Here is a 257,857-nt window from a genome sequence, read left to right on the forward strand (position 1 = left end):
GAAAGATGGCGAGGTAGAGTCCGAGATAAATGCTGGGAAGGACGTGTTTACTTTCGAGCAAAATCCAACTGAGAGAAATATTTTTGCTACAGGAGGGAAAGAAAATGAGCTCAAAATATGGGACATAGAATTAACGGAAAATCCAAAATTTACCGCTAAAAATGTGAGAAATGACTGGCTTAATTTACGGGTACCTGTTTGGGTCACCTGTGCAAGGTTTCTACCAAAGTCTGAGAAAATTTTCACTGCAACAGGTCACCATCAAGTGAGAATGTATGACTTGAAAGCACAGAGAAGGCCGGTTCTAGATATGTCATTTGACGAATATCCCATCACAGCTCTATCTCTCTGCCCTAAGAATGAAAACGAAGTCGTGGTTGGGAATACGGTTGGAAAATTAGCAGTTTTGGACATAAGAAAAGGGCGACCAGTTCAAGTGTTTAGGGGTCTCGCAGGTGCCATCCGGGCAGTCGAACATCACCCTACATTGCCGGTTATAGTGTCCTGTGGGTTGGATCGATATCTGCACATTCACTCGACGGATGACAAATCTCAACAGAAAATCTACTTGAAATCTCGACTCTCCGCTCTCCTTCTAAAATCTAGCTGGGATGGGAATGATGTGGACAATGAAGAGGAAGTGGTCGTCAAAACGGAGGTCGTCTCAGACGAAGATGGAAATGACGACGAAATCTGGGGGAATATGGAGGTCGTCCAGACGAAAACCAAAAGAGAGGATGTGAAGAATTCTAACAATAAGAAAAAAATCAAAAGAAAGCAAACTGGAGAAGAATCAGGGGAATTTGATAAACAGTCAAAGTCGAAAAATGTTAAAAATAAGAAAAGGAAAACTGGAATAAAAGCTTGATTGTATATTGATTTTGAGTTTTTATGTACTGTGTTTTACAGTTGTTAAAGAGGCATGGTCACAATTTTGATGATTTATTCTTCAATTTTCATAAACATGTCAATGGATACAAATCATCAATCTATTTATTTTGTTCTGTATAAGATAAAGTGCATTATTGATAGGAATAATTTTAAACTATCAGAGTATTTCTTTCAAGGTTAAACTTGTATAATGTTGTACTAGTCAAAATACTTTGACAAATGGGAAACTATTAGGAAATTACAAAGTATCCAATGATCAATCAGAATGGAGCTAAAATACAAAAAAAAAAATTAGAGATATCAATAGGTACAATACCGACCAGACCCAACATAACATAAAGCAGACTCCAACGACTCCGTTCAGGGTCTGCTACAAGTCTCCTATGGCAGACCTAGACTGACCCCAGGCTGATCCAGAGTGGACATAGAAAGCAGACTCCAATTTCAGAAGCAGACCCTTAATAAAATTGTGTTGTCACCGAAAAACTGACCAAATGTCTGTATTTGTGTATTGGGAATATACCAGGGACAGACTTACAGGCGTTAAGAAAAAAAGAGGGGTCTGCTTCGATGCTTAAAGTGGACTCAAAAATAGATCCCAAGTGGACCCTGAGAAGACGCAAACTTTTAAAAAGCAAAACTGGGGTCAGCTTGCAGCATCTGATTAGATTTTATCTGGACGGTACTGTAACTTGGCCAACTTTTATAACTTCATTGAAAATAAGGAGAGTCACCAAAACTGAGGAAGTGACAGATTAAGACAATATTTGCTATCATATTCATTTGCAAGTCAGGGTTGGGGTCAATTACTTTGAAAAGTAAATTAAATACTTTGAAATACATTGAGAATTTTATCAATTACTTGCAATTACAATTACATTGATTTTTTAAAATGTAATTAATTACTCACATTTACTTTGATAAATGTATATTAATTCCATTTCTATTACTCTTGTTTTATTTTTTTAAATCTTGAGAACATGTGCATATACATATATAAACAACATTAAGATATACAAGGCTTTATGTACGGTAATGTTTTTAAAGGTTGAAGTTCAGTTAAATGATTATTTATAGATTTCTTGAAAATTTCTAGAAAATTTTTCTTTAAAATTAAATTCACCAAGTACCATAAAAATGATTGACTTCATGTTTGGTTCTGAACAATATTTTCTCTATAGTGAATTAATTTTTTATTCACATAACTATGTTTATTCAGAAAGTACAACTTTTGGCTGTACAACATATTAGTATATAAATACACATGTAATTATGGCTATAATTCACAAGAATGTGATGGTGTTTTAGGTACCTGTGTTCCCGTTTTGCACACATTTGATAACTGGGTGTGATTTGTGTTGTGATAGCAATTAGATCTATAGTCTGCTTTCAGTCAAAGATTTTACCTGGGTGTTTTATCATTCATTCATCAGCGCCGTGAAACAAGAAGAATATAGGTATTTTGTTGTGTTTTAGTATAGTATTAAACTAATAACTATCACCATTTTTTTATATTAATATTTTTAGTCTTAAATTTCCGCTCACTGATAAGAAAATAAGGATTAGATGATTTGACTTTTACATTTTTGCCAATTTACTTTAAACATAAAAACTCGGTGAATTAAGGGAAAATTGCATGTCCCAAGCCAAATGGAAGCTGATTCAGTGGATAATTATATGATAAAGGGGAAAACTACACGGACAATCATATGGGGTACTCCGTGTCTCTTTTTCACAACTTACATTGTACATGTAGCTGCAAAATATGTAAAACGCATGTTTACAATTGGTTGTTTGGTATCAACAGAAAGATTATTATGAAGAGAAACTGGACTGCATTTTACAAAAGAACTTAAGACAAAGTCGTAATTCTTTTCAATCTCATGGAACGGTCTTTAATGAACAAAATTTATATCAAACCATTTATTTACAACTATTGTGATTTTCATAATTAAATTTACATATATTACAATAATATATTGATTAGTTTGTGATTCATTAATTTGGTCGTAAGTCGTAAGTCGTTAGTCGTAAGTCGTAAGTTCTTTTGTAAAACGTAACCCAGACCTTTATCTCAAAATATTTCAATCTTTGAAGTAGCAGCCTTGACCGTAGATCTTATGATCGACATTACCGATTTAATATATTGCGGGTCACTGTTCTGGTTTTTCAAATTAGTAGCCCAATAAATTCCGACAAAAATAATAATTTAAATATTGATTTCATACACCTCAAACTGAAGAAGGTTGAAGATGTATGAATTAGATCTACATTTGATATGTTTTGTGAAAAAAGATTTTCATTTTTTGAAGCCAATAAAATTGGCTATTAATCATCATATCACCATAAGTTTGTCTATTTTCTTCGATTATTCAAGCCAAAGCATAAATGAAAAATATTTAGCAGCGTTTTCACTAGACACATTTCCTCCATTTATGTAAGCAAAGGCAATAAATAAACATTAATTTATGATATTTTCTTTTCAAACTTGTAGCATGTACATGTACATATACATATACTTTCTAAAGGTAAAATGTTAAACATAAGCACTACATACACAACAATTTTGCAATAATCTGTTTTGTTAAAAAAAAAGAAATTAATGTCCAAATAGATGTTTAAAGTTAAATTCAAGAACATTGATCGATATCAATTATTATGTTAATGTGCTTTTATGCAAGTCATATTGTAACATTGTTTGGCACACATTTTTTCGATACCTAATTTTCAAATGTGTGCAAAACGGGAACTCTCTCTCTCTCTCTCTCTCTCTCTCTCTCTCTCTCTCTCTCTCTCTCTCTCTCTAGAAAAAAAGAGAAAAAAATTAAGTGATAGCTCATAAATGATTTTAATTAGGCCTATAAAGCATCGTTCAATGAAAAGGACATTTGATAAAAAGTAATAAAGGAAGATACGTAAATTATAAATCTTATTATCCATTACTGTCGTTATTTAAAATCTATAAATCAATTTAATATTTGATAAATATTATGTTGATAACTTAATTCAATATTAATTTCAACAATAAATTTTTAAAACTTTTTCAGCCAGGCTTTATTTCCATTTCTGAAAAATTAAAACCTTTTATTTTAATAATTTCCTTGTTTATTGTCTTTCTGGACAATAAAACAGTAGAAGGCTTGTCTGAAAACGTCATGCAACGCCCACGCAACCATGTGCATCATCGACCACGAGTTGTCTTTCTTTAAAAAAAGCATGTTGGGATATCCATTTGTTTTCGTCGCCATTTTGGATGTTGATTCTGGGTAGCTTCATCTGTCAGAAGAGCGAGAAGAAGTTGACGTATCTGGCCAGTTAATCGACACGTGCCTGCCGATAAATGACATCAACACAATGAACTCTTGACAGTAACGTTAGTGAGCAGACACCAGGGAGTATAAAAACAGAAATGGCGACGACGAAAGATTCAAAACAACAAAAACGGAAGCAACTTAAATTGAAGGCGGTGCCCCAGAAGACGAAATTGTTTCGAGCAAGTGAACCCCTTATGAGTGTGTTTATGTGGGGTATTAACCACACGGTAAGTGATTTTTTAATTTCAGATTTTTCACGAGTACATTTTATTTGTTTGAATTCTCATGAGCTTTAAAGCTGATGTTTGCAACATAACAAGATGTAATTTGGGATTGTCTGTCGAGTGCAAGAATGAAGTATAGAATTAAAAAAAAAATGTGTATACCAATTTATGTTTGTTTGATATAGTAGGGCTAAAACTTGTTGTAAATTTACAACAATAATAGGGGATCAGCAAAAGGATGCCTGTATGATGTGCAAGTAAAACGGGGGTGGGTGATTGGCATTTAGCAACCACTATCACTTTTCTTGAACAAGTGCCTAATGACACGCTGCTGCTAAACAAGGCTCCAGGACCTAATTTTTACTCTCGTCATACCATATGTCATATAACTTAGAGCATAGTGGCACTCAGATGCTCAAGTTCTGTGAAATCCAGAGATATATACCCAGGATGTCAGCACGAGTCAGCACAATAATGTTTTGAAGTTTGAAGTTACCATGTTAAAGTCAATCAAATTCAGTTTTTGACAGCTGAACATGTATATATTTTCCTTAATTAAAATTGCACAGCATGGATCAGAAGTGTGACTGACACGTTTAAATTATGAAGCCAGAAGGTGATGATAAAAAGATTAAAAAATAAATATTTATGTGATCATAGTTCACTAACTAAGCTGGTATATTGTTCCTCATATTCCACAATTGATCGACGGCTACATGTACATGTTCCAGTTATAGACTGAATGCAGGGAACCCAAATAATTTGAGTTTCAATTTTGAGTGAGAAGTTAAAAAATACATGTAGTTGGGGTGTTTTTTTTAATGTGTACCATCTTTATACAATAAAAACATCATATCTTTCTGACAAAAGCAACCTAAATAACTGAGTCTTATATTAAAATATGAAAAGTAAAATCTTATACCAAATTTGAAATTAAAGTCAGAAACATGTGGAAAAGAAAAAAAATCATACCAGTCAGGAAAAGTGCTAACATAGTTTTTAGAAATGTAGCAAGGTAGTGTGAATTTTAAACGACAAGAATGAAGAAAAACCTTGGGTTGCAAGAAACAGAGATGTCGTTGTATTGTGTGTGTGGGTGGGTTTTTTTTTGTTTTATTTTTTTTTTTGGGGGGGGGGGGGGGGGCTTTAAAAGGGGGGGGGGGGGGGGACTGAATTTATAATGGCATATGTACCTGCTCAAAAAGAGACCTGCAATCTATATGGTGAATATATGTGTATAGATTTGATCAGTTTCATTAAATGTAGGTGATATATACATAGAGTTATGTATAACAGTATATATTGATATATATAAGTACAAAATGCAGTATTTAAGTGACGATTTACCAGTAAGATAAGATTTCGAACAAGAAATTGTGTTTATGATAACTGTATATTTCTCTGGGAACTCGATACACGGGGAAACATTTCACCCACTTTATCATTTTTATTGCAGATTTTAGTGTTATCAAGACGATTGATTTGCACAGTTCATAGCATTATAACCAAGATTTATAATGCCGGTAATGTACAATGGTAATTTGATTATTTCTCCGTGTATATGCCATAGGGGCCGAAAGTGAATTTGATGAATTGAATAACACTGCATTACGGAAATAAATCTTAATTAGAAAGTTATATTTTTTAAGGGGGGAGGGTTATTTTCTAAAAATATCACTTAATTATGCTTTGTCTCTGATATGTGCAGGAGGCATAACTACTACTTAATTATTGATGAATTAATGTCTATGGCAACAATAATGCTCTTTGTGTAATTAGTGTAAATATTTCATCACAGAAAGAAGTTATTTACCCCAAAATAAAGTGCTGTAAAACACAGGAAAAATGTTCACCCCCTAGCAAACACAGAGAGTGAAATTTGAATGGGGTTAATTTAAAACATTAAGTAAGTTTTTAATGTGCATAATTATGTTTTGATAATAAAGTATTAAGAAGAAGACAGAATTTTCTGTAGTATATAATTAAAATTGAGTGAATTAAAAACAGGAGGCTAAAATAAACCTGTATATTTAATGTTAGTATGGCCGGTACTTATATCACCTAGTACTGGTGAATAAGTCTACTTTAATTTTGAATCAATCCTCGTGTACCTTTCTGTACATCCACTTAGGTCATATTTTTAATGTAAAAAATTTAAATTTGGTTTGAGATTACATTGTAGATTCACTACCAAAACAATCTAATACTGTTTATAATTGCAAAGGGAGAAAAAAAACGACACCAGATATTAACTTCTACAATTGTATGTGGCATAATGTTAATTAGAGTATTAATGGCAAAATACTACTCCATTTAACCTTTTCTAAGGTAATTTAATTTAATTTTAATTTAACCACACATCCCGGTGATTAATGACCACTTTATACATAGCTTTTAGATTTTATTCAAAAGTACCGCTACCTACTTTACGAAGAAAAATACACGTACCAAATAAAATGTCTCTTTGAATAAGGGATCTAAATTTTTTAGGACGATAACATTTAATACAATAAATACATTTTGGTTTTATAAAGAATCAGACTATAATTAAGAGTGAATTAACAATAAATTGATCAAGCTGACATTCTTCTCAGACTGCCTGAAAAACATCATTTGACAGATAGGTTGTAGGTTTGATGTGGCGGCCAATGATGAACTTAATTTCGAACATCCTCCCCCCCCCCCCCCCCCCCCCCCCCCCACACACACACACACACCATCGTTTATCCTTTTTCCAGTATCGACTGGCTTAGATCAAATAGATTTTGACCCCTCTCCCCCCCCCCCCCCCCCCTTCCCCATCATAAGGTGTACCACTTTTCCGGTATCTATGAATCTGTGACTGGCATACATCAAACAACGAGTCGTTGAAGTACTCTTTGCTCTCCTAAAGTAAACTGTGCAGATAGAAATCAGTGTTTGTATAATGATGTAATCATATCCTGTTTGGGAATATGTTGAATCACCGTCACTCCGAGATAATGCAGGTGTGATATGACTCTCTAGTCTACACCTGTTCTATAGGTGTAATTAAATCAAACATCGTTAGGAGGAAAATGGTGTCAATTATTGATTTTCAGGGTGTGAATTTTGTTAATGTATACATTCACCATTGATCTGTAATGAATATTTCCTCCCATTAAGAAGCTATATAAAGAACATAATTTTATGTATTTATATGTAATACGTGATGTTACAGGTAGATTAGAAGTTGTGAAGTTGTCGTGCATGTACCGTATTTCTAAACATTTACTGAGGGAAATAAAGATAAGGTATTGGAAGTCATTGTACTTTATGGTTTTGTACTTTGCTACACAATCTATCTGTTCCTGAAAAACCAAACAAATGCATTAGATATATATGTACCTGGAATATTTTTGAGTCCATGATAATGATAACTTAAAAAATGTAATTGCTAACCCACTTCGTTTTTGGGAAGAGGAAAAAAATAACTGGTGAAATAAAAACAATTGAAACAATAAGCCAGTGGAGATGGTACATTTGTGTATTAATTTTGCACTCATTTTGATTCTGAGCCATAATCGTTAATCCTATATATACATCTGATATTCTCATGAAGAACTTGTCTCGAGTTCTCTGCTGTTAATGGAGTGTAATGGTTGGATGCGACATTTCCCTACAAGCTGGTTATAGATTGTTCTCCTGTCGTGATTGAGACATATTTTCTCCATTTAGCGGTGCCAAGAGCCGATCTTCCATTACAAATTTATGCTACTGATCTACATGCAAAAGTTTGTGCCACGTACAAAACACAAAAGTTTTTTATCATTTTAAAGATACACTGTATTTTTTATTCAATTCGTTGAATGATACATGAATACATTATTCATGTAATCTTTCTATTAGCCGACGAGAGCAGAGCTTCATCTTGCTATCAATATTTACAAAATTTAAAATACGGTATTTCTTTTCTTCTGTAAATTAAAAGCCCTCAATTTTTGTCTTATAATTAATAGAACGCTTAACTTAATACATTATCTTTTTGTAACAAGATTTTTTTTAGAGGGACCGGGATAATGTTTTTTCCTGAAGCTTTAGAGACTTCAGTAAATTGATAAAGAGAAAAACGTATCTTGGAAGTTCACACTGCTTTGCTGGCAAGTTCATAAAGTTAATGTTACATAATTGCTAATGTATTATGGTTACTATGCCAGTAATATAGGACATTTTGCAGAATTGGCCTGGTTGATTAAAAAATAAAAGTTGTTAACCACTCAAACGCTTGTGTTTAAAACTTTTTCACGAGCTTTTAAATTTTCTTCAAGGAGCAATAATTGCTTGCTTTGCCTTTGGTGAAATTTCAAAAATGCTCAACAAGTTGTTATGTAATGTTTTGGTGCATTATCGGATAGCACCTAGGTGCGCTGTATATGTAGTTATGCAAACATTGAGGTAAAAAATAGGTAGAGAGAGAGATGGGAAGTCTGTTTTCCTTGGTTCACATTACAGAGGTGGTGTCTGCCGCCATTCAGCCAATATAATGTTATAGGATATAAAGTTCGGCTGATCCGACTGATTAGCTACTAGACCATTATATTATTATTGGGTGTTTTTACAGGTACACAATGCAGGTATACACAGGTTGTATATATATAAGGGTTGAACACCTCATGCTTGATGATCATGCTCAATACACCAGGGCAGCTAGTTTATGCATTTTAAAAAAAAAAAAAGATTTGAAGTCTCAATCTGGCTGAAACAGGAATATGTGCATACAGCCAAAAGACATGAAACATAAAATCAGTTTCTTAAATGAAACTTACAAGTTGTTTTTTTTATTTTCCCTTTTTTAATCGGGTTACAGAGGAATTTGAATTTTTCTTGATCAGAGAGGTGAAAGCTTACTAAGGCTTATATACTAAGAGATTTCCTTTAGAAAAAGGACGTTGAAAAAGTCAATAGAATAATTTAAAGATATTTATGATAATGTTGTCATATCAACAATATCATTTTCATTGTTAAAAAATCAAATCAAAATAAAAAAAGCAAAACAACCAAAAAAACCAGATCCGTTGGCTGCTAACATTAATATTGAAATTATAGCAGCTTTGGATTGCAATAACTGTATAAATAGTATTAAATTATCCTTAGCAGTAATATTAGTGACTATATATATACATGTTAAAGGGTATAGAGATTGACAATGGTTCAATAACTGGAACTGTTAGGCTATTGCACTCAACACACCAGAGGCGAGTTCAACAGAGCAAGCGCTCGCGAGCGCTCGCCAAAATTCCCTATACCCGCAACACAAATTTTGGCGAGCGATCGCGAGCGCTCGCTTTGTTGAACACGCCTCTGGTCAGCTTCTATAGCTATGACATCAGCAAGGATTTTGTAACTCCTCAGCCTTTTATGGGTGAAGGGAGATTTCTTGTCTTTATACTGTCAGATAGATTTCGTTTAACAGATTTTTGGTGGGGGGTGGGGGTGGGGGTGGTGTTGCATCATTAGAACTTTGGTAGGGTGGGCAGATTAATTTAAAAAAAAAAAGGAACATGGAATCATTCTTTATGATGTATTGGACTACATGTTACAAAATTGATTCGTTGTGTTTTATCACAGACAAAGAAACTGAAAAATGTAAATGTTTTCTGATAACTTTTTGGGATTGAAGAATTGATCATTCCAGATTGTTTGTTAGGTGGGGGTGGGGGTTGGGGGGTGGGGGGAGTGGTCAGTAGGAGCGCACCTTTGTAATCTTTAATGGGGTATGTTGGATCAAAGGGAGGAATACTTCAGTACCTTATAGTCTATGGTGAGGATGAGTTGGTCAGTGTATCTGTTATTGTATTCCCTTGACGAACATCAATGCATTAGTGATGAGGTTAGCAATTAGGGGACAGTAATTATTGATAGAGGTTAATTTCCACTTGCATACCATGTCAGCTATATCCATTACAAACTACTGAACCTCCTGTTTTACATGGTTGTATTAAATAAGTGGCAATATCAAATGACTTTTCAATTCTTCTTCAATAATTCATCCATATACATGTATAGCTTTAATGGTTTAATTTAGTATTTTTTGGCAGAAATGTTGAGAGGTGTATAAGGTGGTGAATATGGTTAGAAAATGTTTTCGTCTGTCAACGTTTTAAGTATACATACTTAATACTGTGACAGGATTATTTACGCCCGATGTTACTTTTGCCCGTCTTCCCTTGTAAACGGTTTCACCCTGTTTTGAATTCCCCCAGACAAAGGTTTGTTTAAAGAGAGGTCATTTTGAGACATAATTGAGTTCGCACAGTCTTTAAAATTCGCTCGTTGACAACGAGGGGGAAAAGGGCAAAAATAAAATGGGGGCGAATATTTCCCTGTATACTGTATACAGTATTTTACCTGGCTATAAAATTACATGTACACATAGGTATCACATGTAATGACTTTCAACTTTTCTTGTTTTGACAGATTAATACCTTGAACCATGTTAGCATCCCCGTTATGCTCATGCCTGATGATTTCAAAGCCTTCAGTAAAGTTCACGTCGACTACCACAAATTCCACAAGTAAGTTAAAAAAATTACGTTTACCATCCCTACGACTAGAATTATTTTGAGGAATTATTGATTTTGATCACTACCTGCGTGACTTTGTTCATATGATATGAAAACCTCGTATATCGTATATCTTAGCTGTCAGTGTCAAACTATACCCAGATTCAACGACCAATAAAAAAAAAAATGTCTGCGGTTTCATAAATATTTTTTGAATACCAATTTTTGTTGATTTTTGTTGTTGAATTGATCCATGATATTAAATGTCTTTGAAGAACATTTTCAAATAGAATGTTGTATTGATTTAGAATCATTAGGCTAGCCATGAATTGATGTAACATTTAGGCGAACATTTTTTTTTTAATTGGATTACGGATTTTTTATTTTAAAAATTGGGTCGGTAGGTCGAAAAAAAAAAGAAAAAAAAACCTGGCAAACTTCAAAGAAACAAAATAAGTCTTATGTTTTGTTTGATTTTTTATTTACTATTCCATGTACACATGCTTAAGTGTGTCTTTGGGCCACTTTTAGGGCATTCCGAACCGCAGGTCTCACACCTCTACTGACACATGATTTACAAATTCAGGCCTCTCACACCTATTTTTGGTACTGGGGCCGGGGCCAATGGATTGGGAAAAATGCAACGTTTTGATAGAAATTGGGAATTTTTTTCCTTGCTTAATGTACAGTCCTCTGAACAAAAACCAGGGTATATTGATAGGATTTTTTAAAAGTTATTTTTTTTTTTAAATTATTTTTAAAACTGGGAACATGTGTGTATAATAAGGAGAAGGAAAAAAGTGTATTTACAGTGTGTGATACAAGTTTGTTACTGACTGAAGATGTAAAATTTCCCAAAAGGTTTTTTGTGTTTAGTAGCCTGCTATATGTCAAATGGCATAGAAAATAATAAAAGTTTTTTTTTTAGAATTTAAAAAAAAGGTTATCTTATTTTTATTAATGTAAAATTTAATCTATATTTGTATTTATACCTTTTACAGATAAATGTTTCCAGATTGTGTTAGCCTATTGATAATATTTATTAAATCAGTCTCTGTACTTCTGTGTATTTGGGGTATTAGTCCAACCCATTGACCCACTTACTACCGTTTTGTAGAGGATCTAGATCTGTTTAGACCAAAAATTTTATAATTATTTTAACATTTACTGCAGAATTATAAACTACTAACAGCTTATCAACTAACCGTAATATCAGAAATAAAAGTTAATTAATAAACATCGTTTTTAAAATTACACCATCTCTGTCTGAGGAAATTCTGGCTAAGTTACCGATCACGAGAAACAGTTTACAACGCGGTAGTGTTGCACATATTCACAGTGCCTTTATGACTGCTGAATATACAATATATATTTAGAATAAGTGTAGTTTTCTTTTAAGTTACTTTATTAATTTTAGGCGATCTCAAATTGGGGAAAACACTCAATTTTGGGGAAAAATATGCCTTTTCACGTTGGGAATAGGGCCGAATATCGCCCCCAATTAAAGAGAATCGAGAGGCCTGAAATTGGTCTTACAATGAAATATTGTTGCTTTAACTGATGCAAAATGTCTCCATCATATATCGTACTTCTGTCTGACGACTTTATTTCCAAAACTTTGAAACATAATATGTACGTGGGTTCTTACACTTTCAAGAACTTCTGACACCGCTTGCCCCCAGTATGTGACAACACTGTTTCAAGGTCTTAAACGACAGTTTAGTGTCATTTTTGCAAATGACAGATATGTGAAAGTATGCCATTTAAATGATAAAACACAAACCACCGTTAGACAACATGGCACATGTGTGATAGAGAAGTCCGTATTCCAAACTCGATCAATTTTAAAACTGAAAGTGTAAAAGTTAAGGTAATTTTTTCGTGAATGAAACCAATTTATGTGGTTTTTATTGATATTTTTCACCAGCCATTTTATTTTATTTTTTGTATTTCTTTAAATTTATGTCGGTCAGTAAAAAAAAATTTAGAAAAGTGCATTTTATTTTTTTTCTAAAAGTCAAAAAAATTCGGTCGGCGGATCCGTAATCCAACTAATAAAAAAACGTTCGCCTTAAACTGTGATTTTGACTCAATCCATGAAAATTTTTGCCCAAAATATTAATGAATTTAGCTTCAGGTCTGTAGCTCCCGGTCTGAAAAAATTCAGATGGACAACCTTGGTCATCCATCCAAATATATTTAGTTTTGTAAATAATCTGCATTTAGGATCATGACATATAGTCATTGGTCTCAATTGGTAAATTTCTTACATAGTCATAAAATAAATTACCTTTAGTACATATTACATACAGTTTAATATTATCTATCAGTGTTTCATTAATTTGTATGTATTTAATGTTAGTTTATTTTAATATAATCTTATTAATTTAGACTCACGAGGTTTATTCAGTCAAAATCAAAGTACTGAGACATCTGATGGGAGATTTTTTTTTTAAGATTAAGAATTCGAGTTGCCTAATTGTACGGGTAAATATTGAACCAAATATTGCAAAGATTCCAAAGGTTGTTATAATTAAAACTAGATATCCATGATATCAGAGGAAAAAAATATTCATGGAATTTTTTTTCCAGATTTGACTGAACAAACAAGTATTTACTTGCTTCTCCATAGGGATCTAAGTTTCGAATGCAATCAGTATTTCCTTATGATAGAATTTTCTTTATTTGGTGTATTTGATGGATTATTTTGTAGAGAAGCAATGCCAAGTCACTTCAAGTTCAAAGAATACTGCCCGATTGTGTTCAGAAATCTGCGGGAACGCTTCGGAATTGATGACCACGACTACATGGTAAATATTATTACAGATATTGATGCAATAACATATAGATAGGGGGGTACACGAACAGGAAAATCCCATCACGTAATGATGGCAGTATTAATAGAAGATAAGCTAGTCTAATGGGTCCTGCTTCTGGTCTGTTCTCTGCCTCGTTCTTATGTTGGAAATAGAGGAGAAGCCATCGTCTTGCCGAAGAAAAATCAATGCTTTATTAACTAGTGATGAAACGATTAATCATTTTTATAATCAATTCTCTTATTGAATAGGTCCCTGATTATATAGATATAGGATAATATTTTGTAAGTTCTGTATCTCAATTAAAGCTGGACAACTGATGTTCAACTTTTGGATGTCACATGAAGTGCCTTATTTTAACAACTTGAGCTAAAGGTTTTCAATTTTTCTTTTTTTTAAATTTGTAATGTCGGCATACTTTTAGCTGAAGTTGTGATCGTGCCTCTTAAGGAGGTTGAGTGGTCAACAGATTACCCATCAGATAAACCTGGAAATTTTGGAGAGAAGTTCTTTATCTACAAACAATCATTTAGTAAAGAAAAAAAAATCCGAGAATTTATAAGGATTTCAAATTTGAATATTTTACTGTATCTTGATTCAGAGCTCTTCTTTTAAAGAAGATTTATAAAGTCTAAAAATGGCAATGACCATCCAGCCCTCTTAAGCAGGGGGAACTTTATAGGAACCCTCCCTCCCCCTTCCAATTTATTAGGACTTGTGTGATTAAGAATGAGTATTTGGATTGTACAAAACCCGAGTCCAGTCATTTATACCCTGCCACTAAGCATGACTTACGTAACTCCCCACTTGATGAATGAATTTATAAATTTGACATTTACATGCGCGCGGGAATCGCTGTGTCAAATTAAATCTCCATAGATTAATGGTGTCTGCAGTCCAGAGAGAGACTTTCAGGGTAAATGGAGGAAAATTGAGTTGACAGAGGTCAAAAGTAGCAGGAAGGCAAATGTTCAAGTCTTGATAAATGCATGCAGGATCTTAATTTCTCTGTGCTCATGCAGAGCATCACAAAAATGTTAAAGTGCTCATAACAACAATTGCATATTGTAAAGGCTGTATAAAATTCCCCTGTAGGCTCTATGTATTCACTTTTGATCTTGTGGAGTCTAACTTAAAACTATAAAAGGAAAATATATATATTAGGGGGGGAAATGATATCGAGATCAAATACAAGCTTCTATGAGTTTACAATGGCCACAGATCAGGCGAGGTCTTTAGTATATTTAATGCTTTCTATGATCATTCCTAAATTGACATGACAGAGCTTAATATGTTTCAGTTATGCTTATAAAAGATGAAAGATTCTTAATAGCCATTGCATTCATGTGTTGCTAGGTAACCATGGAAAATCAGTCATAGGATGAAATAAAAAGTCAAAGCAAATACATCGTGGACATTAATTAATTTGTCATTCTTCTAGGTATAACAACAACCTATTATTTTCCAAAACCATGATGTGCGTGTATTATTTATCGGGTATTATGTGCAACAAAAGACTTCTGTCAACAAGAAACTCCAAAGTCTCTTAACTTAAATGCAGGCACCAGCTAGGGTCTACGTTTTGTATATCAGTTGGTGTTGGAAGTCTACAAGAAATTTATTTTTCAGTAGAATTTTACTGAAAAGGGGATATGAAATGTATGATGCATTTAAAAAAAACCCAAGGAAGAACTCATTTGAGTCTCTTTAAATTCAAGTTGTTATAAGCTGTTTCCTTCCTGTTTCATGAAGTTGTTGAATAATTCTGTTAAGAGTTCTGGTTGAGAGAGAGAGAGAGAGAGAGAGAGAGAGAGAGAGAGAGAGAGAGAGAGAGAGAGAGAGAGAGAGATTTATTTTAGTCTTTCATGCGGTACTGCATGCATGGACCCGGTAATTTCTGTTTTATACGCCTTCTTTCCTGTTCCCTGTGTATGTTACATAATTCTCACGAGAGAATTGTTATATTAAGGAAATAACTGTAGGGTATTTATAGGTAATGCATTAATGTGTTCAAATTCAACAACAAGGAAAGCCATTGTCATGTAAATTAGCATGAAATACCGCTTGGATGCTTACATGAACATGTAACTGCACATGTTCATGCCATATTGCATGTACATCTTATTGCAAGTCCCCCATCAATGGACACAAAGAGTTATTTTGTACATTTAGAGTGATCTGCCCTTTGACTTAGAATAGAGGTTAACTGTTACCAGCATATACTACATGTATTGTGTATTGTGTATACAGTACTGTAATTTGTCTATAAATAAAGAATTCAAAATATTTTACTAGATCTAGATTAAGAAGTTAAAATGAACGTTATTTCCCCATTTGATTGATCAAAATAGAGTTTTGTTCATGAGGATATCTTTGTCTTAAATTGTAATAAATTTCCTGAGGGAAATTGGAATGTTTACCATGTTAACCATGTGTTGTACGTGCAGTTTCATGCAGTATCATTTTATCAAATTCCAAAATGTGATTTTCATTAGTCGGTTACCAATATACATGTATATATTCATTGAGCTGATTTTTCTAATCAATGTAATTGTTTGATTAAAATTCATTCACCTCCCCAGAATTTTATTTTTTCAAAATTTTGAAAGCTTTAGTCAGTTGGTCTTACTCAGACTGTCCCAGCCAGCTTATTGAACTTTTCTCATTTTGATGAATAATTCATGCTCTAATCCTATTGGCTTCTTCACACTTTCATTAAGGAAATTACACTAACCCTGTTAATGCCTTGACATTCCTCTATTAAGACAAGTTCTGAAAAAAGTAATTGATCGCCATTTATTGACCTCCAAGAACTAAAGAGTTCTGCTCACTCAATGTGATGTGTCGATCTGTTTATAGAAAGATGCATGTAATAAATGGATCACACATGCATAAGTGGATTTTTTTTTTTTGGCAATTTGAGCTCAGATGCTAGTCTAGACTAGCAACCAACCTCTAGTTGAAGAGGGGGGGGGGGTGCTGAGAAGAGATATTGCCCTTTAAGAAACTTAGGCTGGAAATGCATTCGATTCAAAGTACTGTTCATAATATATAGCTTTGCACTTATTAGAAGGTGATACAACATATAACATGGTTTGACAGTAATATTTTCTCTGATGTGTCACTGATGACCTTTTTGATGCAAATTTTGATGTTGATTTTGTACTCCCAGAATTCCTTGACCAAGCCTCCGGAGGACATTGATTCTCCTGGCAGAAGCGGGGCCAGAATGATGATGTCAATGGACAAGAAATACTTCATTAAAACACTAGTCAGTGAAGAAGTGGAGCAACTTCACCTCATCCTTAAACAGTATCACCAGGTATGTACTGGGGCGGACTGATAGACAGACAGATAGATGGACAGACACACTGGGGCGGACTGATAGACAGATGGACAGACACACTGGGGCGGACTGATAGACAGACAGATAGACAGATGGACAGACACACTGGGGCGGACTGATGGACAGACAGATAGACAGATGGACAGACACACTGGGGCGGACTGATGGACAGACAGACGGACAGATGGACAGACACACTGGGGCGGACTGATAGACAGACAAATAGACAGATAGACACACTGGGGCAGACTGATAGACAGATGGACAGACACACTGGGGCAGACTGATAGACAGACAGATAGACAGATGGACAGACACACTGGGGCAGACTGATAGACAGACAGATAGACAGATGGACAGACACACTGGGGCAGACTGATAGACAGATGGACAGACACACTGGGGTGGACTGATGGACAGACAGATAGACAGATGGACAGACACACTGGGGCAGACTGATAGACAGATGGACAGACACACTGGGGCGGACTGATAGACAGACAGATAGACAGATGGACAGACACACTGGGGCAGACTGATAGACAGATGGACAGACACACTGGGGCGGACTGATAGACAGACAGATAGACAGATGGACAGACACACTGGGGCAGACTGATAGACAGATGGACAGACACACTGGGGCGGACTGATAGACAGACTGATAGACAGATGGACAGACACACTGGGGCAGACTGATAGACAGATGGACAGACACACTGGGGCGGACTGATGGACAGACAGATAGACAGATGGACAGACACACTGGGGCGGACTGATAGACAGACAAATAGACAGATAGACACACTGGGGCAGACTGATAGACAGATGGACAGACACACTGGGGCAGACTGATAGACAGACAGATAGACAGATGGACAGACACACTGGGGCAGACTGATAGACAGATGGACAGACACACTGGGGCGGACTGATAGACAGACAGATAGACAGATGGACAGACACACTGGGGCAGACTGATAGACAGATGGACAGACACACTGGGGCGGACTGATAGACAGACAGATAGACAGATGGACAGACACACTGGGGCAGACTGATAGACAGACACACTGATAAACTGACAAGACAAATACAGACTGATAGACAGAGAGATAGACTAAGATATAGATAAGACAAATGCCAACTGATAGATAGACAGACAGGTAGACAAGACAGACTAATAAAAAGACAGAATACAGACTGACAGACAGACAGTCTGATAGACAGACACTTAAAGACACTGAAAAACAGAATGAGAGACTGAAGAACTCTTTCATCATATACGTAACATCCTAGTTTATTTGGCTATATTGAAAAAAAAAACCAGTTGATAAAGCATGCATAGCACAATTTTCCCTTTGTGAGTGTTATTTGGTGCCAAATTGATAGTCCTACATTATGGACTTTTATTTTGCAGTTCATAGTGGAAAACCATGCAAAGACTCTACTGCCTCAGTACCTAGGAATGTACCGCATCACCGTGAACGACACCGAGACGTATCTAGTGGTCATGAGATGTGTGTTCAGTCCCCGTCTCACCATACACAAAAAATATGATCTCAAGGTATGGTATAATGAAAAGCTTCAGTGAGATATACAAACTCAAGGTTAGAATGTCAAGGGCTTCAGCGAGATATACAATCTCAAGGTAAGATTGTAAAAGGCTTCAGCAAGATTATGATCTCAAGGTTAGATTGTCAAAGGTATCAGTGAGATATACAATCTTAAGATTAGATTGTTAATAGGCTTCAGCGAGATATACAATCTCAAGGTAAGGTATTATTAAAGGCTTCAGCGAGATATACAAACTCACCATACAAAAAAAATATGATCTCAAGGTAAGGTATTATTGAAGGTTTTATTGAGATATACAAACTCAAGGTTAGAGATTGTCATTGGCAATTTAGCTTCAGCAAGATGTACAATCTCAAGGTAAGGTATAACAGTATTAAAGGCTTTAGCAGGATATACAAACTCAAGGTTAGAATTCATAGGTTTCAGCAAGATGAATGATCTCAAGGTTAGAATTTCAATGGCTTCAGTGAGATATATGATCTCAAGGTTAGATTGTGAAGGGCTTCAGTAAGATATACAAACTCAAGATTATAGATTGTCATTGGTAAAGCTTCAGTGAGATATACAATCTCAAGGTAAGAAATAATTGAGATATACAATTTCAAGGTAAGATTGTAAAAGGCTTCAGCGAGATTAACGATCTTAAGGTAAGATTGTTGATTTCTTCAGAAAGATATACAATCTTACAGGGGCATGGTCAAGAATTTTGTCAAAAATTATTTTTTCGATTTTAATGTTTACAATGCTTCAGTAAGGCATTTTAAAATAGGCAACCGACATTTGAGTGCCATTTGTTGAGTTACAAGCGAGTTACAGAGCTTACAGTTCTTTGCTATGTAAACAAAGCTTTTGTTTACGTTTTGAATGAAGTGAAAATTCCAGTTTTAGACCTCAAATGAATTTGTTAATCATTAGAAACTGTTTATTTATGCTTAAAATTAATAAGAAGATAGACAAATCAGCTTGAAAAAGATTTTTTACGGGTATATTGAACCTATGTAAACAAAAACAGGGCACGGGCCTTGTTTACATGACAAAGAATCGTGAGCCCTGTATCTTGCTTAAAACTCATCGGCGGGCACCCAAATTTCATTTGATCTTAAGAAATGCATTCCTAAAGCACTGAAAATAATAAAAACAGAAAAATAAATTTGACCAAAATCGTGACCATGCCCCTTTAAGATAAGATTGTTAGGGTCTTTAGTGAGATATTCTACCTCAAGGTGAGATTGTAAAAGTCTTTTGGGAGATATACAAACTTAAGGTTAGAGAGTAAAAGGCTTAGAAATACAAGATATACTATCTCAAGGTAAGAGTGTTAAAGGCTTCAATGAGATAGATAATCTTTAGGTACTGTAAAATTTTTATAATGCTTCAGTGAGATATATTATCTCAAGGTGAGATTGTGAAGAGCTTCAAGGAAGTATACAATCCCAAAAAAGGATTGTAAAATACTTCAATGAAAATTACAATCTCAAAGTAAGGATTGTCAAAAGATTCAACAAATAATGCAATCTCAAAGGAATGATTGTAAAAGACTTCAACAAAATATACAATTTTAAAGTACAACTGTCAAAGACTTGAACAAAAAAAACATAGACATCAACAATATATATGATCTGTGAGGGTAACTTTCATGAACCGTAAAAAAGAAATCCACAAACTTCTAGATATATGACTGCTACGAGCTTGAAGCAAAATTGCAGTCTTAAGCAAGGAATGTCAAAAGCATTATAAATCTTATTTTAAGAAATAAGATCTAAGAGGAACTCAGCTAGCTTTGAAAACTTTTTGTCGCTAAATATTCCCACAGAATGTTTTAAGAAATAAATTGATAAATCCCACACTAGGGCATGTTTTGAGTGCCAAAAATTGCAATTTTTTTGGCATGTTTGGAGCTGTAGCTCTAGAAGCTTTTTCCATTTATAAAGCTATTATAGACCTGAAGCTACATGACATTTAGCTTTGTGTGATTTAATAATCAGTCAAATAATCCTTTCTTTGCTTTCAGGGATCAACAGTTGACAGATCAGCCAGTGATAAAGAGAAAGTAAGTTCACAGAACCGTTTTAACAGGATCTTAGATTTTGGGTAATAGTGTCAAACAGCAATGTGATGTAGGCCTGTCTATTTCATTTCTGGCCACTCAGCCATGGCTCTTTGAAATCAACAAGATATGTCCGGCTTTTGAGCTAGGACTATGCAATCTATGCATTTTTCACTGGAAACAAGCTTCATTTTTTAATTACCTTGTTTTGATGCAGAATGTATATAGATACAAAAGTCCAAGGCAGGGGCATAGCTAAGGTTTGTTTATTGCAGAAGCAAATTAAGGCAGGGTGTTTGGGGGGCACCTTGTGGGGGAAGTTGGCAAGTTTTCAGTATTTCAAACACTTAATTTTGAGTATCCAGAAAAAGGAGTTTCATCAAAATAACCCCAGTTTTTAATGTGTAAACTGCTAACTACGTCATCATCATCACAAAAATAAAGATAAAGAAGAAAAAGTAGTGCCAGATTTATGATGAGATTAATTTAAATTTTATGTACTAAGTCTTGTGCTTCCAAGTGGTGATCTTTTTAGCCATAAACTATTATTAAGTAAAGAAAAAATCCAGATATTTCAGATTAAAAATTTTAATATATTATTTTGATAATTTTTTACAGACCTCTTCTTCTTTTGAATAAGATTTATACATAAAAAATGGGCACTTAGTTAAGTACTTGCGTAATATAAGGAAGCTACATGAGTATTGTGTGACTCATGACCAAGAAATACCAGACTGATATTATATTTCTAGATATTTATAATTTTAGTACAAAACATGCATGCACTCTGATTAGTCCCATATTTGTCTACATATATCTAAATGTATCAATTTTTATTTAAAAATATAAAAAAAATCATGCAATTACAGGGAAGAAGAAAAAGGAAGTGCTAAGAATAATTTAAATTAGGCGGAAGAAATTTTTTTAAAATATTAGGAAGAAAATAATGAAAATACTTAATTTGAGACAGACTATATAATTTTAAAGGCTTCCTTCCTTGAAAAGTGAAAAAGGAAAACTTAAGATCATTGTCTTTTGAAAAATATGTACATAGGCCTACAGGGGATGTTTAAACTAAAACTGAACAAGTAATACTATGTCCGTCAATAAAAAAAAGATACAAAACTAACTTGTTTAAAAGCTTTTTGAAGTTAGATTTAGCATACAACCATAGTCTTATAAGCCTGCTCAATTTCTACAAATGTTTTGTTTAACAGTTCATGTTATTTCTTTAAGAACAACATGTTTCAAACTAAAGTTTTTAATCTCCCATCCATGCTTTGTTTACAGTAGACCCAACTTAATTATACCCCTGCTGGGGGGTATGCTGTTTTTACCCTTGTGTGTGTTTGTTTGTAACAAATTTTTGTTGCATTTTTCCCAGCAACTACCGTATTAATCAGAGATGCTTGAAAATTTAACACACTCTTTGTTTATAGGTATGCTAATTTGTAGGATAATCATTTAGTTTTGTACCAATCAGATTTCAATTTCCTGTTTAATGACGACTGTTTATTTTTAGTCTAAATTTTTTTTATAAAGTACGGGATATATTATTTGAAAAAACTATATGATTTCAGACTGATATGTAAAATAAAACGTTTTAATGGGGCCTTTGTTTATGAATCATGTTAAACTGTAGATTCCTTATTTTACCTTTGAATACTTAATTCCATGTTTAAGCCATTTTGTATGAAAATTGGCAAGAAACTAAAATTGCAAGAGCTTAAATTTAAACAGTTTTTAAAAATAAACAACTGTCAGAAAAATAGAAGTGAGTTTTTAAAATTCTATGAATAAATAATAATAAATTCTTGAGTTGATTAAGAATCAACTGTATACTGACAATACCATTTTCCTCTTCACAGACTAAAGAGCTGCCTACTTTCAAAGACAATGATTTCCTGAAGGATGGCGCCTCAATTCACATAGGAGCAGACAGCAAGGAGAAGTTGATGTCCATGCTCAAATCTGATGTGGAGGTAACACTGAAAACAGAGAGCCTCAGTTTCATTTCATGAAAACAAAAAGCCTCACTTTCAATTCCTGAAAGCAAAAAACCTCACTTTCATTTTATAATAGATAAAATTTTCAGTTATTTTGTTGGTATTGTACATGTATGACTGTAGTCTCTTTCATTTGAATTAAATTAAGCCAAACGTTCATTGAATGAAGTCAGATGAAAAAGAACCCCATCATTTCATTTGTGACAGTCACAGAATTGTTCTTTCAAGTTTAATAATAATAATTAAAATTGAATTAAAAAAAAAAAATTGTAAGATTTTTGCAAATCAAATAAGTGCCATTTAAAATCAGTGCTCATTCCCCTTCTTTTCTCTCTCAGTTTCTATCTAGTTTACACCTAATGGACTACAGCCTTATCGTTGGAATACACGACTGCGAGCGGGCGGAGCAAGAAACGTTGGAGAACTCCAATCCGGACCTGAGTGCAATGGAGGAGAATGACTCAGAGAATGGCCTGGACGATGACGAGTACTACGGTCCAGGGGGCGTCCCCACCCCCCCAGACAGCCCACAACCCGCTGTCTACCTGCCTTACACCGGGGAGCTGGACAGCGAGATGGAGAGATATGGGATCAAATCTAGTCCAGGTGAGATACGGGATCAAATTTATTCCAGGTGAGATACGGGATCAAATCCAGTCCCAAATCTAGTCCAGGTGATATACAGGATAAGATGTAGTGCAGGTGAGCTATGGAATCGAATTTTGTCCCAAATGTAGTGCAGGTGAGATATATAGGATCAAATCTAGTCCAGGTGAGATATGGGATCAAACTGGTCCCAAATCTAGTGCAGGTGAGATACGGGATCAAATCTAATGCAGGTGAGAGTTAGAATTAAATCTAGTGTAGGGGAGATACGGGATAAGATGTAGTGCAGGGGAGTTACTGGATCAAATTTTGTCTCAAATGTAGTGCAGGTGAGAGAAAGGATAAGATCTAGATGAGATATGGGGGCTAATCTAGTCCCAAATCTTGTCCAGGTAAAATATGAGATCTTATCAGGTCTTAGTGACATAAAGGACCAAATTAAGTCCAAATGAGATCAGGATAAAATTTAGATCAAATAAGATATGGAATCAAATCTAGTTTAGGTGAGATAATGAATCTGTTAAATTTTCTGTTACATGTAAATCAAATGGAAAGTTTCTTTAATTAAACAAACAGTAATACTTTAAGAACAAATAAAATGTATGATTTGAATGAAATAATTTCTTTATACTTCTTTGCTAAATTCTAGTAATATGTTACTGTAAAGTCTACGCTAAGTGTAGCATTTTCTAGTATCATACATGTAGGTGCATAGTGTATTTAGGATTGCCGGCTTTTTTCTTTCGTTGCATTTGTTCATAAAATTATTTGGTTTTTTTTTAAATTTCCAACAGAGAGTCCAAGACGAGAAATTTACTTTTTGGCAATGATAGACATTCTGACAAAATACGGAGTGAAAAAACGGACTGCGACAGCGGCAAAGACAGTGAAACACGGCGCAGGAGCGGAATTCTCCACAGTCCGCTACGATCAATACGCAAAGAGATTCCTGGAGTTCATCAACAAGTGCATAGAATGATGACCATGAAGTTTGTGTTCTCATTTTCACAGTGTATACAAATTAAGGAGATGACGATACTTTGTCCCCCAGATACTGTGTTACAAGTGACGGTCAGCAAAAGTCACCATTAAAAAGCATCACTTCCTGTTTGGGAGTTTGAATGACACGTCACATGGCACTGTTTTATGTCAAAGGTCTCATTGTTAATTTCATTTTCTGTACAACTTGCACTTGTGTGTTTTTTTTTTTTTTGATTGCACACAGCAAGATAATTTTTTTTCCCAGTTAACAATTGTAGAAAAAGTTGCAACTTACAAAAAAAATTAGATGTTATCTATATTCTGTTTTGCCTAACACAACAGTAATTCCTCTGAAAAAAAAACCCCAAAAACTCTGCAGAATGTTTACTATACAGGTGAAGATAATCATACATTTTTTGTACAAGGTTTATTTTTTGTCTGGTGGTCTATAAAAGTACTTATGATATTTCCTATGAGTTTAAACTTTAATAAAATTTAAATCAGTTTTTGAATTGATTCATGGAAAAAAAAATTAAGGTAATTGAAATTTAAAAAGAAATAAAAATTAAAATGTGTCATAAATTTTTAAGGGATAGACAGTGCACATGTTGGGTAAAACAATCTGATATATAACAGTATACATAATGTTGTATTGTATGGGGTTTTAAATGTCCAAAATGTGATGTAATATATTGATGTCAGTTTGTTGTTGTATTACTGTTATCAACCATGACACACAGCAATCGATGCAAGAGTTATCTTCCTTAACACGACAAAATAATTAATAATTCTTACCTGTCAAAAAAGATAAAACAAAACTACTACATATAACTGATTAGTAAACCAAGGTTATAAATATTCATGTAGTGGACATGTATATTAATGAAGGTCATGATGCATGAAATTATTGTATTATCTATACATTCAGCATTAAGATATTATCATACCCGGTTTAGATATGCATATGCATTGAACTCAAATGATAGTATTACAGATGTATACAATTTATGATTTAGTTTCAGAAATATTTCAGGGTGTCATAATGTTATTTGTCTCATATACTAACCAATATATTGACATATTTTATTTATGAATAGATTTTAAATGGACAGTATATCTTATTCAAAGCTAAATACAATGTACTATTAAATTTAAAAAAGCTGTGGGGTCATGACTATTTTCAAGATTCTAAAAACTTTCCAGAAATAAGCGCTCTCTATAGAAATGTAAGGAAATATTCAAATGGAAATCCTTTATAGTTAAAACATTTTGTTTTCTTCTCTTTATGAAATTAATATACTGTTAAAGAAGACATATTGATTATTTAAGTGGATCTTATTAGTCCTCTGATTTTTGGCAACCCAACCTCCTTAAAAGCAGTTGTTTGTTTTAAAAACTAACGCCACAAGTTTTACTTAAGAAAGCTGGATGGTCAAGGCAATTTTTAAGGCTGTATTTACCTCCTTTAGACGAAGAGCCCTGTATGAAGATACAGGAAATTGATCAAATTTTTATGCAAAAATGTTTGGATATTTTTCTTTTTACAAAATAATAGTTTATGGCAAGTAATATTATATTCAAAAGTGTACGGCAGATCTGATGGGTTAAAACCACCCAGCCTCTTTAATTTAACAACACATGGGTTTGGATTTTAGTGTAGAGAAAATTCAGATTTTCACTTTTGTCTCAAATTAAGTGCATTTTTTACACCCTCCCTTTCGAAAACAAAATTTCCGTAGTAAGATTTGATAATAAGAGCGAGTGGGAATGAATCCTTGTTAACTGATGCACAAGTTACACGGAGGACCAACTCATAGGCATAACTCATTTTTTTGGGGTGAATTCAAACTCTTTTGATTTGTGCACTGTATTTATCACTCTTAAAAGGAAGCTATGTACATGGATATACCTAATAACAAGGAGGAATAGGAAAAAGAAGAAAAATGGGTTTTGTAATTCAGTTATTATTTAAATCTGTAGCAAGAAGTTTTCGGTACTGTGTAGCATACATTGTTTATCATAGTTGGTCTCACCTGTATGTAACTTTTCATCTAGGAAGTTTGACTGGTCCTCGCCTACCCCCTTCTGAATTCAACTCCCTATCCTCAACTACATACACCATACACAAAGAAAATACATATACACAAAGAGTTATAACTTCAAAGTTTGTCAACAGAGTTAAAAATGCATTTAAAGATGGCTGGGTGGTCAACAAATTTACCGTCAGAGCCACCTTAAAATGTTAAACATGATTTTTAGATTTTACAGAGCTCTCCTTTCAAAGGAGATCAATATAGTCTTAAAAAATGGCCAAGATCATCCAGCCCTCTTAATATATTCAGACACAATTTGATTGGTCATTTAAACAATTGGACAGTGGTTTAAGGAGAGGGTAGCAGGGTGGTGAGGTCAGGTGAGGTGAAGAAGAGGTCCTACTTGTACTACTTTTGATTTATCATAAATGTTTGTATTATATATGTGTAATGTGCAATGCCGTAAAATTCACCATATTGTTAGTCCCATCATGAATTAATAACAAAATCGCTTACATGCATACTGTAAACCCCATTTTTTCTGCATTATTCGCCATCATTATATATATTAGAACATGTATACATGCAGGTGTACATGTGACAACGCAACCTGGTTTTTGTGAGAGTACATGTGAGGATTAAGAAATTTTTTCCAGGGGATGTTGGGGGATATTTGAGTTTTCCAGGGGGGGGGGGGGGGGGGTGAGAAATGTTTTTGGCAATTTAATTACAAGTACGTAAATTTAATAAATTTAAGAAATTTGAATTTTCCAAGAGGGGCTCTGCCCACCCCTCCCTTCCCCCATCCACCCTCTTCTAGATCCGCGCAAGGGGTACACTAGAAGGGGAGATGTCTTGCTGTTTTTAGATTATTAAAAATTTTGAACATCTTTTGTTAAGAAACTGTGATAAGTGAAAGGGGAATAGATAACCCATATTCTGTAGATCTGTTTTTTTTTAAAAATACATTTTTTTTTTTTTAAATCCTGAACAAATAAGAACAATTTAAGAAAATATTTTGCTCCATTGTTTCATAGGGGTTTCTTCGTTTTGTTTAATATATTATTTTGTTTTCTGTTGTTATGAAATGTATAATTATTTACAACAAGTTACAGGATAGATATATATATATAATTTTTGCATGCAATAGAAAATAAGAACATGTACACAGCCAGTATATACATTAAGTGCTAACTTAACTGGATATTGAAGTGCCATCCAGTTTTTCATCTTTTGAATCCTGTCTCTTTTATCATCTGTGCTAGCAAGATTATCATGCATATAATTGCAAGGGGTAAACCCATTTCTTGTGGTATTTGACCAAATTATTGAGATATAGTATCGGTTTTTTAGGGGGATAAATGGGGTTGGCTTTGTAAAGTTTGTAAAAGCCTAACAAAAATCATACCATCTGCCTAGAATTATTAGAGTTGATCTGAGTGAATTTAGTTTAAGTTAGATTGTAGGAGAATTGTTTGATTACGCATTCACTGAAGTTTTCATGGATAGTTTTGAATTCCAATCTGTTTTGTATTTCGATCCAAAAATTCAGAAATTGTGCACTTTTTTCATTTTTTTTTGTGTTGATGTTTAAATGGAATATTCACTTTTGAGATTTTTTTTATTGTTTATATATGAATCAATAAAATCAATAGAAGAACTAACCTAAATCAATTTAAAATTTAATAAAAATAAACTCGGAAATGGTTGCTGAGCATATATTATCTGAAGAAACTTAGATGAGAAATGATTTTTAGCAAGGGTAACTACTAATGAATTGTTTACTGTCATATTTCTTTTCAAATATTGTATTTTACTTAAAAAGTATTCACATTTTTTATCACAATGTAATTCCATGCAATTTCACCTAGTTATGTAATTTTTCGACAAACATAATATAAACTTGTGGAGCAAACATCTTTTACAAGAAATGAAAGTTGCAGTAGAAGTTCTCAAGCATTCCCTGTCGAACGCCACTATACCGAGTCAAATGACGTCACACAAGTTAGTGTTCATTATGCTGGAGTTTGACGATATCGAATATTCAGCACTGTCCGATCTAGATTTATATGTTGTTGTATGGCTCAACCTATTGCTTCATATGTATAATATATATGTAGGTAATAAAGATATAACAACACTATACCTGAATGCCTTTTTTATTCTCCCAATTTACTTATATTTTTTCCTGAAAGGGGTGAGTGGTGGTTTAGGAATTTTGCTCTTTTGTAGCTTACCTGAACCGAAGGTTCAAGTGAGCATTTCGGATCACCTCTTGTTCGTAGTCCGTCCGTCTGTCTGTAAACTTTTCATATTTTTACTTCTTTTCTAGAACCTTTGGGCTAAATTTAACTAAACTCGGTACAAAGCATCCTTATGGGAAGGGTATTCTGAATTCTTAGAATAAATGGCAGATCTCTTTTTCAAAGGGAGATAAACAGGTCTAGGCAACCTCCGTTTTTGGAGGATAGATTTTATCCTCCAATTGGAGAATAAATGCTTGCGCCCCCTGGTGGATCTTTTCAGACGAAGGGCAATTAACTGTTTTTTCAAAGGGAGTTATTTATGAATAAAATATAATTATTAGACAAAATATCACATTATTTAGCTATCAATAATTATATTTATGAATTATATTTAATAAATATTTAAGTTTAAAAAATTGCAGGGCTGATTTTAAAGAAAAATATTTTATGTGAATACTCACATTTTTTCAAAATTCAGTATAATTGATATCTTTAAATGGTATTAATTTGATTAATAAAATTTAACAATGTCTTTTTGTGTGAAGGGATTAAGTTTAAATGATACCAAAGAACCTGTGAATTAATTAGAATAAGAGCTACAAAGTTCCTAAGGTATATGCAAACATTTAAATTGTACATATACAATATATCAAATCAAGATATCCATTATTTGTCTCTAAACTCATAAATGCATGTTTGAATGAGGAATAAACATCACTATTTTGTGATTTTTATTAAATGAAACAGATGTGAATAGCTTTTCATTTGTATAACTGAACACAGGGAGTACACACTTTTAAAGCATATTGTGAAAATACTATACATAGAATTTCAAATCGCCGCATACAATCATTAGTTTATTTTCTTAACATTAATTCCCACATGGTCTGGTGCTTGCATTTTTTCATTAAAGATATACACGAAGCCTTTGAAATATACCCATGCTATCCTCCAAAAATGGAAGATAATTTCACCCACTATGCAAAGTGACTTTCCACATATGGTAAAAATTGGCAGCCATCTTGAAATTGAGCTATCCTCCATAAACGGAGATTGCCTAGACCTGATAAATGCGAAACAGTAAAAATATGGTGCATGTCTTAAAAAATCACTGAACCAGAAATGCCAATATTTACACAAAAGCTTGTATTTAAAGTGAAGAATCAGAATTTTCTTGAAAACTACAATGTTCCAATTTGCGAGATTGCTATGCAAGAATCCTCAAAAAGTGTAGATTTGATATTGTAAAAATCGCGACCTCATGGGCCCAAAAAGGGATTCAAAATTTAACATAAAAATGTATAGGGAAAGTATTCTCAAGTAATGTAGATAATAAATTGTTAAAATTGTGACCCACGGACAAATACTGAGGCCCCAAAAGGGGTTTAAAGTTAACATAGAGATATACTGGGAAAATGTTTAAAACAAATCTTTTTTTCAAGAACTGCAATGCTCTATTTTGTGATATTACTACACAGGCTTCCTCAAATTATGTAGATTCTAAATTGTTAAAATCGTGACCGCCGGACCAATACTGAGACCCCAAGAGGGATTCAAAGTTAAACATAGAAATATGTATATAGGGAAACTATTTAAAAATCTTTTTTTCAATACATGTAAGTACATTGTACAATGCTACAATTTATGAGATTACTATGCAAGTAAAGTCAAATAATGTAGATAGATTCTTAATTGTTAAATTCGTGACCCCCGGACCAATACCAAGGCCCCTAAATAAGAGGGGTTCAAGTTTTACATAAAAATTTATAAGGAAAATATTTAAAAATCTTCATCTTAAGAACTACAATGATGCATGTAAAATTTGTGAGCATTCTAAGATAATGTAGATTCTAAATTGTTAAAATTGTGACCCCCGGAGGAATACTGGGGCCCCAATAGGTATTTAAAGTTTAACATAGAAATATTTTTATTTGGTAAAATGTTTAAAAAAAAACGATATAAAATTATACAAGGAACTGTTTTCAGTTGAGCGATGTGGCCCATGGGCCTCTTGTTAGGCTAAAGCAGTTTTCGCAAATTTTGATTTTTTTTTTTAATTTATGAAATACACAAATATTATGCTAATTATTTTTTGTAAATTTTATTTTCAAAACAAATTTTGATTGGTTTCATGATCTATTGATGGAATCGATTAGATGAAAGCAGACGAAAGTTTTTTGATTACGACTTATGTCAAGGCATTAGTTTGATAAAGGAAACAATTAATCTTGGTAAGTTTTCTTTTAAAAAAAAAGTAAACCAACAAAAACAAAAACAAAAACAAAAAAAACCTTGAAAAATCGGAAAAAAGTATTCACGATATTAATGAAAAATTGATTTATTGTTGAGACAAATCATGGCTACATGCAAGAAAAGTATGTTGACATGCTTTAAGGAAACAATTATATTTAAAATATCCGCTTTTAAAGCTGCTTGGTCCGATTTTTTTGTTATAACAGTATCAATTTTTTTTTTAACAAACCATTTATCCTAGAAAGTTATGATCTTTCTCCTATTTACACCAGCATAATCAGCCCCTTTCAAAGTAAGAAATATTCAAAGTAAATAAAATAATTTCTTTTTGGGCAAACGAAAAAACAAACCAAAATGCATCAAGGGAATGTTAAGAAAATGAGACCGTTTGGTTTTGTCCCCCGAACAAATGGGGTTATCCAACCCGCATGCTATGCATCGATTGTAAAGAAAGCAAACTTCAGAAATATTAGCGAACAAAATGTACACGTTTATTTGTAATTTGTCTGATCATTTCGACCTTTATTTAAAGCGATGTCAAAATCGTAATACACATACCCGTCGCGTCGTCAGGGGTAAACTTTAACATGAGGCGAAATAACGCAGTACCCTTTTATGTCGTTTATTTTTTATTTATTTTTTTTGGGGGGAGGGCAAATTTTGTACGTATTTTTCTTTATTGAAATTTGGCTCAATTGACTGGGAAAACTACTGCAATGTCTATTATTATACATATACTTAGCATATCCATCGTTTAAAAGCGTGCATAAAATTTGATATAAAATTGGACCAAGCAGCTTTAACATTCATTTTTTCATGTCCCCCTGTTTAAGGTAGGTCCTTACAGATTTACAGAGGCATGGTCACGATTTTAATCAAACCTTATTGAACCGATTTTAATGTTTTCAATGCTGTAGTCAGGCATTTTTACAGTGTAATAGGCAACCACACTTTGAGTGTCATTCGTTGAGTTATAAGCGAGTGACAGAGCTTACAATTCTTTGCTAAGTAAACAAAGCGTTTGTTTACATTTTGAATGTTGAAGTGAAAACTCCAGTTATACCTAAAATGAATGTGTTAAACGTAAGGAACTGTTTCTTTCTTCTTAAAATGTATCAACAGATAGACAATTCAGATTGAAAAAGATTTTTTTACTGGTACATGTATATAGAATCTATGTAAACAAAAACAGAGCACGAGCCTTATTTACATTACAAAGAATTGTAAAGTAAAGCCCTGTATCTTGCTTATATCTCTACAAATAGCTCTCTTTCATTTGATCATGAGAAATGCATTACTAAAGCATTGTAAAAAATATTAACAGGAAAATAGAATTTGACCAAAATCGTGACCATGCCCCCTTAAATGGGATAACAGAATATTTCCTAGTAGACATGTATTTTATACAGTTAGAAAATAATTACTGATGACATTTTACATATTTTAACTAGACTTACAGAAACATTCATCATTAACAAAATAGAAAGTTAACTAAATAAGACAAAATAAGAAAAAATGTTGAACATAAAAAGTCACAAGTGAATAAAAAAAAGGAAGATGCATTTTTACCCAATAATTGATATTAATAAGCTTTAAATCTAAAAAATTACCCTGATTACGATTATCGTAACTATTTGTTCCTGATTTATCAACATTGATACATGAGACATATATCAAACACAAATTAATCGGTTGCCTAAAAGAAATATAAGACAGGCTACCGGGACTCTAAAAAGAAAAAAAGTACATTGTTGACCAATGATGATATATATTTTCATAATCATATTTATGAATTAGACTAATTGGATGGACTTGCCTAATAGATGGACTTCAGCCATTAACGGAACAATAGCATTGGTTTTTTTTTAAACACACATTTTTGTTTGCTTAAATGATAATGATAATGACAATATCTTAATTCTCTTAACTACATAAATTATAGTGTTGATAAGAATCCAATGAAGAATAAAAAATATATTACATTGCATATATTGTAGAGTGACAATGCAAAAATGAAAAAAAGGGAACAAGTAAAAAAAAAGTATGATTGGCAGTCAGCCTAGAGAGCTAACTATCTCAAAATGAACATTGACTTTAGGCCTGCTCATGTCTTGAGTAATTAGGACACCTTCTATATTATATCGAGTTTATTTCTAATGTCAAGTGAAACAAGAGGCCCATGGGCGTTCAAAAGATATTGTGCCATATGGTCCCTCGGTAGAATAACAAAAAATAAATAATGTAAAGTATTCGAATTTTACACTTATTTTTGCATACACGTAATCTTTGACATTGTACCTTCATGGAATACTATTTTTTACCCGAATAAGAAAATCCTACGCAAGATATAAAACTAAACATTTGGTAGGGGTACACTGTTAAGTTGTTAACTTCCAATTCCCTATATTTTCGTTTTGCCCCCCCCCCCACACTTTGTAAAGCGATCAAAATATATGAGAGCATATAGGTACATTTTTTTCATCAACTACTTACTAGTTATTATATTTAAAAATATATATATAATAGTTATTGTTTTTTATTTTAAAAAATCATACATGTATAGATGTGAAAAAGAAAATTGTACCTCAATGTGCTCAATTCCTCAAATTAAAAACATTCAAAAATTTAATTTGTCTTCTCCATTATAATCAAATGACTGTTATTTACCTCGCGTACAAACCACGATAATTTTCCGCGGTGATAGTTTCTTAGGAATAGCAATAATTACTTTATCCCCGCAACAGAAATGTATCAGAACTATGGAAACTGTTTTAAAGATGTCGTTTTTATTTATTCGTGTCTGAAAAACTATCAAAATTGATGTAGATTTCACATTATTTATTGTATAAAGAGGGGTCCCAGAGAGTAGGTATATACAGAATATCATTCTTTTATTTTGTTTGTACAAGTATTTAACATACTCTAATTCATATAGAATTTCTAATGTTCAACCAAAATTTCAGCGTCAATCGTAGAATTATAAGCAAGATACAGAGCTCTCAGTTCGCCTAGGTTTGAGTCATATTTTGTTCGCATGAGTTTATTACATTCAGCTTAAGATTTTTAACTTGGCCGGTATTTCCTATTCAGCATTTAAAATGGAAAAAAAGAATGGCCTAAGATTTTCAATTCATCATTCACTCAAGACCAGTTCACTGGTATTTGAGATTCAAAATCAGTTTATACAAATTTACACAAACACAGTCAAGGATCACATGTACAGTAGGAGTGATAATGACGAAAAAAGGTTAAGTTTACAATACAATAAGTTGTTAAAGTTGGTTTTTAGAAGAACATACTTTTTTTTTTTTACTTTTTTAATCTTTAGTTTTTAAGATCTTTGTACAAACATAGAATTGTGAGCAAATCTCTGTATCTTGCTTATACAAGTAATTCGAAGCTTAACACTCAAATATGGTTAATATATAGAAATTGTAAACAATTAAACACAAGAAACATGCACTATAACAAATAAAGAACACAATTTATTTTTTCGAAATGAATCATATATATACATGTATATATACCTACATATTTCCGTCAGCGGTATCAAACTCTATAATTTAAACTGAATAAACTCGAGGAAATGCCGAGCATCTTAACAAAACCTATTGCATTAATCTACCATTACGCAAAATATAATGCCGAATTACCGATAGAATGAATTGTATTTCAGTACTTTTTTGATACATCAGATTTTGCTTAATTTGCGCAGGTAAACAGTTAAATGTTATATTTACCGAAGCCTCTGTTTGATTTGATACGTAAAATCACGAAATACAGACGATAGTTCCCAGGTTACAAAGCATAAATAATGAAAACGAAACGAAAATCAGAACAAGCAAACACCAACGTCATGTGTAAAAACTGTCAACGCATTGAAATATTTAGCCTCAATTTACTTCACAAAATCGGCACCAATATATTTTTCATGTTTCAAAAATTTCCCTTCATACGCGAACTGTTGCACAACAAGCAAATTCATCATAGTCAGATCGACCCTTTTTCGTATAATGTCATGGCTGCTTTAAACAAAGAACCTCGTTTTAGAAGTATGGAATACGAGTCTTGGTAAAATGGGTATGCAAACCCGGGCCGTGGCAAAATAAAAGCCGGGGCATATCGGCAATCGTCAATTCCAAATACGCATTATTTTGCAGCAATATTTACAGCGAATACAAATATACTGGTCCATCAAATATCCTGAAATTTTAATAAGATTGGCAGATTAATAACTGCCAATCTTTTGTTTACCCAGGCCAAGTCTTGCCTACCCATTTTACCGGATGCCGAACCCGAAGCTATTAAACTGATTTAACACGCCTTTCCTTTATTATTATTTTCGTAATAACTCAGATTTGAAACAGAATTATCCCTTAATTTTTGCAATTTATATTTTCCTTCCCATAAGGATAATTTATGCTAAACTACGTTGAATTTGCCTCGGTAGTTCTTGAGAAGATTTTTAAAAATACACACCCCCCTTTTTCTACAGTTTCAAGGTCTTCTCCGCTTTGAATACAGATCGGACTTTTATTTCTGCAATTTATATTCGCCCTCCCAAAAGGATGCTTTGTGCCATTTGGTTGAAATTGGATAAGCGGTTTTAGAGAAGAAGTTCAAAATGTAAAAAGTTTACAGACGGACAGGCAGACGGACAGACGTACGACGGACAAAATGTGATCAGAATAGCTCACTTGAGCTTTCAGCTCAGGTGAGCTTAAAAGTGAGTAAGATGTAAATTTTAGATTGGTCCATATGCAATGGCGTATATAGGGATATACCACATCATTTTACAATGGAAAATCCACCTAGCTATGGTACAAATAGACTTGTTTCAATTTTATCTATATATGAATATACTTATTTCTGGAAATTGTATGGTTATTTTTTAAGTACAATATATAACATTCTTTAAAATGTTTCCATATTTTATTTAACCTACCTCGTTAAGTCTTAGATCTAGAGCCAATAATTTTTAGGGCTTTATACAATATCTGTCAACACTCCTCCATGTACTTTCATCATAACTGTTCAGTAAGGAAAGGGGGTGCAGAATTATGATACACGGGGAATAACTCTAATTGTTTTTAATTCTTGATGTCAGGTGACCACATTCTATACAAGCAAGCTCAGCCATGTTTAAGTTACGTGTACACGTCTGCATGTTTGATGTCCAATTCGACGAATATGTAAATTGATTGACTATAAACAAGGTTTGTGTCGCTAATAATTGACTGTTTATTAGACAAAAATTGAGAGACCTACATGTAATGTTAGTTGTTTTAAATTAATATCTTTAAGATAAGTACTTTCGTTTTAATTTTCTGCATGAGTTGACCTTCAACAAATATATTTTATGCCTAAATAGTTATCAATTAATGCAAGTTTTATAATTATTCTATTTGGTTATTGTAAACCCTTGATTACAGCAGGGCTGCAACATACGGTTTTCACGTTGGCTCTTAATATATTAACAATTATAATACCAGAGAAATAAATAATGTTATTTATGTCTCTGTTAATACTACATTTTCTTCTGGATGGAAAACAAACAGTATATTTAATTTTTCATTAAATTTGTTCATTAAATTTTTAGAAAAGCGATGGATCCTCATTCTAGTGCCCAGGACGTGCACCGATGTGACCTTTGTGAGACCACCATAGTACACAGTTACTGTGACTTTTGTCATGTCAACCTCTGCAAGCTCTGTATAGGAGAACACATCTCAGATGGATATGACAAACATAAAATAGTCCCTTTTGGGGAGCGAAGATCAACTCTGATTTATCCAAAATGTGCGACACATTCACCCAAAAACTGTGACTTGCAGTGCAAGAATTGCAATGACGTATTTGTTTGTTCTTCTTGTACTGCATCAGAAACACATAAAGGACATATTTTTGTAGAAGTTTCCGAAGTTTACACGACAAAGAAAAATGCTATTGCGGACGAGGCAAATAAGTTAGAAAACCTTATTTCTCCTACATATGAAGAAATTGCAATAGACTTTGAAAATCAGCTTGCCAACCTGGATGGAGAATATGAGAAACTGACGACAGCAATGTCCAAACAAGGAGAGCAATGGCACAAAGAAATTGACATCGTCATCAATGAAATGAAAGCTGAAATCAGTGAGATCAAAGTAAAACACAGAGACATATTACAGAAACGCTTGGATGAAATTAAACAGATACAGGCTCTCATTAAACAAACATTACTAGCCATAGAAGAAATCAAAAAATCCACTGAAGTATCTCCTACCATTGAATACAGCTCAAAGATTGTAGAGTTCAGCAAGCTTCCTCCTAAAGTGAAGGTTACACTGCCAACATTCATTCCCAAACCATTATACCATGAAAATTTGTATAGTCTGTTTGGGCAGATCACTCCTTTGTCTACTGCTACTGAAGAGAGTGTCTTGTCACTAAACGAACCCAACACTTCATTGAGTAGAATACTGGATGAACCGGAGCTTATTGCAACAATACATACAGGATATGAACAACTTTTCGATATTACCTATCTAAATGAAGATTGTGTTTGGACATTTGGATCGTCAAAGGATATCAAATGCTTTAACATAAAAGGTGAATTACTTCATACAGTTAGCAACCGATCAGAACAACGACCCAATGATATAGCTTTAGACAGTGATGGGAATTTACTTTTCAGTGACTGGATATCAAGAACAGTGAATAAAGTAAATAATGGACAGATAGAAGAGTTGATCAGACTACAGGGATGGAGGCCTAGTAAACTGTGTGTCACCTCTAATGGTGATCTCCTGGTTACCATGTTCAGTGATGATTTCACTCAATGCAAAGTTATCCGTTTCTCGGGATCTACAGAGAAACAAACAATTCAGTTTGATGATGAAGGTAAACCTTTGTACTCAGGGAATATAAATGTTAAATACATCACTGAGAACAGAAACCATGACATCTGTGTAGCTGACTCTAAGGCTGGTGCAGTTGTGGTGGTTAATCAGGACGGGAAACTCAGATGGAGATACATCGGTCATCCCTCAGTTACCAAAAAGAAACTATTTAAACCAGTTGGTATCACAACAGACAGTCAGAGTCGTATCCTGACAGCAGATCGTAACAACCATTGTATTCACATTCTGGATCAGAATGGACAGTTTCTCCGTTACATTGATAACTGTGATCTGGAGTATCCATTTGGTTTATGTGTGGACAATAATGACAATCTGTTTGTATCAGAACATTTTAAAGGCAATGTAAAGAAAATAAAATTTTTCAGATAGACACCAAACTGGGAGATAGAGATTAAGCAAGACTATTTCCATGAATTGGATGATTTGTTGTAAGTAAAGAAAACTTTGTTCATATCAGGGGTGCAGAACACGTGTATTTCATAATACATGTATGTATTAATAAAAATTTACATTCAGTGTAATTTATTATGATTGCATTCATGCATTCAAAATCTGCGATGCTTAATTTCACGTGAATACACTTATATTAGCCTATTCATGCGTCAGGGCACAAATAAAAACGTCATCACGCATTTTGAGTTATTGTACGACTAAAGGAAATGTTCACACTTACATAACCAATTTGATATTTACCTATGCTATATGATATACTATTGTAATAGTATAAAGCACACAGTACAATACATGTAAACTTAAGAAATCGTATATAGCAACCAGATTAATTAATTGTCTTTGTACTAAACATGGTGGCGGCAAATTATTCATCAAAATTAGGCATTTTATCCATAGGGGCCAAGCCCGTTTTAACATTGATTTCAATGCAACCATAAATTTTCTTCATTTATCATATGGTTACAATTTGTTAAAATGAATGTTAAAACAAGCTCGGTCCCTGTGATTTCGTCCGCATGGAGGGAAAGTGTCGAAGGGGGGGGGGGGGGGGGCTACACGGAGGTGATTGTCTTATAGACAACATGACGAATTATGTCTAACTTATATTTGATCTATTAGGATCCAATAATTGTTTACATTGATATTGGATCTGTTAGGATCTAATAATTGTTTACAGTGATATTGGATCTGTATTAGGATCAAATAATTGTTTACAGTGATATTTATCTGTGTTAGGATCCAATAATTTTTTACAGTGATATTGGATCTGTTAGGATCCAATAATTGTTTACAGTGATATTGGATCTGTGTTAGGATCCAAAAAGTGTTTATTGAATCTGTGTTAGGATCCAATAATTTTTTACAGTGATATTGGATCTGTGTTAGGATCCAATAATTGTTTTACAGTGATATTGGATCTGTGTTAGGATCCAGTAATTGTTTACAGTGATACTGAATCTGTGTTAGTATCCAATAATTGTTTACAGTGATATTGGATCTGTGTTAGGATCCAATAATTGTTTACAGTGATATTGGATCTGTGTTAGGATCCAATAATTGTTTACAACACCTCGCACATAGATCGGTATTCTACAAATTTCACTGCAAGAGAAAGTGATATAATATAGAGTATATTGTATTTTCATTGGGAGTTGAAAGGGGGAGGGATATTGGGTGACGAGGCCTACATGTATGTCTTTTTTTTAATACCATGTTTGATTTCTCCAGGGAGGTTTGGACCCCATGCACTCCTCATTCTAGATCAATGCACTTTTTATTTTATGTCAGTTGATTTTCATCCTCGGCAATTTTAAAGAAACGTTCAGTTTTGTAGCGTTAGATGTCACGAGACTCTGAAAATCATAAAATTATAAAATAGCACTTTTTTTATTAGCAGTTGTTTTATTTATTAACTAACGATAAAACTATAACAATTACAGCAATATTATAGCTTTTTGGCAATCAAAAAGAAATTCTGTCATTGAAATATAACGAGCTAAATCAATAACACTCTTTCACCTTATTATTATTATAACAGTTTAATTAAGGTGCAAAACTTGTTTGTGTGTTTGGTCAAAACTCTCTCTCTCTCTCTCTCTCTCTCTCTCTCTCTCTCTCTCTCTCTCTCTCTCTCTGTGTGAATGTTTGTTTTCTGTTTAAAAAAAAAATAAAGAGAGGCATACAAAAACTATTCAGTTATATCTGGAATCTTCTATGTCACTAAGATTTTACTTCTCCAATCCGGAACTATACCGTATCGCTTAAGGTTTAAATTTTATGAATGATGTACTAAAATTACCTTCCTTTAAAAAGAGTAAATTTGTTTGCCCGCCCAAGGCCGGTTAGCCGTTACGACTTACAGTCGTTTAGGTACAACAAAGTTAATAGATGTATTTAATCTGAAATATTTATACAGAAAATATGATCCAGAATAAAAGCATAAGTACACATTGGAAAATATCCAAATAAAAAAGCAAATGGTAAATTATTTTCTTTTATAAAAAAATAAATAAATAATAAACTGAGTAGTAAAAAATGATAAAAGTTACTGCGCTGACCACCTCCTCCTCCTCCTCCAATGTTAACACTCAAATTTTATTTTAACAATTTTAAACATTAAAAAGATTATACTAATTAAATTTCACTGTGTTGTATTATAATGACCGGGTAACCATAAAGAGGATGTTGAGCTTTGTAATAAATCAATGCTCTTGACTTCTATATCATAATAAATTAGGCATTAGAAAAAAACAACTTTGTATTTACTTTTCATGTTCAACTCTTTCTGGATACCCGATTCATGGAAATGATCGAAGATTTAATGATATCACGTGTTTCTTTACAAAGAAATGTTACATGACGATAGATAATTCTTCAGAACTTGAACAAATTTCTCAAATAGTATGGAAACAGGTTCGTTTCTCTTCTTTTCAAGAGTCATTTTTCTTCACCATTAGTAAAAAAAAAAATTCTGCACCATATATAAAATTTCATCGTATACATTAATTTTATAATTTACTATATTGATATTCTACGATGCCAAATAAACCATCTTCAATTAAAGCTATAGTGGGGTAAATAACATTGGTTATATTAAATATATAAGGAGTTTAGCAAGTATCTTTATTTTGTGGCAGGCAGTTTTTAAGAAAAAAAAAACATTTTTTTTAATTTCAGCTTATCTTATTTATTAAGTACTGTAAGTTTGGCTTCCAAACTCAAACATAGGAGCTGCATAGGAAGGCAGTAACTGATGAACCATACATGTATTTATAAGCACGTGCCTTAAACATTATAGAATTAAAAGAATTTAAAAAAGCAAACTATAAATCAATTTAATCAACTATCTGGTACTCTTTTTAGCCAACAGAGAAATAGACAGATGGGCATACAAAAATGCATGTGTTCAAATCCGTGCTATGTCATGCATAATTGTTCTATGGATATGGTAAAAGTCCATCCACTTATGCTATAAAAGAATGTCATTACAATGGTCAACGGTGCACTTATTAATTATAATAATGCGATAATTCTGATATCGTTCGTGGATGTGCATTTTGACCATTGATCATGTAATTTTGAAATTTCATCATTATTGGACGGCCGTTCATGATAAAATTATTTCATGCATGGTCAGGATTTTGACCACTAAAGAAAGTTCATATCATAAGTATATATTTACCTTGATTTTATATTGTTGGACTCTGTTTCCCAAAAGATACAACGTAACACGTGCTTCCTGCGTTACCTTACAAATGTTGATATACAAATCACGAATGATGCAAGAAAAAATGTCAAACTTGTATTGAACAGATAATAAATGAACAATTTACCAAACTCGATAGATCTAAAAAAAAAAATGGCGATCTACAAATTGTTACATAACTTTTTTAAGACCTACCTAACATGTGAACAATTTTAAGATATTCATCTATTTCAATTAAACGAAAAACGCAATTAGGGAACACAAATACATAGAATTACATAGATAGAATATTGTAGCCTCTAGCTTTCTATAAATTTGGTCGCAATTAATTTAATCGCTCTTTGTTGTTTTTGTCCAAAGTGTGTTGCTGCAGTCATTGTATGTGTTAAAAATTGAACGTTTGTTACCAACAAGGAACAGAAATTGAGACAAAGTGTTTATCACTTCGATTTGTCATATCAAGTTACCAGAAACGGTCCCTGGGTCCTTAAAATAAAATAAGATACTTCACTTTTTAAAAAGTTGTTTTTCTTGAAACTGAGCCACTCACTCAACAAGTAGGTGACAATGAAGTGTACATTACCATGTGTTTCCTTCCATATTAAGAGAGTTATGTAATGCTACTTATAATGTACAAGTTGGTTAAGGTTTTGTCATTACTGGTATACTACTATCAACAAACCTGGATGTATGATGCATCTTGTAGCTTATCTACTTAAGGTGGAATAACACATCATCACAAAATGGCTGACCTCCGATCGGAACGACTTTTCGTTTTATTGACGAATATACGTAGCTCACTCCATAGCTGAGTGGCTAACGTGCCGGGCTTGTGATCCATACCTCTGAGCTCGAATCCCGCAGGGGATTTTTATTTTACTTACCGAACTGAATTTTTTATATATTCATTTTCTATCCCCAAACTGCAAATTGTTCGATTATTTGACATATTTACAAATTATTTATCATGATAATTATCTTTTATAATCAAATAATTTTCTGTTAATTTGAGTGACTTTTTCCAGGTGTGTTATTCCACCTTAACAGGCTTACTTAGATGCTAAATCTCAGTCAAATGTTTCGGATGCTAAATGAGGTTAAAGATTTCGGAGAAGGTTAAACTTTTTTGATTTAGGTCACATATTTATGTAAATACTGGTCCTAACTTATTCAAATTTGCATGGTTAATTTAACAGTGTAAAAAAAACCCACAGAGCTCTCTTCGTATACATGTACACTCAGGGTTAAAACGAATCGAACACAAATACTACCAGGGGAAGAAAATTCGCTTAGAATCGCGAAGCACATGTTATTATGACCAATTTTGCTATTCATACTGTAGGAAATGATTAAACGAAGTGAATTTGACCATTATATCAGAGATAATGTAACATTTATTTTTAGGTAAGAGCATACACAATTGATCTTTAGTTAGAACAGTTTGTTGTCGCAAGGATACAGATGTCAATCTAGATGTTGAATTTCAAATCTTCGAATTTGAGCGTTCCTTCTGGGCTTTTGTAACCCTTAGATACGGAGTATGATCTCGATATTTTGGATCCTAGTACAGGTTTAATTTTTTTTTTCTCTTAGCTTCTCAAAGAGGGTTAGGGTATTGGAACTGGTTACATTTTGACGTAAATACTGGTCATATCCCATTAGGATGTGCATATATTAAGTAAATACTGCTGGGTAATAAACGGTAGTTATAGGTTAACATCAGAGCTTGATCTTGAATATTCAGATGCTAGGGTAGGTTAAAGTTTTTTGAGTAGTTCAAAGCAGTTTTGAAAGAAAAACCTTGTACTAACAAATAATGACTGTCATGGTTCATAAAATTATAGATATATTACATTAGGCCAGCTAAAGAGTTTTATCTCGATTTTCAAGGATGTATCATAACGACTCCAGTACTATTTTATAAAAATCCACAAGGGGGTTATATGGGGTGTTATGATATTTAATTTATTTTGATTCTCGAGATCTTAGTTCCATTATGCCCACACCTGGCGGGTGCCCTAGCCAAAGTGTTTCCGGAATGCCGGTGTAACGAAGAATATTGACCCGGGTTGAAAATTGACCCGGGGGTCATTTTTCAACGTTGAATATTGACCCGGGGGGTCATTTTTCAACGTTGAAAATTGAGACCAAAATCGTTAAATTTATACCCGGGGTCATTTTTCAACGGTATGAGAAAGATTTTTCTTAACTCTGAAGACATCGACACGTTGAAAATTGATCCTGTTGAGAATTGACCCCAACCTCAGAGGTTTGTTCTGAACTGGGACTTAATCTACACAGTTTAAATGTACAATCATGCACATATTTGAAAGTTTAAGTTTTAAAATGTTCATACTGTCCGATACATATGCGGACGGGCTAATTTCTTTTAGGTTGATAGGTCCAATTAATCATTTAATTTTGAGACTGAAAATATGATAGCCATTTATCATTACTATACTATGTAAATAAAGCTAAGAAAATAACCGTTTGCTTCGGAATGGAACAGCCGAGTAGGGCTAGAATACTTTATGACATAGATGACATGGTTTTCATTCCCTCATGTGACAGAATTTTAAGTTTCAACTTGTCATAATATCTGATAAATATATCTAACAAATGTATTGCCCGTTCTTGTCACTTTTAAGGCAATTCAACAGAGCTCTATGCGACAAGCACCTGGCGTTGTATTTTCTAATAATTGAAAATATAACCTCTATACTGTTTTATTGGATAAAGGGTATATATATTTATATCAAGACAAAAGGATATAATGACAGATACCTATGCTTAATTTGAAGAAGTCAGCATCCCTGACAAAAAAATAAATGAATGGTTGTCATTTTTTTTTTTTATCTTTTTTTATGTATACTGTATTATACATATATACTTAACAATAATTTTTCATAAACTTGTCGGATTAACTTTATTGAAGCACCATCCAATTTTCTGCATATGCAGAGTCATAGTTCTTTTTAAAAAATGCAATTTATTTAGAACTATCAGTGAGTTTTCAATTCCATTGATTACCAGTAAATTAGAAACACAGGCAACTGACGTAATATAATTCCTCAAAATTAAAAACATATAGCATACAGCAAAAATGTTATCAACTTTTTGAAAAAGTAGGTTTGCATCTAAATATACAGTCGGAGGATGGTTGATCTAATCATATTAATGGTATACATGAAAAGGCATGCAAAAATTTGAATATATTAAGATTACTCAAGCATACAATTGATAGATAAACACTTGTTAAAATTCGGCTTTTATCAGACCTAGACTGGAATATGGTGATGTTGTTTGGAGCAGCTGTATCAAGGAAAATCCGATTTGCTTAAACATGTACAAAATGAGGCAACCAGGACAGTGAAAGGGATCAGAGTTAATTCTTCTAAAATCATTTTATATTGTGAGCTTAATTTGGAAACCTTACAACCTCGAAGGGATAAACATAAACTAATTATATTCTCCAAGATTAAAATTGTTTAGCACTACAAGATATGTTAGATTGAATTCAATCATATTTTCTAATTGAACATACATATAATCTAAGGTCGAATGAGCTGTTTTACTATCTACCACTATGTACATATTACAATAGCTTTGCTCCGTCTACATGTAAATTATGGAATAATCTTCATGCAGGAAAGAAATTTCATCAACTTTATCTTTCTTTAAGTCAAAACTTAAAAAGCAAAATCTACCTAAAGCTTACAAAAATTTCAGTTAAGGCAATAGGAAATATTATTTTACGTCAATTACGGAATAAAGCTAGTAAAGCTTACTTTAAGGATGTTTTAAACTGATGGGAGTCGATGTTTATAGTGTAGGTCTGCATCTGAAGGAAATGTGATTTTCCCCCTTGGATATCCAAGATATACTCAACAAAGAGACGAACTTTTTAAACAACTTAATGACATTAGTTTACCTTTTTATATGAACTATATACTTTATGGTAGTTCTGATTTTTCATATAGATAAAATTGTAAAATTGTTTCCCATGTTTATATTTATATTAGAGCTCCAAAGCGTTTTTGATTCTCTTAGGTAACACGGTTTAAACCTATTTAAGTATTATACATGTATATCTACTTAATATATTCTCCCCTTTTATTTACTGTTCTTTTCAAATGGGCTGGATCATGAAAATGTCATTCTTATGTTTGTATCCCTGCAGGTATAAATGATAATCACAGTTTTAACAAACTGAGTGGTTGCGAGCACAAAAATCTCAATATGACATATTCTAAATTTTGTATTTGCACACACCCAGAAAATATACAATGAACAATATCAAAGTTACAATTTACTGGGTGAACGTAAAACCAAAATTAAACAATATGATGTATTGTAATCTTTAAAATATTTACATTTGTACACTTCTCCAGCGAATTTAAAAAATGAGTTTAACTGCATTGAATATTTTCACGTGTAATTATGTATATGTCAAGGGGTAGCTGATATATAATATTCTGGGCTACATTTGGGAACAATTAAGAACTCCAAGGCGTTTTGTGGAAATGACGCTGAATATTTATTGTTGTATTTGTATATCGAATAAATGGTTTCCTCAAGTACAGCTAGGTGATCTATAATCATATACAATAAAATATTACTAAAACACTCTCATTCTCTACATTCACTCATTAAATTTATCTTTAGTTAAATGATATTTAAATTACACATATTTGATTAAAATAACTCACCAAGTATAACAGCAATATGAACTAAGATAATAGTCGGGTTGACAAGCTATGAAGCTTAATAATTCAACCGTCTGTCTTGGGTGGCGTCGTGATATTAAATCAAAGTTCGTGCTAAAAATTCGATAATGCAAACGGACATGCGCACTCACTCACTTAAACCAACCCGAAAAACCAGTCTAACACACCCATTCATTCACTGATCCACCCGCCAAACGTAACCACATGACCTCTCGTACTACTATCATACTATGAATGATTGTATGAATGAATGAAGTGGTGTGAATGTAAACAAATGAACAATGGGAAATGAAAACATGAAATGTTGAAAGACGTGAACACAAATATGAATACTAATTAACTAAAATAATTAATCCTGTGATATATACATGTACAAATATTCTCAAAAAGCATATATTTTTTTAAGGAAATATATAGATATCACTCAAAACAGCAATTATACGCGAAAAGTTTATTATTAATAAATAGTTATTACATATTTAAAGGGATAATATGTAAATTAAAAACTATTTATTTATAAAGTTTCATTTTTAACCCCCACCCCCTTGAAACATATAAATATAAAGAATAAATATGTATAAACTGATAATTTTTAATTAGAAAAACTCAAGTTATAATATTGATTCCTTATTTTGTGCTTCTTTGCTGTTGAATTTTGAACCGGTTTCATGATCAAAATTCCACGATGCGGGTCAATTTTCAACGGATTAGGGTCTTTATTCAACACCTTTCGTCTCATTATTCAACGTGGAAAAATGACCCCCGGGTCAATTTTCAACCCGGGTCAAAATTCTTCGTTACACCTCCTCTTCTACATGGGGGGTAGCCCGTGTCCCAGTCTGTATAAAAAGAGGAGGTGGAAAGACAAGTTCCAGATGACTACTCTTTTACTAGTATTTAGATATAACAAATTAACATGACATTTTAACAATAAAGATCAATATTCATTCCAATGAAATTTATCAACATTATCAAAAATCCCTAAAAATAAAATATTATTTGAACCCTCTGAATCTATTAACTTTACTTTTGTGAATACGTTATAATTTATCTTACTTGTATAAAAAGAGGAGGCAGAAAGACAGCTTCCAGATGACTTCTGGAGAGCTGTGTTTCCCACACCCCCATTTTATACGCACGGACACTCTGCTACGACATTCTCCTCCTCATAAGTAAATGCAATCAAGTGTATACTAATGATCCGACGCACCGTGGTCAGTAGTAGCATTTTATTTACACCCGGCGTTGACAGGCTCATCACTGGACTTATCAACACACATTTCTCTATGAACATAAATAAACATCCGCTATTTATATTATGCATGCACTTTAAAGAATCTTCATTATGATAGATGCTATATAAAGAAGAAAGAAAGAACTCGTGTATGGGCGAGGGAAAGGGTTAAAAAAGGACGTTAATGCAAAACAAACAACTCTTCTTTTTTTTTAAATTCTGAAATACAAAGACTCGTTTGCAAAATGAACAGACACCAATGCAAACAAGTACCGACCGATGCAAAACCTACAGTCTTTCACTGAATCGACGCCAGATGACGTGCAAAGAGGTATCAGGAGAAATCGTACATCGAAAACGTTATAACCTGAAAAAAAAAACCGTAACCTTAACTTAGGTTGCGTTTTCTCTAGGAAAAATCGTACTTTAGTACGTCTTTTTTAAGATAAAACGTACTCTGGGGAAATTATAACCAGAATTTAAAATTGTTATAAAAACTATTTTAATGCACAAGAATACATGATTATATAAAGTTTAGCAGTATTAATGTCTTGTACAGTTCATGTAAGGTAATTCCTATCTATGTATTGGTTGAATATTTAAAGGGACTTGGACACTCGTGCGCTCAAACATTTTAAAATGTATGTTTTTATATCTAGAATAAGATACAAGCAAGACACAACAATTAGAATTCTTTGTTTTGTAAGCAAAGCTTTAGTCTTGTATTTGCTTATGTAGTTGTTAAGTTGGTAAACAAATCATTTAAATCTTAAAAATTCTTTTTATTTCGTGAATAATGATTATCATGAACAAAATGAATAAATTTACCATGTTTGTTACAAGTAGTTTTCTTTAAGACGTAGTAATTTCATTACAGTATTTGTAAACAAAATTATGCCTTGAGCTTACTTACATAACAATACTTTAAAGCTCTGTTGTTCTTTTGTAACGCTTGTTCGTGTGTAAACACAATTATTGTCTAATTAATTAATGTACGTGATTTTGTAAACAATACAATAGCAAAAATGATACAAATGTTTATTGAATAATATTAATTTATGATATTATACAATTAGCGAATAAATGTATCACATGAGAAGTTTGTTTATGTTCTTGACTGAATATTAAGTGCTTAGTTCAAATTCCAACTTATCATATCTGAGAAATATCACGTTTCCATTCTTCACGTACTTGTGCCTACAAGTAGTAGTTTCCTCTCTGCATGCAAAACAAATAATTATATCTATGAAGGGAACATATCATATTACATAACAAATTTGTAAAGTGAGTTATTTTTATTAATTTTTTATCCTTGCTTGCTTCGAAGAAAAACAGAAAAAATAAAATATCTACAAATTGCATGGTTTGACGCGGGTTACTGGTAAACCAATTATTGTTATTTTCATTTGAGCATTTTTTGAAATAATAAAGCCGTTTATGTAGAGAATCCCTCAGAAGACAGACGGAGGAATACTAATAAACGGCTAAGGAAGAGGATGGAGAAGAATTCACAGCACAAGCACACAATCCTTAATCAATCATTAGTATCTGTTTATAACGCGTTATGTCCTCGGTTTGATCAAAAAGTTTTCACTTGTATAAACGTTTTGATGACGTATCAATCGGCATGACGTTCCGTCAATGTTCTGTACAAACTATTTGGGACATACATGTATATGCTAGTATTAAGATATTTCTTAATTAAGTTATATTCATGAAGTCTTAATTTCTGTTCTTGATGGCAGAAAATTGAATGATGGAATTAATTCAATAGCTAAAGAATTCATACTCAAATAAACTGGGTTGGAATAGATTACGCTATTTTATAAACCGCTTCGCAGTTAATAAAGCGTACTCTGTCCAACCAAATTTATAATCGTAAAAATTCTGAAGCTATTGAATATATTTTCTATGATACAAAGACGTCTTGTTTAATAAGAGATAAGAGATATGGATTAAAAGTGAAAATTACTGTTAACTATAGGGATTGTTTAGTATGCTAGGGGATCCTGACCATTTAATACTATTTACCCTTTGCAAAATGCATTTTCCCATATAAAGACAGATTTAATTTTAAAATAAACAGAATCACACAACACTTGAAATTACGAGAGTGTATCATATAATTTACAAGTACCGTCCGGAAAATCTCATTTTAATGCTACAATTGTTGTTGTTTATAGTCTATCCTTTATATCCTGTGACCATTTTAAGGCGGATACAATTATATATATATATATATATATATATATATATATATATATATATATATATATATATATATATATATATATATATATATATATATTGCATCAGGTCGCTGGTCTCCCAAACGTTGCCAGACCAGGAGAAAATTATAGCGATTTCTGGACTCACCGTTTTTATAAAGGTTTGTAGTTTCTCATTTTGACAGCTAACTTAACATTAAATTATAATTTACAAATTTTAACTGATTCGACCAAAATTAACTATAATTTTTTTTTAAAAAAAAGGAAATTTATATATTATAAAAATGGCTCTTAAATTCATATTTTGAACAATACCTTTTTGTGATAAGCAATAAAACTTATTTAGGGCTCTATGTGGGTCAGTATTAGGAATGTATGTACATTAGTCAGAGAACCTCTCGTGTTTTGTGATGATACACATTTCTTCCTTTTTTTTAATTCAACACTGGTTATATTAAACTTTTCTCGACGAATACTAACTTCTACAAAATTATTTTATGTTTCGAAAATATACGGGAGCCATTTCAATTTGTGATAGAAATATTAACAGAAGATTCACCTGATAAAATAAAAAAAAACCTTGAAAAACTCCAAGAAATTGAATGATCATACGAATGATCTGAAAGACAGTTGCTTGCTTTGTTTTTAAATTTAATGTTAGTTTTTATATGCAAGTAAGATTTTTATCATCTATACAGTCAATTTTTTCTTTAAACACTGCTGCAAGTAGGCCTTATACCTTAAATTGCTTGCTGTACATGATGAACTGTTTACATGTACTATATCGACGATTCCTTTTATCCGATTTCAGATCATTCGTATGTTCAGCTCTTTTTGGTGACAACATACACATTTCATTATTAATGCTGTGGTGAATCCTGGTTTTCCGACCACCACCCAACCCCACTGGTCAACATTGAGATCGAGGCATTTCCACTAGTATTTTATTACTTACATACTAAATTCTCTTCATGCATTTTTGCACACAAGGCGACAACTATGTCCTTCCGTCTGCTTCTATCATTTGCAGTTCTGTTGATGCTATTCAAGTCATATCCTCCTCTCTACATCTCTGTTTCAGTGGTCCTCCTCCGTGTGTTCTTTGGTTTTTCAGGTGATGTCCAGTTCATAGCTCTTCTTGCAATGTTACATTAATATAATAACTTGATTATCACATTGTTTCTTTTTTTATGGAATACTAGTATAATTGATTTACATGTATTGAGTGAAAGTATTCATATATTGTATGCATCTAATTCCTACTTTACTATACTTTAGTTTAAAGTGTTTTTCAGAATAAAAAGGTTTACCTACAAGTTTTATTGCCTTGTTAATAAGGAACATTTATATATACTGAATGTATTTTCTATTTTACTATTTTTTTTATTTTAAGGAAAGTAAGGTTAAGCTACAAGTCAAATTTCTCATGTGTAATGGGAAATATTTATACTTTGTATTTATATAAACCATGTAAATATTTATTTTTTTAGTTTTCTTTTTTAACATTTTCCAAAGTAAAGTAGCTTTTTTTGCAAGATAGAAAGTTTGACCTACATGCTAATTTACATTTATAAAAAAAATATAAAAAATACAAAATATTCATTTCTTGGTTTTCTTTTTTAAATATTTCCATTGTAAAGTAACTTTTTTGCAAGTTTGACCTACATGTTCATGCTAATTTTCCTCTGTTTGAAATGGAATCGTTATTTTCTATGTATTTATACATGTATTATATATACTGTAGCAAAAATATTCGTTGAGGATTTACAGAGTTGATACGTGATACATTTCTGAAATTACAATATGAAGAAATTAAAAGCCAACGAAGTTTAATTTGGTTTAAAAACAACAAACTTTTAAAACAACGAAAGTATGTACTTCTACAGTATTTATTTCGAATTTCATATATTATATTTTGAATGAGAAGGTGCCTTTAAAGTACATACTTTCTTGTGTATTTTAAAGTTTGTGTATTCAGATTGCATAAGCTTTAAAATACACAAACTTTGCCTTGAATGAAAATTCTTTTCATTCAAGGCAAAGTTTGTGTATTTTAAAGCTTATGCAATCTGAATGCCTCGATCGGAAAGCAGCCGGTCGTAACTTTTTATTCATGTGCGAACGATGGACCTTCTTCCTTCTTCGCTTTATTTCAGTGAGACCTGTATTGTTTTGAAACCTTTTTGTTCTCGTGCCTTTAAATGGACAACATTATTGCAGGAAAGTAATATTTGGGCATGGCCATACGTCAGAGATAGAAATAATATTGAAAACATGGCAACAATAACGTCTGTTTTAAACGCAACATAATCGGTTACTAGTATTTGATTTGTCAGAAATATCGATGATTGAATATAATCGCGTTGATTTCGAATCAACTGTACGTTTAGTTCCAGTCTGACTAAAGACAGCCTCTACTATACAACATATATATATATATATATATATATATATATATATATATATATATATATATATATATATATATATATATATATATATATGTCATATTGTTAATGTTGTACTAACACCCACAAGGAAATTTACACCATTTATTTTTTGCTATTAAACAATTAAATGCTGAATGTTTTGCTTATTTTCTACACAACAATTCTAATACAAATGCTTTGCAGCATAAAAAAATTTCACCTAAAAGTTTATATTCCTTATGTTCAAAGAAATGGAAAAAGAAAGAGAAAAGAAATCAGAAAAAGAAGACAGTTATTTTGATCCAGATGGAACATGGAAGGGGCTGGCCGTAGTGATTACGAACTTTTTAAGTGGGCCACACATTAGAAAAGGAGCTGAAAAAGACCCTGAGAGCATGAAAAAATCATTTGAACAACTTGGGTTTAAAGTGATTTGCCATGAGGATGTCACAAAACCAAAGCTTCTAACAGATCTACTGGATGAATGTAAGCATTCTATTACGAGAGTATATTTAATAGTTTTAAAATCAGACACCAAAAAATCAATATTTTCTTCAAATTTATTTTAGACTCCAAAAAGACAGATTTGGACTGTTTTGCGTTGGCTATTAGTTCCCATGGATGTGAAATGGAGAAAAAAGAAGATAAGAAATCAAAAAAATAGAAGGGCGAAAAAGAGAAAAACGAGAAAAAAATTAAACAACATGCAATAAAAATGTTTGATGGGGAGTTTGTTTTTACCCACGAAATTTTGGACCATTTCAGTGATGAAAACTGTCCTGGTCTAAGAAATAAACCCAAGATATTTTTAATTCAGGTATGATTAACACACACACACACACACACACACACACACACACACACACACACACAATATATATACATTTGTACATAACTGCCTGAAGAGCCAGGAATGGCGAAAACGTTTGCGGTTAATAGGATCAATTTGTGATTTTATTCTGGATATTTATCATTTTTAAATTATATATATATATATATATATATATATATATATATATATATATATATATATATATATATATAAAATGTATCACCTCATTATCCTCTTTCATAACATACTTTCTCGACCTGGGAAGTTATCATACAAAATTCACGAAATTGTGCTTCATTTCTTAATTATTGATTGCAATTTTTCTGGAAATAGTTTGACAGGATTTTTTGTTTATATCTTAAATAACCTATTGAAAAAAGACTCGTCAACCAGAAATAGGGAGGAACAAATATAGAACAATGCCTCCCCATTTAGACTGCAGATGATTTTTGAGTACCTTTTGATAGTTGTATTGAAAATCAACATTATATGCGATGGCTTATAAACATCGTCTATTTATCGACCCGGATGTAATAATTTATTTTTGTAAGATGTTTTAAGTACAAAATATTTTTAGAAAGCCGTTAAGTCAGGGCCCATCCCTGGTTACTGTGTTATTTTATTCTCTCTTTATTTTCGTCAAAAAATGATTAGAATGTATGACCATGGTGAGTTATAGATTAAAAATCTGGATATAAACGGGAAAAATATCAAAAAAGGGATAGTAATTTCCAATTGTCTTTTGTTAATATATCGAAACGATTGGTGTCGGTTGCAAAATCAGTAATTTGTAAATTTAAATTTTTTTATATTTAAGCGCTTTTCTCCCTACAAATTTAAGTTAAATATGAGATCCATTGAGACCAAAAGGTTGCGATTGTGGATACAAATTAATCAGTGTGAAAGTTTAAATTATAAATAATTGTTAAACCAAAATGCAAAGGTTATGTATAGAAATTATAAATAATTGTAAAACCAAAATGCAAAGGTTTTATATAGAATTTTTTGTATTATTTTCACATTCAAGGTTCAAAGTGCTTCCCCCGCAAACTCTACAATTTCAATTACAAAAGAGGTACCTCTACATGTATCGTGCTTTGTATACTAGTTGTCTAAAGCATAGGAACAACTAAAGCATAGGAGTAAAAAATAACAATACAATCATTACCTCATAATGATTTTTTATCGGCGATATAGGTCACGAATGCTTACAACAAGGGAACCAGGCAACAATCATCTAGTCCTTTATAATTGTATATATTTGTTTGTGTATGCTTTGTAGAATTTTTTAAACAATATTTTAGGCCTGTAGAATTCCTGATAGCCAGAGCACAGATGCTCATAAGAACGTTGGGATTGGTTATGACGAGGGCTGTTCTCTACCCAAGGATACAAAATCTAATCCTGCAGAACCTAATCCTGTAAAACCAGATCCACAGACTTCTATCGATTATTACCCACCAGATGCAACAAATAAAAAGGTATACTGGTATGAATGTTTGAATTATCCTAGGGTTTGTCTTAACTTCCCGCAGTATTAGGGTAAAAAATAAATTTACATATTTTATGATCAAAACGACAAAAGGTAATAAAAGTGTTCCTTGTTGTATGCTTTATTGGTACATCTATATATTCCTAAAATGAGTAACATAATATAAATCTTTTAAATATCGAAACTTTTTTTTGTAAAAAGGCAAATATTAAATCATTTTTAAAAATTTGTGCTTTTAAATGACGAAAGGGAACTTTTACATCAACATGAATGTTTAGACGAAATTAACTCGGATATATTAGTAAGAGATACTGAGGATGAATGCGACATTTGGTCATTTTTCATTCACATTGATGTTTGTTGAAATAATAATCAAACTCTAGGCTTCTTCGGTTGAGGACCAAGATGAAATTGACTCTCCTAAACCTCAAATACTCTCCCCCCGGATCTCGTTGAGATAACATTCGTTCCCTGTTACAACGATATGCTCATCATGTTTGCCTGTCCTGAAGGTCAGTTTTCGCATAATTTTTATGGTAATTGTACTGCATGTATCAATGTCACTTTCGAGAAAAAAGATTCTTAAATCAGCATAAGAATTTTTTTTTAAAAAATAATTTATATATGACATTGACAATTTGTTAGTGTCGATTTCGAATTAGGGATGATGCGAATTAAAAAAGCTGTGCATTCATAGACCCCTTCACGGTAACTGCAGTACTGCTCCCTTAAAAAGCAAATTCAAAAATGGTTTAGTCGTGTTTAAACAGACGCTTAGCTATCTCCATAAATCTCCGTAAATTTGTTTGCCCTAGACTTACGGAGATAGCTGAGCGTCTGCTTTAACGATACTATAACTTTTGCAAAGTTGACGTACATAGACAGATACATGGTGTACATTAAACAATTTTAAACAATTGAAAGCTTCATAATTCAATAAACTACAAACAACAAACAAACTCGATTTTCCCTTCAATAAATTGGTATCGCAGTTATCGAGAAGAATTTCTCAAGTAGGCGAGGGCAGACAATTTTTCTTTCATTTTACAAATTTAACAAACCTTTAATAAATCTAATTTGTGTTGTTTTTGTAGATCATTATGCAATTAGAAACGTAATATGTGGAAGTTACGTGTTTACGCTGTTTTCCAAGTCTGTGGATAAATGGTATACGATATCTAAACCGGCTAATCTCATGGACATGTTAAGATATGTAACATACAAGATGTCTAGAAAGACTTTTCATGGTTCCAAAGAATACAAATGTCTGCCATGTATTGTCCATAAACTGAAAAAAGGCATCATCTTTAATAGAAGAAATACCTGAAAACCTGAACGTTACTGTTAGATACCTGAATAAGCCTCCCATATTATTCTACTGCTTAATGTTCCTATACTAGTTTGCTAAATCCTCTATGATGGTGCCCTTATCTGAACCTAAGCGAGTATGGAATGACTAAATTTTAAACATCATCTAAACATAATCTAAAACTTCAGTTTTATTTTTTTTTTACTTGTATTTCCATTGAAAGAATTATATTTAACATTAAAAGATCACATTGGACTCCACAAACACTTGATTGCATACATAAGTACTTTTATTCAAAACTTAAATTTGATACATAATATAAAAAATCAAAAGAAATCTTGGAAACCAATATATTAGCAGCTTAAAATTTACATCTATGGCACCGATGAAAAGACTGTAACTTACTAACCAAATATGTTTAAAAAAGAAAGCTGTTATTTTTATTTGTAGCCAAAAACAATCTGCTGCGTTAAGAAAAACAATAAGTGTTTTGAATTGTACTCACTTTATAACGAGTAAATACTTGACTAAAAACATTAAGTCGATGATCGTTGTGACCGAGCAGCGTAGTGGAGTGCTCGAATAATCGTTGTGTGGTGAATCAGAAACTTATGCATACGGATTGATTTGGGTTTTTTTATTAGTGTTTATGTGCTCGAGGCTTTTGCCCTACTCATTTTTGATGTACATTTACGCAGTATGGAGTTAGTATATTGTTTAGCATTGCACATTGCATAATACATCTAACTATTCCCAGGTTGCCAATTTGCATTTATGTAATTTTATAGTCACACCTTTAGATGTCAGTTCATCTCCACTAGTTTTGTCAAAACGTGCAGATAACATTATGTAAAACATTGAAATTTAGAAACGTTGTTATTTAGTCATATTAGCAGAATGTTACTCTTATTATCTTTGTATTCTGACAAGTTTAAACTGTTATTATCAATCTGAGTTATGTACAAGCTTAAAATCGTGATAATTTTGTTTGGCATAATATGAAAAATGGATTGGACTTGTATTTGTACTTTTACAGCTTTCACCCTCACTAGAGGAGCAATAAACGCTATTCTCAAGAAAAAGACTTACTTGTTTATCGGCATACGTTGACATCCTTAGTTTTTACTCTACTATTAAAATTTTACCTTCAAAAATTTCTGGAGGAAATGTGCTTAAGATTGCCCCACTCTTAATATATCCACAGTCTTACAAAAGATATAAATAAATCTTTAAAACTCGCACCTTTATTCTAGGTCATATCATAATAATTCCATTAAATGTTGACCCGAAACCTATGGCCTCTCACTTTTTCAAGAAGTTCTCTTTATTTATTTTTTTATTAATCTTTGAACCCGTAGGTTCTATTTTTTCAATCGGGGTAATGATTTAAAAAAAAAAACCATTTAAACTGAAATATATCAAATATATTGAAGAAGGAACCAAATCAAATTATTCACCATTTGATGGAGATGGTCGGATTATATAAATCAAATATCCCGCAAAAACTAGTATATTGTTTAAAATTTTGCTCAGTTGGATGTGTACGAAAACAAAACAGGACAACTCATTTGACATAGTTATAAATGATGAAGTAGCATTTGAGAATAAAAAACATATTTTTTAATTTGCTGACCTTAATTTGCTAACAATTAAAATAATAACCCCATGATGTTTTTTTCTCATGCATTACTTCATGTTAATATTGAATATGCCATATTCTGTTTAGATAACTATCTATCAATGAGTGAGTGGGAACGCAGTGCATTATACTGGTACAAAATTGTAAGAAAATGAAAGTTTCAGAAAATATTCTCGTTAATATTTAAATACCTCAAAATTAAGAACCAATTAAATACCGTAGATAAAACAGGAACTTTAGTTATACTAAGAATTTATGTGTTAACGCTTAAGGCTGTTCATGAAGACTAGTTTATTACTTATATATTAGTTCTTTAAAATAGAAACGCAGCAAACTTGACCATAGGCATTAAAACTGGGGGGGGGGGGGGGAGAACAAATGGGGTGTTGTCCTTACTGAACGTAAAAATTGTGGGAAGCTGGAAGAAACTGAGGTAAGGAAGAGAAACATCGAAATACTAAAGGTGGCAGATCTTTTTTTATGTGAAAAACTTGGAGAGGCGTCACAATGCTTTTGGGGAAGGTGGGTGGGGTTGGTGTATATCAACTTTCTGTTGGTATGGTTTTTACAATAGCATCTCGCTCTATTCTGACACCTGTGTCAATTATAAACAATACACGCTTCCGGTGTAAAAACTGTATGATTAGTTGATTTGTTTTCTTAGGTGGTGTCATCTATGCACGTTTAGGTAATGCCAGAGCTTGGGATTTCTTAGAAGAGGGTGTTTTTCCCAAAATTCCCCACCCCTTGTGTAGTAATTTTTATGCAAGTTCATCTCTCTCTCTCTCTCTCTCTCTCTCTCTCTCTCTCTCTCGTTTCAAATTGTATGAATTACGAATATATTATAAATTGCATTTCATGTATATGATGTATAACCTGCAGTTATTATTTGAGATAATAAAATAAAGTTATCGATTTCTACACCTATCAATCGCTTATCGAACAGCCTATAAACGAATTGAAATAACTTGAGACAGAAGTGGAAAGTGGAAGGGAGTATGTACTGAACCATATTAGCAAGCAAGGATCCGATTCTTTTAACATTGTTAACAAAATATCCATACCAAAAATATTCATATACATTTCACTACCGATGTTGTTACTTTACTTGCCTCTGAAATTCTTTCAACACCAACATCAGCCCAGTAAAATGAAGAAGTGTGATTTGTTTACATATACATGTATATAAATTTCCGAGGTTGGTGAGAGTATTAGAGAGTAAGTCTGAAGCAAATAAAGCCAATCTTATTAAAATGAGATCTGCAGCTGTAGGTATATGTAGGTATGTTTTGTCACATATGTTTTTTATACAATTTTGGTCAAATCTTATTTTTCTGCTTTTATTATTTACAGTGCGTTGTGAATGCAATTGTAATGATCAAATAAATTTTTGGTGCCAGTTGTTGAGTTTTAGGCAAGATACAGGGCTCGCAATTCTTCGCCATGTAAACAGGGCTCGTGCCCTGTTTTTGTTTACATAGGTTCAATATACCAGTAAAAATCTTTTTTAAACTGATTTGTCTATCCTCTTTTCATTTTAATCATGAATTAACAGTTCCTAACGATTAACACATTCATTTTGTGTTTAAAACTAGAATTTTCACTTCAACATTCAAATTGTAAACAAAAGGTTTGTTTGCATAGCGTAGAATTTCAAGCTCTGTAACTCGCTTATAACTCAACAAATGACACTTAATTTTAGTTGCCTTTTTAAAATTCTTTACTGAAGCATTGTAAACACTTAAATCGAAAAAATAATTTTTGACCAAAATCGTGACCATGCCCCTTTAAACATTTCTCTATATATTTCTGTTTTGAAATCTGAACCCTTTTGAAGGGTTATTGGTCTGAGGGTCACCGTTTAAAAAATATACAATATACACTGTTTGAGGATGTTTGCGTAGTAACATCACAAATCGTAGTAATATAGTCCCTAAGAAGAAAATTTTAAAAATGTTTTTCTTACATATTTCTATGATGAATTTTGAACCCATCTTTGGCCCCAGTATTGGTTTGGGGGGGGGGGGGGTCACAGTTTAGAATCTTCACAAAATGTCCATACTTGTGTGAAATATAGGCATCTTTGGTGGAGTAGTTCTTAAAAAGATTTTAAGACACACATCCTATCTTCCCTGCTTCGTAATTATCTCCAGTGGTCTTAGAGAGAAGTCAAATATATGAAAGTATACAAACAGACGGACGGACAAAGGACAGCAGGGGCCCGTTTCTCAAAAAGGCGTAAATTTGGGCCTAAGTTAGTCCGACTAACAAAGTTACGCCAATATTTAGTCGGGTCTAAGTTGCGTTTCTGAAAAATGCGTAAGTTAGGGTTTAAATGTTTAAGAACTTAGACATCTCCGCTGAGTAGTAAGCATGCGCATATCGTATTTTGTTTTGCTTTGAGGCTATGATTATATGTGGTGGATCAATTTTCCAATTCATAGTACATGTAGTACCCGAAAGTACGCATGTTATACCACTGAATGTGCATAGTTCAAGCTGTTCATGACATTTTATATTAGTAAAAGTAGAACAAATGCCTATACACTTCTTAACATAATGAAATGTTAGAGAAAAACAGTTGATATGAAAGCGTCATATATAAGAGGTTTCAGAAACCAAATATGTGACAATTAAATGCATTGTAGATGATATTGAGGCACAATCTTACATATTAATTGAACGAAACAATACATAGAAATTAACTTCAATGTTAGTGTAAACTTCAAATATTTATAGAATACAGGGACAAGGTACAGTGGATATGCCCCAATACGTCTGCAGAATAAGAAGTATGCTTCATAGACACTGTAGATCTTTAGACATTTTCAGATGCTGGGATAAGGCTTGATTCTTTTTTATCAATTCACTATATTATTTATAGAAAATAATATGACAATGAGTAACCAACAGCAACCAACTGAAATCGAAAATATCTTTTGTATAAATAATATTACATGAACCTTGTCCATCCTCTGTTCCAATATTGAAAGAATGTAGTCAATGACATGGAAACGATTCTTGATTTTCTGCGATTCAAATGATAATAGTTTCGAAAGATATTAATAGTCAACAATTAACAAGACAGGAATTATCAACATTTGAGGCCGAGGTCTCCCCATCTCCCTTTCCTGTATTTTGGTTTAATCGATCGATTGTTTTGTTTTGGTTTTTTTCGGGGGGGGGGGGGGGGAGATTGAAAGTAATATACACCATACATAAACAGGGAATAATTCGCCCTGTTTAATTTACAGTCATTACACCCTCGTTGTCAGCGGGCGAATTTATGTTGATTTTCAATATCTAATATTAAGTAACTTAAGTAACAGCTGTGACTGGGCGAAGTCACGACAGAGTGAAACTGTTTGCAAGTGTAGAAGGACGGATATTACACGGGACCAAAATAACCCTGTATACAGTATCTTGATTAAAATAAAGATATAAAAGCAGTTATCTAAGAACACCCTTCCTATTTAAGGAAAGTTTTATAAATAAAAGGTTTTTACAAGTTTAATGGAAAAGGCATCGAAAAATCTCCTACCCCCTTCCGGATAAGACATTTTGCATCTTTGCGGTTTTAACAAGTGCATGTGAGTTTTACTTTTTTCCCTATTTGCTTTGGGTTATTGGGGTGGGGGTGTATACAATTGGTTATATAATAAGTATGACAAATGCAAGCTAGTTAAATTTGTAAATAATGCACACTGTTGTAAAACTGCTATAACAACGCTTTTGTATTGCAAGTCGACAACTTCGAAATTAAAAAAAAATCCCTTGATATACGTACATTTTAAATATGATGAAACAAAACTATCATGAATTCATGTAATTAAAGATCCATTCAATTATATGAGTACAAATAAACAATGCATATGAATATGCACGAAGATCATTGATAGTACATGTGCCCCATACCTATTTTAATAGAATTACGATCGATGTTAAATATGAACGCAATTGATCATTTCATCCTAGAATTAATAAGATAAATGAATTTGATATCCAAAAATTCAAGGTGTGCATGTAAAATTTTATAATATTCGATAACCTTGACAAACGCTTGTCAACAGATCTAAAATTGATGCACACTCTGCACGCTTCTAAAACATATTTATAAGTAATATTTTAACAAACAAAAATTGATTGTATCTAAATGTATGCGAGTTCATAAACATTCCAAAATACATGTAGCTTTCATACGGTTTTGTAAAGATACTAGGAGTAAAAAAATGAAAATGAGAATGCATACGTGTTGTAAAGTTTTCAGTAATACATGTATAGGTAAAGAACAAACAACCACACACAAGGACAAATTACAAATGTAAACGTTTTGAGTTGCTCCTATTCATAATTTTGAAATCAGTTTCGTTTCACTGGTTCAAATTTGATTAGAAACATTAAATTCTAGTACATGCTTACTGAGTATTGATTAAAAACATCAATAATATATTCGTACTTATATACATCTATCTTGTTGGGGAATACATGTTTAATTTAGAAATAAAGCATCTTTTTAATGATTGTGTTTATATCATTTATCGGGGCATACCCATTCTTCACACTTTAGGTAAATTTCATTACGAGTAGTAATGTATATTACATACGTTTAATGAGGTGAGCCCATTATTTATCAAATTGATTTAATCTTAATTTATTTAGAAATAGAAACAAAAGGTATTTTCTAAAGTTATATGTACATGTACAAATATTTAAATAAATGTGAATGTTTTCTTTAATAACACATAAAACAAACCAAAAAATAAAATTCTCCGTACATTTTGCCTTAGAAACAAAACACTCGCCATTTTTGTGCACAGACTAAGGACTTACGCCTACCCATTAGAAGGCGTAGATTTAAACCCGAATTTAGTCCCGACTAAGTTTCCGCCTTTTTGTGAAACGCAACTTAGTCTGGTTTTGAGGTTTAGCCCTTGATTTAGTCCGGACTAAGCTTACGCCTGGACATAGGCCTTTTTGAGAAACGGGCCCCTGGTGATCAGAAAGGCTCACTTAAACATTCGGTTCAGATGAGCTAAAAACTGTAATTTAAAGAGTTAACTGTCAAATAAACCTCATCCCATATCAACACATCTCTTACTGATCACCAGAAAATGTTGTCCATTGAAAACGTAGTCAAGGTATTTAAAAAAAATTATCATACTCATCGACCGAAATAGATCAACGTTGTATCACGTGACCATTTTAGGGGAAAATATATGTTTTGAATATAGCAGTTGTATCTTATCAGGTTGCTGATTTCACAGACATAACTAGACCAGGAAAAGATACTGATTTGTGGACTGAACATTTAGGTCTGTAGTCACACACTTGTTTCTTTACAATCCATTTATATTTATTTATAATTTTTGCAATAGCCAAGCATTGCTTTTCAGAATATCATTTAGGTCACTCTTAGAAGTATATTTATTTCGATTAGTGACAGCACACAAATTACTTGACAAGGTTCCGATGTTCTATAATGTTAAGCAAAAAATAAAAGTTGGCTACATGCATTATTCCTCGCTATGACCCCCTTATGATTTTTGTTTTACTTTCGATTTCAATTGTGCTTGTGACAACATGACCGCTTAAATAGTTTTAATAGTTATAATGGGTATTCATGCTACATCGAACTCGAATAATACAGGAATTTAAACACGTCACATGAATGCAAAGCTTAAAAACACATTATAGCATGCACGAAGCATCATTTTTGAAAGGGGGGAGGGGGGGGGGGGACAGGCTCATCGAAAAAGGGGAATTCCAAAAATCATGAAAATCCTAATGTGTGTGTGTGTGTGTGTTTGGGGGTGGGGGGGGGGGGGGGTGGGGGTAGCGTAGTCTACCTTTAACTTCATTTTCTGTCTTAATTTCCTTATTTCATTTCAATGTTTACATACTCTCTTAAAAAAGGAAAGCAATTCCATGATAATTCAATTTATTAGTTATATGTAAATTTACATTCAAAAATTTCTTGCTACGCCCCTGTATAGTCAGTGTATTGAAAGGAAATATTCAAAATTCAAATGAGACATTTAGCATGGCAGAATGAAATTCATAGATATCGGCATTACAGAATGTTGCGTTATTTTCTTATGTTACGAAATCGCACATGCGCAAAATATAGAATTGTTAGGACAAACCGTAATTGATCACAAGATGTCACTCCTTGGATTCATTATCATTTATACCTGCTGTATTGCCCGACTAAAAATAAACATTGAGAACTCAGTGGAAACTGCACACGTGTTCCATGCACGCAAGGGGACCTAGACACAATTTAAGCACAAAATTTTCCAATTTTATTTTTCCATCTTAAACATCTATAATGGTTGATATAGGTATTTGTAATGATCTATCAAAAGAATTGGAAGTCAAATATTAAGTTACAAACATACATAGTTTGAAATTCTCTTGTGTAAATAAAGCTCGGATCTTGTTTTTGTTCAAGTAGGTGTTGTAGGTGTTGTTTTGGCATATGTTTCAATCAAAAGTTGCTTTTTGTGTTGAAAATATCATTTTTAAACTCGTTGAATTGTTTGTCTTGTTTTCTACTAGTCAAGTTTTGAACGAAATTGCAATCTGTCTATTTCACAATATTTGAGAAAAAAATAAGACTTTTGCTTTGCTTACATAACTATGATTTCTTGACTCCGTATCTCGCTTATATCTTGACTTATAACGTTCTTATTTTGGTCAATCATTCTAATTACACTAGTTAACAATTTTATACTTTAAAAATTGATCTCAAATCATGTCTAGGATCCTGTTAAACTACAGACTCTTTTCTGTGCAAGATAATTATGATATTGTGGTCATTCTTGAAACCAAAAATATTTTTTTAGAGAGATTTGTTCATTTCTTTTTTTATATTTTTTATATTAAACAAAGTTTCTTTTCTTTAAAGTTAAAGTAATCCAAAAACAGTCGGTCGTTTATACATGTGCAAACAATCAATGAATATATGGTGACCTAATCATGTGCAAACAATCAATGAATATATGGTGACCTAATACTTTAATGACTTTATATCAGTTCAATGATCTCGATGGATGTGTGTCAAAATATGTCGTCGCGAACCAGTTTATCGGCAGTTAAAGTCGCCGCGAATAAAGATTGGTTTATATATATATATATATATATATATATATATGGTGGGTGTTAGTACAACATTTACAATATATATATATATATATATATATATATATATATATATATATATATATATATATATATATATATATATATATATATATATTATATATATATATATATATATATTGTAAATGTTGTACTAACACCCACCAAGAAATTTTACACAATTTATTATTTGCTATTTAACAATTAAATACCGACTGTTTAGCATATTTCCTACTCAACAATTCGAATACAAAGAGCTTTTCAGGATAAAAAAAAAATTACCTTAAAGTTTATATTCCGCTCTGTTCAAGGAAATGGATTTGGAAAAAGAAGACAGGTATTTTGATCCAGATAGAACATGGAAAGGACTGGCGTTGGTGATTACCAACTTTCTTAAGGGGCCACACATTCGAGGTGGCGCTGATAATGACCGGAAGTACATGAAAGAATCATTTGAACGACTGGGGTTTGGTGTGATTTGCCATGAGGATGTGACAAAACCACAGCTAACAAAGCTACTGGACGAATGTAAGTTTATTATTAATAACTAAAGTATATTTATATAAGTTTTAAAAACAGGCACAAAAATGCCAACATTTTCTTTTATTTTAGACTCAAAGAAGACAGATTTGAGCTGTTTTGCGTTTGCTATTAGTTCCCATGGGTTCGAAATGGAGAAAAAAGAAGATGAGAATGCAAAACAAGAGAAGAAAGAAAAAAAGAAACAAAAGACAAAAACTAAACATCACGCAATACAAATGTTTGATGGAAATTTTGTTTTTACACACAATATTTTGGACTGTTTCAGTGATAGAAAATGTCCTGGTCTAAGAAATAAACCCAAGATATTTTTGATTCAGGTATGATTAACACCTGCCCACTAACATATTTTTTTTTTTGGAAAAATTTTCAAAATTGGTGTGAGATGATTTGTTATTCAAATGTGAAATAAACTATAGCTATTAAGAAGACCCTCTAGTAATATGGAGGAACAAATACCGCGTTTTGCCTCCCTATTTAGGCGGTAAATAACTTTTGAATACATTTTTATACTAAGTCTAGTATTTAAAATCAATATTTTATGCGATGGTTTATGAGCATCTTCAATTTATCGATCTGGATGAAATAATATAATTATGTAAGGTTTATTAAGGACAATATTTTCCAAAAAGGCGTTTAGTGAGGACTTGTCACTGCGGTTTTTTTAAATTATTTTTTTGTCAATAAATATACTGTATTGTAATGATGGATTTAGGTTGCAAAATGAGTTATTTGTAAATTTGAAATAATTTATATTTTGGCGCATTTTTCACCACAAATTTAACTTAAATTTGAGTTCAGTTGAAACATAAAGGTTGAGATTGTGAATAACAATTGATCAGTATAGGTGTGAATTATAAGGTATTATCAAGTCAAAATGCAAAGGTTTCTCCATCGCACCTTGTGTAAAGCCCATTTATGTTTGTGAATATTAGTTTGTATGCGTGCTATGTAGAATTTTTATGATAATATTTTAGGCCTGTAGAATTCCTGTTAGCAAGGCCACAGTTGATCAAAGGATAGCTGGGATTGGTTTTGACAACGGCTGTTCTGTACCTAAGATTGCAAAATTGAATCCTGCAGAACCTAATCCTGTAAAACCAGATCCACAGACTGCTATCGAAATGGAAGTTGATTCTTATCTACCTGATGCAACAAAGACAGAGGTATTTTAGTTTGAATTTTTGAATAAGCCTAGAATTTGCCTCATCTTTCCGCATAATTACAAAAAAAACCCAGATATATGGTTGTTTTTTTTAACAAATAATTTGCAGTTTACCTTGTAAGTGTATTTATACATTCATAATATTAATAATATAATATTAATCTTTTAAATATCTAAACTATGCATATTTAAAAAAAATGAAGATTGAATGAGTTTGAAATAGAGTGTGCTTTTAAATGTTGTGAGCGAGCTAGTTTACCAACATGAATGTCGAAACTATCTCGAATATATTGGTAGGAAATGCTATGAATGAATAGTAAGCTTTTTTTCATTCACGTCGATGTCTGTTGAATAGAAAAATCATTCTTTAGAATCCTTCGGTTGAGGACAAAGATAAAATCGACGCTCCTAAAGCTCAAATTATCTACCCTCCGGCACCTTTTGAGATAACAGTGGTACCCTGTTACAACGATATGCTCATCATGTTTGCCTGTCCAGAAGGTCAGTTCTTGCCTAGTTTAAATGATAATTGGACTGGCAATGTCACCGTAACAAAAAAGGTTCTCAAATCAGCTTCACAATTTTTTTTTTATTTTTATCAATTTCATAACTATCAAAGACAATGTGTTTTTGAACTAGGGGTTTTATTGGGCTACATTTAAGAGAAACATTTATTGATGCATTAAAATGTCCATGTTGCGAATGAAAAAAGTATGCATTTATAGACCTCTTCACGGTAACTGCAGTACTGCTCCCTTGCGTTGTAAATTGATAAAACGGTGTCTAGTCGTGTTCAAAAAGACGCTTAGCTATATCCGTAAATATCCGTAAATTTGCTTGTCGGAGACTTACGAGGATAGCTGGCCGAGCGTTTGGTTGAACGGTACTAAAACTGTTGGCTAAGTTGAAGTACATAGACAAATACATGGCGTACAATAAACAATATTAAACAATTGACAACTTCATATTTCAACAAACAATTTCAATTCGCTATTTTAAATTTTTCCTAACAAACCATTAAAATATCCACGCGCAATCTGTATTGTTTTTTTTTTGTAGGTTATTATGCATTTAGAAACCAGCGGGATGGTAGTTACATGTTGAAGCTGTTTTCCGAGTCTGTTGTTGCATGGCGTACACAATACAGATCAGCTAATCTCATGGACATGTTAAAAGATGTTACGTACAAGATGTCTGAAAATAGCTTTTTTGGTCCTAAAGAATACAAAATCGTGCCATCCATTGTCCATAAACTGAGAAAAGACGTCATCTTTACTCCAGGTAGAAAATGATTGGATGTTTTGCGAGTGTAATACTGTGACGTCACAAAAGCAACATTCATAGCCTCATGCATATTTCTACATTGTTATCGATTGTTTGATGTAAAGGGTTTGCTTAGGTGACCTTATGATGACATCACGAATCTCAAATATTTGTCATGACTATACAGCGGTATGTAATAACCACTGCATGCTATTGGCGGAACGTGTTATAATTATAAAGTGCTTGGTTAATCATTATTAAGAAAGAAATGTTATGTTTTCATGTTAATCGTTGTAAAACAGACTTTCATACATATCAGTCAATATATGTTTTGATCAAGCCAACGAGATAACATCAGCCTCGGGTTTCGTCCTCGGTGTATTCCGAAATTTCGTTCTTACCTTTATCATACAGAGGTACACACGTGTTGCCTAGATCATTAAACCGCTCCAATATCATAAACAATTTTAAAATGTTAATGATTTAATTTGATTTCATTTTGAAAAGGGTTTATTTTGTGTTGGACAAATGGACAGAACAGTGTTACATATTTGCGTCATTCAAAGGACAAGCTCTGTAGATTCATATTAAAACCCACGTTTTGTGCGAGGCAACCACCACGGTTTTTTAAGACTACCTATTATTTCATTTAATATTAATTTTGATTAAATGACATTATAATAAACGTTTAGCGTTTCAAACTTTATATTCTCACGATTTTATACAAAAAATTTACTTCTTGTTTAGCATTATAAGATTGTACAGTAACTGTGACGAAGAACCGACGATTCGTAATTTGTTGTCATAAGAACGTAGATTTGGTCATTAAAAATGAAAACTGTGAGTGATTAGTTTAAATGCTTTCAAATAACTTGCTTAAAGTAATAAACTGTATTCAATATCTTTTTATGATTCAATTCTAGTTGTAACGCCTCGTATGATTGGCCAATATATAAAGCCTAAACTGTCCCAAGTTATGTTATATCGTATAACGTAAGTAGAAATTAAATTTATACCTTATATAAATTGGAAATTTATAAAATAGATGGATTATCAAGTTTGAATTAAATGCAGCAGAAGATCAAAAAAGAAAATACTATAAGAGTTATTACTAAGTGCTTTTGATGTATTTTACTTATGAAATAAGTATAAATACATTTAATATAGGCCCATAGGCCACATAGTTGATTTAAGCTGACTGATCCAATGAAATGTTTCAAAAATACACTTAAGATGCAATCTAACTCTATTTTGTCCTGATGTATTTTTCTAATTTTCTTAGTAGACTAGTCCAACTATTAACGCTGTATTCATTGCCTTCTTTGTTACTAACAAAATATGTTCAATCAAAATTCTAACAAAAGACGAAAACATTATTTTGGGATTTATATATGTTTTATATAGATTTATATAGTTGTAACTCTTGTCAGTAATGGCATTTTTAGTTGAAATTTTGCATATTTTTGAACGAAATAAATGATACTTAAATCAATGTTACAGAATGGTAATTATAAAATGAAATACAAGAATATTATTTACGAAAGACTCTAGGTATATTTCCAGAGTTGTATCCATTCTCTAGAAGTTTTAATTTTTTTTTTACTTTATCAAGGACATTAGCTGACGCCAAACTTGGGCTTTAAATTTGTCAACCTTTAGCAGAATATTTATTTTTCTTTTAGATGTATTTTGTGCGTGGTTGATTTTATTACATGTACCACCAAAGTTCTATTTTTTATTCATTAATTTTGACTTGATTTTAAATAACAGCCCTACTTAGCTAAAATATTCAACTTATTATAAAATGATGTACTTTAAAGTATCTTATATAAATGATTTATCTTAAGGTATCTTTCATGTGCAAACCAACTCACCAAATAGCATGCATTCTTCATGATATTATTACCTTTAAAATTCGCCAGATCTGGAAAAATGACCCACCTGAATTGAAATGATTCTAAAGAAAAAAGCTGATGAATATTATTATTCTACCTTGTGCTTTTAAATTGTTTGGATCTAATGGTAAAATCATGTGTATCTGTTATCAGATGAAAAAAAATTGAACTTTATGCTCCTAAGAGAAGACATGAATAAGGAAACTAAATTAATTAAAACTGGAATTGGATATATTCTTACAAACAAAATGAAAACTGATGTCGTGGACAAGTTTTGAATTTGATATACCACAAAAACATGGAAATTGAAGATATGAAGACAAAAAAGCGGTTTTTTTTTTATATATGAACATTAATCTAATTTATGGGCCATATGGTAAGGAATAAAAAATAAAAAAAAATTATGGGACAGCATGACGGAACTATAAACTTGAATTAAAAAGAACGCATTGCAGAGCCAAATGATATCAACGGGCTTATACTAGAAATATCCTTCTTCACAAAAATGGACATGAAGACTACTGGAAAAAATTATTTTTTTTCTTTTTTCATAAAGTATATAGGGAATTTTTGCAAGTTATCAAGACCGCCAATATTGTTGAACTTGCTTGAGGTGTTACCAAAAGTCATTTTATTTGTTCAAGGTTAACAAAACACAATTTATAAGTTTAATTTATGAATATTTTTTTTTTATCTAAAAATCTTGTTGATTAACTTTGACATGATATGATATCTTCACTTGCCATTCATTGTTTAGCAGCAAATGTGGATCTTGTTTGCAACTTTCATCAATACACATTTTCGTGTTTTTGTTTTCAGTAAAAAAAAATACTAATTAAAAGAATATGATTTGTTAAGAAATAAAATCATTTACGGAAAGTCTTAAGGACGTACAAAAGAATATCTGAGTTTTCCATCTTTAAGGAAAATAAAAAAAAAGGGATCCGAAATGCACTAAATACAAAGGTGAAAGAATTGGAATAAAGAACTTATAAAACCTCAAAATCAATGTAAAAATAAAAATTCAAAGAAAAAATGAAGTTTAAAATCCTGTGATACCATAAAAAATCTAGATGTTGAAAACTGAAAGATTTTTTTAAAGAATGGAAATAATTTAAAACTTTGATCAAACGTTGAAAAAGCAGGATAAGGTGAACAAAAGTAGGGCAACCTTTGGATTATAAAGCAAAAGAGAAAGTTATGAAGCAGAGAGGGGAGTCAGACACAACTGTATGCTAAATAAGTATGATGAGTTGGCAGTCTAATAAGGATATCAACATGCAAAAACGCATTAAGGTGAGATGGGACATCTACAAGTTGTCAGGTGCATCCTATCGAAATAAGAAAAAATAATCGAGTATAATTTTATCAATGTTTTCTTGCCCACAATAAATAACAGTGTAGCGCAATTGGTTTGGGCGTTAGCTATGAATCTGTAATTAAGTCATGAGTCATGAGTTATGAATCCTGCCTGGGCTTTCATTACTTTTACCTTTCCAACAAATTTTAAAACGTATTTTTTGCTCAAATGTTGTATAAAAATTTTTTTTAATTCGGAATCGGTAAAAGTATTTTGATTCCTCTTATATAATGTACTTACTTTTATCCACATTAATATCGATAAGTGTCCCCTCAATTTCATTGGAATAATATTAAAGGTATAATTGAATTAAAATTATAAACAAACGGGAAACAAGGAGATTCGTAAAACAATGAAAGGAGGTTCTGATTGTGAAATAAATCTACTAGCATTATTGAGTAAGTAGACTAAGTCTTTAGTCTCTAGTCTTAGTACAGTAACCTCGTATATCCGAAATTTTGAGAGAAATCACATTGCCATTTGTAGCAAGTAGTAAATAGAAAACGAATGTAGCTTGTAAATAGCTACGATATGAGGCGTCCATTCAAAGAAAAAGCTCTTAAATTTAGACCAATTTTATTTATCTTTTTAAAAAAATGCAATGCACCCTCAATAGAGAAGATTCCTGGCAACATTAATGTGTAACCCAAGATTAAGACTGCTACAATAGTAAATATACACTGTTTGAAGATTTCGAACTAGGCCGCTATGAAACTGCATTGTTTAGCATTTGGGATTCTAGCTTTGAGCAAGGAGGCCTAATCTTTTAAAAAAGGATTGGACTGGTTTAAAATCTACTGATAACAAGTCCAAAGAAATTCATTGGTCTTAAAGAAAATTGGGATTATAAGATCCAGATTTTGAGGTACTGTGTATTTGTGCTGAAACCTCAACGCAAGAAAAGATAACTTTAAGATTTGGATGGATTCGACTTTCAATTCGATTCAATAATATAACAAAATAGATCAGAACCTATTTACTTTAATTTGACGAATTAGATTCCGCCAAAAATTAAATCAACAAAATCAATCTCTCCCCATTATTTCATATCAAATTCGTTAAAAATTTCCGATGTCCAATTAAGCCCAATTTATAAGTTCTTTTAATACAAAAAATTGACATAAAAGTCATTTCAAGTGTCTCTGGTGTGAATAACATTTCACACTCAGCTCAGGGTGATTTACACGTCCTTTCTCCGTAAAAATTATATAATTGAAATCATGACTATTTCGGATTCTAATTGAGAATCAAAAGAAGCAGCATCTGCGCAGGCTGTATTAATTTGTTTAACTTCATTACTGTTCGTGTCTGAACTATTTTTTAATTTTCAAGATTTAAAATAAAATGTATGATAGAAGCACCTCATCTGTATTTAGCATCTGCTGGCTCTTGATTTTAATTAAATTTATTCCGTGTCTACTTGGTTTCTTTTTCTACAAAAATAAGTGCATTGCGTAATAAAATTTATTATGTAAGAACCAAATCACACTTTTTTGAGAGCCTTGACAACATTTTTAGATTCATTTTTCAAGAATAAAAAAAAATCATACTGTCAATTTTTAAAAAAAAAATTGTACATGTATCTCTTGACTTTATTTACACTGCCATCGATTACAAGTACATGTAACTATATATAGTAAGTATACAAAAATAAAAAAAATTGTAAATACAGTAAACAGTACTTTATCTGTCCTGATATCAATAAAAATTTAAAGCTCTAGACGTTTTTATTTTTATATCAAATGTTCATTTTGTTTAAAATAAAAGACATTTTTTTAAATCTCAAAATTGAATAATAAGAGTTATCTTTCTTGTTTTATGCATTTAAATCGGTTTGGTCAAAAATATAAATTGTGTACGTGAATTTTATTAATAATTATAAAATCTGTATAATGTACAACGACTCAAATACTAGACAATAACTAGTAATAATTAAAATCAAAACCTATTTACTTTTATTTGACGAATAAGATTCCGCCAAAAATTAAAACAACAAAATCAATCTCTCCCCATTATTTCATATCAAATTCGTTAAAAATTTCCGACGTCCCATTAAGCCCAATTTATAAATTCTTTTATTATAAAAAAAATTAACATAAAAGACACTACAAGTGTCTCTAGAGTGAATAACATTTCACACTCACCTTATGGTGATTTACAAGTCCTTTCTCTGTAAAAATTATATAATTTTGAAATTTACAATCATTTATACATGTTTTTTTTTGCTTTTACATACCGCCAAAGATTTATGAGTTTTGTTTTCTTATTGGTGACCTGAGAATGATACATACGAGGGTCAATCAAAAAATACGAAGACTTTTGTCATAGCTATGTTACTTAACGTCATATCATTACTAAATTTGGTAGACATAATTTAGCAACAGTTTCAAAAAATTTCCAAGGAAAAAAGTTAATAGATTCCTTTATTTCTAAGAATTATTCAGAATCTAATCCTGCAAAAATAATGTCACGGCGCACGGTCAAAATTTGTGTAATGTCAACAATAATCCATATAATGTTGAAAGTAATATCTCTATAAATTGGGCTTAAAAACAAATGATATTGAAACCTCAAATTAAGTTTTGTCTTGGTATTCTAAGTTCCAAACAATGACAGGATAGATTGTTTTGTCGAACAGATACTATTAACTAAAGACAGATAGTCCTCTTTAAAATTGACTAAAAACATCGACGTCGGTGGACGTCACGGCGCAACGAGAGGTACAAACAAAATGGATTTAACCCAGGAAAAAGCCGACACAAGCTGTGAAAATGCTCAATGGTGCAAAAAATAAGTCAACAATTATTTGCAAGTTTGTGTTTAACAGTAATAAATTTTGTTGGGGTGGTGATAATTGTATTTTGAATATAAAACAGTCCGAAAGAAAGTAGAATATCTATAAATATTTGGTCAAAAAAAATAAGTAACGTCAACCGACTTATAGGGTTATCCTTGCTGTAAACTAAGAGATACACGGTTAGAAAATGAAAACTTTGAAGAACTAACTTATGATTCTTGAATAGATGTGTGCAAGTAAGATGTTAAGTAGTTCAGTGCCATTTTAAATTGTTAGGAGAAAGGCACAAGAGACTAAGCGTGATAAAAAGATGGGGTATATCTATAAACTGTGCGTGTTTAATCTTGACGTCGTGTTTTGAACGGTACCGTGCGCCGTGGTGACAAAACATGTTGTTTTTAAAAAGGGGTAACAAAAATACCGTTTCATCAAATGGACTAAAACTTCGCATACCAATAACATAAGTGTTGGTGCACAGATTAATCTGTTCTGTATGACTCTCATTAAAAATATATGATAGACAGCCACATTGTCTTCGTATTTTTTGATTGACCCTCGTATTCATGAGAACCAGAAAAGGTCGATGAGTTGGCCCACGTTCTATAAGGGTATATGAAATTGACATTGCCTATGCAATAATTGGCATACATTAAATGCTAAAACTCATACACTTAATTTATTTCTTAATAACTTTATTTGATCAATAACAAAAAACAATCAATCGCAAATAAGAAAAGATAAACACAGAGCTTTTTGTTCATGTTTGAAACTTAATACTAATTTGAAATGCAATATTCAAGTCCAAATAAATCGATGCTGGCCTAAACTAACGGTTCCAATTCATAAAACGGCTTTGATGTTCGCTCTTGCATTTCCTTGTATCTGTTATCAAATCCTCGAAATTACAACACAGATACAAAGCCTACGCACTTAACGTTGATGCATCAAAGTATTTTCAATTACGTAGTTTATATAAATTCGCAACCACTATCTTATAAGATGCGTCTAGCAATTAATCAGTATTCCTGTTAGATAAGTACTTACGGTCCTGTCTCTAGCTAAAGCAGTAGAGGGGAAAAATTGAATCAATGTTTCTGAAAAAAAAATGTTCAGAATGAAGCAATCAATGTCATTTTGTGCGTCTGGAATTATCTTTCTACAAAACCAAAATCAATACACAACTTCTTGCAAAATTGCAGACGATGAGAAATTATGGCCGTCGAAGTCATTCCCGCGATTATAGCTCGCCGTTAATCTCTTAGCTGCACGCGGTGTTTAATAATCCCTGAAAACTGGCACGTTTTTTTTTTCATCATGATGGACGCACCTTTTTTTCTCTCAGTTTACATTAAAACTTAACAAACCATTGATTACTGTTTTGAATAATTAGTACCGCCGATGATAATGGTTTTTTCTCCTTTATTCCATGCCAAGCCTTCGCGTGTAATAATTTAAGCTGTGCAAATTTCAGTCATGCGTTTTTTAGGGTGAAAAAAAATACTCAACAAGTTTTTTTAATGACATTTTCGTTTAATCAAACTTCAGAAAATTAAGCATGTATTTTGATTTAAGTGAATCATTAAGCAAGACTCTAAAAAGGTTATCAATCATCCCCCCCCAAAAAAAAAAAAAAAAACCCATAGAAAACCAAGAATACATGATGTACAAGTATATAAAAAAAACAACTAAATGCAAAAATCATTTAAATCTAATTCTTTAATTTTTATTATTCATAATATTTTTTTTAGTTTTCTCAGGACAATTATGAAAGTCTTTTTTAACACTCAAATTATGAACTAAACAAAAGAAATTGCTTTTAATTAACTCTCCACTATAAAATGTACGTCTAGTATTCAAAAGATTGACTGCTTCCATTTTCAAATTTGATTATAAAAATGATGAATCTTAGTTTTAAACATTTTCTTAAGACTTGAACTGAAGTTATTTCATTTTTTTAAGCTATAACATCAATTTATGACTTAAAAAATGAAATAACTTTATCTACTAACTTTTTGAAAAAGCCAACTTCGATATCCACATTAAGGAGTTATACACTAATATTTACATTTTCCAGTGTCTTTGCCTGTGATAACTCTACGTATCGATTTTGTACCCGTAATACAAAATTGACGCCAAATTGAGGCGCCAGCGGGGTTTGCTTATTTATATTTAAATATTTAATTGTACGATGGCTTAAAATTATATAAATATAAGTAATAAGGAATCATTCTTTGAATATTATGAGGTGATAATTTCGGTCGGGGCGTGATCAAATCTATCATAAAGCCCTTCGGGCTTTATTGGATTTGATCACGCCCCGACCAAAATTATCACCTCATAATACTCAAAGAATGATTCCTTATTCGAATATAAAGATTGTTTTTCACTTTATAATTGTTTATTATAATACCTAAACGTCTCATATTGAAAAGTTTAACGCAGATCTGAAGGGTAAGTTAACTGTTGTCCACCCTGCATACTTAAGAGGGCTCAATGGTCGTTGCCATTTTGAGATTGTTTTAAACTCCTTTGGATGAAGAGCTCTATATCAAAATATAGCAAACTATCTAAGTTTAAAATTTTTTAATTTAATACGGATTTTTTCTTTGGTCAATAATAGTTTATACGTATATAAACACATCATATCTTAAAAGTTTAAGGTAGACCGAACGGTTGATTTATTGACCTTTTTGCCTCTTTAATTCCTCCATCACTATGTTCCCTCCATTCTAATACAACGCTATTTAAAATTGTCTGAGGACTGATTTCATCATCGGTTTTTTTTTTAGATTCTATGATTTTTTTTTTTACTTAATTGTATAAGACGACAATTACATTATTTCTTCATAGATCCATAACCTTCGCTTTCATGGTGATTTTTCTGACTTTAAACATAACTTTCAGAAAGTAACCCAAGCAACGATGCAAAAAGCTTACCCTACTTTGACCAGTAAAGCGCTTATATATAAATAGCAAATGTTTTTCATAGCTGACCCCCCCCCCCCCCCCCCCAGAATTTCTGTATTGATCGAAAATGCTATTCACAACGGTTTTGGTCAAAATATTTAAAAATTGATTAGGCTCGTTCCTGGGAGAATTTCATTGATTGAGGAGACTGGATGGTCAACAAGGAAATATCCGTAAATTTTTACCTTTTTAAAATTTGGCTATCTTCCTATAGTTTGTTATATAGAGCTCTCCTTCTAAGGGATATTAGAACCATTTTAACAAGACCCCGGACTTTCAGTAGGATGTAACGATCTATTTCTTGCGTCAAATCAAGTTAAAATGACGCTGGTTTCAAGCGAAATATATACACCGATTGCGTAGTCGTCGCTCGAAAGCCAGACAAATCCTGTTGATTTCAAAGAGCCATTGCTGAGTGGCCTACAATGAAATAGACAGGCCTACGTCACATTACTGTTTGACTTAACTACACAAAGTCCAAGCTCTTGTTAAAATGGTTCTATTACAGTCTGAAAACGGCCACAACCATTGATCGCGAGCCCTCTTAAATTCCAAGAAATCCATCAAAACAATTTACGATGTCTATTCGGGTTACTCTTGTGTATATATCGTTTTTTTGTTCGTCATCGCCTCTGTGTCAATTTGTTTTTATTGAATCATCAGTGAAATCATTAAAATTCATAGGAGGACTCAAATTAAATTGATGGTTTTTTGTGCACGTAACTCTCACCATCAAATGGATATTCCCAACGAACTACAGAAACACATTTTTTATTCATTGCATATACAGTGAATAAAGCACAATGCAATATATATACGAATATTGATTTAAAAAATCGATATATTTCTTTGATAATGTTTCGCTGAAAGATGGGGCACCCGAAAATCTGAGTCGGCCGGACCATTAACTTCCGGGTTTCGGAACCGTCATGTATATCCGTAATATATATATACGATCGTTTTTCCTTGAGGAACTTACGGTTCTCAGTTTGTGGCCCTTAATACCGTTGTCACTGTTATTTATTTTATTGATATAAGAATTGCAGAAAGGGCACTTCAAATGCATTCAGTATAATATATAATCCGATTTATGTTATTTAATAATAAGAGGAAGACAGAAATGAAATTCGTGAAAATATAGTTACTTAAGTCTGTATTTGATTAATTAAATCCCCGAGTTATCAGTTCCAAAAATCTGCGGCTATTTTCTGTAAGATTGAAAGTATTCTAGAGAGCAGAATTGGAAAATATCATAACGCGATGCGGAAATTATGAATATTGATGTAAGGATTTTACAAAATATTTTTCTAGATTATTATCAACTTAATGTACATATTTACTACATATACTACTTTAACTCATTTGGGAGAACCTTTTATCACGAGATAATAGTCCACTTTATATTTGAATATAGTCTTTCACAGCATTGACTATAGACGTTGAATTCCAAATTGCCCTTAGCAATGGTGTAGAAAGAGGGGTGGGTGATTCTTGATCGCATACACTCCACCTTTATACTTGGCCCCGTATCCCATTCACCAGTTAATTTGCCAACGTTATGAAATTGTGCTCTCTCTCTCTCTCTCTCTCTCTCTCTCTCTCTCACATATTAATTCAATACATTTATTTCCAACTCTTTCAAATCTTGAATAAATGAAGAAGTTCAATAGATATCTGAATTATATATATTATATCTTTGTTTTGCACAGAGATACCAACTATACACCATAATAAAGTGTATATCCCTTTGTGAATTCCATCACACATATCCAAAGATAGATGTACATGAAGCTTAAGGTGACTGTGTCTTAGTTTGTCGTAGTTTTCAGACATCTCTTCTCATTAAGAACATTTGTGTGCAACATACGTTGATCGAACAGCTGGCAAAAGAAAATCTTTATTAGTTTTCTACTCGTGAATATCATGCATGCATGTTATTTTAAGATATTGATGAAATTTGTTAAAATTCACGTAAATTTACGACAATTTCGAACGATTATTTTTTCATATATATATTTAAACATTGTGCCAGTCAATTACGCCAGTGCCAAGGTGGCATTTTTTCACCCATCTAAGCTGCATGTATCGAAAAATTCAAATATGTCTAGGATAGAACATCGCTTAAAGAGTTTATAACTACTTTTGTTATTGATGTATCTCACCTGTCAGGTGATATATTTACCTTTAAAAATAAGTAAATTTCTACAGGAAAATAATTTTTCCCATCGGAAAAACAAGTTTTCTGTAGGATCTTTAGAAGTTCCTACCGGAATCATAGAACTTCTTCTAGGAATTTAAAATTCCAAAAGGATTTAAACAAAACTTCCCAAGGATTTTAAATTATGATAGGAAATCTCCTATAAGAAAACTAACTGTTTTCTCCTATAGGAAATATAATTCCTGTAGGATTTTTAACATTTCTTGTAGGAAAATTATTTCTCTTCTGGGTATTTATTATTTTCCTATGGTAAATTAATTTTCAAAGGTAAATATCTCACTTGTCATGTGATATACACTAAATCCAAAAGTGATTTTAGACCCTCTATGCAGTCGTCTATCATTTGATTAATATGAAATTTTAAGAAACTGCATATTAAGCGGATGCAAAAATTTCACCTTGACCCTGGCACCATTATCAGGCACAGCGTTATTATCTTTATTAACACAGCATTTCAAAACCTATAAGATATAAATTGTGACTACATTAGACACAATTTATACTTCAAAATTTTTGAAATGCTGTGTTAATAAATATAAGGCGTTCAAAATTATTAGGACAAAATGATACTGCAAATTAACGTACGTACATGTATATACTTGTACATATATGGGTTTTTTTCCTAAATGATATATATATTTATAAACAGTAGAGAAATTCAGTATATTAATCTGTAAGGAAATTTATGTGTATTTGTTTTAAAAGAGTGATGCGATTATTCTTTAACAATTTTATTCACGACATGAAAGAAGTTGAATAAAGCTTTGAATAAATTAAAATGGAAAATTATGCCATAAACTTCATTTTACTAATTTTTTTCGCAGGTTTAAGGGCGCTCGATGGTCAACTAATTAACCATCAGTTACCTACCTTGAAATTTAGGATATGATATTTTAAGCCGTTTTAAACCAAATATTCGTTCATCACGTGCAGAAGAACGAGTCCAAATAATCTAGATTTAATTTAGGGCAGACAAGACGTTTATCACGTGACTTTCATTGATCACATGACAGTTTTTAAATATATATATATATAGATATAGGTAATAAACATTAATGAGGTCAATCGTTTGACGTTCATATAATCTAAAGTTATGTGAAGAAGACATTTGTGCCCCCCCCCCAAAAAAAAAAATAAAAATAAAAAAAATTCAGTCCAGTTATTTATATATATATAGGCTAAGTTAACATATTCTGATCAGTTGTATTACATGTTTGTAAAATATCCTAATGAAAAGGACAAATGTGGGCGGAAATGTAACAAATAATTTTACACTGCGACGTCGATCCTGTTCACTTTTAAGGTCGTATGGGACACCTGTCGATATGAATGTACGTGTAGATAAAAGTACATTATAAACAAAATACTCTCATCGGATCAGAATTTTCAAATTTTACAATATTTGACCCCAAAAAATGTTTTAAAATTGTTTGGAAAGCAAAAAATTATCAAAGTCACAGGAGGAATCCAAACTCTTGACTCACAGAATCGCAGTTAAGTTAACGCTCTATCCCACTGCGAGGAAGGCTGTTATGTATTTATTGTTTATATCAATCGGAAGAACGTCACAATATGGATGTTTCCCATGCCACCTTAGAATTTGAATCTAAAAATCGCTCTTTATAACATTGTAATTAGCTACTGTGTTTCTTGCATTTGTTTGTAATCAAGACCCCCCCCCCCCCCCCCCGAAAAAAATAAAGAATTACAAATGAATATTCATAAACAGTCATAGATTCCTAAAACATCATAATTATTAAAAGACTCGTGAAAAATAACATGATTCTAGAATTTAATTTCGACGCCCACGTGAACATCGATTCATGGCATATATGATCAGCTATACAAAAAATATATCTATGTACATGTATGTCTGCAAATAAATTTTTCTGCGTATCTTCTCGGTATCATATGTAAAACTGCTGTCGTTAGCAGTGTAATCAATTACAAAAATATAACGACGCAGTAACCATGTCATCGTGACGCGCATATCCAAGTGTATCCCTGAATATGAATCTATATTGTAATAAATCCGGAAGTAATATGATCTATAGATTTCTGCGCACTTTTACATGTTCAGGTGTGTGAATTTTATCTGATTCTATGCAAGAAAAAAAATGGATTAAAATTCAAGGAAACAGAACGACATATATGAATGTACAGGAAATATAACGCGAGCCGAAAATAACCGCGGGTTCGTAAAATTGCATTGAATTGAACTTAGTACTTTTTCCCCCTAACAAAAGCTTTTTACACAGTTTTAAACCTGTTTTCTATTTGCCATGTTCATTTCACAGCATTTCAATGCAATTTAAAAAAAAATGAATTAAAATGCTGTTATCTGCAGATTTTCTTCAGGCAAACTATTGCAGTCAGTATACTGACGTGCTATATAAAATCAACATGTATATATACGCAGATACGTAGACAATATAAATTATCTTTAAGACGAAAGATATTAAAATTCTTCTATCATTGATTAAATGATTCTATTGTATCATAATTAAAATATAAATAATGTGCGCTCTGGTATCAAAAGAAATGTTCCTATTGTATTAAAACATTTACAAAGTTTGCGTTTTGCATAATTTATAGATAAGAAAATTTGGAGATTTTTGGTGAAAAGTTTCAACATCATATAGGAAGGTCGAATCCATACATTTCTTATAAGTAAGTAAGTAAGTAAGTAATTTATTTATTTGTAGTGACATTTGTATACATTTTCAAGTATAATATCAACAGAAATAAGCATAGAATTAACACCCGGACCGTCGGGCCTATGTGCCACTTTAAACACATTATAATCTAAATGAAAAAAAAAGGAAAATACACAGAGGTGGAAAAATTTCCGTACCATTAATGAGTTACAATGACTATATATTGTGTCAATTTAATGCATAATGAACATAGTTAGAAAACGATATGTGTTTTCCAATATGAAAACCGAAACTATATTTGATGGCTGAAGTTATACCGGAACACACATTTTGATTAACTTTTTTTTTAAAAATTAGTTTTCAATTTTTAGTTTCTTAGCAAAGATAAAAAAAAACTTGAAACATTTCAGATCTCCATCTTGTATATACCTTTTTTAGCTGACGGGATAGAATTTAAATATTTATTGGTCTATTAATTTTGAAAACTCTATTTTATAACATTGGTTTCAGAAAGCCGTTCCCGAAAATCCAATAAAAGTCGAAGCTTCATGAATTTTTCATCGCATTGAGTCAATTGAAAATATTATCTTTAATGGATCGAGTATATCAATGTGAAACCAATATATCATGGTTTTGGTCTGTGCTTTTTATTACATTATCCATCATGTTCGTGATCATATTTCTATAATTTATATTTTAATTTGTTGTTCGTGTGTTGTCAATTTTTATTTTATTGGTAGAAAAAAATTGAACTCACTCTTTTCCGGATTTTTCTGGATTCTTGTGAGTGTTTGCTTCCGATGCCGAATTAATAAAATTATACATAATCACATTTCTCATAGTCACATTTCAAACATGCATTAATTAGTTAATTTGAATATTAATTATAATTTGATTAATAAATTTTATGAATCAAAAATTTAATTTCGAAATAAAGTGTTTTCATGTTTTTAGTGGGTGATTCATTTACAGAGCGTAAATTCGTGCCACATAAAAAAAAGAAAGAAATAATTGTTAATTTTCAAAGATTTCACCGGCAATATTTTAAGACACCTCAAGTATCAAAAAGTCTATTGAGTTTTCTTCAGGAAAGAGTGGAGCTAATAATTATTTTTTTTTGGATATGAAATTTATTCAGTAATCTTTAAATTATCATAATATATACATAAAGGAACGCGATTCTTATTTATAAAAAAAATAAATAAAACTTCCATTTCATTCAAAAAGTATACGTGTTAAATAAAACTGGGTTAGTTAAAAGCAAGATTGTCAAGTATGGTAATGTGAGTCATACATGTATACATTTTACACTTTACACAAATGTGAAACATTAAACAATTAATCGTATCTTATCTTAATCAATTTTTCAAAAATTCGGTTTTTTAAAATTATAATATCTTGATTTCATGAATTTTTTTTTTCTTTAAAAAAAAAATAAAATCCGTCGTTTGTAATGTTTTAAAGCTGTTCATGTAAATAAAGCAAAATAATGATATAAAAAAAAACTTGATGCGGTTGACGAAGTCGAACGTAATTGGCGATCCATGAGCTGATCATGTGACTCGCGCTGAAATGAACATGTACACAATATATCGACCCGGCGAAACAGCCGTCTGCTAAAATCCTGCTGAATACGCCACGAGAGTTTTACCGCATTTATGCACATCCTTCCACGGGGGTAAACTTTTATTTTTGGGGGTAAGTACAGCACAATTTCAGTGATTTATTTTATGTATTGTCTGCTTTATTCCCGCAAACTGTTCTATTTGATCGGCTTTGCGGTTGAGCGCTCGGCGATCTAACATTATGTTGTGGTTTTTGAGTCAACAAACATGGCGGCTAGATTTACTACGTGTGTATGTGTGTGTAGTCTGCTAGCGATGTGTAAATCTTTTACTATTTAACGACCTGCACTTTACACTTTCTGTTTGCGGGGCTGTTAATTGTTTTTGGTTGTACAAAAAATCGAAGATTTCTAAGGTCCTTTCGAGTTTGCATATTTTCAAGCCAGTTTCGGGGCCCATTTGCATATATTCAATATTTATGTGTCGTCTTGCGTGTGGTTGCATGACCGAAGGTTTAAACACACTACCCCCATATCTTTACCTAACCCTCTGCAGAAAAATAAACAATGCATGATAAAATGTACATTTTATGAAGTTCAGATACCACGATCAATAGCTTGTATTCATGCGGGAAATAAAATTGTGAAAAACTATTTCATAATTTTGACAAACCAATTTTGAGGGTTTTTTTAATATATTACATAACGAATATTTTTTCCTTGTTTTAATTGATTTTTGAAAATATAAATCTGGTGCTAACTATGATTAGTTTCAATTGCTAAATGCAAGCTTATATGCAGATAATTAACGCTCTATATATCAATTTATATTTTTTTTTTAAGTTTAAGTATCACATCATTATCGTGATTGCAATTTTGAATTTATTCTCTCTTGCTATCTTTTCCAAGTTCATGTTAAAAGAGCATTTACCAGAAAAGGGCGAAAAGTGAACGAAAATCCGATGTAAGAAGATCGTCATAAAAATTGTAAATTGATTACCTTTTAAGTGTCATCCAGTACCATCATCGATTCACGGTCCGCGGAGGTGCACGTGTGTGCACGTGCTGGTCACGTTGGATTTGCTGTATCTTTCAACACATTTCTCGCTCTCTCATATTTATCTTGGCAAAAAATCTTATAACGAAAGGTTTCTGCAAAGTTAAGTTCATGCCTTCCAAAAAGTTTAAACCTTTCATTCTTTTCTAATAAAGTTTATTTGTAGTATAATTTTTGAATTTTGCATGTACATATGAACAACTTGCATAGAATTATATAACAAATGCAGTCCCGTGTAACCATGAACAAAGTTGACGATTTGAAATCAGATATTTATGGCCCATAACATTTCTTTACCATTATCAGTGTGGATAAATTTTCATATACGGTACCTATCTTCAACCTAAACGGTCCTGAATTTTGCATATAAACTGTTTGATCGCTAGGGGGGGAAAACATATCATTATGCATTTTATATTATATCATAGATTAACCTAACAGATACGATGTATAATTTCGAGAGAAAATGTAAATGTGAAGAAGAGAAAAAAAAAATCAATCGTGATGTATTGCAACTAAAGAGCAAAGTAGTAGGGATTTGTCATGTTTAAAGAGGATATCAAATGTAATGTTTTCATTTTCCAGTGTATTTCATCCGTTGTCTTATTGCTTTATATGCAAATTGGTGTGCTACCAATTTGTATTTATTTATTAGATTTGTATTGACGGGGGAGTGAAAAGTCGACCGTATTCAATAGACTATCGAGCCACGGTTTCCCAATTCATTGGGTATTCATTCTTGATGGTGGGCAATTAGTTCCGTGCTACTGATGAAAAATCGGTTCGATAGAATTAAAATGGATTATATCAGAGAGAGAGAGAGAGAGAGAGAGAGAGAGAGAGAGAGAGAGAGAGAGAGAGAGAGAGAGAGAGATTGGACTGAAGGCAGAAAATGTGGGCAAGTCAAGCGTTATGTGATTGTATTTGTAGCTTGTAATCAGTTTATGATATTTTATTTGCAGTGATTTTTTGCTTAAGGCAAAGCTGTCGTGAAGTAGAATTTCAGATTAGATTGAAAAATAAAATGAGAGGAAAAGAGATTTGAATAGCGATATGTATTTTTGTATGTTAGTGATTATTTCGACCCGGATGAATATTGACATGAGCGCTCTGAATTTTGAGAGAAAAAAGAAAGAAACTGCAAACGGGCCATCAATGTGTAATTTGCAGAAATTCTTCCAAATTTACCCCCCGTAATGACCTACACTGATGCAGAGTTGATAGTAGGATGGGGAGCAATTAGAGAACGGAGCAGTGGTAGTTTTCGCATTAAAACCGTATTATGTCTTCCTACGAGTTTGACCCCTTTTCTGTAATTAACCATCGAGGGCGGGAAATTTCGTGTCCGTCACACATAGTTATGTATGAGTTCTCTGAGCAATTCGGACGTGATAACGGGAATTTCGATTTAATATGGGGACGATGCGAGTTCCAGAAGAGAGAGAGAGAGAGAGAGAGAGAGAGAGAGAGAGAGAGAGAGAGAGAGAGAGAGAGAGAGAGAGAGAGACACGGCGGTAGTTCATTATCTTCGTAAATGGATGATGAATCGAGGGTTGGTGAAAATTGATGACAAGGTTTTATCGGGGCTGCAGCTTTAATCCCATCTTATCTACTTGCAGCTCTAGAGTCTCGACAAATTGTTTCCCGCCTTTTTTCCCCCTGAAAGAAAAAAGAGGTTTTTAGTCTAAGAAATATCGATCGTGCATCTCTACGTATACTAGCCGATGCATTGTGGATGTTTTTTTTTTCTTCGGACATTTTCCCCGTAAATTGGGTTTTATCATCCTTTATAGGCAGAATCACTTTCATCCATTATCATAAGGCCGATTAGCTTTGTTTGAATTGCCAGGGTAATTGGGGGGATATTCGGTTTCATTGCCATTTTTGGGATTTGTGTCTTCTTCTTTTTTCAGTCGACGCCATGATGAAAAATGCCCGGATGCCGGTTCAGGAGCTGAATCCGTATCTGACATGCGTGCTGTGTGGCGGGTATTTGATTGACGCAACCACCATAATAGAATGCCTTCATTCGTGTGAGTTCATTTAAATAATTAATTACTTTTTTTCTCTGAAGTTTAAGATAAATAATTTTAAATAATCATTTGGTCATTATTCCTTTTAAAATGTCACGTAATACGATTGGTAATCGATTAAAAAATACTTTAATTCATAAGCGTTGCCGTTTTGGGGATTCATACTGTATAAAGGTTTTTTTTTTGGCTTCATTGCAAGTCAAGGATTTGTATCCATTTTCTTACGGAAGTAATATATTTGGACCTTAATTTAACAAACCAATTTATTGATCTTGAATTTGGTTCTTGCAGAGATACTGAGTTTTTCCCTAAAACATTTGTGTTACGTTTCAGTTTGTCGGACGTGCATCGTGCATTATCTTCATACCAGTAACTACTGCCCTGTGTGTGAATGTCTCGTCCACAAGAAACACCCTCATCAAAACCTCAGGTATGAACAGTTCTAAAAAAAAAATCATAAAAACCTTACATATGTACATTTCTAACTAACCACATCAAAATCTTAGGTATGTAAAGTTCAAACAAACCTCATCAAAACCTCAGGTATGTACTGTTCTAACAAACCTCATCAAAATCTCAGGTATATAAAGTTTTAACAAACCTCATCAAAACCCCAGGTGTGTGAAGGTTCAACAAACCCCTATCAAACCCTCAGGTATGTAAAGGTTCTAACATACCTCATCAAAACCTCAGGTATGTAAAGTTCTAACGCATGTCTTCAGAACCTAGGCATGTACAGTTCTAACAAACCTCATCTAAACCTCAAATGTGTACAATCTCAGTTACGGACAGTTTTAACACCCTCATCAGTACACAAGCATGTGAAATTCTTACAACGTCATCAAAACCAAAGGTATGTGCAGCTCTTAAAACGGCGTAAAAACCTCAGGTATGTGCAGTTTCTAAAACCTCATCAATACCTCAGATTGATATGTGCAGTTCAAAAATCGTCAACAAAACCTCAGGTATAAGAGCAGTTTAAAAAGCGGTATCAAAATCTGAGGTATGAACAGTTCCAAAAACCTCTTTAAAACCTCAGGTATATTAAAATGTCATCAAAATCTTAGATATGTTAAGTTCCGAAAACGTCATCAAAATCTCAACTATGTACAGTTCTAAAAATACTCTGTAAAACCTCAATGCATGTTCATGTTACGTAAGTAGTCTAAAGGGAACTTAGGAATATTTGTTTTAAAAAAGATATTGAATAAGTTGGTTTAGTTAACAGAAAATTAGAAGAAAAATAATTTTCCAAAGGAAAGAAAACTCATTCACTTCAACAATAAAAAAATGTCCTTTTCAAACATACCGTATTACCGTATCACTTAAAGAAAAAAGAAAATCGTTGACTTAGGAGAAACAAAATATCAATGCGCCGCAGATAGCGATCACAAACAATCAACAAAAATTAAGAAATAAAAGAAGACATTGGGTGTCAAATGATTTTCAAAAAAAGTACAAACGGTCAACATACAACGTAAATTGGAAAAAGAAAGAAGGCGTTGTGTGTGTGAAACGCGTTAAAAACAAATTTGATCTGGCGGTAAGGAATTGTATGAAGGGTATAACATGACGTGTGTAATTGGTTCGAGCGATGCTTTTGTCTGGACTTAGCTAGCTTTCCCAAATTATCAATAAAATCCTCCTAATCACCCCCGTGCTCTTGTTTACCAGGGTTAAATGGCCGGGGAGAGAGGGGTATAGTCGTGTAAATTGCGTTAGTCACGTGTACTTGTATAGTTGACGTACGTGCGAAGTTATTTTTTTTTAATCAAGTTGAGGAATTTTAAGGCTGACCCTAATTCTGTTGTTTAGAAACGTATAGATTTTTGTTGTATGACTTAGATGACTTGGAGATTTGAGATTTTGTGGACGAAAATAATACTTTCAGATTACAGATAGTTTCAGATATTCCTGCATGCACTAGTAATATTCTGATTGAATTATCAACATAATACAATTTTGGTTACTTTTATTCATTTCGAATTTTCTCCAAATTCAAGTCTACATTTAAGTCGTATGTATTATTGTTAAGATTTTTGTTTTAAAAAAAAATAAGAAAATTACAATCACACTAAATTTTGTCTAAACGAAGTCGTTCTAAAAACGAATGATATTTTCTGACATCAATGTAACTTCATTATCCACATCTTTTTTTTGTCCATAACGTCGATCAAAAAAATAAAAAGATCGAAACCAATCAACGCTAAATTCTGTGAAAGAATCCAGCTGAATAATAAATCGAGGATTAATTGGGAGTTTTTATCGGAGCGAATGGTGTCTGGTTCAAATCTTTATCAGTGATCTGTCATCGGAGACGTACGTGCCCGCCTGTGAGCTGGTCATTAAAGCGGCCAGTGACCCCCTTACGAAGTCGGGCATAGGGATAGATATATAATTTATATACAGTATATTCTCAGATCGTTTTTCGTCAAGAAACGGAATAATATTATATATATATATATATATATATATATATATATATATATATATATATATATATATATATATATATATATATATATATATATATATATATATATATCAGATCGTATTGAGAAAAATCATTTCCACTTTTTTCCCCTTAACAATGAAATTTATATTTATATACCCTATTAATTGGAAATGTAAAAAAGATAATAAATTCGTTGTTCTAATGTACAAACACCAATTTTAATTTTTTTCTCCATTTCAGTTTCTATTGCGCAGTTCGACGAATTTTTGTTGACTTAATTTTCTTAATATAATCGAATTTCATATTATTAAAAAAATATTTCCTTTACAATGTATCTCTTTCATATTTCACCTATTTCCTCTTTTTATCTGCGTTTTTCTCTCTCTCTCTGTAAATTAGGCTTGGAGTTAGACACATATGTTAACTATATAAATGATAATTGTGCATGTACGCTATATTTAGTTGTACATTAATTATATCATGGTAAACCTTGTTTCTTTTTTTTCCCTTTTTAGATCAGACAAGACGTTACAGGATGTTGTGTACAAATTAGTTCCAGGACTCTTTATGGGTAAATAGCCATGTTTTATTTTATATATAAAACACTTACATCACATCTTACACAAGTAGTTTATAAATGTGGCGTTTTCCGTGCGCCTTGAGAAGAAAATCGTGTACACATACACATAAAGAGTGTTTCAAGTGTAAACTAAAAATGTACTAGTATATTTATAAGTTTATGCAAGCAATGCCTTTTTTAAAATTTCTCTTCCTGGTTAATCTCTTAAAAACATTTTGAAGCTAGGCCTTGTTTTCAATTTTTTTAATTTTTGGCAAAACCACATTTGATATACATAAGTGAATTTCAATACAATTTAAATTTGCATAGTTACAAATAAGTTAGACTAGGAATAAATATACGTAAATAATCAGTTTTTTAATTTCGATTTGAAAAAATAAATAATTGGGCAGGTAACACAGTTTTCACCGAACAAATTCGTACATTACATTTCATGTCTCATATATAATAAATGCCAAAAATCAATGAACTGACGAAGAATCTTTCATAAAACTTGACTTTGGGTGATTTTGCTGGGGTTCAATAACTGTTCAAGAGACCGCAGCTCGTCTCAACCGCTGACGGGCCGTGCTCTGAAAGTGTGAAAGATATTTACGACGTATTGTATTTTTATTTTTTTAACGTTTTCAGCATTTTTCAGTGATATATACTGTCACACTTTGTTAATCAGTCAACGTCCGCCCTTCATTTGTTTGCACTTGTTTTTGTTATGAACGTGTTTCACTCACTTTGAAATTCATACAAACATCTTTACTTGAATTAGATAAAGTAAACATTTTTATCAAGGGGTTGACTTACAGTGTTTAATACAACGTTCATGTATATATATGTTGTATCGAGGAATACTGTAATCTCAACCCAATTTAGATATAAACAATTGACTACAAAGATAGGGTATTGTGGATTTCTTTTTTTCGCGAGTTCTCAATTTCGCTAATCCACCGTTTTGTATCGAATCGCGAGAATATAATTATATATAAAATCACAAGAACCAAACTTTTGTTACATTTTCATGCAGTTCAAAACTGTCGAATGAAATAAAAGCGGTATCTAAAATTCTCGAAGGTTGCTCCTCGCGATTTCGCGCAGATATCAATTCCAGCGTTTAATTGGGAATCAACAGTACTTCTGTATTGTCCTATTGTAAATTTTGCATTTACTGGGTGGACGAAAATACAAAATTTTATATACGTCATTTACAAATTAATGGTTGTAACAGTATACAAACACACGCGGGATTTTTAGCAAAGGACAAAACTTTGACGTTCAGTCGACTAATATTGTTAACTGAAAGGTCCGGACATGTGACTGAAAGACACAGCTTTTCCATTATGTCACCATTTTGTAAACTTCAGTCAAATTCCCAATGACTGAAAATTAGAGTTTTATCCAGCGGAGATCGATTGCAAGGCATCATATACACATATATACTGCTACTCAAGTATTATAGTCTTATGAAACTTTATTCGCCCTGGATCGCGTGGGATTACACTAGAAATTAAAATTAATCCAGTTTACATTGAATGTTTTAATTGTCGTATAAGCTTCATCAATACATGTAAGAGAACATACTTCTTATAAAGCTAGGTTTTACGGTGAATTTCATATATTCGTTATCTGTGATCATAATTATAAAGTTTTTTGTGCTCGAGCCCTTTATATAGTATAATGTAATTTTCGATCGACGGTCACTAATGTCAATTCAGGATCCAAGAGGAATAGGGTTCGGGGTGTGTAGGTTAGGTGGGGGTTCGAATTTCCCCTCGGGAAAATTCAAACTTCTTGAATTCGCGGTAAAGTTTGCAAAAATAGGCCTCGGTCCCCCTGTCAAACAAAATTATCCCTCGGACCCCTCCCACCTTCCAAATTTTTTTTTTTTTGTATCCGCACTATAGAGACTCGTGACATTGAAGGAGCAGGCGAAACAGCCGTTTTATGCGCCTGCGTTTATTGTTATATATAAATATGTTATTATTTTCCTCGCTCACGGTACACTGTATAGCTAAAGTTACCACGCAGTACTCAAATTAGATTTGTGTCTGATAAACACGAAAATGATCTTTTTTTTTCTTCTTGTGGAAACAGATGTTTTTTTCCGCCTTTTGAACGTGGTTTAATTTGGAACAATTACGTAAGACTTTCTCTCTTTCTTTTATGAACAGAGGAAATGAGGAGACGAAGGCAGTATTACAATGTACAGACAGATGGTACGTATCAAAACGAGGCCAACTAGGTCACGGGGTCATGACCCCTGTATATATAAACCGAAAGATCAGAGACGATCTGTAAAAGCTTTTATAGGCGTTGGTGAAAATTGCCTTATTGTATCTTCGCATCGTAATATTCATAATAAATCTGTATTTGATAAAACGTACACAATGATATAGGATCTTTCTTATCCGTGCCAAAAAAAAATAAGTATTAAGATTATTTCTCATTCATACACAAGCCAAAAGGGCGTTATTGTGTTTTGACAAGACTTAAACATACAAGTGTGTAAATTTTCTCTGTTTCATTATGTCGTAACATAAATAGAAAAGTTGACATTAATGAATTTGGCAACGGTTACGGCACATTCCACTCGCCCAGGAATATTGCCTCTTGATCTATCGAGCCATCTTTTCTGGAAAGCTTATCAAATTGGCACTCTCAGTCTCATTTTCAAAAGTTAACAATTGTTTTTAAAAAATTAACTGTTAAGAAAGGGTAAATTCACGTGTTTTTTTCCCTTTTGTTTGTGTAATTCAATTTATTTGTTAGTTTGGTTTTTTTTCTGAAAAAAAAAATCACATGAACCTAGCTAAGATGCATATTTCACATGTTTAAAATATAATATGAATTTTTTTATGATTATACCCCCGCAAACGAAGTTTAGGGGGGTATATTGGTTTCACCCTGTCCGTCTGTCCGTCTGTCCGTCCGTCTGTCTGTCCGTCTGTCCGTCTGTCTGTAGACGCAACTTTGTCCCCCCTATAGAATTTTTTATTACTGCATGGAACAGTTTGAAAATTTTTACATATGTTGAACACCATCTGAAGATGTGCACCTGCAATTTTTTTTAAGATCAGACAAGATTTAATGATTTCATGACAGTTTTCATTTTCCTTATTCTATATATTGTACACTAATGTTGAAAAGTAAGGGAGGTAATCCTTACAGATTTTATTAATTAATTAATAGAAAACACTCTAAAATATATTTATATAAATACATCCAGATGGAGTTTTTTGTCTTTATGTCTTAATTAATAAAAAAAAAATATTTTTTTAAGTATTCTATCAACTGACAATGCAAAGTTTTTGTTTGTCAATGATAAATTCTTAGGAGCTAATGAGAACATCAAAGACAAGTGTGGCTGAATTCATTTGTCCCAAGGGAGCCATTATCTGAGCCATGGTTCAGATGGAGCATGTGTTTAGGGGAAATTGATAATCTGTAAAATGGATGATGGTTTTGGGGCTATTTTAAAACTGTTTCATGTAAACCAAAAGGTCTATCATTATAAGGAAATAAATAATATAATTATTAATAAAAAAGTTAAACTATTTTTAGAGGTTGCTTAAATTTATTTGTCAAGTAATTTGATGAAGTGACCCTATTGGGCATTAATTTAAATGAAATTCAAAATTACTGATATGATTGTAGTGTTTTGGCAATTTAAAATTGTTTGTAATATTAAATTTTCTTTTTTACATATTTTTACATAGTATGGTAATTATGGTAATGTTTTGGGAGTTTATTAAATTTAACAAGCTCATCAAAGAAAATCATAGTCCTATGGGATCAATTTTCTGATATGGAGTTCAATTGTGCCATAGGAGAAAGTGAGGAAAATTTGAAACAACTAATTGCATCTGTCAAGACTCTTATTAGAAAGATATTGAAAGTTTTATCAACAGAAGAGCATTGCTTGGCTACCGGTATTTCTATTCACTGCAAAGGGAGGGGTTTTTGTCATTTTGTTGGTTTTTCTTTAAATCAATTAAATTAAAAAAATATATATCATCAAATACATACATTTGTAAATGTATTACTATTATAGATATGTATTTACAGTGAAATTCTGACAATTTTGATTTTTCTTTGTTAACTATTTTTTTTTTTTTTTTTACAATTCTAGAATTTTTTTTTTATGTGTTCCAAACCTTAATTATTATTCAATTCAATTATTTGTCCCATTTGAAATTAGCCTAGCGGGGGTATTAGTCCCATTAGGACAGTTCTAGTTGGATCAGGTTTGTATTTCACATATTGAAATGATAAATGTTTACATGAGCCTTTGGATTGTCTAGGCGTCCAAGTTCTTTGTAAGGCTTCTATTATCTAATTCCGTCCTCTTATAAATGTACAAACTAACTTCACGTGAATTTTTCTAATGCGCCTTCCGATCAGTGAAATTGAGAACCAAAACATGCAGAATGTTACTGAACAGATGATCGAGACAGCTGGTTTTATGGTTTGCGTATCCATAAAAATGACTTCAATTTAAAATTTGAAATATTTTTCGATATTTTATTTTGAACGTTGCTTCAAATTGGTAATGAATGAAAACTAATTGCGTTGTTGTAAAAAAAAAGAAAAGTGGGAACCTTTTTTACTTTAACAAAACCTTAAAAAATAAAAAAAAAATATGAAGGAGTTATATAAAGTTACATCATATACATTTAAGTAGTACTAAAGTCACCCATCAGATCAAAAAAAAATCCCAAATGGATCATTTTCGCAGTAAGATAAAAATAAAATATAGATGAGTGATCAAAATGTTTGATGCTAACTTCCCTTGCGGCTGTTCGTAGAATTAAATATTATTGCTCCGCTGGGATTTTTTTTACAACAACGCAATTAGTTTTACGTATTAAAATCTAATGATTTTGAAGTTGTTGTTTGGTTTTGGGGGGAGTTTTTCTCACGTGGAAATCTAAAATACCTGTGTATATTGTAGGGGGAATAAATGACGTCAGCAGGTTATTGTCGTGTCTGAAATGATTTTTAGTAATAGTAATCACGTGCGTTTAAAATGATGAAGATGAGTAATATATCGTCATTTACAACTTCATTCTCTGGGGTACATGTGTAATCTGTTGTCTTGTTTTAAGAGAGAGAGAGAGAAAGAGAGAGAGAGATGGTATTTGAAATTAAAAAACAAAGATAATGCGAACACAAAAAACTTAATTTTGGAGAAAGAATTGAAGTATTGGAAAAAAAATTTAAAATGTGGTGAAGACGGGTAGTAACATTTGAATGATAAGTAAATTATTTTTGTTGCTTTTGATTTTGTAATTTTTTTCTTGATACATCTACAATATTCGAAATATTTAATGTATTGGATTAGAATCATTTCCAAGGCACACGTGTGTAAAATGGTCTTTTTAGTTATGTTTTAAAAAAAGATTTTGATCACGAACACTACTAACGTCAATGAAAATCTTTCTAAATTTGTGAATTCTATATACAGAGGGATACGCATTTTAGTTTGATATTTTTCAGACTCGCAGAGTAAATCCGGGCGGATCATTTTTTCACCTGACGAAAAGATCAGTCTGTGTGTCAGACTATGCACCAGGTGTGTACGAAAATCAATGTATAATATTTCATCACTTTACATTATTCTGATAAACTAGTACAGATAATTACACCAGGAGTAAAAATCTTTCCTTTGAAAAATTCATGACTTTTTTTGCCGTTCGCCACAGGAATTAGCCCCCAAAAACTGCATAATATGCATGCATATATATACCCACATTGAATTAATTTTTTTTTACATATATATGCAGAGTTATTTGTGGTAAAACCAACCACGCAATGTACTTGATGACTTCATTTAATTGAAAAGATTTTTCCCGTACTTTCATTATATCGATTTTTATGCAGGATGATGTTTGACGGTTTTTTTTTTGTCATTTTCATGTCGAAGAATTTTCTTAATTATAATCAAATTTCCTCGTATTTTTTATTAGAATAAAAATCCAAACCCTTATTAGTTTTCTTATTTTACAGGAAAATATGTTCGAGTAAAAAAGAAGACAGTGAGGTAAAAAAGAAATCTTTTTAAAGATGGCTGCATGGTCATGGCCATTTTTAGATTATATCAACCTTCTTGAGAAAAAGAGCTCTATATATCGATATTGGAAAATATTTTAATTTTTTAATCAAAATTATTCGGATATTTTAAGTTTATAGTTTAAAAAATCATATCCAGAGGTCTGAGGGTTAATTTGTTGACAATCCAATATCTCTAAGTTAGTCTGAGAGATCTTGAAGATAATTTTATGTATAATCACCGTTTTATGATTTTATGGTTTTCAAATTATACAATATTTAACCATTTATTTCATTGAAAAAAAAAATCTCAAAAGGTTTAAAAAAAACTGTAAACTTTTTATGCTCGAGCGGGTTTCGAACTCATGACTTCCAGATGTTAGTCACTCAGATCACGAAAGATACACAGTGTATTGCGTTATTATAGTTATTTTTATTGCCGATTTCGAAGAAAAGTACATTTCAATATGGAGTTGTCCCCTACATCCTCATGCATGCCTGCATATAGGCCTAGATAATATTTAAAGAAAATCTGTACAATTTATTTCAAATTTTTATTGAGCTTTTCCTCATGTTGTATTTGATTAATTCCATATTTCCCAAGGAAATTCAAACAAACAAGGAAAAAAGGCTGTAAGCCGACTTTCTGTGAAATATAAAGTCTATCTCTAGAGGAAGTGATTAAGAGAGAAACTGAGCTTTAGGTGACGCGCCGGAAGGTTTAGATTTGACCTGTCAATTAAAAGCCCTAATTTGATTAATCTAGAATCGAATCTTAACGGCGAATTACCGGCGTAGGGCAGAACTTCGTCGAGATCAAAGTACTTTGTAAGAGCCTAGTAGAAGAGCTCGGTGATGCATGCCTATTATATATAGCTGCATATTTAATTTTATCAAATTTTTGCGCGAGGAATCATACTGCCTCCCGCTCTCTTCCAGAATTAATTACGATTTATAGAATCAGGAAATGGCATCATTGTTCTTATTTTAACCTATTAATTACATTGTATACCTTTTTTTTTAAACTCATTTTTTTTAAATTAAAAAATTCTGGAGTGTAGTAAACCGGAAATGTTTGCCCTTAACAAAAATATTCTTGTTAAAAGGCTGGGTAATTAACGAATTAACCACCAGATCTACTTAAATTTGTAAGATATGATTAATTAAGCTATAATCTATTATTAAGTAAAGTAAAATTCCATAAACTTTGGCTATTTTCCCCACAATTTTATATAGAGCTCTTCTTTAAAATGAGATCAATACAGTCTAAAAACGACGACGACCATCGAGCCTTCTTAAACAAATAGCCACATGACAATTACATGTGTATATATAATGTATGTGTCGAAATTCTGATAAACACTTTCAAGTACCAAAATTACTGTATTTGATAAAGTCATATTTTTAAGACTTTTTTTTTAATGTCCTTGACATTAATCATTGTCTCATGACCTTTTGACCTCCAGGTCCAGGATAAGCGATACCTCCTGTGTCCCGCCCAGATGAGCGTCTCGCACCTGAAGAAATTTTTGCGGCTCAAGTACTCCTTGTCCGACAGATTAGAGGTGAAAATCTCTCTCTCTCTCTCTCTCTCTCTCTCTCTCTCTCTCTCTCTCTCTCTCTCTCTCTCTCTCTCTCTCTCTCTCTCTCGTACATTCGCGTCATATTTTAGTAAACTGCGCATTGAATCCCGCATTTTTCGCATGATTGATTGTGCATGTGCAAATGAGACGAATGAAAATAAAGCTGATACTTTGTCATAATATCCCCTCCCTTACCTTGTATTGAAACGGTATACAACAGAAAAAGCTCTAGAATTTTTACTAAAGGTGAAAATATGCTATCAAGAATGCTGGATTTTTTTATATCTAAAAATATTATTCTCCTGTTGAGCTATAAACTCTGTAAATACAAACGAAAAATATTTTTACTTTAATCCATGTTTCGGGGAGAGAAAACACTGCATATTTCCCTAATAAATATAAATATCAGACTTACTCTATACAGATCAATAATTAAGACCTTGCATCGATCACCTATAGTTTACACGTCTGACTGATATTGCCAAACATGAAATTTGACAGGTCTTTATTTGTGGTAATATTGAATATTTACAAATAGAAGGCAGAAACGCATACACACAAAAAAAAATGTTAAAACAAACAACAGAGAATGTATGTACTCGAGATAGCATACAGTCGATCCTCCTAATAAACCTTTAAAAAGAAGTGCATCGAAAAGTTCGGTGTACATTTTTATCTTTTTACTGAATCAAATGCGAATACGATACCAACTATAATTGCTTCCTGTGATAAAACAGCAATACATTAGGGGGGCGAACCTTACACCCCTACCCCCGTCATTCACTTAACTTCACTTCCTAAGGTCGTCTCTCAATCGATCGCCTTAAATGTAAAATTTAAAAAGTTTGCTCTTTTCATGTTCAAAAGCCTTTTTTAAAGTTCAAACCTGGGTGATCCCGTTTCCGGTTTGAAATGAATCAATTTCGACCTTTTTATTTTCATACATGTTATGTAATATAAATCGATTTTAAGTGCAGAGGAAACTGTTTATTTTAGCAGTAATCTTTTTTTTTTTCGCATACGCCTTTGAAATTGATATTTTTGAATACTGGGGATGTGGGCAAAGTCCACGTTATAAACCAGGGATTGTAGACTACTATTCTGTAGGTGGGATTAAAATTGCAAGTTTTCATCGCATCACCTCAGTAATAATTTTCCTATTTTGGTATTCAATTGAACAATTTATGAAACACCCTTAAAGTGACGTGATACATTTTTAAAAGCAATATTACAGAGTCATAAAATGTTATGAAGTTTTTAAATTTGATCTGTACTGAAAGGATGAATAAATTTAAAACTTGTAATGCTGTCTAAAGTTTATATACCGTTACCCACGCGTGTAGTTTCAGGAGAAATTGTCGTTTTGAAAAACAAAATATTATGCTTTCCAGTTTGATTTTACTTTTGCAATCTGTCGAAGGAAAAAAACTTTTAGGGCACAGACAGTAATAAATCAAAACCAAGAGCCAGAAAAATAACTGTATTTTAATATTTTTTTTTTATCTGAACTTGTCAGTTATTGTGCTTTGGTTAACAATTGTAGGTGTAGGTGTTAATGCAAATGTTGAACCAAGAACTTCAACACAATTTATTGATGGAAAAAGCTGAGATATTAACTTACGTGTGTTATTCGATTATCCCCTAAATACGCAAACCAATAGTACTATATCCTCTCTCTCTCTCTCTCTCTCTCTCTCTCTCTCTCTCTCTCTCTCTCTCTCGTTAATAACTCCACTACTCAACTTTGTATTTGAGAGAAAGTTGATAATAGCCAACGCCTGTTTTCCCCAATTCAATATCAATAAAATCCTTGGGGAAAGGACCTTACATATGGACACTGCCTGATGTCCATTCTTTTTATTATTTAATAATAAGATATTGGTTAATTGAATTTATATATCAATTTTAAAATTAAGTTTAAATTAACTATAATATTGTATTGTTGATTGGTCAACAGCTGTACAGCTCATAGACATAAACAAGTAATATACACGTTACAATACATATACTGGTCACTTGAAAAAAGGCAAGTTTATACATGAAATGATGTTAATAACTACACCTGACGTTACTGTGTTAATTACACCTGTTATTTTGACTCACCTGTAGGTTGTGATGTTCCACCTGGATGAGGTACTGAAGGACGAGTACAGTCTGATGGACGTCAGCTACATCACGGGCTGGAAGAGGGTACGTAATACTATAATAGTACACACTAGTTCCTATAATAAGTACTAATTAACATTTCATATTCAGGTCATATAACTATTTTCAGAGAGAGAGAGAAAAAAAGATTGTTTGTAAGAATAACTATATGCCTGAATTAATGAAACCTAAATACACAAACATTATGTGTGAATATGTTCGTAAGGTACAAAGATTCTGAGAGCTCCAAGTCATCACTGAAACGGGGGCGGATTCAAGTAATTTTTTTTCCATGTGGGGGATTCAACTTCATTCTCCTCTATCATGTTGCTCCAACTTAAATCAGTTAAAAAATTGTTCATGGTGTAAATATAAAATTAACAGCAAATCGATAGATTCACTACAGAAATGAATTCAACGGAATACTTCGGAAAAAGGGTCCGACTCCAAAACAAAATTATCCCCCGAAGACCCCCCCCCCCCCGGAAAACTATCTGCTTGTATTTGACGTTTGTTTTGTTTTAGCTGTAACTAAATTTCCGGTGTCCTTCGTTCACAGCTCTAAGCTTATAAAATATTATTTTTATATTTATGCTAAGAAGAGTTTAAGTCAATCAACACCAAAGTGGGGTGCAAATGTAATACTATAGTATTCATTTTTTTCATATTTTAGGAAAAGGCTATGGTGCTAAATTATGCATTCTACGAAAATCCAAATAAGAAATTCAAGAGGAACACATTCAGTGGTGCAGTGTCGCCTAGCAACGATGACTCGGGAATCGAGGACGAGAATTCAAATCAAGATGGCGGCAATAACCCGGATCAAAACCACGTGACGTCACAAAGTTCACCGGCCGCATCGAAAGAAACCGACAATCAACAAAAGCAAACAGATGGCGCGAATAAGCCGTCGGATCCTAACCCCGAGGAAATCTCCGAACAGGTGCTCGAAACAGCTGCTGCTGCTGATATTGTTGATGATGATGCAAATACCGATGCAGTAAACAATGCAAGCAGGTCGGATGCAAATCAAGATGTAGGCGAAGGGGAAGAAATGGCTTATGATGAATGTGATAATGATGATGGTGGAATTCAAGATGGGGATGATAGGGCAATAAACAATGAAGATGGGGATGATAGGGCAATAAACAATGAAGATGGGGATGATAGGGCAATAAACAATGACGATGATAAAATCAGTGAGAAAGGAGGTAGTGGGGAAAGTGAGGAAATGAAAGACTCGCGTAGACCAGGTGATGAAGACCAATGCAAAGAGGGGGATGGGACTGGGGAGGCATCGGAAGCGATGGAGACGGATACGTCATTGCAGGAGACCCCGAATGTTCATGTTCATGAAAATGACAATCAAAATCTTGACGGCAAGGAGGATCCAAATGATCACGTGGCTTGTAATGGTGAGAGAAATAATGAAACCGCTGATGAGAGGAAAAGTGAGAGTCCCGAAAACAGTAAGGCTGCTGAGAGTTGTAGCAATAATATAAATGAAGGCAGTGTGCAAAGTCCAAACAACAATGGTGCAATTACTTTCGAGGATGAGGAAGGCGCGCTACAAATTGTTATTGATGATTCCAAATCGGAGAAAAGCTCGGACGATTCTGGTGTCCAATTGTCCGAGAATAGTAGCTCGAAAGAAAGCGACAGTCTGTGTTCTACCGAAACTAGGTCCCCGTCAGTTACAATCAAAATCCCCAATCCGGAAATCTTCAGTCGGAAGTCGCCGATTCCGTTCAAGACTGGTGTCAGAAACCATCATTCAAAGTCCCCCAAAACGTCCACACCTCTCCACTCCCTTCATAGTCCCAGCAGAAAGTATCCAAGATTTTCCGAGTCCCTGAGTTTTAATGATTCCGGATACTCACCTTACAGGTCCTTTACCGATCCGATTCCGCGTTCAACTTCCTGTCCGCAGACGGATTTCGACGCGGACGAAATTTGGACGGACGGAGTAATGGACTTGTCCAAACCAAAAGCTAAACATGTAGAATCGAGTCAATTCCAGGAAGCGAAGACCTCTTCGGAGACGGAGGCAGACGACGGCGAAGAGGTGGAGAAGTATACCTACGTTGCAGACGACTTGGAGGAAGGCGATGGTAACATGGCGGTAGATTCTGACTATGCAAACGAGAACAAAACTCCGGAGAGGTATTCTTTGATATCCCCTGACCAGAATGAAGTTACGTCAACTCGAGGAGATCACGTGCCGTATCACGCTCCAATGGTGATCGACAGAACCCCGCAAATTTACGCGCCAAAATTCACGGCGGAATCCAATCTCGTTTGGAAAATCGACAAGTCGTCTGCCGATCTATCGAAGAAATCATCCAGCGGAAAACATCATAAAAGGCGGAGGTCTTCCGAGGGTTCCAAACATAAAGTGGCTCTATCCAAAGCGCATTCGAAGTGTACCGATGTTTGTAATGGACATTCGGTGGTAAATCATTCGCATATCTCGACGACTAAAAATAAACATTGCGAAAAGTTGATTCTAAATCAGCCTCGTTGTGAAAAACTTATCATCAGTCAGTCTCGTTGTGAGAAGGCGCCAAATAGTAAGCCTCGTTGTGAAAAATTGGTTGTCAAGCTCAGCAAGGAAAGAAACTCTGAACATTACACTGCGACCATGTCGTAACAGACTCGTACTGCGCATGCGGGGTACTCATTATTTGTTTCATGTACCTGTACGGTATTTTACCTTCACATATTCCACTGCCATAAAGTGCGTCATGCACACGCATACTTTGTGTTGTTAATCCATTTGAAAAATCCAATATATACTCAGCAAACACATTTTACACAAATCCAACAAAGCTATGATATGGATGTTATACAGTGTGAAAGGAGCTTTTTTATGTGTTGTTGTTTTTTAATTTGTAAAAATTATTCCACAATGTCGTTTGTATGTATACATGGTGTAGTTAGGTAGATTCCTAGATACAGAATTTTATATTTGTTTGTTTTTTTTTTTTATTTATGCTTTGTCATTACTGATGAATGATTTGTAACAATGGTGATGGCAAAGATTTGAAGACAGACTGGAAAAACCATTTGTAAACACAACTGACAATAATGATGAATGTTGTTTTTTTAACATTTATGATATCATTTGTTACGGTGCTGTACAAAGTTTAACCATTTATTATACATAAAAACCCCTCGACATTGTACTGACTTGTTATATAGAGTTGCATCCATTTGTCTACTTTGGTGGAACAGTCATGCTTTATTAACTGTATTTGTATGTCAGAAAAGAACCATATACGAATTATTTGTACCTGTGAGTCACGCTGACTTTTATATTTGTGGAGAATTCTATTATACGCATTCGGTTATTATTTTATTTCGAAAAAAAAATTGTGAAAATTTATCAGTTGTAACCCCAAATGGCCCAAAACAAAAATTATAAACCATGAAAAAAATTGTACAAAGTGTAGAGATATTATCATAAGGTTTATATTAATTTTCAATTTCTTTTTTCCTTTAGCCCACCTCTCTCTTTCTCTCTCTCTCTGTGATGTTAAGGACTCAAATTATTAAATTACATGCAATAAATTATGCATAAATATATTATGCATAACCTAAATTACATGAAATTCATTATCTCTCTCTCTCCTCTCTCTTTCTCTGATGTTAAGGATTAAATTATTAAGTATGCAACTCTCTCTCTCTGAGTGACATAATTTATGACTGTTCCGTATATAGACATGTATTCTAAGTTCGTTGTTTGTTGTGCACTTGTTACATTGCTTGTATCAGACTGTCATAAAAGGATATGACAATTGAGTTCCAATTCTATTAGAGTTTCCTTTTTTCCAATTTTCCGTTATTTAGTGTACAAAATAAAAGAATATATATATTATTAATTTTTTTCCCCCAAAATAGATTACTTTGTTATTATAACTACAGTTTTCTTTTCAAATAAAACCAATAATTTGTTAATTCGTGTTTGTCTTGTTAATTGGGTTGGTATATATGGTACTTATATATATAAGGTGGAGGGATGGTCAACAATTTACCCATCCAATATATGCCTTATAATTTTAAATGTGATAATTCTGGCCATAAGCCACATCTTCCTGAGGGGGAAATTGAAATATTTTAGATTTCAAATTGGATTATTTTTCCTTTTTTCCTTGTATGCAGAGTTCTTCAGCCAAAGGAGACCAATACAGACTGAAAAATGGCCACGACCACCCAGCCTTCTTAAAGGAAGAAATATTTTAGAAGTTAAAAATTTTATTACAGTTGTAATTGTCGGTCGGTAAACCATTTGTTTAGATAGCTATTTCTGCAGTACATGTATTATTGTTGGCTCAGAGATGACTTTCAGTACAGACTTTTAGACCCAATGAGGTTGTACATCATACTTGGTACATACAAACGTTTCCTTTGGTTGGTAAGAGCAAAGAATTTCGTTATTTCGAATATGAAAGGCAGAGGTGCTCTAGATTTAATAGAACATTCCTGTTTTTAAAGACTTGTAGGCAAAACAAAGATTATACCGGCATCTGCACAATTATCTCACAAAGTGTATAGGCTGATTTTAGCTAAAAAGGTCCTTATCTGTCAATAAAAATAAGATCACGATTTAATTAGTCGGTAATTCCTTCTACATCATGTACACACTATTCCTTTCTGTGCCACGTTTGAAGATTATCTATAAGAGAATATCATGCGAAGAGATTGTAAGTCAAGTTCATAACTATTACAGATGTGAAATATAACATTACAGTCGTTGATGAAGGTGTAAGTTTCATTTAAATGTTTTGCCTGAAATTCATGCTAGGCTTAAATGGTTTTGATTACGGGCGAACACCTCATCCACCCTATCTTGTAGTCAGATAGAGCCGTATGCGACAGATAGTGCAATTGGTTTGAAAGATTAACCAGAAAAAGATTGAATTAGTTCCCTTTAAACACTTTCTTTAATAAGTGAATAGAAAGTCCATAACAAAAAAGCTGTTTGACATGTACATGTAACAATGACAAAAAAAAAATCGCTGTCGTGGATTCGTAAGTTATTGGTGCCTGTCCACAGGATACCAACTCTTGTCTTCAGTCGTCAGTCGGTGAACTCGTATCCGGGAAAATGGGTTCCGTTCACGACAGTTTGTTCTTTCCCAATCTTCTTCGCGCTCAAGTCCTTGTGTTTTTTCATCGCTTTCTTCGTCATGTCAATAGGACAGTCACCTCCGATGTCAGCTTGGAATGCCGCCTTCCTTTTGTAGAAATTGGACGAGAAGAACTTGCCTCCGTCTTCGTGGAGGGATTTGGGCGTCACACCTTTTTTGCCTGTCATGATATTTTTCACACTTTCTTTTTCAGTCAGTTTTGGCTTGTTCGTGGCAGACGTTTTTGTGTTTTTTGTGTGACTTGACGGAAACTTTTCGCTATCGTCTGAAATACTTTCCTCACTCGACTCTTTTACTAATTTCTCACCCACACTTTCATCACATTCCTTTTTGGGTTCTCGTGCACTCTGTTCGTTTTCATCCGGAGACGAGTTTTCGTCACCTTGATCTCCTTCCGGCGACGTGCAGCAACCTCTGTTGTTGTCTGTGGAAGTCTGTTCCTTCGGACTCTCTCGGTCATTGACCCCTAAACGAGGGTGTTTCTGTGTCTGGATCGTGTCTTCTTCAGTGGAATTTTTCCGTTTTTTCGTGACTTGCTCGTAAACAGTATACAAAAGTCTCAACGGTGCCGTCTGGAAAAATAATTAACATTTGTCTCAAGTTTCATACACAACAAATCACGATTCATAAACACCTCTATACATGTTTTGGATTTTTGGATTTTAAACCTCAAAGAATACATCTATCTACAGAAGACATCTTTAGCATGGATAACGCTAACTTAGAATACATTTTAAAGTATGATATGAAATATAAAACTGCCCAAAATATAACACCTCTATACATTCCATGCGCGGAACTAGAAAAAAGGGGTGGGGGAGTTCTGGACACTTCCACTCCTTTTAAAAAATATAAAACTTAATTATTAACTTCACAAAGTTAAATTCATGACAATAGACTTCGCCCCCCCTCCCCCCCCCCCCTTGGCAAACAAATATATCCCTTTGCTAATATGGGGAAAAAATATTCTGGATCCGCGCAAGATGCATTCTACAGAAATGCTCTTTCATACCCTTCTCCACGTGTAAATGTAGGCAATGTCCATTAACGTGAAGAAATCCTTCAGGGGCTCGTCTGAGTGATAAATATCGATCTGTAAAAGGAGAAACCACAGGAAAATAATGTCATTTACGTATAACACTGTTAATGTCATCATGGAAATAGCAATGCAAGCAACGAAGGTCAATTGAAAAATTAATTTCCTTTGCCACGAACCGTGTATTTTGGCGGCAAGTCGAATTTAAGGCGGATGAATTTCTTTAGATGTGCCACGGATACTGCGGCCGGGCATTGTAGATAGCGAATGTCCCTTTGCTATTGTAAAAAAAAGAAGACAATTTCAATGATCAATCTAATTCTTGTCGTATTCTGAGTATCATAGAAAAAAAAGTCATGACATGCGATCGTAAAACTACAGAACAGCAAATTACAGTACACCCAAAGTGAGCTCTAACATTAAGCAAGTGAAAAATTTCTGTTTGCTTTAACTTGTCTAAAAGGTTTAGGGGAATAAACAGGGTACGGTAGGGCTTTTTATCTTTTTGTTAACGTTGATATGAATCAGTAGACGAATTGGACAGGCTACAGGTAAACTGTCACTAGAATTCTCCGCTCATAGTCGAAGAGAACTACAGGAGGAAGTTAGCAATTCCTTAATTCTTTCTTTGTTACCTGCAATTTGTCAGGATGATTAGGGTCTGTTGTTGTGGATTCTGGCACACTGTCAAATAAAAACATAACAATTCAGTTCGTGTGACATCAAAATATATAGAATATACATACGTACACAAATATGTCACTATACATGTAATTCTTATACAATTAAGTTGCATGAAACTAGAGGATAAATCGAAATCATGCATATTTTTAAAAACTCTCTTGCAAGCCCATTCTCTCTCTCTCTCTCTCTCTCTCTCTCTCTCTCTCTCTCTCTCTCTCTCTCTCTCTCTCTCTCTCTCTCTCTCTCTCTCTCTCTTACTCGGAGAAGAGTTCCAGAGCGAGGCTAATCTTCTCGTCCTCTGTATAGATCAGTCTGTCTTTGTCCTCGTACCCCCTCGCCTCACTGGGCCGCGGGGGGTCCACGCTTCCTGCTAAACGAAAAAATTCTATTTTGAAAAGTCCCCTCTACCACTTCATCACTTGAATTTACTGGGTCGGTGTAAATAAAAATTATTACAAACTTTTTTATTCACACTCGCCCAGTAAATTCAAAATTCCCAATTTGACACTACCAATGTTTTAATACACATGCAGTCAAATATAAAATAGTCTGCAAGGTTGTTTTTTTTTTAATTGCAGACATGAAAATACCCGTATGTTTAACGTTAAAAAATTGTGCGAGGTGTCCCGAGTACTTCCGAATGGAGTAAAAAAAAAGTGTCAAAAAATCACATTACATTGTAAAAATCTCTGTAAGATATCTGTTTGGCGATTTCTCATTGATTGGAGGATTAAGGGATGAAGAGAGGAAATATACTAATATGGGGAAATAAATAAACTAAAGTGTGCAAGACAGTGCAAGAACATTGTAATTAGGAAAGACATAAAAGCAATGAAGATCCCCAACGGAAATGCATGCATGGTGTTTAGCCTAAAGTTTATTTCATATTGACTATACATGTATTATTAGTTTGTAAAATACTGTAAGAACCCAACAATTCTACGCGTTATGATCCCGAACTCGAAAATCTAACATCAAAAATGCCTAAATTAGCAGATATCAATTTGCTGCCCGTTTCAAAGCGTATATATATGAAAAAATTCTGCACTATATAAATAGTGCCTGTTTGGGAGGGTAAGAGTTGAAATTGACACCCCGAGAAAACCATTGTCAACCGACGCGAAGCGGAGGTTGACAATGGTTTTCGAGGGGTGTCAATTTCAACAGTTACCCTCCCAAATAGGCACTATTTATTTTATTATACTGAATGTCTTATTTTTAAAGAAAATTTTACTGCTTTTATATAGAAATGAAGTGAATTCTAAGGCGAACCGTACGTGCATAATTTATGTGCATGTAACAATTCGTTGTGTTACCCGTTGCCAAGTGTGTTGCTAACGCTGAGGGTAATAGAACGGATTACCAACTGCGTCTAAACCAATCAGATTTCAGTATTTAACATGAAAGTATAATAAAACAAATTATTACATTTTGTCCAGTTGACTATGTTTCAGAATTTACGTGCGTTTTAGAATTTACGTATGTATCAGAATTTACGTATGTATGTTTCAGAATTTACGTATGTTTCAAAGTCATTTTACTTACCGTCAGGATGGCTCCCATAGAAATCCCTCCGCCTCTTCATTTCATCTATAAAAAAAATTAAAATGTCAGAAAAAGCGAAAAACGTCAACTGCAAGAAGGGTCATATATGTACATTGTACTTTATCAGTACAGTTAATGGTGTATGAACGTAACAAATGTACATTGCACTTTTCAGCCAGTATATTAGTGTACATACTAGTAATATATATATATATATATATATAAACCTGGCAATTTTAACGCACTTTTAAAAGTTTCGTGTTACTGATGGGTGAGGGCAAAATCCTTTTACTGTTAAAATAAAGTATTTATAGACCTTTCATTTTTTTTATCTACAGGGTTTCTGTTACATTAAAGTTTTAAAATGCAGAGAATTTAAAACTAACTATAACAGTGTTGCCAAACATCTTCGACGTCTTTAGTAGACAGATAAAAACTTCAATAGTGTTCAAGTCATATATATAACATATTCATACTGTTTATCCATGCAATATCTATGAAAACCCAAATGTTTTAAAATTTAACGAGCTAATGAATACTTATAATGTAGAAAACATTTTTAAAAACTTTTCAAGATTTATTAAGATAATTCTAAAAAGTCTGCTATTCCAAAAACAAACTTACACAACCTACTGTATTGTAAACTGAACTTTTTTTATCTTTATTACTCCTACTGCACATGTGATCCTTGACTGTTTTTGTGTACATTTGTATATACTGATTTTGCTGATATTGAACCTCATTCAAATACAAGTGAATAGTCTAGGGTGAATAAAGAATTAAATTGAATTGAATTACAAGGATTGTCACTTGCATATTGTTACTACATGTAATTGTTCATAACCAGTACTGTGCTTATACGTCTAGGGCACAAATACCAGGTCATTAATGTACAAACAGGGCAATTTTAACTTTAAAAAGTTTTAGTTTATTGGCAGATGAGTGGAAAACCCTTATAGGAACACCTTTTAAATATAGTATAGAATTCAAAAATTTACTGAATTTTTCAAATTTTTTCGACGCCATTAGTAAAAACTGATAAATATACAAACGCCATTAATTCAACAGTGTAACAATGATAGAATAAGGGTTTTTATTTTTTTTTTTTTACTTTAATATTATTATTAGATATAAGAAAGTATTGTATGGTAAAAATAAATACAGGTATTATAATATATCAATTAACAAGCACTGTGTCTGATTAACATATTCATACAATATTCATGATATTGTTAAACCTACGTACCTTTGTAGAGACCTGGTACAAGCTTATAAACCAAATCTTGGAGATTCTTGTCTGATCTGTTACATGGAAAAAAAGAAAGCAAAAATAGATATTGATTAATTATTATTAATTAATTATATTTCTGAAGAACACAAAGTACATATAACCGCAGTGATTAAAATGATGCTGGCTGCACCTGCGATATTGTTACGACATCGTAACAGAAGATGTAAAAATACCCATTTCCATTGTTCATTTTTAGACTTATGTCATAAACAAAATACTATTTTTTCATAAAGAAAAATGTAATAATATCCATTTCCATTGTTCATTAATAGACTTATGTTTCATAGACAAAATGCTACATTTTTTTTATTATGAAACCAATTGCCATGTTGTAAAATCGGGTAATTGTTCATCCGTAGACTTATGTGTCATTTAAAATCATAAACAATGTGTGATATAAACTTATAAACAAAATACTATTTTTTTACACTGAAACCAACTACCGTATTGTAAAATTTTGAATTTTCTGGTGGGCGCATGTAAATACAAAATTTGCAAGTTGTAGTATGAAAATTTTACACCCATCGAGAAAATTAAAAATTTCCATTATGACAAAATTAAGAATTTTTCAAGTAAAAAAACCGTAAAATTCATGGAAATTTGACAGTCCATCTCAAAACACATTTACTATCCATTCTCAATTTCGAAAAAAAAAATGATCCAATAAATATTTTGCACATATTGTGATATTTGTTGTTGAAAATTAAAAAGTAAAATTTTTACAGAAAACTTTAAAAGAAAATAACACTCATATATTTGCATTGAATTTTTTCTAGATTTTTTTGGAAGAGCAGGTACTTGCATGACGGTTTACTAAAGTTTTACCTGTACTGTGTAAACTATAAATTTACAAAAAAAAAGATTCCACATTTTTATAAAGATTCAGAGATTTGGATTTTTTATCAGTAAATATTGACATTTTCTTAATTACAATTTTTTTTTTTGATGCAAGATAATTCAATATTCGTATTTATTTACTGTGAGAAAAAAAATCTTCGATAGTCAAGTCCAAATTTGACTTTTTAAAAAACAATCTACATTGTATGAGATGATATGCATTGAAATTCACCACCACAATACAAAATCGTACGAAAATGAATTAACCCCCTAATCAACAGCTTTGATTAATTAACAAAGAAATGATGGTACTTGCTTGACAAACTGGAGAGGCTTGGTTTTATGGACCATGACGTCACAGATTGGACAATATTTGGTGGTCTCCAGGTATTTTATGATACATGTTCTGCAGACTGAAATAAAAAGAACGAGAAAACCGTCATATTTATAGCATTGACACAAAACACCAAACTCGGGAAATACATATATAAAGCTGCAAACACAGGAAGTGCATAGCTGCAGATCTACACATGTTGCTCTACTTGGGTTGACATACCCTAAACAAAATTTCCTGTACAGCTACATATATATGCAGCTACGGAAATACAATACACTCTTTCGTGGCCGTTTTGGATTAAAATTCTTGCTACAGGTTAAAGTCAAAAAAGATAATCATGATCTCTCAATTTTTTCGCTTGACAAGATCATCCACCATTCTCTCTCTCTCTCTCTCTCTCTCTCTCTCTCTCTCTCTCTCTCTCTCTCTCTCTCTCTCTCTCTGGGATGTGAAGAACATGTAGATAATGAAATGTCAAAAACATAAAATGAATCACTCGTATGGTGACGCACGACAGACATGTAGCCTCAATTTCTAATAGAAACGACTTGTGTATTCGTAAATAAGTATATTATATACATGTAAATTCAGTGGCGTCGGAAGGAAATTGAAAATGCGGGGGCTAGACTTATCAGAAATTCTTGACAAGCAAATATTGTTATGGTTATGTAAAACTTTGCAAAAGAAAAAGGGGGGGGGGGGGGCTAAGCCCCTCTCTAGTCCCCCCCCCCCGTTCCGACGCCTATGAAATGAAATGTACTCACACGAGTGGAGGCACTCCCTGATGGTGGAGGCATCGATGTAGTAACCCCCGCAGAGGACACAGATCAGGTGGGGGTTCAACTCCGTGATCTTGATGCGGACGGTGCCGGGCATCTGCACGTGTAAAATAGACAGGGTGTGTCAAATCAAAAACAAATCAGAGAGAGAGAGAGAGAGAGAGAGAGAGAGAGAGAGAGAGAGAGAGAGAGAGAGAGAGAATAGATGAGAGAGAAAAAAATAGGTGAGACATTTTTTAAAGTAGAATACACTTTCATTCAAATGTATCAATTTAAATAAATGTAATTAAGACGTTTTTAATGCAATTTTTGCATCATATTAATTTTTTCAAAAAATATAACAATTGCAAATCTCTCTCTCTCTCTCTCTCTCTCTCTCTCTCTCTCTCTCTCTCTCTCTCCAAACAAACTTTATCCTAATTTCTTCTGTAAAAAAGCAAAATTTAAACTAGCACTTTGGCTGTGTTTTACGGCCATATTCATATAAATGTCTTTAAGGTACAATTCATTTTGGTAAAAGTTAAGATATAGTTAATATTAGATTACCCCTTGTCTTTTATACACAAAATATCAATAATATATCACTCTGTAAACTGGTAATACTATATTCCATAGATTATTTTATAACATCACTATTTGACTTTGAATTTTAGAGAGGGTTTACATATCCTTTGCCTGTTACCCAATCCAGTTGAATTTTCAAAAAAATATGTTTAAATTAAATATAAATATCTACAGCTTTTAACAAATACATGTAGTTTTAAAAAAAATACAATTCATATAAATGATAAAATTAAAATAACAATTAACATAATCGAATTTCTATTTCTTTCTTGTAAATCCCCCCCCCCTCCTCACACACACACACACACACACACACACCCAGACACACATGCATAAAATTCCTCCTCTGAACACAAATAATTATACTGACTATTCTATGGTAACAAGTTGAACCAGATTTACACGACTAGACTTAGAATTTAGGCGAGCGTTTATATAAACTAAATTCTGTCTGTTCTCCGATTCCCATTGAGGTCTGACACCAATGAAATATTACGAACTTTACAGCTGACATTATTGTTATAAATTCATTAAAAAAAGGCTTGGTACTTTTCAGGTTAATAAAAGACTTTATAAGAGGTATATAAAGGCATTTTAAAACAATCAGAAATAATTACAATAGCAACACAAGCTCTGACAACAAGACTGCCATATTAAAATTTTTGATCTCCCTATTTTGATTTTTTAAAATATTTCATTATTCTAAATTTTTTGTTTTCGTAAAATACAGATCAAACTAATAAGGCTTTATTCGTAAAGAAATTATTGGAAAAGAGGGGCGAGATACAATTCAAATTGCTCCATTTCCCTAAACGTGCCTAAAAAAAATATCCCCAAAAGAAAGATCGAGGTATATGACCTTGCGCGATTGGCTACAAAGTTTTACAAGTTTTTAATTCGTTTACAAGCCAGTTGTTGACAGCGTTTCAGAAGGAAAGAGTATAAACAAGATTTACGATTTAAGACACAAAGTTGGAAGAATACTGGCCGCGAAATTTGCGATCGTGGTTCAAATATCCTGCCCCCTTTTTCCCCTTCATGACAAAACATCCGATGACCTAATTGAAATAACTCTATCTGGGTCGCGACACGGCGATAGACAGTGTCTGAAGAATGTAAAAATTATGCAGGCGAAGCATCAATACACCACACACACAGTCAAATGTTGTAATATATATACCCTGTGTTGTTTTCGACGATTTCTGTTGTTTCCTCGTCTTGCTATTGAATTTATGCGCAGTCGCGGAAGAATTTAACGTGACGCGGTTTGAACAGGACCCCGAAACTTCAATGTTTTTCACGTCTTGTAAAGTAGTCCAATACACATCTTGTTTTTTTTTTAACATCATTATTTCTGACACTGCAGTAACATATATGCATATGTCATATCTAGCAAAGAAAGGGAAAAATTAAACTCTTCTTTTTACTTGGGAAGCATTATGAAAAATTCATACTTAATGCTCTTTCATCAAAAAATATGCAGAGTACACGATACCATAATAAATTCATTTAATTGTTGATATTACCCAAGAAAACCACAATTCTTTGCCGTCAAAATCCGTGAATTTAAATATTATTATATTGCCTTCTTGTAAATAACGCTATTCCAAATTTGATATTTTCTATATAATAAATAATTAAATTATAAAATAAATTACTCAAACAAAAATCGATAATTATATATACACAGATATATAATTCTTATAACGGTACATGTATATCTGCCATTATATTTTGTCTGCTGTGCTTCTTTTTATTCATCATAATCAAAAGAAATTATCACCTTTTTAAGTGTTTAAAGGGTTTTTAAACGTCAACCTTCTGTAAATCTTAGTGCTATAAAATAAAAAGCAAAATCATCAAAAATTCATATATTTTCTCATTCTTAAAGCCATTACTCATTTTCGCCGATTATTAATCATCACACCTTTTTTCTGTAATAAATGTATGATAAGTAATATGGGCCTCTCTTTTTTTGACAGGAATTAATTAAGGGTTTCTTTTCATTTCGCTCCAGATTACTTTGACACGTGATCGATGGCCCTGCGGCGATCCCCCCCATTGTAAAGGGGGTGAAAGGCTGCTCTCTCCCGCGCGGGAGGTCATCCCCTTATCGCCATAACACCTGCTCCCTATGACCTTTAACCTCCGAAGTCTGCATCATCACAATGAAGATGTGTATGCATTCAGGATGTGACCAATTTTTATTTAGTTTTTAAAAAAAATACACAAAGTAATGAGTGACAAAAGACTGTAAATAAATTTAACAAAGTCTTTGCATTTACTTATTTGAAAGATTAGAAATAATTTAAACAGATAGAGAGGGAGACCAAAATTTTGTACATTGTTCTGTTCGCTGTGTATGAACTGCGATGGAATAAAAATATGGTTCGTCGTTTCAACTTTGCCTGTTTGGGGAGAGATCCCGTGAGAGCAAAATGTTGATCATCCTTGGTGTCAACTCGACTCAGAACGAAATATTCTTGCCAGAACTCACCCAGACTGATACTTATCGCAACAAACATGACAAAGGAAACAAGGATAAAAATCGCGTATTGACCGCCGCCATTTTGTTTTTGATATTTTTAGATCGTGCGTGGGGTCACTGTTATTTGTTGTCGTTGCATATCTCGGGATTTCCTCGATGTCTATCTCTCTGCTTACGAACTTAAGATCTCCTTTCAGTTAAGATTGAAACAGACATACCTTTTGAGCCCAAATCTGATGAGAACTTTCTATATTTCTTGTTGAAATTCCTAAGCGAATTTTTACATAATTTTTCGTGGCGTTCCAAGCCGAGATCACGTGACCTGTCAATCGGATATGAGAGCTCTTTGTATTGTCGGTTAAAAATAGAGCATTTTCCTTTCAGCCAATCAGAAAATAGTACCTTTCTTAACCCATCTGCCATATGCCGATTTTTGTTTCTTTACAGATGTTTCATAAAATTCTTTAAAGGATGAAATCGGAGAAGGTTTATTTCTTCATAATTAGATACTTAAAAATTGTGAAAATGTGACATGAAAGAACTTTCAGGTAATGGAAAAAAAATGAGAGAAAAAAGATAGAAAAGATATAAAAAAAATTCAATGAATGAATTTATTTATTATGATGGTTGAGGAACAAAATATGAGTAAAGAAATATATAAATAGTTTCAAGAGAATTGCTGTGCGTTGTAGTTTTTGTTTTATCTATCCAAACTTTCCATCGAACATATGGGAATTTAAATCTAATTTTTTTCCAATAAAACATGATAATTTTTTAAAAGAAACTGCCAACTTCAATTTGTCGAAAATTATGAATATTTTCATAGTTTTCAGTTGTCATAGAAATTTCATATTTGATGTCTAAGACGACCTAAACATTTATAAATATTTTAATAAAACCACTTCAATTTTTCATAAACGTGCTTACAAAGACATTCCAACCTGGATACTTCAATGATTTAAAATTTGTAAATTATATCTAAGGAAACCGATTAATATAAGTGTTTACTTGTTTCCGAATATTTACTTTATTATGTATCATTGTATATTTATGTTGTATGTTGTATTCATAATAAACTATTATTTAAAATAAAACCATTTATAAAACTAATTCTTTTTAAGTTGTTTTAAACTTCAAACAATGCTTGTATTCAGGATTCAAAATTTATATTTACACTGTATATGTTAAATTAAATAATATAAAATTTATTGTATTGTTAGATGTTACTATATTCTATATGTACATGTATTTTGTGTTTTTCACCGTACGGATTAGATTGCGTTAAACATGTACATATCCACTTATATAAGAAGAAAACATTATCTATTAACTTGAAAGTTGCCTGTATATATAGATATTATGAAAGATTTTTTTATCTAAGTATTTTTTTTTTAAATGTATGTCATGTTTTCATAAAATTTACATTTTACTAAATTCTTAGGCCACATGCATAGCTATCTGTGTGATTTTTTTTTTCAAAAATAATAATTGCCGAAGTCTTTTCATTGTAATATTTCTGTTGAAATTATCAATTATCGTTAAGTACGTAAATTATTTTTTTTTCAATTTAGTGGGTATGATTGTCACTAATATTTCCAACAATTAAAAAAAAATGCATTTATAGTCATCCAAGTAATGAAAAACATATTTTTAAATAAATACATAAAAGTGCGTTGCAATTTTGATTAAAAATGTTGAAAAGCTGCATAAATGCAGACAATTTTTATCAAAATATGGGCTATGGTATTATACTAAAATCACAATTATACATACTATCAAAATAAAATAACAAAAATACACTAAAGGAAAAATCAAAACAAAGCAAGGGACATTGTGAAATGATCGAATTTTCTCAATAATGAAATTCAAGAATATCAGTAGAATACACATTGATTTGGCAATTTGCTCTTCTCGCATATCAGGTGAAATAATAAAATTTTCTTTTTTCCCCCTACATTTTATCTTCCATTGCCATTCCTGAACGGCCATTTGAAAGTTATCAAAAATGCATGCAAATATATGGATTTTTAAATGTGCAAATTTGATTTTTTTTCCTGTATAATTATTGCTTTTATTTATTATGAATTGGGAAAAAAAATCCCTGAAAAAAATATTTATTTTTCTTTTCAAATGAACATCATAAAAATAAATTGCTTTTTGAACATATTTTATTGTTTGCTGGTGTAAAAAGGATTAGGCACACGTGCACGTTCTGAAAACGCCCTCTCTTACATAACTAGTGATTACAACACAAAGTGATGTTCAATATTAAACACAAAAGTATCAAAGGTAAATAAATACATAAATACTCTGTAGTGGTTGAAATTATGACAGTAGGAATACAGACAGATAATTTAAAAGACCAATTTATAATTATAGTGTATATATACGTGTAGCTTAATGACATGCGCTGATCAATGGGTGGGGGGGAGGGGGGTCAGGAGGACCACCCCCCCCCCCTGTAAATTTCAAATTTCTTTGAATATACCGGTACATTATGAAATTACCAAAAATAAGCCTCGGAACCCCCCCCCCCCCCCCGGACAAATTTTCTGGATCCGCGCCTGCAATATATTTTAGTAAGTTCAAATTCGACCGGATCTCTTGAAGAATAACTGTACATTGGAAATTAGATTTTCGTTTTTCTGCAAAACCTATGGACTTCCAAGGCAAAACATGAAGTTAAAATGAATTATCATGCCTTAGAGCAAGAAATTAAAGTCTGAATCAGAGAAAATGGCTGTTTCATGTATCCAAACATTTTTTTTTTAGCCGAGTCATGAACTATTTTAGTGCTGAAAATGGTCAACCTTAAAATATACATGCACGTGTTTTCCGGAATATTGCAGGTCAAAATTGAATTCTTGGAATTAAGAAGAGAAAGAATCTTAGAGCTTACATTTATTTTTCTTTTGCTTATTTAAGTTTCCTCTGTGTTTTTTCTTTAATCAAATGCTTTCTTCAATACCTTTAAATGATGCCAAACATAGATTTTTAGACTAATAAAGACTATATTTCTATGTACAGTTTGTACGGTCTGTTATAAATAGGTATAAACTGTTTAAATTCACCACGGGACCTACATGTCTATAGCCCGTGTTAAAGATCTTATACCGTTTTAAATAAAAAAAAAAAATGGGATGTGCTCATTGTGTCCTTGACCCCCCCCCCCCCCCCTTGTCCTGGATCATCTCCATAAAGCATTTATGATTATTATTCTATTTTATTGATTTATTAAAACAATTATTGTGTAAACGTATTTGCTCAGTAATTTCTTTTAGCATTATGAAATTCATCAGTATCAGCTTTTTCCCATTTTTTTTAAAAATTTGTAATGAGGACGCAAAAGTGCAACTGATGTTTTAATTTACTTTGAAGATGGCTGCATGCATGTAGATATATTTAGATTTTAGAAGTAACGGACCTACATTTTAGTCACAAATTTCTTGCTTAAATTTTTTTCGATTCTAATTAAAATTGCAGATTTCTCAATATATTGAGAAAAACACGACTCATGACCTAGCTAAATACTAGTATGCGTTAATTGATATGTACAATAGATAAGCTCGACATTCAATGTATACTGAAAAAATTAAGGACCAAAAATATAGAGCACAAAAAATACGGTAAAATAGTAATCGTAGACCAATGAAAAATTTACCTGTGCCAAGGTTATGTCTTGATTTAGTGACAAGTACCTGATTGGCTAATTGGCTGCGTTTCGTAGGCTCCAAAAAAGTTATTGACAGCGCGGCCACGCCCAATGGGGAAATGTCACGTGACGTGTCGAGGGGTGGCAGACGATAAAATAATGTCGGTCGATAAACGGAAATAAATCATACACGCCATGCGATTGCATTAACGCACAGAACAATTCCCACATTGATAAAAGCTTGGGTGAAGGCCAAATAAAAGGTTGCCATTTTTCTAAGGTCAGAGAGAGGATACTTGCGTTGAGACGCCATTGTAAGCGAATTCCGGGGATTACGGTTTGCACTCAGTCTGTTTGTTTTTGTAAAAGTCAGAATATAATGGAGGTCTATGCTGCACATTCTCATGTCAGTCAGTGAACAAAAGATTTTCCCCGGAGAATATCTCTTTATATATAAGTTATTTAGACCTTAAAATTCATTTCCTCTAATTATCCTTTTTTTTTTTAAACAAATATACATGCAAGGACTTGAAAATGAACAAACAGATGAATATTATACAATGTCATTTTAAAGCAAACATCACATACATAGATTTTTTTTAGGTGTCTTTCACATTTGATCTTTTATGATGTTACATGCGCGGATCCAGAGTTCTTTTAAGGGGGGGGGGGGGGTCTGACGGTTATTTGAGTTGCCCCTTGGGGTGGGGGGGGGGGTCTGAAGCATATTTTTGGTAATTTTAAAATGTAAATTTGAAGAAATTTGAATTTGGAACCCCCTGACCCCCCTCCTCTAGATCCACGCATTTGTCATGTCTACTTGTATAGTACAGACAAATTGGACGATCTTCTTCGCTATCAACGATGTATGTGCAACTACATGTAATAGTTTCAATATAGCATAAAAGAACGAAAAAAAAGGAAGTGCAAAAAATTGAATTACTGCTAGAAAATTCCTAGAATTGTTCATGAGATAAATTTAATTCGTCAAGACGAAAAAAATAATTGAAGAGCGCAAAATGGAATTACCAAACGAGAATTCCTCGAAACGTTTATAAGGTGCATTTAATTCATCAAACTGCCTGGCATTAATCAAACAGAACGGCATAAAAATAGACAAAAAAATTATGCCAACTTTGTTAGTAATTCATGCATTACTCCCAGCTAGTGAGGATATGATTGGGACATTTATAGCTTCTCTGACGTCATATTGCTCTTTAATCCCCCGATTAGAAGCTATTCTGTACGTAAATATATATTTTTCCAATGATAACATCCTTGGCTGAGTGAGAAGACCTTGGATATTCTTGCCTATTTAGTTTTAATGACAAAAAATAAATTGCTGCATGAGAGAGAGAGAGAGAGAGAGAGAGAGAGAGAGAGAGAGAGAGAGAGAGAGAGAGAGAGAGAGAGAGGTATATCGATTAATTCTTTTAGCCCTTGAGACCTAAGATAATTGTTCACGTAGCCCTGACACGCGATCCAATAACGAACATATACCACATAATCTGTAATGAAACACAAGATACTATTGATTTCGCATTTACTTCCGCATGCTCTAGTTTTTTGCTACAACGGATGCTCATAAAAAATGATATAATCATAGCATGTCGAATTTAAAGGAGATTTGAAAAAAGCAATCACAATTTTGAGTATTCTGCTGGTAAGTCATAAGTTTTTTTCGAATTTATCTTTGGTAATTTCAAAACAAGAACTCGAACCTCAGATCTGTAGATTTATTTTTTCCCCTGTGCATAAAAAACAAAATTTCAGCTATGAATAAAGTTTCTTTTGTATTTCATCAAAGTAGAAACATATATTTATGCTATTTTAAAACAAACTGATTTTAAGACCATACATGAACATATATTTTAAACGCAAAAATGAATATTGATAAATCTGGGTCAGTGGATGAAAACTATGCATAGATCTACTGAATCCATCGTCAAAAATCATAGATGAAAAGTATGTTACCATTCTCTACCATTTCGGCAGGTATAGGCGAGGGCAATAAACGAACTCCAGAAGGTAATATACATGAAAATGTACGAACTCCAGATAAGCGAGGCCAATATGCATGTACATGTACGAACTCCAGATAGATGAACTCAATATACATGTAAATGTACGAACTCCAGATAGGCAAGGGCAATAAACGAGATCCAGACAGGCGAAGGCAATATACATGTACATGTACGTGTACGAACTCCAGATAGGCGAGGCCAATATACATGTACATGTACGAACTCCAGATAGGCGAGGCCAATATGCAAACTCAGGGTAGTCGAGTACATGAGGTTTTAGATTCTAAAAAAAAAAACCCGATTTTTTTTTCTTTAAAAATCGGTCTTGTCGATAAATCACACCAATAGCTTTGCATCACGGTTGGTATGTCGCGTGGGTCATGTGAAAACTGTGTAAAGTGACGCAATAATCTATTTGTAAATTAACAAGTGCTTTTGAAAACTTTGAATATTTGTTTAGTACTGTATTTCATTGCCTCCTGGTAAACGGATGAGAGAGAGAGAGAGAGAGACTTCTTAAATTATATAAGATCTGATGTACACGATGTTGAAGATAATTAACTATAAATCATTTCACGCAGATTAACAATTCTATTCGGGCATTGTTAGTTCATTCTTAGCACGAAACATAACAGATTAGACGTACAGATTATATATGACCTTCCAGACAGTACCCGACCGTGCTTTGGGGGGGTCATTAGGATACATTCAAAGTTGACAAATAAAAAGAAACGAAATCATCATTACTTAAGCGAGTTTATTTGCACATGGTAAATGTATCATAATTGATGTTTTTTTCTGATCTGATTTTTAATTTTAAACAACACAAAAGACTATCAATAACATAACAACACATGACGATAATATCACGTCTCAAGATCTCGTCTCAAGATCTCGCCAGAATCTCGCACAAATACCGGAAGTATCCAAATGACTTATCAAATCAACTAAACACCATTCATATACCGTAAAATAAAATAAAATCCTTTAAATTCGATGTAGACTATGCCGAAGTAAAATATTTGATTCTCTAACAAAATCAGTTGGATAAAAAAACCAGTGTTGCAAAAAAAAATGTGTACGTTGCACAAATCTCTCAAAACTAGTGCTGCCATTTTCATCAGGAAATCGATATACATGTACAGTATGAAACCTGTACTTCGTACAGTTTTATATGAAAAGAAGATTGTTTTAAAAGAATCTGTCTACTTCTACATCGATTTGAAAAAAAAAAGAAGATATACCCACACATATGGCCAAGATGAATTGAAAATAATGAGAAACGATAAAAAAGGGAAGAAAATGCTTATATTGAAAAAAATATGAAATGGAATAGATGTAGATGAAAAATGAAATTGGGGAAACTCCTCTAGAGGGCATAAAATCTTGGATAATTGCCAATTTGAATTAATTGAAGACAGCATAGTTATCTAATTAAGGTTTAAAATCTAAGTTGACAGGTCAGAAGATGATTTCTAGATACACTACGCGTGTATATAGTTACATAAAAAAATCTTCAAACCGACTACTACCCCCTTTCCCTCTTCAATCCTCCTCCCCCACGAGACGCTGACATTATTGATACGATAACGTCACAATAGCACAAAGGCTTAATTTACGTCATACAGTAACACGTGGACGTGTTAGCCAGGGGACTCGTTTGATTTTTTTCATTATGATTTTCTGAATGACATGAACAAAAACTCGTATTGATAGTGTATTTCTTCAGAGAAATGTTCGCAATGTAAATGTATACAGGTAGAACATGAATGGTTTCACTCGAGGGAAGACTATAAAACCCTTCTATAAAATTTTTTTTCTTCGTAAAATAAATGTCAAAATGTAAAAACATAAAATCAATTTTAAGAAAAGTGAAATTTAATTAAAGCCTTAAATAATAAAATAGTAAACTAAAATAAAAATGGATCGTTAAAATTGAGGTTTTTGGATACATGTAGTATCATAGATTAAAATTAAGTCTATATGACATTTTACTGCCTTATCTTACACGCCAAAACCCCCTAAAATCAACATATTGATTGACAAAAGTTACACAGAGGTAATTGACAAAACTGAAAAGAGGACCACCCCCCCCCCCCCCCAAAAAAAAAATTTAAAGGAGTTGAATTGGATTTGTATGGGATGATCCAGCAGTATTGGTAGTATGGGATACAATACACAACGTGATTCCCACATATATCGGACACAGAAATAAAATTCGACATACATTGTACATCAAACATAAAGACGAAATAACAAGAAATATAATATTATATATATCTCCATCTATATACATTTGTCATATATATTTACAGCAGTTCAGATAAGCTATAATCCCACACACGCAAAAAAAAAAAAAAATAGATCACAAGAATTGGAAATTCCATAAGACGATGAAATTCCGTACTAAATCCACGGCTAACACATTAACAAAATCGACATAGGCCGAATCAGCTCTCTCGTTTGTAACAAATCCCATCCATAACAATAACACAGTTACAGAGAATCATAGAAAGAAGAAAGAGAAGAGAAAAATCAAACACAGCTGCAATCTTTCACGTACTTTCTCTAAGCAAGCACACTAAATCAGGTTCCAGCCGATGGCTCAGCTTTTATCGGATGAAGCTTTCGGGAGCCTACGGGCGGCGAGGAAGCGATCTCTTCATCATCTGTAAACGCAAACTTATCGATTTCTCCGTTTTGTAGTCCATTGGTTTTAATTGGAACTTTTATTGGGATTTTCAGCGTGGTGGTAGGCGGCGGGGGTGGTGTTTCGCTTTCATCACTGGATGAGGTTTTCTTCTTAATGCTTAAGTCCTGCGGTAGGTCTCCGTTTTGCGGAGGCGCATTGCTGGAATACATGGACGACACGTTGAGTCGTAAATTCAGATGCGAATGGGCAGTGGGCACGGTGATGGGCAGATGGGTGATGGGCGGGCCTCGGTCTGGGAACGAAAATATCCTTCCGGTAGATGAAGACATTTGGCGGGCAAGAGGTGACGTTTGAAGCATTCTAGCAGCTGCGGGGTTGAAGGTTGAGTGGGGGGAGGGGGAGGTTGGAAATGACCGATTCGTGGGTGAGGGTGATAACGAATACAGGGAAGAGGGCGACACAGACGACCCTGGTGTTAGACGCCCATTGGACGTGGTCGTCGGTAGGCGACGAGACGGCGACGAGGTTTTCCGTCTTGTCGGCGATGACGACAGTGTCCGGTTAAGAGAAGAAGGAGGAAAGGGTCTGGGTGACGTTACGGTTGGCGATAGGCCAATCGGCGACGGTATGGTTAGTCCGTTTGTGTAGCAGGTATATGAAGAATATGGCACTGTTAGTTTCAGTTTCTGTCCGTTTGACGACGAGGGCTTACTAGGTTTTTTGGCGGCGTTCGGTGGTGCTGCCGCGGCAGCAGTAGCGGGGACGTGGTTCGTGGTGTGGTTTTGCGGCGTTTTACCGTTGTGGTCATTTTTGGCATTTTTTGCGCTACCGTTTGACGGAGTCTTTATAGCGGAACCGTTTTGTGATGACTTGGGTTTTGCAGAAGAGGACGATGCTGACGACGTTTTGTTTGTTTGATCGGCAGTGTTTTTATCCGACGATATTTTCTTTGAAGGAGAAGAAGACTTAGCAGAATCCGATTTCTTTTCGACGTGATTACTTTTCGCATTGGTGTCTTGAGTAACGCTCATCTTTGCCATTTTTTCCTTCGACGGTTTTTCACTTCCTTGCGGATCCTTTGGTGACGCTGGTCGCTTTTGGATAGACCGTGGGTGATATATTGGGGTTGTAAGAGTCGCGCTCTTGGTAACAATCCCCTGTGAAGTGTATTTCGACGTATTCAGTTTTAGTTTCGGGATACCGCGGTTCCCGTTTGACGTTGAGTTCTCAGTCGTCGGGACGACCAAAATGGCGGCGGTCGGTTTGGAGACAGTTTGAGACGATTGCGGTTTTTCTGGTCGGTGTTTTTCCTTTTTACTGGGAGACCTAACCGGTACACACGTCGCCGGAGAGGGTGATACAGAATTCTTAGGCATAACAGGAGAAAACACCTCCGTACAAGGGGTTTTGTTGGGTTCTGATGCTATAACGTTGGTTTTATTTGATCCGGTATCGGAAGCATCACACTTTCTCTCAATATTTAAATTTCCTTGTTTTTCTGATGGCGGTTTTTCTCCGCTTTTGTTTTTGTCTTTTTCCATTGAAACGTTCACTTTTTCTTTTCGTTCAGTTTTGGCTTCTGCGCATTTTTCTACATTATCTTTATCAACATTATCGGTAGCTGCACTGTTATCATTTGTTTGCTTTGGTGACAACAGTAACTCTGCGGACTTTTCTTTAGAGTCCGTCGTCGAGTCGATTTTACACAGTTTCTCCGTTGTATCAACCGACGGAGACTGCACTTCGGTTTTACAATCCTTTTCCTGGGTAGAACCAAACGTCTCTGTTCCCTTTTCCGAAACAGTTTCTGCCGGTTTGACATCGCTTTCTGGTTTAACTTCGCCGTTTGTGATGTTTTCCTTCTTTTCCGTTGGCCCTAACGTTTCCTCCTCCGTGGCTTTTTCCTCCTTTCCCAAAGTCTCCGTGCACGTGATTTCGTGTTTTGTTTTTTTGGCGGGATTTGTGTAGACGGTGTAGTACAAGCACAGAGGTCCTTTCTAAAACGTGACAATAAAGCACGAGTTTAGTTTCTAATATTGTCAAAAACAACAAGACTTCAAAATAAGGTTATATGGGACACCTCCATATCGTGACGTACATTCCATCGACATAAACAAAAAGAATAAAGTATAATTTTATATAATTATTTACCAAAAATTGATTTTTAAGAGAGTAGCGCAAGAGGTTTTAGCGTTATATACTAAAATGAAATTCATAGTTGAAATGTCCTTGGGCCGTTTATAATTTTCCATTTCCAAACATTTTTAAACATATTTTTTATCAAATATTGAAAAAAAAAATCATTCTTAGACGGTAAAAAGTATTTTGATTAATATAATGTACTTTTATCCACATCAATATCGACAAGTGTCCAATACCACCTGAAATCGATCTTTCGTTTACTGATTCGATTTGTGGGGTATCTGCTCTAAATCTACCGCACCTTGCTCTCATATGCCAAAAAAAATATTTCCTTCTTACATAACCCACCAAAAAGACTAAAATTAACCACTTTACGCAAACTCTATTTTTAACGCACTCTAAGATTACCATAATCTTAAATGCATAGAATACACAAATCTGATATTGTCTTATTTTCTGTTTTTAAGAACTGCACATTTTGTATAACGAAAAAAAAAGAAAATTCTATAACCTGCATAAAAAAACCGTTAGCGCATCATGCATTAAATGAGGCGAAAGAAAATGATGCGTAAGAAACCTACAGTCAACAAAGAGAAGGCTTTAATTATCTCTGTAGGCGATTTGTATATATGCGTCTACACCCTTGCAGGCACTGTAATGGTTTTCTGGTCTCATGGATAGAAACCAAAGAAAATTAAAGATCTCCGCGTAAGCTGTCTCTTTCCGTTCGTCATGCTATTAGGGCTGCATGTGTGGTGTTTCAGTGTTGTGTTAATGAGTTCATGTTGATTGTTTGAAACAATCGTCTAGCAAATGGATACGCCTCTCGATTAGAATCGTTTGAAGTGGAAATTAACAATCTCGTAGGACGTGATTGGTTGCGATGGAAACGGAATTGAAAACTAATTGTGTTACCCATACACCAATTTCCGTAAAAATACAAAGAAAGGTTTTTAAGTGAGAATTTGTTGGTTCATTTTGCTTTTCACTATGCTTGTATATTGAATAAAGCATATAATAAATAAGTGTTTCATTTTGGTTATTTTCACCTTACTTATCCATTTATTTTTATTAACAGGTGAAAACTATTCCAGGACATGGCACTGCATTTATTGCAAGTATAATTTACAGGAAAGACAGTCAATCAAAACACACTCTCTTCCCAGTTTTGAATTCCACAATTAAATTGATTTCATGCAAAGATTAACATATTCGTGTCATAAAATTATTATCACTTATCGGTGCAGCGACGCGTGAAACGGAATATTTGCAGCATGTAAAGATATGAGGAAACGGGAGCTTGTTATCAGAATATGTTTTACATGTGCCTGACACATAACAGATAAAAAAACCCACATTTATTCATGATTACTAACTTTTCAAATCAATCTTGCTCTCTAGTAAAACCGGTTAAAAAATATCTTTTATCCACGATTTTGCACTCTTCTCTGATCAACAAACAACATTTTTTTGAAACCATGATTTTGCAATTTGTTTTTGTCGCTTAACGAAAAAAGAATAACATACTTAAATCTCACAATTATTTCTTTAAACAAGAGGCCCATGGGCCACATCGCTCACCTGAGGAACAATAGCTATGATAAAATCAGCTCAAAGGAGTCATAATACAAACTATCTGGACAATTTACAATAATACATGTAGATCCTGTATAAATAAAATCCATTTTCCCCTGGATATTCTTATGTTTATAATCATTAGTCCCTTTTCTAACAGGATGATTTTATAGTCATATCATATGTTGAGTATTGCAGTTCTCAAAAAGATCCCTAACAATAGTTTATATATGGGATATAAACGTACATCAAACTCTGAACCTTCTCGTGAGGCCAAAGAATTGTCCTGGGGCCAAAGTCTTAACAATTATAAAGAATTATCTGGCTGATTAGTTTCTGAGAAGATTTTTAAAGATTTACCCTATATATTCCTTTGTTAAACTTTGACCCCCCCCCCCATTGTGGCCCCACCCTACCCCTGGGGATCATTATTTTCACAACTCTGAATCTACACTACCTGAGAATGCTTTCACACAAGTTTCAGCTTTCCTGGCTGATTAGTTTCTGAGAAGAAGATTTTTAAAGATTTACTCTGTTTATTCCTATGTAAAACTTCGACCCCCCCCCCCATTGTGGCCCCAACCTACCCCCAGGGGTTATTATTTTCACAACTTTGAATCTACACTACCTGAGGATGCTTCCACACAAGTTCCAGCTTTGCCGGCGGATTAGTTTCTGAGAAGAAGATTTTTAAAGATTTACTGTATATATTCCTATGTAAAACTTCGATCCCCCATTGTGGCCCCACCCTACCCTCGGGGGTCATGATTTTCACAAATTTGAATCTACACTACCTGAGGATGCTTCCACACAAGTCTCAGCTTTCCTGGCCGATTAGTTTCTGAGAAGAAGATTTTTAAAGATTTACTTTTTATATTCATGTTAAACTTCGACCCCCCATTGTGGCCCCACCCTACCCCCGGGGGTCATGATTTTCACAACTTTGAATCTACACTACCTGAGGATGCTTCCACACAAGTTTCAGCTTTCCTGGACGATTAGTTTCTGAGAAGACGATTTTTAAAGATTTACTCTATATATTCATTTGTTAAACTTCGACCCCCCCCCCCCATTGTGGCCCCACCCTCAGGTGAGCTAAAAAGGTTAAGTTTACAATTCAATAAGTTGGTTTCTGGAAGAACAGACTTTGAAAATTTTCGTAATAAATTTTGACAATTTTTTTTACTTGTTTAATCCGTAGCTTTTAAGATCTGTGTACAAACATGGAATTGTGAGCAAATCTCTGTATCTTGCTTATAATTCGAAGCTTAACACTCAAATATGGTTAGTAAATAGAAATTGTAGGGTAACAATTAAACACAAGAAACATGCACTTCATGTATAACAAATAAAGAACACAATTTATTTTTTCTAAATGAATCATATATATACATGTATATACCTACATATTTCCGTCAGCGATATCAAACTCTATTTAAACTGAATAAACTCGAGAAAATGCCGAGCATCTCAACAAAACCTATTGCATTAATCTACCATTACGCAAAAGATAATGCCGAATTACCGATAGAATGAATTGTACTTCAGTACCCCTACATCAGATATTGCTTAATTTGCGCAGGTAAACTGTTAACTGTTTGATTTACCGAAGTCTCTGTTTTATTTGATACGTAAAAATCACGAAATACAGACGATAGTTCCCAGGTTACAAAGCATAAATAATGAAAACGAAACGAAAATCAGAACAAGCTAACACCAACGTCATGTGTGAAAACTGTCAACGCATTGAAATATTTAGCCTTAATTTACTTCACAAAATCGGCCCCAATATATTTTGCATGTTTCAAAAATTTCCCTTCATACGCGAACGGTTGCATTGCAAGTAAATTCATCATAGTTAAACAAAGAACCTCGTTTTAGAAGTATGGAATACGAGTCTTGATAAAATGGGTATGCAAACCCGGGCCGTGGCAAAATAAAAGCCGGGGCAGATCGGCAATCGTCAATTCCAAATACGCATTATTTTGCAGCAATATTTACAGCGAATACAAATATACTGGTCCATCAAATATCCCGAAATTTAAATGAGATTGGCAGATTAATACCTGCCAATCTTTTGTTTTGCTCAGACCAAGTCTTGCCTACACATTTTACCGTAGGTAATTCTTACCGTATGCCGAGCCCGAAGCTATTAAACTGATTGAAACACGCATTTCCTTTATTATTATTTTCGTAATAACTCAGATTTGAATCAGAATTAGCACTTAATTTTTGCAATTTATTTTTTCCTTCCCATAAGGATAATTTATGCTAAACTACGTTGAATTGAACTAATTAGTTCTTGAGAAGAAGATTTTTAAAAATGCACCCCCCTTTTTCTACAGTTTCAAGGTTTTCTCCGCTTTGAATACAGATCGGACTTTTATTTCTGCAATTTATATTCGCCCTCACATAAGGATGCTTTGTGCCAAATTTGGTTGAAATTGGATAAGCGGTTTTAGAGAAGAAGTTCAAAATGTGAAAAGTTTACAGACGGACAGACGGACAGACCAACATATAAACATTAGGAGTTAAAGGATTTAAGAGTTTAAAGCTCGTAAGTATAGTCTTCAATTCAAAATTGTTCTTACATTCAAACTTTATGAGCTTCATTTTTAAATTAGCTCTTAATTAACAGATGGACCAGCATGCAATTTTAAAAGTTTCAGCTTGTTAACAGACTAGGTTCAAGTTCTTATACTCACTCAAGACCATGTATTTTAACATTATTATAAAATAGGAAGATATATGACAATATATTAGGAAACAAAACTAAAATCTGCTACAATTTGTTGAACGCCTGATTTTTTTGTCAATTAATTAACATCCAGACTGTTTATGGACCAGCAAATAAATAATAAGGGCTTTAAGACTTCTACAAACAAGAAATTGGATGCCTTGAATGTTATCAAGCCCTTTATTTTTCTACAAAAGTATACTGAAAAGTATTAGTCTTAACACGTAACATGTTTTGCAAATATTAATCTTTGAACGCGTTATTAGCGTTGATTTGATTTAGCACATTTCTCAATGTTCTTATCAATATATATATGTGCAAGACATTTAGCGTTGTACTTGAGTTGTAGTGTAATTTCCTTTCCGCCAAGAGCACTAAAAAGAATACACAGCTAAATGTAATACGTTTACAGTTTTCACTAATTAATATCAACAAGATATATGTGAAACACATATTCTCTCTCCCCCCCCCCCCCCCCCCCCCCAACCTGATATATACCCAAAGCAGAACTTGACCTAAATATTCTTATGATAAATCTGTATACCAAATTTCATTCGAGTATGTGCAGCCTCTGCAAAGAAAATGAATGGAACTGCAAATCATAAGAATTTTTTTAAAGCCCAAGGGCAATAACTTTGTCAAAAGTAGTCTATTCATACTCAAACAGAATTTGACCCACCATATTTCATTTCAGTATGTGTAACCTAGCAGTTTCACTATATTTCACTTTTCACTGTAACCTAGCAGTTTCACTATATTTCACTTTTCACATATCTTGCTTTTTTAAATATAAAAATCTAACTCCCAAAAATCTAATTATAGGGAGTAAATATGGTAATAGTGTGTTTTAGCAAACACTGACATTCCAAGATAGATGATCATCATTTCAGAAAATATTTTGCATCAGCTTGAATATATATATATATTTCTTAAAAGTAAACATGTTCAAGACGTTCTCACTTTGGTGATGGGGTGATTATCTAATGAAAATTAAATGTATCCTTTCAATTACAAGAATAATTAAAACCTGTTCTCCTTCCTCCCATGGTAATGCGATGAAATCAAATGTTTCAACAAATTATATACTTTATTTGACAGTGCTTGTTGCAACAAAGTAAAATTACAAATTTTCTTTTGAAAACAAACATACCAAGACTAAAATAACATAATCTTTCTTAAAACAAAATAAAATACATAATCTTTGTTATCTTAAAAACTTAAATCCAGGCCCTAAGACCATAGCTTAGAGGACTTAAGGACAGACAGCATGTTCCTCAAATATATGGTATAATATCAATAATTATAATTCATAATTGTCATTCTTCAGTGATTTCTAAATTGTTTTCAATGTTTAAAAATTTTTGAGATAAGCGATTCAAGGGATTATGGGGTCATGGGGATTATATAAGGATCATGGGGATTATATAAGGATTATTTAAGAAATATCACCCTCTGGTGTCTTGCCCATACTCCTGGTAAGGTATCCCAATTTTAAGTGATAAAACTTGTTCAAGTAGCAATTCTTCAATTACAAATTCTAGCGATTTTTTTTTTCTAGGAACATGTTGTCTGACCTATATATATATATATATATATATATATATATATATATATATATATATATATATATATATAAAACATTTTTCAGTCATAAATTGAAAATGATTAACTCTTCAATGTTCAACATACAAATCCAACCAAATCAGTATTTCATATACTACAAAATGAGAGTAAATATATTTCAAGATAGATGTACATACATTTAAAATTCGGATTTGCCAATGTTTTTTTCTCTTTTTCTGATCATACCTGTATAGTGTCATACATGTCTGTTTGAAACTTTTGGCTATATTAACAAAAGAGCCAATTGGCCATGACACTAACCAGACAAAAATGGTCATTCTAGGTTATTTCCCAACATAAATCTTATATCAACTTCTCCCCACTCCAGGGGGTCAAAATTTGAACAAACTTTAATGCACACTTCAAAGAATAATTCAATATATATTGTTTATTATGAATTTGTTGTTGTTGAGAAAGACTTTTTAAAGTTTTCAAAATAAAACTTCACTAAATACAGATGCTTTGAATTATGTTTTGCTATTCCTTGAAAAGATTTTTTTTAAAAATTAATACGGCTAACAATAGCTTTGCTATTCTTGAGAAGACTTTTAAGATATTTCCTATTTATTACTGCATTAAACTTGGACCCTTGTTGTGACCTAACTCAGGGGGTCATAATATGAAAAAACCTGAATCTACAATATCTGAAATTAAGAAAAAAAGTGACAGACAGATGCTGGATACTTTGTGATTAGAAAAGCTTACATTAGCCTTTGGTTAATGTGACTAAAAAAAAAAAAAGTTGCACTAAATTTCACTACATCATATCAAATGTTCAACAGTGTAACAAAAATTTCTCCAAACAAGTTCCATTACTAAGTCACAAAAATCAGTACATCAAATTTTCTTTTAGGCTTAAAAAAATATGTTTGTTTCCTGTAACAGTCCCCAAAAACATTCTCGGACTGATTCATCCAGGTGTTATATTTATAGTGTACAACCAACATGGCTGCAAACATTTCCTTTTTCTTCACCTCAAAAGCTTCAGTCCATTAATAGTTGTTTCTAAAATCCTTTATACATTTCCTCAAACCTGTCACATGTCTATCACTCAATTCTTGGATAAAAAACTTCAAAACTTAAAATCTCATTGTTTTAAATGCATTGGCTCTTTCCCTGGTACTTTTAAAAAAGTTAAACAACAAAATCCATGTATATATATTTCCAAAACATCCATGTCAAAATCTGAGCAAAAAGAGCATGTTTCCGAGTAGTCATAAGGAGAATGAAATAATATAAATCCAATTGGAATATCCTCCATCTTGAGTTGAAATTTCACTACATCATATCAAATGTTCAACAGTGTAACAAAAATTTCTCCAAACAAGTTCCATTACTAAGTCACAAAAATCAGTACATCAAATTTTCTTTTAGGCTTAAAAAAATATGTTTGTTTCCTGTAACAGTCCCCAAAACCATTCTCGGACTGATTCATCCAGGTGTTATATTTATAGTGTACAACCAACATGGCTGCAAAGGGACATAAAACAAACTTCAAAAATATGTGGGGGAAATTTATTTTAAAGTAATGATTACTCTTTATATTTAGGGTTAATGTTAAGTATTTTGATATATTTTATGTCTCAAGTAAAGCTACAAATTTCTTTTGAATAAATGGAAACAGCTGATTTGATCAAACACAGTTTTGCCATTTAGCAGGAGAAAAATCAACAAGAGGCTAATTTGAATGGGTCGGCCGGGGTACAGGAAACAAACATTTTTTTCTAGGCCTTATGGAAAACAAAAATGAAAAAAGCAAGTTGATCCTCTCTGATCTCAGTTCTTGTGTCATACAATAAAAAAAAAAAAAACACGAGGCCCATGGGCCACATCACTCACCTGAGCAACTGGCTAAAAGCAAAAATCAGTTCAGTTCTTATCTTGAAATATACTAGTAAAAGTGGATTCAGAGAAAAAAGGGGAGGGGGTATTTGAACAAACTTAAATCTATACTTCCTGGGGATGCTTTTAAATTAACATGATACAAAATGACTTTGTTGTTTATAAGATGAAAATATTTATTGATATAGCCTTTATAATCCTGTGTATAACTTTAATCCACTTTTAATGGCTCCTCTTTTCTCCTGGTTGGTCAATGGAACAAATTTAAATCTACATTACTTTTTTCAATGCTTTTATAATGATGATCAATGATAGCTTTGTTCTTGTTAAAAATTTTCACAATTTTCCCTATGTATTCCTACATATTACCTTGATCACCCATTGTGGCCCCACTCAACCCCTACAGATAAAGATTTGAACAAACTTGAATCTACACTACCCAAGGATGCCTCCATATAAATGATATGATATTAACAATAAGAGCTTTGGTGTTCTCAAGAAGAAGAATTTTAAAGAATGTTCTATGAATTACTTCTTAAAAAAATTTATATCTCATTATGGCTCCATCTTTGCCCAAGGGGTCATGATTCGAGCAAACTTGAATCTAAACTACAAGAGGACTCTGACCAATCATGGCTTCGCTGTTCTTAAAATGATTTTTAAAAATGTTCCTATGTATTTCCTATGTGAAACTCAGATTCCCAATTGTGGCCCCCCTTTATTGTGGGGGGTCATGATTTGAACTACATCAAATATACACTACCAGAGGATACTATCATTTAACTATGACCAATCACAGCTTTCCTGTTCTTGCGAAGAAGATTTTTCCTATATATGTCTATGTTAAATTTTGATAACCCATGCTACCCCCAGGAGTCATGATTTCAACAAACTTGAATCTACATTTCCTGAGAATGCTTCCACTTGAGTTTCAGCTTTCCAGGCCCAGTGGTTCTTGAGATGAAAATCTTTAACATATGCCATATATTTTTTACTAATTCATAATTATCTCCCTTTGGAATAGGGCCCTTCATTTAAACAAATTTGAACCCCCTTCACCTAAGGATACTTTTTGGCAAGTTTGGTGGAAATTGGTTCTTGAGAACAAGGTTAAAATGTGAAAAGTTTACTACTACAACGACAGCTACGACAAATAACAAACAAATTTTGATCTGAAAAGCTCACTTTAACCTTCTGCTCAGGTGAGCTAAAAATTGTATAAGCTACTTCATACTTGAATCTTGACTAACATATTGGAAACTTTTTTTTTCAAGGTTTCCCATTTTCTCTTAAAAATTGTTCCACCATTTTCTTTGCTTTTTTTAAGAGCATCAAGGCAATGCTCCCTTGAGGGGCATTTCTTCTGAAAATGTCCCTCAAAATAACGAGAGAAGTATTTCTTTATCTCCTCTTCTTCAGCTGGAGACCATCTGACTCTTTCAGCTAAAAAGAAAGAAACATCAGAATATTTGTTTCACAACAGAATAGACATGGAGTTGCATTGTAAAATCTCACAGCTTTAATGTGTATTTCAAACTTCTGACCAAAATTATGCTTAGAAAATTTCGTTCTCCATTGTCTGAGTATTTAACCATTATAAGCATCCATCACTCCATTTTCAATGCAAAAATATATGTTAAAAAATATAAGAAAAAATGAGCAAGCTCATTTACCCCACACTCCCCTAAAAGTTGACAATGCAACAATGACACTGTGCACTTTAAATATACTGGGTATGTAAAATTCAAAAAGGGCATTATTTGCAAGAATTCATCACATTAAAACTCCATGTCCAACAAATGACAATTTACACAGTTAAATAATTAATGGAAACAAATTTATGATGTAGCCACATAAAATTGTTAATATTGGCAAAGCACTTATTTCACGTTTCACGTGAGAGGGGGGGGGCTTGTGTACTTCTATCCTATAAAAAAATCTCTGTGTGTGTTGAATTGTGAACATTCTGTTATCAAAATCAATAGGGTCTTTTAAGGACATAAAATATTTCGCATAAAATTTCATTAGGAGAGCTGATTCCAGTAGATTTCCTTATATATACCTTAGCTGGAAATTCAAAACTCTAAGGACAAAAATAATGGAATCGGAATTTCCTGGCAATATGCACATCTATACACTGTATCCTAAATATTTGCAAAGATTAACAAAATTCTGCGCAATGGTTTAAAAGGAGTTGTGCTGACAAAAATACATGACTGACTGATTGACGTACAGGTCAAAAACATTATACTTCACACAACTTGTTGTATTAGGTATAATTAGGCAGAAAAAGCATGTTCAAATACAAGTACTTACATTTCTTAGCCTTTTTTCTACACACTGTAAAGTCGTCTTCAATGTCAATGTCTTGAAAAAGAAAGTATATGATATAAGAAGCATTAATATAAGATGCAGACTTGAAAGATGCTGTCATAATCAGCTTATTTTTATTGTGCAATGGTAATTTTGAAGTTTTACACACACACACACAAAACCCCAATTGTTTTGTCCATTTCGCTTAGGGCACATATATCAATAATCTAGATCCTAAAAATGCTTTAAAATAGACTTTACATTCCATGTTGTGTACATGAAAATAAAGTAAGGGATTCATGATGAATCACACATCAAGAAGTGTTGTTTTTAATGAGGTACCAAAAACAAATCACAAATACAGTGATATGTTTACTGCAAATAATGTAAACCGTCATAGATGCTGTTCATGACAATACAATGAAAAAGTTTCTTTCTAATTCCTGTCTTATTGACATTCGAGATAACCTAAGAATTAACATGTACATACCATCATCCACATTTTTCCCTTGATCAGCAGCATTTTCAGTGTCTGCAAAAACAACATGAATAACTAAATAACTGAATAACCAAATTAAATTTAATGAACACTGTAAACTGAGTATTATATGCATCAATAAGATATCACTGAATTTTAAACAACATATGCGCACCAATATTAATTGTCACAGACCACATGGATCAGTGTAACTTTTTTCATAACACTACTGAAAGCAATGCGTATCTTTAACTGTATAAATACCGGTATGGGGTCAAGAGGTCACAGATGTGCGTATATGTTTGGATAAACGTTTGACGTAAAAAAAAATTCTGTGACATCATAAAGGTTCGATGATACATTTCAGTGTATTACATACATGCCGTTGGGTTTGAAAAATAATGTATTTCAAACATTAAAAGTCACAATCAATAACCATGGAATTGGCTTATCTGTTAAATACAGGAGAGAGATAACTATCTATGCAGTCCACTTCTATTACATGAATAAAACCCAAAGTGCTAACACCAAATCCCTCATCCCAATTTCAAATTTAGGGGAGAAAAAATTATCATTGCTCATCAACATTAGTGGTATATGAGTTGCCAAAAAAGATGGGTACCCCAAGAACTTGCAGTTGCTATAACTGATACAATGAGGAACATACAATTGATTGTTGCTATCTAAAAATCTAGTATCTCAAATACTATGATAGATATATGAAAATGATGTTATATCCAAACTGAAGTCTCAATAAGTCTACATGATATACCCTAATCATTAAAAAAATCTTTAGGTATATTGCGACTTTTATCGGTCCGTTTGAGTTTGAGATACCAATGTTTGACTGGATATAATTACCTTGCTGTTCTTGATCTTGGTCTTGAATTTTTCTCTCAAGTGTTCCAAGTTCTACAATGAATGAACATTTTACAGCATATACTTTAAATGTATTTGCAAACTAACTAATCAATGCTTATCTAAATGTATTTGATCACTATGTGATTTCCTTTCAAAATTTTTAAAATGTTTTTAAAGTTTTTTTTTACCATCAAACTGAATCTCCGACAGCTTCTTGTTTTGGTATTTGCCAACAACGTTGAATTCCTGAATTAACATAAGCTTTGCAATGTCTAATCTCTCGATCATTCCAGATGTTTGTCTGTATACGAGGTCATGGACCTTCTGTGTATGGCCAAGGTGATTGCAGATATATTTCATCTCGGTGTCATTCAGATTAAGGGCCTAAACAGAAATTCAGAATTTTTCTTTGAACTAATTGAACTTTTAAATCCATCTTTTGCCAGGAAAAAAACAAGATGTGTTTGTGAAACACTATGCGCCCGGCGGCAACAAAGTTAAAAAAAATATATTTTTAGCATATTGATCACAGTCAAGGCCACAAGGTCATTGACCATGGTGTCATTTGAAAGAACTTAATCAGTGGAGTATGCATACTAAATATGAAGTCCCTATCTCCTATGGTTCAAAAGTTATGGCAAAAAGTGTAAAGAGCTATTTTTAGCATATAGGTCACAGTCAAGGTCACAAGATCATTGACCTTGCCGTCGTTTGAAAGGACTTTATCGGTGGAGTATGCATACCAAATATGAAGTCCCTATCTCCTATGCTTCAAAAGTTATGACAAACAGTGGAAAAAGCTATTTTTAGCATATGTCACAGTCAAGGTCACAAGGTCATTGACCTTGATGTCATTTGAAAGTACTTTATTAGTGGAGTATGCATACTAAATATGAAGTCTCTATCTCTTATTGTTCAAAAGTTATGGCAAAGGTTAAAGTTGACAACAGACAGACAGACAAACAGACAAACAGATAAACAGACAGGACAAAAACAATATACGCCTGGGATCTATCGATCCGAGCGCATAAAAAGTAAGCTACATAAACTTAATTTTCTGGTTTTCGGGCATCTTCTTCTAAAACAGATGTGAGTAGGGGGCATTTTCTAAAATCATTTATCGGCTCTAAATTATATGGGAGGTATTTTTAAATACCCAAATTTTCTATATACAAAAATGAGATCAATTCTTTGTTCATGATATTCTTTCCATGTCAAAGTCCCATTATCCATTAATTGCTTCAATATCATTATGTAAAACTTGTAGGCATGATCTTCAAATGTATTTTTTTTTCATGAATTAACCAAGTCCCTTTGCAAGTGGCTACCAGAAGCAATGTTCGACTACTAAACTAAGAAAGAGTGAGGGTGGAATTTTTTTTTCAAGATTGGTTTCCACATTACCAAGTTTTCATTTTATCAAAAATACGATAAAATTTGGATTGAGGCTACCTCAACAGATGTGCAAAGGCTTGAGAACTATAATGCCAATTTTTTTCAGCTTTAATATTATAATTTTAAATTAAGAAAAATTAAGCAAACCTGGGCAATTGTTGCAGTGTGTTTTCTTAAGTTGTTGGCATAGATTCTCTCTGGGAATCTCAATGCAACTTCACTTCTGAATTTCACCAGATCAAGTGATTCCCCTGCTCGAACAACAGTGCGACCTGTATAACCACAACAAACATGATCACAAACAAGTCTTACAATAAATAAACTTAATTTGGGTAAATACAAATAAAACATACAATGAAGCGCATTGAAGTGGTAAAATTTTTCGTTTGGATTGAACGTTTTCAGCTATATTTAGACACGCCCATTTCTTTAGAAAGGAAAAATCGGTCAAATGATTCAATAGAACACCTGTAGAACAAGTATTCCATAAATATAATAGCCAATCAAATTGACGGTCTACATAAACGTGTTCAACTGATACATGTGTTATGCTTACTCCGGTAAACAAAATCATAATTATGTACATATTTGTTGCAATGCTTTTATTACAGAAGCGGAGACTTTATATATAGCTTTTTCGTATTTAAAAATATTCATGTCAGTGTAACTCATGTTGCTTGTTGCGGAAAATGGGGTGTCCTAAAACATTACGACGGCTATTTTTTTTTCTCGTTTCTAAAGAAATGGGCGTGGTGTAATGTTATAATTGACGTTCAAAACATGACTCAGAATATTTCATCCAAATGGAAAATTTTACCACTTCAATGCGCTTCATTGTAGTTACCACTCACCGGTATTGGCAAACATGTATTTATTCTCTGGTCGAATGCTTGCCATTTGTCTGGCAACTGGGTCACTCAAATATTCCAGCACTTTGTTTGTTTCCTTTGGGATTAAGACAGGTACACCCCTACCAGTCTGCATGAAAAATATTGACAAGTTAGAAAACTCATGGTTCATTTGCTTATTAAAGATAATCTAAGGTAATGACAGTACATACATGTACTAGTTTTCATCAAAAAAGTTTTTACATGTATTGACCTCAAGTAATAAAAATTACATGTATTGTACAAGTAATAATAATCAGTAAACTCAGAACACACATAGCTGAACTAACTACATTTTTAAGCATGAGACATGATATAATTATTAATTAATTAATTATGAATTAGAAATGCTTATAAAGCAGATATTAGGATAGAAAAATGATTTTGCTACACATTTGAATTACATTCTCTGATAAACAAATCTAATACATACTTTGCCTCGTATTTCCACAAGATCTTGAGTTTTGAGAAGCATTTTCTCAAAATCTGTTAAGTGACTCCGCAGGGCCATGTTTGCTTCATCCACTGACATTGATCTGTTTTTGTAAGCTTCAATACTACAAAGGAAATATTATGAATAGTATTTTAAATTATTCAATATTTACTAAGCATTGGATTTCTAAAATCCAAGTTTAAAATAATCTTCACATAAGGCGTTAAACAATATGCATGATTCAAAATTTGTACTTAGGAAATAGATTTACCGATGACCTAAATTAAACAATTAAGTCAAGATTCATTTTTAATTATCATACTATTGCTTAAAAGGTTTTACCTAAGGCATTCTAACTCTCCTGGTCTCCTTCTGTTGTACAAAAGTAACCTTGCCTCAGCAAGTACAACTGCTTCTCGAAATACAATTTCATTGCTGTTGTTTGGTGTGAGGTCTAAGTTCTTTATTTCCCTTACAAGATAAGCTGCTATTTTCTCTATATCAGATGGATCGGGGAGCTCTTTTCTCTTGTTGAAATGCCTCACATCCAATGTAATTCTTGCCAGCTTTGTCACTTTCACGCTCCATTCCATTCTTAGCAATTGTAAAAATTCACTGGCCTCTGTTTTTGCTTTGTCATTACCCTCCTTGATTCCGATTCCTAATTTTGCATTTGCTAATCTACTTAAATCGTAGCCTAGCTTAATTGCAGTGCTGGGATTTTTCAAGTCAGCATTTTCATCTTCTTCACAAGCTTTTACTGCACAAGACACAACTCTATCAAACTGTTTTGGGGCTATAAAATAGTGCATGGAAGCAGAGGGGATTTGCGAATCTTCTCTAAGAAGGGAAAGCAGCTTTGCCGACAATCTCATTCTAAAACTTGTAAAGTTTTTTCTTCTAAGTTTGTTTCCAGCATTTTTCATAAGCCATATGTTACCTAAAACTGTGATAAGATGGTCTCCTTGAGCTATTTCAGTTGTCTTGTCTCTTATCATAGATGGGAAAACTTCTGTTTTTAACTTGGTTGACGCTGAGGAAGAAATTTTACCTGCCATAATTTTGGACTGAATAATAGCTGCGCCCTTTGAATCAATATTCTCTTGGATAGGACATGCGACCATGTGTTTTGTGATGTTTTCCAGGACAATCCATTCTTGACAATTCGGACATGGTCCGTAATCTTTGACATTGAATTGATTCGACTTTCTGCGTCTGGTCAGCAATATTTCCCCTTCTTCTGCTGCAAGAACTCTTAGATTATGATTGTTGTTTCCTTTGTTTCTAATCAGAGTTTGTAAGTTCTTTAAACGCTTCTTTAAGTTTGACCTATATTCATCATTTTCTTTTACTTTGTCTATCTGTTCTTTTAAGTCCAAGATCTCCTTCACCTCCTTTTCATTTCTATGCTTATGTTGAAGATGAGTTTGTATATGCGTCACCAATTTATAACAAAACATGCAAGAATGCACCGTATCATAAAGTCTACCATGTTTTGAATTGCTTGAATTCTGTTCATATTTCTTCGAATAAATCTTTGTATTTGTCTCATCCAAAATACATTTGTTTGGCAATATATTGCGTTTGAATGGAACACTTGATGTTAACAAATCTGGATTTTCACAATTGTCAGGAGCATGTTTGTCTGGAGCATGTTCTTCAGGAGCATGTTTGTCTGGAGCATGTTCTTCAGGAGCATGTTCTTCAGGAGCATGTTTGTCAGGAGCATGTTTGTCTGGAGCATGTTTGTCTGGAGCATGTTTGTCAGGAGCAGGAGTATCTTTTGGAAATTCCCATTCATCCGACACATCACTCTCGTCATCAACGCTTTCACAGTCAAAGTCTGGAATATACACTGATTCTCTATCACTGTCTGTTTCTCCAAATTCCTCCTCATCATCAGAAAAATTCATGTCAGCCAGCAGCAGTTTTTGACCCTTGGGTTTCAAAGATGTACACTGTCTGTACAAGGTTTCCCTGATAGGATTTACAGATTGATCATCAGATGCTGGCAAATCTGCTTCGAATGTAGCACTGAAAATCTGTGGTTGACAGTTAATACTTTGACAATGGTTTATTTCTGTACTTAAGATGCTGTCATCTGACCGAGCCTGATTGTCATGATTTTCAGTGGGTGAGTAAAGCCCTGTATTAATAGTGTTTCTGTAAATCTGTGTGTGGGTATCAAAACATTGATCAAATGCAGGCAGTTTGACTTTAAGGGCCTTGCAAGGTTTAGGTAACAGAGACTTCTGTGGCATTTCACCAATGACCAGTTGTGTATGAAGAGTGTCAGAATTAATTTGACTGTTTTCACTGACTACAGAGGTTAAATAAGCTGACAACTCAGACATTGTGAAAGTTGTACAAGCTCCTGAGGGGATGAAAGTGTCAGATGATCGCTCCGCTGAGCTTCCAATGGTGATTTCACACGACGTACTTTCAACAGGAATAGCTGGACTGCTTGTTCTTTCAGTTGAATCAATTTCTGGAGTTGTCCAAATGGTTGGCGACATCTCCTCTGACAATGTGGCACCACGAATGCAAGAGGAAGTTTCTGTTGACACAGTTGCTGAGCTTATCATTCCAGGAGTCTTTTGTACAGTACTTGAATGCGGCACAGTTGCATCCTTAGACATCACCCCCATTTTTTTCATGCTTGCAACAGAGGACTGGACTGTCATACTTTCTTCACTGACTAAAGAGGTTGAATCTCCTGAGGGGATGAAAGTGTCAGATGATCGCTCCGCTGAGCTTCCAAAGGTGATTTCACACAACGTACTTTCAACCGGAATAGCTGGACTGCTTGTTCTTTCAGTTGAATCAATTTCTGGAGTCGCCCAAATGGTTGGAGACATCTCTTTTGACAATGTGGCACCACGAATGCTAGAGGAAGTTTCTGTTGACACAGTTGCTGAGCACATCATTCCAGAAGTTTCTTCTGCAGTACTTGTACAGGGCACAGTTGCATCCATGCTTGCAACAGAGGACTGGACTGTCATACTTTCTTCACTGACTAAAGAGGTTGAATCTCCTGAGGGGATGAAAGTGTCAGATGATCGCCCCGCTGAGCTTCCAAAGGTGATTTCACACAACGTACTTTCAACCGGAATAGCTGGACTGCTTCTTGTTTCAGTTGAATCAATTTCTGGAGTCGCCCAAATGGTTGGAGACATCTCTTTTGACAATGTGGCACCACGAATGCTAGAGGAAGTTTCTGTTGACACAGTTGCTGAGCACATCATTCCAGAAGTTTCTTCTGCAGTACTTGTACAGGGCACAGTTGCATCCATGCTTGCAACAGAGGACTGGACTGTCATACTTTCTTCACTGACTAAAGAGGTTGAATCTCCTGAGGGGATGAAAGTGTCAGATGATAGCTCCTCTGAGCTTCCAAAGGTGATTTCACACGACGTACTTTTAAAAGGAATAGTTGAATTGCTTCTTGTTTCAGTTGAATCAATTTCTGGAGTCGCCCAAATGGTTGGAGACATCTCTTTTGACAATGTGGCACCACGAATGCTAGAGGAAGTTTCTGTTGACACAGTTGCTGAGCACATCATTCCAGAAGTTTCTTCTGCAGTACTTGTACAGGGCACAGTTGCATCCATGCTTGCAACAGAGGACTGGACTGTCATACTTTCTTCACTGACTAAAGAGGTTGAATCTCCTGAGGGGATGAAAGTGTCAGATGATCGCTCCGCTGAGCTTCCAAAGGTGATTTCACACAACGTACTTTCAACCGGAATAGCTGGACTGCATGTTCTTTCAGTTGAATCAATTTCTGGAGTCGCCCAAATGGTTGGAGACATCTCTTTTGACAATGTGGCACCACAAATGCTAGAGGAAGTTTCTGTTGACACAGTTGCTGAGCACATCATTCCAGAAGTTTCTTCTGCAGTTCTTGTACAGGGCACAGTTGCATCCATGCTTGCAACAGAGGACTGGACTGTCATACTTTCTTCACTGACTAAAGAGGTTGAATCTCCTGAGGGGATGAAAGTGTCAGATGATCGCTCCGCTGAGCTTCCAAAGGTGATTTCACACAACGTACTTTCAACCGGAATAGCTGGACTGCATGTTCTTTCAGTTGAATCAATTTCTGGAGTCGCCCAAATGGTTGGAGACATCTCTTTTGACAATGTGGCACCACAAATGCTAGAGGAAGTTTCTGTTGACACAGTTGCTGAGCACATCATTCCAGAAGTTTCTTCTGCAGTTCTTGTACAGGGCACAGTTGCATCCATGCTTGCAACAGAGGACTGGACTGTCATACTTTCTTCACTGACTAAAGAGGTTGAATCTCCTGAGGGGATGGAAGTGTCAGATGATAGCTCCGCTGAGCTTGCAAAGCATAGGTCATCCTTGTATTTTTTAATCAAGCTGTGGCGTTTCTTTTTTTCTAATTTTTCTGAAATTAAAGATTATTCCATTGTTAAGGAACACATTCACTGCATTAATGTTGAATTTATACAAGTTATGAACATTCCGTGTATATTAAAGTTAATAAAAAGAAAATGCCATTGTAATTTTCACTGAAAATATTGCAATAAATATTGCAATACAGTTAAAAATATTCAAATATATCGCAATATAAAATCTCTGGCCAATACCCAGCCCTACTAATTTGATTGAAAATACATTCGAAGACATTGCCTACAATGTTCACAATGTGCACACACAGTGGATAAAGCAATCCTTTTGATCAGACATGAAAAGTACATCCGTAAATAAATTATCTTTATTTTAAAGAAAATTCGAAAATTACAATTTAAAAAATACCTCCCTCAATATTTTATTGCGAATAAAACGCCTCCTTCCTGCATCAGTTTTGTAGAAAATTGGCCTTATCAGAATCAGAAATTAAATTTAGATTTAGTCTTAAATACAAGTGGCATTTCTACTGTTTCTTAATTCTATTCCTCTCAGACCTTTCCCTCCTTTATCCCTTAATGATGACTTTTGACGCCTAGACCCCAACCCTTAATGATGACTTTTGATGCATATGATTTCATTGTTGATTTGACTTGAAATTACTGCTTGTTTACAAATTATCAGAACACAGGTGGCCATCTGCAGATTAACAATAGATGATAACATCAAACTCCAGTAAGAAATCATGTGATTTACCTGTGTAAACAAACAAAAGAATCTTGGAAAGTCCCGCCAAAATTCAAAATGGCAGACTGTTACATACAATGTTTTTTGAGCATGAAATTCAAGCTATAAACTACCTATGTCTTGAAAGGTTTTGCAGTGGCAGGTTTGAAAATTATCATGATCTTTATGTGTAATTAGGGTTATATACTCCAACATAAAGTACAAAAACTTTTTTTAAGTTCGGTACAGTGCAGTGCAGATTTCATTACATTTTTCTGAAATTTCAGAAGAAATTTGATCTTATCCTTTGGCTTTGCTAATTTTTAGAGTAAACATTATTTTCAGTAGAAATGCCACATCTATTAGTACCAACAAAGCAACATTTAGAATAAAAGAAATACACAGTAAAACATACTTATATAACAAAATGCTAGGAATGCACGAGTTTGCTTCACTTTAAGGTCATACACAACATTATAGTTTGAACTTTATTGGGCTCTTCACTATAGTTGAAGAGTCCCACTAAATCAAGGACCTGTGTGCAATACTTTTAATGTCTATATATGGATTTGTACACCTCTTCTAGAACAAATTTTGATGGAAAAAATATAGAATTTTTGTTTCAAAATTTTTGTATATTTTTCTTTGAACATGTTGAATAATGCAAAAAAATTCATGATTTGATATCTTCCCAAAAAAACCTAGTAATGCATGCCAATTTTTTGTGTATGAGCATCTGATCTTGAAAAATTACCAGTAGGTAAGGTAACTTGCATATGTCCTTAAGCATAATTCAATTGTTATAACTGTAAAATTTGTAATACATGTATATTTTTGAAATCATGGGGAATGAAACTTTTAAATTTCAAGTGTCAATTCATTAAAAGCATCAAGCATGTTGGCTATAAGTGTGTTTTACTGTAACTTGATAAACATTAACAATATATAATCTTCTAAATATATTACCTATACTTGATATTATCAAGCTTGAATTCTTGTCAAATTTTACAAGTTTTGACAATGATCTTTTCACTCTGTAAAAAATCCAAATAAATCTTGACTGTGAAATATATTCAACTCAGAAGAGTTACCGTATTTTCCCGACGACTCGTCGATGCGGACGACTCGTCGAATTGCCCATTTTTAGCCAAAATTTTAACAAAATCCTACGATACGTCGATCTCAGACCATACGTCGATCTTATTACTTCAAAATGGCCTATAAAACTGCAGTAACATTATCAGTGTATGATGCCACGATGTCACCGATATTGCTACCAATTATTAATGATTAACATTTAAACAATTACGCTTTATACTTATGCATCAAATTTTCAAATACCGGCAACTTCTACAAAGTCGCTTGCATTTTAAACAATTCCCGATATCGCGTGTTATGCAAAACTAAACTTACTTTGTCAGAAATATTTTATTCCCAAGCATTAAAATAAGTATCCACTCTGACTATCGCCAGTGTATTCGCCATTACGTATTAACCAGCCACCTGTTGACTCGGCGCGTGGTCAATGTTTGTTTAACAAGTTCCGGTGTCATAGGCATGCACCTGTCTCATGTCGGACTTCAAAGGGGGATCTCAAGTGCAGAAAGCTTAGCAATTACTATGATTTGATGAAACTTGTTTACTTTGTATCCAGTAATGCAGTTACACGCTATTGTTTTACATAGACACTGTTAGAAATAGATCGATCATTTGTACGACTTAATAATGACAATATACGACATACATACGTTTCCTAAAAAAATTATCTAACAATAATCAAAGAATTGGACAATAATTAATCAATGAACTATAATCACTCTTATAACGGTTCTCTTTATATACCGTAATCCGGTGAATATAATACGCACTTTTTTCCAAGCATTTTTAACCGTGAGAAAGGGGTGCGTATTATACATCCCTATAGGATTTGGACATATTTTTCCCTAGGTGAAGCACGGGATTTCGTACTACAGTATTATCTATGCTGTTCACAGACAAGACCGATACCCCGCTATACATCGTAACATTACTTCATTGCCAAATATATATTACTATTTAACCCTTAGGAAATCATTGTTATAGCATGTAATTAAAGAAAATGTATACTTTAAGTCTGTTAATAAATAAACTGTTTCAAAATGGCCTTTAAAAATTAAGTTGAACTGTCTATTCTTTATCTCCGTGTACGCCGCCATTACTGCTGTTATTAATAGAATGCGGGCTTGGATGGCCACGTGCTCTTTGAAAACAGCTTACACTTCATGTGGCTCATTTTTAACTATTTTCATGTAATGTTAATTGATTTATTGCAAATAATTATGAGTATAAATAATTCTATAACCTATTCCGGTAATTGAAGCCATTGTTATGCCCTCTACCGCTAACGCTTGACACCTTGGGTATCTCTAACACTCCCCTTAGGCTATAAGTGTACTATATACAACAACTATTTGTGCACATATTTTATTATGTTCCAGGGCTCTAATTGATCACTTTGATCGGAATTATTTAAGAATTTAATTAGGTCCATTATCTTCATACCTGTACACCGTCCGTTTTTTCACTACACAATTATATATATAACGCTTGTTAAAAGTAGTTGATTTTATTTACGGTAGAACATTTAATACTAGGTCTATTTAAAACATGATTATGAAATAAAGATATTACCGCGATGTATTAGTTACAATAAAATCAGTATCTAAGAAAATATTGTGTTTTTCTTATTTCCGGTATCGTATTCCTGCGATGAAGTTTCAAGCGTGCATACAAAGTATAACTGCTTTGTTGATACTCAGGATTACCGTTTGGTCAATTTTTTTGATGCGTATTATACATTCCAACAAGCTTTTTTCCACCACTTTCAGGTCCAAAGTGGGGGGTGCGTATTGTACACTACTGCGTATTATATTCACCGGATTACGGTAAACAGGGAGTGAAATTGCCGTAAAGATCTCAGCCTTAGGGCAAGATTATTAACACAACCGGTGTCAGCCTAGGCCTATTGTATAAACAGTAGTATTGATAATTGCCGATTACGTATTTTAAGATTGAATTTGATCATTAAATATTTCTGATTTATACTTTCCACTAACAACTCTTTACAAATAAAATAATTGAATTTTAAAAAAACATCCCCCGGACCTACTGCAATATTTTCTTCCATTCAAACTTGGTTTCAATTTTACTGCGCAATGTTATCTTCCTACTAGTGATACATAGAACCATATGACGATGTGTTTATAAAAACAAAACGGTAAAACTTTTAATTGATTAAAGACAATGTAACATTGTTTAATAACTGTTGTTATTATTATGTATTTAAGTGTTGACAGATGAGTGAAAATGATAATTATTAAAGATGAACAGTGAATTCAACAACGTAATTTTCAATCACACAGCCAACTCAAGATGATTAAAACCAAGATTTTTAATGCTTTTTTTAAAAAATTTCTGAATACGAGCCTACGACAAGTCGAACAAGACGATAAGTCGGGTGCTCTGCTTCTGAGGAAAAAAATACCGACTAATCGTCGGAAAAATACGGTAATTAATCTGGAAAATTATCAATGTAACAAGTTAAAATTTCTAACATTTTTGTTGTTTTATGTTCCTTATAAATTTTGTATGCAGACTTCATAGGATTAATTCTATTGCATCTGTCTACAAACTTTTTGATAACCCTATATATATAAAATAATACATTCGATTTTTGATTTAATAATCTCTAAACATCTATCAACCTATCATTTTGAAAATATTTCCTGAAATAGAGTAGGGAGGGCTAATAACCATAATTTGATGACAATTTAAGTAGTACAGTGTATTAGATAGGCAGTGTCTACAGGAAGTTAGTAATGAAGGTGCCACAGTATATTACAGACAAAGATTCTAGACCATGTTTTTACATACATTCTTGTTATATGCATCTACATTATAAAGGATGGTAGCATTCTCCAAATCTGTTATAAAATAAATAAACTTACATAGAATTTTCATTCCAAAATGCCACAGAGACAACACCATTTGCACAAACATCCAACACAAATCCAGGCCACCATACTCCCATATCCATTAGGCAAAATATAGGGTCTCCTGTTAAAAAAAATGATACACATATATACTAGTAGTCAAAAATGACCACTTTCTATTACCAAGTATGCAATAAACAAAATAATACATGTATACCCTTTTCCACATCACATCTTGTATCCATACATGTTAACCTATGGTTATGATAATTTTTTTTTTTAAATGTACAGACCCTGAAACGTGCTACTACACCAGTTGCACGGTTCGGTTCGTTACGCTTTATGAACGGTACGGTTCGCTTTGTGAACGGTACGGTTCGTTTTGTGAACGGTACGGTTCGCTTTGTGAACGGTACGGTACGCTTTGTGAACGGAACGGTTCGCTTCTTGCACGGTACGCTTTGCTAAAAATAGCTGCACGCTTTGTGAACGGTTTGCGCGCTTTATTAATGAGGTAGGCGTGGCCTGAACGCTTTGATATTCTCCATATAATTTTGTTTAGTTTTTGCCCGATCTACTTCAGCAAAGTGGTAATTATGACAAGAATTTTTCTTTTTTTATATGATATAATACAAAAGAATTTCAATCGATCTATTTAAAATCAGAACGTCCATCCGTTCCCCCGTTTTTGATACGTTGCGTGAACCGTGTTCTCAGTGACAACTGGGAAGCGGGGGTTATTTTAATTTTGATCAGTCTGTTATTATTAGTATTTAATTTAGATTAATGTAATCATTCAGATAGATTTAAAGAACTGTTTGACTTTAATCCGATATATTTTTGTTAATTCAGCGAGCTGTCGATAATTTTACAAAGCATCTTGAGTTTTTATTTCTATACATGTACTTGAGTTGAAGTCATTAAATACTTCTAATCCATTTAAAATTGCTATAACAAACTGCCCCGACTTTATTCCGATATTTTTTTAGTTTAGTTTCCTTTGTCGTTGTCTTGATTCTCGGCTAGTTTTAATTATTCATAATTCGTATGATCATTCTTTATTGCGTACTACTGTAGTACTATTGCCGATCGCCGATTGCCTTAGTGAATAGACGATGTAAAATTAATGGATAGAAAAGAAATCTTGAAATCAACTGTTATATAGTTTTTTGACATGAATTTTTATTCATTTAAATATTAATTCTATGATTTTCTGCACTTGTTTGTATTCATAGATCATACCTACATCTAACCCGTCATCGCCTCTCTTATCTGAACTAAGATCGCGTGTATAGTCAAAATATGACTATTAGTTTTTGTTTTTCAGTTAAACTATACATGTTCATGTAACATATTTCATACGATATGTACACAACTGGATATACGCAACAAGTCAATAACTTTTATTTATATAATGGCGATATTTATCATTCTGTTAAACAAGTGTCCGCTCTTCACTGTATGCATTCGATTTAGCTGACGTTTTACAAATGCTGACTAACCTGTTTATATTTAATTTACCTTTTTACACACATACTTGTTGTAAACAGGACACGAAAAAATACCCGGTAATCAACAAATGAATGTTAAAAGTTATAAATCTATAAGAATTTATCTAGTAACAAAAATAATATGACAGCGAGGGAAAACGACTCTGATCGCCAGTACATGAATTATAATCATGAAATCGGAGAGAAATTATTGTTGAATAATTTAAAATAGGAACACTCTTTTCAATAGGGATATAAGAAAACATAAAACAAAAACGTTTCATTCGATTATTTTCTTCTAGCCATATAGGAGGAGCCAAGTAGCACGCGGCGCGTGGCGTGATCTGTACTGTTATACTTAAACTGATTGACAGGCGAAGCACGTGGAGTCCTGAGATAAAATCCCGCTCAAATGACCAACTATAGAAACCTAAAGCGAAATTTTAACTAATAATGTTCAGTGATAAAATTTTAATTTAAGTATTATAATCAACACACAAGTTCTCTCTCTCTCTCTCTCTCTCTCTCTCTCTGAGGGTGTATGTGATTGTGTGCAAACCATTTGGAATTATTAGATTTTTATTTGTATGAATTGAATTCATTTATTTTAGACTCATGGTTTTCACAACGATTTCAACACAATGACTAAAAGTTTGTACAGCGGACGATGTACATAATGATTGATCTCGACGGTTAAAATTTCGACGCTATTTCACATCACACATATAAGATTGAAAATAAATTTTAAAAGAGCTGTGTTTGTGCTTACATGTACTTGTTATCTCATTCAACTTTTTATGATTTAATTAATCATTTTTTTTGGGTACATTAATGTACCCGGTAAATGATATTTTTATCGCAAGTTAATATGTGAAAATCCCGCATGTATAGAGTCGCTGAATTGTTCCACGGATCCACGCGCCGATAGTCTTTCGTGTAGTTGTTTGTGTCCATTTCTACAGGCGGTTCTTTTGTTTTTTTAGAGATTAAGAAAAGCCATGAAACTAACAAAGTAGAAGTAAGATATATTCAGACTATACACATGACAGATTGTGATGAGTAACCTAACAGGTGCCCGTGGAAAGGTGTGAATACCGGCATCTCGTGTACACCTATTAAAGCGTCCAAATATACAGAGTTAGTTGTAAAGTACAATAACTGCTAAAAACCAAAGAAAGACAATGACACCTGTTGTGTATAGAACCAAAGATCAGCTTCTGTACACGTGTTTCGCACGAGTGATTTTTGTTCATGTGAAATCACGACGCCATTACCAGCTATGCGGGAAATAAAGTTGAAAGTTATTTTATGGAATGCGTGTACTTTTTTTCCGTTCAATGCTTGCATTTAATGCATTTAGATTTTCTACATGTATTTATTTACAATTCATCATACATATATGAGTGATTTTTTGTTTATTTATTGGTACATAAATAGCTCAAGAACAAATCACTCGAGTCACCGGTAATAAGTGGTTGTCATTTACATTTTCTGGGTCTGCGTAACTTAAGTCGACATTTTTTTTGTTTTAAAAAGGATATAAAATTATATATAGATATATTTCAACCTTGTTTAGTCAAAGTGTGTATATATATTTCTAAACAAACGATACTTCTTTTCTAACGTTTCGGGTAACGAGATCTCTCTCTCTCTCTCTCTCTCTCTCTCTCTCTCTCTCCCGAGAATCACTTAAAGCTATGTAAAGTCCAGTATGTACCCAATGTTTCAAACATTTCATACAAATAATCAAAATAGTATAACCACGGATTGTGTGAACGTTAATAGTTTACAATGTTTAAGAAATCGGCGATGCAAGTTTTGTCGAAAAACAAAGAAATGGTTACGGTTTAAGAAAGGAAATATTTTTGTGACTGTTTTAATAAGAATAACAGTTTTAAATCTTAGTATGTGTTATCTAATCCCGTATAAAAAAATCTAGCAAAATATTGAACTTATCTGGTCAGCGATAATCTCCGTCCGTATTCATCGAAAGACATTAGGTCAATAAGCCATATATGGAAGTTGCACGCTTATTGCACGGTACGGTACGCTTTTTTGTCCGTCTGGAGGCGGGTCTTGCATAAATTATCTTGCACGCTTTTTGCACGGAACGGTTCGCTTTGTGAACGGTACGGTTCGCTTTGTGAACGGTACGGTTCGTTTTGTGAACGGTACGGTACGCTTTGTGAACGGTACGTTTCGTTTTGTGAACGGTACGGTTCGTTTCTTGCACGGAACGGTACGGTTCGTTTTAGAGGTGTAGTAGCACGTTTCAGGGTCTGTAAGTATATATATTTTTCTGAAATATCTTTCTTATCATTAAAATTGATTTGCTATAAATGATTTGATATTTAAATTTACCTTCCATAAACAATTTTGGTGATCCTGAAATGAAAAAGAAAGTCACTTTAGAAAATCATGTCCTAACTGACAAGCTAACAATGTCTCTAAATTTATTTCAAATTTTGAAATTTCATGCAAATGTTTGCTACAATATAATAGATATTTTTGCAATAATCTATCTTTGCTTTCATTTTACACTTTAACAATTTATGGAAAAGAGTCATACAATATTTTCACACTCTATATGTCAATCTGCATGATTTGTGTTATTTTATTCATATCTCAAGGTCAATTACTTTAAATTCTAGCTGATTGAAATCATTGAATCCAAAGACTTTGTTAACATTTGAATCTTGAGGAAAGCCATGCAAGCAGCAACAACTAAATTTTTTAGGAATTATTTACCTTTTGATTCACTTTGACCATTATTACTTCTACTCAACTTTTTTCTTTTACGACCTGGCATCTTGATTCTTCTATTAAAAAAAGGAAATTTTTAATAATACTAATGCAAAAATATACAAAAGTTATGCTTATTGTATAATGTAAGAAAGCACTGTTGAGTGTATAGCCAACCGCAAAACTTCAAGACCTAATCACCCAAATATGGATGTACAGAAAAAGATACAGTAAATATTGCACATATTTCTCAGAGACCATGAATTTATTTTCTCTAACCAAGCTTTTTAAGCTCATTCTGTGAAGCATTTGCTTGTTGGTAGATACACTTGGTTGCCAAAATGTAGAGGGTTTTATTTAATCTAAAGCAGAACTTCAAGAAAAACTCTGTAACAGAAAAAAAAACAAATTCAAAAAAACTTTCAGCACTTCTAAAATTATTCTGAACCTTCATTACTTATCACAGCTAGAATACCTTTTTTAAACTCTCATGAATTCTCTATTCCATCTACTAAAATAGTTGCCCCATTTATAAATTGCAACAAAAATGGCAATTGAAACTGCTATGAAAACAATAAGCAACAAACTGAGCAATGTTTCTACAGCAATCATGTGCTTCCAAATAACTTCCATTTTCCAATCCCAGAATTCCTTTTTCTACAGACTAAAGCTCTTAAATTTTGGACATATAAAACATCCTCTCAATTAATGGACAATTTAAGCTCCTTAAGAATGGACTATATGAAACATCCTCTTAATTTATGGACAATTTTAGCTCCTTAAGAATGGACTATATAAAATGTCCTCTTAATTAATGGACAATTTTAGCTCCTTAAGAATGGACTATATAAAATGTCCTCTTAATTAATGGACAATTTTAGCTCCTCAAGAATGGACTATATAAAATGTCCTCTTAATTAATGGACAATTTTAGCTCCTCAAGAATGGACTATATAAAATGTCCTCTTTATTAATGGACAATTTTAGCTCCTTAAGAATGGACTATATAAACATCCTCTTAATTAATGGACTATTTTAGCTCCTTAAGAATGGACTATATAAAAAATCCTCTTAATTTATGGACAATTTCAGCTCCTTAAGAATGGACTATATAAAATGTCTTCTTAATTGATGGGCAATTTTAGCTCCTCAAGAATGGACTATATAAAATGTCCTCTTTATTAATGGACAATTTTAGCTCCTTAAGAATGGACTATATAAACATCCTCTTAATTAATGGACTATTTTAGCTCCTTAAGAATGGACTATATAAAAAATCCTCTTAATTTATGGACAATTTCAGCTCCTTAAGAATGGACTATATAAAATGTCTTCTTAATTGATGGGCAATTTTAGCTCCTTAAGAATGGACTATATAAAACATCCTCTTAATTTATGGACAATTTAAGCTCTTGAAGTATGGATTCTATCCAACTTCTTCTTAAATGATGGATGGAAATTATAACTCCTTAAGTATAGGTGTGTTATTTAAGGAATCACTGTCTAGTTTTGAGAGTATGCCAGGGCATCAACAATAGAGGGAAACATGGGATAATTTGCATAACGGGCGTTGATGTCCCTGGCATACTCTCAAAACTAGACAGTGATTCCTTATATTTCCATTTCATTGTGATCAAAATAAAATTGTAGATTTTAACTTAAAAAATGTAGACATAGACTATAATCACACGAGGACTTTTATGCCAATTTCAATAGTCCTCGCCCACTGACGTCAAACACATAGGCAGCCGCACGGGATTTACATGCATATTTGGCCTTCTTAGCATCAGACACAGAGACAGATGCACACGGGATTTGCATGCGTATTAGGTCTCCTTAGCTCCTGACCTATCGACCTGCCTAATTTACATTCCGGCAGAATTATCAAGAAATAAACTCCGACAACTTTCTCAGAGTTATCACAGAGAAAAAAAAAATTAGAAATGGAAATATTATACATTTATTGCATGATAGTGAGGGAAATATGAAGACTTATTCAGCCAAGAAAAATCATCGCCCGAGGGGAATATGATATTTCTTGGCTGAATAAGTCTTCATGTTTCCCGAACATTCATGCAATAAATTGTTTAATATACCAAAACAAGGAAAACCTTTGGAATAAAGGCAAACTTTAAAATTCTGCACAATATCATTAATTTTGTGACGTAAACCAAGCTATTGTGACATCTACTACTCTCAGGAGTTTTCGTTCAACAAACGAGAACTATATTTCGGGAAAATACACGTACTATGTAATATGATGAAAACCATGCCGACGGCCTGGAAATGTGAAGTTTTACGGCCCGATCACGTGATAACTTAGAACCAATCAGAAAACACATTGTTTAGAATATTTATAATGAGGTATAATAAAAACATTTTCTGATGCCTGGGCTACCATTTTCTAAGGTCACGCTCATTTCTACACCCAATTAAGGTTTAAATGCCCTTCGTCTCAAAAATCAGTATTAAAGATGTATGATCCATGGCATTGCAACATCCAGTCCTTTATTCTTGTATTTACTACAATCAATCTACCATCATTCAATTACAGTGTAAATTAACATTTCTAAATTGTTACAAATATTACAACTCTAGTTTTAATAATGTTTGTCTATACTGGACGTCCGGTACATCAGATTTTTTACCATCTTGAACAAAGTTTATTTATAACGCCTTTAATAATGTGATACATATCATGATAAGGCCAAGAATAAAACAAGTATCATGACACAGCTGTCTGTAATTAAATAAAGTGAGATGTTTACATATTTTCTTGCTTAATTTTTCAGATTTGTTTAATTTGGGGAATTTCTGTTACTAGACATTCATTTCAAAGGAAAAAGGTACATTTTACAGGTGCAGTAGTAATTTTAAAATCCTTGTACACGCATGTTTTTATTGTGTTTGGAATTTACTAGCAAATAAGGGGGGGGGGGGAAACCTGAAGAGCTATATATACAATATATTACATAGGGAATTTTAATTTTTACTGGCCGAAAGGGCAACCTTCATGCAGTATATGTATAGATTCAGTCAGTCACACCTGCTCTTGCATGTTTTAACAACATCATTTGGCAATATTATGGAGTTTTATGGGTTTGTAACTGTAACTTCATATAGAAGATACACACCTCAAAAATAATTTTGAAAATGTCAATAAAATATGTACCCCAAAAGAGGCTATTTTGCATAAATAGCTAAATGCTCACCAGCTTTTCTTCTATATAAAACTCTAAGCCCTCATTAACATGATTAAGGTCACATCCAAACCCATAAGGGAGGTTGTCATGATTTAATAAAAGGTGTATACTGTATACAGTGAAATTCTCACCCCCGTTTTCCCCAAACTCATAGGTGGAAGAAATTAAAATGACAAATTAAAAAAAAATTGGTACATTTTCTTAACCAGAACTGTGATCATGGTGATTGGGTATATTTAAAATAGGGCTGTGTATTGAGCAAAAAATCGGACAGCAATGCCAAACAAAGTGAATTTTATTTTTGGTCCAATCGTACCTAACCAAGAACTATTACTTTAAACTGGGAGACAATCTTAAGTATGGACAATTAGCCTCATAATTGAGGGACAATCCTAGCTAGCAAAGTACTATTACTTTAAACTTGGAAACAATCTTAGCTCCCAAAGTATGGACTATTAGCCTCATAATTTAAGGACAATCTTGGCTAGCAAATGACTATCACTTTAAACTTGGGGACAAACTTAGCTCCCAAAGTATAGACTATTAGCCTCATAATTTACGGACAATCCTAGCTAGCAAAGTACTATTACTTTAAACTTGGAAACAATCTTAGCTCCCAAAGTATGGACTATTAGCCTCATAATTTAAGGACAATCTTGGCTAGCAAATGACTATCACTTTAAACTTGGGGACAAACTTAGCTCCCAAAGTATAGACTATTAGCCTCATAATTTACGGACAATCCTAGCTAGCAATGTACTATTTCTTTAAACTTGGAGACAATCTTAGCTCACAAAGTATGGACTATTAGCCTCATAATGTACGGACAATCCTAGCTAGCAATGTACTATTTCTTTAAACTTGGAAACAATCTTAGCTCCCAAAGTATGGACTATTAGCCTCATAATTTACGGACAATCTTAGCTCCCAAAGTATAGACTATTAGCCTCATAATTTACAGACAATCTTAGCTAGCAAAGTACTATTTCTTTAAACTTGGAGACAATCTTAGCTCCCAAAGTATGGACTATTAGCCTCATAATTTACGGACAATCCTAGCTAGCGAAGTACTATTTCTTTAAACTGGGAGACAATTTTAGCTCACAAAGTATGGACAATTAGCCTCATAATTTATGGACAATCTTAGCTAACCAAGTACTATTGCCTAATTGGCAGATAATGTATTGACTTTATCTATTCATTTACCTAAATATATCATGGCTATCAGTAAAAATACACAACTTACAGTAAAAATACACAAATTACAGCATTTTAATCAAATACCATAATGAAAAGGTAGTGAAAAAATAAGACAGAGCTCTCAGCAACAGATTCATAAAAACCTAAAACAAACATTTCCTTTTTCTTCACCTCAAAAGCTTCAGTCCATTAATAGTTGTTTCTAGAATCATTTATACATTTCCTCAAACCTGTCACATGTCTATCACTCAATTCTTGGATAAAAAACTTCAAAACTTAAAATCTCATTGTTTTAAATGCATTGTACTTTTCTCTGTAGAAACAATTAGTATAGGGACATTTAACAAAAATATTGCTCTTTACAACTGTACACTCACCATTAGATAAGAATAAACTTTTCAACATGGAAATCAGAGAGGATACAAAATGCACGACAAGCATAGAATTCCGGGAACGAAAAAAAAGTTAAACAACAAAATCCATGTATATATATTTCCAAAACATCCATGTCAAAATCTGAGCAAAAAGAGCATGTTTCCGAGTAGTCATAAGGAGAATGAAATAATATAAATCCAATTGGAATATCCTCCATCTTGAGTTGAAGTTTATGTAGCTCTTTATTTTGTCCAGCATTATTACTTCCTGTGATGTCATACAAATATTCTGATTTCAACCCTTAGTTCATGGACCTTTAAATACTTAATATTTATCTTTTTTTGTACTCTTCATGAAGTGAAGTAAAATCTGCTTCTGACATGATAATATTTTGCTTTGTCATTCTATCATTCAAACCATGAAATGCCATTTTCATATAAATTATATACACATACCCACAAGTTGAAATTTATAATTTGGAGAATTTTGAGCTAAAGTGACGTCATCATAATCACAAAAATAAATGAAAACATAAAAATTTAACCATGAGAAAAATTCAAACACTGCATTATCTGCCTCTAAATATGTCAAATGTACATGTAAATACAGAAAACATTATTTTGTACTACAAATTGTAGCTTTGTGCGATTTGCAAAACATGTAGCTAGGGTAAACAGCTATCCGGCTAAACTCCCGTGTTAACGTGACAAAATATTCAATACAAAATTTCACATCATATTATTGATGAAGGATGAATGAAATAACTCAATTCTGATTTGGGACAAATAAATTCCTATATGATAAGAAACATAGTCAATAACCTACCTCACTCACTGGCTGGCAAGATGGCTTCCCTTCTCTGCTTTGTCATCAACTTTCGGAACCCCTCGGTAATGTTTATAATAGACATTAAAAAAAGAGCGGGAAAACTGAGGATTGGGTAAAGAGAGATAACTCTTTCACTCTTGTCCATATAATGGACAAGTGCTGTGTCCAAGATTTACGAGTTTTTTTCCCATTATGAATATTACCTCACAAAGTGTAACTAGGCAAATTTTGGAGTCAGAATTAGGAGTTAAGCTCGTAATTCCACATTAACACCTTAGTTTGGACAGGGCAAATTTTTTAACTCGTAAAGTCTAAACACTAGCACGGACAGACGGACAGACGGACAGACAGACGGACGGACAGACGGACGACGGACAAAATGTGATCAGAATAGCTCACTTGAGCTTTCAGCTCAGGTGAGCTAAAAAAAACCCTGGAATAATTAAATCAAACTATACAAGCACGGTTACTCAGAATTGAAATTGAAGTCTTGAAGAAACAGTGTAATAAAAGTGCATGTTTCAATCTCTCTAACAACCGTTTTAATGTTCTATTTCTTTAGTCTTGGAAATGTCGAAATGTCTGCAGCTTTTAACGGAATACAACAATCTAGAGACACTTTTAAGCACTCTTAAAACTCATGTACGACTTCAAAGAGAAAAGATTTCGCAAAATTCGTCGTCATCTTTACGCTGTCTGTCCATAGAATGATTACCTCCAGGATATTAGCTATAATAGTGCAACTGTCAATATGTCTTATTTCCCCCAGTTTGAATTTATTATCTTAAAAAACCCCTTCCTTTTTCGTACGTTACGACAGTCATTTTTTCCATTTTCTGGGAAACTATTGAGTATACAATGTGCATGTATAAACCAATTACTATATTTATATATATATATATATATATATATATATATATATATCATGTTGTAAGAGTAAAGCTGCCAATATCTCTTAATCTTTACTCTTTATTCTATTATCCTAAAATAACCCTCTTCATATTCAACACGTAGTCTTTTTCTTTTTAAATTGTTGGGAAACTTGTAGGTGAATTCATTAAAAGTACGTATTTTCACTGAAAAACAGGTAATATTTATGACAAAATATGCTTTATTAGTGCAACTGTCAGTACCTCTTATTTTATTTGTTCGTATTTTTAAATTAAGAAAAATTTCCCTTCCTTTTTTAGTAATTTTGTAAAAAAAAAACCCGGGAAACTTGTTAGCAAAACCATTACATCTTTTTAACGATTAACAAGGTAATATTTATAACAAATAATGCCATATCAATGCAATTGTCAATATATATATATATATATATATATATATATATATATATATATATATATATATATATATATATATATGTGTGTTTGGATTTTCATAGTCTTTATAAAAATCCCTTTCTATTTAATACGTACTTTAAAAAATTATCAGAAAGTTTTGAGTTAACCATTAACTAGTACATATTTTCATCGATATTAATGACAAAATATGCCATAAAAGGGAGACTGTCAATATCTCTCAATTCCTTCGTGTACATTTTTTAATCTTCAAAAAAAAAAGAAAGGAATCTATTCCTATTCCTTGCCTTTTTGTTAAATTGATGAGAGACTTTAAACCCATTGCAATTCCTCTAGTACATATTTTCACCGAAAAACAAGGTAATATTAATGATAAAACTGTAGAATAGTACAACTGTCAGGTCTATTCATTCTCCATTTGTCATTCATACACGTAACATTAAAAATATATTCAGTCAATCAGTTTTGTCATTTGATTACCTTTTTGTAAAAATATGTACTAGGAATAGCAATGGGTTTAAAGTTACTCATCAATTTAAAAAAAAAACAAAACTAAGACGTATTCCTTTTTAAATGCAATGTAATTGTTACTGAGAGTAACCAATTACATATTTTCACGTATAAACAAGGTAATAATTATGACAAAATATGCTTTTGATATGTTGACAATCAGTGCTCGTTTAACAACACACTTAGTGACCTCTTAAACACGCGAATAAGAACATATTTGATATTTTGTTTTGTTATTTTATTGAAATATTTATGGCATTCGCTGGCGTCCGACGTGTTTAAGACGTAAAATTAAAATGAATTTTGCTTAATAATCCATCAATTTCATTCCTTCAACATGTTGAGCTCCTTCCATGTACAAAAAATCATTCTTTGAAGAATTTGTGGTCTTGAACAAAAGCGTTGTATACAAAGAGGTGTGTATGATTTAACTTTTATGAAATGTTTTACTTTCTTGAACAGATTTTAATTGTTTGAATGTTTACTTAATTAACTTTCTTTAGCTTACACTGCTTAGAAATGCAAAATGAGCAATTTTCTTGGTAAAATTCGTATGAATTGTGAACTATTCATGTAAATTTAATGTTAAATGAAATGAATCAAAATCAAAATAGGCAGGCTGTCAGATATTTGTTTCCTGACAAAAAAAATCACAGTAATTATCAAAAAAATAAATAAATAAAAAGACCGAACCCCCCTCCCAAAAGAGAGAAATAAAACCCCGCAAAACTCCAAAACCAACAACGCATCAAAAAATCCAATTTACTAAACAGTACTATTCAAGAATCATACAGGCAAGGAACAGATATGACACTTGCGTGTTGAACTATTTTCAATTTATTTATCTCACAATTAACGTAAACTAAAAGAATGTTCTATTTTCTTCAAGTAATAAAGTATTATTTCCTAAGCTTTGTCATGTCATTGTAGCTTAATGCTGAAAATTACGAAAACTGGCTAACTTTAAAGCAGGTGTCAATTAAGATTTTCCTTTTTTTATTGAATCGTAACATAAATATAAATCGTCCCATTTTCATACGCGTGCATGTGCTATGATACGCCATGTTCTCAAATGGTTGAGTTGATATAGAAACAGTACTAGTTAGTAAAAACAGATCTTACCCTTCTCCACATGTAAATGTAGGCCACGTCTATCAGCGTCAAACAGTCGCCCAGAACCTCAGATGTGTGGTAGATGTCGATCTAATATACAAAAAATAAGGACAAAACAATAAAAAAGTTTATCAACATAACTATTATGATATTCTTGTATTTGTGACAAATGCATATTTTTGGGCTTTTTTATGCACTATTTGCATGTGTATACGCCTAATTGTAAAATGGGCGACAGTCACAAAGTGCAATGGGACTTATCTAATCTTGTAACAATTATGGACCAGAAAGTAGGCACACGAACGAAATCTAACAAATAATTATCGAGTATCAAATCTGCTGAATATGAATGCTTAAAACTCAAATATTTCTTTTGTTTTTCTCTTGTTGGCATTTGTTATAAAGAATTAAAGTGATTTTCTAGACTTGTTTAGTCAACCATTTAAATAACTAATCATCTATCGAATAACCCATTCACTTCAGAAATCGGCCCAAAAAAACCCCATAAAAAGTCTTATCGATTCATCAGTGACGCACATAAATACACATTTAAGTAATGTGTCTTGGTTTTGCTTTGAGAGATATTTCAGCAACAGGATACAAAGTAAATGAATGTATAAAGTTACAAGAGATTTAATGCGGATAGCAATTATAGACACTCGAGTTATAAAATCTTAACACCATTTCCGGCATGCACATGAAAAATGAACGTATCCCACAATATGTACACAAACTTGATACAGTTAATATTTAATCCATATTTTCGGGGAGCACTAAATTTGGTGCCAAGTAACGTGATTCACGCAGTTAAAGTGTTAAACAATATAGAAAAATAGCATGGATAATTATTAGTTAATTCCATTTGTATTAATTTAGACACTATCCACGTAATTACGTACAATGTAAATAATCATTGATACTGTTTTTCTGAACAAAATTCAGAAAAATCCACGAAAATTTATGCCTGAAAAGCACATAATATTCTTTGATTTCGTTGGTTACCCTCATCCACGAATTTACATCCCCAACGAATAATGGGACAGAGTCTATGCAAGCAAATCAGAGAAATTACATCCTAACGATTTCAAAAGTATTAAACACCCATTAAAATTGATCACAACACATTTAAGAGAACTGGATGGTCAAGACCATTTTTAAACTTTATTAATCTAAATTGAAAGAAGAGCTCGGTATAAAATAACATAGTACTGTGGTTTCATCAATATTCGCTGAACACCAATTTTCGTGGATTTTGTTGCTGATTTGATCCACGAAATACAAGTTAACTCAGGTGCAATACTAGTACTTATACTAACACAATGTATTGATGGAGTCATTTGTCACGAATTTAAGGTTGTTTTTTTTTTAAAAACTAGGATTTGCATTCAAATCCAAAAAATTGGATGCCCCTCAAATATTAGAAATGAAACCAATCGCAAACAATTACCTGGAAACGGTCGCTAAGGGAGAATTTCATTCTGATGAACTTCTTCAATAGACCAATGGTCACCACCGCGGGACATAGAAGATATCGGCAGTCCCCGGCCTATATAAAAAAGAAACCAACAATTTTAATAACTATACATACATGTACATTCACTTATCAATTACTAGTATATTGTCTGCTTTTTTACTCTGAACAATGCTGCTCCTTTTGATTAAAAACTTATAGAACATAATTACCTATAGAAAAATAGAAATAGGATTTAACTATAAACCATTTCCTATATGCATGCACAATACATGCACAATTTAGAAAAATAATATTATTTTTATCGCTGTAACTAAATGATACATGTTCAAGTATAGCCTGTGTCATTTTAAGCTTTTATAATCATTCACCACGTACATGTAAAGGAAAATAAGACGATTTCTCTTAATAAGCAATGTCATTAAACTGTACAAAAATCCGTTATTGACCGTTAAGTTTAGTTGAAATTTTCTTTTACTCAAATCATTACTTGATGTAGGCAACGCCTCTTAAGGCACTTATACAATATGATTTTGTAATTATTTAATGCAATCAGTAGAATTTTTTTGGTGTCCTTGCAATTGTATCTCAATTCATTTTCGCATGTAGTATATTAAGCCAATCAACGTTAGCATCGCAATAGAAATTTCTATTTTCCTCTCCAGCTAATTAATTTTCTCATGTACATGAAAGGAGAGGCATAAACACTGTAACTTAATATTGTTAATAATGTTTTACAAATAAATGACAAAATTAATATGCGGTCCCATGTCTGCAGGTTAACCAACTTTATTTTCTATATCAATCACGTGAAGAAGAGGAAAAATCATAAGACTGGTGGTTATCGTTATGCAACATGCAAATTTATCGATATATACGTTTTTAATTAACACGTACTGTGGAATCATTAAAATTCGTGGGGGCCAATTTTCGTGGATTGCTTAAATTTTTCAGGTTCGTGGGGACGTGATTTCGTATATTTTCGTATACATACAAGAGAAATATGACTTTATAGCCCTAATTTATTAATTCGTGGGGGATGTTAATTCGTGGATGAGAGGTACCCACGAATTCCACGAAAATTGAGCCACCACGAAATCTAATGATTCCACAGTATTCAATCCATTAAAATTCCAAGTTGTCTTATAACTATACAGAAAGCTGGCCTAACACTGAAGAAAATTGCAAAATAGATAAATAGCTCAGATGCATGTATTGAATGTTTTTCGCGAATTACAATACATTGCTCAATTTTTTTTTCAAACCAATGTATTATATCCTATTTTTTCACAGTAAAATAGGCAAAAGAGAAAATTTAACCTGAATTGTTTGGCCTTGAAATCTTGTGATATTAGTTTTTATTTTGCAATTTCTGTACAGAATACGGTGCAAAATCGTTATGTAATGCAAGTTATTAAAATCATCGACTCAAACCAAGGTATAATTCCATTCAAATAAATTCCATTGGAAATTTTTAACAAAACTGTCAACGCCGACAACGAAAACGAACAGAACGATTTTATTTTTTTACTTAATATGCAGTAAAGACATGCTTTTAAAAGACCTTACACATGAAGATAAATGGAATAGTGTCTAACATTTCTTTATATGGCAACACTTTTAAACGTAAAAGAATCCACTGCAAAATTGTGAACAATTATATATGAAAATTAATCAGTTATGGTGTGTGTATTTATATCAAGTATCATATAACTGTGTGTCTGGCGCTAATTAGCTCTGGATGTTTTCTTGTTCTTGTTTTAATTGCTTTTTTTTTTGGTGTTTTTCAAAAATCTTGAATGAAAACCCCTTCTTTTGGGCAATTTTCATAACAGGACACTAGTATTGAGTGAGTGGATGGTCGAGCCATTTTTAAAGACAATTTTGATCTCTTTCAGAGAGAGGGCTATGCATAAATAAATATTAAAAAACTTTCAAATTTTAAAGCAAAAAAAAAAAAACAAATTAAAAAAATAAAATTTTTCTTCATTAACTTTACAAAATCATCTTACAAATATTAAGGTACATCCGGTGGCTAATTTGTTGACCTTCGAGCCTCCTTAATCTAGATTTGACAAGGAGATTATATAACCAATCACTTTTTATCAGGGTTCTTTGATGATTAAAATGGGTTTACCTCGTCAACCGATTTCCCTTTCTTATCTGTAGATTTCACAGGTAAAGGAGGAGGTTTCCCGCTGAAAAAATACAAACCATGTTAAATATAAAAAAACCCAATATATTTTCAGATCAGTAAAAATAGAATAAAAACGTTTTATTAACACTGAGTAAGTCACATACAAAGACTTTCAATCTGGATGTGTCAAATTTGATAAGCATTAACCTTAATGTTTATAAAGAGACAGTAAAGTTATATTAGTAAATAGGCTGGATGCTCAACTTACTACCAATCAGATCCGCCTTATAAATTTAAATTTGAATTTTGCCAAAAATGTATGATTGAGTAAAGAAGAAAAAATCCAAATATTTTAGGTTTAAAATTTGAATATTTTCCTACATATCTTTATACAAAACTGTTCATTTTAAGGAAAAAAAACGTAGTCTTAAAATGACTTCGAACATCCAGCACTCTTTATAAAGAAGTGTTATTGGGAAAGCAATAGAACATTCAAGTAGTTTTATTTACTCTGAACTAAGCTGAAGAGCCAGACTGATCTGTTCGTCCTCAGCAAAGATGACCCTCTCTCTTTGAATTTCCCCATCGTCATCCAAGTAGTACTCTAATCTGTTAGGATCGTCCCATAGCTTATCCACATCTATGGTTTGAACATGAGTTATAATTTTAAAATCATTTACAAATGGGTCTGCAAGTTCTAATTATAACTTAGTTTGTTCTTACTATATACAAATAATAAACTATTTGACGATTTTAAGCATTTATATAAAAAGTGCAATCCATATCTATATAAAAATAGAAATACACGATAGGGGGCTTCATAAAATTCAAGGACAGCCGTGCACAATTTTATGCATGATCAGTAAACAATTATGCTTTTATTTTGCACAACAGTATCTGTTGTTTTATATATGGTACGCACTGAACTGCGTTTCATATTTCTGCAGTAAACAGGACATGGTGACGCAACAAATATAACTAAGCAAAACCTTGTTTATCCAAATGACAAGTGGTGTTAACGCAGTGTTCAAAATCAAAAGTCTAAAGGGAAAATACAAAACAGGAGCAGAGCAAACACGGGCTTCTTCTACAACCAGGGTCAGGATCAGGTGCCCTTGGGAAGTGAGCATCCTCTGTCAACCAGTCACAACCCGTACAAAAAAGGCCAACAATTATTACATATCATATATGAATAAATTAAGATAAAATCTTAGGAAGAAAGACTTTTAAAAATTTTAATCAATCTGTTAAAAAATTCGGTTCAACACAAAACTATTGGGTGTCCTTTCGAATTAAGGTGAGCTTCCTCAGAATATTGTTATTAACTGCATCGTGACATATACAGAATAAGGAAGTGGCCTTTTAGAAAACCCGAGTTCTATCTGAACTATTATTGTTTGAGGCATATATTTTCAGATGTACTCATTACATATTTCCACTAATTCCATTAATTTTCTCATTGTGTTATTTCTATTGTTACTATTTCTAAACAGTAATACAAATAGCTTGACACACATTCCGGATGATTTTAACGGCCTATTTACTCTGAGCGGATAATAAAGTATCTAATACGAGAAATCTCACATGAAAAAAAATGTCTTATATATCTGGGTTTTTTTTCCATTTCATCATGAAGAACAAATTAAAGGTACTGTCTTTTAATAAAGTCATATTTGTCACCTCAACCATATAGAAATACACTTGTATTTCACTTCTTTTAATGATGTAAAAAATGAAAACCATAACATCAAGTTCTTTTTTATTTACTTTAACAGAATTTTAGTTTGACCATAATATTTTATATTTAATGTTTTTTATTGTATATATTTGAATAAAATGAGATAAAATTAACGAAACCATATCAGATGTACAAAATGATATAACCATCAATATAGTGCATGTGATCTTTCTTTAGTAGGAAAATAATTCCTCCTATGGAAATAACTAGTAATTGTTTAAATGGGATATTAATTTTCAAAGGTAAATATCTCACCCGTCTGGTGAGATACACTAAAAACAATAGTGGCTATATACTCTCTTGGCAATGGATTATCATTTGGTATATTAGGATTTCTACGAAATTGCATCTTAAGTGGGTGCAAAAATGTCACTAATTTGTTGTCCAAAACGAGTTTAAACAACACATATATATATATATAAATTCAAACAACATATATCTTCCAAAAACCTACAGTTTTGAATTTAACAATATATGTGGAAGATTGATAAACCTATAGTTAATAAACATGTTTTCTTTTATCTTTTAAAGCATCGAGAAATCATTTGAAAAGTTTAGTTGTTTATAAGGACATTTTTGCACTTTTATATATTAAAAATGTATGTCATGATTAAATTGTGTTATTTATGAAAATGCATGCAATATTTAAGAATGGATGAACTTACTACCAAATTTCGAATGAATGGTTATTGTTCAATATACAAATTCTAGTTAGGTAGAAAATTATTTTCTTTTATCTACAAGAAATAAAGTTTAAATTCTATTATTCCAAGAATATAAAGAGTGATAAATCAGTTTTTTATGTTAAGTAAGGACATATTATGCACAGGTGTAAACTAGTTAACACATTAGTTAATGTTTTTTAAGTTATTTCAAGTTCTGCATACAAACGAAGGCAAGACAAACGCAACGCGCAAAGAAAGCATATAAATGGAATAAAAACGGAGTTTAAAAAAACCCCTTAATGTTTGTTATTTAAACAGAATTTTCATTTTTATATCTATAAAAGCAGCCAGCAATGAGTATGTGTAAAAAAAACGCGTAGTTGTATTTCAACCCAACATAATGAGAGTAATTTAGAAGCAGTAATTTACATAAAGGCAAATGGAGAAAAAAGAAGTTGACATACATAAATAATGGCTTGCCAAGATCTATAAATCTCCGAAACGAACTTATTTCTTTGCATGAAGGAAATGGCTTCAGATGTTTCAAATGATTAAATTTATTACAGCGACGGGAGTCAACAGAATCATACGTACGACAGTACTTCATATAAATATAGGTGAATAGGATAGCTTCGCATTATGTTAAGGGTTTACGTCTCTAGTTTTCTATGAAAAATCTTAATGACCCTTTTTAAAATCACTTTGTCAATTACTTCTTGTAAGTTTAATGAGTATTTTTTTGATGAGCTTTGATTTGATTTTAATTTAATGAAGGGAGGGTTTTTTCCTCCTTCAATAGTTATATACTGTAAGGGCTAAAAGTTTTAGAAATTATCACTGCATAAAGTACATTAGTTTTCTATGAACAATCTTAATCAACCCCCCCCCCCTTATTTTTAAATTATTGCGTCAATTATTACTTGTTGGTTAAATAAGCATTATTTTGATGAGCTTTGATTTGATTTTAACCTAATGAAGGAAGGGTTTTTCCTCTTACTATAGTTATATACTGTAAGGGCTAAAAGTTTGAGATATTATCGCTGCATTAACTACACTAGTTTTCTATGAACAATCTTAATGACCCTAATTTTAGATAATTGGATCAAATAATATTTGTTGGTTTAAAAAGCATTATTTTCAAACATTGATTAATTAAAATTATCATGATCATTATTATACATTCCATGTAATAACCCCCAATAATGTAATTAGAATAATATCATTAATGGTCAACGATCTACCTATTTTGCGTTTATATCTTTTATCATTAGTGGATGTAGATTTTTACCATTTTATACTGTGGATTTTATACTGATACCCTTTTTTAAAAAATCCTTTAAAGGAGCATAGTCAAGATTTTGGTAAAAATGTATTTTTCTACTTTCGTTGTATACAATGCTTTTCTAATGGTCAAACAAAATTTATGTATCAGTCGTTGAGTTGTAAGCGAGATAGAGAGCTCACAAACCTTTGTTGTGCAAACAAAGAACTCTCAAATTTTGGTCGACTATCAGAAATGTCTTCCTAAAGCATTGTAAACATTTAAAACGCAAAAAAAATATATATATTTTGACGAAATCATGACCAGCCCCTTTAAAGCACTTCACTGATGATTTTCAATTTTGAAAAAAAAAATTAAACGGTAACCACACCCTAAGAACAATATTCTCTCATCCATTGCAATAATTCGACATGAGCAATTCCCCATTTAAATGGCTACATAAATGGCAAGTTAATCAGTTAGTTTCGTGACATGTATATAATTTGTAAAGAAAAAATAAGGATAAATACCTTTGCCTAATTCTTTATAGAAATTTCTTCTTCTTTTCATTTCATCTAAAAGTAAGATGTTATTGGCATTTTACATATGGAAAATCAGAACACCTTGAGAATCAAATAATACTTTCACAACATATTGTAACAATAGGACCGAAATTCATTCTACGATTAAAAGGAAGAAAAAAACCCATATGGTACATTATTAAAGAGGAAAACTGTAAAACAATGAGAAAAATACTTTCAGTCACTAGCATAACCAAAGCAATAATTGAGCCAATGAAGAAATGTTAGTCATAATCATATCCATATTTCTAACATTATTACAGTGCATTTCCTGCACAAGAAATAGCGTTATTATGGCTCGCTATCTTGGATCGCATGATTCACATAATTACAGAAGATTTAAACAATGTTTTCTGTTCTAGTCTTTTAAACATTACAGCTCGAGTATGATACACATTTCGTTTTAACTTCAAAACGATGGAAAAACAAGATCCTTTTTGTTCTTGCTCGGTTCTGAGATTAGGAAAAATACTTTAGCAATGCAATCTTCCCTTGAAGCCTTGTAATGGAAGCTCGTGTCGAGTAGAACTAGCAGAACACGGAGGTATAAATGGGAATCAATACACGCCGTGTGAAGTCATTAAATAATTCATGCGAAATGTGTGATGTATCAGTTGTCAAGTTATACGAACAGAATGATGAACGACTTGTCCCAAATTTCCGGATTATTTCTGCTGATAATCCAAAACTTATTCCGTTTTTTTCACTTACACGCTCAGTTTCTTTCTCTTGATTTGATTACAATTTGTCTTTTGCACATGTACCATCTGACTGAGTTAAAAGTGATAAAAGTAAGATATTCAACAAACGTTCATTTTTATAGCATTATTACTGATGATAAAAATTTTGATATATCTTTCAAAATATTACGGGTTATTTGAAGAATCAAAAGGAAGAAAAAATGCTTACTATGGAAAAGTCCAGGAACTAACTTGTACACCAAATCTTGAAGGGTATGATCCAGCCTGCAGACACAAAAACGTTCATAACTAACCATTAATCGCCATTTTTACTACACAGAAAATTAAAACAGTCGACTTTCATAAAAATTCAGAATATCAAACACACAAAAACATGTCTTGATCTTATTTCCAAACAAAAGAACTCAATGTTAAGTAACTTTGATTTTTCGAGGAAACAAATTAATTTAGTTGAATTTGAGTCGAGTACTTTAATGTCGCGTGAGTCTGTTTTAATGCCCAAAAAGCGTCAGAAGCGATTATCTGCAGTATTACATCAAGCGTATTTTATTTTCCAACGGACCAGATATAATTAACCGAAATTCGCCAGAAGATATTAAGCTTCCTTTGTGCATTGATTTTCTCTCTGTAAAACAATTTCTATTTAGCCGTTAGCACGGCAACAGAGTCTGCAGAAAACGGTTTTGCAACGTAAAATTAAACTGAAATAACCAGTACCTTTGCGCTAGCAGCCAGTGTGTAAATGGGTTCGTTTTGTTCTTGCTTATAATAAAAGTTTGAAGCAATATTATTTAGTTTTACATTAATTTGTATTGCATGTCCTTGCTTTTTGGTGGTTTAAAATACAATTTATACATGATTGCTTTCCATTTTTACGATTATGATGTTTACAAAAATGATTATGATAGTCATGATCATCTAATCTTGTCATTATGGTACATCTTTTTTTATCTGGCTTAAATTACTGAAAAAATCACTTCTTTAACAATTTCTTATCAAATTTGCTAACATTCATAAAACAATTTCTAACCTTAAGTTTATCAAAATTTGTAAATCTTTTATAACCACAAATTTGTCGACATTATTTAATGAATTCCTTACCACGACTTTATCAACATTTGTTGATCTATTGCTTACCTAATGTTGGTGAAAGGCTTCGTTTTGTGAACTTGAACATCACAGATTGGACAAAACTTGCTGGTTTCAAGATACCGAACGATGCAGGTTTTGCAAACTGAAATATAAAGTATAAAAATAATCCATATGCCAAACTTTATCCATTTTTTATTTATACAATTTTGTCACTTATTTATATCTTTTTGAATGAACACTTACAAACCTTTTTTCGATAGCCTTCAATTTCTTACCCGGCATTTGAATTTTGTAACACCTTAAGTTCAAAAAACGTCCAAACTCAAAATACGAAAATGAAAAAAAAAGAAAGAAAAAACCCCCCATTAAAAAGCTTCCCCCCAAAATGCCAATTTTTCCAGAATATATAAGTATATGTTACATGGGATTATCATCTGAAAGCCCTCATCATATGGCGTTACGATTTATTCTTATCGATATTTCACATTCACAGTGAATTAACTCGCGTTCAACAAGGGTTAATTCAATAATTTGAGACGAGACTTCAAGACTATCCAAAGACAGCTAACATAACCGTAGATCAATATTAGCAAGCTCCAAGTACTCGTGTACTTAGTGACCTCGTCTCATACCTCAACATGCATTATATGGAATTCGCTGCATAATCACTTTACGTTTTAACCTACATTCCAACGCGAAAAGAAGCGATAATTTAAAGTTCTGCATCAATAGGCGCCGAGCAGTTTAAAAACACTCTGACGTCATAGGGGGTTGTAAATTTCACACACAAAGATTGAGAAAAAAAAATCATTTTTCTTCATCGCTTGAGAGCACTTGGGCTATTCAAGAAGTGTTATGTGCCTTATGACTCATTGTGTGTTTACGTAATTGTAAACCATCTTCAAAGCTATTATAATGTACCCATGTCCCGCACGAATTCTTAAGGCACTGATTACGATTTATCTAAAAAGTTTGATTGCACTTGCATGTGTTATTAAACACTCAGGCGACGAAATTGGAAATGAAGGAAATGAATGTGGTAATACTCTAAGGAAACAAAATCTATAAACTATTTTATTCACATCCACGTTAAGTTTTATTTTCTAATCTGATCACAAAAAGAGGTAAATTGACAAAAATATTGATTAATGTATCATATTGACAAGCCATGGCATGCATGAAGTTAATGACATAAAATCTACGGATGAAAAATATAACAAAGCCTTTCACAACGTCTCACCTAACCACCCAACTCTAATCCTTTGCCATCAACAGATTTCTTACTTATCTTTCAAAGCATTTTTGGAACGTGTTCAACGTTTAGCAGTTCACCTCGAGTTCAGAGTGAGGAATATGTACCACGGCAATGGGTGAGAGCAAATAGAATATATATCCCAAGCAACATGTCCTGTGAAAAGGGACGCCAGCGAACAGAACCAATGTGATTAATTAACACCAGGGAATGGCGTCCAACAATGGAAGAAATGAAGATGGGATTAGCATAACGCTAATATGCAAGGAAACATAAATATTTATGCTGTCCAAGTTATTGTCCATTTGGTGTTGAACTTGAAAGAGTTGATCACAGTCGCTCGATGAAAACAACACACTATCTAATTCGATCCAGAATGTAAGTAGGCCTTGGGAAAAATATATTAACGATGCTTAGGATAAACCGATACTTATAGATTTATGCATCGTTTATTAATTAAAAAAAAAGAACCCCCCCCCCAAAAAAAAAAACCCAAACAAAAACAATAACCGAATTGTTTTTTTATCGAAAGCTAAAAATTATATTAATTTCATCTTTATGTTTTTAGATATCAAAGATAAAATCAAAACTGAATTTAAAAGTTGACCGAAAAGCATAATTTGAGTTTTAAGGTTTTTTATATATATATTTTTGAAATGCATTGACAGCGATGCAATATCAAAATTTCACTTGGACATTGAACATATAGTTTAGATTAAGTAATACAATCGTAAACAATCCAATTATAAATATATCTATTGATTTAGTCTTAAAATGCTTTGTTCTATCTACCAAATTTTGAAGTCGGAAATGAAATACGTTTTCATAATATAAATGCAATCAAATGTTTCCGTACCAATCAAAAATATTAAATTTTTTCATTATGTTGGGTAAATTGTCCTCAAATGACTTTCTGAAGCAAGTACGAGGTTTAGACTCTATATGGGGCAGCTACTAAGAACTATTAATTCGTTAGGTTCTTATGAAGAATTGACTGTGGTTTTATCTAGAAATTTCATAAGATCACACCAGGACTATGAATCGGTTTGCACTTTCATTTTAATGCTTATTGCACTTTTATCCATGCACTGTCATATTAAATCTTTCTTCATTCATTGTAAGTTGACAAACAACCAGTTTGAATATTATGTGTTATTTTAATAATTTATTTTTCTTTACTTAATTATTTTTTTATTACAAAATACACATTATCTATATCTAATGGAAAACATTAATTAATTTTTCTCAAAACAATATAATATTACTTGTAGAAGAAAAGAGAAATGATATGCGATAAGTGAATAGAAATTGAGGCATAATCTAAAATAACAAATTAATGTAAAAAATAAATAGAGTAGTTTATTTCAAAAAGTAAATATCAGCAAAGTATAATGCCTTCGAAACACATATTTTATTATATCTTTCTCCCTAGATATTATAAATTTCATTAACATTTTCTACTTAATACTTTACAATTGTTAAAATATTTAGGCAACACTTTTTTGTGATAATTGTATTATACGAGTTTTTAAAATATTACGGCTTGGAGAAAAATATGTTTGTTCAAAAACATTATATTTTTCTTTGAAACTAAACAATATTTCCAGGAAATGTGTTTTGAGACCACTTTAAATCGAATTGCAAAAGCTGCTTTAGATGTACGGGGGAAACAATTTGACATCTATGCAATTTATTTATAAAAGAATATCGATTCTTTTCTCCTTTAAATTCACTTAGAATGAAGAATGAAAAACACAGATATTAATACTTCTATTAATTTTTAGAAAAATTATGAATTATTACCAGTTTGCACCTTGTTTCACATTTGTACGACGAATATTTTCCATTGTATCTCATCTGGATCTGTATACATCACGGTTGGTTTCTACTTAATCACCATGGCTTAATGAATCGAACCTTTTTTTATTTATTTATTATGCTAACGATATATCTAAGAGAAACACTACTATATGATATCAAATAATTGTGGTTAAATAACTGGAAAACGAAAAGGAAATAGGAGAGAAACTAGTTACAACTAGAATACAAATTACGTTAAAGTAAAAAAAAGAACCAACTAATAAAAGACAATAATTATCTTTAAATAGTAATAAACATAAACATCGTTTATTTTAGATAATAATGTAGCAACGTATCGCTCTTTTAAGGAGACGGGATGATCATTAAATAACGATAACTCTTCAAATATAAATGTACCTTAAGATTTTGAATATGATATGTTTTGCCATCAACTGTTATGTAGTAAATAATATTTACATTTTTAAAAAAACATCTTTTATAGAGCTCTTCTTTTAAGACGATTAACAAAGTCTAAAACCAGCCCCACAATTATCCAGGATCCTGGATAATCATGTGTAACATGACGTCGTTCTTTGTGATCAAACCTTTCGTGCAACAATGGTAAATTGAGTTATGTTTGCTTTCAATGCAAAATAAATAGTATAAAATAAATGAAGTCAATTTGATTTATAACTTGCAATTACTTGACAAACAATCAGATGTTTGCGATAAGGGTTCTACATAATATAATTTTTTTACTTTGACAGCTACTTATAGGATAACCATTTTTTAATAATATCGAATAATGTCCAGTCTACCAAAAGCAACGACGTTTTTACTTCGTTTATTTAACTTAATCAAAATAAAGACTTCTGTGTGTTTTTTCACTCTTCATCTTCGTAAATTATAAAATAAAGATTATGTTTATAAGTCAGATAATGCTGCAGTTACTGAAAAAAAAAATTCAAAAAATAAATACTGTGGCTTCATCAATATTCGTTGAATACCAATTTTCGTGGATTTCGTTGTTAAGTTTATTGCAGTGATTTAAAAATTAATAAATTGAGATTAAACTTCATTTATCATCTGTAAATCTTTCGACGCCAGAGCCGAGAGTTTTTTTTTAATAATCACTATACTCTTCCGTCCACATGAGATTCAACTATTCATGGCAACAGATTGGATCTGTCATAAAGACTTTGGCGTTACAAGAGGTTTAAGGTTAGTAGACTGAAGTGGAAGAGAGAAATAGCAGCTGATTTTTACAAATAATCTGTCCTGACAAAAGACTCTAACGCTCTCTGTTTCAGAGGTTCGAATCTTATCAAGGCAAGGAAAAGCTGTGTTATCTGTAAACGATTTTGTGAATGAAATTCCACTGCATTCGTTGCGTGGGAAATGAAAACTTTCTGCACATGCAGGCGTTCTATTTTCTGTCCTTTGAACTACACTTGATTGCACATTTGTAGAGTTTCTTCGGCCATGATAAAACTTTTAGAGAAAACATGAGATACAGGACGTTTAACGATGGACCCAAAGTTCGGCTCTATTTACCTTTCGTCTTGAAACTATTTATCTAGTGCATTGTTTGAAACATATTCTCAAAAAGATAAAAAAAAATTGCATATTTTAATATCACAAAACGATTCACATGTTTTGTTATCCCCTCTGTTTTTATAAATATATAAATGAATTATTCAAGAATGAACAAATATACTGCATTGACATGTTGAAACGTGATCTCCAGTTTTTATAGACATAACGCTTCACCAAGCAAATTAGAAAGCTATAAAAATCGTCATGACAAATAGCTTCATATAGGCTGGTCGCCGAAAAATAACTTGTTCAGTTATGATTAAAATACATAAATTTTAACCCCCTAAAATAACACGTGGTTGTATACTTACAAGAATGGAGGCATTCAACAATGGTCGTAGCATCAATCAGGTAACCCCCACAAAGGACACAAATCAGATGGGGATTGAGGGAGGGGTTGATTTTCATGCGAGGTTTCCGGTGCATGTTTCTTCAGCTCTCTCCACCATTCCCCCTGCAATCAACACAATCAACATGCCATCCTTGTAATGTATTCATACACGAAGGTCGTCGTAGAAAAATTTAAAAATTCTAGCACTGAAATGGGATCGTAAAAGGGAAAAGCACTGGTGCGTAATTGTACTACGGAAAGGGTCTCTCTCTCTCTCCCTCTCTCTCAACGAAGTTTTATGTACAGTGTATACAAAAAACCTATTTTGACTGTATAATATATGACCCTGTTTATTTTTTTTTCTCATTCACATATATAAACACGTGCAGTAGAATATAGTAAGAACGTTAAGGTACATTATTCTTAATATATTCTCTAGACATACAATAAATTCATAGAACTTTTATTTTCCAGAATTTTATTTTTTGATAGGTAATTATTTTTTTTAATCAACAAATTGCCATTGTGACATCTTCATTTCTTTAGTATAATATGCAGTTTGTCAGTTAGGTTCCAAATTATTACTTTTATAACATTTACAATTATTATTACGATACTTATAGTAATGATATGTAACAATCTTAATCATATCATCATTATAGAAACAATAATTGAGTTTTAAAGTTGTATTGTTATTCTAACATATCGGAAAAAAAGATAAAACAAAGTTAATTTGAAAAAAGTTAATCATTTTAGTGAAAGTAAATTTTTCTTATAATTATATAAGTATATCATTCTTGAACGGCATTTTAATATATTTGTATATTTTCCCACAGTAAGCTTGACTTTGAACAGTTCTATTGATCAAAACCATTAAGATATAATATATTGGCACACTTGGAAAGAGTTTTGTTTTCGATTCACACAACATGAGAATCTTTATCGTATAAATTATGTCACACCCATCCAGCGATAAGGTATAATCATTTCTATTTGAACAGCTCTATCAAAAATTTAAACAGCACTTTGCAAGCATTTGATAGACGTTTTATAGTTATATGATATTGCTATTTGCCGACGCTTTTAATTTCAATTACTTTCTCACTCATGTCCTCCCGTTTAAAAAAAATTGTTTTTCTTTCTTCATTTATAAAGTGAATTACATTTAAAATAGTAGCAAGCACAGAATAATGAAAAAAAAACCAAACAAAAACCGGGTTCTTCTAACACTGTCATCATTTTTGTCAAGAAAAAATATAGCTATGCAACATGCAAGCATTGTAAAAAAAACCACCAAATTATATGACTGTGAATCGACCAGTTAATGTTTCAAGATAAAAATCTGTAGTTTATCAATCACAGAGCACCAAAAAATTCCAAATTACGTAACATCAAACTGTATTATTGCGCATGTGCCACAACAATGGATTATACCATTGAGTGTAAAGCAATTTAAAACGTGATTGCGACTGCAAAGCAGCATATTTCTGGAACCCTGCATAATGAAAGCATGCTAAACCGCATATCGATCATGTTAGGAGCCCCAAAGAGAATCCCCACAAGGCATTCATTTTATCATAAATGTACAGATTTTTTCCTGTCAATGTCCTTGAGATTTTTTTTATATTGTCCTACTTAGGAATTTCAAACGTTTTCACTGTGCTTTATGCCCCTTTTTATGATATAAACAAGATATCCCAAATTTCTTAGGCGACTATGAATTACAAGGAACACCACGTGAAGAATTAAATGGTTAAACAGTAGCATACATTTGACGTTTTTTAATGATGAAGATTTTAATTATGGAAAGTGCACTTGGAGTGCCTTATTCTAAGAATCGGTCTATGGTTTATGAAGGGTTTTCATGGAAGTCTTAATAGCTGAACACTGATTGATAGATAATAGTGTCAAATTTTGAAAAACAAAATATTCTAAGACTACATAGCAATAAAATTAGAAAAAATAGAAATAAATAATAAATAAATGACGGTGCTTTATTTTAATTTATAGAAGACTAATATTCCTTAAGGATAGCTGCCAACCTACAATAGACTCTGCAATCGTTTGGCATTGTAAAGTTGTAGTAAAATCAATTAATCTCAACAGAATTCAACAAGAAACCATGAAAAAAGCTTTCAATTTCTAAATAGAATACCGAATTAGGTATTACTTTTGATTTTATTTCTTACACATTTCACTTGATATTTAGGAGATTGTATATAGATTGTATTTTAATTTCATGTAACTGTATAAACTTTTGCATCTATGATTCTCCATGAAAATGGTGTTATATTGCGCTAGAAAAAAATGAATTAACACTACCTTGTGAATATAAATCTTAAAAAAGAGAGAATAACCATTTATATGAATGAACATAATTTAGCCTGGCAATTAAATTCACTGCAATATATTTTCCAAATCTTTTTAATTGCGTCACAAAAATTTAATTAGCACACACCTACACTACATTTTGCCAAAAATATCATTTATTTTTGTACCCAATTTGGACTGTTTTGATATTCTGTCACGCCAAAGCATCCACTACTATCTTAAAAACGCAAATTCTTTTCTTTCCTTGAATTAATAAATGTTCTTTTTTAATGTTAACAACGAAAATGTTATACTAGTATATAAAAAGCAATTTAAAAGACATCAACCCTTTTCCTAGCTTTTTTTGTTAGTAGAAGGTAGGAGCCTTATTTGATTATCACAATCACATCTATTTTCTTGATCAGACATTGAAAAATTACTTAATCGATTTGCTTGTCTTTCGACTTAATTTAGACACAGTTTCCCTTTAAAACTTCGCTAGAATAATAACAATATTGTATGCGAGAAGATAATGAAAATAATTTGCAATTTCGTAATCATCAGGTCAAAGTTTACCATAACTCAATGGGCTGAGACGAGTAGGAATTAGTACGTTTATTTTTACCATTCTTTGACCTATCTGTACCTACTGTAACCTATAAAAAAGATGATTCATACAAAGGTATAAATGTAAATACAATCATTACAAGGATAATGTGTCTTCTCTTCAAGATTTTCGTATCTGCATATTTATAGTATTAATGTTATTTTGCCCGAGTGTTTCATAAACCTTTCGCTATATTTTGGATTTATAATTATTAAATATATATTGGAAATTATATATATAAACAATATTAAAAAAAACCCTACAATTACAATTATCCGTTTCTCTTGAAAATCTATAATGAGAAATAGTCTTCGATTTTCTCTTAATATGCTAATGCCTCAATCGCCAAAAGCAATCGACAGTTTTCGAATTAAGCTATATAAATTGATTAAATTGGCTTAGTGTTATCATTGTACTAATTTTAAGGTATTTTGGAATACTTTGGGATATTATATATATATTTGTCTTATTGAAAATAAAACATTTTGAAGATTCAGATTGTTGATTTGATATTCCCCTAAAGGGACAAAGGAATAATTTGAATTCAGAAAAGGCATGTACGTAAAACTGTTCACTGAAGACAAAAGATATTCTCAGAATACTATTTCAGTAATAAGTGGAAGGGTCTCTTATTTTGCATAAAGGAGTAATTACGGTGTTATAATAATATAACAAAGAATAGTTATCATTAGAACCCTAATAAGCTAACTAAAATCTTATTTTTATATAATTTGATTTTGGTTATTTAATACCTATAAAATGGTATACCTAGTAAATAGCAGATTTAAAATCTTTTTTTTATATAGTTTGATTTCGGTTTTTTAATACCTATAAAATGGTATACCTAGTAAATAGTAGAATTAGCAGACAATCATCATTGAGACTATAAAATGATGAATTCTCTTCCAAAATATTCAAGTTGCGTGTATATTGATTGATCGAAAAAACCCAACATTTCTTAGAAAATATTAAAAGACTTTAATTAGGGAATAACAAACAAAAAGGCGATTAAAAATAGATAACTAGAAACTTTCAAAAATGCTATATTCATGTATTAAGTGAGTAGCAGAAGTAAAAAAAATAACCTATGATATCTTAAAAATATTCCGTGTGCGTCATATAATTGTATCAATAATCTTTATCTGTTAAATTGTTGATGAAATAAGTGTTGTGAAAAAACATAATTTTATATATACTATAGAAGCTGTAAATCAAGTAAAAAAATCTTTGTATATGATTCATGTTAGTTAACAGAAAAGGTTTCAAAGTGTTACGTGTTATTAAGATGGATTTGATGATTACACAGCGCACTTTAACAAGACTTAAATAACGTTGTTGCATAATACTTGGTATTTGTGCATATGGGAGTTGCAATTTTATCGATCACACGCAAAACTCTATCCAAGGAGAGTTTTATTTAGTTAACATTATTAACTAAAGGCGCCTTTTTTACGGTTATCTTGCACACTACAAAAGGAACGTTATAGTTTTTTTTTATTGGATTTATGCTATAGTTTTTTTTTCTAATTATGTTTATCTAAAAAAGGATAGTTGAGATCCTTGACGATTTTTTTTTTAAAAATATCAATGTATATACATAGATATAAGCTTTGTTGAATGTATATGTGATGTTAAGTCAATAAAATACTTTTATAAAGAGAATTAAAACGAGTTTTAATATCTGATTGTTGTTTTTTTTTTATTTTCTAACATACACAATATTATCGAAAAATGAAGGGATAAAAACAGATTCTGCTTTTGCTCACAAAGGGGTATTTTTAGAACAATATACGCAAGCATCTCGATATCAAGTCACCTGCTGTTACATTACAATAATAGAATACTACACATTGCCCGTACTAATAATATAACATATTTCAAATCTGCGGCCCACGTGCACCGAACGACACGACAGTTCTATTTTTACATCTTAACGCGTGTGTTTACAATAGTATAAAGCAATGGTATTTTAGTGCATTAGACCTACATTTTTATCGCAAACAAAGAGAGGTGTACATCGATCTAGGTCAGACAGAGAACATAGTAACCATTTTATAAAGCCTAAAAATAACAATACAAAATATTTTTTTCTCTGAAAATTAAATTAGACTATAAAGCTTAAAATTAAGTTAATTTTTGAAGGTCTGACAAGATGGGCCTATTAATTTTCTACAATTCTTGGGGGTAATAAGCTTTTGCTGTTGTTTTTTTCTTCTGCTTTTTGATTTTTGTTTTGTTTTGTTTTTTTGAGTTGTTTTTTGGTTTTGTTTTGTTTTACGACGCAAAATTTCATATTCCAAACCCCCCCCCCCCCCCGATGATAATGATAATAACAAAACCATTAATGACTCGCCCTAGTAGTTAAAAGCTGAGGGGTTTTATCAAACTGTTTCATTATGGCACGTTACATTTTTGCGCTACCTCGCACGTTTAAAGTATAATGCGCAACGAAGGTCACGCTACACACATGCCTTTGCCTGCAGAAGACTTCGAGCTTCTGATAACGGTAAAGACAAACCAGGCACTAGAGCAAAGGAAAAGGGAAACATGTGTATGTAGGAAAAAAAACATCTTGTGAGGTTTTAAATTTTGTTATACAGGAGCGATATTGACATAACGATAAAACAATTTCTTAAATAAACTATCAAAGATTAAACTGCCTGTCGATTCAGAAGTTTCAGAAACTCACAACGGAAGTAGAAAACGCAGATTAATATTATGTCTGTTAAAGCGAAAAGATCTCGTTAAAATCAGGGGGTAATTCCGACGAGATATTAAGAAAAACAAAATACGATCAATTTAGTTCGAGGAACAGGTAAAAAAAAAACCAATCGTTAGAAATAATATAACATTAAAAACTTACTTTTAATTCTCGGAAATAGGGATCAGAGTCAATTCAATAACAATAATATTGTGACGTGCTGTAAATAACCATTCATAAATACGACTCCCACGTTCTTGAGTGCCTCTATATCAAATATCGAGTCCCCGGCATATATACAACATTTCCTTAAATTTCGTATGCAAATCACATAAAAAAAAATCCACCCTTATTCACCTTTTTTCTCAAGTTCTTTTCCTAACATAAAGAAAACCGCCATCAAGGTAAAAACATTTTTTTTTCTTAGAGTTAATTTTATGAATCGTGGCTTGTATTTCTCCCAGCCCTCTTTTGATCAAAGTGAGGGTTCAGTTTTGGGCTACTGATTGTATCCGTCGATCTCTCGAGTCAGGTGAATACCAGAATTCTCTCTTTGTTGGGATTATAAGTTATTATTCTTTAAAGCGGGAACCCAAAGCCCCTGTGTAGCGTTACAATGAGATATCAACAGCGCATGCCTCAGTGCTTCTTCTTTTTATACCCACCAAGTATGCCCACACCGGTGAAATATACAATGTATGCTCTTCTCAGTGTACATCAACAGGAGCTGTTCAGATTGCAGCTTTTCCTTAATGTAAAATTGTTTCATACGTCATATACACTTGTGTTAAAAGGGCGTGCATGATATTTCTGAGATTACTTTTAAACTTAAAAAAAAAAATTCGACCGCAGATTTTTTAAGAAGAAAAAAAATTGTACCAAAACGGTTGTGCATCAAGAGATCTTGTAATTTTTGCTAACAAGGTCTATTTAAATGCACATCGGTTATTAGTAGAAGATGTATTCTGAGACGCATTTTCGTAATCGTAATTACACCTATGACGTGGAATCTTTTAAAATTATATACCAATTTATTTCTAGATCCGTCCATAATTATTCTATTTTAAAATCAAGGAACAAACTTTTCAGTTTGATATTAGTTTTTATAATTATCATACTTCATTAACAGTACCAATATCGCACAATTTATCTAACTGAATGTATTTATATTGCTCTATCTAATTGGAATCTTACAATATATGATTAGAATTATGTACATTGTGTGAGGTGGGTTTCAAAAGACAAAGTGCTATCCTATGTTTCTAACATGATCAAATATTGTTTAAAATCATTTGAATAAATAGCCACAAATTTTAAGCAAGACTCTGAAAACAGTTTTAATAATTCCTTGTTACACTGATCTGCTGGAAGATTTTCAAACTGGTAACTAAAATTGTTACTGTATACAATTCCACAAAACACTTTGAACTCACATCATTTTAAAATTACAGCTCAATGAAGTCAGCTATTCATTTATTTTAAGCCCTAGGTGTGTTGGAAAATATAGTTTAAAAACAAAACTCTTAATAATTCCATTTCCGCATATATCTCAAATTTTTTCAAAACTGCAAATTACTAGTACATGTATATTGCAGATGTATACAACAGTGAATATTTTCGATGTCTCCTTAGTTGAAGCATGCAGTAAAACTGCAGTACAAAACTGGATGTAAATTATTAATTTTTACTTACTTGTACCTGGTTAACTGTTCTAACATTTCTTGAACATCTATCATTAAACGATATAGAGGTCTTCTCTCCAACAACTTAAGCAAAATAATAATGGATTTATTTTGTTGTCGTTTACGAAGTAAAGATTACTTGTATGGTTTTTTAAATCCTTTAAAAAACCCATTTCCTTAATATTTGCAAATATCGAGGAAAGATGAAGCTCTAATGTTTTAAAACAACAAGAATATCAGAGCTATTTTGGTTATATTTTTTCTTAGCGATTCTAAAGATCTCTTCTTTTTCCCCAAAACAAAAAAACTTAAACAAAATTAGCCAACTGCAACAAAACGGGAAATATTTTTTATAGCATTGTTCCTAAATGATTCCTATTTTTGACATATAGTTCCTCACAATTTATTTTTATATAATCATCATTTGTATTTCCTTGTGTGTTTTTCATTTGAAATTGAAATAAATTATGCATAATCCCCTGTTGTTTCTTTCAAATACCATATTTATCATTTCTAGAAAATAGAATTGCAAGAATGAGTATTTTTCTTTATTTATTGATTTTTCTACGTACATGTAACACGTATATGTTTTATTTAAAAATGCTCATCATTCAGATATGTTTATTATACATTTCATAGTTTCCGTACCTCAAAATGCCTCGTCATTTAATCATTATTTTGTTGGAAAATATTGAAAAAAGACAAAACTTCAAAATTTAAATAAAATGAAGTGGAGGGTGGGAACGTATAATTAAACATAACAGGCTGCTGTTTTATTGTTAATATCCTAAAATATCATACATGTATGATACCAATATGTTCATATAGTTTATGACTTCTATTTAAGAGATAGGGCGAATTAAGTTTTTGATCTTTTGCCTAATCCCAGTTTTAATTTTGTACAATAAATATGTTCAAATCAAACTATTAAAGGGATATGGAATCATTCTTTGAGTATTTATGAGGTGATAACTACAGTCGGTGGTGAACAAATCAAATAAAGCCCGAAGGCCATATCATAGATGTGATCACACCTGACAGTATTTGATCACCTCATCAAATTCAAAGAATGGTTCCTTATTACAGATGTTTATCTTATTTTCAGCAATTGTACTTTTAAATTTTAAAATAGTCATTGACGAAATGCATCGAACTATATGTTAAAAACTCGTTTCGTATTGTTACAGTATTATTCACAAAGAAAGTAGGAAGTTAAAGGTAAGTATTGAAATTCAAAGTAATTATACAAGTCCCAGAAATGTGCGTCTGAATAAGAAGTAGTATTAATTCCTATTAATAGAAAAACCGTCATTATCATTATTGGAAGGTTATTCTATCATTATAGAATTTTCTTTAAAATCATGCATATTGGTTCTATCTGCAATTGACTCTAATGATTGGGGTATCTTGCTACATGGTATATTGGTTTAATACATTGTCATACTTAAACTAGTTAAACAATGCCCCAAAATACCTATAATTTCTTCTAAATTAATCAGATGATCTGTGTTTAATTCTCTCCAGCACAAGAATACAACACAACCGCTTTTTAATACGCTAAATCATCATGGTGTCTTTCCCAATCGTAATTCTCCTCTTTAGAACACCTATTCGTTGCCAAGTATTTTGAGTATCCTTGGCAATGTTCCATATTGAGAGGTTGCAAAATTCATTACAAGTGGTTTTTATGCATGCAGCGTTTTCCACTGCTTTTTACTTCCTTGATTCGAGAAAATTAAAAACTTTTTTTTCTCTTTTATTTATGATATGAATTCTGTAAAATCTGAAGTATTTTTTACACGATTAATTGGACACAGCTTACATTAATTTTTGGTGCACTGTACAATTGTAATTTGTGTGTATTTTTGATTAGATAAAAAAGTTATAATTGATACTTCTTCTCGAACATTTTATATTGACATTCACGAAATAAATTCAGATATAATAACATCACAGAGCAATTTAGGGATAACCCAGCGGACATGTTCTTATCAAAAACGTTAAGTGTCATTGCTTCGTTCGTACTGACAACCCCCATCTGGTATCCTAGCATCATCAATTAAATGTCCATTCAAATTATCTCCCGGCATTCAGCAGTTAAAGTCCCCGGATGAACACGTGCTCGGAATAGCGATATAAAGTGAGGCTGTAATTTATTGGGTTAAAGCCTTAGAAATACGGCGGTTGTTAGTGTGATGTTTGTTTATATTGTATATCATAATGCCCCGAACACCCAAATATTTGAATGGGTCATTGCCCGCTCTTTGATATTGACTCTCTTTAGCTTGTTTGCTTTAAAGTTTCTTAAGATTCATTCAACTTTTACGCTACATTTGAATTCAACGTTGCGTCAAAAAATTTATGAACTATTCTGCACTTAATTTTTAAAGTCTTAATTTAAAACAGCCGATATATTGAATTTAACTTAATGTGTATGTTACACAATCTTTTTATTTTTCGATTTTTGTAATAGCATACTGATATTAGATAAAATGAAATATAATTCATTTGTTTGTCTACAAATTTTTACCTAAATAATTTAAAAGACATACATTTTAAAGTTGTTGCAGTCATTTTCATCTGTTCGAAAAAAAAAACATTTTTCATATTGTACTTAAAATCATCATTAGGTTTATTATATGTTATTTAGCATTACACTTACATCTATAAAAATACTTATATATTCATTGGGTATATATTTATTTGATAATCCTATATGTTGAACGTAAATTCCTTATCAAACAATAAATATACAACGTAATCGGACGTGTACGTTTTAAAAGTCTAAATTTATGGTCTAAAACCTAAACGTTAAGGACAACTTCACGAATTCCGAACTTGAGAGGCGGCCTTAAGATCAATGCAAATATTTACAAAACATTCTTTTCCTGCGAATTCCATTTCACAGTGTCCCTTAACTTTCCTGGGTTTTTTTTCCAATTCTGATATACTATTCCTTCTCGATGTAAATTACGGGAACATATATATATTTATATATATGGGTTACTTTTTATACTATTTACACAGAGTTAGAGGTCAATACAATTTTGTCCAAATCAACTGAATTGCAATACAGTTTATCTATTTACAAGCTTATTTACAAACAGATAAGATTATACGACAAACTGAAAGCTTACTGGGTTTAGTAATTTGATATCGTTGACTTTATACTGTGTTTTTATTTTATTTTATTGTCAGTGGACAGACGTATTGCAGATTTTTTAACAAACTGAGCTTTCACGATGTGAGATAGTCGGAATAGACTTTTAATTTGCTTGTTCTGTTGCATTTGAATATTATATTAACAGATTCTGAACTAAATACATTACAAAACACCCATTTAAAATTTCAATTTGAAGATAAACATATATAAAGATATAAAGAATAATAAATTTTATTTTAATATAAGTGGGTTTAATTTATTACTTTTTGTTTTCTATGCTAAAACATAAGCGGAATTACTAACTATATTAATTACAATAAAAAGTACACTAACTTTAGCAATGAAAGTTCTCATTTCTTTGATGAAGCGTTAATATATAATTAAATTTTGTAAAATGAATCGGTTTTTAAATTGAATAACTTTGCAAGATGGGGGTCTTTCTATTATCATGTCTTAGTGAAGAAATATAATCTTTTCATGCAGATCTTTATCAAACCTTAGTTTATAAAATAATTTATTGCCCTTACTTTTTACGATTTGTGTTTAAGAAGTTTTTTTTTCATCATCTATATAATTTTCAACATGTAAAAAACACAATGAAATTCATGATATCCAAAACATAAGTAATAGGAGATTATTTATACGTTTCGGCTTTAATGAACAACCTTACGAATAAAACTGTATCGTTTTTCGTAAATAGCAGTCAAGTAAAAAAAAACCCACACTTAATTGTTTTCTCGATTTTATGCATAAATTATACATAAAAGTAAAAGTGCGAGAGACGAAAAAGAAAAATTTCAGTCAAGAAAGTACGTAAGGTACTAAACGACACCTAGAAGTAAAAAAAAAACACACAAGTTTCGCTGCCTCGCCATGACAGACGGATCTTATCAGATGATTCGTACAAAGCCCCCGTGTATTTATTGTGTTTCTCTCGTCCCTCGTTTCTTCACTTTATCGCTCTGAATAGTGTAATTTGTATAGTCTGAGCAAGTCGTTCTGGCGTCATAGCAAGGCACTTGAAACTAACAAGGTTTTTTTTTTTCTTTTTGGAAGGAGCATGAAACTTACACGATTACCTGTGTGTTTTTTTTAGTCTGTTTACGACTGTGACGATGTTAATAGGTGTAAAAACAAAATTCAGACCATTTCTTTTTTTTTTTGTTTAAAAAACAAAACCAAAACCATAAAAAAAAATTACCCAGAAGGTGGACATTGCTATAGAACAGAAGGCATGACCTAGTTTTATAAATGTTGTTTTATCTTATTCAGATGAAAATTATTCTACAATAAGGTAACATTACGATTTGGAGGAAAGGCTTATTGGTTTTTTTTAATGTGGGTTTTATACACTGTTCAAACTACAATTTTCTCTCCATCTAAGAGAATAAGACACAGAATTGTTATCGTACATACTAATTTTTGACCTTTATAGGTCAAGTATACTTTTAACTAATCAAATCTACATTTATACTATTATTAGCAATGCTAATGAGATATTTTTTTTCTCGGGGGAGGGGAGGTTCGAAAAAATGATTTCTCGAAGTAGTGCCAACTAAGACATAGTCTTAAAATGTGTCAAATTTGGAAGGAATTTCAAACTTCTATTACCCTTGATGTGGTTTTTTATGACCCATTGTCTTATGCTCCAAAGGTCACGTGATGACCCCAATGCTTGGTTGTCCCATGAACCACAATGCTCAACGAGGACATCTCATTTCATACGCTATGCTTTCAATGTTAAAACCTTTATTTTCAGGAACACTTTATGCAAATGATTTGAATATTCATGTGACATTTATTGTCTAAGATTAAACCAAAAAACACATAATTATACACATGTAAGAGGAGCATAAAGATATACTCTGTAGTCGTTGGTTCTATGACGTAACGGTATTGCAAGCTTCTGATCTTTGGGAGGAGAAGAAAACCCCGACTTCAATTATAGCTCTAGCGCTTACAGAAATTAACAAAAGAATGTGAAAATTCTTTCGATGGGGGAAAACATGGCTTGAATTACATTAAAAAAAAACTAAATGAATGAAATTTATGCTAATACCGGTATTTCTATATGCTCTTGCGTTCATGTTTTTGGGGAACACATGAATTATTTTCTCCGTGACGATTCGGTGTCAAAGTTCAGATAAAATTAGGAACTCTTCCTTGTGTAAACGGAACGACGGTGCTGGTTCTCTGTTACGGAATTTATTGTCGTCGTATTACATTGTATAGAACAGTTCTTTGTTTCTTGGGTTTCTTTTGTTACACTGCGCGGTTAACTTTAAGCGGTGGATTAGGACGAAGTCGAAAAACAACGAAGCCTAACTGAATTTCTCGTGGAAAAAAACCCCAAATAGAATTGTTTTAACTTGTAAAATATGATAATGTTTTATCATATATATGTTTTATACAAATGTAATTAATTTCATCTTTAATTTCTTTCGTAAATGTTGGGGCATCTTTTGTACAATCGTAAAATCTCTCTCTCTCTCTCTCTCTCTCTCTCTCTCTCTCTCTCTCTCTCTCTCTCTTAAATGTCGCCAACTACCGATACTCTAAAAGCAATCATTGGTACAGGATTAATCATTTTAGTTAGACAAAATATCGAGGTTCATTACGATTAAACTTGTAATATCTGTAAATCATGCTTATTGCAATATTATGTACGCATTTTTTTCGGTTTTCATCAGATAAGAAATCAAATAAATATACATAAACATCGTAGAAAATACTGACTTTCGTAGAGGTAAGGCGAATCAGACCAGATCAAGTCGTTCGGTAATTCAGATGATTTTAAAATTTCCTCAACAATTTCAAAACGACGTTAAACCCTAACAAGTTAAGAAGTAGAAATTAAAATAAAAATTGAATAACAAAATGTACGGTTGTTGTAAAAAAAAAAACCAAGTAGTGCAACTAGTGTAATTAACGATAACAAATTGGATATGACTACAGTACATGTACTTCGGAAACATTGAAATTCGTGGGGGTCAATTTTCGTAGATTGCTTAAACTTTACATGTTGAAACGTAATTGCACGTTTTCTCTTATAAAAGCTTAAGGAAATGTGACTTTCTAACCCTAATTAATTAATTCGTGGAGGATGATAATTCATGAATGAGAGGTACCCACGAATTCCACGAAAATTGAGCCACCACGAAATCTAATGATTCCACAGTAACCCATCAGATAAATTCTTTCTCTAAAAAATCGATTATTCCTTCTTTTGCTATGAATCCTTTAGAGAATACTCAAAGAATATTAATGATTATTTATTTTCTGATGTATACATAAAACGTATATTTACTATGAAACCTTTATTGGTAAATTCTTTGCCTCATCTTTTCAGCACTTACGTGTAATTTCTCCCCCATCCCAACAATAAAATTTGATTCTGTTAAAAAACCGCCCCAGGAAATGATTCTTTTTTAAATAAAAATGAAATTTTAATGGAATATATACCTTTTTAAAAAGGACCCGTATCTTGTATCTGCAATTCTCATTAGGGCTTTTGAGAATCAATTATTTTTAGCTTTATTTTGATAATGTGTGAATGCACATGTTTTTTTTTATCTTTCTTACATGTCAAACTACTGCAACAAAAAGTGCATTATAGTCTTGTGCGCTTCTTCTTGAGAGATGAACACTTTACTTCAAATAAATCAAATAAAGCTTTCGGATTGCCAACCTGCATACGAATGTCAAGAAAATACCTCAGTTATACGAATACTTTCACTTTTCATAATTTGTCCATTGCCAATAGTAAACGCATGGGACAATGCAATTCTATGGACTCCATCTGAAGTTATTGCATTAATTTTAATCGATCAATTTTCTATTTCTTAAAATAATGACCTTTATGTTATTGTTTTTATGTATAAAAGACTGGTGGGGATTAGTTTGTTGATGAGAAAAAAAGTGATACAATGTACACGAAATCCTTTTTTACGATTAAGTTGATGTTTTCTCTGATATGTCGGTACAACGTTTTATTGTTGTCATATTATTAATTTAAAAACTACACTGGGTAGTTGTAAATACAAAATTAAATATTGTAATATGACAATTAACTTCGTATTTAAGCCCACCTAGTTAATTCAAAACTTACAATATGGTGTTGTGACGTAATTTCTTTTGAAATAAACAGTAAAATTAAGCATAACCTTGTTGGTATTTCCTTTTATAATCTTGTTATCAAACAGCATTGCGCAATATGATAAAGTGTCAGCTTTATTGCTTCACAGGTCTTGAGCTCAAAACCCGTTGGGGCTTTTTACCCAATTTTTACCTTTCAGAATATTTTGAAAATGTCTTTAATGGTCAAATATTACACAGATTGAGAATTTTTAAACGGTGAGTTAAGTATATTTTGAACATGATGCACCTTTCTTTATATCTCAAAATGTTTAACACCACTTGAAGTGATAGAAAGGTGTGAGTTGAAAGTTTTTCTTATGTTCTCAACACAATTTATCAAAACATGAATAAAACGAACGCTGCTGTGTCAATTATCGTCCGTGCAAATCCTGAAGAAGTAACAGTTCTCGAATTTTAGAACAGGCATCGGTTGGAAATGCTCGGAATAATAAATAAAACCTCTCGCTGTAGCTATTTGATCACGCACAGGGCGTCTCCTATCGTACATCGCCACTATAGTTCGGAGGTTCAGTCCAGTGTGTGTCAACAAGAACAAGTCAACAAACTCCTCCTATACCCTTAAGGGGGTTTCACAAAATAGAGAAAAATGTCCAAAAAATCGACTGCTTCCAAATATGCAGTTTAAAAAAAAAGAAATAAAAGAAAAAAGAAACAGTGATAAATCAGGCAAAGGTTAAATATCGAACAGGCAGTCTTATAATAAAGAAAAAATAACGGATATAAAAAAAAAGATTCTGAGATATTTCCAATGGATTACGTTTGGCTTTTCTGTGCCGTTCTAGTGAAGAACTTTTCATGGGGTGGTTTATATACGATTCGCTAGAACAAGACCGCTTTCCCATTTTTACACACGGCTTTTAATATAAAATCTCTGACATAAAATCAATGAGCCGGCAGAGATTAGCACTCGCATCCGAGGTTACCCGAGGACATGTCCGGGAATGAATCGATTTTCAGTTTCCGCTTCGACATCGACGCTCGGCGCATGTGCACTGTGTCGTGTCAAGTCAAATTCTAAAGTTCTGCGTCGGCGGAAGTGGGTGTTGTGTATCCAGGGTTCTTTATAGATTATAGCATGCAGAATATAGATTAATGCATTCATTGAGCTCAGATAGACGCAGGGCACATGTTGATTGAAAATCGATACACGTTAATTTTTTTGGCCCAACTGCGTTATAACTTGGGGAGAAAATTAAACAACTCTGTAGTGTCAAAACGAATCTATGGACAACCAAGTTTCAGGGGGAAAAGCGTTCGTTACGCGCTTTTCAAGGCTGGGTTTAATTAAGTCTTTTGCATTAGGAAAAATCCCCTATGTACCGAGAGCTAAACCGAGAGAACAATGCGAAAACAATAACCTGCCAATGGAAAACGTTTCTAGCTTCCCCTAAGACACTCCAGGGAATCGAATTCCACGGGAAAAGAAACTTTTTTTATGGCGGAAATATTGACATTTTCACATGATAAAACAAAACTTGACTCAATGTTTCGAAATGTAGAATTTAATTACCAATGTATTGCGTAACACTGCAACAGAAGATTTTTTTTAGTCTAGCATTTCATTTTTTTTAGTCTTACATTTCATTTTTTCTTTTTATCATAATAGTAGTAAATGTTTTACAAGACGAATTATATTGGTTAGTTTTACAAATTACTGAGAAATCTCAGAGTCTTGTCAGAGAATTCTGCTGGTGAAGAAATAATTTTTTTAATTTAGTGTTTTTCATAAAAAGAGATCCAATATTGAATGTCATTCTCGTAAATCCCAAAGATTATCCTAAATGTAATCGAGGTCAAAAACAATATGATAAAAATCTCTGTACTGTAACAAAAAATGAAACCATTTGAATAAAATAACAATTCAGGAAATGGAAATTTTGTGGCTTTTAGTTCTTCTTGGTATTCTGATAAGCCAATTAAAAGAATAAATCATTGTCTCAGAGAGAGAGAGAGAGAGAGAGAGAGAGAGAGAGAGAGAGAGAGAGAGAGAGAGAATACCCCTAGGGATTCGTTTGGGATAACGTTAATGTTATTTTCTGATTAACGATATTATAGAGTACATGATTTGCATAAACCAGTAAGGTTCATAGAATGTGTTTTACATGGTATAGCTGATACGAATGTAAACGAATATATATATATATATATATATATATATATATATATATATATATATATATATATATATATATATATATATATATATATATATATATATCACTCATGAGCGAAAATAATACTGGGCTGTACTCTTAAAAGAGCCTCAGTCTTCTAATCAAACCTTCCAATGAATACAAGAGTACCCCCCCCCCCCCCCCCTTGTTTTATTAAGACTATTTGTCATATTAATACAGAAAGTGTTTCGTTATACATCCGTACATTGTAATTATTTTATTTTCAGTCATAACATGTTACCTTTTTTTATTTTAAAAAATGAAATCTTCAATTCTACATAATTAACTCAGATTTAACTTTTTCATTTTCTATTTAACAATTCGCATATTTTTCTTGCTATTGGTGCGTGGACACGTGCATATCATGTGCGTTTTATTAACAAAAGACTATAAATTCATAATAACTGCATGCATGCACTCGATTTTACAAGTATTCATAGTTTGGGGAAAACATGCATATAATTCCGTGTGTTCAAGGAACAAACAACCTATATATCTCGGTGAGAGGCGGAAGTTGAACTTGTCGGATGCATATCAAATAACGCAGTTCCTTGTTCATAAACATATCGACTGTCATCAGCATTCAATGTTACGTAATGCACACACGATGTCAATTCATCCTGTATATTTTTCAAGTTTACAATTTAAGTTGACACACAAACATGTAAAAAAAAATTTTTTTTTTAAATTTGAAAGTTAAATATTATATATCGTATCCTTATGAGAATTCCTGCACAACTTGACTTTTTTGTTCAAGCTAGCTGTATTGATTTTTTTTTCGCGGGGCATAGTTTTGTTTTGTCATACTTTTAATATCTTACGTTATTTTGTGTTCAGAGTTTTTATTACAATACTATCCTAAAGATATTGAATGAATTATTACTCGGTAAGTAAGTCAACAGCTTAAAATGCAGTTATATAGAAGGTTGAATTTGTGACGAATAGCTCTTGTGGGCGTTAAACGGCGCGCGCTCACTTATGCATCTAATGCAAAAGGCACGTGCTCTCTCTCTCTCTCTCTCTCTCTCTCTCTCTCTCTCTCTCTCTCTCTCTCTCTCTCTCATGCTTACTTATACGCGTGTGCGTTCAAAGGTTATAATTTCAGGCTTAATATACACGTATATATTAAAAAAAAAATTAAATAAGGGCAATTAATGATTTTAATAAGTAAAATTTTTCTAAAAAGTTCAATTAAGTAAACCCGTCCTTCCCCCCTTCCCCTCTTTGACGTTGGGGAAGTTAAATGAAAATTGAACCACCCCCCCCCCCCCCCGACATTCCCACACCCTCCAAAAAAAGTCTATCACTGCAGTGATAAGGCACATATTGGGAAAATCCTGGAGAATCGTTAACAAAATCCTAGGAAAAATAAATCACTCTCTGCATTCTTTCGAACAGATAAACAGCCCATTAGAAAGAGAAAATTTGCACAGCTTAAAAATCCTTGCCAATTTCCTCGCACCAATTCAAAATAGCGAAAACCCAGCCGCGATCATCAACTTGCGACTTTGCAGCAAAATCTATTAAAAGATGCGCAGATATCGCGCTGGAAAAGACATCGTAAAATTGCAATGAAAACCCCCCTTTTTAACCCTATATTATATTTTTCTCTCTTCCCGTTCAGTTTCTTCCTTGCTCGCCTGAAGACCACTGTGTCGACGCTCTGCTGTCGGAATTTTTATTCCAATATCTCAAATAAACGAAAATCGATTCAGAAAGCACCAGAGACCTGGTAATCATAAAACACTACTGGCACCGAGAGAAGAAAAAAAATAATCGGCGGCTGCTTTACAATGAAAGGGCTTATATGCGGAATCCATGGATATTGAATACATAATCACGTAAAAACAAGCATAACTGTCAAATACAGATGTAAATCTTTGAAACATTAACTCTTATGGGATGATTTCGCCATAAAATTTTCAAAGCCATCCTTTTTTTCTTCCAAGAGGCATTTTTTTTTTAAATTTTCCATAGCAATGATGTAATCTTTCTTTCTTTTTCAAAATTGAAACTTTCTAGTTCTTTCTCATATATTGAATTCTACAAAAAAAAAATTTTCTGAAAGAGAATGGCAGTTCTAGTAGCATGTACAAGTTTGCCTTATTGAATAATAAGTATACGAAAGTGGGATCTAATTGACGGAAAAGAAATTAAAAGTGATGTAATATCATACTCATATTTTCGGTTTTTCTATTACATGTGTAGGTGACCTAAGTGACTGGCTTGGACTATGATTGGCCAGATTTTTTTATACGCCTTATATTTTTTAAGAGCAAAGTAAGTAACTAAAAAGTTCGTATGTACTTACATCGCAAGAACAAGTTCATAACTTACTCCAGTTATAAGTGGCTTTTCCTAGGAAATGCGAGAAAAAATTATGTGTAACACGATTTTTTAATTTTCCGTTCTTAACTTATTAATAACCGTAAAATGAAAACTATAGTTATATACCAGGCACTAGTAAATTTTCATTTGATTAATTAAGTATAACGCAATTAAAAGTATCCGCATATTTTTAAATTTCATTATATTCAACAGAAAGAAAAAAAAAGGTTTTAATTGATCGATTTTTTTTTGGTAAAGGAAGGATTTCCCTATTTTAAAAAAGAAATTAGCATGTGTATGTATTTTTCCATTACAAATCGTAGTACACACTTTTAATTCCGAGAGCTAGCGTAGAGATTAAATTATTTAGGTCGCATTCGGCACAGCATGCATTTCTCACCATGAATTGACATGCCATTATCTCAAACGCGTGTTTAAATTCCACGTCGAACGAGTCTCCCCCTTTATCGCAGGGAGAGAAAAACCTTTACACGTGTGTTGCATGTCTGTGATCTGATTACACGCTGGTGTGCAATCGACAGAAATAATCGGTGTGTCGGCCTGACCAACATTTTCTGTGTGCGTGTGTGTATTGAGTAAACTATCGTCTGCTCGGCGAGGGGGCGGAGCCTCGATATGGCAGCCTGCCAGCGAATTTACATATAGCTGATAAATTAATTACCAATTTACTTTCAACAGAATCGAGTAAAACTTTTCAATGAACGAAATTAATTTAAGGCAAATTTCATTGAAATAAATTTCGTAAAACTAAACTGATAGAACTATCTCTTGAATCAGACGAGAAAGAAATGACTGTGTAAATATGTTGGCCTTGTCACCGTCGGCCATGTTGGATCTAGTCGGCAAGTAAATATCTTTAATGTCGATGAATTTAGCATTCAATTTTCCAGGCTTAGAGATTGAATTCTACCAGATACTGTGAAAACAAAATTTTAAAACAAATCAGAAATTTACCTACCTTTAACAGTCACGAGTTCTCTGCGTGAATTCTCTCACAGTCTTTACACTTCTCTAGGGTTCTATATCGTCGGTACATGAAAAAAAAATCCGTCTGATAACTCAGTAGGGTCACGTGACTCCGAGTAATTTATAAGGTTTTTGCTTTGAGGGGCTGGTTGAATTCTCATTTTAGCTGAAGAGAATGTTGAAGCGTTGACATGGAGAATAGCAGCGATAGTTTTGAGCCTGAATTTTTTCTAATGAAAAATTAATTCGTATTATATGAAGTTTTCGTTGATTATTATTATTTTTTTTAATCTTTTAGTTTACAGAAAGAAATGACAGCCTTTTCACACACAATGGCCATTCATTCAATAGATCGGTGCAATGTTCTCGTATTTTCTCGTAAATTTTTAAACGAGCTACACATTACCCTTGTGAAAATGACAAAAGGTGTCAGTAGATGTATAAACGTACATACTTGAAGACATGGCGGGTTAAAGCGAATTTGCGTTATAAACCCGTGACGGAAATATGTTGCTAGACTCTCGGAAGAAACCCTTCAGTTTAGGCATGTAATTATTCCCCGTACCTGCTCTGCCTATATCAATTTTTAGATGAGAAAAAAAACCCCACTGCTAAATATTAATTGCAAAAAATTTCTAACGATGATTACGAAAAAAAACTAATTAAGGATCAAAATTCAATTTCCGAAATTGTTGTCAAATATTATTAAAGGAAAGTTTAATTGATTTCTTAAAAAATTCTATTTATATATTTTCTATACTTTTTTGGGTCTAGCTCCAATAAATAGTTTACATGTATGTATTCGAGTGGGCCGGGTTGATTTCGTGGAACAAAAATGGGTTAATTGTTTAAAGCAATATGGGTTTTAACAAATTCGCACAAAGCCCCATTATATGGCCATTATGTCACACAACATACACATATACACAAATACACACATGCAAGGCCATGCTTGTCTGTCATTGTTGCAAATCTCATATATATGTGTGCACCAGTAAACTTTTTCAGTGTTCGTTTGAGAGAGAGAGAGAGAGAGAGAGAGAGAGAGAGAGAGATTCATGTTGTTTGTATATAAATTCTTTCTCTCTGTCTGCCACCGTATGGATCTTTTCTCCGAAACTTTGCAGCTTGATATCCATTACCAAGACGATATCTAGATATCATCTACAAACAATACCATCGATATTATCCTTGCCCTTTCTAGCATTTTTACCCTCTAAGTCGCTGAAATTTTGAAATGTTAATCTATATTATATTTTATATTTCAACCATTTGTTCATTTCAATCACTTGAACAAATTATGGAAGGGGTTTTAATGGTATTAAGATAAATGACGTTTGTTGTTTCTACTTAATTGATAAATTAAAAAAAGAAAATCGAGTACCTGATTTTTAAGAGCATTTAATCGAACATTTACTACGTTGTAATTCTGAGTGGCTTTAACAAAATCTGAAGTTCGTTGTAGTAGAAAATGAAAATTGGTTTTATAATAAATTACCTGTCATAAAAATATAAAAATAGTTTTGCTCTGTAGAGAACAAAAATACGGTGTACTAAGTCTACATTTGAGTACAATATTTACTGAGTATTATACTAAATAAATTTCGTTTAACGTCTCTCTCTCTCTCTCTCTCTCTCTCTCTCTCTCTCTCTCTCTCTCTCTCTCTCTCTCTCTCTCTCATACAACTTTTACTTTCCATAAAATTCCCTCGAAATTCAAATCGACATCTACGCCATGAATTGTTACAAAAATAATTTCTATTGTAAGTTTAGCCAATTACATGTACAGATACCGTACAAATCCGAGAATTTCTGATTTTTGTAGTAAGCAAGCATCGGGCGGAGAAAAGTGTGTGTGGGGGGGGGGGGGGGGGTGAGGGGTGAATCGAAAGAAGAAAGAAAAAAATGTGAAAATAATTACACGCAGACAGGTAAGTCCAAACAAAATCGAGGGGATAAAGATCAGCCTGCTTTTGACACCTTTTGATTTATACTTATAAAACCTTCCTATGATTTTACATGCTCTCGCCGACAGATTCGCCACTCGTAACATGCATTAAGAAAGGCCCGCGGGGTCCGAAGGCCTTTTGCACACAGTTGTTGACATGGCGAGAGTGAAAGAGATTAGTCCCGTGTTCCAATAGATGACAACTCCATTTAATCGGGTATATACACTACTACACCCATTCAAAAGCCTGGCCAAGGATTTTCCACAGTTCATTGCTCGGTTTAACGCCGGAGATAAGAGTATAAGAAGATTGGGGGGTGGTGGTTGTTATTTCATGTACAACTTGATTTTGGCCAAAAAAACTAGTTGAGATATAATACACATGAAATGCCAAAAAAAACTACATGTAGTTGAGATATAATACACATGGAATTAAATAAATATTGTGTCTCTTAAATCTAAAACCGTAATTAAAAAAATTATCAAATTGCGAATACGTTGTCATCTTGAATGAAATTCATTATTCTTAATGGTTGTTTTTTTTTTTTTCGTAGAAAATGATGATTCCATCGTATTAGTATTCCAATAAAAAAAAAAACAACTTTGAAAAGTACGTCGCATTTACGATCCCTATTGGGTGACTTACAGGAGCCATAACTTTTCTGCGATAAAATTTTTTGTTTACAAACTTTCGGTTTTTGGGGGGGGGGGTTTCATATCTAGCAGCGTTAGATGCTATTTTGCTTTGAACATTGTTCAAGATATTAAATACATACAGAGAGAGAGAGAGAGAGAGAGAGAGAGAGAGAGAGAGAGAGAGAGAGAGAGAGAGAGATTAAGCCGTGCATTGTAGTATGCGGCAACAAGGCTGCTTATCTCAGTTTGCAAACACGTTGTTAGGGTATATATATAATATACCTTGGTTGAGGCCATTAGACCATTAAACCTCGATGAGGTTGACCCCAAAAACCACAAGCACAACCACCAACAGCCAAAGAGACTTGCCGCAAAAAAAAGCATTCTATGTGTGATCTAATCTAGACACTGGTTCGGTGGAAATTATTTCCAAATGGATTCACATGAATGGGCCTGCATATCATGTTCACGTTGTGGCAACACGGGTTCTTGGTATTTGTTTACTGTTCTTCAATGAAATGCTTTTTAAACTCCGAATTCAAATTAATTTTTTTTTTATACCAAAGATGAAGGATTTTTTTTCAGTCGTTTCATGATCTATTATTTGCCTTCTGCAATAGAAAAACCTACACCTGAGAAATGCGCCTACCTATGCAAATTATGATATACCAAAATATAATCTTTTCAGACATCTTTTTTTTTCTAATTTATTGCCGAAACACTATCCTGATGCGATATGATACGACGAGAATAAAAACGTCCAATAAAATAGGGAAAATTATTATATGATATATGAGAGAGTTTTGCGAGTATAATTTTATTTTAAGTTTCTGTATTTAACAACAATGTTAAAAACATATAAAACCCCCACGAAAAACAGCTGCTATTTGGATTATTTGTGGAGAAAAAAAAAAAAAGAAACCCACCCAAAATACACCAAGGACGACATTATCGTTTTCCATATTAAATATCTCAATGTGTAAAATTCATGAGGAAGAGTTATTCGACCTGATTTTATTATTCCTAATTACACCGATATACAATTGGAATTCCAATACTTCGCTCAAGGTGTAGACATCTGTTTAATTCTGCCATATTACTTGCATTGTTATTACTTTATTTGCAATAGAAATCAAAGTTATGCAAAACATTTCTTGAATTTAAAAACAGAATTCAAAAGACAGAAATTAGGAAGAATCTGCTTACCTGTATATGTTAAAAAATTAAAAATTAATTGCAAGGGGAAAAAATCTCTATATACCAGTGTGATATGAACTTTCGTCATAGAAATAATTGGAGATTCTATTTTTATATGGAACCTTGAGAAATAGTAATTAATCAAAATTTCTAGTGCATTAAGACTATCACGTGGACGTACCAATTGTCTTGTGAACAAAACGCACTTCCGTTTTGTTTGAAATAATGCTTCATGGTATTTCAGTATAATATGTCAATGTGTCACACTATTATAAATATACGTTCTAATCATCCATGTATAGTTAATGAATTAAGAGGGATGGATGGATGTGGCCATTTTTGTACTTTATTAATCTCCTACATTAGAAGAGTGCTGTAAAAATATAAAGATAAAAATTACGAATTTCAAAAGGCTAAAATATTTGGAATTTTTCTTGGTTCCAGAATAATTTATGGGTAAAAAAAAAAAGTTGTGAAAATATGTAACTTAAAGATCTTAACAGATCAATAGATCAATTGATTGATTATTCAGCATCCTTAAGATAAAATTGTAGTTTAGAAATCTTTACGCGCCAAAAAGTCTTAGTGGAATAAGTCCAAAAATATGTTTATGTATCTTATTGTTTGAACTCCGTTCTCAATACCCCAAGAATGATATAAATCATTAGAAATACAAGATCAAAGCATTATTTTCATTATATGAATCACGTTTCGTTCATTTGCACTCCAAACGGAAGTGAGGCATGATCAATCTCAATGATCACAGCAGATTAATAAAATTAATTTCAGTGACACCAGACTGTACAGGTTGTTTTTTTTTTAAAATGTTGTCAACTTGGAGTGCATATAAATGTTTCCAAGTTTCAAAAACAGCACAACAATTTACAACGTGTGGTGAAAATGAGAAAAAAGGAGAGAGAAAAAGTTATTCTTTCGTGCATACAATTTTTTTAAAAAATAAAACCGCCTTAAGTTTCCAATTAAACTTTTCATAATAAAAATTTTTCGGATAGATAATAATTTTTAATTATCTGAGACGAGAGAGAGAGAAAGAGAGAGAGAGAGAGAGAGAGAGAGAGAGAGAGAGAGAGAGAGAGAGAGAGATAACAAAATAATCAGTTAATAGCGGATTTAGATTTTACTATATCAAAAACCGATGTCCCCATATGATGTTCATATGATGCACTTTCGTAAGAACACGTGACTGTCTATATATAAATTCATTGACTAATTATGAATAACTTCCTATCCTGAATAAAAAAAAAAACCATTGATCACCATTAATTACAAACCTGCTTAAAATTTTAAATGTTTCATTTCATTGATAAATTTTAAAGCAAAAAATGGAAATGTTACAAGTTCGCGACGAGCCAAACTTGACTTGAATATTTAATAAGATATTTATCTTTAAACAAATTCAATTCAATTCAATGGTTTATTGACATCACCATGTTGGCATACAGTCAAAATGAAATCAAATGACAGACAAAAGAAAATTGTAGCATAAAGGCTACAGCATGCAAGACAGTTTTATACAATACTTCATAGTCCCTGGAACTGTTTTCTCTGAATAAAACATTTATCCAAGTAGATACAAAGACGTTTTGTAGTATTATAATCACATGGATTAACAATTTCTTTTATGGGATCAAAACCACAGTACAATTCATCATTGAAAATATCACAATAATGAAATCGAAGATTGTCATACACAGGACAGTAAAGTGCAAAATGTTTTTCATTTTCGACTAATAAAAAACAAATAATAAACAAATAGATTGAACCATGCTGTATCATGCATTCAAATATTAATCACTGAGCATTTGACTTAATAAATTAAAAAAAAAAATGCTAAAATTGTTTGTCATTTATCACAGAGTCGGTCAAGGTCAAAAAAGGAGGAGGAAAAATCAGATTATAGAACATAAAAAACAAAACAAAACCATAAACAACCCCCCCCCCCCCCCCCCCAAGCACCATAATCCCCCTTTAAAAAAAAAGCAAACCACAACTGCATTGCTTTTATTATTTATTACATGCATAATTCTTTATTTAATTCATACTCTTTTAGATACTATATTCTCCCTATATGCACTTCAGTATTGATCTTAATGAATTTTCTGTTGAAAAATATCTTCAAATTCTATTTAACCCTCCCTAAGAATTTCAACGGACATTCTGAACATAGATTTACATTTGAAAATAGGTGCTATTATTGTGATATGGGAAAACATTGAAATATGAAAACTGTGATCTTTTTTTCTCTGCTTAATCATAGTTCATAGCATAAAAATCACATGATGATAAAAAAGTAAGGTTAAACTAATGGCTAATTTATTGACCACATAATATCCTTCATGAAAGAATTTAATTTTCTTTTATTCTCGGTCCTCTACAGCTCAAAACTTTTATCAAAATCGGCATTGGATATTTATAATTAAGACATTTAGATGATGTGCACTTCTCAATTTGACAGTTACAATTTATACATTGCTGATTAATTACGTTAGTCATGGCCATACACATTCTGCTTTGTTCGTTAGCTGGCAATAAATAATTTTAATGTTCATTAATCTTATCCATCTTTATCTTTTTTTGCAGCTCATTTTTCAAACTTGAAAAATCGTTAAAAAATTGATTAAGCTTTTAGGGTGTTTTTTTTTTCATCATAAACTATAAGATGAAAAATCAGGGGAAAGCCCACTCTACATTTAAGATGTTATTTTGAAAAAAATAATTTTAAACGAATTTTATTCCACTTTGATAATTCTTGCAAAGTTGGAGTATTATTATTAATGGACAAAGAAAGAATCATTATTTTGTTAGAGTTATGCGAAAATTTATACGGAAAAAATTCAGGAGTTATTTGACTCATATAATTAAGCGCATCGTTAGTACATGTATTGATTATAGAATTTATATACATGTTTATGACATAAAGTTTATGTTATCATCATTAAAAAAGATATACAAAATTCGAAACATCATGTTCGTTTTCATATGCCCATTCCTATTCTTCTACGAGGTTCCCAAATAACACCGTTGAAAGAAATGTATCAATTATATAACGTGACTGTATGCAACTATTCTAGTTATTTTACAATTTTCACACTATCTAAATAATGAAACATATTCATATATCTATAGGGGTTGTTCCTATAATATGCATTTAATAAATGAAAAAATTGTACAAATATTTGTAATTTCAGCATCGCTTTTGCAATGTCAATCTTTTTTTTTGCGTTAACCATTATCTATATCTGTAGTAGATTATGTGAATACATTCTTCTTTTATATCTATTCAAGTAGTATCATAAACAAAAATAATCAACCAAATTTATGTTTGATAAATAACATCAAGCCTCAATATCCATGTTACTACCAATGACCCGCATTTTTTTTTGTCTTTTTTTTTTTAATTGATGATAGTTACAAAGGAATTGGAACATTCCACAAAAATGTATAACTTTTGCCTGGTTTCCAAATCTGATTGATTTTTTTTTTTTCAATAAAAATATGTTGAACCGGATAATTAATCTCAGCCAGGTGATATCGATCCAGTAATACTTCTACATTCCGCAAGTAAAGCGCTTATCGCTAGCGTATAGTGGAGTGTATTCTACAAGTATATTCACCTTTATAGACGAAGGGCTCTATATAAGATATAGGAATATGTTAAAATTTTACAACTATTAAAGTATTTGGAATTTGTTTTTTTATATTCAAAGATAGTTTATGGCTAAATATTATAAGATTTGAACGTTTAGGACTGATCTAAAAAGTAATTTGTTGTTCACCCAGCCTTCGGAATTAAAAAAATACAAAACGACCACAAATATTTTTTTAGAAATATGTTTGCACATACTCCCCAAAGGACACAGATATCTACAAATACTTCGACAAAAGAATTCACAAGTACTGAAACAAATCTTGAACGCTAATTCCGATAAAGAACAAGCTTTAGGGTCCTGAATAAAATAAAATGCACCAAATCAAATCCAATGGCATCAGTGCCACACCACTGGAATGCTATATATATATTATATATATATCGACAATTGCTAATGTTGTGACATTAAAAGGCATGTTACACGCTACTGACCCAATTCCGTCAAAAAATTGCAATGGATGACAATAGGAAACACCACGCGACATTTTTTTCACTGAGGGACTTACACCTCAACCGACTCCATGAATATATTACCCTGAAGGGAATACACACGTGAAGTTAAGCAGACTTTTCATATTAAGTATCTTTTATTTCTCAACTCTGATATTTTCTCATAAATTTCACGTGAAATTGTTTTATGCATAAAAGTGTAATTAGACTAATTATTTATTTCTGTGGTTCAGGTGTAATATTTTATGCAGAAAAAAAATTAATCATAAGTAAAAAAATTCAAATCATTTTTAATGCGAGTTTTTTGTACGCGTGGCACATTTTTGATAAGAGTTGAACAATGCCCAATGAACGATTAGTTTGTATCATCACCGATTCATTCGAACTAATAAATGAACGAGGTAAATGTAACATAAATGTAATATAGAATTTAATGTAAACCTAATGGAGGGTTTCTGATAAACACCAGTTTATGTGGAGTTGAATTAACGATATGTTTGTCTTGAGATTCACGTCCCCTATAATTAACGTGTTGCAAGTTTTTTCTATGCATTTTATTTAATTGTTAGTTTTATGTGCAGTTAGCTAAGCCTATAACTAACGTCAAAATCGCTTTGCATGATTTTGTTTGTTTGATATGTTTTCCGTAAGATTAATGTAGGGTTTATGTAAGATTACGTTGCAGTAATTTTTTTGTACGATTACGTTGCAGTAGTTTTTTTGTAAAATTACGTTGAGTAAGTTTTTTGTACGATTTCGTTGCAGTAAGGTTGTTTTTTTTGTAAGATTAAGTAATTTTCATGTTGATAACGTTCAAGGTCAGGTTTTTCGAAAAGCGGTTAACCTTAAGACACCGTGTTAACTCTGTGTTAAAATCAGTGTTACATTTAACCACATGGTTAAATGTTTTTAAAAAGTGGGTGAGAGTTTAACCAATGTGTTAGTTAATCAGTGGTTTTAACACGTCGTTTTCCTTAACACGGTGGTAATTGTAACCACCTATCGAAAAACCAGATCCATTAAGTTTATGATGGATGACGCCCAGTAAAGTCATTACGTTGCAGTTGCAATGTCTTATTTATGATTACGTTGCAATAAGTGTTTTTTTATGATTACGTTGCAATAAGTGTTATTCATGATTACGTTGCAAGAAGTGTTATTAATGATTACTTTGCAATAAGTGTTATTTATGATTACGTTGCAATAAGTGTTATTTATGATTACGTTGCAGTTGCAATAAGTGTTATTCATGATTACGTTGCAATAAGTGTTATTCATGATTGTGTTGCAGTTGCAATAAGTGTTATTTATGATAACGTTGCAGAAAGTTTTATTTACAATCAATCTTTCGTAAAACCAATTACAATTAGTTTATTCTTAGTGTAGGTACAGGAAGTTTGTAACAAGTTGTCTATGCAATTAGTTCCTCGTAAGCTTAGTGTAAAGTTAGTCAGTAGCAGTTCGTCGCATGTTAATATGAAATAATACTTTGTTTTATGATTAATGTACAAAGAGTTGTGAAAATGAATGAATTGATTTAATATGTTATTGTAATAAACTTTAAGTGCGATTAAAGTTTTACATGTGATTATATAGTTTATCTTTACATTTCAATCATTTATGATAAGATACTCCCCATAACTCTTTTTCCTTATTTAACCATTTTTATTTATGTTAAATCAATCAAACGCAAAAGTATCAAAAAATAAATGAAGCAGCCAGCTGGATGAAGCTCTGCCATTAAGTCAAATAAAAAGAGACTGAAATGTAATTTAAAGGAAACTCAAAATGTAATACTATGCCATTCAGTCAACTAAAATATGACTGAATGGCATAGTTAAAATGTAATTCAGTCACCATTCCAGACTCTTTCAGTCATCAGTCAGTTGACTGATAGCAGAACTTCATCCTGTGTACTATTCCTACTCCTATATACGCTCAACCATTGGTTTTTTTTTCCAGATAAGTCCTATGTTACGGTAGGCGTTGGCACGATAAAGAACCCCTCACTGATCAGTATCCATAGACACGTATATTTCTGATTTTCAATGGATTGTTTTACATAATAAGCAGCAATATATTCAAATACAAATTTCCTTATAATGTTTTTAATTCTTTGGAGCAGAATTAAGTTTTTTTCTTCTTCAAATATGATTGTTGGATGCAGGGATAACATTACTTGATCCTTGGTGACGGCATTTTCATGGTACGTATTTGACACTTGTATTATTTTCGAGTTCATTCGAACAACAGAAAACAAATAATCCAAAATTAAAGCCGGTTCACTCGGCAATCTCGGCAAACAAAACGACAAATAAAAACTAATAGACACGTTGTCACACACTACACGGTCTTTGAGATAGATATAAAGTACATATGAAATTCAATTTGGAAATTAGAAAAAAATATTAATTGGTTTATTAGGCTGAGTTTTCGATGTTGTTATATTTATGCTTATTACACCATGTACTGTTTAGATAATACTTATCTATTCATTTATAAAATGAATAGATAAATAAATGATAAATGAACTGCATATAATGATTGACCCCGTGTACCATTTCATGGTTTGAGCGAGTTATCCTCAATTCAATTTTCTTCGTTATTTTATGCAATTAGATAAGAAAGTGACGAAATTGCTTTCTTGTTTCTTTTGTGTGGTAAACTAATTAGCCATTAGATCTACCTTGAATGAAATCTTTAGATATGATTTTTGAAGCAATAAACGACCAGCATTATTAAACAAAGAAGAATTCCATGTGTTTTAGCTTTAAATTTTGAGCGTTTTAGCTTTTTTTCTTAAGAAATCTATTTAGTATAAAAACTCCATTTCTTTTAACCATCAACAATACTAGACATGGTTTAAATTATGTTTTATATAAAAAAAAAAATAATTTTCCAAAATAATCTATAATTAAGTCATGACTCAGAAAGTAGATTTTTTTATGATCATTCACTGCATTGCCCAATTCATATAGCTGAAGCAAAATACAATCGATAAAATACTTAACATTCGATATCCTAATTTTCCTTGTTTGGATATTGATATGAAAATTAAATAATAGAAATATCTGTATAACCTATCACACTGTGGGTATTATTTGATTGTGATAACATTATAATCAATCACAAGATTTTTTTAAAGTACAACAAGAATCTTCTTTTTTTCGTCAGGTGACACGCAAATTTTTTTTAAACTCGACTCAAGGATCTGTCATTGCAAACATGTGTTTGCTAAATACAGGTAACACAGATTGCCCGATATTTTCTAAGCCTTAAATCAAGTTTTTACTCCAACGGGCATTCATTGAAAGTTTTTCAACACGATCGAGCAATAAATGGCAAGAGTTTGGTCATTCTTTATACAAGTGCTAGCTGTGTGACGTGTGTAAACACAGCCCCATTGTCATGCATTGAAATTCCAATGTTTCCTTTTAAAGGGTCTTTATCAACCACTATATCGGGTTTTTTTTTAATTATGTTTTATTTCAGGGCTGTGTTTAACCGCACAAGTAAGATTGTCAGAGTGTGAAAGATTTCTTTTAAATAAAGATAAACTAGATTTTTGAATTCTTTTTAAAACCATGTATTTAATGCAAAAACTTGATGTTTGCTTAAACCTGTGTAACTCTTTCATAAACTAGATAGAAATATGCGCATATTTTATACACTTAGGTAAACACCTTATGCTTGCCATTAAATACAAGAATTTATTGACTCATAAACGGGTTTTAGCAAAAAAAAAAAAAAAAAAAAAAAAAAAAATAAATAGAATAAAATATAAAAAAAATATATATATTCAATTCATAATTCATATGGAGTGAAAGGTGATGTCCAAAAAAAGGGAATTAAGAAAATTCCACATTTTCAAAATTCGCTTATTCACAAGCACTTTCTGGATTTGAACCTTCGTCTTCAAATGAACGTACATAACTTATCTGTGTGTACGGATAAATATAATTACTCGTATTAATTTGGTTTAGTTATAAACATATTAAAAAACCAAACGAAATGGTTTGGCGCTGCATGTATTGTGCTCTACGTGTCAGCAGAAAAAGACTCAATTTCATGCCACCTGGGTTTTTTTATGCATTTGAAGATCGTTGAATGACACCATATTGATTTATCATAATTAGCATTATACGATGAATAATAAATTGATGCTGTTTAAAAATAAATCAACATATTTTTAATGAACTATTCATTGTTTATTGTCCCTAAGGTTTAGGTCATTTATGGTGTATAGCCTTTTTGTACTTAAGCTACGGTATATAATAGAACATTAAAAGCACAATGTTTTTATAGCTAACATCTTAACGTTTATCTTGAAAGCTATACTTTTTTATGTGATATCTTTTGCTCATCTTTTCCTCTTCCCTGTCATTCCCAATGAAATCTCGATACATATCTGCTTGGTAATAAATGGCATGTAACTTTGAACAACATGTGCATGTACTCTAAACCGAATAATTTTTAAAATAATTTTTTTGTTTATTTTTTTTCATTTTAGGGAGGGGAGTGTGACTGAAGTGAAGCCCAGGTCAGGCAAGTAGTATAGGACATGTATACTTTGAATTCGATGATTTGATCGATTTCAGTTATATTGGGGGGGGGGGGGGGGTGACGTATACAGTTGATTTGACTCTCACAGTACGTCAAACGGGGAAGTCAGATTTTATCTTGTTTTAATGTGTTAAGAAGTCGGTCAACAAATTAGAACCATTTTAACAAGGCCTTGGACTTTCAGTAGGATGTAACTATCTATTTTTGCGTCAAACCAAGTTAAAATGACGCTGATTTCAAAGGAAATATACACCGATTGCTTAGTTTTCGCTTAAAAGCCAGACAAATCTTGTTGATTTCAAAGAGCTGTGACCGAGTGGCCTACAATGAAATAGACAGGCCTACGTCACAACGCCGATTGACATAACTTTCCAAAGTCCAAGCTCTTGTTAGAATGGTTCTACCTTTACAAATTTTAAAGCTATACTAGTAAACTATGATTTAGCAAAGAAAAACCTAAGAATTTTAATAGTTTCTTATGTCTTACTACAGACTGATATCTTCTGAAGGAGATTGATATATTAGTCTAAAAATGGTCTCGACCATCCAGTCCTCTTAATGACTTAAGTCATACAGAAACTGTGAAAGAGGCTCTCCTCAGTATGAATTCCCTTTGCAGCTAGTACGATCGAATGACTAAGTTTATCGTCAACTCAGAGCATGGCAATGACCTAAATCGCATCTGTGTTTACCATAAGAGGCTATTTCAAAAAAAAGAAAAGAAAGGATGAATGTATTGCGACGTGAATCATTCAGAAAACAAGCCTTATTCATAAAACATGTGACATGTATTCATAATATTCATAATACGTGTGATTATAATACTACAAAACGTCTATGTATCTACTTGGATAAATGTTTTATGCAGAGAAAACAGTTCCAGGGACTATGAAGTATTGTATAAAACTGTCTTGCATGCTGTAGCCTTTATTTTACAATTTTCTTTTGTCTGTCATTTGATTTCATTTTGACTGAATGCCAACATGGTGATGTCAATAAACCATTGAATTGAATTGAATACACAGCTACACTTTTAACATACATGTACTAGACTCTCGCCCTGTGAATATTCAATTTATTACAGCTAATATATTATAATTCATATAATAAATTTCTTAGATACACATTTTTGTGTGTTCATTATGATAATTGTATATGGGGAATATGATTATGGCACTTTGGCTCGAATTAAGATCAGAAAGTTGAATATAATAATTATGTTATAACTTTTGTTCCATTTTTAATCAGACTGAAAATATATAATTATAAAGAGGATCTAACGAAATCTCGAATGGAACTTTGAACAGTTAAAACTGCAACACATAGCGGAATTTGACATTTAGCGATAAATAATAGCTGTTAACAATATGTGATATTAATAAACGTAAACTTTCAATTAATAAGCTATGACATTGACGCATAAATATGAATACATATACGCATGAACAGATGAGCAAACAAAATAGGATATGCAATCTCCTCACTCATTCACAATGAAATCTCTTTAATAGTTTTGTTTTATTCTGTTTTACTATAAAACACAAAAAGCGGATTGTTTGACGTCATGGCTATAGAGAACGTCTAGTATATTAATTTCCTTAATGTGCCGATAAAAATCGCGCCATACGTCACGGGGATATTGAGAAAGAACGGAAAGTTCAACGATTGACGAAATCATTCGATTTAAATACGTACGGTAAGCTCAGCACAAAAAAATAGATGAAGAGTTGGAGAATAATACACCACTGATTACTGGAATTATTTCGAATATAAACTTCTTTATGAAACGGTTCAGCTGATCGTTTTTCGATTATTTGGTTTGATTAACTGGTATTTAGAAATAACATCGCAAGATATTTCGTTTTGAATAACAAAACAAAAATACAAAGGAAAGTAATTTAACATTTAGTTTAGTTTAAACAATATTTATTGGTATTTTTTACAATTGCAGATATATATATATTTGACATAATGTACAATAAGATTGGGGAAACAAGCAAAAAGGCCTATACAAATCCTTCTCTTAGATTTAGAGAAAATATGAGAGGTGCAAATTTCATGCATGTAAAGAATCAGAAAGCTTATATAAAGAGGGAAAAAGCCCAATCAATTTTAACATTATTTATGAAATTGTATTTTTGAAAAAAGATAATGGCAGATTTATTATTGAATTCTCTTGAACCGGGGGGAGGGGGGTCATGACATGCTTATATGGGTGATATAAAAGGAATAAAATTAATTAATCTTTAAAGTATATAATTATATTTAAAAAAAAAAATAATCCTAACAATTCTCTCTCTCTCTCTCTCTCTCTCTCTCTCTCTCTCTCTCTCTCTCTCTCTCTCTCTCTCTCTCTCATATTCGCTTTAAATTATGATATCTCATTTCCCTTAGACCAAGTCACTGCTTGTTTTTGCTCTACGGATTTCCGTTTGTGTACATGTTTATAAAAAAGAAAAATACCTCTTTTCATAAAAAAAATGCCTCTCTGTGCACGCATCAAGATTATTGCGTTCAACACTTAGATCAATACTATCCTATTTATTCTGATAACCGCGCTGCGAAAATAAAACAGAATAAAAATGTTATCACTCATGGCTAAACAAAAATAGGAAGGAAAAAATACGAGAGTATGTATGTTTTCCCCTAAAAGCAAATCTTAATCTTGGGGTTAAACCACTTGCCTTAAATTTCATTTTCTCCATAATATTTCGTTTGGGTCAATTATTTTGACCGCAGTTTTGTAGAAAGCTGTACAATTTACATTTTCTCGACACTTGGTTTCAACGCAATTCTTAATTGACGATTTCATTTTCTATTCTTTCCAATCTTGTTTGATTTTTTCTTAAGGAGAATGGGTGGTCAAAAGATGAACCATCCGATCTACATGTATCTTAAGTTTTCATATATTATTTGTTAAGGTACACAATACTGTAGATTTCTTACTAAACACGAGGAATTGATGTCCGCGTAAAATCGCATGAAGCAGCCTTCACGGATTTTAAAATATTGCCATTTTCTGAGAGTTAAGAACTATAAAGATATTAGGAGAAAAGTTCGCGGTTTTATATTCTCGCGATTTGATACAAAACAGCGGGATCGCGGAATTAGGTACTCGCGTAATACTGTGGATTTATCAATATTTGCTGAATACCAATTTTCGTGGAATTCGTTGTTAAGTTTATCCATTAAATTGAATGTTCATTGAAGTGCAATTTCTACTATCAATTTGTATTCATGCGGCCATTGGCCACGAATTTACGTATCCTTGAAACTTTGATTTTCACTTTTTTCACGAAAATTGATACCCTTGAATATTAATGTAACCACAGTATAAGGAATTTACAGTATCATTTTGTAAAGAAATATCAAATATATTTCAGCTTCTAAATTTGATTATTTTCCTACATTTTTATACAAAGCTCTTCTTTTCAAGGAGATCAATAAAGTCTAAAAATGACCATAACCATCGAGCCGTCTTAAGCATTATATTATTTGAAACTATCAGTTTTTCCTTAAACAAGATACATATGAGGACTCGTGTTAACTTCTCTCTACCAGATTATTGTTCAGATGTCTTGACCCCAATCCATAATATAGAATTACTAATAAGGTTATGAGACATGAACGTTTGATTCCATGTCAATATTACTTTTGTAATAAGGTATGTATAATAAGGTTATAAGACATGAACGTTTAATTCCATACCATGTCAATATTACTTTGTCAAACCTTTGCCTTACGCTAAAGTTCAATGAACAATGTACTTTTTTTTAATAGTTTTTTTTAATTTCTTTGAATAACAAATAGCAAATAACAATTATTATAATCTTAGTAAGTATATTTTTTAAAGATATTATTTTCAAGGGAAAATATCTTAGTTGGTTTCTATATTAAAAAAGAAAAGAGAGTAGAAGATTATATATATATATATATATATATATATATATATATATATATATATATATATATATATATATATATATATATATATATAAATATATAAAAAAAAATGGCGGCAACTCATTGTATAAATGTATAAATTGTATAAATGTATAAATTGTATAAATGTATAAACAGGCATTGCAATACAACATACGCATAAAGTGAGGCTATTGCTGTTGTTTTTTGATATTTAAAATATTGATAGACAAATTTGATTGTGCAATGTACGTATATGACATATTTAACATTGCTTGTTTTCATAAATTGCTAGTAGAGTACACCTGTTAAATTTTATTATTTCAAAATGCATAAATTATCTATATATAGATAAGTGTAAACCTTGAAAAGTGTTTTTTTTTTCTGTATATCTGTTCTTTGTAGTTTCCGGCAAATCTCATTCGGGTTTTTTGAACCAATAGTTTAAATGTAAACCATAATTGAAAAAAAATATTCTTCCTCTTTTTTATTTTAAAATATTTAGTAACTATGTTAAAATCACAACAAATGTCAAGTGTAAATTGCTTCCTTGTTACAAAACTCTTTAATCATTCCGGTTTCTTTGGGTTTTTTTAAATTTGAATTCAAAGGATATGTCCTTGTGAAATATTTTAACTTTACAGAAACATATTCATAATGCATATTTCTATTTCTTTAAATTCATATATGTCAGAGAGGGAAAGCGATACAAAATAAGATAAGTATAATATACTAGAACAAAAGTTTGTGTGCGAACACAGACTTCCTGAAAAAATCCATCAACCCATTGTTGATGATATATGTGCATTGCCTGAACAAAGTATTTAATTATGAGCGCACACAAATGAGAGAACGTACTTGATAATGTACGTAAGTTGGGGGACGAGTGTATTGATAATGTACGTAAGTTGGAGGACGAGCGTATTGAAAATGTACGTAAGTTGGAGGAAGAACGTATTGATAATGTACGTGTGTTGGAGGAAGAGCAAATTGATAATGTACGTAAGTTGGAGGACGAGCGTATTGATAATGTACGTGTGTTGGAGGAAGAGCGAATTGATAATGTACGTGTGTTGGAGGAAGAGCGAATTGATAATGTACGTGTGTTAGAAAAAGAGCGTATAAATAATGTACGTAAGTTGGAGGAAGAGTGCATTGAAAATGTACGTGTGTTGGAGGAAGAGCGTATTGATAATGTACGTGTGTTGAAGGAAGAGTGTATTGATAATGTACGTGTGTAGGAGGAAGAGTGTATTTGATAATGTACATATATTGGAGGAAGAGCGTATTTGAAAATTTACGTGTATTGGAGGAAGAGTGTATTTCATAATGTATGTGTGTTGGAGGAAAAGCGTATTTGATAATGTACGTGTGTTGGAGGAAAAGCGTACTTGATCATGTACGTGTATTGGAGGAAGAGCGTTTTTGATAATGTACGTGTTTCGGAGGAAGAGCGTATTTGATAATGTACGTGTGTTGAAGGAAGAGCGTATTGATAATGTACGTGTGTTGAAGGAAGAGCGTATTGATAATGTACGTGTGTTGTAGGAGGAGCGTATTGATAACGTACGTGCATCAATGGTCAAGCCTATTTGATTACATACTTTTTTGGAAGTGAAAAAACCGTATTTGTGACGTTATTTTCCGGAATGGTTATATTATGTAAACGTGAAAGAATGTATTGTATATTTTATGTACATGTAGTTAAGGATAGACGTACATGTATATAGATGTATACGTCACATTTTTGAAGAAACACATATAAAACGATTCAAAATGCAAGCCTAGCGTCATGACGAATGCAGTTCTACTAAATGGCATATATATCTGTTATAGATTTGATCAGCTTTCAAAGCGGAGGTAATGACTTTATGCGACGCTAGGATCAATCAAGTCATTTCATTTGTCGCATGGAACAGAAAACGCTCCAAGAATTCAATTACACTCGGGAACCTTTCCAATCTCTCTGCCATAACTATTTTTCCCCTTGAGCGAGCCGTCTCTGTGTGTAACGCTCTTCCGTCAGTTAGGAGCTTCGTGGCCTTCCAAACGCATTTGCTGTAAAAGCTGGTCCCATTTTATCGATCCCTTGTATTTTTGTTCCTGAACTGCTGGCAATGCATATTCCAATTGGCAATCCTATTGGAAATGTCAAATTGACAGTTCAAATAGATTGAGTCCCTTGGGTTATGCGATATTTTAATACTTGAGCGATTTCAATTACCATGAAATATTTACATTGTGTTCTTTGCAGCAGACACAGGGCTTTCGTCGTTTCAATGAGTGAGTAAGATGTTATAGAGATAGTCTGAGGACTGAAGTCTTTTCTTTTTGAGCTCTGGAATGGTTTACTTTTTCAAGTGATCTTTCTCTCTCTCTCTCTCTCTCTCTCTCTCTCTCTCTCTCTCTCTCTCTCTCTCTCTCTCTCTTTGTTTTTTTAAACCGTAACTATATACCCATATTTTTATGACATATAAATGATTTAACAAAATAATACAAAAATTGATATACAAGAATTATTATTTAGTAAAGGAAAACTATGGAAAATTTTGTATACAGTAAATATCTATTAAGATGAATAATGAAGTGTACGTTTTTATATCCTTTACCCATAATTCAACGTTCCACAAGCGGAAGTGACATAATCTTGGGATTTGTTTTAAACCTGGACGATAAATTCTCAAAATAACCTATTTACTAAACTATAGGGCACTCTTTATTGAGATGGTCTTAATAAGAAAAGTATATGAGTCGGAAGTCTTTAACCGTATTTTCATCCGCTAACATTGTAAGATGAAATTAAACAACATCAAAATGGGAAGTAAATTATCAAGAACACGATTAAAAAACGGTCTTTACATTTGTATTTCATGTAAAATGTACGTGTCTTACTACACTTACTTTAAACGACACCAATAACACACAATAAGGCAAAGGGAAATAACGCATGTAAGATACGTACAACATAGCGTTGACGAGTTATCCTTCCTTATATATCAGCGCTCATGCGCAATTCAGAATGCCACAGAAATAACTATCAAAAATACCTTTACTAAACAATATATAATAGTTTTAAATCTGAAAGCTTATTTTCATTGAAGCGTTAACCATACAATTCCTAACATATACTCCAGTACCTTATAATGACATCATAATTACAACCACAGATGAAGCTTCACAACAAAGTCCGTAGACTCACGGGTTAATCGGTCCGTTGTAACTGAAAATTGAAATGAAATATAAAAGGAATAAAATACTTGGATTTTTTTTTATCAAATATCATTATATAAAAATTAAATATTAATATGAATAATTATATCATTTAATATAAAATGTATTAAAAAGAAATATAAATCTCTGTATGTGATAAAATGCGTGGTAGATATTATCTTTCGTATAAATAAATGAATCAGTATTTCATCAGTGAGACTAACAACAATACAGTTGATGCATGTATATCACACCTTTTGTGTTAAATTACCACTTGAGTGACATAAAAAATATTACTAATATTTATCAGAATGTGAATTATGCAAGCCATGTAAATTTTACTCGATTTATACTAGATTCAGAAGCTTCACAAAAATACAAACAATATACAAAAAAAACACACCCCCAAAGATATAGAGCAGATTCCAGTTGTAAATATTCTACCAAGCCTTGTAGCAACCTCTAATGATACAACGTCCACTAATGATATAATGTTGCATTAGTGGTCAGGATGTTGACCACTAATGATATAATTTTATCATTAACGAACAACCTAACCGTCCGCTAATGATATAATTTTAGATTTATATCATTAGCGGTCAAAAACCGTAGCCTCTAATGATATGGGAAAAAAATGAGAAATAAGGACTACCTTGACCACTAATGATACACATTTGCATACATTTTTAATTGCATTAGTGGATGGATTTGCAACCTTTAATGATATAATAGGATATAATTTAATATAAAATTGTATATATATATATATATATATATATATATATATATATATATATATATATATATATATATATATATATATATATATATATATATATATATATATATATATATTTTGGATTTGATTTTCATACGATACTGCATAAGAATTGGTTAATTTTTTTATTATTTTTTTTTTTTGGTGGGGGGGGGGGGGCGTTATTTGATCATATACATGTATTTTGTCCGTTATTGTAAAATACACCATTCTGACATTACCCTGATATTTTGCCTTTTTACTTGAACTGAAATAGTCGCATACAGACAAAATACATACCTTTTATGACTTCGTCTGTTTACTTGAAGATCCAAATTGATTATCATTAATCAAAAAGGACTTGTGCTAAATATTTTTAGTTGAAGAAAGTTTGAAGAAAAGCAATTTTACGATATTAAAACATTATTGATAAACTTTTAGCGGGATTTTATTAACATGAAAAAGGTCCAATTCATAAGACTTATTCTGCCTGGTGCAGGCAGATAGCTATTCTTGCACAACGCAAACAAAAGTCACACGGGTTTCATACATGTATTTTGTGTGGAAACGTTGCCGTCATGAATAATATTGGTAAAAAACTACAACAAATAGAAATAACAAATTACTAAATAGGAATATATAGAATTTAACTTTATACCTTTAACTGTAAATTACTTTAAAGACCATAATGGTGTGCCATACTTTTAAGAATGTTTTATCTGTAAAATAAATTTCCATCTGTAACTATACTTCAAAAATACAATTTAATACTAACAAATTTGAGCAATTACTTCAATAAAAAAGACTTACTTAGTGGTTCGAGGCACGCATCTAACAAGATTGAAGACGATTGACAAAGTGAGATCGGACTGGTCAGTAAGGCTGACAGGAAGTGAGTGATTGACCAGATATAGTTAACTTGTACCAAAAATGATTACCGGGTATATTAAACTCAAAGTGGTTAGCTTGTAAAAAAATATTTCTGAAGAATTTTAAAATTAAACCATAGACAACACAAGACTATTTGCTATTATGGTCTGTAGCACAATTGAATCACTAATTTATTGTTAAGTTGAATATGTGGGTTTGTTAATTATACCTTAGAACAACAAAGAATATGAAATAATGTTGGTTGAATTAAAACTACTTCAACAATGGTGATTATGTCGGTGTAACAAAAAATGTTAACCCGGGTTAAAAATTGACCCGGGTTTGATAAAATTATATCATTAGTGGTCAACATTCTGTCCACTAATGCAACATTATATCGTTAGTGGTCAGTGTATCATTATATAAATAGTGCCTGTTTGGGAGGTTAACAGTTGAAATTGACACCCCGAGAGAACCATTGTCAACCGACCGCTTCGCGTCGGTTGACAATGGTTTTCGAGGGGTGTCAATTTCAACTGTTATCCTCCCAAATAGGCACTATTTATTTTATTATACTGAATGTCTTAATTTTAAAGAAATTTTTCTGCTTTTGTATAGAAATGACGTGAATTCTACGGCGAACTGTACGCGCATAATTTACGCGCATGTAACAATTCGTTGTGTTACCCGTTGCCAAGTGTGTTGCTAACGCTGAGGGTAATAGAGCAAATTATCAACTGCGTCTAAACCAATCAGATTTCAGTATTTAACATGAAAGTATAATAAAAGAGGTTGCTACATACCACGTTTTCAGTCAAATGAAATATTAAATGATTGAAGTCAGAAAAATCAACCTTTGAAATGTCAAATTACCCAAGACGGCAAATATAGCGGATAGTATGAAAGAGTTAAAGTTTTGAAACCGAAACTTTTAAGTACACACATGTACAATTAAACTGTGAAGAGCAAGTTACACTTCTGTTCAAAGACAGTTCAAAACTTTGAAGTCGGAGTCAATTTTCAACAGGGTCAGTTTTCAACGTGTCGATGTCCTTAGAAGTTTGAAAAATATTTTTCAAGCTGTTGAAAACTGACCCCAGGTATAATTTCACGACTTTTGGTATCAATTTTTCAACGTTGAAAAATGATATCCGGGTCAAATTTCAACCCGGGTCAAGATTCCTCGTTACGCCGGCGAATGCGTCATAAATGTCCAATACTCCCTAAACACACCCACGAAAAAGTTTCTGTGTAGTGTTTGTATCTGTATTGAACACAATATTTTTTTCTGTCAAATCAAGATAAGTAGCTTATTAATCATAATTTTGTTAATCTTGCAAGTTTAAGAAAAGTTATTGCTAAGTTGAATTAATTAAATAATCACTGATCGCGACTTGTCTGATAAAAATATGAAAACTGCTCATTATTGTGCTGTCAGTTAATTATCATGACTTCTCAAAATAAATTAAAGTTGAAGCGATTTACCGGAAATATAACATAAACGGCCGGTATTGGTTTGACAATCTTAGCAAACCACGGTCAACATGAACGATCATGGTGGAGAGAGATATATATATAAACGGACACCGGACCATGGCTTGAGACGATGTTGTTTGACATATATTCCTTTTAGCTCTATCTACACAGTTTAACAACAAGAGACAGAGTTCTTAGTCTTAATAACAAACTGTTGCTATCGGGAAAAAAACCCGAAACAAAAACAAGCAAAAACAAAAATCCATATCAGCATGAATATCGGACAATATTAGGAATTTAAACATGGAGCTGAATTTTTTTATCAGATACAAAATAATTAGGTAGAGCAAGTTCCATTTCAGAGACAGTTCAAAAACCTGTAGTTGGTCAATTTTCAACGTGTGAGGTCATCGGAGATTAGAAAAAAAAACTTTTTTGAGCGTTTGGTCGCAGTTTTAACGTTAGAAAAGCCCCCGCCCCTCCTCCCCCCCCCGCCCCCCAATATCCCAAATCAATAATCAATGTTGAAAAATGAAATCCGGGTATACATTTCACGACGTTTGGTCTCAGTTTTCAACGTTAAAAAAGCCCACCACCCCCACCCCCTCCCCGAATCAATAATCAATGTTGAAAAATGAAACGCGGGCCAATTTTTAACTTGGGCTAATATTCTTTGTTACAACGACATGATCCCTATTGTTTAAGTAGTTTTATTTCAACCAACTTTATTTGATATTCCTTGTTGTTCTAATCTATAATTAACAAACCCACACACACACACACACACACACACACACACACACATATATATATATATATATATATATATATATATATATATATATATATATATATATATATATATATATATATATATATATAATTTTTTATCATGTTATATCATTAAAGGTTGCAAATCCATCCACTTATGCAATTGAAAATGTGTGCAAATGTATATCATTAGTGGTCAAGGTAGTACTTATTTCTCAGTTTTTTTCCATATCATTAGAGGTTACGGTTTTTGACCGCTAATGATACAAATCTGAAATTATATCATTAGCGGACGGTTAGGTTGTTCGTTAATGATAAAATTATATCATTAGTGGTCAACATCCTGACCACTAATGAAACATTACATCATTAGTGGACGTTGTATCATTAGAGGTTGCTACAAAGCCTATTTCTTTCCTACTTACTAGAATTCTTAATACTGAGTATAGTGAAGGAGAAACTTCAAAAATACTATACAACAATATACTCCAGCTAGAAGCGATGTGAATCAGATATAGTTACTTAAAAACTCTAACGAATTATTAAAAACTTTGAGATCACAAAATCTTACCTAAATCAATAACATCAAAACGTACAATTTTTCAACACTTTACACAACCATTTCCCCATTACAAATTAAAATTTAGGCTTTTTGATATCATCGATAGTTGTTCCTTAAATACAAATGGGACTCGTAAAATTTCTTTAGTTACCTTGTCATTGGAAGTCTACAAAATAATAATGTTAAAAGCCATTCTGACTGTACACACAGGTACTCTAGGTCTGCTGTTTACATTAAAGAGGTGTGTGAATTTTCTGTTACACAACATCTGTGTAGAGTTTAAAGACCAAAATTTAATATTCCAACAATCAGTTGGAATTCCAACGGACACAAATTGTGCTCCTCTTTTGGCTGATTTAGTTTTATATTCATATGAAGCAGAATTTATTCAAAAGCTTGTGCAAGAAAAAAATAAAACACTTGCCAAGGCCTTCAACGCGAGATTTAGATACATTGGTGATGTTCTATCCATTAACAACATAAGTTTTTTAATACTTGTTTGTCATTATTTATATACCAGACTGACAACGGTTTCGGCAGGGGGTGCTTAGTCCTCCTAAGCGCCTGCAGGCATATTCAGAAACTTTCCTAAGATATGACCAATGTATGTTCCTATGATAGGACCCAGGAAAAAAAGTAGGAACATTCTTAGATCAACTTAGAACACGTCTTTAGATGTAGCTTGATGTCTTAACTTAATAAAATTATTCTTATTTTTCACATTTAATCATACAGATGGAGTTTGAGATACTTTTGTAAGGAAAAATCATTAAACTTTACGAGAGAAAATTGTACGTGTCGATCTGTAGTGACATGTAACACGAAAGGCCTAAAACCAGTAATTTTATATGTAAACATTTTCAAAACTTTACAGTTATCTACAAATATATATCAGTGACTAATCCCAATTTAGTCAAAAAAAAAACAAAGAAGGAATAACAAATAGGAAGAGAGAAAACGAAGCAACCCCCCCCCCCTTGAAATCCAAATAATTGCTGTTTTTTTTTTTAAAGAAAATATGTAACAGGACAGAATTGGCTTTTAAGAAAATGATTATTTATTAAACACGTGCACATTCTTTGAGTGTTAATTAACATTTGCAAATTTTGTCATTTAAGTACCTGAATGTCAAAACAAGTTAGTTATGACATTGGTTTCAAGTGAAACATACACAGTTTGCCTTGTCTTGGCTCAAAAGCCAGACAAATCTTGTTGATTTCAAAGAGCGATGCCTGATTGGCCAGAGGTGAAATACGCAGGCCTACCTCAAATTCTGTCTGACACAACTACCCACACTCCAAACACCTGTTAATTATAAAATGGTTCGAATGGTCACAGAATTGCATAACTGTATCCTCTTCAGTCACCATTCCAAACCTGTCAGTTAACATTCAGGTAACTTATCATCTTGTGTATTATCTTTTATTTCTGTCGTTGGAAATATTGATGCATTTTCCCTGCAACTTATTTAAAATTGATACAATTTAACTTTACATGCATAATCAAATAAATTTTGTCGGATGTTAATCACAAGTAAGTGTTTGTTTTCTGTTCTGTGGGATGAACGGTCTATAGTTTAATCACACATTACTTAGACTGTTGGCTGCGATGCTTGTTTTTAACTTTAATTAGACTGTCTATCCCATACTTAATCTAATGATGTCATTGTGTGGTTGATACAGACTCTATGAGTTTTTTATATCACAAAAAGGACGGACTGTATTTGGTATTGTCAAATATCTGACCCAAATTTAAACGAATTCTAATAGTATCGTATCGAAATTAAATCTTCATAAAACATTATACAGAGGATGTCAACTACATTTATCTTAATATTCATCATCATTGTCCAATAGGTGTTCATCTATGACGTCACAAAAATGAGCATATTCCCGCCTTTTGGCAAACAATTGAAAATATTTTCATTTTTCCTTCATATTTTGCCTTCAAAATCTTTGCATATGTTTTTGTTCTTATAATTATTCAAATCAAAGTAACGAATGGTACAAAAGATGAAACATGCGCTCGATGCTTCCCAGTCGAAAACGAAAATCCGTCGAAAAACACCAATAGTTTGCTTTAAAACATTGATTTTTCAAAATAAGGCAATTTTTATGACGACAATTTATACATTAAAACGTCACTTGGATGCTTAATTTTTACATACTTATATTTGATATGGTTTTAACTATCTTCAACCTTATTTTATAAAGCTTTCTATTAAAGCTTAATTTGGGGGGCGAAACATGCTCAGTACCCGACAAAGTCTTTCACCCTTTGATGCAAATACCATTGTCTTGGTCATATAAAGTGCAGTGACTTCCCACAAAGTCTACGTTTGTTTGAATTGATTTATTTACAATGGTCTTGACGTTGAATCTTAAATACGTATGTCATAGTCATTAGGTTTCATTCCCACTTTAATTTTCCATGAAAGAATGAAAAAGTAAAACGTTAATGTGTCCATCAGTTGTAGAACACGAAAACAATTTAAGAAGGCTCAATATTGTAGCTATTTTTAGACTCTATTGGTCTCCTTTAAAGAAGAAGCTCTGTATCAAAATGTAGGAAAATGCCAAAATTTAAAAGATGGGATATACGGAATTTTTTCTTCAATAAAAATATTTATAGCTTAACAAGTCATATCCTAAAATTTTTAGGTAGATCTGATGGTTAAGGACGAGTGCACTTATGGGCCGCGGTAAAAAGTGAAAAAAAAATAAGAATCAAATTAAGCGTAATTTTTCACCTAACATCACCAATTGATATCCAATCCATAAGAGTCAACATGTTTTAGTGCTGAATTTACTGTATATCAAAAGCACAAAGCCTTACAACATAGTAGGGGTCAGCCGATATTGTGATTTTGTATAGTAAATCGAGGACGGGCATTCAATTTAAAGCCTTTGTTTACTGTCAGCCTAACCGAGTACAAACTTGTGGAAAAGACAAAATACGAATTATACGTATAGAAAACTCTTGTGAAAATAAGAAGTTTGTACTCGATTAGGCTGGTACTTAAAAAATGAAAAATGTACGAAAATTTCAAGGTTTTTCCTATAGCAAGGTTGAGCTATTACCTGCGTGACCTATGTTGAACCCACGCATGGAATAAATTATGTTGAATAGTCACGTGGGTTCTATCCAGGTAAACGATTGTCAAATGTGCTCACTGCAAAACACTGACACGTTGAAATCGCTTTCATAATTCAAAAGGGAGTGGAGAAGCTGCTTCGCAAAAAACAAACTGTGTTGTAGCCTCTAATGATAAAATATCCACAAATGATATGAAGATGCATTCGTTGTCAGAATCCTGATTAACTACTATGATTTGATTTTAAAAAAATGAACTATCTAACCGTCAATCAATGATAAAATGTAAAAAGTATATATCCACATTCATTATATAATGATTATAAGAGAAAGATTCAAAATAAGTACATTGTTGATCTTTAATGATAAAAGTTTTTAAGCATTAATGGATGAACTTCAACTTTTATAGATACAACTATGTATAAAATAGTACTGTTGTAAATTTTGGCCTGTAACTCTTTACACATAATATTGATACCATTCATGGCAGAAGATCCACCTACCAGTCATATTCCAATAAAAAGATACTAGACTACGTATATAATTATTATTATTATTGATCAACTAATAGATGCACATGTTTTGAATTGTGTGCTTTGTTAATAATCCATCAAATGCATTCTTCTTAGCCAACAGAGAAATAGACAGATGGGCGTGTTAAAGAGCACGACTTGTCTAAAATTTGACCACAACAGTTATATTTCATAATAAATGTATCATAAATGGGTGAGGTCTATCTTATAATGCAATGAAATTACATAAATAATATTGAAGAATATCGATATAATTATTTGTTTTAAAGGACTATCTATGGTATGGGCCTAAAGTGGCCCCTTTAAAGGAATATCATTATTTTACTGTAATTCTTTGTTTTCTTTGTACAGATATATATGTGATGTTTTTATTTAATGTTCATTTTGATTCAAGTGCCCACAATTTAGAAATACGGCATTGTAAAGACAACCTTTTCCCACCATTTTTGCATTTTAGGATAAAAAAAAGCTTGTTTTCAAGTAGTTTTTCTTTCAGGAAACATAGAGCGCATGCTTGAACCAACAAAATATTTAAATCAGAGATGTATCTAGCCAAGTCTAATAAGTGACAAAAAAGTTGTCCTGGTTCAAGCATGCGCTCTATATTTCCCATTAATAAAAAGATTAGAAAAATGTCAATTTTCGACTGAATTTGTTTGAATTATAGAAATAGCGTCACTTCTGACGTCATATACTGCAAGTAAGTGCAAATAAATCAAACAAATATGTGAAAATATATTTTAAATCAACTCTTCTAAATTATAACAAAACCTTTTATTGTACCCAAAACACTTTAAAAAATAGTGAATTATGGGGGCCAAATTTAACTCTTGTCATATGTAGTTCTTTCAAATCATTATTAAATGTGATTTTGGACCAATAGTGATCATTTTTTGTACATTGTATCAATAATGGACGAGTATGTCGTACATTAGTGATAAAATTATAACACAGTTAATCAGGATTCTTACCACTAATGAAACTCTATGGTATTAGAGGATATTTTTATCATAATAGGTTATTAGATGGACATCAACCAATAAGAAAACATTTATGTATGTTAACACTGTTTTGATAGCATGCCTTTTTGCATGCATATGCCCCTCTGTCTATTTACTTGCTACATTACTGAGATTTCAACTTTGGTTTTAAAATTCTTTTTCTACTATACATTTTAAACGAAGTCACATGTTTGTTGGAAACACGTCTAAATAATAAGATCACATTCTGGATAATTTATGTTCAGTTGTCAAGAGAAAGAAGTGAACTTAAAAGGAGCTGTTTTGATTTATTTATTTTTGGTAAATTTTGTCATTACTGTAAATGCTTACTTTAAATGCAACAAAACCAACCAAATCTCGAAAAAAGATAAATAAACTTCAGCAAAGTATTTTGAACAGTCTTTAAAGAGGTTTCTTTCTCTGCTTTCAAACATTTTTTTAACTTCTAATCTGTAAAAATTCTGCACCATGTACTTTTTTTTTATCATATATAAATTATGATGTACAATGCCAAATAAAGATCATTGATTTAACCTTGTAATAGCTAGGTTTGTAGACAGATTTGTAAGAAGTCATTGTTATAATAAACATGTGCCTAAAAAATAAAACCTTATTAAATCAAAGGAATTGGAAATACATATCAAACACCGATTAAATGATCTAATGATGCTTTTTTTAGCCAACAGAGAAATAGACATGGGTACAAGCAGAATTTTAAACATTACTTTTTCACTTATAATTGTATCATTACTGATTAAAGTCCACTCACTATGGCAATAAATTTTTATCATTAATGTTCAACGATGTTCTTATCTTGTTGTTTACTCTTATATTTTTAGTTGATGTGAATTTTGACAATTACATGTATCTAACTGTCCATTTATGATACAATTGGAAAATTATATCATAAATGGACAGTTAGATACATGTAATTCGTAAATGATAGATATTATATCATAAAGGGTCAGTACTCTGACCACTGATGCAACTTTATATCATTAGTGGATACTGTATCATAAGAGATTACTACAAAACTGGTTTAGAAAATGGTGGGTACAACAAATCCAATTTTCACGAGAGAGAGAGAGAGAGAGAGAGAGAGAGAGAGATGGAGAAATCTTTTATATAATATTGTTATACTTTCATGTTAAATACTGAAATCTGATTGGTTTAGACGTAGTTGATAATCCGTTCTATTACCTTCAGTTTTCTATTTAAAAGCAGAAACAAATTCTCTAAATTAAGACATCCAGTATAATAAATTAAATAGAGCCTGTTTGGGCGGATAACAGTTGAAATTGACACCCCTCAAAAACTATTGTCAACCTTCGCTTCTAGTCGGTTGACAATTGTTTTCTTCAATGGTGTCAATTTCAACTGTTACCCTCACAAACAGGCACTATTTATGTAATGAAAACCAATGACATCAAAACCGTAAAAATTGTATTATAATAATGAATGATTCCAATGTACAGTTGTGGGTGATGATGAAGAATCTGACAGCTGGTTCCAGGTAACAAATGGTGTGAAACAGGGTTGCACCATGTCTGATATCCTATTTCTGACGGTCAAATACTCCAGTACTCATAATGACATCATAATGACAACCACTGATGAAGCTTCACAACAAAGTTCGTAGACTCACGAGTTAACTGGTCCGTTATATCTGAAAATTAGAATGACATATATAATAAAATCCTTTTTAAATATCATTAAATAAAAATTAGATATTAATATGAAGAATAATATCATTTAATATTGTATGTATAAAAATGAAATATAAAATCTTTGGTCCTCTAGACCCATATGTGAAAAATGCGTGGTAGACATTAGCTTTTAATTATAATGAATGTATTTCATCAATTAACCGAATACAACTAATAGCATTCAAGTTGGCGCTTGTATATCGCGCCTTTTGTGTTAACTTCCCACTTAAGCGATATAAATACTTGTGAAAATCTATGAGTAATCCCTAGTAGTTATCAGACATTGTATTATCCAAGACAAATGAATTTACTCGCCTACGGGGATCCAGTATTTTTGGGGGTTGGTGGTGGAGGTCCAATGAATAAATTATTATTTTGTTTTCCGGTAATGAGAGGGGGCGAGGCATACGCTTATATTTGGAAAAACTATAATGTAAATTTATTAAGTTTCAATTTTTAAGAGGTTATGCATATCACCCTTTACGTCGCCCCTCTGGATCTGCGCATAAGTCTGAGGTAGGTTATGATAAATAAGTTGTTTTTCTTGATTTGCGTCTTTGTATTCAACAAATTAATTGTCAGATCTACCTTAAAACTTAAAGATAGATTTCTTTAGCCATAAATTATCATTTAAGAAAGAAACATTCCAAATATTAGAGCTTTAATATATAATATTTTTCCTATATCTCCTTCATAAGAAAAAAAAGTAGTCAAAAATGGGCGAGGCAATTTTTTTTCCTGTATTTCATCTAAGTTTAAAGATAGTTACAACTGTAGCAATGTAGAAAAAAAAGCATAACCTGAGTTAGCTGGCAACACAATATTTTCTGCACTGGTATCTATATGTATCGCCATACCCGCATCGCGCATCAAAGAAAGCCTTTTGTTGTCTGTTTTTAAATGAATGCACATTTCTAAGTGAGTAAGACTAGGTAAATTAAAGCAAACATCATATAATCCACATATCGATTTCTCTCTCATTTGGTTAAGCAAAGAGTAGAGAATTATAACTAAATGCATTGTGGCACGAACTTTGATCTTCCAATCACAAGACAGGTAAAACATTACTTGTCATTGTTTGTAATGTACATTATAATAATTGCATTATTAAATTCAATTTTACATGTGGCAAACAATCCTACTTACACCAACAGCAGGCTTTCCAAGGAGGAAATACGTCAAAATATTGAATCGGTATTTGATATCTTTAATATCCCAAATAAATGAAATGAATTTGATTTTCGTATTTATACTAGATACCGAAGCTTCCCAAAAATACAAACAATATACCAAATAAAAAACCCCCAAAGATATAAAGCAGATTCCTGTAAATGTTCTACCAAGCCTATTTATTTATTCCTTACTAGATATCTTAATACTGAGTATAGTGAAGGAGAAACTTCAAAAGCACTATACAACAATATACTCTAGGTAGTAGCGATGTGAATCAGATATATTTACTTAAAAACTCTAACGAATTATTAAAAACTTTGAGATCACAAAATCTTACCTAAATCAATAACATCAAAACGTACAATTTTTCAACACTTTACACAACCATTTCCCCATTACAAATTAAAATTTAGGCTTTTTGATATCATCGATATTTGTTCCTTAAATACAAATGGGACTCGTAAAATTTCTTACCTTGTCATTAGAGGTCTACAAAAAATAAAAAAGCCATCCTGATTGTACACACAAATACTTTAGATCTGATGTTTACATTGAAAATGTGTTTGAGTTTTCTGATAGACAACATCTGTGTAGAGTTTGATGACCAAATATTCCAACAATCAGTCGGAATTCCAACGGACACAAATTGTGCTCCTCTTTTGGCTGATTTAGTTTTATATTCATATGAAGCAGAATTTATTCAAAAGCTTGTGCAAGAAAATAATAAAACACTTGCCAAGGCCTTCAACGCGACATTTAAATACATTGGTGATGTTCTATCCATTAACAACATATGTTTTTTAATACTTGTTTGTCATTATTTATACACCAGACTGACTACGGTTTCTTCATCTTTTCATGATGTTGACAATGAGCACACGGCGGATGACTAATCCCAATTTAGTAAAAAAAACAAAAACAAAGAAGGAATAACAAAAAGGAAGAGAGAAAACGACGCACCCCCCCCCCCGAAATCTAAATGATTGTTTTTTTTTTTTTAAGAAAATATGTAACAGGACAGAATTGGCTTTTAAGAAATAAATAATTTATAAAAACACGTGCACATTCTTTGAGTGTTAATTAACATTTGCAAATTTTGTCATTTAAGTACCTGAATGTCAAAACAAGTTAGTTATGACACTAGTTTCAAGTGAAACATTCACAGTTTGCGTTGTCTTGGCTCAAAAGCCAGACAAATCTTGATTTCAAAGAGCGATGCCTAATTGGCCAGAGGTGAAAGACACAGGCCGACCTCAAATTCTGTCTGACACAACTACCCACACTCCAAACACCTGTTAATTATAAAATGATTCGAATGGTGACATAATTGCATAACTGTATCCTCTTCAGTCACCATTCCAAACCTGTCAGATAACATTCAGGTAACTTAATGGCAAAGTATCAACTTGTGTATTATCTTTTATTTCTGTCGATGGAAATATTGATGCATTTTCCCTGTAACTAATTTAAAATTGATACAATTTAACTTTACATGCATAATCAAATACATTTTGTCGGATGTTAATCACGAGTAAGTGTTTGTTTTCTGTTCTGTGGGATGAACGGTCTATAGTTTAATCACACATTACTTAGACTGTTGGCTGCGATGCTTGTTTTTAACTTTAATTATACTGTCTATCCCATACTTAATCTAATGATGTCATTGTGTGGTTGATACAGACTCTATGAGGGTTTTTTTTATCACAAATAAAGGACTGTATTTGGTATTGTCAAATATCTGCCCCTAATTTAAACGCATTTTAATAGTATCGTATCGAAATTAAATCTTCATAAAACATTATACAGAGGATGTCAACTACATTTATCTTAATATTCATCATCATTGTCCGATAGCTGTTCATCTATGACGTCACAAAAATGAGCATATTCCCGTCATTTGGCAAACAATTGAAAATATTTTCATTTTTCCTTCATATTTTGCCTTTAAAATCTTTGCATATGTTTTTGTTCTTATAATTATTCACATCAAAGTAAAGAATGGTACAAAAGAGGAAACATGCGCTCGATGCTTCCCAGTCGAAAACGAAAAGCCGTCGAAAAACACCAATAGTTTGCTTTAAAACATTGATTTTTCAAAATAAGGCAATTTTTATGACGACATTTATACATTAAAACGTCACTTGGATGCTTAATTTTTACATACTTATATTTAATTTGATTTTAACTACCCTTTGATGCGAATATCATTGTTTTGGTCATATAAAATAGAATAGAGAGGTTAAGATTTTAAAGGGGCATGGTCACGATTTTGGTCAAATTCTATTTTTCTATTTTAATTATTTACAATACTTTAGAAATGCATTTCTGATGATTAAATGAAATTTTAGAATCTTTCATGAAGTTATAAGCAAGATACAGAGCTCACAATTCTTTGTTATGTTAACAAGGCTCGTGCCCTGTTTTTGTTTACATAGGTTCAATATACCAATAAACAATCTTTTTTTAGCTGATTTGTCTATCTTCTTAATCATTTAAAGTATAAAAACAGTTCCTAATGTTTAATACATTCATTTAAAGTCTAAAATTGAGCTTTTCACGTCAATATTCAAATCGTAAACAAAAGATTTGTTTACATTGTAAAGAATTGTAAGCTCTGTAATTTGCTTATAACTCAAAGTTAAGAATGACACTCAAATTTAGGTTGCATATAAAAATGCCTTACTAAAGCATTGAAAACATTAAAATCGGAAAAATAATTTTTGACCAAAATCGTGACCATGCCCCTTTAAACGTGTACGGGTACGCGTACGTGTGTTAAAACTACACGTACACGTTTTTGTAATTTATCAGTTGAGATTTCTGAACTTGTAGGATATAAACGTGTACGTAAATCGACGCCGTTTTGTGACATGAATTTATTTAGTTAATTCCAAATAAATGGTCAATTTCTGACCAATTTTTATGCAAACGAAGTTTAGAAACCTCTATAATGTATCACAAGAATACATTCACTCATCAATAAGATTTTATTTGTAGTAAAAAGCTTCGAGTTTGTACTTACGTGTAGACGACACTCTACAAGTTTAGAGAACGTGTAGAAACCATGTCATCACAAAAACTGATGACGTAATATGCAAAGAATTTAGGTGATTACCCTAGTTCACGTACACGTACCCGTACACGTTTGAAATCTCAACCTCTCTATTGCAAAGCATGCGGGTTAAATAAACCCAATCGTTAGGGGGACGAAGCCAAACGGTTCCCTTTTCTCAACATTCAAATGATGCAGTTTGGTTTTTGTTTCCTTATAAAGAAATTATTTTGTTTATTTATTCTAACTTTGAAAGGAGACCCATTCTGCTGGTGTTAATAAGCGAAAGTCTATCACTTTCTAAGATAATAGAGAGGTTAAGCATTTAAACATGTACGTCTACGGGTACGTGTGAAGCTACAAGTCTGTTTACACGTACACGTACCAAAATTTGGATAATGTTTTATAACTGTAAGTGTACGCGTACGTGAAAAATGTTTAGATTCAACGTTTTCAACATCTTTAGTCTACTCTTATTGTTTATGAAATAATTCTATGACTTTGATGAAACCAAGAGCATAGTTGTCCTTAATTTATCGTCTGCTTTACATTACACAACATCTGATATACACTTAGTCTATATTCTTATCAAAAAATTTCTTCTACGTGTACTTTTGATTCTACACGTTTTATACAACTTGTAGAATTACGCGGTATACGGAAAATGTGACGTAATACACATAAAATTAGAGGATTCCCCTAGTTACACGTACTCGTACACGTTGAAATGCTTAACCTCTTTAATTGGTTGAAAATTAATTGATACCGTAAGAGCGAAAAAATTCGACCATGCAGTTTAAAGATGGTATGGCACACCCGTCGATAATAATGGAAAAAAATGTTCATTATATTCATAATACTTTCTCCGGTTATAAATTTTAGAATTTAACTGCATTTGACCAAAAATTACGTTTTAATAATGTTTGGAAATGTAAAATATATATAGACCCGAGACAGATTCGAACTAATTAAATCGAGATTAGTAGCTTATTTGTTTATTTCGAGACATCTTAACGAAGTCCGTCACCATACAAAGGTGTCCAATGCCACCTTATAATGCATACACACCTCAGACTGTAAAGAAATTATTTTAGAACAAGAAATACCGTCTTTAAATTAATAAAAGGAGAAGTCCAATGGTTTAGTAATTTCAGTTTTATTTTATTTGAAATTACGATATTTACAAAAAGAAAAAAAGAAAAAAAAAGGTTTAAGCCAAATGCATGTTTGGTTTACCTTCAATAGTAAAAGCAATATCAGGCTGCATATTTCATAACATTTATACGCTGCAATATAAGCTTTTACAGTAATTTCAAATGCATCCTACACTTGCATATAAGATAGAAATAATAAACAGTTGTTGACTTGGGTCGAGGGCAATAGTTGATTTGTCAGACAGCCTCGCAAGGCCGAAGGCAACAACTGGTTTGTTTTATCCCTTCTAATACAATAACTCGTTTTTGCGGAATGTGACGTCACCGGTCAACAGTTTTTTAACAGTCGATTTTAACAGTTCCAATCGAACAGTTAAGCTTCTTGCTTAATAATTTAATTAAGGATTAAGGTTAAGGATATGTATTGATGCAGTGTGTATTATTACAGATATTAATGAATTTCGTGTTATCAAAAATGTATATTTGTAGAACATTAATTAAATTCATTTCTTAGATTTACATGTAAGAATATAAAGGAACTGAAAAAAGATCTGAAGAAAAAAGCCCTGTAATATAGTAAAAGGGTTTCTTAGAACCTTAAAAGTAGAACTCAAACACATTTTCACATCTCCTTCAAATGAAATTAAGAGGGGCCAAAATCTCTCACGTGCAAGCGTGTGATTTAAATATTAAAAAAACCTGGAAACTAGATGCACACAGTCGTCTGCAAGGAGGTGAAAAAAAAAATGACCAATGGTTTCAGCGCATTCAAAAAATAGTCTTTAATTTTCACATACATGTGATCCGTGAACATATTCTGTACAAAATGTCTTAAGAAGACCTGTTGCAACAGATGATACATGTTCGTAGTCAATTAATTAAAACAACAACTGTAGAATACTTCATACAATGTCAATAAATGAAGTTTGATTAACAATAAAGAACTTCCATCCGCCCCCAAGTTTTCACAATTGCGCTAAAAGGGATCCGGTGTTGGTCGAACTGAGTGGTAATTGTATTACTTAATTAAAGGTTTTCACGTGTACAATTGATGTCAACATGTGATTTTAGATACTGACATATCAAAATTCGGTCGAAAAGTAGTCTTACAAAACAACCATGACTGTTCTATAATCCAAAATTAATTGAAATGACTATAACATCGTATATACAATGATTTAGCATTTGTAAACAATTGTCCAGGTTAATTTTGTATGGCATTTACAGGTATAGGACAATGCAATCTAATGATAAATACCTTCATAGGAAGATATCGGAAACTTTAAGATATTAACATATCAGGCTTTATACGAAAAGTTGTCCTACAAAATCAATAACAACATTTCTATAATCCAAAATTAATGAAATGATTATTACGTCATATACAATGATTTAATTTTTGAAAACAATTTGCTACGCTAATAATGTATGACATTTTAAAGGACTATGCAATCTACTGATAATTTTCCGAAACATCCTTTCATAAATTTTTTTTATCGAAAACGCATACATGTGCAAGAGCAATATATATATATATATTTATATATATATATATATATATATATATATATAAATATATATATATATATATATATATATATATATATATATATATATATATATATATATATATATATATATATAAATATATATATATATATATATATATATATATATATATATATATATATATATATATATATATATATATATATATATATATATATATATATATATATAACACGGTTTTACAAATATACATCAACATACTGGACACAATACAAAAAAAAACTATATCAAATAATTTGAATCAATGAAAACAGCTGGTGAGGTTGAATGTACTCTAAATCATACTAGAAACCGACCTTATGTGGACACTGCTTAAAGTTAGGAATATAAGTTGAGCATGCGCAGTAATTTAGATAATTATATAAAAAATAAAATGCACTTCCTGTTTGACTAATGGACAAAAACAAGTCTACACATTGCTGACACAAAGATGACTGAAAGGTCTAATGAAAGGTCACTGAAGGTCACACGAAAGGTCACGGAAAGGTCACACTAAAAGTCACTGAAAAATTTGAAAGAAAGGTGACAAAATGTGACCTTTCCATGCGGTTTGAAAATTTCTCTCTGAATGGCATAGCTGGCAGTTAATATTCAGTTGACTGAATGGCAGAGGTTCATCCTGTAATATTCGACTTTTATTTTATAGGTAAATCCAATGGCTACATGTAATTTGTTGACTTTCAAGAAGTTGGGTTATTCTTAGGTTATTTTGACCTCCATTAATCGGAGACTTCTGCCGTGAATCTGGTGCATATTTTGTTGACCAACCAGCCATCAGTTCATCTTGTTTTTAATGACAAAACTGTGCATGATTAATGGTATGATATTGAATATCTGGCATTCTCTAAGATTTGTTTTTATGAGACAATGTCAATGAATTCGGCAATGTTTATCAAATAAAACTTATAGATAAGTTTACAATGTAGACAGAAAATCTGAACAATGACACAAAACTTTATTTTTATGGTTTGTTGCTTTTTCTTTGGAAATTATCTATTCGTCTTCCTTTTTCCAGCACTGGAATACAGAAATAAACACATAAACACATATTAAACACTAAAAATGAAATATATACACATAGTATACACACATATATTATAGGGGCATGGCCAAGGTTATTACAAACCATTCTGCCCTCAAACGTTAATTCATACAACTACGCTTACACAAACTGAATATCTTGATAAAAAATAAAACAACCTTGGTTGTATTTTTGCATTAGTAATGAAAATACAATTTTTAAAATTAAAACCAAAATATTTTGACCAAAATTGCCAAATAAAATGAGTAAAGTGAAGATAAAGTGATTTAGGAATGGAAGTGATGAAATTTAATGAAACTAATAGATTAAACAAGTAAAAAATTTTAAAAATGAAATAAAAATTGAGAATTTCATAATATATTATTCCCACGTAAACATTGATTGCTTGATGAGACAATTCGAACACTTACTACTATCGAGGCTGCTTTGTTGCACACAAGATGCCTCCGGGTCCTCGGTGTTCCTGACGCAGATCCAGAGAATTAAAATCAGGACCCCTATACCAAGAACAACACCAACAGACATGCAGCTAAAAATCAGCGTTGGACTTATTGCCATTTTCTTATGAGAAAAACAACGGTCTTGTAGAGAATTTGTCTTCAACAACGACTCTCTTCAGAATCAGATTTATCATCTACGAAGGTCTTTGGAATATTTGATAATAAATTTGTCTCCAATGCTTTAAGTGATATAAAGGGTATCTTTCAGAAACAACCCAGAAGGCGGTTTGAAAAAATTCTATAGTTAATTTCATTGGACTAGTGCTGGAAACAATTCCCAGCAATCAATTTTGATCCCGCCTTTGTTAATTGTATTGTCACGTCTAGTCTGAGTAATTTGTTTTTTGTTCTCCGCTAATTGAATAAAAATATACATTTATACGTAAAATGAAGTTACAAATATAACGTAAGCAGTGAGAGTTATGGAGATGAAACTTATTCTGGTTTATAAAGAGACATTAAGAGACATATATTCTTATAAAGCAACACGTGTATCGTAAAATACTAAATCTGCAAATTGAAATGTAGGAATATAGTTTTTCAAGCAAGAAATTTTCTTCTTTCTCCCCTACTTTTTCTGTTAATGCTTCTGTGTCCAATTTTGAGCATTTTCGCTCATGAACTCATTCCTCACGATATCAAATTTGCTATAAGGTAAGACATGGAATTTAAATGTAGAGAAAAAACATATCATTGGGGCTAAATGGTCAATAAATAAGCAATATGATCTACATTTGATATTTATAAATATACAATTTTTATTTATAAACTATGATTTAGTTAAAAAAAATGAAAAAAGGCATATTTTTAGCTTTAAATTTTGAAAGTTTTCTTTACAGCATTATAATTGTAAATGATAGCATTTATGTAATTTGTGATATATTCTTTCTCAAGGATAATTAAGGTAATTGTGTTTAATTTTGAATATTTTAACCATATATTATTTCTAAACTTGTGGCTTTACACCTGTTTTTGAGTTGAAAAAATGGAAAGAACTGCATGATTGAAGTTTCTGTCTTACAAACCGCACTTATAAATGATTTCAAATGCAGACAAACGTGAATAGAATTTTGCAGTACTTTTTTAGCTCACCTGAGCTGAAAGCTCAAGTGAGCTATTCTGATCACATTTTTACATTTTGAACTTCTTTTCTAAAACCGCTTGGCCAATTTGAACCAAATTTGGCACAAAGCATCCTCCTGGGAAGGCAAATATAAATTGCAGAAATGAACGACCGATCTTTATTTAAAAGGGAGAAAACCTCGAAACTGTAGAAAAAGGGGGGTGCATTTAAAAAAATCTTCTTCTCAAGAACTACTGAGTCAAATTCAACGTAATTTTACATAAATAATCCTTAAGGTAAGGAAAATATAAATTCAAAAATTATTGGCGAATTCTGTTTCAAATTTGAGTTATTTACGAAAATAAAAAAAAGAGATAATCGCAGTGAATCAGTTTATAACTTCGGATTCGGTATTCCACATCGAAAACGAAAGTTCTTTGTATAAAGCAGACATGTTTGAATGTTGACGCACGACAAACGGGTCAAACTGACAACGATGAATTTGCTTGTTGTGCAACAGTTAACGTGCGAAGGGATACTTGAAACATGCTAAATATATTTGTGCCGATTTCGTGAAGTGAATTGAGGTTAAATATCTTAATGCGTTGACATTTTCACTCGTGACCGTGGTTTTACGTTGTTTTGAATTTCGCTTATGCTTTTTAACTTGAGGGGAAATAGTGCCTGTAATTTGGAATTTTTACGTATCGAATCAAATATAGACTTCGGTAAATCAGACAGTTCATTGTTTACCTGCGCAAAATGAACAAAATCTGATGCACTAACAACATATTATATTATAAATATTATACATTCTTTTGTAATTCGGTACGATCTCTACGTTATGGTTGATTATAATGTAGCGTGTTTTGTTAAGATGCTCTGCATTTTCAGTCTAAACGGAGATTGTATTTGCTGCTAGAAATATATAAAATATATATATTAGGAAAAAAATTGTGTTCTTTCTTTGTTTAAGTGCATGTTTTCTCTTTACTAACCATATTCAGCTGTGTCAGGTTTCGAATTATAAGCAAGGTACAGAGCTTTGCTTACAGAACTGAGGCCATGCTTTTGTTCATTTTAAATAGGAAATACCAAGTTTAAAAATAGAAAAAAAAGTTGAATGTAATTCACTCTTGTGAACAAAAATTGACTCAAACCAAGCAGAATTGTGAGTTCTGTATCTTGCTTATAATTCTACAATTGACGCTTAAATTTCGATTTATCACCAGAAATGTCTCACTAAACCATAAATACTTGAACAGAAAAATTAAAAGGATGATATGCTGTAACAACTTTTTGGGGCCCCCTCCTTATACGATGAATCTACACCAACTGTTATTGGTTTTTCAGACACAAATGAAAACGACCTCTTTAAAACAGTTTAAAACATTACTGTTACGAATATAAATGTATTGTCGCTATTCTTAAGAAAATAGCGGAAAATCAACTTGATGATTTAGCCATTTGATTTTGAATAAAGATGAAAACAAGTATTCCTTTTAATGGAATGATCGGCATGAAATACCATTGGTCAACTCTGTTTATATAATATACGCTACATGTAGTAAAATATATATAACGCCTTTTAATGATTTCCGAAATGGCAAGGCATGAAAGAACACTTAATAGGCGAATCATACTTCCGACTAATCTTCTTACGCATATGTGAAAAAAACGTGATTTGAATCATTATGTATGTAACCCTATAAATGTTTTATTTTCAGGGTAAAATGATAAGAGTAACGTTATAGTAATCTTCGTCTATTTATAGATTTAAATAAGGTTGTCATTGCATAGTAAATAAAATACTGCACGGCGCAATGTGTTTGCAAAAAGTTAAATTTGCCGGATGCCTCATATGGACACAACAGTGATCGGCCGAAGCCGATCACAATAAAGGGTGGGCCTAAGTGAAATAGAGCAATATGCCTGTCAATACATTGCAGTCTGAGGCTCATTGAGATGAAGGGGGGCCTAGACCTTATCAAAAATCCCGACAAGCAAAAAAAAACATTTTGGATACGGCTATGTCTAACTTTGCAAAAAAAAGTGAAGGACTCCCCCCCCCCCCCCCTTTAACCCAGCCCCCCCCCCCCCCCTTTTAACCCAGTTCCGATGCCTATGCATTGATTATACATATAAAAGCTCTTGAACATATCACATGACAACATTTTTCATTCGAGTGAATTCATCGATCAAGTGAGTAAGGTTATAAAACATCGCACGAGTTCACGCCTGGTAAACAACAATCGTTTATAATGCGGAAGACCAATTACATTTTTGAATGTTTTTAATTTGAGCGCCTTGAAGTACAATTTTCTTCTTTCACATATAGGAATTGTTTTAATAAAATACAATAACTACCTTGTACAATGTAGTTGAAGATGAATATGTACCTGTATGCATATTCTCATACATAATTTGATTGTTTTATAAAGTGAGGGGGCAGAACTAAAATAAAGGGAATTGGAAGTTAACAGTGTACCCCTACCAGAAACTTAGCTTTATATCTTGCATAGGATCTTGTTTTTGGTAAAAATGGTATTTCATAAGGGTATAATGTCAAAGATTAAGGGTAGGAAGATAAGTGTAAAATTTGGATACAGTTTATTTTATTGTAATCTTTTTTTGTTTTTCTACCGAGGGGCCATATGGGACAATATCCTTTGAACAACCAATGCATATAAAGCCATTGTTGCTCAGGTGAGCGATGTGGCCCCATGGGCCTCTTGTGTATTACTACGCAGCCGTAAAATGTAAACAAACATCGTATTCTATAAGTAAATGATAGAATGAGCTGATCCCCTAAGTCCGTTTTGTGATTAATTGATAACAATTTACATGTATCATGATTTTAGTAAAAAAAAATGTCGTATGCTCTCTTCTTGACTGCATAATTTGTAGTACGCGGAGGTATAAACCGAAAGAAAACTTTTGAACTTCGTATTAGAAAGTTTTCAGACATTGTTTTTTTTTAATGTAAAATAATGGGAGAAAAATAGTCATTATTATATACTCGTGGGGGATAGTGAAATTCCACCTCTGGGCCAAGACTCATGGTCTTGGAATCGCCAGAACCTCTTCCTAGACAGTAAATCTTGTCCCCTCGGTGGAATTTCACTATCCCACACTCGTAATAACGAATGATTCTATTAGTATCTACCAAACAGAACGTGTTTATTTGTTTACGTGGTCTGGAAATTGCACAGTTGGTCCATTACCTCCTGCAAAGGACTGTATATGAGGCAGAAAAATAAAGATCATAGACGTTTTGTCTTTAGTTGATAATCACTGTCAATGTATTATAATATCGTATAAATACAGCCTTAATACACCAAGACATATAAACAGAGATAAACATGATCAATGCATCGCCATTATAGATTTCTTTTACAGAGACACAATAATAACAATAACATTTTTTTTAACCATTAAACGCAGTACAGCTTTACTAGCTATGAGTTTCTGATACACTTCGTTTCTCATACACTGACTAGCGATGATGAACACAATAAAGACAGTAAATTTTCATCTTATCTACGACATCCGAATTTGCTCGATTTTCTAGTGTTTCTTGTATGTTATTAAAAAAAAGTTTTTACATTGTTGTAAAAAATCATACCATAAACGAGTCAACGAACTACACCTAAAACATCAAATTCTTACGAGTTTTAAACAATAAATTGCTTTTATTTGGTGATTCATATGGGATATGGAGGTGGCGACATTGAGGAAAAAATACAAAACCAGCGTTAGAAAATGTTTATTCGTTGAAAATTCAGCTGGCCGTGTGGTTTGATCCAACGGAGTCATTTTTTAAGATTGGTCTTAGGTTTTGGGAACAAACTAAGTTAGAAATATCTGGCAAACTAATTAAAATTAGATCCTTCACCCTCTCGTATTTGATATGTCGTTAGATTGAGATATCTGGATGCCTCTCGTCAACACTGCAAGTCCCCCATGCATACACAAAGATTGTTCCGCATTGTGAGTCAGTCGCCATATTGTCTCACAAACAAACTTGTGGGAGGTTTGTGAAATCGCACAAACGTTCAATTATGGTCTTGCGATGTTCATTGGGAACTTGCAGTGATGACGAGAGGTATCCGGATAGGTTTCAGAATGGTGTAAAACTTATTTTGTTCCCAATCTGTTTCCGAGGATGTAAATTCGTGGGGGGACTGGGGGAGTGCTACACATGAAAAACGCGAAAATTGGGCATTCACGAATTTTTATGATTCCACACTATTTTTAGCCGGACTCTGCTGAAAGCAGAGTCCTAGCTGTAGGCAGGCAAATCGCTAATGTTACTATAAATAGCACAACTTCAAAAGTAAACAAAAAACCTAACAGCGTCAAAGTAAAAGCTTCCGCTATACCAAATAGTTACACAAAGAGCCACGTTTTGTCAAACGTTTTGGCATTTTGTTTCTTTTATTCTAATTTTGAGAGAATTGTCTATCTTTTTTAGTTTTCTTATTAATAACTTGTTTTAAAAACAAGACTATGCATTTTGGATACATACAATGCGCATGAATTTTTATGAACCACTTTGCTGCGCGTTGAAGAAATTGGGATTGAATATATAACGCTTGTTGCAAAATTCAAGGCGGCAACTGTTGAACTTTTTTCTACTAGACAGATATATTTTTGTTTGTAGCCGCTTACAAAATTTGATCGCTCTCTGACGCTTTGCCGACATTAAAAGCATAATTATGAGAGAAAGAGAGAGAGAGAGAGGGGGAGAGAGAGAGAGGGAGAGAGGGAGAGAGATATATTAATTTTCAGTCTTTACCACACAATATGCATAAAGACACACCAAAAGAGCCCGGCTTTCAGTACTTCAGTACTTTGATTTAATCAGGTCTACACAAGTGTGATCAGGAATATGCGTAGTTGTTTCCCACACTCTTTCATTCCCATTAACAATTAACATTCTCTTACAGAGGAGATTGTGTGATAAATAACAACCAATAATCATGAAAGTAATATGATTGTTTTAATAATATAAGCAATATTTATTGATGAAAAAATTGTCAACCAACAAATGACCTATATTTTCGAGACAAAGTCTGAGAAGACAGCTAGCGTAAGAATATGAAATTTCTTGTCTACAATTCTAAGTAAAAGAGATTTTTTTTTAAAAAAATCACTGTACGTTCATTTTGTTTCATGTTGTTCCATGACCATTCCGTGATTCCAAAAAGGAAAAGAAAAGAATAACTCTTTGACTCCCTATGAACTATTAACATTTTCTCATAGCGCAGATTGTGTGATAAATAACAACCAATAATCATGAAAGTAATATGATTGTTTTAATAATATAAGCAATACTTATTAATAGAAAAATTGTCAATCAAAGAATGACCTATATTTTCGAGACAAAGACTGAGGAGGCAGCTAGCGTAGGAATATGAAACTTCTTATCTACAATTCTAAGTAAAAGAGATTTTTTTAAAAAATCACTGTACATGTACGTTCATTTTGTTTCATGTTGTTGCATGACAATTCCGTGATTCCAAAAAGGAAAGAAAAGAATAACTCTTTGACTCCCTATGAAATATTAACATTTTCTCACAGCGCAGATTGTGTGACAATCAAAGAATGACCTATATTTTCGAGACAAAGACTGAGGAGGCAGCTAGCGAAGGAATATGAAACCTCTTATCTACAATTCTGGGTAAAAGGGATTTTAAAAAAAAAAAATTACGTTAATTTTGTTCCACGTACTACATATGCGTCGATATTTTAAACATTTGTTGTAATGTTGTGTTTGCTGATCAAGATTGGAACTATATTTTTTTTCTCAGAGCAATTGTGTAAAGAGTTCCGGAATACAGTGATATATCTTGAATAAAAAAAAATGAATAGATAGTAAGCACACGTAATAATGCGATACATGCAACTCGTTCTGATGAGAACTTCTATACGTCGAAAATTGACCATGGTCATTATTCTACAGGGGACATAATCTGCTTTACACCGGTCATATCTGTATGTCCGTTTGGTGCAATCGCAGCTTCTCGGGCCTTTCCGGCAAGCTCGGAAAAACACCTAGAATGTATTACATAGGCATCCATGACAACCCCCCCCCCCCTTTTTAAAAAATTTGATATTAATACAACATATTTTACGATCTGTTGAGATGTGAGCTTAACTTCATTAAAGTTAATGATATACCCTAAAATATACCACAGAAACGACGTACAAGGCTGCCTGGCCAATACTTAAATACTTATTCTAATGGTAAGCGACTCCATTTTGTATAAAATTCTAACATCCGGTAATGTTTTTCCGAGCTTGCTGGAAAGGCCCGAGAAGCTGCGATTGCGTTTGGTGAGAACTTATATTTGACAATTATGGCCAACGCTACTGATTTCGACATTTCATAATATTTAAAATAAAAGCTGAGTTTTGTAAGTTCTTGAAATATAAAGATAATTTGCTTTTTGAAAGCACTTTAAATAAGAGTAATTGCCCTTTAAATTGACGTCACCTTGTTGTGGTTGGAACTGAATAAAATGAAAGCGTCGCAATTTGTGCAAACCTCGACGATGCAAAGGGTGAAAATTTTTCACATTAAACAGCATCTAAACATTATAAATGAACAAAAGTTGAGCGAAGATTTTTAAAGACTTCTTTAAACGTAAAAATAAGAATTTTGAAGAGTTAGAAGATATGTAAGTCTACTTTTACATGGAGTTTTTAAGATCATGCCCAGGTCGCTTTTTGTGAAAAAAATGCCTCGCTTGATAGTCCTCTAGAAACAAAACACTCACTAGGTTCGTTACTGACTGACTTCGCCTCGTCGTCTATGAGACTGTTCAACCCGATATATCTTTATTGTAAGCCAGTAACAAACATAATAAGTAATAGTAGAAAAGCGTGAGATTTATTTTGTTGTCACAGAAAAAAGAGAAGTACGACATAATTTGTACACATTCACAACTATGCTTCCCTCGCGGCTCATAAAAAAATAGAACTAAGAGACTAATTATGCTCGAACAATTAGAGGTCTTTTCACCCTATTTGTTTAAGTGTAAAACATTTCTTCAGTGCAATTCATGAAATGCTTTCCTTGCATCACATCATTAAAAAATGTCAAAAGACTTAGCATGATTTTTACACTTTCTTTTTACCTTGACGTTTGACTTTTATATCATGTTTGATTGGTCAATATCAACTTTTCACTGGGTCTGGTATCTCTACAATGTACGGTAAAAGGTTGTTAGTCTATTATAATTTCCTGACATTTTCAAAGCAATCGTGGCTATGTGGATATATGGCGAGTTTTGCTGTACTTGAATTACGTGGGCAATCATTCGACACTCAAACCGTAAACATATTCGGCGTATTTTTCTTACGTTTGTAGGACACTCAAACATTTTCAAATACTGTAAACGTATTTTTTTCCGCGACTACTTTATTTCACGATTTAATTTTTAAAAAAAACAGTTCGCGACGGCTAATTTCCGCGAGGACGCCTTATTCAGCACCGTGTTGTTACTATGAGAGCTGGTTCGCGGCAAAAAATGTTCGCGACGACTTGGCTCTCGCAATATTTTTCCCCCGCGAATAAACTTTGGTTTACAGTATCTTGGGAGTTACCTCGAGTGTCTTAACGATTTACTACAAGTGGTCCTTGAATGAATAATTGACGGTTGATGTCGTGTCCTCGAATGAATAATTGACCGTTGATGTCGTGTGCGATACCAGTGCTTTGTGACTAGAATACGAATTAGTACAACGGGGCCAAATTTGGTTTCATTATATTACAATATACATGTGTATTTAAAACCTTTTTTATGTTACAGTTGAAACACTGTCTGCCTACATTACACAGTCATGTAGTATATACTTTCAACAAGAATTGTGTTTTCTTTATTTGTTATTCAAAATAAAAAGATAAATATAAACATTGATGCTTCTTTGTTTTGGTTTATTAACGTATTTTCTTGTCTACTTGTTTGTGGACTATAAAAGTTATAGTAAATGTCTGTCAGTAAAATGTCAAGAACACTTTTAAGTCAAAAACAACAAACATTCTAGATGAATCCTTCTTCGGGCCATTGGTTTTGCAGTTCGTCGGTCAGAACTAACGAATTTTCATGTTCGCTTAAATACATGTATTTGCAAAATACTGCCACTTTTTAAAACTAATATAACACATAAAAAATATAAGTACTACTTTTTTTCAGATTGTCATCACGTACAGAATTGTTTACATTATTTATCATATTTGTTTTATCAATTGCATCATTTAAAACATTAGCTCAGATTTTTAAAGGTAACATTCATATAAATTTGGATATATGTCTACAACAAAATATACATCAAACTGAAGGTAAGGAGTGTAATTGACATTTTTTTTTAAATGTCAGTTATGGTCGACACTAAAACAGAAACTAGTTAAAATGATCTTCTCCATTTGTCCATAGTTTTGTACTTTGAATGTTTTAAGTAACCATTCGTTTAATTCCAGATTTCGAAAGCAGGATCCTTTTCACAAATAAATGGCTTGAGAGCATCATCTTCGACAACTTCGAAAGAAACACCGGAACCTTTATAAAAAATAAACAGATATTCAGATAAACGAATTTGGATTCCAAGTCTGCTTTATAAAATCAAAATATCTAAACGTCATTTGTCTCCTATTATAATTGTCATGCAATCTTCATGAAAATATCATACTGAAATCCATAAAAAGTTAGTAGACCTAGTATTTGCCAAAAATTGTCAATTTCAAATTACATGACACAATTTTTGCATGTATAACCATACAAACCAACGAAATTGACCAACGCCTTCATCCAATTATAATCATCGGTTGTTGATGAGGATTTAATCAATATCCCTCCAAGAGTTTCGCAAGTTGACTTTACTTCTGAATATGGCATATCAATTCGCTGGTTCATGTGATACAGGCATTTTGGTGTTTCTTCGTGATACACGATATAGAAGTTATCCAAACAACCTATACAAGAATGAATTTTACAGGTAATGCCATGTTACGAATGAACACTGTAGATTTCTTATTTTACGGAAGTTCTCTATTCAACGCGAATCACCGTTTTGCATCAAAAAGGGATTTTAAGATCCATGATCTGTACTTTTTTAACGCAGAAATTAATGAATTTGAATCAGATTCACCAGTATTATACTGTAGTCTTAAAAATGTATCAACAAGAGTGATTTATTTATTTGTTTTTTTTTTTAAGTTGGAATTTTTAATAATAAAAAAAAAAAACCCATCCTTTTTACATTTCAATACTAGCTTATGAGAGAATATGATAATGATTATTAAAATGATCTATCTTAATCGTTTAAAATAGTACTTATGGAACGGCTTCACGCCTGTTTTAGTTAATGTCCGTAACTAAAATCAAATGTTTCCTAAGCAAACTAAAAAAATTTTTTTTTGCAGGGTGTCGTGGTTATGATGTTAAATCTCGTATGCCATTTGAGGTTGAAAGCAACTGCAGTTCTTAGTTCTATTCTCGAAACTGAAGGTTATATAATTGAACCATTTAGATGTGAGAATTTTTTCGTCAAAAATGAAAGCCTGTATAATTATCTGATTTGTGGTACACATTATCACAACCGTACATCATTTTGAAATATTTATGGGTCACAGAGTTGTAGCTATGGTTAATATTAAGCCTGGTTTTTTTTCGGGGGGATTGGGTGGTTATGGTATTGTATAATTATTAAATAACGTTTAATTTGTTTAAACAAATTGAAACATAAATCCCTTTTATTGTAACGAATCTTTTCTAGAAAAAATGTTTTAAAATGAATATACCTGGCAAATATGTTTCCCAGCCTTCGCCGTCAACCTTTTTAGAACTGGTCGAAGCGGGCTGCCAGCAGCAGCGACACTCCGATGAATTCTTATTCCATCCAAAGCCATGCAAATGATTCGACTTAGTCAAACACGCAATAAGACACTCGCTGTTGCCATGAATCGGGTTTGGATCGAGTACACAGGATGTTCTTGGGTTTCCTGCAACCCTGTGAGCACGGTTTTCTTTGTCGTTATAAGAAATTAGAGGCTTGCCTGCAGTTGTCGGGTTTTTGACACCAACTGTTCTTGAAAGTAGACAAACCAGAGCTAGCACTTCTAAGAACATCTTATGCTTCGTAAGTGTAAAGACAAAAGTGAGAAGAGATTTCTTCAACAATCATATATAAAGTATATATTGAAAAAAAATCGCAGAACCAAAGTCAAGAACAAAGGCAAATCCATTTTCTAAGTATTTTTACCAGAATCGATCATAATAAAGCTTAATGGGTACTTAAGAAGAATTACTTTTCTTCTCAAAGCAAGGCATAGAAAAAATGTATCTACACATTTTCTGTTTATGGTCAACAATATCCACTTGCATGTAAAAGATGCTTGTCTTTCATTTTGTTAAGTAAACATTTCGATTTCAGTTCCATTAAAAATCTGTTTAAGGCACACAGCAAATATATGCAACAAAAACTATCTTCCTGTCGCAAGCATCAACACATTGTCTATTCACTTTAGGTATTTATGGACATTTTCAATTTTTTACTTGTGCACAAAAAATAGCTTGTTGGGAAATCAAGCATCCCTACCGGTCTTCAATTCATAAATATCATACATTTAAAGTGTTTGAAGAACAGATCGAAATATACTTTGAAGTGTTTTTTCTTTGAAAGAACCGAACATTTTTGAGTACAAGTGGGAACATTTTGATCAATACTCGCCAATAGTTGTCTGTAATAAAAGGAAGGTAGTGCATTCAAACTTAATAGACGAAAATAGCTTCGAAATACTGTCTTGTTAAGAACACACGAGTTTTTACCAGTGGCCAGATATCCAAAGGATGCAGTCACTTGATGTTGTGTGCTGTAGGACAATGCACTTTAATCAATCCATATTGTCGCAGTCTGCCCAGCATATTTTTATTTAAATGCTTTTACTAGTGTTATTTTGATAAGTTTTAATAAATGATTTTTTTTCAATAAAGAATGAAAAAAAATCAACCTCATATTTCTTTTTAAAACAATCATCTAATAGATTATCATCTAGTTTAAAACTATTTTAGGGGAAAATCAATCAGGTAAAAAAGTTGATGACATATTTATCAAGATCACGTGTTATTGTGTTCCAATGTATAATGAGGCCTTTGCTCTCCAAAATAACTGTATGTAATGCCACGGTCCGAATCTAACCCGATATGTAACTAATTTACAAAATACAAACATTTCAAAAGTAATAAAAACACAATTGAATTTTTTTTATGATATTACAAACCTAAACATTTTTTATGCTCCTGATTAATATATTTAAAATAAATATAATTTTCCTCACCAGACGGAGATGTATTTGAGAGGGACGTGTCATGCTGAAACCAATGAAAGCGTGACACGTCACTCCGAGGATAAACAATGGAATACGGAATGTTCACAAATGTGATGATGCCAATATTTCAAATCGTTTTTATGCTACCTCGTTTTTGTTTGTTTGTTTGTTTTTTTTAAATTTGATTTGATTTTCTAAAATCGACTTTTTAACTGAGAATGTTTGTACAATAAAAAAAGAAATATGAATTTACAATTCGATATTTTCGCATTGCAATTTCAATTTCATTGCAATTGCAATGTTGATTTTCATATACTGTAGAATCATCTAATTTTGTGGGGGCCAATTTCGTGGATTTGGTTTTTTTTGCTAATTTGTTGGGATGTTATTTCGCGGATACGTAGCTTTTCAGATTCAGTAAGAAAAATTACTCTTTTAAAATTTGTTTTCGTTGAGGATGTTAATAATTCGTTGGGTTGGACAGAGGGCTTCCCACGAATACCACGAAAATTGAACAAACACGATTTCTTATGATTCCACAGCACCCAAAAACTGGAAATTGTGACATCGCAAACACAATCTCCAAACTTGACAATAATGCTTAATAACAATGAAGATTGATTAAAAACATTTGGTATGTTGCACCCTGTATACTAATTTTTTGTTAAGAGCCAGGATGGTCATCAATTTAGTCATAAAATCTGCTTAAATCTTTTAAAAATAGCATTTAAGGGCAAGCACTCATTTAAAAAAAAACAAAAAAACCCGAAAAGTTTAGTTTTGATTTTTGAGCATTTTCCGAACTTTTCTGCAAAGCTCTTTATACGCAGAAGAAAAAATCCTTTTGTAAAGCCTAAAATGGTTACGCCCGTACATAGTTAGTCCTCTTTTATTTAGTCTAAAAACAAAGAATTACAATATATATATATATATATATATATATATATATATATATATATATATATATATATATATATATATGTATATATATATATATATATATATATATATATATATATATATATATATTAAAATACTTTTTTTTAAGTAGACATGGATAAATAGATAATAAACACTATAAAAATAGTAGGGAGGGTCAGTAAATAATCTAGAAAAAAAACCCAAAAAGCTGCGAGAATTCTTTAATGGTTATATATTTAAAAAAAAAATATTTTTCTGTAAGTAGACAAGGATAAATAGATAATAAACACTATAATATTAGTAGGGAAGAAAACAAAAAGCTGACAGAATTCTTTAACGGTTAAATGGGCCATCGGTGCTTAAAATGAGAGAATCGAAGCGCCATAATACCGTGTGATATGGCAAACTAAAACACGCAAATAAACAGATGCTCACGATTTACCCACTGTTAAATTCAGCATACATGTATAACATTACAATCAATTCAATTACGGCTACCGGTAAACCGCATCCATACTTTGAGGTGTCTTGGAATATGGTGGAATAGCAAATAAACGGCGTTGACAATTAGACTTTGTGAAAGCCAGAGTGCATTTTACTTTAGCGAATTGACTTTCGATTCACAACCTGAAAAGACAAGAAATCTTACAGCAGAAAAGGTGTCATTAAATTCACAACTTGTATGCAACATTTGTTTAACTTATAATACACTAAGTAATAATTGGTGATTCTAGCATAAGAAAGTATGGGATGGTCGATGAAATCTTCTGCTTAAACTTATGATTCATCTCTTTTACGCAAGCAAATTTGCATATTTTTTTTCACCAATTTGACCTGTATACTTCTTTGCATCATTCTGTCTATTATAATCAAGACATCTTTTGCTGAATTTAGAAGCGTTTTCAAGGTGTATTGAGCCACCTTCACCTTTTTAAGACAAAACCTCACAAGATGGTGATTTAAATTTAAATTTAAAATAAATAACTTTGCTAAATAGCTCATATCAATCGATTTTTTAAAATATTGTCATAGCTGAGTGGCTTAAGAACTGGTTTTGTGAACTGCAGATTATGAGTTCGAATCCGCCAGATGCTTTTGTTTACATTTACTTAATTGAATGTTTAAAAATATGTAATGTTTATTCAAATCTTCATGCTTATTTTGCGTTTTTGGCTTGCTAGTATGTATTTATTATCTGGCATGTTATCTATCAATTCATAATTAAGCCATTATGTATTGATTTGAAAAATTCTTATAAAGTGAAGTGAGCCACTTTAAGTCCGGTCCAAGTGAAATCAAATCTGATGACAGAGGGACTAATCGAGCTTTTATTTCAAATGTTTTTTTTATGGTTTAAACAAGAAATTTGTTTTTGTTCATTTGATAAACAAGTACTTGTTTATCAAATGAACAAAAACAAATATCGAAATACATTTGAATCATTTGCTAAATTCGCTGTGTGTTGGTTAAAAAGATTTCATTGATGTAAGCAAGATGTTTTGTTTTATAGTATATATAGCATAGCATAGTATAGCATGATATTTGCAGTTTGAATGAGCCTGCCTGCACTTTATCTGAAATACATTTTAAAACGGAGTAAATACAGTTTTGAATCATATTGTTCAATCAACAACCAAGGACGACGCTTTCATCGCAAAGGTTCCGAGGTTCGATGATGTTTTAAAAGTTGTCAGGGTTTTTTTTTTTTAATATTTAAACTTTACAAACATCAAATGCTAATATAAGGCGTCGAATACTTTCGATATGAATAGACTGAAGGATCCTCTAAGTGAGTTAAATGTAATGTCGAGTTGAGAACTTTAATTCAGTTCTGTCAAAAATCAGTGTTTATAGATATATATAAATAAAGAGGGACTCTACTTCCCAATACATTAAGTATGTTGAAATTCGATATTTTAAATCGTTTAAATTGCACCCTAATGTGTTTATTCGGAAAAAAAAACTTCTCTTGTGCGCTCTTATTCTCAAAACACACAAAGGTTACACGGAGTTATCGTTTATTCAAAAGTAGTGGTTGTTTGAAAAACCGATCGAAGCATATTTTTGATATCTATAGAATTTTTTCTTTGTAAAAGTCAAATTTAAGAACTTTTGATACAGCATCCGTAAAACAATTTTGAACTCTTGATATCAATGACATGGCAGGTTCCGGTTAGGTGGCAAGGGGCAGTTTCAAATAAAGTATACGTCAATATTTTTGTAAAATTGAGTGTTGCTGTTGTTGAAGACGTATGAGTGTTGCTAAAATTCATGAAATGATTTTTAATGATTATTATTGTGATGTCTCGTGTTGAAATTGATTTACAATATGTAAAGTACTTGTGAATCAGAGGTAAAATGGCACTTTTGCGGCTATATAGACGTATATAGGTTACAGACGGGAGGTTATTAAATAACACGAAAAACCAATACTTATGTAGAAAATAAAACACGTTCTGAATTGTAATTTACTTTAGAAATTGGCGATTGGCCTTATAAGAAGTAAGTTAAAGGTATTTGTGCTGAATGGGAACAGAGGAAATTTTAGTTACAGAGTTCCGAAGATACACATCCCATGGCTGCAGTGAATTGTATCAGAAAGCTGTCCACTGCCACTAAAATTATCTGTATAACCCGCTGTGATTGAAGTTGAGACAAATTCCTTGCAATCAAATCATTATCGACACCGTCTGCCTAAAGTTAGTATTGCAAATGCTTGCACGATTGTAAACGTACGTCATGATTAGTAATTCATCTGAGATACTTTAGTTTCTTTATCTACATTCCGATTATATAATCGCGTAAAATTACGTGCCGTAACCCTAGCGAAATGTTGTTTTGCTAACAGCTGTGAAGTATATGAAATTATGATATAAATTTGGTGTATCTGCTTAATATTTTAGCATTTTAATACAAAACGGCGGAATTACAGAATTAAATTAAACGGACTTAATTGCGTAAAAACAAGAAATCTACAATAAATCTACACTTTAAACATGTAAAGAATTTATATAAAGAAGTTTTGGATAAGCAGTATCAAGAAAGACAAGTTTTCTTTCTTTTCATCATCTTTTGAGTATCCCATTTATGCAATTAAGGTTGTGCGACCACCCGTGAAATTAATTATTTGAAATATTTTCTTAAATGGACTTGTCTAATTACTGCTTAATATAATGTAAATGTTAATTAAAATCAATTGCCCGAGCTACTGATCTGGAGCTTTTTGTCTTCAGTCATATAATCGTAACAACACACTCATAGCCTGCTATATAGCGTTCAAAATTATCTGGTAATTTATATCTCATGTGATGTATTTTTGATAATTTTGTTATATATATTCTATATCTTGTGTTATGTATTCAATAATTTTGTAGGTTCAGTATCTTGTGATTTATAATCTAATCTTTTAATGTATGTTCTGAAATTTTGTGATGTATATTTGAAATCTAGTAATGTATATTCTGTAAACTTGATATATGTCCAATATTTGCAATTCGGTTAATACGAAACGCGAAAGCGTGCGTACTCGTTCTGTACTCGGCCTCGTTAAACTTTTAAATTAATGTCTATCTCAAAAGTCAGACTATTTGGTTTTTAAAGTGTCAGACTATGGCTGGCGTCCTTCCTGAAAACGTGGGCTGTTAGAAAATATGAGACATTTACTCTAAATCAGAAACAAAATTAAACTAATTATTATCATAGTCATAGAATTGCTATCTCGAATAAATTTCAAAGTTTTACAAATGTATTTTTTTCTACTGGTTACTCCAGCTGGTAAGCTGGAACATTTCTTGTCTTTTACTTTAGATAACCCACATATTTAACGACATTTTGTTGAGGGTTTTCTCCATTTTTGATAATTGATAGTTATCACTATGTATGAATTTGTTTTACTGTTTCTCGTCTTTGTTATCATTTCAGTAGGCAAACAGAGTTAAGACAGCGGGATAGTCGTGGCCATTTTTAGGCTATAACTACCTCCATTTGACAAAGAATTCTGCATTAAGATATAAAAAAAATGTTTAGTGGATATATCTTAGCTAAAACTTGCAATTTTTTCTTTACTTGATAGTAGTTAATGGCCAAAAATGTCATCTTAAAAAGGTTAAGGCATATAGAATGGGTTTTAATTGACCATCCGGCCTTCCTAGAACCATTTTAACAAGACATTTGAGTTTTAGGAGGACGTTTCTTTAAGAAATGTACATAATAATTTTTCTATTGATCGACGTATCAAAGAAAAAATTGACTGGAAAACTTCATCAATGCGCGTAGCGCGTTGAGAAAAAGGTTTTCCGGTCAATTTTTTCTTGCAGTTAATCTGTACTGTCAAAGAAGACTTGAGGACAAAATGATAAATATTCAAAGTATTATGAAAATTAGTTAGTAAATGTCGAATATGTATTAATATTAATTTTATAATTTCAATCGAAATAAAGCGCTATAAGATATTAGATTTACAGTAGCATACTAGTAAAAAAATACATATATCGTTTTATGGGCATTTTTTTTCAAGTTTGTGGTATCTATACAATATCCTTTGATTGATACACTAGACGCAAAAGCAAATCATCAGAAAACTGAATAATATACACAACAAAATTCATCAAATAATGAAAATAGAACACTGTTTAAGCATCGAGACAGAGTTCCATGTAGTGATTTTATTACATTTTTTATATGAAATAAACAAATCAAATCATTTGTAGATATCTTTTTTAATGCAAATTTACTTTCAGTTTCGACTAAAGTCTGTCCCATGGTTTTTCTGCAGCACTTTTGGGTATTTTCTAAACAACATAACTGTGAAATAAGTGGAATTGAAATCGAAGATGTCTTCATTTCAAAGATGTCTTCATTGGTATTGACATCATTTTTTAAAGATTTATAAGGGGAATGTTGACATCTTTTCTTCATTTGGAAGTCACTCTGAATACCTTGCACAATTTTTCAACGTAACCATCCAAGTACTATTTTTTGTTACTGCAAAATCCTCATAGACTTTTTTATCTTAAGCCGTCTATTAAAACTTGACAAGATAGAGAGGGCGTTTTAAAAGAGATTTTTTTGTTTCTTTAATAATATTGAATGACCATCGTTTGAACACTGGGGTATTTATAAATATCGAATGATTTAAGAAAATGCACTGTATAAATATCTGTGGAAAGAGTAAAATCATGATATTGATTTATATTAAAATCGAAAATATCACAGAAGGTAATGGAAAAAAAGATTGAAGTGTCTTAATAATGTTTGCAATGGAAAATTACTTCATCATCATAAACAGTCATTTAACCAATAAAATGTTCAGTTATAAAAGACTGTGTCATAGCAACGTTTGTTAGTTAACATGTTCTTCAGTCACCAATGATTGCATCAATATCATTAAGAGCAATTGAAATAATAACTATTGTAGAAGCAGAAATATCCTTCAATGATTTAATACTGTTATTTTTACTATCAATATACATTATGAAATTAAATCCATGACGAATTTTAACCAAAATTTTTGATGAATACAAGGTTGTTCCGTGATACATGTAGAGATTATAGTATGACAGAAGAAATACCAAAGAAACTTTTTTGGTTTTAAAACAACGAAATTTTAACACAACAAAAATATGTGCTTCCACGGTAAGTAACTCTTAGTGTCAATAAACTAGTCAATTCTCCAGTCCGCTGAAAGAAAGACAAAGTTTGCAGAGCTAAGTGTAGCTCTAAATAAATTGATAACAATTACATAATACATGTACCTTCGTTTAATTACACATGTGCCAAATATAGTAAGAACGTTTGCTTCAGATGTAGTACTGGAGTACTTTTCCCCTTTGTTGTAGCGATGAGTCCATTTACTCTAAAAGAATTGGTATCATTTAGTGCAGGAACATCTATAAATCAAAGACGTTCATGTATATTTTAATTTTGTGCGATGTTTCCTGATATAATGCTGACAATTAACGACATTTTTGCGTGGACCCTAAGGGTCCACGCAGAAAATATATAAGCGAGGTTAAACCGGATGCTATGGGGATAATGCAACCTGCGCATGAGCTAGCCTGGTTCCTGTGCGTAATGGGTAGCTCAGGGAACCAGGCTAGCACACGTTTATCTGAACCGGGATCGGGATTCCGTGCCATATGCACACTTATATAAGTTCAAAGGCGCTGTAATTGTAAAGTTGTCGGTAAACAGTACAAAAACAAAGCATTCCTTTTAAAGAAATGATCGGCATGTGATATGAACTGTCAGTATTATGAAATAAGTTAATGTTATGCCGAAACTACAACATGCATCAAATAGCATAATTTGCAATGTATTGTTGTTTTCCGAATACACATGTAACTTAACTTTACCTTTATAGTAGGCGAGGCTAGAGAACTTACCGATTAAACATTTTTAAGCATTTAAGTATGATTGAATAATTATGTCACTGTATAAAAGTTATCTCAAGAAAAATGCATTAAAATATGAAATTTTTAATTTACACAAAGCTGTTCCTGCATAGTTAACGAAGTAGTGCGAATCGTAATGTGTGAGCAAATAGTAGAATTCACCGAATGCCTGATACTATACATGCAAACTTCAATAATAGATAGGTCATGATTATTTAGGAAGTATGAAGCCTTTTAATTCTGAGATAAAAAGTCAAGGCTATACATACATGTATACGTAAACAACGTACAAATTTAGTGGTTAAAAGCGGGAGGCTAGAGTGGGTGGAATCTCTGAAAATCTTATCACGTTTTCGTTGGAAACACGTGCAAATGGTCCACGTATAGTAGTCCTTTTTTAAAGGACAGCAACTTGTCTCTCTATACATGGTTAGTTCTCCCACGTGTCTGGCAAGGCCAGATGATCCTGGTGATGTAATACAAGTCAAGAATAGCCAGCAAAGAAGAGAAAAGCAGAGGGACCGACTTTGTGTATTTCAATATGCTACAGGTACAGCTTAAATAGAGCTTTCTACTTTGTCTAACGACAATCGATTTTTTTTTTTCAAATATTTGCAAGTAGTCCAAAGGGTGAATAATTAAAAAAACAAAAATAAACACACTAAGTGAAAACTTTTATTCTTTGCTGTATGTGGATCAAAAAAGCAAGAAAGGAATGTTCATTATTGTTAATTTAACCCAGAGGCAAGTGCTTTAAATAAAATCATAATGTTGGTACATGTAACATACATGTACATGCACGTAAAATATACATGCTTTAGAGATTCACTGTAATCTAAAACTCGTCTTGAAACACATTCAGCTTAAACATTTCAATTCCAGGTATACATACATTTGCATAAATTACTATTGTATCAATACAATGCGTTCTTTAGTATTAATGCAGGATATGAATGTGGCTCTGTATTTTTTCTCCAATGATTGCTACCTTCATAAATCCTGCCAGTTTCTATTTAGCTATTAATCAGCAGTCAATTTTCGTAAGATATAGAGGGATTCGTATATGGTAGATGTAGATATATCTGTTTTTAAAAATACATCATTAACATATATTCAAACAGAATCCATATCTGACCATTTTAGACGGAGTCACGTGACCCCGTCTATAAGTTTACTGTCAGTCGAAGTCTCAAACCGGAAGGCACGCGTAGAACACATGCATTGAGTCTTCGCGTAAGAAAAGAGTGCAGAAATTGTTCCTGCATTTCAGTAAATATGTATTATACAAACACGTATTAAATCTTTTTAACTCCCTTATATATACATGTAAATCAATTCTATAAAGAAAATAAACAAATAGCTTTATTGATCAAAATATTCTTGCTCGGATTCAATAGTTTTAGCAATATGTGGAATGAGTTACAAAACTTAATAAACAACGCTTTCTGAATTCTGAAACTTGTTATTGTTATAGTACTTGAAATAATCTTATTGTAAAAAGAAATATTTCTAATGTCAGGTGCCTGTGTTTGTAATCGGTATACAAATATTAACTTTGTTGGGTAATTCAGCAGTTTGAGAGTTTTCGGAGTTTTTATTAACCTTGTAAAACGGATACCGACTTGTGGAATTTCCCTTGGATCACAAAATTGAATAAATCTAATGTAATTATATACCTAGATATAGTTGTTTTTAATTTCCCAGTTAGTTGTAGTTTTTAAAATTTTTCCTTGGAGTCCTATTTTAGATAAAATACCGTTGTGACAATTTTCTAAAATTATGAAGGACAGTCCCGGTCGGAATTTCGTAAAATTTAAACAAAGTATCATGCAATTGAAAAAGCCGAATTTTTAACATATAATGAAATACCTAATTCAAAATCATAATTTTTGGAAGCATATTAGAGGAAAACCTGGACTATAACATGTACATATTTAAACTTTCATGACCCCGATTTTCAGTACTCTCAGTACTCTGATTATATTGTACATTCCATAGCTAGAACTAAAATAAGCATCGTCAGATCTTATATGCATTATTACTGCTGAAAAAAGACTTAATAAAAACGAAATTGTTGACATTTCTAAATTTATTGACATACCTTTTATAATTTCATTAGCTTATCAACCACTAACATTTTTGAGAGACCGAGGTCAAGAACCTTATAACATGTATTATGATTATAACGTTTAATGGTGTTGACAACAATAACGTATGGTGTATTTAGTACCCATTTGGACTTATTTAGCTTTTTCATTGGAATTTCTTCTCCATTTATCTAACACCATTGCTTTAGTTTGTATTAATTAAACAATCACAGAACAAAACACTACTACTTATATGTGTTGAACTGGAAATGGAGGAACAAGCAGTCGTTAAAATTTTGGATAGGAACAGATCTAGAATTTGCCTCTGTTTAAGTCTTTACATAAAACAGTTCTTTAAAAAAATTTGAATTGCATTTCTGAAATATTTTGCTACATATACCGAAAAGAAACTTATGCGCTAAAACCCAGTGTTGACCAGTTAAACATTCATTTTCGTAGGAATTTAAACAGATATATAAATGGAAGAGATTGTTCTAGAGGTTTTCTTTGTGTAACTATGAAAGTGGCCACATGACCTAGATTTAGACCTCATATCTGACAGACCATTGAAAATTTACCGGTATTCTGCAGTTTGCTACAAGGATGGCGTCATTGTCCTTACCGTCAAAAGGACTATGTGCGGTTTTATGCATTTTTTGCCCCAAAAATTTAAGTTTTACTTCATGCTTTAAAAATAAGATGGAAGATAGTTAAAATCGTATTGAAAATAAGAGTGTAAAAGTTTATGACCAAAGTGACTTCATAATGTAGAAATGACGTCATGAGGATTGCCTTATTTTGATAAATTGATGTTTTGTTGCAAAATATGGGTGTTTTCCGATGGTTTTTTGACTGGGAAACCCCAAGCGCAGGCTTGCTCAAGTAACATTTTTTAATTCAATGTGTATAATTATCTGAAGAAAAACATATGCTAAAATCGTACTTGAGCAGACCTGGCTCCGGGATCATGAAACTGTCTTAAATTTAAGTTAGAATTTTGTCTTAAATCTAAGATTTAGACTTAGTTAAGATTGCTTACTTAAGTGGATCACAAAACGATCTAAGAAAAAACTTTAAGTTAGCTAAGATTTGTCTTAGCTAAACTCCATAGTAACTCGCGAGATTTTTCGACAGAATTTGTTAAAAGTGGAACTCTTCTTCGTTTGAAGATTCCTATCGGCTGCATCGTAAACATTATCATATATCACAAAGTTAAAAAAATTATATTTAAAAGATGCTTCACACAAATATTAGCATAGTTTCTTACTGGATAACACATCAGTCATTATACAGACGTGTTTACACACTTTCACTTTAACAAAGGGAAATAACTTCAATATCAAGTCCACAAAGGGGAAAAACCTAGCTATATATATATAGAGTGCTAGCCTATAAATAGAAAACCCGAGGGCGAGGGAGCAACCTTCTTTTGCTGATCATTTCTTCTTAAAAATCCAACGAGTGTCGCCATTTTGAACTTACTTAGTAACAATCTATAAACTTAAGTCTGCCTAATACATGTAGCAGTCTTAAGATTTAAGACAATATTGCAGACTTAACCCTAAGTCATTTTTTTGTGATCCACTTTAAGAACAATCTTAAAATTTAAGTGCAAATTTATTGACTTAAGTCTGACTTAAAATTTAAGACAGTTTCATGATCCCGGAGCCTGTGCTCTACATTTCCGAATGCAAAATAAAAAGCAAAAAATAAGAATATTTTCGTTTGTTTGCACATTTGCGAGAATTGGGTCTTTTGGATGACGTCAGTGATAAACAGCGAATGCGCAATGACGACTAAAATCAAGATTATAGTGATAGGCGTCAACTGTACAATAATTCATGAAGATTTGATTTTTATATGATACTATTTAAAAATTGATTAAAATTGGGGGCAGATATTTGACCAAACCGCACATAGTCCTTTCTTTAAGCCGTCTTTAAAAAAAACTAGTGCAGAATATGAAAGTCTTTTATAAATATCTTTCTGACTTAACCACCAAAATTAAAAAAAAAATAATGATTATTTATTCATTTGTGATCAGTTAAAAGGTATCGATGGTCATGGCCATTTTCATACTGTACTGATGTCCTTTAAAAGAAAAATCATTATAGAAATAAGAAAAATACCAATATTAATAATAAAATATGTGGATATTTACCAAAAAATAGGGGCTGTTAATACCAGTGTTTAAGCACCAATAGAGTTGACCTGTTCGCACCACCTGTGTGACTAAGAACAATACTGCAGAAAACTTTCTAAACAGGTACTGTTAATTAATTGTTTTGATTCAATTATTGTGATGACATGCAAAAATGCAGAAAACCCATGGCTTACGTTTCTTCTGAGAAATTTACCAAATTTGGTATCCTCTTCTACAGAGACTCTATTTAATTAGATTAAAAGAACGATATGTTGCCTTATTAAGAATGATTTTATTCGCCAGAAAGTGCTAATAGAAGAGGACATTATCTCCGTAAACAAGCAATAAACTGCTACAAAGTAAATAACTTAAATAATAATCAAGTGGGTGTGCGCAAT

The 257,857-nt window shown here is 32.3% G+C and overlaps 8 protein-coding genes and 1 long non-coding RNA gene across 19 annotated transcripts in view; 6 read left to right on the top strand and 3 right to left on the bottom strand.

The window, feature by feature from the left end:
* The window catches only part of LOC105318087 (WD repeat-containing protein 74), a 1,249-nt gene extending 376 nt beyond the window's left edge, over positions 1-873 (top strand). The window contains exon 1 of the mRNA XM_011415008.4: positions 1-873. This exon is cut by the window's left edge and continues 376 nt beyond it. Within this exon, the coding sequence (XP_011413310.3) occupies positions 1-868 (868 nt within the window). The 3' untranslated portion in view covers positions 869-873.
* A 3,224-nt stretch (positions 874-4,097) lies between these two features.
* LOC105334177 (phosphatidylinositol 5-phosphate 4-kinase type-2 alpha) lies at positions 4,098-24,834 on the top strand. The gene is made up of 9 exons (XM_034453380.2): positions 4,098-4,432; positions 10,865-10,962; positions 13,664-13,760; positions 16,939-17,088; positions 18,533-18,679; positions 20,702-20,740; positions 22,606-22,719; positions 23,082-23,349; positions 24,144-24,834. The coding sequence occupies exons 1-9, from the start codon at positions 4,301-4,303 to the stop codon at positions 24,326-24,328; spliced, it is 1,230 nt and encodes a 409-aa protein (XP_034309271.2). The 5' UTR covers positions 4,098-4,300; the 3' UTR covers positions 24,329-24,834.
* An 11,117-nt stretch (positions 24,835-35,951) lies between these two features.
* LOC117683680 (uncharacterized) lies at positions 35,952-38,280 on the top strand. The gene is made up of 2 exons (XM_034453381.2): positions 35,952-36,078; positions 36,462-38,280. The coding sequence occupies exon 2, from the start codon at positions 36,469-36,471 to the stop codon at positions 38,131-38,133; it is 1,665 nt and encodes a 554-aa protein (XP_034309272.2). The 5' UTR covers positions 35,952-36,078; positions 36,462-36,468; the 3' UTR covers positions 38,134-38,280.
* An 11,381-nt stretch (positions 38,281-49,661) lies between these two features.
* LOC136272302 (uncharacterized) lies at positions 49,662-56,553 on the top strand. 2 transcript variants are annotated; one of them, XR_010710271.1, is made up of 7 exons: positions 49,699-49,772; positions 50,423-50,538; positions 52,290-52,526; positions 52,610-52,857; positions 54,177-54,353; positions 54,748-54,876; positions 55,459-56,553. It is a non-coding gene; the product is annotated as an uncharacterized lncRNA (long non-coding RNA). The 2 variants fall into 2 exon arrangements; XR_010710270.1 differs by lacking the exon at positions 50,423-50,538 and having other exon boundaries at positions 49,662-49,772.
* A 3,970-nt stretch (positions 56,554-60,523) lies between these two features.
* On the top strand, positions 60,524-68,791 carry LOC136272291 (caspase-14-like). Of its 2 annotated transcripts, XM_066073654.1 has the most exons (7): positions 60,524-60,902; positions 62,561-62,624; positions 64,764-64,980; positions 65,065-65,312; positions 65,970-66,158; positions 66,529-66,658; positions 67,217-68,791. In XM_066073654.1, the coding sequence occupies exons 3-7, from the start codon at positions 64,767-64,769 to the stop codon at positions 67,447-67,449; spliced, it is 1,014 nt and encodes a 337-aa protein (XP_065929726.1). In that variant the 5' UTR covers positions 60,524-60,902; positions 62,561-62,624; positions 64,764-64,766; the 3' UTR covers positions 67,450-68,791. The 2 variants fall into 2 exon arrangements, with proteins under 2 accessions (XP_065929726.1, XP_065929725.1); XM_066073653.1 differs by lacking the exon at positions 60,524-60,902 and having other exon boundaries at positions 62,489-62,624.
* Positions 68,792-82,853: 14,062 nt separating this feature from the next.
* On the top strand, positions 82,854-101,940 carry LOC105347036 (uncharacterized). Of its 2 annotated transcripts, XM_011455910.4 has the most exons (10): positions 82,854-83,012; positions 85,849-85,968; positions 86,302-86,398; positions 88,939-88,994; positions 91,166-91,210; positions 94,491-94,566; positions 95,001-95,034; positions 96,509-96,607; positions 98,735-98,815; positions 99,444-101,940. In XM_011455910.4, the coding sequence occupies exons 2-10, from the start codon at positions 85,857-85,859 to the stop codon at positions 101,418-101,420; spliced, it is 2,577 nt and encodes an 858-aa protein (XP_011454212.3). In that variant the 5' UTR covers positions 82,854-83,012; positions 85,849-85,856; the 3' UTR covers positions 101,421-101,940. The 2 variants fall into 2 exon arrangements, with proteins under 2 accessions (XP_011454212.3, XP_065929216.1); XM_066073144.1 differs by lacking the exon at positions 91,166-91,210.
* Positions 101,941-103,690: 1,750 nt separating this feature from the next.
* On the bottom strand, positions 103,691-113,815 carry LOC105347038 (polycomb complex protein BMI-1-A). Of its 4 annotated transcripts, none has more exons than XM_034453388.2 (10): positions 113,700-113,815; positions 110,415-110,526; positions 109,630-109,726; positions 108,432-108,487; positions 107,186-107,230; positions 105,899-106,007; positions 105,592-105,640; positions 105,136-105,234; positions 104,933-105,013; positions 103,691-104,492 (listed from the first exon to the last, which is right to left on the bottom strand). In XM_034453388.2, the coding sequence occupies exons 2-10, from the start codon at positions 110,524-110,526 to the stop codon at positions 103,851-103,853; spliced, it is 1,290 nt and encodes a 429-aa protein (XP_034309279.2). In that variant the 5' UTR covers positions 113,700-113,815; the 3' UTR covers positions 103,691-103,850. The 4 variants fall into 4 exon arrangements, with proteins under 4 accessions (XP_034309279.2, XP_034309277.2, XP_034309280.2 ...); XM_034453386.2 differs by having other exon boundaries at positions 105,899-106,010; positions 113,700-113,743; XM_034453389.2 differs by lacking the exon at positions 113,700-113,815 and adding an exon at positions 112,174-112,331.
* Positions 113,816-119,896: 6,081 nt separating this feature from the next.
* On the bottom strand, positions 119,897-194,793 carry LOC105347039 (polycomb group protein Psc). Of its 3 annotated transcripts, none has more exons than XM_011455915.4 (10): positions 194,660-194,793; positions 174,538-174,680; positions 169,624-169,720; positions 168,695-168,750; positions 167,735-167,779; positions 164,051-164,180; positions 163,541-163,601; positions 161,380-161,478; positions 159,942-160,022; positions 119,897-123,807 (listed from the first exon to the last, which is right to left on the bottom strand). In XM_011455915.4, exons 2-10 carry the CDS (start codon positions 174,650-174,652, stop codon positions 121,744-121,746), a joined length of 2,748 nt encoding a protein of 915 aa, XP_011454217.3. In that variant the 5' UTR covers positions 174,653-174,680; positions 194,660-194,793; the 3' UTR covers positions 119,897-121,743. The 3 variants fall into 3 exon arrangements, with proteins under 3 accessions (XP_011454217.3, XP_065929214.1, XP_065929215.1); XM_066073142.1 differs by lacking the exon at positions 194,660-194,793 and adding an exon at positions 193,664-193,684; XM_066073143.1 differs by lacking the exon at positions 174,538-174,680 and having other exon boundaries at positions 194,660-194,728.
* LOC117692960 (pneumococcal serine-rich repeat protein) lies at positions 130,870-152,319 on the bottom strand. 3 transcript variants are annotated; one of them, XM_066072869.1, is made up of 13 exons: positions 151,406-152,319; positions 151,019-151,042; positions 147,183-147,291; positions 144,163-144,230; positions 140,662-142,507; positions 138,097-138,199; positions 137,628-137,754; positions 136,924-137,048; positions 135,570-135,765; positions 135,382-135,432; positions 134,533-134,574; positions 134,046-134,096; positions 130,870-133,172 (listed from the first exon to the last, which is right to left on the bottom strand). In XM_066072869.1, the coding sequence occupies exons 1-13, from the start codon at positions 151,464-151,466 to the stop codon at positions 132,958-132,960; spliced, it is 3,018 nt and encodes a 1,005-aa protein (XP_065928941.1). In that variant the 5' UTR covers positions 151,467-152,319; the 3' UTR covers positions 130,870-132,957. The 3 variants fall into 3 exon arrangements, with proteins under 3 accessions (XP_065928941.1, XP_065928942.1, XP_065928940.1); XM_066072870.1 differs by lacking the exons at positions 144,163-144,230; positions 151,406-152,319 and having other exon boundaries at positions 151,019-151,044; XM_066072868.1 differs by lacking the exons at positions 140,662-142,507; positions 144,163-144,230; positions 147,183-147,291; positions 151,019-151,042; positions 151,406-152,319 and adding an exon at positions 138,439-140,644 and having other exon boundaries at positions 138,097-138,220.
* Positions 194,794-257,857: the final 63,064 nt, after the last annotated feature.

The sequence above is a fragment of the Magallana gigas genome, chromosome 10, assembly GCF_963853765.1.
Source record: "Magallana gigas chromosome 10, xbMagGiga1.1, whole genome shotgun sequence".
Lineage (NCBI taxonomy): Eukaryota > Metazoa > Mollusca > Bivalvia > Ostreida > Ostreidae > Magallana > Magallana gigas.

Bases quoted from the DNA above. Each gene is read 5' to 3' on its own strand.
- LOC105334177 (XM_034453380.2), top strand. From the start codon at position 4,301: ATGGCGACGACGAAAGATTCAAAACAACAAAAACGGAAGCAACTTAAA. The intron at 4,433-10,864 runs GTAAGTGATTTT...TTGTTTTGACAG, and splicing joins TGTGGGGTATTAACCACACG to ATTAATACCTTGAACCATGT. The intron at 17,089-18,532 runs GTATGTACTGGG...TTTATTTTGCAG, and splicing joins TCCTTAAACAGTATCACCAG to TTCATAGTGGAAAACCATGC.
- LOC117683680 (XM_034453381.2), top strand. From the start codon at position 36,469: ATGGATCCTCATTCTAGTGCCCAGGACGTGCACCGATGTGACCTTTGT.
- LOC136272291 (XM_066073654.1), top strand. From the start codon at position 64,767: ATGGATTTGGAAAAAGAAGACAGGTATTTTGATCCAGATAGAACATGG. The intron at 64,981-65,064 runs GTAAGTTTATTA...CTTTTATTTTAG, and splicing joins AACAAAGCTACTGGACGAAT to ACTCAAAGAAGACAGATTTG. The intron at 66,159-66,528 runs GTATTTTAGTTT...ATCATTCTTTAG, and splicing joins CTGATGCAACAAAGACAGAG to AATCCTTCGGTTGAGGACAA.
- LOC105347036 (XM_011455910.4), top strand. From the start codon at position 85,857: ATGATGAAAAATGCCCGGATGCCGGTTCAGGAGCTGAATCCGTATCTG. The intron at 86,399-88,938 runs GTATGAACAGTT...TTCCCTTTTTAG, and splicing joins CACCCTCATCAAAACCTCAG to ATCAGACAAGACGTTACAGG. The intron at 91,211-94,490 runs GTACGTATCAAA...GATATTTTTCAG, and splicing joins TTACAATGTACAGACAGATG to ACTCGCAGAGTAAATCCGGG.
- LOC105347038 (XM_034453386.2), bottom strand. From the start codon at position 110,526: ATGCCCGGCACCGTCCGCATCAAGATCACGGAGTTGAACCCCCACCTG. The intron at 106,011-107,185 runs GTAAGTAAAATG...TTTTTCGTTTAG, and splicing joins CTATGGGAGCCATCCTGACG to CAGGAAGCGTGGACCCCCCG. The intron at 105,641-105,898 runs GTAAGAGAGAGA...TTTATTTGACAG, and splicing joins GCTCTGGAACTCTTCTCCGA to TGTGCCAGAATCCACAACAA.
- LOC117692960 (XM_066072868.1), bottom strand. From the start codon at position 140,612: ATGTCGCCAACCATTTGGACAACTCCAGAAATTGATTCAACTGAAAGA. The intron at 134,097-134,532 runs GTATGTACATGT...TTCTTTTTCAAG, and splicing joins AGGGAAAAATGTGGATGATG to ACATTGACATTGAAGACGAC. The intron at 133,173-134,045 runs GTAAGTACTTGT...CTTTCTTTTTAG, and splicing joins TAGAAAAAAGGCTAAGAAAT to CTGAAAGAGTCAGATGGTCT.
- LOC105347039 (XM_011455915.4), bottom strand. From the start codon at position 174,652: ATGCACCGGAAACCTCGCATGAAAATCAACCCCTCCCTCAATCCCCAT. The intron at 167,780-168,694 runs GTAAGCATTTTT...TCTTACTTTTAG, and splicing joins AGTTCCTGGACTTTTCCATA to ATGAAATGAAAAGAAGAAGA. The intron at 164,181-167,734 runs GTATTTATCCTT...TTCAAACCATAG, and splicing joins CTATAAAGAATTAGGCAAAG to ATGTGGATAAGCTATGGGAC.